General features: G+C 42.0%; 1 protein-coding gene, 1 long non-coding RNA gene and 4 pseudogenes across 11 annotated transcripts; 2 read left to right on the top strand and 4 right to left on the bottom strand.

Moving 5' to 3' along the window:
• The first annotated feature begins 46,210 nt into the window (after window positions 1-46,210).
• On the top strand, window positions 46,211-103,343 carry Rab10 (RAB10, member RAS oncogene family). Its single transcript, XM_021179750.3, has 6 exons — window positions 46,211-46,868; window positions 86,061-86,121; window positions 92,644-92,782; window positions 97,413-97,502; window positions 98,058-98,159; window positions 100,929-103,343. Exons 1-6 carry the CDS (start codon window positions 46,742-46,744, stop codon window positions 101,010-101,012), a joined length of 603 nt encoding a protein of 200 aa, XP_021035409.1. The 5' UTR covers window positions 46,211-46,741; the 3' UTR covers window positions 101,013-103,343.
• A 3-nt stretch (window positions 103,344-103,346) lies between these two features.
• On the bottom strand, window positions 103,347-115,385 carry LOC147001088 (uncharacterized). Of its 9 annotated transcripts, none has more exons than XR_015045147.1 (5): window positions 114,158-115,385; window positions 113,418-113,482; window positions 113,170-113,239; window positions 112,751-112,853; window positions 103,376-103,462 (listed from the first exon to the last, which is right to left on the bottom strand). It is a non-coding gene; the product is annotated as an uncharacterized LOC147001088 (long non-coding RNA). The 9 variants fall into 9 exon arrangements; XR_015045146.1 differs by lacking the exon at window positions 103,376-103,462 and adding an exon at window positions 107,731-112,048; XR_015045145.1 differs by lacking the exon at window positions 103,376-103,462 and having other exon boundaries at window positions 107,731-112,853; window positions 114,158-114,304; window positions 114,981-115,385.
• A 24,523-nt stretch (window positions 115,386-139,908) lies between these two features.
• Window positions 139,909-163,563, bottom strand: LOC110307280 (SR-related and CTD-associated factor 8-like; annotated as a pseudogene).
• A 17,356-nt stretch (window positions 163,564-180,919) lies between these two features.
• On the bottom strand, window positions 180,920-185,112 carry LOC147001087 (disks large homolog 5-like; annotated as a pseudogene). The gene is made up of 5 exons (XR_015045098.1): window positions 185,091-185,112; window positions 183,847-184,047; window positions 182,902-183,003; window positions 182,079-182,262; window positions 180,920-181,373 (listed from the first exon to the last, which is right to left on the bottom strand). The product of XR_015045098.1 is annotated as a disks large homolog 5-like (transcript).
• Window positions 185,113-258,882: 73,770 nt separating this feature from the next.
• Window positions 258,883-260,449, top strand: LOC110288096 (crooked neck-like protein 1 pseudogene; annotated as a pseudogene).
• Window positions 260,450-263,668: 3,219 nt separating this feature from the next.
• Window positions 263,669-265,217, bottom strand: LOC110288097 (zinc finger protein 384-like; annotated as a pseudogene).
• Window positions 265,218-275,089: the final 9,872 nt, after the last annotated feature.

Here is a 275,089-nt window from a genome sequence, read left to right as displayed (position 1 = left end):
GATGTCTGGGAAAAGGAAATCGCAAGTGAGGAATTGCCTGCATCTGATTGGTCTGTGGGGTATATTCTTGATAGCTAATTGATGGAGGCGAGAGCCCAGCCCACTGTGGGAGGTGATACCCTGGGCAGATAGTAATGGGTTGTATAAGAAAGACAGCAGAATGCAAGCCTGGAAGCCAGCCAGTAAATAATGTCTCTCCATGATTGCTACTTCAAGCTCCTGCCTTGAGGTCCTGACGCCTGAACCCTGCAGCACAAATAAGCCCTCTCCTCCAGTTACTCTCGGCCAGGCAGTGTTTTATTACAGCAACAGAGAAGCAAATTAAATCAGAAACTCTAGGGCTGGAGAGATGGCTCAGTGGTTAAGAGCACTGACTGCTCTTCCGAAGGACCCGAGTTCCATTCCCAGCAACCACATGGTGGCTCACAACCATCCGTAATGAGATCTGATGCCCTCTTCTGGTGTGTCTGAAGACAGCTACAGTATACTCATATAAGTAAAAGTAGATAAATTTTTAAAAAGATTTATTTATTTATTTTATGTATGTGAGTGCACTGTAGCTGTACAGATGGTTGTGAACCTTCATGTGGTTGTTGGGAGTTGAATTTTTAGGACCGCTGCTCGCTCTGGCCAACCTCGCTCCTCACTCTGTCCCTGCTTGCTCCGACCCAAAGCTTTATTTATTATACTGTATAAGTACACTGTAGCTGACTTCAGATATGCCAGAAGAGGGCGTCAGATCACATTACGGGTGGTTGTGAGACATCATGTGGTTTCTGGAATTTGAACTCAGGACCTTCAAAAGAGCAGTCAGTGTTCTTACTCACTAAGCCATCTCACCAGCCCCTGGATAAATCTTTAAAAAACAAAACCAGAAGCTTTCTCTGACTGGGTACGTCCATAGCAGAAAAAAAGAAAAAGATGGGATTTATATCAACTAAACCTTGGGCCTAGCATTCCAGATCCTGTATGGTGCATATGTGTACATGTGTGCATATGCATGTACACGTGCATGTCTCTCTAAGTCAGAGATTGACCTCGTAGGAAAAAAATGTTAGCAAGGTGACTTTAATCTTAACTCTTGGGAGGCAGAATCTCTGAGTTCAAGGCCAGCCTGGTCAACAAATCAAGTTCTAGGATAGTCAGGGCTACACAGAGATTTTTGAATTTTATTTTATGTATTTGAATGTTTTGCCAACATTATGTATGTTTGTATCGCGTGTATGTACCTGGTGCCCACGGAGATCAGAATTGGATGTTGGATCCCCTGGAACGAGAGTTGTAGATAGCTATGATCTGCCATGTGGGTGTTGGGAATCAAACCAGTGTCCTCTGTAAGAGCAATACATGCTCTTGACCACTGAGCCATCTCTCCAGAAGCCCCTTGAGTTTGTTTGGTTTTGTTTATTTGTTTAGTTAGTTTGTTTGTTTGTGATAGTTTCTCCCTGTCTGTGGAATGCACTGACTGGGTAAGTGGTTGGCCAGTGAGCTCTAAAGATCTGACAGTCTTTACCCCACCAGCCCCAGCCCCCCCAGTGCAGGGATTACTAGGGGTCACAATTCAGTTCCTCAGGCCTGGGTTATCTTCCCAGATCAGAGAGTATCAGCTGTGATCTCTGCCCAACATTACACTCTGCTTCAGCTTCCTCAGTGCTTAAAAGTGATTTGGGGGCTGGAGAACTGGCTGCCCTCGAAGCAGGCCTGGGTTCGGTTCACCACCATCCATAACTCCAGCAGGCAAACACTCCAAGACATAAAACAGGAAGAGAATAAGAATAAATAATTATTTAAAAATGGGTTTTGGTGTATGATGTTTATTTTATTCACAAATTTGTTTTGTTTTTGCTTGTTTGTTTGGTTTTGGTTTTTTGAGACAGGGTTTCTCCATGTAACCCTGTAAGTTGTTCTATAGACCAGGCTGGCCTCAAATTCACAGAGATCTGCCTGCTTCTGCCTGTTCAGTACTGGGATTGAAAGCCAGGATGCACTGCCACCCCCACCCCCACCCCCACCACCCAGCTCTTATCTCACAAGTTTGTAAAATAAAGTTTATCAAATTAAAAAACTTGTGAGATAAAAATAGGTATGGCTCCAGCCAAACTAAGATGATGCAGCAGGAAGATCAAGACCTTAGTCATCCCCAGCTACAGAACAAGTTCAAAATCAGCCTGGACAAGAGAATGCCCATCTCAAAAAAACAAAAACAAAAACGCCTTATCTTCTTGTGTCACTGCTACCCCTTAATTCCTAGAATTTTGATTTCAGCTGGGCCAGCAGCTTAAGGTCTATCTGGTAGCTTGCCCACTTCCAGAGGTTCCTGGCCCTACTCCTGACTCTGCTGGTCCAGCTCCACTGATGAACTTGACTGTGGGGCCAAATTTTGGTGACATTTTGGCTGTGCAAACTTTACCTTTCTTGGCTTTAACAGCTGACTTCTGGATAGTGTTTGATTCTTGAACTACTTCCTTGATGGGTTTGGCTTGCCTTTCCTTGCTGGGTTTGGCTTGCTTTTTGCACTTCCGTCTCTGTTTTGGCCAACTCACCTGCCAGCAGGACTGGATATATATTGTTAGCACTGGCCCAGGTTCTTCTGTTTGGGAGCCGAGGGTGAAAAACCAGTGCTTCCAAGATGAAAGTCCCTGTAAATAACTTAGTGTCTATTAGCTATTTTCACAGTAGGATATGAGTGGAGTGGTTACCTTCCCTTACGGGATTTACATAAAGATTAGGTCAAAAGACCCGTGTGCTTGTGCTTAGGCCATAAAAGGCACTCAAGAGAAGGGGAGTCCAGGGTTAAGGTTCTGGCTTAGTGGGTAGAGCACTTGCCTAGCAGACGAAAACCTGAGTTTGATCCTCAGCCTCTGAGGTCTGGACACAGTGGCAAATGCCTGTAATCTGAATACTTGGGAAATTGAAGCAGGAGGTTCAGAAACTAAAGGTCAACCTTGGCTCTACAGTTGGTTTGAGGTCAGCCTGTGCTACAAAGAAACAAGTTCCTTTTCTAAATAAGTAAATAGTTCCTTTCCCCCTCATCCACACTCAAAGCAGAGTTTTGTGTCTTAAGATTTATGTATTTCTGTCTTACGTGTCTTGGTGCTTTGCCTGCTTGCATGTTTGAAGGTGCCAGATCCCCTAGAATTGGAATTACTGACCGTCGTGAGCTTCTATGTGGGTGCTGGGAATTGAACCCATGACCTCTGGAAGAGCAGCACCCAGTGCTTTTAACTTCTGAACCATCTCTCCAGCCCCATCTCTCACCATTCTTTTTGTTTGTTTGTTGGTTGGTTGTTGGTTTTTTCTTTTTTTTCTCTCCTTTTTTTTAATTAGCTATTTTCCTCATTTACATTTCCAATGCTATCCCAAAAGTCCCCCATACCCTCCCCCCCACTCCCCTACCCACCCACTCCCACTTTTTGACCCTGGCATTCCCCTGTATAGGGCATATAAAGTTTGCAAGTCCAGTGGGCCTCTCTTTCCAGTGATGGCCGACTAGGCCATCTTTTGATACATATGCAGCTAGAGACAAGAGCTCCAGGGTACTGGTTAGTTCATATTGTTGTTCTACCTATATGGCTGCAGATCCCTTTAGCTCCTTGGTTATTTTCTCTAGCTCCTCCATTGGGGGCCCTGTGATCCATCCAATAACTGACTGTAAGCATCCACTGATGTGTTTGCTAGGCCCTGGCGTAGTCTCACAAGAGACAGCTATATCAGGGTCCTTTCAGCAAAATCTTGCTAGTGTATGCAATGGTGTCAGCATTTGGAAGCTGATTATGGGATGGATCCCTAGATATGGCAGTCTCTAGATGGTCCATCCTTTTGTCTCAGCTCCAAACTTTGTCTCTGTAACTCCTTCCATGGGTGTTTTGTTCCCAATTCTAAGAAGGGGCAAAGTGTCCACACTTTGGTCTTCGTTCTTCTTGAGTTTCATGTGTTTTTGCAATGTTGGTTTTTTTCGAGACAGGGTTTCTCTGTGTAGCCTTGGTTGTCCTGGAACTCACTCTGTAGACCAGGCTGGCCTCAAACTCAGAAATTAGCCTGCCTCTGCCTCCCAAGTGCTGGGATTAAAGGTGTGCTCCACCATGCCTGACTCCACCATTCTTCCATGTTTTATTCTCCAGCTATGCTGACTTCAGTCCCCCTAAGAAGCACCACTGTGTCACTGTGTCCCTGTGTCCCTTGCTGCTCCTCTGCTTGAGGTGTCTTCCTCCCTCTACTCCTGTCTACATAGCCTCATCTTCCACAGCTCAACCCCACCTGGGTCCTGCTCACACTATTCAATGAGACTTTCCTTACACAGTCTGCTTTTCCCTTCAGTAAACCCCTCTGGAAACACCCTCAAATCACACCCAGAGTTCAGAACTTTATTTTTTATATATAGAGAGACAGAGAGAATCCTAGGTAACACGGTCACTCTTGTGAAGCGAGCACTCTTCCCCACCAAGCTGTCTGGCCAGTCCTCTATGCTACTTTGAGACAAGGTCTTTCTTTTTTGTTTGGTTGTTTCGTTTTTGTTTTTTTTCAAGACAGGGTTCCTGTGTAATCTGGCTGTCCTGGAACTTGTTCTGCAAAGCAGGCTGGCCCAGGGCTTCCACTGTGTAACTCTTACAGGACTCTTTATAGCGGGACTTGGGACAACCAAGTCTGTCTTTCTCTCCATCATGTCTGTCTTTCTCTCCATCATGTCTGTCTTTCTCTCCATCATGTCTGTCTTTCTCTCCATCATGTATGTCTTTTTCTCCATCATGTATGTCCCCTGCAGGCAAGAGCAGGATTTTTGCCCCCATGCTTCCTTTTTTTTTTTTTTTCACATTCAACTGAATTTTGTGATTGTACAAACTTAGGCAATCACTCTTGTTTGTTAAGCAAATGAGCACATGTTAAAAACTTTTAGGGTAAGAAATTAATGAAGTGAAACCAGAAGTAACCTATTGTAGTATGCTCTACTTTGACTAAAGTAGCCCCATGATTATCATTTCATGGGCCTCCTGTAAATCCTAGGAAATGGGAAAATACTAATAATTAATTAACTAATTTTATTATTTTTTGTTTGTTTGTTTGTTTTTTGAGACAGGGTTTCATTGCGTAGCCCTGGCTGTCCTGGAACTTACTCTGCAGACCAGGTTGACCTCGAATGCACAGAGATGCACCTGCCTCTGCCTCCTGAGTGCTGGGATTAGAGGCGTGTCCTTGGAAATATCCTTGTTTTTAAAGAGGGCCCAGCTGGGAAGCTTCAGACTCAAGAGGTTTCTAAGAGGGAAGAAACCAAAATAATAGAACATAAAATAAAATAATAAAATCAAACCAGAAACAAAACCACTGGAACTCCAACCCCACAGCCCTGTGGTCTTTCCCTTACGCAGTGGGTTGTGTTACCATAAAGTGACAGGCCAGCTACTCGTGGAGCAAGCCTGGATAATGAAAGTGCTTACTCAGCATGTAGCCCAACCTGTTTTAACCTCCCAAGTGCCGAGATTACAGTGTGTACTACCACACTCAGCTGTATACAAAAAGATTACAGTGTGTACTACCACACTCAGCTGTATACAAAAAGTTCTTTTTCCCCAGGAGATTCCCATGTCAGCTGCTTCTTCAAGTAAAGGCCAGGTGACAGTCAGATCACAGCCATAAAACTATACCAAGAAGACAGTCAGCAGGGGCTTTACCAACAAAACCAGGATTAACTCCGGACTTGGACTTCTATGCAAAATCAGATCTGGCCAGCAGAGGGCGATATGGCTATGTGACAAAATTACTGCATAGTCTGGAAGATGCTCATTTTAGTCCTCCAGTATGTCAAAATTAGATTTTAATTTCAAAACTTTTAATTTTAGTTTTTTCAGGTTCTTTAGATCAATCATTGACACGTAATAGGCAAATATTCTACCATTAAACTAAATCCTCAATCTTTAAGCCTAGATTTCTTTTTTACGTTTCATTAACAATTTTGGTTATTTTATGTGTGTGGGTGTTTAACCTGTGCTTCACATATGGACAGTATCCATGGACACCAGAAGAGGGCATCGGAAACTCTGGGACTGCAGTTATGGATGGTTAGGAGCCACCATATGGGTGCTGGGAATTGATCCTGTGTCCTCTGGAAGAGTAGCCAGTTCTCTTAACTGGGGAGTGAGACATCTTCCCAGTGCCGATTTGTTCTCATCGTTGTTGATGTTGTTTGTTTGGGACAGGATCTCTTCGTTGTAATCCAGAATGTGATGCTGGTTCGTTGCAAACATGCAGTCCTGGTGCCTTAGCCTCTTGAGTTCTGGGATTGCCAATGTGTGCTACTGTGCTTAGTGTCGAGCCTATGCTAACGTCTTCTATCTTCTTTTTCATTTACTGTTGTTTTGTTTTTGAGATAGAATATCAGTAGCCCAGACTGGCCTTCAATTTATATTGCAGAGGATAGTCTTGAATCTTGATTCACCTGTCACAGTGCCTAGTGTCCTGGGGATTTACCCCCCAAGCCTGCCTATTCAAACCCAGGTTTCTAAATGCTTCTCTTTCCCCTACAGATTTTTCTCATGGTTTCTTTTGTAATTTCTGGAGGCTGGGATTTGTCAATCAAAATTTTTATTTTATTTTTTATTATCTGTTTTTGGTTGTTTATAAGATGTAGTTTTATGTATCTCAGGCTGGCCTGGAATTTACAATGTAGCCAAGGTTGACCTTCCAGCTTTCACCTGAGTACCAGGGTTACAGGCCTGCATCGCCAGAGCCTTTTGATTAATTGATCGATTGATTGATTGATTGATTGATTGATTCTTTTTTGAGGCAGGGTTTCTCTATGTAGACCCGGCTGTCCTGGAACTCACTCTGTAGACCAGGCTGGCCTCAAACTTGCAGAGATCCACCTGCTTTTGCATCCCTGGTGCTGGGATTAAAGGCATGTGCCATTATGCCCACGTGCTTATTTTTAAATTTATTCTCATTGATTTGTTTATTTTTGCAGTGCTGGGGGAAATCCTGGGCCTTGTGCAACCTAGATATGAATTTAGTCACTGCAATACATCATCAACCTCTTCAAATTGGAAAAAAATAGAAATGTCCAGGGGAAAAATTAGGAGGTTGGGAATGTAGTTCAACTGGTAGAGGGCCTGACTGTAGTACATGAAGCCCTGAGTTTAGTCCCTAGCACTGCATAAAGCCAGGGATTGTGGTTCAATCCTAGCACTCAGGGGATTAACAGTTCAGGAGTGTAAAGTTCAAAGTCACACTCAAATACACAGAAGGCCAGTCTGGACTACATGAGTCCATGTCTAAAAAAAACATTTAGGAACTGGGCAGATGACACAGTGGTTACAGCATTTGTTGTACACGTGTGAGGGTCTGAGTTAGAATCCTAAGGACTTGCGTAAAGCCGGGAAGGGAGGGAAGTCCTGCAATCCCAACACCTCTTCCATAGAGATGGGAGAGGGAAGCAGCCTATAATAGAGAACCGGTCTCAAATGAACAAGCACACACGCACGTGCACCACACACACACACACACACAGAACATGGATAATGAAAAGGATCAACTTGCAGTCGCTGCGCTGAGCATCTATAGATGAATCACATAGCCTTAACTGATCTTCACATCCGCTCCGCTGCTGAGGGCAGCAGTCACACTTCTGCCTGCTTTCTCCCGCAGCAGAGCCAGGGTTCCCCCTACCCAGCCCTGAACCTTGCAGCTCCAGCCTCAGTAGAGATTCGCCAGCCTCCTCAGGCCTGCAGGCCCCCCCCCCTTGCTTCCTTGTTTTCCTCACAGGCCACTTGTACTGTATGTAAGCACCATGCGATTTAAAAAGATGTGTTATTTTTAAATTATGTATATGTATATGTGTCTGGAGGGTGGGTATGTACAGGTGAGTGCCTGAGGCCAAAAGGTGTTAGAGCCTCTGAAGCTACTGTGAGCCACCCATGCTGGGCACTAAAAATGAATCTCGGGTCCTCTGAGCCATGGCTGAGCCTTGAATCCAGTTCCTTCTTCAAACAAACAAACAAACAAACAAACAAACAACAACGTAATGTTGCTAAACATCTATCTATGTATCTATCTATGTAATCTGACCTCAACACTTCCTTTTGTTTTTTCTGTTCTACTTTGCCACAATTAACTTCCTTGTTAGTAAACTTTAAGTACTTTTTTTTCTTTTTTGAGAGGGATAGCTTTTTTTTTTCTTTTTTGTTGGTTGGTTTTGTATTTGTTTCTTTGTTTGTTTTTTTGAGATAGGGGTCTCTCTATAGAACTGGCTGTCCTGCAACTCAGTATGTAGACCAGGTTGGACTCGAACTCGCAGAGATCTGCTTGCCTGTCTCTCAAGTGCTGGTGAGAGGGGTAGTTTTGTTTGTTTTTAGAGTGTCTCATGAATCACAAGCTGGCCTCAAACTTGAGAGGTCAAGGATGAGCTTGAACTTCTGACTCTCTGATCTCTCAGGCGTGTGTGTGTGTGTGTGTGTGTGTGTGTGTGTGTGTGTGTGTACTAGTGTATGTGTGTGTATGTATACTAGTGTATGTGAGTGTACTAGTGTATGTGTGTATATACTAGTGTGTGTGTGTATACTAGTGTATGTGTGTGTGTATACTAGTGTATGTGTGTGTGTGTATACTAATGTATGTGTGTGTATAGTAGTATGTGTGTGTGTGTGTGTGTGGTGTGTGTGTTACAACTCTCAGGAGTTAATTCTCCCCTTCTCTTGTGGGTACCACAAATCCAGCTGAGAGAGTCAGACTCACACAGTACGCACTTTTACTTGTTGAGTTTAAAAACAGTTTTGTTCACACTGCATACAGAACTTTTTCTTAATTGATGTTTCTGTTTACATTATAAACATATTGACTCCCCCTCCATAGCCTATCTGCCACCCATCAACAAATCCTGCTTGAGGTCTGCCTACAAAGTTCTGGATCAACACTGTGTGCCACTGCTACCACCCCACACTGGAGCAGGGCTATCCTCTGCTCTCACATGCACCCACCCCACACTGGGACAGTGCTAACCTCGGCTCTCACATGTGCTGTGTAGAAGGATTCTCTGAGGCACCTGTGTGGATGTCCTTACTCCCTGCTCTTAGACTGACCCCTTGGAAACTGTAAAACAGATAGTTCCACTTCCTGCTCTCACTCCCCCAAGGAGAAACTCACCACTTACAGAAAGGAAGCTCAAGGTCCTTGGTAGGGCCCACAGCCTTCACGTGACCAAGTCCCTCTTTGTTTCTCTGTTTCGATCTCTGTGATCCAACAACAGGGCCTCCTTGTTCTCAGTCCTGCCTAGTATATTCTGTTTCGGGTCCATGATCTTGCTCCCTGTCCACGAGTTTTTCTTCCCAGGACACACACTCTGCAAAGTCTTTCAAATGTCATCTTCAAGAACAACAACAAACTGTGATGTCAACTTCATAATGAAGCTTTTTAGGGATGGCGTTTCCTAAGTTAGGCCTTTCCTTACTCAGCTGTTCTCCTTCACAGAGCTTGCAGTGATATTGTTCCTCCTCCGTTTCTCTATTCTTCTTTTGAACAGGGTCTCATGTAGTCCAGGTTGGCCTCAAACTCACTATATTCCTAAGCATGACCTTGAACTCATGATCCTCCATCTTCCACCTCCCAATTGCACATACTACACACGTGTACTGCCCACACAACATGCGTGCACTGCCCACACTAGCCCTGGATGTTCCTGTATCTTTGGATTATCTTCCCACTAGTCTGCAAACGACCTAATAGAATTTCATTCTGCACCCCAGGGCTTAGAGATATGCTGGTTCATAATGAGCTCTCATGAATCAATGGTGAATGAATAATGGACACAGGGAGAAAACAATTATTAATAGCCCACAACCATCATTTTGAATAGCTGCTTGATGATGGAATTTTTATTTTTTGTTATGAAATAATATTATGACTAAAGAACATGATTGTGATTTGATTGAATATTGGCAATCTCCAGGAGTTGACTTAAATAAAGCATACATCCAGAAAGGTACATTATCTATCTATCTATATTGGGAACATGGAACAAATTTGTGGTTTTTTTGGTCAATTCAGGCTGTTAAACAAAATCCCATAGCCTCGCCAGGCATTGGTGGCGCACACCTTTGATCCCAGCATTTGGGAGGCAGAGGCAGGAGGATTTCTGAGTTCCGGGCCAGCCTGGTCTACAAAGTGAGTTCCAGGACAGCCAAGGCTATACAGAGAAACCCTGTCTCGAAAAACCAAAAACCAAAAAACAAACAAACAAACAAAAAATCCCATAGCCTCCATGGCTCCTAAACAGTAAACATCTGTTGTTTACAGCTAGGTCAAGAGCCTAGGAATCACAAGGTCCAGGTGCCATAGGTTCTGTGTCTGGTGACGACCTACTTCACAGGTTGTAGTGTCTCCCTACATCCTTACACGACAGAAAGAACAAACACTTTGGTCTTTTCTATAAATAGGGACTAGGGAGATAGCTCAGGTGTTGATAAATTGTTTGCCTGAAAGTTTAAGAACCTATGGTCAAGGCCCAGAACCCATCTTGAAAAGCTAGGTGTGGTGGTGTGTCTTTGTTATCCCAGTGTTGGGGAGACAGAGACAGGTAGATCTCTGGGGCTCCTTGGACAACCAATCTAGTCTGCTTGTCCAACTCCAAGCCAATAGACTGAATCTCAAAAAACAAAACAAAACAAAAACACCATAGCTACTACTCCAGGAAAACATACACATGTTTTCTGGCCTCATGTGCATGTGCTCACGGTTCACACTCCAAAATAAAATGTAAAAAAAGATACTAACCTACTGAGCCATGGTAGTGTATGCCTGTAATCCTGGAATTCAAGGGCCAAAGACAGATAGATCTCTATGAGTTCAAGATCAACCTGGTCAACATAGTGAGTTCCAGGTCAGCCAGGGCTTCATAGTGAGACCCTGTCTCAAAGCAAAACCAAAAAAAATGTATAAAGAAAAAATAATAAAGCCTAATCTCATTAATGAATGCTACAATTAACTTTCTGACCCCTATCACCCACTAAGGCCTTATTTATACCCCAAACCTGTGTGTGTGGTGTGTGTGGTGTGCGTGGTGTCTGTGTGTCTATGGTGTGTGTGGTGTATGTATGTGATGTGTGTGTGGTCTGTGTGTTGTGTGTGTATATGTGTCTGTGGTGTGTGGGGTGTATGTATGATGTGTGTGTATGGTATGTGTGTGGAGTGTGTGTGTGTTTCTCAGTTTTTTTGAAGCAGGGTTTTCCTATGTATTCCAGCCTGCAGCTTTAAACTTGCCAAAGTACAGTGTTTCTGCCTCAGTTTCCTGAGAGCCAGGATTACAGGCATGCTGCACTCTTGTTTGTTTGAGACTGGTCTCACTGTTTCCCAAGCATCCTTTCACTAACGGCTTCAGGCAATCTTTCCAGCCCGGGGTTAAGAGTAGCTGGGACTGGGGTCAGCGGTTAAGAGCACTGACTACTCTTCCAGAGGTCCTGAGTTCAATTCCCAGCAACCACATGGTGACTCATAACCATCTATAATGAGATCAGATGCCCTCTTCTGGTGTGTCTGAAGACAGCTACAGTGTATGTACATAATAAATAAATAAATCTTAAAAGAAAAAAAAAAAAGAGTAGCTGGGACCATAAGCCCAGCTTGACCTATGACCCCAGTGCTGTAACTCTGGAAGCTAGGATTTCACTGTATGAGTTATGGAGAACTGAGAGGTACAAGCATTCAGGCAGTAGTAAGTGCCAGTTCTAATCAGGAAAGACAGCCGTGGTAGAAACTCAGGAGGCCAAACTCTGGTTTCCCAGACACTTGTGCCAGACAGAAAGTGCACCTAAATCTCTCTACTCCATCGGGTTCCTGTGCAAAACAGGGTCTGCCTCTCCAGACTGCCCAACTGGTGCCCTTTCCCTGACTCACTATCAATCAGCCATCAGAACCAAAGGCCTGTCTCTTTTGTCCTGGAATGTTGCTGGGGCAGTTTGCAGGTATGATTCATAACCTGCAGCAGTCGAATGCTGAGAAACTGAAAATCATTTAGGAAGCCGAGGGTACCCACAGTTAGCAAACTTCCTCAGAGCCTTGTCAGTCTGGACATCTCATGGCGGGGGCAGGGGGTGTCTCTTATCTAGGTTGTTTACTACCATCCTTGCTATTATTTTCATGAAAGATGCAGCTTGCCTGCCTTCCTGCCTTCCTTTTTTTTTTTTTTTTTTTCGAGACAGGGTTTCTCTGTGTAGCCTTGGCTGTCCTGGAACTCACTTTGTAGACCAGGCTGGCCTCGAACTCAGAAATCTGCCTGCCTCTGCCTCCCAAGTGCTGGGATTAAAGGCGTGCACCACCACTCCTGGCTCTTCAGGGTTCACGTATCCCAGGCTGGCCTGAGGATGGTCTTCATGTCCCTATCCTGCCTCCACCTCCCCAGTGTTAGGATCACAGGTGTGTACCACAGCTGGGTTTATGCAGTGCTAGAAAAGGAACCAGGGCTTCATACACTCCAGGCCAGCACTCTACCCAGCGTCCCCAGTTCCACAAATATTGTCTCTCCAAATGTAGGCAATAGCAACTATCTTAGGTTTCTACCTCTAGAAAGAAACACCATGACCATAAGCAACTTGGGAAGGGAAGGGTTTAATTTGGTTTACACTTCCATATCACAATCTACCATCTAAGGAAGTCAGAATTCAAGCAGGGCAGGAAACTCACAGCAGGAACTGGAGCAGAAGCCACCAGCTTGCTTCCCATGGCTTGCTCAGCCTGCTTTCTTATTGTACCCAGGACCAGCAGCCCAGGAGTGGCCCGACTCACAATTGCCTGGACACCTCCAACATCAATCACTAATTAAGACAATGATTTATTTTCAATTGAGAGCCCCTCTTTCCAAAAGACTCTGACTTGTGTCAAGTTGACATAAGTATCCAGACAGGGTCAACAGTGCATTTCCTCACATAATCAAAGGTAATGACACAGACAGCCATCAGTGGCTACAGCACTGAGCTGTTAGTGTCTCTGGGTAGGCCTCTGCACACTGTGTGGCTAGAATCACCTCTAAGATCCTCCTCCTTTTGACATGTAATGTCCTATATTGTCTGAGGACTCTACCAAGGCATACATCTCCAGGAGAAATTTGGTACTATATAACCAGAACTATAAGAAAGTCAGGCACATATCTGTGATGTAGCTAACGTGCAAAGCTGAAGCAGGAGGGTTGCAAAAGAGAGCCTGGGCTGCACAGTGAAACCTCATCTCTTAAAACAGAAAAGGAGGGCTGGTGAGATGGCTCAGTGGTTAAGAGCACCCGACTGCTCTTCCGAAGGTCTGGAGTTCAAATCCCAGCAACCACATGGTGGCTCACAACCATCCATAATGAGATCTGACTCCCTCTTCTGGAGTGTCTGGGGACAGCTACAGTGTACTTACATATAATAAATAAATAAATCTAAAAAAAAAAAAAAAAAAAAACAGAAAAGGAAACAAACAAAATACCCAAGCACGGTGGCATACACTTCTTATCCTAACACCAGGAGGGCAGGGGCAGGGGAATTTCTGAGAGTTCAAGGCAAGCCTGGTCTGCTTATCAAGTTCTAGGCCAGCCAGGGCTACATAATGAGACCTTGTCACGCATCAACAAAACTACTGTAAATTGGGTATGGCAGGGCTCACCTGCAATCCCAGCACTTAGGAGACTGGAGATAGGAGGGTCAGAAGTTCCAGGCAATCTTCAGCTACAGCCTGTACTATAGATGTGAAATCCTTTCTCAAAAAACTGAGGACTGACTAAATAAATGAATGAAAAGGAATCACACCTGAAGTCAGTCATGGTGGCCCACCTCCGAGGTTCAAGGTCATCCTCAGCTACCCATAAAGTTTGAGATCAGCCTGGGCTACATGTGACCCTATTGAAAACAACAGAAACCCTCAACAACTATAAAAGAGGAAAGTACTTTAAACCTTTCAAAAAGGAAGGTGGCCAAACTGCTGCAAAATGCACACTCAAGGCCAACTGTCGGCTGGCTCCTGTCCCCAGGAGTCACAGAAAAGTCTGGGCAACCTCCCATGAGCCACTGAGTTAACTTTAAAAATCCAAGCCTGCCTCACTGGCAAAGGCCCAGGTGCTCGCTGAGAGCCATACCAGCGCAAAGGCCATGCTGACAGCTATGGGACATTAATCCCCTCAGGAGATCCTGTCTTACCTCACAAGGTTTTGAATCTCTTGAGAAGAAGGACAGCTGGTGACTTCAGGGAGGGAACAGTGGGAGAACTGGCCCCAGGCTGCAGTCAGGAAACTTGAGCTCCAGCCTGGCTGGAGACCACGGTGCGCCCATGCCCCTGGGCCTCATGGTGACATCATCTTCTGAGCTTGTGCCCTTATATGCCCATCAAGGGGCAGCCCTGCTCAGCTACCCACTCAGAGATGGTGTCAGGAGCAAAATGAGCAATATATTTAAAATCTGTATAAAAATACTTTGAAAAGTTTAAAGTGTTAAAATCAGATGACTTGTTGTTAGGAAAAGGAAGAGGCAGGTGTTGTGGTGCATGCCTTTAATCCCAGCACTGTAAGCAGTTCAAGGCCAGCCTGCTCTACAGAGTGAGTACCAGGACAGTCAGAGCTATGTCTCAGATAAATAGATAGATGATAGATAGAGAGATAGATAGATGATAGACAGACAGACAGACAAAAGACGAAAGTGACAGGCTTCTAACTCTGTCAAAGTGATTATTCATCAGGGTAATTAAACAGGTGAAACAAAGGAGCCCTAGCGAATGGTCTTACGCCTCCCATGATCATAGCTATGGTCACAGAGCTGGGACTAGCCCTGTCCCTTCTGTGCCTTTCTATGCTCCTTAGGATGGTCTCCTTGTGGTGCTATCATGTTCCAGTTCTTGCCATGAGGCAATTTCCCAGGAGACCTGTGGAAAAATACCTCAGCCGGCCACATTCCTCAGCATGACTGGAGCAGCAGAGAGGAGGGGAAGATGAATAAGGAGGAAGTGTGACCACTGAGTCAGCAAGAGGATGTATCAGACCTAAGCAGAGAAAGAAGAGGATCAAGGCTCTCTCTCTCTCTCTTGGTTTTTCGAGACAGGGTTTCTCTGTGTAGCCCTGGCTGTCCTGGAACTCACTTTGTAGACCAGGCTGGCCTCTAACTCAGAAATCCGCCTGCCTCTGCCTCCCAAGTGCTGGGATCAAAGGTGTGCGCCACCACCGCCACCACCGCCCCGTGTGTCTCTTAAATTTAAGTTACAGAAAACTTTATTTTGAAACACAAAATAAATATTTCTCCACAGCCCAGACTGCCCTGGAACTCTTTTGATAGTCTGGGCTGGCCTCAAACTTGAGTTGTTTTTCCTACCAAGACCACCATACCCATCTTATATGTATGAATGCATGTATGTATCCATGCATGTATGCATATGTATATGTGTATGTATATATGTGATATATGTGTATATGTATGTGTATATATGCCTGTCTCTATATATGTATGTATATGTGTATATATGTATGTAGGTATGTGTATGAGAGGGCTGCCCACTTGGAGTTAAGAGCAACCTAGATAGAACATAGTAAATAGTAAGTAGTAACTCAGGGTTATTGTTAGGAAAGTGGATTCTAACAGCACGGAGGGTAGGCATCTGCCCAGCATTTGTGCTGTTTAGGACTTATAGTAAATATAAAGGCTATATGTGTGGTTTTTATCTGGGAACTCAATAACCTAAGGTGGGGTAGAAACTCAAGGCCAGGATTTAAATATTTACAACAACATATATGTGTATGTATGTATTATGTGTGTGAATATATGTTATGTATATATGTATGTATGTGCTAGAGATTAAACCTGAGACTTCACTCGGATGAGGCAAGTGCTCAAGTGCTCTGCTATACTGAGCTGTATCTCCAGATGGTGGTCTTCCTCCTCCTCTTCTTCTTCTTCTTCTTCTTCTTCTTCTTCTTCTTCTTCTTCTTCTTCTTCTTCTTCTTCTTCTTCTTCTTCTTCTTCTTCTTCTTCTCCTTCTTCCTCTTCTTCCTCCTCCTTCTCTTTAGATTTATTTATTATTATATATAAGTACACTGTAGCTGTCTTCAGATGTGCCAGAAGAGGGCATCAGATCTTATTACGGGTGGTTGCGAGCCACCATGTGGTTGCTGGGATTTGAACTCAGGACCTTTATGGAAGAGCAGTCAGTGCTCTTACCTGCCAATCCATCTCACCAGCCCTCTTCCTCCTCTTTCTCCTCCTTCTCTTCTTCCTCTTCTTCTTCTACCTACATTTGTTTATTTATTTATGTGTGTGTGCTATAGAACATGTAGAGTTCAGACAGCTTATGGGAGTTAGTTCAGAACCTTCCAGCATTCAGGTCTCAGGATAAATTGAGTGGTCAGGCTTAGTGACAGATACTTTGTCCCTCCAGCTTTCTTTTTAGTTTCTACTTTGTTGTAAGGTGTCACTAGTTTGCCTAGCTTGGCTTTAAATTCATTCTGTTCTGCTGGGCAGTAAGCCTAGCTTTTCTTTCCTTTTTTTTTTTTTTTTTTTTTTTGATACAGGGCCTGCCTGGCCTCAAGTTCACAGAGATTAAAGGTTTGTATTATCATGTTGGGCCTGGGCTTGACTTTTTGTTTTCTAAAGACAGGTTTTTTTATGTAGCCCAGGCTGGTCTGAGTCTGCCTCTGCCTCCCAAGTGCTAATATTACACACATATGCTATCATAGCCTATTGTTCTCTTTAAAGTTAAAGTCCCCCCACCTACCCCTCCGTTCCCACTTTCTTCTCTCCCTTCTTTGTGTTTGTGCTCTACTGTTTGATTCCCTAGGAGAAAAAAGGAGGGGGTCCCATCTTTTCTCTCACTAGAACACTTGGGCACTTCAACCAGCAGAGTCTTGGCTGGCGGCTCCCACATCACAGGAGACCAGCACTCTGCCCAGGATCTGTGATTCTGCCCCAGAGGATGACCTTAATCTGGCCCTACAGCTTCAGTCTCCCAAGTGTTAGGACAACAGATATGCACCACCATGTGTGGTTTGTGAGGTGTGAAGACCAATGGAGTCAGACCGTGCCTCTGTGCCTGCTAGGCAAGCACTCTAATGATTGAGCTGCATTGCTGACCTCACAACACTGTTGTTTGCTTGTTTGTTTGTTTATTTCATTGTGTTTTGGTTTTTGGATTTTTGTTTTTTGTTTGTTTTGTTGTTGTTGTTTTTCTTTTTTTTAAAAAAAGATGTATTTATTATTATACATGAGTACACTGTAGTTGTCTTCAGACACTCCATAAGATGACATCAGATGTCATTACTTGTGGTTGTGAGCCACCATGTGGTTGTGGGATTTGAACTCAGGACCTCTGGAAGAGCAGTCAGCACTCTTACCCACTGAGCCATCTCACCAGCTCATTGTTGTTGTTTTTTGTTTGTTTGTTTTGTTTTTGAGACGTGATTTCTCTATGTAACAATCCTGGCTGTATTAGAACTCACTTTGTAGACCAGACTGACCTCGAACTCAGAGAACCAAGTACTGGGATAAAAGACATGCACCACCAGTGCCTGGCTCAGAACATTGTGTTTATAGGGAACCTCTGCTCAGTGGTCTTACTCAACACTGTATCCCAGCTCTGGCCATGAAATTGACCTCTAACAAATATGTATCAGTACGAATGAGTGGATGGACAGAAAGTGAATAAAATCAGATTAGAACTGAGGAATACTCATCGTCTGACTATGGCAACAAAGTCACGTTCTGAGACAAGGATGCTGGTGAGGTCAAGAATGTGAGACAGAATTGCTTGAAAAACTTTCTAGAATTTATTTAATAATCTTTTATTTAGGGCTGGAGAGATGGCTCAGTGGTTAAGAGCACTGACTGCTCTTCCAGAGGTCCTGAGTTCAATTCCCAGCAACCACATGGTGGCTCACAACCATCTGTAATAGGAACTGATGCCCTCTTTTGGTGTGTCTAATAAATATAATATAGTTTAATTATATCCCTTCCCTTCTCTAACTACATCTTCCCCATCTTCCTTCCCACCCAACTTCACATTCTTTCTCACTCGCAAAAAAGAAAGAAAAAACAAGCTGGGCAGTGGTGGCGCACGCCTTTAATCCCAGCACTTGGGAGGCAGAGGCAGGCAGATTTATGAGTTTGAGGCCAGCCTGGTCTAAAGAGTGAGTTCCAGGACAGCCAGGGCTATACAGAGAAACCCCGTCTCCGAAAGAAAGAGGGAAAGAAAGAAAGAAAGAAAGAAAGAAAGAAAGAAAGAAAGAAAGAAAGGAAGGAAGGAAGGAAGGAAGGAAGGAAGGAAGGAAGGAAGAAAGAAAGAAAGAAAGAAAGAAAGAAAGAAAGAAAGAAAGAAAGAGCCCAAAACACTGAAAATCAGAACAAGCAAGCAAGCAAGCAAACAAACAAAACCAACAAGACAAAAATACCAAACCAGAACACAATGCATACAAAGCGCATGGTTTTGTCTTGGCCAACTACTCCTGAGTCTGGGGCTGTGTGTGGTTGATCTTCTTTCACAGTCATTCCAATGGATTTAGCATTTTCCACCAGCTATCAGTTGCAAATGGCTTCTTGACCAAGGTCCACTTTTCAGTGCTGTGGTTTTGTCTGGTTTGAACCTGTGTAGGACTCACGTGTCCTGCTGTGGTCTCTGTGAATGCATGTATGTGTCAGTTCTGTTGTGTATGAAGAGGCTGTTTGTTTCCCAGGAGTTAGCTACCACCTCTGGCCCTGTCTTCCACCTCCTTTCCAAGGATCCCCAAGCCTTGGGGGGTGGTTTAATGAAGATGTCCTGTTTAGGGCAGAGTGCTCCGAAGTCTCTCACTCTCTGCACACTGTCCACTTGTGGGTCTCTGTTTTAATTGCCATCCACCACAAGAAGAAGCTTTTCTGAGAGGGCTGTCTGTGGGAGGCATTAACAATGTGCTGTCAGGAGTCATTTGACTGCTATGATACTTCAGCAGAACTGTAAGCATTAGAATTTCCCTCAGGGCCCGTGTGTGACCTATGAGTCGCAAGTTCTTGGCCACTTTAGCAATGTCAGAACTCTAAACCATTTCTTTTTGAAGTTTTTTATTAGTTTTTTTTTATTTTTATTTATTTATTTATTTATTTATTTATTTATTTATTTATTTATTTTTGGTTTTTCGAGATAGGGTTTCTCTGTGTAGCCCTGGCTGTCCTGGAACTCACTCTGTAGACCACACTGGCCTCGAACTTAGAAATCTGCCTGCCTCTGCCTCCCGAGTGCTGGGATTAAAGGCGTGCGCCACCACGCCCGGCTTGAAGTTTTTTAAATGTTATTTTCTGTGTATGAGTCTTTTGGTCACATAGATGTCTGCGTATCACATGTATGCACGGTGCTGATGGAACTAGGCAGAAGGTATCCTATTCTCTGGAACTGGAGTTGTGGGCGGCTGTGAGTTCCATGTGAGTGCTGGGAATAGAACTTGGGTCCTCTGCAAGATCCAGTGCTCTTAACAGACAACTCTTCTCTCTCCAGCCCCTCCAAGACTGTTTCAGAGGCTTGCAAGCCGGAAGTCCCCGCAAGCCGGAAGTCCCCACAAGCCGGAAGTCCAGCCTGGGGTGTGTGTAGGACGGTCAGAGCAGGGGAAGCCATTCAGAAGTTAGAAGAGGCCGGGCAGTGGTGGCCCATACCTTTAATTCCAGCACTTGGGAGGCAGAGGCAGGAGGATTTCTGAGTTCGAGGACAGCCTGGTCTACAGAGGGAGTTCCAGGACAGCTAGGGCTACACAGAGAAATCCTGTCTCAACACCCCCCCCCCCAAAAAAAAAGAGGTTAGAAGAGGAAAGGAGGCAATGGTGGAGGAGAGGAAAAGAGGAGGGGAGTGGTGGGGTCCAGCATAGCCTGTATGAGCCGGAAAGGAGGAGTCTTGTCACGGCCAGCAAGCCTGTCTCACATTCTCGACCTCACTAGCATCCTCATCTCGGAACTTGACTTTGTTGCTTCCTCTTCCCAAACTAAAATTAATCTCTTGGGTTTTTTGCTTCCCTTGACCACAGAGACAATGGCTCATCTGAGTTGTGACCTGTAATGACCCAGGTCTTATCCACCCAGATCATGACTTCTGGGCATGCGTCGACATCCTGTCCAGGTGGCACAGCCAGCTCAGCAGCTTCCGAGTGGCCTTCTCTCCCTGAGGAACTCCCAGGGTACTCCAGTTGTGGCCAGCTCTCAGTGAGGAGGAAGAAACAGATGCAGAGACAGCCTGGGGTGTGGCTCAGAGGTATAGCACTCCCTGGCAGTGTAGGTACTTAAGGTCCCAGGTTCAAGTCTCAGTACCACAGAGGAACAGAGTAAAACAAAAGAACAACTGCAGAAAGCAAAGGGAAGACACACTTGCTCCATAATTGCAGAGGAAGTAACTTCTTTGTCTGATTTTCTGCCTTGGCTTCCATTCCTTTTAAACAAGTGGTTGGATTTTCTCACTTAGACTAATCCAAATGTGACTACAGCCTACCTTAATAACCCAACTGAAGAGTGGTGATGGCTTGTGACTTTAATCCCAGCACTTGGGAGGCAAAGACAGCTGGATCTCTGAGTTCGAGGTCAGTCAGAAGGAGTTCCAGAATAGCCAAAGAAACCCTGTCTCAAAGAGCCGAGGACCCAAAGAGCCAAAAAAAAAAAAAAAAAAAAAAAAAAAGAAAGAAAAGAAAAAGAAAACAGCAGGCCTCCCAGGATATCTATCAAACATGGCTTAAGACACAATAAAAAAACTGGACACAAATTCTCATATTTTAATTTAAGCTTCACCCTTAACTGCATAATCTCTCCACCAGCACCAGCACCCAGAAGTACATCTGCACCATCCCCTGTTCACTCTGAGGCCCTTTACCATTTTCTTCCATCAAATCCTCAAACTTCTTAGCCAAGCCCTTCCTCTGCATCTCTAATTCCTGAGCTCTTCCCCCAACCCCGAGCCCCCTCTGTCCCTGCGGTCCATTGCTACCTTGCTATTTATTCTTTTCACTTAAAAAAAAAAAAAAGTCATGAGGCCGCCAGGAAGGCTCATTTAGTAAAGATGCTAGCTGCCAAGCCTGGGTTCATTCCCAGAATCAACATGGTGAAGGGAGACAACTGACTTCCACAGTTGTGACCATACAGCTGTCATGGCATGCACGTGTCTACATGTGTGTGCCCACATATGTGTGTGTGTGTGTGTGTATGTTCTCAAGCACACAGTAAAAATGTAAATTAAATGCAAATTAAAAATGAACTTTTAAATTATGGATTATATCATTTACCCAGCTTAGTGTACAAAACACATACGTTTAGAATGAAGAGCGAGGCCTGGTGGTACCCATTTAGAACCGCAGAACTTAGAGGGAAAGGTGGAGGACCAGGAGTTATGCTGTTTTCTTGTTTTCGCTTTTTCATTGTCTAGAGAATACTACATTGATTTCTGTAATCAAAGCCACTCAGGTGAGACCTTGCATGTTTCATACAGTGCCAAATCCCTGTACAAATAGGAAAAACGAAATTTAGTGGTTTTAGAACAATATAGCTGAGGCTGGGGAAACAGATCAGTGGTTAAGAGCACTGGCTACTGTTGCAGAGGACGCAGGTTCAGTTTCCAGCACCCCATGGTGGCCACAACTCCAGTTCCAGGGGATTTGATGTTTTCTCTGAGCTCCAAAGACATGAGACATCCACACGATGCACACACATACATACAGGCAAAATGCTTTTACAAACAACTCTAAAACAGTTTTTAAAGAACACGTTGGCTGTTAACTTGTATATAATGCCAATCCAACATGATGGTAACTGAGATACTTTTTGTCCAAAGTTGATAGTGCTGCTAAATTATCCAAAAAATCAAATTATGTGTGTGTGTATGAGAGAGAGAGAGAGAGAGAGAGAGAGAGAGAGAGAGAGAGAGAGAACTAAACAGTATCTTACAAATGAGTAGCACCCATAACTATTCCAGATTCTGTAATTATTTGAACAAACTTTTAGATATATCTAGGATCTCCCTTCCTTCCTTCCTTCCTTCCTTCCTTCCTTCCTTCCTTCCTTCCTTCCTTCCTTCCTTCCCTCCCTCCCTCTCACCCTCCCTCCCTCCCTCCCTCTCTCCTTCTTTTCTTTTAATAAAGCACAAAAATCTCAGTAAACATAATGATCTGGGTTGTTTGCTTTTTTGAGACAGGATCTCTTGTAACCCAGGCAGGCCTTGAACTCTCTATATAGCTGAGGATGACTTTAAACTTCTGATCTTTCCTCCTTACCTATACCTTCAAGGCTAGAAGTATGGGAATGTGCCATGACCCAGGTTAGACCTTGCTGGGGTGGAGCCCAGAGCTTCATGCATGTTAAACAAATGCTCTACAAACTGAGCTACAGCTCTGGCTACTGCGAGCTCTGCCTTGCTTTGTTTTTGGGACAGGGTCTCATGTATCCAATTTGCTGTGCAGCTGAAGATGACCTTAAACACCTCCCCCCCCCCTCCCCGAAACAGGGTTTCTCTGTATAGCACTGGCTGTCCTGGAATTGGAACTCACTCTGAAGACCAGGCTGGCCTCGAACTCAGAAGTTCACCTGCCTCTGCCTCCCAAGTGCTAGGATTAAAGGTGTGTGCCATCACTGCCCGGCGACCTTGAACTTCTTATCCTAACTCCGACCCTTCCTCAGTGCAGGAATTACAAGCCATCAAGCCTGTGTGTCACATGATGTACAGAGGATGGAATCCAGGGCTCCATGCATGTGGGGCAAACATTCTCCCAACTGAGCTATAGTCCCACTCTTACCCCCATTTTGAAAAAGTTTTCTTTTTACTCTACGTGTCTGGATATTTGCTTGCACATCCCTGTGAGCAAGAAAGAAGAGGGCACCAGATCCCCTGGACTGGACTTGACAGGTGTCATCTGCCACCACGTGGATTCTGATCTTCGAGAGCAGTAAATGCTTTCGAGTACTGAGCCATCTTTCCACCCGTCCTTCCGAGAAACAGTCAAGGTTGCCCTGATACTGTAATGTGCCCAAAGCTGGCCTTGAGATCCTGATCCCCCTGGTCCCTCTTTATCTCACAAATGTTGGGATTATAGACTTGGGAAATAAAGAAATTTTGAGCTGGAAATTGAGGCAATGTGTATTGCCACATTCACTATCCTTTTGTGTGTGTGTGAGTGTGTGAGTATGTGTGTGTATATATATGTATTTGTGTGAGTATGTGTATGTTTGTGTGTGAGTGTGTGTGTACACATTCATATAGAGTACAGTACTTAAGGTCAGAAGACACCTTGCAGCAGCCAGACGTCTCCTTCTACTGCATGGGGTCTGGAAACAGCACTCAGTGGTCAGGTGTAGCAGCAAGCATCTTTAACCCCTGAGCCATCTCTACAATCCTGTTTCCTTTTTTTTTTTTTTTTTTTTTTTTTTTTTTTTTTTTTTTTTTTTTTTTTTTTTTGAGACAGGGTTTCTCTGTGTAGCCCTGGCTGTCCTGGAACTCACTTTGTAGACCAGGCTGGCCTCGAACTCAGAAATCCGCCTGCCTCTGCCTCCCAAGTGCTGGGACTAAAGGTGTGCGCCACCACTCCCGGCTTGTTTCCTTTTTTAAACTCTGTTTTTAAAAAGGATGAGGGGTTGGTGAGATGGCTCAGTGGGTAAGAGCACCCGACTGCTCTTCCGAAGGTCCAGAGTTCAAATCCCAGCAACCACATGGTGGCTCACAACCATCCGCAACGAGATCTGGCGCCCTCTTCTGGAATGTCTGAAGACAGCTACAGTGTACTTAAATATAATAAATAAAATCTTAAAAAAAAAATAAATAAAAAAGGATGAGATTCAGGTCCTCATGTCTTAGTTTCTTTGCCTGTTACTGTGGGAAAAACCTCCCTGAAACAACCTGACTGAAGCAACCTAGGGGAAATGAGTTTATCCCATCTCTCAGTTCAGAAATGGGTTTGTTCCATCTCTCAGTTCAATGGCACAACCCACCGCGTTGGGAGATTCCAGACATCAGAAGCTTGAAGCAGCCATGATCTCACTTCCATAATCTGAAAGCAGAGAATGACAGATAAGTGCTGATGCTAAGCTCCATTTCTTCTCCAGTCCAGGATCGAGGCAGAGAATGGCACCGCCCACAGTGGACAATGCTCTCCTCACCTCAGGGAATGCAATCACAAGGACCTTCGAAGGCATACCTAGAGGTCCTTTCCCGTGACTCTAGATTCTGTCAAGTTGACAATTACTACACCATTGCACAGGCAGAGTGCTTTTAACTGATGAACTACAACCCCAGCCTGCCCCACCTTATATTTGAAAATACTTCTTTTAAATTGCTCAAGAGCTTGCTGACACTCCTCAGTTCTCACTCTTCTCTCCTGGCAGGTCTTTCAGGCTGGCCTGTCTTCCATGCTGCTTCTCTCCACTGCCTCCTCTCTCTTTGTACTTTATCAATAGCACAAGAATAGAAACACGAAGCCTGTTCTCCAGTCCTTTGCCGATCATACTAAAAGTCTAAACCTGAGGCCTCAGCCCAGCTAGGTGAGAGCTTCACCTCTGAACTACCACTTAGCCCCAAGATTAAACTTCCTGAATTTGTTGAGCTCTTCTGGTGGCAAGCAACAGAAACCATATTCAAGCCAGCTTAAAGAAAGTAAGAAAGCTATGAGTTGACTCACTTCTGAAAACACCTTAGGGTAATCCTCGCTTCAGGTATAGCTATATCCAAGACCCGAAGGGTGTCACCAGGAAATGGTCTCTTTTCTCTGTTTTCCTCTGTGTTGGCTTCATGCTTATCCCCAATTGCTTCTGGCAATGGTCTTGGATATGTGGGTCTCACTGATCGACCTAGATCACACACCCATCTCTAGACCTTGGTAGCCAGGGGCAGGGCATGCCTGGATATATCCACTTTGGAGTCAGGGAGTGCCAGATTCCTAGTGTGTGGCAAGGGACAAAGAGTTTTTCCTAAGGAAAACCAAGATTCTATTTGCAGCAGAGGGAGAATAGATGTTAAGTAAGCAAAATCAAGTTGACCCTCAGCTCTCCCTTTTATCCAAGTGGCAATATCTGGTGCTGTTAGGAAGACAAAGCTAGGCCAGAGCTAGGGGGTTAAGGTTCAGCAGAGATGAAAGCAGAGCTGATTCATTTGTCTTTCCCCTGTCTACAGCTCCCTTTGTTTGCTCTTCCAAAGTCACACACAGGACCCCACGCGCGCACGCATGCACACACACACACACACACACATACACACATACACACACAATCCCCAACCTACCAGGAACAGACTTTTTCCAGCATGTGGGGGCCTCATGGGCATGTGTGAACCCTTTCTGTCACTTCCGTGCCTTCTCTTCCTGCGGTATCTAACAGTCTGCCTTTGACCTGGCTGGAGTCTGCTCAGGCAGTTCACGTTTCATTTTCATTTTGACTCAAAATGAAACCAACACCTGCTTAGGAGCCTCAGGTGGATCTCTGTCTCTCTCTGTCTCTCTCTGTCTCTCTGTCTCTGTCTCTCTCCTTCACTAGTTAGTAGCCTCCATTTTTTGTTTGTTTCTTCATTTAATTTTTGAGACAGGGTCTCTCTGTGTAACCCTGGTTGTCCTGGAACTCACTCTGTAGATCAGATTGGCCTTGAACTCAGAAATCCGCCTGCCTCTGATTCCTGAGTGCTGGGATCAAAGGTGTGGGCCATCACTGCTTGACGCTAGTTAGGAGCTTCCTTAAGAGAGCTGGTGCCTGCTTTTCTGTCTTCTTATATAGTGCAGCAATCACCATGGAACACTTGTAAGAGGGACAGCATATCCTAGTTGGTTGATAATTTACTTAATTGATTTTTTAAAATTACCTTTGAGATTTTAGTAAGGTGTGTGTGTGTGTGTGTGTGTGTGTGTGTATGTGTGAGGGTGGAGTGAGTGAGTGAGAGAGTGCACCTCTGTATGTGGGTGCTCACAGATACTAGAGCACTGGGTGTTCTCCTTCATCACACTGTCCATTCCTTGGAGGCAGGGTCTGTCCCAGAACTTGCAGGGTTTGCTGTTGTTGTTGTTTTTAAATCTTACCTAGGCTAGAAGCCAGAAAACACCAATGTTCCTTCTGTCTCTGTCTCCTTTAGAGCTAATGTGACAGGCCCATGACACTGGCTTGTTATAGGGATGCTGAGAGCCAGACTCTGCTCTTCATGAATGAACTGCAAGTGCTTTTAGCCACCCAGTCAGTCATCTCTCCCACTGATTAACTATTTTACATTGACCTGGGGTTGCTTTGGAGCCCTGGCAGGTCTGATATTAGCTATGTAGCCTTCAAATTCATGGCAATTATTCTCCATCAGCCTCCCAAGTGCTGAGACCAGAGGTGTGTGACACTGTACCCGCCTTCTGGCACTGGATTTAAAGTGGTCTTCCTAATCAGGACCAAAATAAAGCTTCTACACGTTCCCACATTCAGACAAACTGACACAGTCCTGTAGATCACAAGTTTTGTGCTGACTTGGGATCTCAATGCTGCAAGGATGCTCTGGTCCCAGGGTCCTGGAGCAGCTTCCCAGTCTTTACCCTGGCTTTCCTCATCTTTTCCAGGAGGTGTCACCCACTTCTTCAGACCTACTCCCTTGATAGCTTGTGTCAATAGAGACTCTTGCCATGTCTCCCTCTGCAGCTCTGCAGTCCTTCCATTGGCCTGGCTTCTACTTTAAGGATCATAGCTTCTCCTCTTCCAGTCCCTCCCTCCCCTTTGCTTTCAGTCCCTCCCTTTTTTCCTTCCTTTTCTCTTTGAAAGACGCTCTCACACTGAAGCCCAAGGTGGCCTCTCATTCCTCGACTTCCTGATTGCTGGGTCTCAGCCATGGGCCCTTGTGAGCAGCTTCAATGCAGAGCTTGAGGGTGAGCTCAGATTCTAGAAGGGTCTATACCTCCTTAGAGAGACAGGGTATAGTTCCTCCCGGCCCGAGAGGGAGGCCCTACTTCAATCATCGGTTACCTTCTTAGATCTTTTTTTTTTTTTTTTTTTAAGATAGGGTTTCATGTATCTCAGACACACCTGAAACTTGCCATGTGCACCACTCTCCTGATCCTCCCCCCCCCCCAGGTGCTGAGATGAAAGACGTGTATCGCCATACCCAGTTCATTGGATATCTTTCACGGGAGTACAAGACACAGATCTCCTCAAACTTCTTGAAGACTTGGGGACCCACTGTACCTCCTCAAAGGGTTTTCTCCCAGGGATAGCCTTTACAGTTGTGGGCTGTGGGGAAAACACTCACAAGGCTGGCGTTTGTCTTCATTGTCTTGTGCCCTCAGAAGCCTTGACAATGAGCCCAGGGACTAATTGCATGGGTGTGGCTTCCCATCCCAGTTTACCCAGTTCTCCCAGCTGGCAGAGGGTGCCAAGGCTGCAAGCAAGAGAGGAAGGTGAAGGGAGAGGAAGGGCCAGGGTGTTGGCTCCTGCACTTGTTGAGGCCAGAGCTGTGCAGAAAGACAAGTTAAGGCATGCTTAGCATTCTTCCTTCTGGTTTGGCTCTCACCTTAGCCCCAGCTCAGCAGCAGCCTGATTGACTGGGAAGGCTGAGGGATGCTGGAGGAGGAAGCCTCTACAGTCCTCATATATTAAGGGAGACTGAGGGGCCAGGGGAAGTTTCATGGTCCTCTGACAAGGCTGAATCACCTCTGACAAGGTGAATACACCACACCCACACACACACACACACACACATACACATCATATACATACTACTCACATACACATATGTATGTACACAAACCACTCACATATCACACATGCATCTGCTCTTGTTCCATATCTGCACATGGCTTCTCTTGTTCCTTACCCTACTGACCCTGACTTCCAGTCCCATGGGCATTCTTACTGTTTTCGAGCATGACATACCTTCTATGTGGGGCTTCAAAGGCTGTGCACAACACAGTTCTGTGAGATGCTTTCCAATAGACAAAGGAGTGACTAGCAACCGTAAGATCATGGCACATTGTACCTGTAGCTCTCTGGTGACTTCCTTTGCATATATTATTCCCTCTGCCACAAACACTCTTGTCTGCCTTCCTTTTCACTACCTATTTACCTGGTTCACGGTGGAACGCTTTGCTTTGAAATTCTGCTCAAATATGATGATGTCGTATATTATAGGTTGGTTGGCTATGCACTATCCTCTAATGCCCATGTACAGAATACTTGGGGATATGATCTCTTCATCCCCATGTCTCCAGTGTCAAGCACTCCTGCCTTGTTGTGTGTATTGTGTTGCCAGAGGCCCAAAGTCCTGGGGTCAAGTGTACGTGGACTGAAACTCATGAAACCGTGAGATAAAATAAACCTCTCCTCTTCATAAGTTCACCATCTCAGGTTGTTTTGTTACAGTAACAGGAAGCTGACTAACAGTGAGCATACACACGGAACTCGGGTATTTTTGGAACTGTGCATGAGGCAGTGTTGTTAACCTAGTAATTTGATCATGGCTTCTGGGGAGTGTTCTAAAAGGCAGCATGGGTAAAATCCATAGGGATGGGTGAGATGACCCGGTGAAACATAACAAAACGAGGAAGACAAAGATGTGAAACAAGGGCATACAGTCACTGCTAGTGGGAATACAAGGGCATACAATTACTGTGTGCCCCACACTCCTCACACACACCTTACACACATACACATACATATATACACACACAGGTAGACACCTCACACACATACCTCACACATACACACATACCACACACATACACACAGAGATATATACACACACACATAGACACCTCATACACATACCTCACACACACACAGACACATCATATACAATCTACACACATACACATATATACATACACAAGCCACTCACATATCACATATACATATACACACACATATGCATCACACCAAACATGCACACCACATATACACCACACTACACCACACAGGCATCTACCACACACACACACACATATACAACACATCACATGTATACACCACACTATACCACACATACACATACGATGCACACACACACATACACACACACATTTTTCCATTGTATTTGTTAGTTTTCTTCTCACCATGACTAAATCCATGACATTTATGGATAAAAGGCTTTATTGTGGTTCTTGTTGGAGGGGAGAAATCATCATGGTGGGAAAAACCTGGTGGCAGTGGCTGGCTTTGTGGCAGGAGTGTGGCAGCCACACTGGTTTTTTTTGTTTGTTTTTGGTTTTTTTTTTTTTTTTTTTTGTTTTTTTGTTTTTTTTGTTTTTTCGAGACAGGGTTTCTCTGTATAGCCCTGGCTGTCCTGGGACTCACTTTGTATACCAGCTGGTCTCGAACTCAGAAATCCGCCTGCCTCTGCCTCCCGAGTGCTGGGATTAAAGGCGTGTGCCACCACGCCCGGCCATTTTTCTTTTAATATAAGTGACTTTACCTCTCACTTGATTAAATCATGTTTGAATATTGCATTTATAAAAAGAGACACGGTTACATGGTGAAGATCACTCACTGCTCTTCAGAGTTCCTTTCCCATCCACAGGGCAGCTCACAACGGTCTATAATGCTAGTTCCAAGAGATCATCTGGCCTCTGATGGCATGGGCACACACATGATATACTTACAGGCACACAAGTAAAACATTCATACACAGGAAATACATATAAATAAGTCCTTTTATTATATATATATGTTATATATATATGTATGTGAAGCCACCACACCCGGCTAGAAGGTAACTTCTAACGCCCACATTTCCCTATTAGACCTCCAGAGTCAGCTCTCCTAGGAAACTAAGGGACCGCAGTCACCATGGTGGCTCACACTGGTTACTGGTTGTGTGCAGAGACCTGGCATGACGATGACTTTCTACGCTAGGACCCTGGAATATCTCTTTAGGCCAAGTGTGCTAGGCATGGGGTCCAGGACAGGTGCCTGTCACTGGGAGCTACACCCCCAGCTTGTCCTGCCTTCTTCTTTTAAGATTTCTTTTTTTAATAATAAAAATATAATAAAAGGCCGGGTGTGGTGGCACATGCCTTTAATCCCAGCACTCAGGAGGCAGAGGCATCTCTATGACTTTGAGCCAGCCTGATCTACATAGTGAATTCCAGGACAGCCAGGGCTATTAGAGAAACCCTGTTTCAAGAAAAGAAAGGAAGAGAGAGAGAGAGAGAGAGAGAGAGAGAGAGAGAGAGAGAGAGAGAGAGAGAGAGAGAAGTTGCCTTCTCCCTCATGATGTATTCCCTAAAGTGTAAGCCAAAATAAACTCTCCTATCTTTGAGTTGCTTTGTCATAGAGATGAGACAAGTAACGGATATCACTTCCAGGATGACAGATTCTAAAATGCAGATTTTCCTAATCTCAGTCTCAGCAAGTCTAATGCATTAGACAGAACAATAAAACATCTTTGGCAACATCAACCCTAGGAAAGACTTGCAAATGTACCCATTCTGCAGACACAGGAAGTAAGTGCCTGACAAACCTACAAACCTACGCATGCTCTGTACATTGAAAGGCTCAGCTCTGGGGTGGCAGTGGAGCTTAGTGTTACAGTATTTGTTTATAGTCCTAGTGAGAAGAAAGGAAGAAAAGAATTAAAAATGGAAGGACAGAAGGAAGCGAGGAAGAGGGAGTGAGGGATGGAGGGAGGGAGAAAAAGACTAAGCAGCCCATTGGGTTTGTTGTATGTTTGTTTGGTTTGTTTTTCAAAGAAAAAACTACTTTTACATTTATTTATTTAGTGGTGTGTGTGCGTGTGTGTGCGTGTGTGTGTGTGTGTGTGTGTGTGTGTGTGTGAGTCAGAGGACAGATTTTCAGAGCTTACTCTTTTCTTCTACCATATCCTGGAGATGGCAATCAGGCTTGGTTGTAGTTGACTTGATTATCCTCACTGTGTAGTTCAGGATAACCTTAAACCTCTGATCCTCTGCCTCCAGCTCCCAAGTGCAGGGACTATAGACGAGTGCTGCACTCTTGAGCTGGAACCCAGGGCTTCATGCCTGCTAGGCAAGCACGCTACCAATTTAGCTACCTTTCCAGGCTTTGCTCATTTGTTATTTATCTATTGTTTCTTTGTTTCTTTTGAGGCAGGATAGTTGAGGGTAGAAAGGAACTCATGGTATAACGCTGGCTGACCTCAACCTTGCTACAGAGCCCAGGAGGATCTTGAATTGTCAATCCTCCTTCATCCACCTCCCAAATGCTGAGTTCATAAGCACAGCCCGCCACACCCAGTTCCATTACATCTTTTTTTTTTTCTGTTCAAAGAACAAATACACGTTGGTTAAGTACTATATGCATGTACTGGCTGGTATCAGTGACATTTTTGTGAGCAAACCAAAGGCAAACTCCTGCCTTCACCTATTTTGTCTGTTTTCTAAAGACAGCCTTAGAACAATTGCTATGCCTTCCCAACTTTCACTGTCCAGCTTTTGTGCTGCAAAGCCTGGAGTAGCAAAGAGACTGGTGACTGTCACAGCCCCAAACTGCTGTCAACTCTGGCTTTAGCAGTGGCTCTAAACAGCTTTTTTGTTATCTGTAGTTTCCAAAGTTTCAAATTTGTTATCTTTGTAAGTAAAAGAACAATATAAGTTACATATCTTCTGAAACAGTCTCATGGAGTCAGTCAGGCTGGTCTCTGACTGACTCACTATGTACCCGAGGACAACCTTCAACTCTTAGGCCTCCCGCTTATCTCTCCCAAAAGTGTGGGAATACAGGCATGTTAGACCACAAGCAGCTTATGGTTTTTTTTGGGGGGGGGTTGGGGGTGGGCAGAGTCTTATTCCCTAACATGTCCTTGAACTTGTATTCCTTCTGACATAGCCTCCCCCCAAGCAGTGAGATTGTAGGCATGTACCACCAGTTTAGACATTACTTAAACAAAACAAGTCAAACAAAACACCAAATCAGTTATCAGGGCCTAAAATATGGCTTAGTGGGTAGCAAAATGCTTGCTCTGCAAGCATGGGGACCTGAGTTTGGGTCCCTAGCACTAATTCCAGAGCTAGGGCAAAAGAGAGGAAGAGATGAGGATTCCCGGGGCTTAATGGCCAATCATTCTAGTTGAATGGCCAATCCCAGGTCCAGTGAGAAACCCCCATCTTAAAAAACCTAAGATGAAGAGAGAGAGAAGAAGAAAAAGACCTGAAGTCAGCCTGTATCCTCCACACGTGTATGAGCAGGCAAATGAACACAGAACAACCTTCAGTTTGCCAAGTGTGGTGGTAGCTCATACGTGTAATCCCAGCACACAGCCCGAGGCAGAAGGATTACTGTAGACTGGGTGACCGACAGCTTGGGCACATAGTGAATTCTCCCTTAGTACTAGGCAGCTTGGGGCACATAGTACTAGAATACAGAATGAGACCTTGTTAATGAATTCTTTATTTTTAATTCTCAATTTAAAATCTTCCTCTATAATGTGGGTTCTGGGGTGAAACCTAGGTCATTAGACTTGGCAATGCCCTTAGCTGATGAGCCATCTAGACAGTGCTGGAGAGGTGATCTTGAGACAGAATCTTGCTATGTAGGCCAGGCTGGCCTCAAATGATCAATTCTTCTGATCACACTTCAGGCATCTACTATTATGGCTGTCACATAACAAAACAACTTTTTGAATGTTGTGTGTGTGAGGGTACATGCACATGTAAATGTTGTGTGTGTGAGGGCATATGTATGTGTGTCTGCATTCTTGCTTGCAAACGCAGACGCCGAGGAGAGTATTGGCTATGCTACCATATCACTCTATCTTATTCCTATGAGAAAGGGACTCTCACTGAGCCAGAACTAGCCTGGGGCTAGGAAGTCCACAGATATCCCTGCCTCTGTCCCCTACAACACTGGGGTTACCGCCACAGCCACACCTGGATTTACACACACACACACACACACACACACACACACACACACACATATATATATGCTGGATGTTTGAATTTGGGTCCTTATGCCTGTAACCTTAGGCCACAACTTCTTCATTCATCCTGGTAAGATGGACATAGGAGGATCTCCCCACCAGCTGAACAGCGAATCCTGTGTTCATGAGTTCAGCAACCTTAGGTAGGGACTATTACAGTTTGAAATACAGCCATGATATTGATTGATTGATTGATTGATTGCTATTTGTCACCCCCATGGTCACTACACTCTGTGAGGACAGGGATCATATTTGGCCATGTTTAAAGGGCTCTGACCAATGACTGTCATATAGCAAGCACTCAATGGCTGTTTGTTTTCTGAGAAAGCAGACACAGCATTATTCACTCATTTTGGAAACTGTAATTGACAATAGGCCCAGAGAAACGCTGGGACACACATTCTTTGCCCTGGGAAGTTACACTTCAGAAGCCTGGTGCGATTCCAAGGGTCCCTCAGTAAATGCAGAGTTGGGCTGAAAGACTTGGGAGATCTTCAGAGATTGTGGTGTTATGCTGTGGCACCCGGGTGAGTCATGCTTTCCCACACGAGGACAGATGTCCCTTGCCAAACAGGATTCTGCCTCGCCCAGAGCTGGCATCTCTTCCCTGTCTCTGGGAGACACACTGACATTTTGTCTTCCTAGTGCTGTTTATCAGTCCCAGCAATTCAGTGTTTCGGTCTCTGTTACAATGTCCAGCATCACACAGTGTCCCTCAGGGTTACGGTGTCCCACTGGTGCTTCTCAAAGGGACTGTGTCAGTCTCACATGTCCTACAGATAAGCTGTCCTAGATGTTTGATGAAGACCTCTAGCTATCTGGGATTGAAGGTTCCTCACTCGCTGTACCTCAGCGCTTCTATCTTTAGAAAATGAAAAGAGTAAAGAGAGAAGGGGCGGGGAGAGGAGTTAGGGAGTGACTCAGCAGTTAAGAGCACTTGTTGCTTTTACGGAGGACCTAGGCTCAGTTTCCAGCACTCACATGGTGCCTCACTACCATCTGTTCTCTGGGCTACAGAGCTAAGCTTTCCACAAGGACCAGACATACATGTGGTATATATACATACATGCTGGCAAAACATTTATACACATAAAATAAATCTCAAAAAAAAAAAAAAGAAAGATTAGAAGGAAAAAAGAAAGACCCTTGCTTGTATTCCAGGAGGTTAAGGGGAAACAAACAAACAAACAAAAAACCCAAACCTCAAGAAAGGGAATGTGAATGTTTCAGATAAGGAGGTGTAGCAGGGTGGGCAGAGGCAGGAGAATCAGCAAGTTCCAGACCAACCAGGTCTATATACAGTGAGTGCCTTTCACACACACACACACACACACACACACACACACACACACCAGCAACATGGTTTGGAAGTTTCCATTCAGTGCAGGATGTGGCTGTCAGAAGCCATTCTTAGGGTGTTTAAAAGCCTTAGTTCAACCACCAGCATCAGAACCAGAAGTAGATGCTGAAGAGATGGTTGCTTCTCAGGTAACCACTGGGCTTTTGCTTGTATTTAAGATACATAATGAAACCACAACTGAATGGTTGGGAAGTCTAACTTCATTCTGTTGTATGTAGAGATCCAGATGTGTAATTTGTGGAAAACATCTGTCTTCCTATTGGTAAGTAAGTGCATTTTGTTTGTTTGTTTTTTCCTCTGAGAAGGGGAAGAGGTAAAGAGAGAAGACTGAGCAATGCTTAGCAAGAAGACCTTAGGAAGGAGAGAGCAGGCCTAGATTGTCAGATGGAGGGACCTAACTAAGTTTCCCTCTGTGGGTATGATGTAACCCTCTTCTCCATTTTGCCATGAAGCTCTTAGCAAACCTTCTCAGTCACAGATCCTTTTAAATTTGAATGTATGGGGTGGGGTGTAAATGGATTGCTCCATTTGTGTGTGTGTGTGTGTGTGTGTGTTGTGATGGGGGTCGGTGGGTAGAGAGAGCACAGACCAATCACCCTCTGCTGGAGCCAAGGAAGAAAACCGTAAGAGGGCTTCAAGAAGATTGGACTGGAAGGAGCAAGAATTGATGTTGGGGTGGAGAGGTAGCTCAGTGAATTTAAAACACCAAAAATGAAACAAAAAACCAAAACAACAACAATAGCAACAGCAACAACAAAACCCTGCTTGCCGCCAATCCTGACTGCCCAAATAGAATCCCCAGGACCCACAAGAAGTCCTCCTGCAGATTCCTTTCACTTCTACATGCACACTGTGACTGATGTGCTTGTGTACACACACACACACACACACACACACACACACAGGGACACACACACAAATGTAACGTTTTAAAGATCTCTTCTAGAATTGAATCTGAAGGTGAACTCTTTCTTTGTGAAAGAGGATTTTTCTCATTCTCTTTTTTCTATTTATCTGTTTGTTTATTTATTGTGTGTATATGCTAGAATGTGTGTAGGTGCACATTTGTGAACGTGAGTGTGGAACGTGAGTGTGGAAGCCTAGGATATAATTCCTCAGGTACCATGTGCTTTATGTTTTGAGACAGGGTCTCTCACTCACTGGCCTGGAACTTGCTGACTTAGCTGGGCTAACCTGCCAGCAGACCCAGGGGACACCTATCTTTGACTTCTCTGCATTGGAATTACAAGAGTGCAGGCCACCACGTGAGCTTTTAAAATGTGCTCTCTGGAGATAGAGTTCTAGTCCTAGTTACCTGCACAACAACTGGTCTGTCTCCTCACCTGAAGGGTATTTTCACATTTACTTCTGTTTTTCTCCTAAAGCCAATTCCAGAGATGTCCTGAGGAGGGAAACTTTGACAGATAGCCGGAGATGCTTGGGGCCCTGCTTATCCTTTCCATCCACAGACTGAGAGGCCTGCCTGTGTCTCCAAGACCTGGATAGGCATCTTTTCTCTCTCTGTCATCACTCTTTGTCTCTTTCTCTCCCCCCTCCTCTTCTTCCACCTCCTCTTTCTTCTTCTTCTTCTTCTTCTTCTTCTTCTTCTTCTTCTTCTTCTTCTTCTTCTTCTTCTTCTTCCTCTTCCTCTTCCTCTTCTTCTTCTTTCTTCCTTCTTCTCCTCCTCCTCCTCCTTCTTCTTCTTTCTTCCTTTTTTCTATTTCTTGGTGTAGCCTTGGCTGTCCAGGAAGGAATTCACTCTGTAGACCAGGTTTGCCTGAGATCTGCCTGTCTCTTTTTTTTTTTTTGGTTTTTTGAGACAGGGTTTCTCTGTGTAGCCCTGGCTATCCTGGAACTCAGAAATCCGCCTGCATTCTGCCTCCCAAGTGCTGGGATTAAAGGCGTGTACCACCACGCCCGGAGTTGTCTCTGCCTCTTGAGTGCTGGGATTTAAGCTGTGTGACCAGGCCTAGCTTTGGCTGGTCATCTTCTAGTCCAGTGGTTCTCAACTTTCCTAATGCTGATTTAGATTCTTTAATACAGTCCCTTATGTTTTAGTGACACCCAATTAAAAATTACTTTGTTGCTACTTCATAGCTAATTTTGCTACTGCCATTAATCATATTGTAAAGCTCTGTGTATGTGACCCTGGTTGGGGTTAAGACCATACATTGACACGAGCTGTTTTGGACCCTCGTCAAGACTAAAACCTGAAGCATGAGGTGACTGCTCTGGATAAGAGGACACATGTGGTTCTGTCCAGTCACATAGCAGGTTCTGTCCACTGAGGAGGATTCTGGGACAGGACAGAGCCGGGCTGGTCCAACTTGTTCAACTCAGCCAGGAAAGGGCAAGTCAGATCTGGCTCCCAGGGGAGGCTGGGACGGGGTGTGGTGCTGACTCAGGGCCTAGCAGGTCCAGTGACAGCAAAAGGACAGCTGTTGCCTGGGTGTTTTTAGAAAACATCTTCTGCCAAGAACTCTCTTGAGCTGTACCTGCATCTCCTCTAAGGCGAAAAAGGTGAAAGTGTGCTTTTTATTCTGCTCTGCCAGGAGCATTTCTAGCTTTTTGGGGGGTGAAAAGGATTTTATTTGTGTATCTATGTCTGTATCTATGTATCTATTATGCATGTATGTATGTATGTATGTATGTATGTATATATCTATAATGTATGCATGTGAGTATGTATGTGTTGGTTGGTCTGTCAGTCTATCTATCTATCTATCTATCTATCTATCTATCTATCTATCTATCTATCTATCTATCTATCTATTGGTCTATGTATCGGTCTATCTATCTATCGATCTATTGTCAGAGTTCCACCATGAAGCCCTGGTTGGCCTGAAACTCACTATATAGCCCAGACTAGCTTCAGACTCATAGAGATCTACCTGCCTTTGCATTCTGAGTGTTGAGATTAAAGCATGTACCACCCACCTGGTTACTTCTTCCTTCCTCCCTCCCTCCCTTCCTCTTTCTGTCTTTCTTTCTTTCTTTCTTTCTTTCTTTCTTTCTTTCTTTCTTTCTTTCTTTCTTTCTTTCTCTCTCTCTCTCTCTCTTTTCTTTCTTTCTTTCTTTCTTTCTTTCTTTCTTTCTTTCTTTCTTTCTTTCTTTCTTCCGTGTTCCTTTCTTTCATTTGTTTTTAAGACAGCATTTCTCTGTGTAGTCCTGGAACTTGCTCTGTACACCAAGGTGGCCTGGAACTAGAAGAGATCAGCCTGCCTCTGCCTCTCTTGTACTGGGATTAAAGGTGTACACTACTACCACCCAGTTTTTTGCTTCTTGTTTTTTTTGTTGTTTGTTTCTTTTTGCTTTTTTAAAATTGTATGTATGGCTATGTGTTTCTGTGAGCATATGTGCCCATGTGAGTGCAGGTGCCTGTGGAATCCAAAGGATATCTTAGATCCCTTGGAAATGGAGTTCCCGGTGATTGTGAGCCAGGAGATGAAGGTGCTGGGGAAAGAACAGAGGTCTTCTGCAAGAGCTGTGGGAGCTGCCACCTGCCAAGCCATTGTCCCCCCAGCCCCCACCTAGTGTGGGTCCTGCCTGCCTAGGATGAATGTGGAAGAGAAGAGCAGAAATCAGTTAACAGGTTTCAGATCTCCCTGGATTACTCTGAATGTCACTTACCAGTGCTAGGTCCTTTTAGGGACCTTGCTAGAAAAACCCAAGTAGAAGCTGAGAGAGGAGACACTGAAGCTAGGAGGCCTGAGACCTCATATGGCTTATTACTTACTTGGCTTTATAAAGTTTAGTTTTGTTAGTTAATTTTGTTTTTCTGGTCTTGAGAATTTAACCCATGATCTCAGACTTATTAGGCAAATATTCTGCCTACAAGCTACACCCCCATCCCTGAAAACATTTTTCAATTATGAAAAATTTCAAATATAGACAAAAATTTCAGTTAGCACAATGATCTTTTAATGTCCATTAAGTGTCTGGAAAGAATATCAGCCCACGGCTAATCCTGCCTTATCCTTACCCTGCTCTCCCTCCTTCTACCCATGTATTATTTAAAAAATACTTCAAATTACTACTGTGCGTATAATATATATATATACACACACACATACAGACACACACGTGTATATGTACACACTCACACATGTGCACACATGCACACACACAGGTGCACATGCACACACGAACACACTATGCGCATGTGGTACATGTGTCTATATCAGGAGTGTGGAGAACAGGAGGTAACTTGGGGAGTTGGCACCTCCGTCTTTCTTGAGCTCTGGGGATTGAACTAAGCCTGTCAGTCTTGTGAAGAAGGTCTTGAACCGCTGAGGCACTCCCCACCCCCAAGCCAATGACTTTCAGGAAGGTTCAAGGCACCAATTCATTTATCCTATTTCATTTGTGTGTGGGTGAAGGCCAGAAGAAGGTGATAGGTTCCCCCGTTAGTTACTAGAGTCACAGATGTTGTGAGCTGCTGACATGAGTGCTGGAAACTGAACCCAAGTCCTTTGGAAGTGCAGCCAGTACTTCTAACAGATGACCTGTTTCTTCAGCCCTACTTGAAAGTGTTCCTGTGAGTCATGTCTGTACAATATTGACACAGTGCAGGAACTCAGTAAATATACTTGCATTATTAAAATGTAAGACATAAGAAGTTTCTCCTTCTCTCCTACCTTTCTGTGCCCCTGCCCTTCAGTGAGCCTGAAGAGGCTCTTCCCTGCTGCCACTATGCCAAGATGTCAGGATAGGCTGAGATGTCAGGATGGGCTGAGAGCACAAGTGTTTGAGACCAGATGGGATCAGATGAAGACAGTGAGCTGCACGGAAGCATGTGGGCCCTGGGGGAGAGAGAGTCTGGTAGACAGGAGCAGAGTTCAAGTGGAGGTGAAGGAGGTCCAAGTGGCAAGGTCAGCAAACAATGGAAGGAGACTGTGAACAGAAAGCACTGGCCTCTGAAAGTTCCATCAGACACATTAGCTAGTCAGGAGTCTTCACTGTGTCACAGACAGACTTTGGCATTTGGAAACAATTCATATATTTATTGAAAGGCTACTGGGAAGGTGTTAGATTTACTGAAAAGCCAGAGAACTTGACTCAGGAATTGGGCTGGGGCAAAAACAGGCCCGGAAAGCCAGCAAGATGGCAGTTTGATTAATCTCTCTGTAAACTTGATGACCTGAGGTCAGTTCCCAGAATGCGCATAAAATCGAAAGAAGACAGCTGACTTTACAAAGTTGTCATCTGACCTGTTCATGTGCCCTGTGGCACAGCTCCTCCCAACACACACACACACACACACACACACACACACACACACACACACAATGGGAGTAAATGTGAATATGAATGTGGAAAAATGGCATTGATAACAACAACAAAAAAATCATTCCTATTTGGCTATTAAGTACACTGGGCAAATCTTCCCTGTGGACAGCAGCAATCAGAGACAGCAGAAGGTTGTGGAACCCTCAAGGCACAAACATGGTCAAGAATGAGCCTGTGCTCTTCTGGGATGTCTAGCATAATAGTGATAGTTCCTTTAGACACTCTCTTGGCGGTGCTGGACCCCACTGGCACGTAACACAAGGACTTTTGATATTCTGTACTTCTACTCTGCCCCTGGCTCCAGGAAATGGGTGTGGCTATCTGCAGAAAAGCTGCAAATAACCTACTGCTTATTCCAAAGAACCAGGAGCAGACAGGGCAAGAGCTGACAGCTGTTCCCTGAACACTGAGCCCCAAGCTTTGGGAACAGGCAGGTCCATGCAGTGTGGGCTTTCACAATCAAATAAATCTGTCACATTTTAAGTTTTGCATAACTTTTCTTAGGTTATGCAGTCATTAGGCATAAAAGAAATTTATGTCACCATAAACATACCAGGTTTACTGGAACCACAGAACTGTGCCCTATAACTCTGTTGGACTGATTTGTCCAGACATTCACTATGCACAGCTTCCTGTTGTAGACCATGTTTGAAGTATCTTGGTATTTTCCCTCTTCTAGATGACAGAAACAGAGCAGTTATTACTTTTAAAAAAGTCTTTTAAATTAGATTTATTCACTCATGCCCGCATGTGTGTGTGCATCCATGAATGTATACATGCATGCATGTGGTCCTGTGTGTGCTTGTGTGTTTTTGTAGTAAGAGAAACACTTTCAGGAGTCAGTTTCTGGGAGTTGAACTTTGGTCATCAGACTCAGTAGCAAATGCCTCCACCTGACATGACATTTTACCAGCTCAATAATTATTTTAATAAGTAGCTGGTGGGGCATAGTAATGTCTGCTTGTTATCTCTGTACTCAGGAGGAGGAGGCAGTAGGATCAGGAGGCCTAGGCAGGCTGGCCTAAGTTGAGATAACGCTGAGATACGTGAGGTGAGGCTGCATCTCAAAAACAATGATAAGGATGACCACAGCAACAAAGGCCATCGCCATGTTCTTCTAGATTACAGTTTTCTAAGCAATGATATTAAAAATGAAACAATTGTTTTAAGGGCCAGGATATAGCTCAGTGGTAGACTTCTTGCCTAACATTATTGTGACATTGGTGTTTAATCCTCAGCATGAAACAAACAAAAAAACCCAAAGAAATAGTAACAAGATAAAACAAAATGTTTCCAAGCAAAACACTGCATCTCATTTAACCCTCACACAATCCTGTGATTGTTTCAGTCACAGATGGAGAAAAACAGATTAGAGAGGCTGGGCAACTTACTCAAGGTCTCCTTCCAACAAACCGGAACCGTCTAAAAATAGAAACGTTCAGGGTCATCTTACTTAGTATGTGTGTATTTGAGTGCACATACACACATGAATGTGTATGATATGTAAGATCACAACACACATGTGGAAGTCAGAAGACAACTTTGTGGAACCAGTTTTCTTCCTTTTCATATGGGTTCTGAGGACTGAACTCAAAGATGAGCAAGTTTGTGCATCAAGGGCTGACCCAAGGCCCTGATATAAGCAAGGAGAGCTGTACTTCAGCTGCTGAAGTCTGCAGTGTCAGTATTTTTATTGGGGGTTGGAAGGTTGCTGCCTTCAGCTACTGAGTTTCTTTCCTTTGGTTTCATCAATCCTTCTGATATTATTAAATCTTTGCACATCAAGTCAGTTCTATTTTTCCTGTTATAACTTTCATTTCTTCCTTTTCTGACCATCTCTATTCTTTTTTTTTTTTTTGTTTTGTTTTTTTTTTTTTGTTTTTTTCGAGACAGGGTTTCTCTGTATAGTCCTGGCTGTCCTGGAACTCACTTTGAAATAGACCAGGCTGGCCTCGAACTCAGAAATCTGCCTGCCTCTGCCTCCCAAGTGCTGGGATTAAAGGCGTGCGCCACCACACCCGGCTCCATCTCTATTCTTGTTAAAAAAAATATAGCCAGGCGTGGTGGTGCACGCCTTTAATCCCAGCACTTGGGAGGCAGAGGTAGGCGGATTTCTGAGTTCGAGGCCAGCCTGGTCTACAGAGTGAGTTCCAGGACAGCCAGGGCTATACAGAGAAACCCTGTCTCGAAAAACCAAAAAAAAAAAAAAAAATTTGTGTGTGTGTGTGTGTACCTGGGTAAGTTTATGTGCACCATGAACATGCAGGGTCCATAGCTGCCAGGGAGCATCAGATCCCCTGGAACTGGAGTTATAGACAGTTGTGAACTCCTGACGTGGATGCTTAGAATCAACTCTTGCTCTTCTGCGAGAGCAGCAAGCATGCTAACTACTGAGCCATCTCTGAACCTCGCCCGCCTCCTCCAGCATACATTTCTAGTCTTTGTTCAGGTTCCTGTGACTATTTTTCTTATTTATGTTTTCTTTCTTCTGTTTCTTTCTTTCTTCTCTCCTTCCTCTTTCCTTCTTTCTGGTTTTTCAAGACAGGGTTATTCTATGTGGCCCTGGCTATTCTGGAACTTGCTCTGTATATCAGGTTGGTAAGGAACTCAGAGATCTACCTGTCTCTGTCTCCCAAGTGCTGGTATTAAAGGCATGTACCAGCACTGCTGGATGATAATTTATGTTTGCTAATGTGCAATGTTTTATTCTTTGTCCTTATGGTGTAACTCATAGCTCCTTAATATAACAGAAACAATTTACTTTTGCACACTCTTCTGACTATACAAAGCATATTTACAGGCATTATTAATTTTTTGAAACCATCTTATGAGCCCAATGCCCTTTGGTACATGAGAGGAATAGACTGAATAAGGGTAAAGGAGTAGTCCCTTATTACATGCCAGTCACTGCAAGCTCATTCTGGAAGACACATTGGCTGTAAGCTTAGTGCATTCTGCTGACTTGTAGTTGTGATTAGCCTTAATACTGTTTTTGTCTACTGAATAAACAAACCCTACAGTGGAGTTGAGGTCTTCATGTATGCCCTAAAATTAATATTTTAAAGGATGAAAAATTTTTTCCAAATGTAGTATTTTTCATTTGTTCTTCAAATTATTTTTTAAAATAAATGTTGTTTTTAGAAAAACTTGAGCCGTGCATGGTGGCGCATGCCTTTAATCCCAGCACTTGGGAGGGAGAGGCAGGCAGATTTCTGAGTTCGAGGCCAGCCTGGTTTACAAAGTGAGTTCAAGGACAGCCAAGGCTATACAGAGAAACCCTGTCTCGAAAAACCCAAAAAAGAAAAAAAGAAAAACTTGAAAATAAACAAAAACATCACACACCCAAAATTTCAATTTTGAAAATTTCTCCAAAACAGTATTTCAAGCTAGGTAGGTATGGCACACACTTTTAGTCCCAGCACTCGGGAGGCAAAGGCAGAAGGAGGATCTCTGTTAAGTCTGAGGCAGGCTGGTCTACAAAGCAAGTTCCAGGATAGCCAAGGCCATTAACACAGAGAATCTCTGTTCAGAAAACAAACCCCAAACCAAACCAAACAGTATTTCAAGAAAAAGAAGGTGATCGTTTCATTGTAGCATTGTATTTGCTTTTTCCTTTATAAAATGTATCATCCCTCTGTCTTTTGAGATGGGCGGGGTCTCACTATGAAGCCCTGGCTGACCCAGAGCTGGCAGAGATCTGCTGGCATTACAGGCATGAGCCACAGTGAAGTTTCTAAAAGAAATATTTATCCATTGTGAAATTAATAAATTTAAAAACATAATTGGTTTCTTGTTGATCGAAATAGGGTCTCACTCTGCAGCCCTGGCTGGCTTCTATTTTGCTATCAGGCTGGCTTAGAATTTACCTTGAACCTTCTACTTATGCTTCCCCAGTGCTGGTATTATAGACCAAGCCCACAACACATCGATTTTGAGAAGTACTGAAGGAGTTCAGAAGGGAAAGAAGCTGCTTACCGCAGGGGTTGCTATGGTGAGGACATTTAAGCTCAAGGCTGAAGGGATAGCAAGTGATCTGAGGTACATTTTACAAGGAGAAAACCACATAAAACTAACCTTGAAAGCAAGAAGATACATAGTAACTATGGGAGAGAAAACATTTCCTGCTTTCTAGAGAGATGTAGGAGGTAGGGTAGTTCACTGGGCCTGCAATCTCTTGAACGCCTACTGCCAACAGAGAGGCAGCAAATGGTGATAAAAACAGTCGTGGCCTCTGGACAATCAGGTCTGTCTAAAACCTTCCTCAAGGAAGTCTCTGTAGGAGATTGTGGGTGTGAACACAGGAAATGGGTAGCAGTAAATAGGCAAAGTCCTATAGACTGGAAGAAGCTGGTTTTACAGTTAGGTGATGATACAGCAAGGCCAACCTACCTTTCAAGCAAAGATGCCATTCTTAGGAAGAACAAACTCACCAAGGAAAGGAGCTTAGATAAAAGAGTAAGGAGGAATCAGAGAGGTGGGTGAAGTCCTGCCTAGTATGTACAAGGGTTCAATTCCCAATAACCAGAAAGTCAATTCCTTTTTAGTTTTGTAGCTGGGAAAGGATGGAAAGAATGAGAGGGTCTCCAGCTCAGTATTTGCCAGAGGCTAGCTTTGAGCAGCTAATCCTTGTGTCTCAGCCTCCTGAGTATTAGGATTACAGACATTTTTACTACATCCAACAAAATTATGATCTCAAGGATCTACCATTCCATGATCCTGATTTAAGAATGAAAACAATTGTTAGTAAATATGACTAAATAATTTGCAAAATTTCAGAATACAAATTTTGGAAACAACTGGGATATAGAATGAATTTAAGAATGGTAATTATTTCTAGCAGTCCATTACTTCCCTAATTTGTGTGATAGTATTGTTCCCAAATTCAGCTTTCCACTTTAAAAACTAATAAATCCAATTAAATTCAAGAAGGTGTGGTAGCATACACCTGCAAACTTGGGATGGCGAATCGGGAGAAGGTTGAGGCTTGCCTGGGTAATTTACAGCCTAGGACTTTCAGAATGCTTTACAGTATTGGAATTTAATCAATTGAGCTATTTGAGAAAGAATAATCTCAACCCACCTCTACACTCTGACAAGGTCTCCCTGGCTGACATCCAATTCTCTTTTGTTATCAAAGATGACTCTACACTTCTGATTCTCTGGTCCCCACCTTGCAAGAATTGAACCCAGGGCTTCATTTATGCTAGACAGGCACTGTACAAGTGCGCTACATCCCCAGCTCCTTGAAGATTTTCCTGGGGTGCTCAAGATTATGACTGAGCTAAGACAAAGCTGAAAAGCTAGTGCTTACTGGCAATTTTTAATAGAATTGTTGACTCATGATCCAGCACGACATTCCCAGCTGGAGGAGAATGATTTGAAGGATATAGTTTAATGAGAAAACTAAGACCAATCAGAGAATCAACTGGGAGAAGATGGTTTAGAGAACACAAACACCTTCAAAGCCTTATGGGTGTTCAGAAGGAGGACAAGTCTTTGGAGAACATGATCACATCTAAGATGGTCAGAAAAGAACATGATCAAAGGCTTTACTTACACATGAAATGCACATGTCGGTGATGGCAAGGTGTCTGCCAAAGTGTAGCTCATTTTTATCGAATATGCTTATATATTTGTTATATGCTAATTAGCTATGTGTGTGTGTATAAAATTTACCTAAATACAAATCTCCTTATTGGTGAATCAGCTCATCAGGTTCAACCATTCTACCATCACATTCTGCAGGTGCTGGAGCATACTTAGAAAGGTAAGTTAGAAATTTGCTTATTTCGACTATGGAAGGAAGAAAAGGGAGGTGTAAATAAAACTGATAGGGAGAGAGGGAAGAGGGACAAAACTAGAGAAAAGACATGGCACAGGTGTGGTGGAGTAACCCCACCGGAGCAGCCCTCAGGAGGCTGAGACTGGAGATTCATGAATTGGAGGTCAGTACTAGAGTACAGAGCCAGACTTTGCAACAAAACAACCAACCTACAAACAAGTGAAAAGCAAGGAAGAGATCGGTTGGGATAGGGCAGGCTTTCAGATTCTCGATTTGGTGGTACAACTTTGGCTACAATGACCGCCCGCCTTTTCTGAATAGAGCGCTTCAGCTCCCGGGATTCCAAGGGCTGCTTAGGCCCGAAGCAGCGAAGAAGCTTCCATTCGCAGGGAGGTTCTCCCCGCACCCGGGGTTCCTCAGGCCGATGACATCATTCCAACCCCAGGAGCGCTGCGCCTTTTTCAGTTTGGAATCCTGGCTCTATCAACTCCAGGTTGTCACGACCAGCCCACAAGCGGGATCTCTTCTGGAGATGTCCGGGTTTAGTAAGGAGGTTCCTGAGTGGCCCAGAGCACTTCTTTCTCTCTCATCTATATGAACTATACACACACACACAGCCAGCCACGCCCGTCGCTGGGCTAACATCCTCAGCCCCTCAACAGGATACTGAGAGGGAGTAGAGGATTCCAGCAGTCAGCTGGGCGCCCCGGAAAAGGCAAGGGAGGGAGGGCAGGAGCTACACGGACGTAGTGCGCCTGCGCAGTTCCCGGGCTGCACCTCCCCCCGCGGGGCGTGTTCGTCAGGCCGCTCACCCAATCAGGAGGCCGTAGGGAGCGCGCCCGCGGCCTCGCCCCCTCTGGTCCCGCCTCCGCGTGCCCTACTTGCCCGCCCGCGCGCGTGCGCAGAGGCGGGCCGCAGGGGCGAGGGCGCGAGAGAAGGGCGGGTGTACGTCCTTGCGTGCGTCTCAGGCTGCGCGCACGCCGGCGTGAGAGGGCACGGGGAAAAAGGTGGCTCTGGCCGGGCGGCTCTGTTTCCTGGGGTTATGTAGCAGGGCTCGTCGGCTCGCGAGACCTCCCGCTGCCCTCGCCCGCGTCCTAGCGCGGGGTTTCTGCTCCGGGCGGAGGCCGTGTTCAAGCCCGCCGCGCTCCCTCGACGTAGAGCTCGCTCGTCCGCCCGTGGGAGCGTCCCGGCCGAGCTGCGCTGAGGGGGGAGGGGAGGCCATTTTGTCCCGACCGACTCCCCGGAACCGGGCGGAGCGGCTGGGAGAGGCTGCGGAGCCGCGGGCGCCGCCCCTCGGAGGCACGGGCGCCGCCACCGTCGGGGCTTCCTCGACGAGGCCGTTCGGAAGGTCTCCTGCTCCGTCTCGAGAGCTGCTTTCTCCTTCCGCTCACTCTACCCGGCTGCTGCGGCCCCAGAACGCCCGGGTGAGGAGTTGGTCGTAGTGAGCAGTTCCGATCCCTTGGGGCTACCGGCGGCGAGCGCCCGAGCCGCTCCTCCCAATGGCGAAGAAGACGTACGACCTGCTTTTCAAGCTGCTCCTGATCGGGGACTCGGGAGTGGGCAAGACCTGCGTCCTTTTTCGTTTTTCGGACGATGCCTTCAATACCACCTTTATTTCCACCATAGGTAAGACCTGTGGGAGGATGGTGTGGGGGCTCTGTAGCCGCGAGCCGTTTTCTTTTATTCCAGACATCTTGCTTCCCGGAATTTACGCCTTTGTTCCAGTGATTCCGATTCCAGACGACAGACCTAAGTTACTGTTGGAATCGGAATAGCGCTTACTGGGGCGGGGTCTTCCCATGCTTACCATCCGGTCTCAAGTCTCCTCTGTTCGGTGCCTTCTGGCACAAAATATGCAGCATTTAGCAGCGTTCCAGAATCCGGTTTAAGTGACTTGACTGGCCTTACCATAATTGCGTGAAGTTACTTGATGTGCTTTTTGTAATAGACGTAATTTAGTGGTTGGGATTGAAGCAATACTGGCTATGTGGCAAAGGCCCGAATTGGGTGTCAAAGAGAAAATATTCTATCTGGCTGTAACTTGGAGTAAACTTGAGAGTTGCAGAATCATTAAGGAAAATGAGAGGGGCGGGGGAAAGTGAGTTGGCTGTCTTGACTGAACCATTGATGTGTCAAACAATCGGAGGCCCTTCGTGCTTGGGGTGGGAATCTGGCATGGTTGGCTCACAGTGCTTTTTCAAGACCTCAACGAAACAGATGGACGGTTTCTGTCTTCAACCCAATGGAATCAAGTCAAGTTCTCATGTTTTACTTGATGTTAGAATTTACAGGAAAATGTTTCGTCAGTCATGGCTCTAAGGACTTCTAATGTACTACCACATATTTCGGAATTACTTGGTATGGAAATAAAAACTGAGGGGGCTGACCTTTTAAATGGGTTTCCTGTTTCGTGAAATGAAAAGGGAAGGTTCCAAGAAAGTCGTTTTGACTCTGGCACCAACATCAATTTTGTCAAAGTAACTACATGACCTCCCCCCCCCCCATCTCCCTGTTTTTTTAAAGTATCCGGTGTCTTTCATTTTTGAACCTCACAGCTCCTGCATTAGAGCAGTGCAGGAAAACTTGTGATAAATGTAACTAGGTTATATAGAGAAGCGACTCTAGTGGTTTTCCTTAAGAATTGTGAAAATCTTATTTTAACCAATTTATAGTATAGGATTTCCTTAAGACATATTTGTAAGTAGCTTAAGCATATTTTTGTAAAATATGCTTAAGTTATACTGCAATTAAAATGAGTAAATTTTTATTTAAAATAGGTTGTTTTACCTTACTGGTGGGCAGGATTGTCAAAATATCATGAAGCTTGAACTTGTCCTCTGCTTAGTGGGTTAGCACTTATACAGCACTAAGTTTGCTTTGAAGTGTAGCTGGGTGAGTCAGGTGGCTAGATCAGCAAATATTTATTGAGCACCAAATTCTAGGCACTGTTAAAAGCGTTGGAAATAAGTGGTCGATACAATAGACCCCTTGAGCATTCTGATAAAGAAGGCGACAACAGTGTGCAAAGCACTAGAGTGAGGAGAGGGAGGGAGGGGAGTAGTCTGAATTATGAGGAATCTGCTTTGCATGGACTGACAGTTTAAAACGAAGTCTGAAAGACAAGTATGAATTGGATCAGAGGGGAGGTAGCCTCTTTGAAAGAGAGAATTTAGTGTTTTTTTTTTTTTTTTAAACCTGCCCTTGAGAACGGGTAGGTGAAAGTAGGAAGTAAAGTTTCCTGGTGAAGAAAGCTACTTAGCCCCCCAGCTGCCTGTCCCAGGTACTGGGCATTGACTAATGTCATGCGTGGTAGGCTAGCTGCTGAGCTACACCTCCAGTCCTCCTCCTGTCCATAGTCTTCACTGTCCTTTGACTTAGGGGATGGGTTGTTTCCCACGCAGCCTGCTGTTCTGAATTCCTGGCTCCACAGGAATTGCAACTTTGGCTACGATGTCTTATTCGACAGTGCAAATGCCATGTATGGTGCTTGTGAGGATTAACATAGGTCAGCGAGAGCAAAGCACCTAACAATGGTGCCAGGTACTTTGTAGGCACACAGTGCAGATTTGTGCAGAATATATGGCCTTCCTGATACTGGTGTGTGACACAATAAGTTGCTTTATGGATTGAATATGTCTTGTGTGTAATGGCTGCTTTGAATATCTGTTGGTGCCCTGCTAAACAATTATACAGTAACCTCTGACATACATTTTGATATAAAAACATTTGATGTTTTGACACAAGATTTGAATAAAGTAAGCTAAGAAAATGAACAAAATTCTGACAATTCTTAGTCCAGCTCATATTTGACTCTTTGCAGATTTTGAATTCTGTTATCCTCATAAACCTTGGTAGTCACAAAAGAAAAAAATTAATATCTTTCAACTCGTCAAAGATGCACATATGCCTCCAATTTTAAACAGATATTTTACATTGTTTCCAACTAGTATGGGAGCTATATGGACAGCCCTTCTCAATTTATATTAGGCATATTTCAGTTCTGTTGCCAATGTGACTAGTTGCTACCATATATTGACAGTATACGTCTAAACAACAGAAAAGTAGCCAATTGATACATATCTAACTAAAGATACTTGGAATGTTTATCACTTTAGGACATGTAAAGTACAAAGTATTTTCAGTGGATCAGAGTCCTGTCTCCTCTTTCAGGTGTGCATTCTACCACTGAGATACACACCTAGCATCAAAACCTGCACTAACGAAGCAGTAGTCGTTTTACAAGGGTTTCAAAGGACTGGGCTGCAAGGATTCCAGGCTGGGTGGGTTGTGCTTCTTACTGGATAGCTCTGAAGGAAGGCTTTTTAGATCTATGACTCTTACAGTGCTCACCAGGACTACTGTTCTTGTTTTTCTGTATACCTTCAAGTCTTACATATCCATATTAGAAATCATGTAAGTTTTTGTGATCCCATCTATTGCATACTGTTGCAAAAATAAATTATTGGTATGTTTCATATTTAACCAACTGCAAAGTGAATCTAAAGTCACAGCTGGCAGTGGTTCATGCTTCTAATTCCAAAACTTGAGTGGCTAAGGCAGGAGGATCACAGGGTCAAATAGCAAGACCACTAACAACATCAAAAAAGTGAGTCTAAGATCATTTGAATAATATTTAATATATATAATGTAATATATAATATGTTATATAATAATACAGAGGCAGGAATCTATGCCTTTTTCCCCCCCTGTAGTTGCTAAGTCCTAAAAGAGGTGGGTGATGAATAATGTACAGAGGTAGGGGGAGAGATAGGATATAGTACAGTGATACCCTCTTCATACAGAACATACTGGTCCAGGGCTAACTTATTTTAATACTTTATTTTTAATTTTCTTTCTGAGTATTGTGAAGTAAATTGTGATCAGATTTTACTTAATAGTAAGTATTAGCTGCTTGATAATTGAGAAATTTGTGGGGTGTGCTTGTGTTGCATGTGGAGGCCAGAGGATGAGGTCAGGTGTGGGCCTCTGTTCTCTCCATTGTACTTTTTTTGAGATAGGGTCTCTCATTGAACCCTGAGTTTGTTGATTGATTGATGGCAAGCAAGCCCTCAAAATCCTCCTGTCTGAATTTTCCCAGTGCTGGGATTCCCTATGCGATTCCTAGCTTTTCACAACTTGGTTGTTGGAAATCTGCACTCAGGTCCTATGGTTTTACATCAGACACTCTAGGGCAAAACTGGTCTTAGAAATTTAATGATTGTTTGGAAAGTAATTAAGAAAGTAAGTAATTACTGGTTCTGGATGTACACAAATTTCAGTGGTTGATTTGACCATAATTTTCTTGGCAGTATGCACTCTGGAAAGTATTACTCAATGATAGGATAATTTTTTCCTCTGTTAAGATTTATTAATGTATTTTATGTATACAAGTGCATTGTAGCTGTCTTCAGACATACCAGAAGAGGGCATCATATCTCTTTATAGATGGTTGTGAGCTACCATGTGGTTGCTGGTAATTGAACTCAGGACCTCTGGAAGAGCAGTCAGTGCTCTTAACGCCCGAGCCATCACACCAGCCCAAGAATTTGTTCTTAAAGTACATTTTTTTCCCCCATTTTTGTTTTTTTGAGACAGTGTTTCTCTGTCCTTAGCTGTCCTGGAACTTGCTCTGTAGACCAGGCTGGTTTCAAACTCAGGGATCCACCTGCCTCTACCTCCCAAGTGCTGGGATTAAATGTATGAGCCATCACCATCTGTCAAAGCACACCTGTCCGTGTGTTTTGTGTGTGTGTGTGTGTGTGTTAGCTTAATATTATTTATTTTATGTGTTTGAGTGTTTTGTCTCCACGTTTGTATGTAGACTTTGTGCCTAGTGTCCTTTGAAGCCAGAGGTGATAGATCTCCCAGAACTGGGGTTGTAGACAGGAGCCACTATGTGGGTGCTGGGAACTAAATCCAGGTCCTCTGCAAGTACTCTTAACTGCTGAGCCATCTCTCCAGCCTGTTTGTTTTTTTGAGAACAGGGTTTCTCTGGTAGTACTGGTGTCCTGTAACTCAGTCTGTAGACTAGACTTGCCTCAAATTGTAAAAATTTGTCTGCCTCTGCCTCTGGAATGCTGGGATTAAAGGCAATAGCTACTACCCCTAGCCACATCCTTCTTCTTTTTTAAAAAAGATTTATTTATTTTATATATGTGAGTACACTAAAACTGTACAGATGGTTGTGAGCTTTCATGTGGTTGTTGGGAATTGAATTTTTAGGACCTCTGCTCGTTCCAATCAACTCTGCTTGCTCAGTCCCTGCTTGTTCCAGCCCAAAGATTTATTATTATTATACATAAGTACATTGTAGTTGACTTCAGACACCAGAAGAGGGCGTCAGATCTCATTATGGGTGGTTGTGAGCCACCGTGTGGTTGCTAGGATTTGAACTCAGGACCTTCAGAAGAGCAGTCAGTGCTCTTACCTTCTGAGCCATCTCTCCAGCCCCAAAGCACACATCCTTAATGTATTGTTTCCACTAGATGTCTGTCATTTGGTCCTTAACCCTCCCTCCACACCTAGATTTCTTCCTTTTTTAAGGATCGTGTCTTCACTGAATAATGTAGTCCCTGGCCTCAATGTAAGAAAGTTAAATTGATACATTGCCTCTGAGAGAGGTGTAGTATCTTTTTATTATCTGAGTGCATTAGCCGAGCTTCTACTAACCTCCATTAAAGACTGTTGATTAGGCCAGCACAGTGGCTCAGCAGTTCAGGCCACTTGTGCCAAGCCTGATGACCTGAGCTTTTCCTTGGGACCCACTTGGTAGGAGAGATCAACAACTTCAAGTTGCCCTCTGATATCTGCATGTATGCTGTGACACTTGAGAGTGTGTATGTCCATCCATCCATCCATCCATCCATACATACACATACACACAGAGTCAAATCAATCAAATGTAAATTACTTTTCCCTAAGAATCAGTTGATTTAACTAGATGTTGTGGCACATACTTGTAATCCCAGTACTCAGAAGGCAGAGAATATAAGTCTAAGGCTATCTTGATCTACAAGGAAGAATCCAGGCTGGCCAGGGATAAGCTGGACATGGTGGCACAACCTTGTAATGCCATCACTCAGGACAAAGACAAGAGAATCACTGCAAATTGAAGTCAGCCTAGTTTATGTATATGTTCCAGACCAGTTACAGAGTAAGACACCATCTTCCCAAACAAAAGGAAAACAACAAAAGAGTTGATGAAATCCAACTGACCCCATTTTATATAGTGTCTGCTTTTCAGAAAAATGAGCCAAACCTTTGTCATAAAGCATGTGAGGGAGAGCTGTACTCAGGTGTGTGCTGCAGGAATGCCTAAGGAATTTTCCTCATTGAGCATGTGTTTTTAGGATAGATTAAAACTAAATAAACTTGACTCCAAAAACATATGTACAAATGGCTCATAAGCATATGAAGATATTCAGCCTCATTAATAATTAATAATAATTAAAATCAATAATAATTAATAATTAAACACAGGTCAAGTAGACAGGGAGATGTTTAGTATGCCTGTTCTCTATTAGACCATGGTGGCACAGGCCTTTAATCCCAGCTACATGGGAGGCTGAGGCAGAAGGATTTTAGGTTCAAGGCTTGTCTAGTCTACAGAGCAAGAACATCCTAGGCAGGTTAGTGAGAACAAGGAGGGCTGGGGATGTAGGGTGCTCAGCATGTGTGAGGTTCTGGTTCCGTCCTCATACAGGGGATGTATGAAAGAATGAATGGCTCTTCTCCCAGTACCCCACAGAAACAAGACAGAAACAAAAGCAAGTGTTGACGATGATCTGGAGGATTTGGAGCTCTGACATGTTGCTGGGACTTCAGCTAGTACTGTGGGAAGTAGTATAGGTGATCCTGGTGTTACGGCTTATGAGTGTAACCCCAGCACTCATGAGACCGCAGCAGGAGGATTGCTTGTGTCTACAAGGTTCATGGGCTACATAGTGAGTTCTGTACTAACCTGGCTACAGTCATACTCTGTTTAATAAAATTCAGGGAAAAAAAAAGGCTGCGGGACATGGCTCAGTTAGTAGAGGGCCCTGGGTTCAATTCTCTAGAACTGAGTGTGGAGGTGCACACCTGTAATCGTAGTGCTCAGAAGGAAGAGGGAAGAGGATCAGAAGTTCTAGGTCATCCTTGGCTATAGAGGGAGTTTGAGACTGATCTGTGCTACAGACCCTGTTTTGTTTTGTTTTTTTTTTAAAGAGCAACAAGAAGAATATGATCCAGTAAATCTCTTTCTAAGTTATACCTAAGAGCAGTTAAAAAATTTTTGTGGTAGAGCTCTGACTCCCAAGGCCTTTTGCATGCTAGGCAAGACCTATTCAGAATTTGAAGTAGGGACTCACATATGCTTGTATGCCAGTAAATAACTCAAGGTCCATTGATGGATGAATGATTAATAAATAAAATATGTAGTCACATGCTATGGATTATCCATCCTTGAAAAGTAAAGTTTTGCTAAGTACTATAACATAGATGAACCTCAAAATTATAAAAATAGCCAGTATGGTTGTTCACACCTGTAATCTCAGTATTCCAGATGGAGACAGGTGGGACTCAGCGTAAGGCCAGCCTGGCCTACAGAGTGAACTCCAAGACAGCCAGGGCTGTGTAGAGAGACCCTGCCTCAAAAAACAAAATAGAACAACGTAAAGCAAGTTCGATGGAAGGAAACATTTGTATGAGGTACCTAGAGCAGACACATTAATAGAGAAAATGGAATAGTGATAATCAGGATGTTAATGGCAAGGGTATGCAGAGATAATGGTTAAAGGACATAGAATTTTCATTTGAGATGTTGAAAAAGTTTTGGAGGTGTTGGGAAGCTGTTGATCATTCTGTCTCTGCCTCCCTTTCTGCTGAAATTAGAGTATTATAACACCAAGCTCAGCTTAAGTTCAATTTTTAAAAGTTGCTATAAAATGGTAAATTTTGTGACATGTAACACTCACTACCAAACAAAACCTATAAGATTGTTGAGAAATTTGACCATGCTGTCTAAAAGGAGAATTTGATCATATAAAGCCCCTTCTGTTCCACATGACAGCTAATGCTAACAGTGGCTGGTGAGGAAAGAGGAGCCTTCAGGTTTCATTTAGAATCCAGCGTGATTCTTTTAGGGCTCCAATCATGGTTATGTGTGTCATTCTGAGAATTTCATTGCCATGTTGCACCCCACCCCCAAACTTGGTAGGTTAGGACAGATCTACTCATTAATTTCAATTTGGAGAGTGGAGTTACCTGGGAGGGGCAATGCTTCAACTTGGGTTATTTGTCCTTTGCATGATAGAGTTCAGAGTATGTTAGAACAGAGGAGACAATGCCTGAGAGAACTGTCTTCCTTAAGGATTGTGGGATATAATGCTGTGTCAAGTACTGGAACAAAACTACTGATACTTCCTTGTGACTTGGAGGAGGGAAAGAATGGGAGCAGTAATATTGGAGATCTGTTTCAATTTGAAACAGTACAGATTGTCCAGGTGGTGCTGTTGTAGCAGCTGCAATGGGAAGGAAAGTGGAGGCTGCTAAGTCTTGGTTTACAAATGAGACTGTTTATTGAGCACAAAATACAAATTTTGTGATTAGCCATAGATGTACATGAAGAAATTACTTATGAAGAAGGTTAAGTTAATTAGGAGTTTAAAAGAGCAAGAAAGGACATTGAGGTTAGGGCAGGATGTTTGAACCTAAACAGATGGTAAGAAGAGGTAAGATGGTAATAAATGTGGAGTGAATTCTTCAAGTACACTTATACTGAGGATGTAACCTGTACAGCTGTAACCCCAGTACCAGGGAGGCAGAGGCAGGAGAAATGCTGGAAGTTTGAGGTCAGTCTGATCTATACAGCAAGTTTGAGGTCCCTCAGGGCTACAGGGCAAGCATGACCTATCTCAAAAAACAAAGCAAGTAACACAATTTGAAGTTTCTTAAGTTGGGCTTGGTGAAGAGAGGAATTTGCAAGGAGAATAAAGGTGAAAAAAAATAAAGTGGAGCTAGAAATGGCTATGCTCTGTTGGTAGGTAGAACATTCGGGAAACCATGGATTTGACCCTCAGTGCAACATAAAGCATAAGGCAGTGCATGTGTGTCCCAGCACGTGGGAATGGAAGCAGGAGGGTCCAGACCACATGAGATCTGTCAAATCAAAAATGAAATTAAAACCTGGGGCTGGTGGCCCAGTGCTTCAGAGAGCACTGGCTGTTCTTCCAAGGGACCCAAGTTCAAGTCCCAGCTCACACATGGCAGCTCACAACTGTTTGTAATTCCAGATCCAGGAGATACGGCAGACATACATACAGAACACCAGTATAAATAAAAAATTAAAAAAACCTGTTTATTAAAAAAAATCTAAAGGGAAATTAAGAATAAGAAAAATTTTCTTTGAAACCATTGTCATGCATTATGGGTTGCAAGCATCTGTAACTGGTGTTTATCCTTTCTAGTGATAAAAAGTGTTTTAATGTAAAGAACAATTGGTGATAGAGTATTGTGTTTCCAATATGATGCAGAGAACAGAGCACCCGAAGGTTACAAACATTAGAAACTAGTAAAGGTGCAGTGTGTCAGTCTCAGACAGAAGGTACTGTTGATTTGCTGCTTCTGCATCAGTAGCAATGCTTATGCACATTTCTAATTGAAGATCTTAAGATCTTATAGTTTCACATACAGTTTTAAAAGATGATATAGACAGCTCTCTCATACACTTTGCCCAGTGTCTCCCTACAGTAACATTTTTAGGAAATCATACAACCTTGAATCCAGGACACTGACATCTGATGCAGTATGTCTTTTTTGTTTTTTTAAAGATAGGGTTTCAGTGTACCCCAGATCTTCAAACTCCCTAAGTAGCATAGGATGATCTTGAACGTCTAATCTGCTTCCCATCTCTTGAGTGCTGACATTACAGATGAGTATGAAGTTTATGTGACACCAAGGTTCAAACCCAGGGCTTCATGCTTGCTTGGCAACCTAATAATCTATCCTTAGAGCCCATTCCATTTAAGTGGGGTAACAAGTGTTACTTAAACTTCCTTTGGTTTTGATTGTCTTTATTTGTGTGCTGTATTAGTCAACTGTGTCACTGTAACAGAATTCCTAAGATGACCAGCTTGTGTGTAATGGGAAAGGCTGATTTTGGTTCAAGGTCTCAGAGGTGTCACCCTTAATTTTTGTTTTGTTTTTATTTTTTTGAGACAAGGTCTCATGTAGCTGTGGCTGTCCTGGAATCCACTCTGTAGACCAGGCTTGCCTGGAACTTACAGAGATCTGTCTGCCTCTGCTACTTGAGTAGCAGGCTTAAAGGTGTCATCGACCACATCCAGCTTAATTTTCATTAGAAAAGTTATTTATTTCATGTGTATGTGTGAGTGTATGTATGGGCACCACCTGTGTGCCTGGTGCCAGATTCCCCAGAACTGAAGTTACAGGTGGTTGTGATTCACCATGTGGGTGCTGGGAACTGAACCTGGGTTCTCTTCAAAGGCAACAAGTGCTCTTAACTTCGGAGCTATCTTTCTGGCTTCTTTAATTTAAGTTCTGTTCTTTTAAGATGTCTAATATTCATATATGCATATAATGTGTTTGAGTCAGATCCATTCCTGCACTTTTCTCATGCCAGATTCTCCCCATTTTCCTTCTAACTTTTCCTTCTCAGTTTAATGTGTTTTAATTCTGCTGAGTTCATTTCATGCTCTGTGTGTGTGCATAGGTGTAGGGCCATCTACTAGAGCATCCCTGAAGAAACTGAGTCTTTTCCCCCAGCAGGTATCACCTGCCAGTAGCTCCTCAGTGCCCACCTGCTCCCCCATCCTCCATGCTGGGATTTTTATCTGGGTTGAGTTTGACAAGTTTTCAGTTTTGTACATATAGTTTAAGAATGTGTGCAGTTTTACTGTCATGCCATCATGTCCAGCAGATACTATTTCTCTACAGAAATGAACTCCTTCTAGTTTTTAAAATCTTTACATCCTTTTTAATCTTTCTCACAGAAATGTTTTGTTTACTATTTTGAGCATGTATGGGGTGGTGTGTATGTACGTGTGTGTGTGTGTGTTATGTTATGCTTATGGAGGCCAGAGGACAACGTTGTGAAGCCAATTTTCTGCTTTGACTTAGGTGGGTTCCAGGAATTGAATTTAGGTTGTCAGGCTTGCCTAGCAAGCATGTTTACCCACTGAACCATCTTCCCCCCTTTTTCTTCTGAGTTAAAAAATCCTCTTTATTCGATTAATTTCCTTTCATCTGTTTCTAGGCTTCATATATCCTCAGTAACCTCTCAGTGAGTTTCCTTACAGTGAAGCCATCATCAGAGAGAGAGAATCCTTTGGCTTCTGATGATTCCTGGCTATCTCTAGTCTAGACCTTTTGTCCTCCCATCTTCTCATCTTCTGTAACAGGCTCACAGCTATCACCTTGGAAATTTCCAGCGGGGGGTGGTGGCGCACGCCTTTAATCCCAGCACCTGGGAGGCAGAGGCAGATGCAGACTGATTTCTGAGTTTGAGGCCAGCCTGGTCTACAAAGTGAGTTCCAGGACAGCCAGGGCTATACAGAGAAACCCTGTCTTGAAAAACCAAAAAAGAAAACAAACAAACAAACAAACAAACAAACAAAAAACCAAAAAACTAACTGACTCCTTTTATTTTTCAAGGTATTTACACATGTGTGTGTGTGAGTGTGTAAACCAGAGGGGCAATCTCTGGTGTTACCCTCAGAAACACCTCTTAGACAATCTTTCATTGGTCTGGAGCTCACAAATTTGGCTAAACTGGCAGGCCCTACAAGGTCAGGAATCTTCTTGTTTCTGCATCCTAGTTCTGGGATCACAGTGCCACAATGCCTTGCATATGTATGGCTCAATATCAGGTCCTCATGCTTTTAAGATAATCCTTTTTGGACTGAGCCAACATCTCAGCCCATGACTCCACTTCTGAACTTACAACATTACTGTGTTAGATTTTATTTTTCAAAACTGGTTATATCGCATGATCTTGATATGAATGGGTTTCTAATCCTGTTCTGCCTTAAACTGCCACCTTGCTCAGTTAATGCATGGAACCCAGATCTTTCTGCATGTTAGGTAAGAAGTACTCCACTACCTGAACCACTCTCCCAGACAGGGATTCATTTGTTTGTTTTGGTTTTTCAAAACATGGTTTCTCTGTAGCCCTGGCTGTCCTGGAACTTACTCTGTAGACCAGGCTGGCCTTAAACTCACAGAGGTCTGCCTGTGTCTGGCTCCCAAGTGCTAGAACTAAAGGCATGTGCCACCAGGGCCAGGCTAGGGATGGTATTTTGCTATTGATTTTACAAATATCCAGTTTACTTTCAAGATAAAAATAGTGTTATTTAGGATAATCAGATAACTGTAGTAGAGAATCCATTTCCTACTATCTATAACCTACTATCTATAACCATGACATTTAAGAAAATATTAATTTAAATGGTTAGTTTTTTACCTAGTTATTTGGTGCTAGGAGAACCCCCCCTCCCCGCCCCCCCAGGGTTTCTCTGTGTAGCCCTGGAACTCACTCTGTAGACCAGGCTGGCCTAGAACTCAGAAATCCGATTGCCTCTGCCTCCCAAGTGCTGGGATTAAAGGCGTGCACCACCACTGCCTGGCTTGGAGGATATTTCTGCTTTTTGGACAGTGTGTGACTATAGTTGTAAATTTCAATCTTACGTTCTTGATACATTGTTTTTATAATACATCCAACAACAAAGGGCTCAGCTATGTCATAATCTGTCAGTATTACAGTAGAACCTGTATATTATATCACTTAGCCAGTAAATAGTAGGACAGCTTGATTTTGGCTGATTCAAATCCTCATAAATGCTTGATAACAAAAGAGCAAGTATTGAATTAGTTTATCTTATATAGTCATAATTTTAACAATATTTTACCTCCCTTAAGTGAGGGAATAGGTGTGCATTTTTGAAAATTCTGTAGCTTCCCTGCCATTCTTCCCACTTTTGCCTCCTCCCTCATATGTGTTTTGTTTGTTTTGAACAGGGTCACACACAAATAGTCTAGGTTGGCCAGAATTCGCTGTGTAGTTGAGTAGTTGAGGGGACTTGAACTCCTGATCTCCCACCACTTCAGAGTGCTGGGGTTCAGACACAGGCCACTTTGCTTGACTCAGGATCTCACCCTGTAACCCAGGTTGATTTAGAGCTCACTTACAGCCTGGGAATTCACATCTGAGTCTTCACAGTCTTGGGATGATGGTTTGAGCTGCCATGTGTAGCTTTTTTCTTTTTAAATTGTATTTATATATTTATGAATGGGCATGTATATCAGAGTTTGTGGGTTGGAGGTCAAACTTCAGGAGTGTGTTCTTTCTCTCTACACGTGGGTCCTGGGATCAAACTCAGGCTGTTGGGCTTGGTGGCAAGTTCTCTTAACCTGTTGAGCCACCTCATTTCCATAAGATCTTTTCCATAAGATGTAGCATAACTGACTTGTAAGATAATAAATGATTACTGGATGCATCAGTGGAAAAATTAAGCCTGAGGATAAGTGTAGTCTAAGTACAACAGGAGCCTAGGTAAAAGAAATGTATTAGGATTATTGGAGAGTTATCTTTTGAGATATAACTATACTACTTTAGAGGATAAATTAAAGTGTTTTATTTAGTAAATTCAAAGAAGAAAGAAACAAAATATATTTGAATTTGTATTAAGTAGATTCAAAAAGGGCCTCTATAGATGTGTGCACATCAGGTGCCTTAGCAGATTCGGGCCACTCTCTTACCTTTAAGATGAGTGTCTGGGGAATCAGCTTCACTCACTTAATAGTCTCCTTTGAGAGGACTCATAGGTCAGAGTTTGCAGGTTTGTGTCTTTCTGTTTTTTTTTTTTTTTATACAATAAAATATTTGCATATTGTACTGGCTAGTTTTGTGTCAACTTGACACAGCTGGAGTTATTACAGAGAAAGGAGCTTCAGTTGAGGAAATGCCTCCATGAGATCCAACTGTAAGGCATTTTCTCAATTAGTGATCAAAGGGGAAAGGCCCCTTGTGGGTGGGACCATCTCTGGGCTGGTAGTCTTGGGTTCTATAAGAGAGCAGGCTGAGCAAGCCAGGGGAAGCAAGACAGTAAAGAACATCCCTCCATGGCCTCTGCATCGGCTCCTGCTTCCTGACCTGCCTGAGTTTCAGTCCTGACTTCCTTGGTGATGAACAGCAGCATGGAAGTGTAAGCGGAATAAACCCTTTCCTCCCCAACTTGCGTCTTGGTCATGATGTTTGTGCAGGAATAGAAACCCTGATCTAAGACACATATTAAATAGAACATTTTGTAGTAATGAATAATTGTAAATTAAGCAATGTGAGCTATTTATCAGGCTAAAGAATAGTGTGTGCCTAAGGGAATAAAAAATTTCAATATTAACCAGATAAATCCAGCAAAGCTAATTTTAGAATATGACATTCCTTCTTTATTTTGTTGTAGCTTCTCTTCTGAAAAAATTCAAGTTGTTTTCCTGGCCTGGGGAGATGGCTGAGTGCAGGTGTGAAGACTGGAGTGAGGTGGACTTGACAGCTTGCCTGTAATCCAGTGTTCTGCAGGCAGAGACAGGACATGGCTACCTTGACTGCCCAATCCTCGAGTTTAGCAAGAGGCGATAAGGCAGAGAGTGATAAAAGAAGACATTCAGAGTCAGCCTCTGACTTTTACAGGCATGAACATATGTGTGCATATGGATATGCCTACCTAAATGGATATGAATATACATGTGTGCACACATGCTAAAAAAGGGTTTATCTGAGTCTGGCATGGTGGTCCATGCTTGTAATCCCAGTAATCAGAATGTTGAGACAGACCTATCACCATGGATTTGAGACCAGTCTGGGCTATATAATGAGTTCCATTATACCCCTGGACTACTTACTGAGTGAGACTGTCTCAAAACAGGCAAACATGTTTTTCTGTGATTCACATATCTCAGCAATACCACATATCTTAATTAGGGTTTCATTGCTGTGAAGAGACACCATGACCAAGGCGACTCTTTTTTTTTTTGTTTTGTTTTTTTTTTTTTTTGAGACAGGGTTTCTTTGTATAGCCCTGGCTGTCCTGGAACTCACTTTGTAGACCAGGCTGGCCTCGAACTCAGAAATCCGCCTGCCTCTGCCTCCCAAGTACTGGGATTAAAGGCGTGCGCTACCACCGACCAACCAGCTCCAATGCGATTCTTATGAAGAACATCATTTCATTAGAGGGCTGCCTTAGTTTCATAGGTTTAATCCATTTTTATCATGGTGGGAAGCATGATAATGTACAGGAGTCTTGGTGCTGGAGGAGCTGAGAGTTCTACATCTTGATCTGCAGGCAGCAGGAGATTGTCATCTGCACTGGGTGGAGCCTGAACATAGACCACAAAGCCTGCTTTCACTGGGACACACTTCTCCAACAAGGCCACACCTCCTAATTGTGCCACTTCCTATGGCCAAGCATTGAAACTCGTGAATCTGTGGGAGCCATATCTATTCAAACCAGACACTACGTGAGAGTCTTCCTTGGGTTTCACTACCAACTTAATCTGCACATCCTGCCTCAACTCTCAATGCCGAAAGGTTTTTCTGTAGCTGACACAAATTATAGAACTATGTTTTACATTTATTTTAGAATGTGTATGTGTACATGTGTAGGCACATATGTGTCACAGTGTGAGAGTGTGAAGGTCAAAGGACAGTTTGGGGAGTCAGTTCTCTCATTCCATCAAGTACGTTCTGGGATTGAATTCAAATCAACAGGTTTGGTAGTCAAGTACAGTTTTGCTAGCCTAGAACTTTTCCTTCCTCCTTCCATCTCCTTTTGTTTTGGAGACTGGGTCTCACAGAGCCGAGACAGTCTTTGAGCTGGTTTCCTTGTATGTCTGCTTGTGTGCTGGCATGGAGCACTATACTTAGCTTTTTTGCTTTTTATTTTTTTAAACAAAGTTAAACTTTGTCATGAGTTTTGTTGAGCAGATTTTGATTTTTCCCCTCCTAGGCTGTTATTTTTAAAATTAAAAACATTTTTTTTTTTTTTGTATTCTTGGCTGTCTTGGAACCCATTCTGTAGACCAGGCTAGTTTCAGACTTAACAGAGATCTGCCTACCTTTGCCTCCAGGTGCTGGGATTAAAGGCTTGTGCCACAACCACTTGTTTTTTTTTTTTTTTTTTTTGAGCGAGGATGTGCTTTTTAATGGGTACCATTGTAGGTCATTAATAATGAAGAAATATATGTAAATATATAAATGCCTCACCTTCTGCCCTCCATGTAATTTGTTTAATTATCATTTCTAATTTTTTATGTGACTTATTTAAACATTTGTCCTTTTAACCCTTAATTCTGTTCTAGGTATCAACTCTCTTCTCAGGTTAATTTGTAAATTTAAAAAGTTTCCTGTTTATTGCGTATTCAGATAATTTGGTTTTTTATCTTTCTAATGAATATTAATCAGTTTAAAATTGTAAAGTTGAGGCTTGAGAGATGACTTAGTGGTTAAAAGCCCCTGTTGCTTTTACAGAGGACAGAAGTTAAGTTCCCAGCACCCACCTGGTGGCTGACAACCATATCTGTAACTCTAGGTCCAGGGTAACTAACACCCTTGTGTGACTTCTTTCAGCAGTAGGTGTTGGTCATTGATGTGGTTTGGATATATATACACAGACAAAATATTCACACACATAAAATAAAGTTAAAACTTAATTTTTTTAAATTGCTAAGTTGAACCCAGCTGTGGTAGGGCTCACAACTGGATGGAATCCTAGCACTCCAGAAGATGAAACAGGAAGATTGCCATGAGCTCTAGGCAGCCTGGGATATAGGGTAAGACTGGGTTTCAAGAAAAGGGAAAAATAAACTACTAAATTGAGCAGGAATATTTTAGGAAACTATAATCTAAGTGTAGCTTGCTTTATCATTTGCTATTAGGTGAATTCATTTGTAGATTGCTGAGAATGAGTGAACAGCAAAACGGATTGGTAAAAAAGTACTGGTTTGGTGGGAGTTTTAAACATTAAAATTTTATTCTTTTAAAAAAGATAAGTATATGTATTTATAAAGGTTTATTGTGGTATTTTCATTTGTGAATATTTTGTAAAGTGGTTTGATAGTGCATATTTGCGTCTGCCACCTGAGCAACTGTGTGTATAGAAGATATTCAAGATCTGTAGTGGTTTTGTTATATATAATACATTAATTCTGTCACCACCATGTCGTACATACAGTGGATTAAAATTTACTCATCCAGTCTATCTGAAACTTTATGCTCTTTCAACAATATACTTTTTTCTAAACTTGTTTCTTCCTTCCAGCTACTAAATACATTTAGTCACTTATTTGCTCCTGAAACTTGAGATTGACATTTAAGATCCTCCATATGAGTTACATTACAAAGTATTCATTTTTCTGTGCTTGACTTCATAGAGCCTAATGTCCTTTCCTCCAGTTCTGTTCACTGTCATACATGACAGAATAATTTTTTTTTTTGAATGGTGTATGGCAGTGGGTCTTAATGTTCCTAATGCTATATAGCCCTTTAATACAGATCCTCATGTTGTGGTGATGCCAGCCCTAAAAATATATTTTTTCCAGCAGTTAGAAGACAGGAAGGCAAACCAAGGCCTTGATGGTCTCTACATAGCAGCTTGTAGGACAGACAACTCTAACCCTAAAGCAGGACCATTCAGTAGTAGTCACTACGAGGGACACTACTACAGTTCCTGCAATGGAATTGACTTCAAGGCATTCAACTCACTAGTCTTTGTTTTTTTTGGTTTTTGGGTTTTTGGTTTTTTTGTTTGTTTGTTTTATTCTTTAATCTTTTTTTTTTTTTTTTTTTAAACAGTTACCCACCTCCTCCTGGTCTGCCCTCTGACAGTTCCTTATTCCATCCCCCACTCCAAGATGATGTCTCCCCCACCCCCCACCCCATCCCCCCAGCTCACTAGTTTCTTATCTGTAGTTTTCAACCTTCCAGTGAGCCTAAGGCAGCTGTGTGACTGGGAACTGGAGACCAGCTCCAGTAGGTTGACCAGTGGAGAAAAGGGGTGATGGTCAGGGTATCCATGCTGGATAGTGCAGAGGGCCGGCGGCCACCGGGGACTGCTCTGTCCCTGTGTTCTGGCCTCCTGGAGCAGTGAAGCAAAGCTCAAGGGGACATCTTTGTGATCTTTTATAATTAAAAGTCACAAATAGAATCTGAATTATGGAGAGAGAGAGAGAGAGAGAGAGAGAGAGAGAGAGAGAGAGAGACAGAGACAGAGACAGAGAGAGACAGAGAGACACAATCTTAGACTTTTGTCACCCAGTAGTACTGGTTGGTTGGTTTATTTAGTAAGTATTGTTGGGCATATTGTATATAAAGGGTACTGTAGTTTATATGTGTGGTGATTTGAATATGCTTGGTCCAAGGGAAGTAACACTATTAGGACTTGTGGCCTTGCTGAAGAAAGTTTGTCACTGTGGGGGTGGGCTTTGAGGTCCTATGCTCAAGCTTCACCCAGTGTGGAAGAGTCTCCTCCTGGCTCCTTCTCCAGCATGATGTCTGCCTGCATGCTGTTATGCTTCCCCCCATGATGATAATGGATTAAGCCTTTGAAACTGTAAGCCAGCACCAATTAAATGTTGTCTTTTATAAGAGTTGCCTTGGTCATGGTGTCTCTTCACAGCAATAAAACCCTAAGAAAATATGAAACCAAAAGAGAATGATAAGAACGTTTTTCTATCAAGAAACTCACAATTTATTGATACATTCAAGCAAAAACCAATTTCTCAATAATCTATGGAAACATTGCATGGGAAGCACAGGGAGAGACTAGTGAGCTCTGCCTGGGAGCATAGGGTTTACACAAGTCTTGTTTGAGCCCTGGAGCATGGTGAGTGAGGTTTTGGGGGTTGGACAACATCATCAGTCAAACATGCCTATAGGCGTGTGGTGTGTATGGAGATTGCAAGGAGTAGGTGGTGGCAAATATTTCACAGCTATGAAAAATCTGATTCCTTAATAAGGAGTTATTCCTTAAGGAGTCTGGGTTTTCTAAAATTTTGTGAAGGGTTTTGGTGTAGGAGAAACAGTATTTCCAGGTTGAGCTGGAATTCAGGATCCTCTCTGCGTCCTTAGTGCTGGGATTTCATAGTGTCTGACTTTCTGTCTCAACTTAAAAAGATGTCCTTGCACTGGGCATGGTGGCGCACGCCTTTAATCCCAGCACTCGGGAGGCAGAGGCAGGTGAATTTCTGAGTTTGAGGCCAGCCTGGTCTACAGAGTGAGTTCCAGGACATCCAAGGCTACACAGAGAAACCCTGTCTCGAACAAAAACGAAAAAAAAAAATGTCCTTTATACTTTCATGTATGTAGAGTAGAACATGAAGACACATATACCAAACTGTTAACTTGAAAGTTAATGGAGGAAAAGAGGAAAAGTAGCAAAATCTGCCATTGGGGTTAGAAAGGTGAGAATTTATGATAGTAAAACAGTACATGTGATTTAGTGTGGCTAAATGTGAGAACAGAATTGTTGAGTGCAAGAAGAGGAGCTGCGTCCAGGATTGCAAAACCAGTTTTTTATAGTTTATTTACTATGAATATTTCTACACTAACATTTAAAGCAGTTCTTTATTTGGTGGAACATCATAGCCCTTTGCATATAGGAATGAATAATGTATATTCCACAGCATTTTGTGTGTATTTTTATTCCAGTTATTAAAATTAAAATGGGCTGGAGAGATGACTCAGTGGTTAAGAGCACTGACTGCTCTTCCAGAGGTCCTGAGTTCAAATCCCAGCAACCACATGGTGGCTCACAACCATCTGTAATGGGATCCGGTGCCCTCTTCTGGTGTATCTGAAGACAGCTACATTGTACTCACATACATAAAATAAATAAATAATTAAAAAAATTAAGGTTTACTTTGTATGTATTTGTGTGGGGTCATGGAGTGGTAAGGGAGTCAAAGGACAATTTGTGGGGTAGGTTCTCTCTTTCCACCATGTGGGCGCTATAGATTGTATTCTGGTCTTCAGAGTTGGAGATAGCAAGCTCCTTTATCCCCTACTCATCTTCCTAGCCTAATTAAAGTTTTTAATTAATTAATTAATTAATTAATTTGTATGTATGTGTTGGGTGAGTGTATGGAAACCAGAGGACAGCTCTGGAGTTCTTTCCTTCCACTCAGGTTGTCCGGTTTATTGACAGTGCCTTTACCTGCTGAGCCATCTTGATGGCTCTTTTTCCTTGTAGATTGTTTAATTTGTTTTGTTTTTTCAACTTAGTCTAACTAATTCTTTTAACCATTTGTATTTTCATTATCTCTAAAAGAAATTCTATCTTCAGTCTCCTCTTAAGATATTAAGAGAAAACACATAGGAGAGGGAACATCCTAGACAGGAAATAGTAAACTAATTATGTAAAGGTTTTAGTGACGACCCTTTCTTATCCATTTTAAAGTTGAAGGGTTGTCTGCTGCAGGCTTGTACTGGGATGAAGTAATCAGAATCAATAGATGTTGAGGAAGCTGGTGTGGGCTAGATCATGTAGAGCCCGATAATTGTATGGTAAGGATTTGAATTTTGCCAAAGATTTGAGTGAGGGTGTGAAATGGTTAGGTTTATTTTAAAAAGAAGTCACTGTTAAGGTTAGGTGCAGAATAGGTTTGAATTGGAAATTTCTGGCTAGAGACTTAGCCAAAGATGTTTTAAATTGGTAGTAATATACTGAACGGCTTAACCTTTAAGGTAAAATGGATGACTAGGTATGTGAATATGACTATCAGTAATATTAGTGACTGAGACAATAATTTTTTAATGGCCTTTAAGTGCTAAATACATTAAGCAAAATATTGAACCGGGGGTCAGATTCTGTTTGTAGTTAATTTGCTTTTAAATTTGATTAAGTCTTTTAAGTTCTGAGTTTCTTTATCTGTAAATTTAAGAAACATGTGTTTAACCTAATTGCGTTAATCGCTTAACTCCAGTTCACATATGGGCTGAGTCTTGCTGAGTCATTTTCTGAGACTGTGTGGGCGAGGCTTAATTAAAACCAGCTAAGAAAACTTAATGATACCCCAAACCCCAAATGTAGAAAAAGAGATATTTCATGTATGTTTCATTTATTGTGCCTCTGCCTCCACATCCAGTTTTTCAAGAAAGAATTTTGCTATGTAGTTTGGGCTGACCTGGAACATGCAGTCTACTTGCCTTAGCCTCCCGGGTGCTAGGATTATAGATATGGTTATAATTTCTGTAGTTGAACCATTTGAGGTTTGTTTTACTTTTGGAAATGTGGTTTTTCTGTGTAGTCTTGGTTGGCCTAGAACTCCCTCTGTAGACCTGACTGACCTTCAACGCATAGAGAGATCTTCCTGCCTTTGCCTCCTCTGAGTGCTGGGATTAAAGGCATGTACCACCATGCCAGGCTGATTACTTTTCATTTTTTAATATAATTTTAATTTTATATTCATTGGTGTTTTGCCTGCATGTATGCTTGTGAGAGTGTGAGCCCTGGAATTACAGTTACAGACAGGTGTGAGCTGCTATGAGGATATTGTGAATTGATCCTGGATTATCTGGAAGAGCAAACCTGAGCCATCTTTCCAGCCCTATTTCTTCCTTTCTAATTAAAGTTATTATTTTTTTAATGCATAAGATTTATTAGTTTTAAGTGTGTGTGTGTCTGCAGATCCCTGGAGTTGGATTTACAAGCAGTTGTCAGTCACCTGCCATGAGTACAGGGAACTGAACTGAAGAGTTCCTCAGCAAGAATAGTACATGTTCCTCATGGTTTAGCCGTGCCTGTGGCCCTAATTTTATTTTCAGTTGTGTGTGGCAGGGGTACATATGTGTCCATGTATGAGTGTGAGTATCTGCAGGTGCTTGTGGAGGCCAGAGCCTTTGGAGCCTTTGGGGCCTTTGAGGCCTTTGGAGCCTTTGGGACCTTTGGGGCCTTTGGGGCCTTTGGGGCCTTTGGGGCCTTTGGGGCCTTTGGGGCCTTTGGGGCTGGAGTTAGAGGAGAAGGTTGTGAACTACCTGATGTGAGTGCTGGGAACTGAACTTGAGTTAAGTTCTCTGGGAGAACAGTATGTACTCTTAAGCTCTGAGTCATCTCTCTAACCCCTACAGAATTGAAAAATAGTATTAAAGACTGACGCATAAGCTAGAGAATAATAGCAAGGCATAAAAAAAAAAAAAATCTCAGCTATCCAGTCATGGTTGAAGATACCTTTAATCCCAGCTACTTGGAAAGTTCAGACTGGATGATCTCAAGTCCAAACTTTGGGTTATGTGTCAGTTCACTGCCTGTCTGAGGAACTCAGGGAGATCTGTCTCAAAAGGAAAGTAATACAACAGGCCTGAGATATAGCAGATAGAGTACCCATTTAGCACCTGTAAGGGTCTGGGCTCACTTCCCAGTCTCCAGCAACAATAACATGTCCTGAATTGCTCAGATTTCTGTTTTTCGTTTTCGAGACAGTCTCATATAGACCAGGCTAGCCTCAAATTTGGCTGTGTAGCTGAGGATTATCTTGAGCTCCTCATGCTCCATTTCTCAAGTACCGGGGTCACAGATGAGAACCACTGTGCTGACTTTGTTTTTGGTTTTTGAGACAAGGTCTTGTTAGCCTGAAACATCCTATGTGGTTTAGGCCTTAGCCTCCTGAATGAGTGCTGGGATTACAGATTACAGGCATGAGTCACCATACTTAGCCTGGTCAGATATTTTTGGTAAATATCTTGATTTGAGAAAGCTGAATGGCAGTCTTAGACTTACTTTGCATCGCCTATTACATTGAACTATACTGGACAGCTAGATATATTTTTTTTCTGGAACTCTTTAGATTTAAAATTATCCATTCTTGGCTTTATCATGGGATCTATCCTTCATGGTCTCCTGAATTTTCAACAATACATAAAGGATGCACCTTTGCTTTTCTGTGATGAGAGCTTGCTACACAATGTAGGTTTGAGAGTGCAGTAGAGAATAGTGGGGCAAGAATCAGGTATTTGAAGAAGAAATCTAATTTTATATGGGTTTGGTCCATTTTTACACAGGTATATAAACTTTTATAATCATGTAATCAAGTTTGTATTATGTTGAGCCTCAAGGGTTATTTCTTCTTGAATTTGATTTTGTTAGTTAGAAATTTTTGGAGTACTATTTCTTTCCTTCTTGTGATCTCTGAAAAGGTTATCATTGCCTTTTTACAGGTAGGCCCAAAGAAGCAGCTTAATGACATGCATTGATAATATGACAGGTGTATCATAGCCAGGTCTTGAGTGTGGTGATAGAAAGCTTTGGAACTGGAAAACATTTAGGTTTAGTTTGACTACTTCTAAATGTCCTTATCTTTACTGCCCTGCACCCCAAAGAATGTCCCTAAAATGGTAGCATATCCCTGTAATTCCAGCACTTAGAGGCTGAGGCATGGAGTTCTAGGCCAGCCAGCAATCAGCCTGTGTGCTACAAAGCAAGTACCAGGTCAGCCAATGCTAGGTTGCAAAAATGTGCTGTCCCTCAAAACAAAACCCAGAAGAAAATGAGTTGCGGTAAGCCTTGACCTTTGTGTGCCTGTTTCTGTGTGAGTGCGTGGGGAGCCATTATGAAACAACTGCCTCGTTGTGAGAAGGTGGAACTTCTTCCAAGGACAAGCACCTTTGAGATAGTTGCAATTAGCCCTTTTGTTTCTTATTTTTAAACAATGGTTTTTCAGACTTGAGGACTTGGTGGATACTTTCACAAATGAGTCAAGTGACAGTATTTGCTGCTGCTGATAAAACTCATACTTTACCATTTTGGAAATCTTGTGTGATTCTCTGTGGCATATTTTCCCGATACTTCAATTTTCTTCTTCCATGCATGGGGGCTCATGCCTGTAATCTAACACTTTGTGAGGTAGAGACAGGAGGATTGCTGTAAGTTCCTTCAAGGCCAGCTTAACTTCAGAAACACTGTTTCAAACAAAAAGCAAATATCTGGTGAGTTCCACAGTGATGAAAACATGGTTTTTTTTTCATATTACATAATGAAGTATGTCAGCATTTTAAGGAACTTGTAACTCAAATCGGTAATTCCAAATGGCCAGTACATGACATTAAGACTCTCATGTGTCAAGAAGACCTATTGAAAGTGTGAAATAACTAATGGATTTCAGTGTAGTATTATAGAGAAAGTTCAGCAATAGGGCTTCAGATTCCAACTTACAACTATCTTTAACAAATTACGGGGCTGAAGAGATGGCTCAGAGGTTAAGGGCACTGGCTGTTCTTCCAGAGATTCTGAGTTCAATTCCCAGCAACCACATGGTGGCTCACAATCATCTGTAATGAGGTCTGATGCCCTCTTCTGGTGTGCAGGCATATATGCAGGCATAATAATGTATATATAATAAAGAAATAAACCTTTTACAGAAAAAGAAATTACTACTGGGCATAGTGGTTCAGTACTCAGGCTAAGGCCATATCTGAGGGTATATTACTCGAACTGGAAGTCAACCTGGTTTATTTTTATGGTGCTAAGAAGAACAGAATTATCTAAATACAAAGTTCCTCTTCTTTCCAGATATATATGTCTTTATACAAGCTGATTTTTTTCTCTGTCTTTATATTCTTTTTTTTTTTTTTTTAATTGCTTTGAGTTTAAACTAAATGGAGACATTTAGTTTGATGTTAGCTACTGGTTTGCTGTATATTGCTTTTTTTATGTTTAGGTATGGGCCTTGAATTCCTGATCTTTCCAAGACTTTTATCATGAAGGGGTGTTGGCTTTTGTCGAATGCTTTCTCAGCATCTAATGAGATGATGATGTGGTTTTTGTCTTTGAGTTTGTTTATAGAGTGGATTCCGTTGATGGATGTCTTTATATTCTTTATATGCTACATCCATTGTAGTAAACTGAATGGGGAAACACTTAAAACTCGCTGTCTGTCAAGGTAACATCAGCGTTATAAAACCTTAACATCATGCCACTTTTCTCACTAAGTTTTACTTTTATTTTGGATAATGTTATTTAATTTTATTAAATTGCCTGTATGCATGTCTATAGTATGTTCACGCAGAACCTTTGGAGGTGAGAAGATAATGGGTGCCAGACAATTGTGAGCTGCCAAGTGGGTGTTGGGAATTGAATCTGTGTCCTCTGGAAGAGCAGTCAGTGCTGTTAACCACTGAGCCATCTCTCCAGCCCCGGATAATGTTATTATTATTATTTTTTAATAAAAATGCAGTATGTTATTTTTAAGGATGTTAGTCTTGCGCTTAAAATTTTCTCAGTTTTAGTTTCTAGTTTGGTGAATGCAAATTGACATAAACTGTGTGAGCAAAACCTTAACTGAGTCCTCAGTCATTTGGGGACAAATGTGCCTTTAAAAAAACACTTCTGTGTACATGTTTATGTCATGAGATGTGCTTGACAGACGGATTTGATGTGGTGTCTGTGTTCATCAGAAAACAAACACTAAGTTTATATTTGCTTGTTTTAAATGGAAAGGAGATGGTGGGGCATGGCAACCCAGCATCTTAGACACGGAAGTAGGATGATGGACGCAGGTTGGGCATATACAGGAGGTCCCAGACCAGCCAGACTAAAAAAAACTCAAAAGAAAAGAGAAATAGTGGAATTGTTTCAAAGGTGGTGGAAGGCATGGGTTGGAAGAGCAAATGGGAGAAGGGGGTTTTTATCCAGAGATCAAGGAACCACTACTTTCTTTGGGCTGCAGCTCTAAGCATGTACTTAACTTCTTTTGAGCTGTTAAAGGTATCCTTTTTGTTGTTGTTCAGCTAGGCATGGAGGAACATTGAAGTAGGAAGATCACTTGAGCTTGTGAAGGCAAGACTAATGTGGACAAGACTTCATCTTAAAACAGAGACAGGCTGGGCGTGGTGGCACACACCTTTAATCCCAGCGCTCTGGGAGGCAGAGGCAGGTGGATTTCTGAGTTCAAGGCCAGCCTGGTCTACAAAGTGAGTTCCAGGACAGCCAGGGCTATACAGAGAAACCCTGTCTCGAAAAACCAAAACCAAACCAAACAAACCAAAAAACCAAACAACAACAACAACAACAAAACGAACACACACACACACACACACACACACACACAAACCCCACCAAAAAGGGGGCTGGAGAGATGGCTCAGTGGTTAAGAGCACCGACTGTTCTTCCGAAGGTCCAGGGTTCAAATCCCAGCAACCACATGGTGGCTCACAACCATCTGTAATGAGACCTGATGCCCTCTTCTGCTGTGTCTGAAGACAGCCACAGTGTACTTACATATGTATTTAAAAAAAAAAAAAAGAGACAAAAAAACCTGTTCTTATTGCTCTGACTTATGAGCTGATGCTTTGTGCTGGACTGCCCACTGCTGTTGCCTCTGAATAGAGGCTGAGTAATCAGATGGCTTGCTTTTTTTCCCTTTCATCTCGTTTCCTGCTAGGATGTTAAATTAGCCGATCATATCCTGAAACAGGCCTTCAGAACTGCATCATCCTTGTCCTCATCTTTGTCATCCTCCTTTTCCTTCCATCATCATCATCAACAGCAGCATCAGTGTGTGTGTGTGTGTGTGTGTGTGTGTGTGTTTATTTGTATGCAGGCACACATGCCCATGTGCATACACGTAGAGGCTAGAGGAAGATGTCAGATAGCCCATTTAATCTTATCACTCTCTCTCTGCCTTATTCCCTTGACGTAGTGGTTAAGGGCACTTGTTGCTCTTTCAGAATACCTCAGTAAGTTTTGTCCCACAAACCCATATCAGACAGCTTACAACTTTCATTAACTTTTTGTTGTTGTTGTTGTTTTTTCAAGGCAGCATTTCTCTGTGTAGCCCTGGCTGTCCTGGAACCCACTCTGTAGACCAGGCTGGCCTTGAACTCAGAAATCCCCCTGCCTCTGCCTCCCAAGTGCTGGGATTAAAGGGGTGTGCCACCACTGCCCTGCAACTTTCATTAACTCTTAACTCCAGGAGATCTGATGTCTCTCGACTCCTCCTGTACTGGTACTCACAAATGCACATATCTATATGGAGATACACTTACCTACCTGTATATAATTTAAACAGCACATAGAACTATTTTAGTCAAAACCATCTAATTAAATCAGTTTATTAAAATAGCTATGTAGACGTCTTAAGTGAAGACTTCAGCCTCTACTCCCGACTAAATACTGATGGAAATAATCCTAACAGTTTTAGGACCGACTGACTGTTCAAGTAAACCAGTCACTTGAGGATTCTTATCCAATCCATGTCTTAGAATCTTCACCGCAAGGTGTTTTGGCTCTAGTGATTTGCAAATCTTGCAGTCAAGGGAACTGTTCCTTTTACATTTACATCTTTGCCTGTACTCCTCTGATCAAGTCAGCACACACCACCAGAGACTTCCTGTGCTGTTGCTAAGGGTAATTCTATTTGGGTGAGTGATTTGCTCCTTGGCGGAAGTAAGCAGTGGTGAGTGAGGAGCTGGAGCCAGTGAAATAGAGCTGTGTTGCAGCCTGGCTGCTGTATCTCACTGTGTCAAAAGCAGGGAAGAGGAAAGTTTAGAAGGAACAGGTTAGAGCACTAGAGTATTTTGAAGGAAGCTAAAAATGGTAGATTATGGTTGTAACCTTAAGGTTCCATTTAGTAGGAAGAGTTAGAGCTTTTGGGGCAATGGGTCAATATGAAGGAAGTGAGATTACAGTGGGAAAATTGATTATAAGAGAAGGTAATATTGCACTTTTAAGGTGCAGTTTATCAGGGCTGGAGAGTTAGCTTAGCAGTTAAGAGCAGTCTGTCTTTCCCGAGGTCATCAATTCAATCCCCAGCAACCACATGGTGGCTCATAACCATCTATAGTGTGATCGGATGCCCTCTTTGGGAATATAGGTGTATGTGCAGATAGGGTACTCACATAAATAAATAAATAAATACCCAGTTTCTCTTTTATGTGAGGATGGTGTGTGTGGGCAGTTGTATGACAGTATGCATGTGTATTTGCTTGGGTTCAAGGAATCAAACTCATGTTTCCAGGCTTGAGTGTTAAGCACAACTTTCTGTTGCGCCTCCTCACTGGAATGATTATGCTGTATTTTAAGAGAGAGAGCTATGAAAAATGGTAGTGGAATTTAAACTTTATCTGGTAGAATTAGAGCAAGAATGACATAATGAAAAGGAGCAGTATACAGTATTAGAAGGAAGACCAGAATGGTGAGAGAGCATAGCATGAAACAGAAGAGGCTATCAGGAAGGCTGGAGACCATTAGCAGTCTGAGCAGGAGATGATGGTATGACAGTAAAGACAAGACTTCTAAAGAGTATCTGAATGAAACAGTGAACTTTGAGACTTTGGATTGTGAGTGGTAGATTGAAAATGAATCAGAGGTGATTCAAAATTTTAAACTGCTCATTTCTAATGAAATTGTGTATTGGGATTAGAAACAAATGATTGGAAAATTCAGAACCTACAAAAGATGAGAAATGTTCTTTCAGAAATATTGAGTAAGATTAATTAAAGAATTAATGACGAGGCTTATGGTAGTTTTATTCATGTATATATTCTATATGCTTTTAGGAGAAAGGAGATAGTCAAGATAGCCACTGGCCACTTCTTTTCATAACCCAGTTTATACCCTGCAGAAATGATTGACATAACATGAGAAAGTCATGTAAGAAATAATGATATGGAAAAAAATCACCAAAAGGGGATCTACTCAAATAGCTGCCTGAGTATGTTGGTATACACCTTTAATCCCAGCGCTCTGTAGAGAGACCCTGTCTCAAAAAAAAAAAAAAAAAAACAGAATGCTAGAGAGATGGCTCAGCAATTAAGAGCACTGACTGCTCTTCCAGAGGCCATGAGTTCAAATCTCAGCAACCACATGGTGGCTTACAACCATCTGTAATGAGATCTGATGCCCTCTTCTGGGGCATCTGAAGTTAGCTATAGTGTATTTACATAAAATAAATGAATAGGGCAGAGCAAGTGGGGCTGGAGCGGGCCCTGGGGTGGGGTGGGAGGGACACAGAACAGAACCAAACAAACTCAAGCCCTTATGCTTTTTTCATACTGACTGAGCCATTTCCCCAGCCCAAAATAGGGCTGGTTGTGGTGACACATGCCTTTAATTCCAACAGAAGAATCTCTTAAGTTTGAAGTCAACTTAGTCAACTCAGTGACTTCCAACACAGCCAGAACTACATAGAGAGACCCTGTCTCAAAAACAACAACAACAACGCAAAATTAAAAAAAAATAATATGAAGAAAGAAAGCTAAAAAGGAAAAAAAATTCGGGTATAAAATCCAGATTATTCTAGTTTTGTTTCTTTAGAGTATAAAAATGTCAGTGTATAGTGTATTTGAGGCCAATCTAAACTTTTTTGTGAGAGCCTATCTCAAGATAAAATAGTCACGCATGTAAAAAATATTATCACTTGTACAAGAAAAATATCTTGTTTGTTTAACTTTTTACTCAATTCTTTTTTTAAGAGTTATTTAATTTTATTTATATGAGTACACTGCAGCTGTCTTCAAACACACCAGAAGAGTGCATTGTATCCCATTACAGATGGTTGTGAGCCACTGTGTGGTTGTTGGAAATTGAACCAGGACCTCTGGAAGAGCAGTCAGTGTTCTTAATGGCTGAGCCATCTCTCCAGCCCTTTACTCAATTCTTAATGCTAATAATCATCATAATAGGATGTTTTCTTTCATCAAAAAGAAAAAATTCATTGGCTTAAATACTTTTATCTCAGTCTGAATAAGTTTCAATAAAGTTATGTCTAAAACCTTGAGAGAATGATAGATACTGAAGTATCAGTGTGCAAGGGATCTGGAACGGAGATTCAGAACCTAGTACATTTTAGGTGAAGGGTATGTATGGGCAAGGGATATATGGCATTCATTGGGTTCTCAATGAAAAAGTGTTCCAAAAAGAAGATGAAAGTTTGCTTTTGGGTGTTTTTCCTGCATGTATGTCTGTGCACCATGTGCACACAGTGTTTGTGAATGCCAGAAGAAAGGGTGTTGAATCTCCTGGAACTCAAGTTAGAGACAGTTGTGAGTTGCCTTATAGGTGCTGGGAGTTGAACCTTGCTCCTTTAAAAGAGAAGCCGGTGTTCTTAGTCACTGAGGTGTCACAACCCAACTGCTTAATTTTTAAAAGCAGTGATGTTTGAGGACTTCCAGGGGTCTAGCAGTAAACAGCCAGGAAACTGGACAAAGCTTGTGAAACAACTGCTCCTGTGAAAAAGAAGAAAAATATATTGAGCCCTTTAATCTCCTCAGATTTCTGTCTGAAACTGGATTCCAGTGCTTAGTTTAAGCAGACAAAGGCAGTCTTCTCAGACCAAGGGAATAAAAAAAACAAAGTATAATCTGGACAGAAGGCAGGAATTCATAGGGTTGACTAGCATAAAAGATTAAAGCGTGAGATACAGAAGTCTTCAGAAGAGTCCCTTTCTGTCTTGGGTGACATTAAGTGAGGTTCATGGACTGGGCAGGTAACAACTATGAAGAAATTGGTTGAAGTTATTGGCACTCATAGGTTGGGAGACAGTGTAATTTCCAATATGGTAATATCCTTATCACTAAGGATAAAGTAATCTGAGAAAAGACCACTTTAGCCTCTAAAGGTGAGAAGAATGGAGAGAGAGAGGAAAAAAAAGCCTGATAAGCCTTCAAAAGACTAAGTAAGCTAGGTGGGAGTTTGGTGGTAAAGTACTTGCATATCATGCAGGATGCACTGGATTCTATTCTGTCTCACAAAGTAAGCAAAGAAGATTAAGCCAGTTTTCAATTAACTGCCATAAAGGCAAAACCCATAATTTAAAACAGTCTATATACCATTATTGGCTGGTGTGGTAGTATATGGTATTTGGGAGGTGGAGTGCAGAAGCATCAAGAATTCAAGGCCAGGGCTGGAGAGATGGCTCAGCGGTTTAAGAGCATTGACTGCTCTTCCAGAGGTCCTGAGTTCAATTCCCAGCAACCACATGGTGGGTTACAACCATCATTAATGGGATCTGATGCCCTCTTCTGGTGTGTCTGAAGACAGCTACAGTGTGCTCATATACATAAAATAAATAAATAAATCTATTAAAAAAAAAAAGGAATTCAAGACCAGCTTTGGCTTTAGTAGAGTTCAGGGCCAGCCTTGGCTACATGAGACTCTTAAGACAGGAGAATTTTTTTTTTCTTTAAGAATCGCTGACACCATTGCATACACTAGCAAGATTTTGCTGAAAGGACCCAGATATAGCTGTCTCTTGTGAGACTATGCCGGGGCCTAGCAAACACAGAAGTGGATGCTCACAGTCAGCTATTGGATGGATCACAGGGCTCCCAATGGAGAAGCTAGAGAAAGTACCCAAGGAGCTAAAGGGATCTGCAATCCTATAATTGGAACAACATGATGAACTAACCAGTACCCCGGAGCTCATGTCTCTAGCTGCATATGTATCAAAAGATGGCCTAGTCGGCCATCACTGGAAAGGGAGGCCCATTGGACTTGCAAACTTTATATGCCCCAATACAGGGGAATGCCAGGGCCAAAAGAATGGGAATGGGTGGGTAGGGAAGTGGGGGGGGGTTATGGGGTACTTTTGGGATAGCATTGGAAATGTAATTGAGGAAAATATGTAATTAAAAAAAATAAATACAAAAAAAAAAGAGTTGCTGAAGAGATGGCTCAGTGTGAAGAGCACTTGCTGCTCTTACAAAAAACCTATTTGGTTCCTAACTACCGTGTGTCTGTAAACACACACACAGAGTAAATCTTTAAAAAAAATAAACAAGCCAGGTTCTCTGAAGAACTTGTTTTTAGAGCTAGAGTAAGAGAAATAAAAGGTAGTGATGATTCTAGATTATATGATGCCAGAAAACAAAGAAGTACTTAGAAATGGATAGGTGGGAAAGAGCACTGGAGCAAATCTAAGTAGCGTTTAATGGCTGACTGAAGTGAAACAATACTACTGGGTTGTATCAATGGAATATACTATCTATTAGTCAATATTGGTGAGCAGTTGAGGAAATAAAAAGATGAATATTATAGCTACAAAGAACAAATCTCAAAGAACTTTAGGTTGTGTAAACAGAAGGAAACATAAAGCCAGAGAGTAGGCCATACTCGCTGCCCAGTTCCCCACTCTCAAGCCTTGTCCTTCAGTCCCTTTGCTGTACCACTGATATTTGTTATTTAGGATCTTTCCAAGGAAGAAGTTCTAGTTTTCAGTTTTAGGAAATAAAGATTTCAGTACTGTTAACATTTTTATGATTAAGGGTGCATGAAGAATGTAGTGCATATCAGGCATGTGGCACATGCCTTTAATCTCAGCTGAGGGAGACAGAGGCCAGAGGATCTCTGAGAGTTCAAGGCCTGAGGAGTCTACATAGTGATTTCTAGGGTGGCTAGGGTTACATAGTGAGACCCTGTCTCAAAAAATAACGAAATAAATAAAATGTAGCACACACTATTATTAATGCTACTGTGGCAGTTTTTATTTCAATTCATTTTTAAAATGGTAGGATTGAAACAAGGGCTGTACAGTGGGCATGTATACTCTACAAGGAAACTATGTCTCCCTTCTTATTTCCTTATTTCCTTATTTATACTGTAGGAATAATAAGGTGGAGTAGGGTTGTTCAGAGCATTTATTTAATGGAGTAATTCAGGCAAAGAGCTTTTTGGAACAGTGCTAAGCACACTGAAATGTTGACTAAGCTGTTATTATTGCATGAAAGGACCCTTACACTTTGATACAGTATCAAGACATTTGTTTGCATGTACATATGGCTTAAAAAAGAATGTCTACATTAGTGTCTTTGTTAGGGTTTTACTGCTGTGAACAGACACCATGACCAAGGCAAGTCTTATAAAAAACAACATTTAATTGGGGCTGGCTTACAGGTTCAGAGGTTCAGTCCATTATCATCGAGGTGGGAGCATGGCAGTAACCAGGTAGGTATGCCACAGGCTGAGCTGAGAGTTCTACATCTTCATCCAAAGGCTGCTAGTGGAAGACTGACTTCCAGGCAACTAGGGTGAGAGTCTTAAGCCCACACCCACAGTGACACACCTATTCCAACCAGGTCACACCTCCAGATGGTGCCACTCCAAGAATATACAAACCATCACAATTAGAAAATGACATTTTAAAAATGCTATTAATGTACTATTCTTGAAAGAGCTGAGACTAAAACCTAGTTTTTTAAATGCTAGATTAGGAGATGTTTAAAAGTGTTTGTATTAGATTGTTGATGCTTGATTTTACTAGATTAAAAACTACAAATGCTGACAATTTGAAAATTGGTAAACTTTAGCTCTCTGGAACTTATTACATGGGTGTGTCTACATTGACTGTTGCACAACTTATGGTGGCTAGAGGCTGCAGTTAGTCTTCTTGCCACTGGATGGTGCTTGCATGACATTTAAGTGGAATAGAGTTGGTTCTTTTTAAAACAAAAGAAAATGAAACAAATTCTCACAAGGTACACCAGATTGGCCTTGAGTATACAATGATCTTCATACCCCTGATTCCCTAGCAGTTGTATTATTGGCATGTGCCACCATATGTTTTCTGATGGTTCCCTCTTGAGCAGCTGATATTGATACACATTTACTGTAGTAAATGAAACACTGTTTTAAGCAGAGTCTCAGGAATCATCAAAAAGTAGAAATTCTGTTTGTGTTTTTATATAAGCATAACCTGTTGGCAGGTATCGATGATTGGATCAAATCCTATATTTGTTTCAGCAGCTGATAGGATTGCAGGAGAATCTGACCATTCCTATTGACAGAATCTTAGAGGGTGATTGATATGTCTTCCTATCTTTTCTAAAGAGCTGAGCTAGTTAATTATTTTATTATTTATATATGGGTGTTTTGCCTGCATGTATGTCACCACTTATGTGCCAAGTATTCACAGAGGTCGCAAAGTGCATTGGGTCCTCTGGAACGGGACTTACAGACTGCTGTGAGTTGCTGTTTGGATTGTTGTGAATTAAACCCTGGTCTTTTTTTTTTTTTTTTAGATTTATTTATTATATGTAAGTACACTGTAGCTGTCTTCAGACACTCCAGAAGAGGGCGCCAGATCTCGTTACAGATGGTTGTGAGCCACCATGTGGTTGCTGGGATTTGAACTCTGGACCTTCGGAAGAGCAGTCGGGTGCTCTTACCCACTGAGCCATCTCACCAGCCCCAACCCTGGTCTTCTGCAAAAGCAACAAGTGCTACTAACTGCTCACCCAATTCTGTTGTCTTGATCCTTAAATTTTATCCTTAGCTTTTCTGCTTAATCTTCCATGCTTAGCTAGCTATATATAGGACATATGGGGTTATAAAAAGTAAATGTTGTATAACAAAAGTATTTACTTAGGAAAAGGTATACAATTGTGTTCTTTAGTTGTGTGTGGAGGCACACGCCTATGATTCTAGCACTTGGGAGATAGAAGTAGAAGGATAGGGAGTTTGAGGCCAGTATGAGATTTACATAGCCAGACCCTATATCAAAACAAAATAGATGTGTGTGACTAAGAAGGAAAACTGGTCATGCTAAGAAACAGGGGCATCAGGCTGGTGAGATGGCACTGTCTGCTCTTCCAAAGGTCCTGAGTTCAAATCCCAGCAACCACATGGTGGCTTACCCATAATGAGACCTGATGCCCTCTTCTGGTGTGTCTGAAGTCAGCTACAGTGTACTTATGTATAATAATAAATACGTCTTTGGGCTGGAGCAAGCAGGGACTGAGCGAGCAGATTTGACCGGAGCAAGCAGAGGTTCTAAAATTCAATTCCCAACAACCACATGAAGGCTCACAACCATCTGTACATCTACAGTGCACTCACATACATAAAATAAATAAATCTTAAAAAAAAAAAAAAAAAAGAAAACTGACTCTCCCAAATAGACTGTTTTTAAAAAAATCCAAACAAACAAAAGAATGATGGGCAGGCGTCCTTGTTTATACTCAGTGATGATCCAGGTGATGTTTTACAGTGTTAGGGTGTACTTGTAAATATCCTTGGCTAACCTAGCTTTTATTTCAGTTAATATTGTGGGTACAAAACCAAATTCTTACCTCATTACCGCCTTATTTTGCCTTTCTCAGACATTTTTGGCTATTTCTTCTGTTACTAGATTCTGTATTTTTTGTAACAAAACAATTTTTTCAGGAACTCATTTTAAAAATATTTTTATTTTATGTGAATTAGTGTTTTTCTTGCATGTATGTCTGTGTGAGGTTGATGGGTCTTCTGGAGCTGGAGTTACACAGATGGGTGTGACATGTGAGTGCTGGGAATTGAACCCAGGTCCTCTGCAGGATCAGCCAGTGCTTTGAACTGCAGAGCCATCTCTCCAGCCCCCAGAAATGGGTTCCTATAATGGAGCATAAAAATTTAATACCACAAGATATTCCTGGTACCTCATTATTCCCCTTCCAAACAGTAACAACACATTTTGGTTAAGTGTTTAACCAAGTCGTGTACTGTAGTTGTGTTTCTTTTTTGGTTATCTTTATAGTCCCTTCATTTTTATAGTCACCTAGATTTTCAGGTACTCTCCTTTAACTCAAACAGAATCAACATACCTTGTTTTTTCATAGATTGCATTGCTATTTTCTCTTCTGTCATTTACTCCCTAGGCCCAGTAGACATCCCTATTCCTCCTTTTCCTCTTTTTTCTTTTAAAGATTGGGTCTCATGTAACTCACACTGACCCTGAACTTGCCTTGTAGCTGAGGCTAACCTGCCTCCTGAGTGCAGTGTTGATAGTGTGAAGCGCCCTCTTCAAAATAACTTCTCATTGTTCTCCAGGCCAATTTGACCTGTTCTTTTCATCACTCCATTAGTGATTTCCTATCTTCCACTTTCTTGATTTGGCAAAACTGTCTCAGAAGGATGCCTGTGTATAGAAATTCACACTTTGTCTCAGAATGCTTGTAATTGAACCTATAGGTAGGAACCCAAAGATAAACAGGAGATAAGGTATAAAGATTAATGTGCACATGTGTGCCAGAGCCACACAGAATGAAATCCAAAGAAGGGTCAGATGGTTGCTGTTATAAATGTCCTTTTGAGAAAGAGAGCGGAAAGCAGTTGTTGGTAATTTAGGATTAAGAAATGATTTTTAGGGTAAATGGCTGATCTTGGAGTAGAGATACTCAGTTTGGAGAGGTTCCTGCCTGGGTGTTGGTGACAATTTAAGGAAAATGAAGAGTCAACTATATTCCATGCAAGCTGTTTTCTGTCTAGCTAAACTCTCTGGGGTGTAAGTTGGCTCTATGCAGTAGGTGTCTCATCTGTCCTGAGAGCTAGGAAACCTGCATCTAGATGTTTCTCTCCACCAGCCCTTAAACAGCTTTCCGTGATTATATGCTATTATTGCTGGAGGTGGGGTTAGGTTGAATTTATTTTTGGAGAAAAAGGTTAGAGAGCTCTCAGTTCTCAGACTTTTCACAGCACCTGTTATGGTGTCACACTCTGAGACACAGGGGCTGAATTCTTTGCAATCTTTTATGCTTGAGAACAGCTTTCATTTGGTATTGGTGAGACACACATTGAAAAAAGTTGGTGTGTCTGTGGTGTATGCATATATTCTGTGTTCATATGTATATATGAGAGGTCCAGGGGCCGAATTTTGTGAGACAGAACCTCTTACTCACCTTGGGCCCTCCTGTCTTCACCCCTATCCCCTGCCCTAGTGCAGGAATTAAAAGATGTACTCCCACACTGGGATTTGAACTCAAGGACCTCATGCTTGCACAGTGTGATGGTTAGATATAATTGTGAACTTCACACAGCCTAGAATCACCTGGGAAGAGTCTCAGTGAGCTCATATTGGACTGTCCTGTTGGTGTGTCTGTAGAGTACTGTCTTCATTAAGTCTATTGACTTTGGAAGACTAGCCACTGTTGTTAGAAGCACCATTCTCTAGCAGAGGATTCTGAAGTGTGTGCAACTGGACAAATGGAGCTAGCTACACACAAGTGAGCAAGTGAGTGTGTGTGTGGGTGCATCCATGTCTCTCTGCTTTGGACTATTGATGTGACATGACAGCTGCTTTAAGCTCCTGCCACTGGGGTTTTCTAGTCTATGGTTGACTGTGAGCTACAGTAAACCACCTTCCTGCTTTTTGTCAGGCTTTTGTCACAGCAGCAGAAATGAAGCTAGGACAACACAGCAAGCATTTTATTAACCATCAAGCTCCTGAGTCTTTTTATCTTTTGGGTCCTACTGCTGCTTTTGAGATGTTTAGAATTGCCCTTTAATGGGACTTGTTTTATTTTTCTGCAAGCATTTATAAACTCCACCCACAGTGTTTTTAAATTTTTCTGTGATGGATGTGTCTTGATACTTTGTGCTGTACTTGATGACTCTTTTGAGTTCAAAGGCAAATTTCTTTGGTTTTATGTTTTAAATAGCTCATGGAGGATGTTGCTTAAGTATAGTCCTGAAAGCATTCAAGTGTTGTTTCTTTTTAACTTTTAAGTTTTATTGATTTTGTTTTTATGAGCTTGGGTGTTTTATCTGCATGTATGTGTGTGCACCATATATGTCCAGTGCCTGAGGAGGCCAGAAGAGGGCATCGGATCCTCTGGAACTGGAGATAAACAGTTGTTAGCTTGGGTGCTTGGAATTGAACTGGATCTTTTGGAGGAGCAGCCAGTGCTCTTAACTGCTGAGCCATCTCTGCAGCTCCTAGGGTGATCTTTTTATCTTGACGAATTAAGCAGATCATTTGAAATATACATTTTCCAGTGATTTCATATTTTTATCTCAAGGGGTTTAGAGATTGTCTCAATTTTATTCTCTTTAGTCATATTTCCTAAAAGAGTATTGGTTGTCAGGGTTATCAATTAAGACTAAACTATATGCCTAGCTGGAATTGTTGGTCTTAATCAGTCTACTAGGTCATGTTAGGACAGTTATTCCCAAGGAAACAAAAATACAGGCTGTAGCTATAAAGGTAATGCTGGTAAATGTTCCATTTTCCTTTTCATTAGATATGGTGAATCAGGGCAACCTAGAAAAATTGGATAATAATTTGACACTCAAAATCAGGGGGAAAAGAAATTCAAGATTTTAGAAAGAGGAACATTATGGATTGTGGATGCCAGCATGTTTTGTTGAGAGGCTAGTATTAAAATGAGGGTGTTAATCTTGGTGACACATACCTTTAAGCCCAGCACTTGGAGGCTGAGGCAGAATCCAAGAATTCATAGCTATCCTGGGCTACTTAAAGATGAAAAGAGACAGAAAGAGAGTCTGATTGATAATCAGTCTCTTATCCCGACCCCCCTTTGAGTCCCCAGAACACAAGACTCAAATATTAATTCCTCCCCTAGAAAAAGTACTTGCAGATTCTTTAAATACTTCAGAAATGATGTGTACTTGTTAAACTGTCACCCTTTCTGTTGTCATGGAAGCAGTAGGCAGTATAGATACTGGGATCACCTAACCGGTTCTAATCACCTTTAGATTTTATCTAACTTTTGTTTGTTTGTTTTGGTTTTTCAAGGCAGGGTTTCTCTGTATAGCCCTGGCTGTCCTGGAACTCACTCTGTAGACCAGGCTGGCCTTGAACTCAGAATCCTCCTGCCTCTGCCTCCCAGGTGTGGGATTAAAGGGGTGCGCCACCACTGCCCGGCTATCTGTTTGTTAAGATGGCAGTGCATTTGTTCTGACCTTTGGTTTACCTTTAGGTGTTTGAATTTTAAATAGTTTGCATTGTTAATTGCTATCTAGCTAGGGCTTGATGACAGATACATTGAAGCTGGCTGAGAACCAAACCTGAGTAAAGAAGAGGCTATATTCTTGCTCTGCACACCAGGTTGGCCTTGAACTCACAAGGATTCACCTGCCTCTGCCTCCTGAGTACTGGGATTAAAAGTGGGTCACACCACCACCAGGCCCAAAGTTCTTATAGTGAAGGTGTGTATGTGCCTGGTTATACATGCATGTATGCAGGCAAGAGATTGATAGCTAGCGTTTCTCAATCACTGTCCACCTTATGTTTTGGGATTTCGTTTTAAATATATTTATTTACATGCTTATTTGAGGGAGGGAGCATGCATGTGGAGGTCAGAGGAGTACTTATGGCTTATGGTTTTCTCTTTCTACTATCTGGGCCCCAGGGATGGAACTTAGGCTGTCAGGCTTAGCAGAAAGTATTGCTGTTGCTGGGTGAGCCATCTCACAAGCTTCCATATGCTGTTTTTTGAGACAGGGTCTCTCACTGAACCTGGAGTATACTGATAGGCTAGCTTTGCTGACCGGCAAGGTCAGAGATCAGAGTGCATGGTACTCATGTAACTACTGCTTTACTGACTGTGCCTTCTTGCCAGCCTGTGACTCACAAGATTTCATTTTAGTTTGATTTTCCCCATAAATTTTTATTATTTTTTCTATGACTCATGAATTTCAGAATGTTTTGCAGTTTTCCTAGATAGTGTTTTGTTACTGATTTTCATTTAATTTGTGGGGTCAGAATACGTTGTGGCACATGCTCATTCTGTACTGTAACAGTGTAAAGTCCCAGCATTTGAGAGGTAGAGGCAAGTAGATGTCCATGAGTTGGAGGCTAGCCTGGTCTAAACATACCAAGTTCCAGACCAGTTAAGACTACAAAGTTAGACTTTGTCAAAACCAAACCAAAACAAAATAAAGTGGTGGGGCAAGTAGGAATTTTTCTGTCTACAGTTAAAAATAAATTTTTTTTTTTAAAAAAGGAATAGACATTAAGATCTCCAACTAAAATATTAAGTATTTAAGTTTTTAAAAATATTTTGAGTTTCGAAAAATTGGTTGTTGTCATGTAAAGCATCAGTTACAGTTTACCTTCCTTGTGTTACAGGAATAGACTTTAAGATCAAAACAGTGGAACTACAAGGAAAGAAGATCAAGCTACAGATATGGTAAGCGTCCTTCCTTCCTGTGTTGGTGCCATTTGCTTTCAGTTTACAGCAAGACTCTCCTTTGCCATTTATTCAGTGTCTTCTAGACTACCCTTCCTGAACAAGCAACCTGTGACCTTTCAGGAACTGAAAATTATTGCCCAAACTAAAAATAACTGTCTCAGTAGTGTCCAAAGCACACGGCTTCACCTACCGTGTGGACTGAGGGAGAGACAGTGCTTTGACTCCTTGGAATGTAGCACTCCTTTTGTAGGGTGTCATTGGCAATAATAGTATTTTACAACATTCTCTCAGCTGTATATACTTAATTTTGTGCAAGGAAAATTCTACTTTTGCTTTGTTTTAACAACCCAGTCATACTAATTAGACTGGTAAAAAAATAATTTTAATGGCAGGGAAAAACTACCTGGTTTTGAAAACAGGAAAAAAGTGAAAATAGGCTTAGAAGTGTATGTTATGGTTTAAAAAAGGGGAATTATAAAGCATGCAGTGTTTAATTGCTCTTCGCATATTTAACATCAGTTTTCTTTTGGGCTGGATGAGAGCACTGGATAGATTGACTGTGGTTGAGACATTCTAAAAGTAGTGTCTCTAACAATAGGCATCTTTATCCCCAAGCAAAGGCAGTGAGGCAGGAAGCTTTTCTCTTGCTTTAAAGTTGTTAGAGAGATGGTGCAGTGGTTAAAAGCAAGACCTTCTCCTACAGAGGACCCAAGTTCAATTCCCAGCACCAACATCAGGCAGCTCACAGCTACCTGAAGCTCTAGCTTTAGGGGATTTTGAACTACAGGTACCTAAAAGTGTTTGCACTTGAGCATGAGTGCTTACACATCATCATCACCACCACCACCACCATCCTCATCATCATCTGTCGCTCATTGACTTAGTTGCTGGAGGCTACTTAGCATAGTGAGAATCCATGTATTGGAGCATCCCAGATCAAGCCAAGCCTGATGGCATGTTTGTAATCTCAGTATGTGCGGATTAGAGACAGGATGATCAGGAACTCAAGGGTACATACCAGATTCTCTGAAAGCTCTGGCTTCATGTTGCCATGTTTAAAAAACAAAACAAGGGAGCCAGGTCATTTTGGTAAGGTACAGTTAAATTGAGAGGTATAAATGTAAGCCAGGTGTGCTGGTACATGCCCTTAATCCCAGCACTCAGGAGGCAGAGGGTCTCTTTGAGTTTGAGGCCAGCCTGGTCTACAGACAGAGTTCCAGGACAGCCAAGGACTACACAGAGAAACCCTGTCTCAAAAAACAAAAACCAAAAAGAAAGAAAAGTATAAATGTATAAAGTATGCAAATTAAAATGGACATAGAAAACTTTAAAACATTTACCTGGGTTATTCTAACAGAAATTAGAGGCTATAAATAGGTGTTATGGTTCTGAAAAAATGAAGACAAAACTTTTTAAAACAGGTCCAGTTAGATGGCTCACCAAACCTGACAACCTGAATTTGACCCTCAGAACCCACATGGTGAAAGGCGTTACCTGACTCCCCAGAATTGACCCTCAGAACCCACATGGTGAAAGGCGTTACCTGACTCCCCAGAATTGACCCTCAGAACCCACATGGTGAAAGGCGTTACCTGACTCCCCAGAATTGACCCTCAGAACGCACATGGTGAAAGGCGTTACCTGACTCCCCAGAATTGACCCTCAGAACCCACATGGTGAAAGGCGTTACCTGACTCCCCAGAATTGACCCTCAGAACGCACATGGTGAAAGGCGTTACCTGACTCCCCAGAATTGACCTCTGATCTCCACATATGTGTCTTGGCATGATGTGCCTTCCCCACCAAAATAAGAAAACGGGTTTTTAATAAATCAAGTAACAGAGAATAGTTGATTAAAACAAATTTCTATAAACACAAAATGATGATTACTCTTTGGAAAGCATTAATATTTTAGTATCTTTAATGTTAATATTTCATAGCTAACATTATAAACCTGTAGATAACATGATGTAGGTTTAGCTAAGTGTGTTGTGTTCCTTTTTAGTAGAAAATTTAGTCATATGAAATATGTGTATAATTTGCTGACTCTGTGATGTGAATGACTAGGGATGGGGAAGCAGGAAGTGTTGCTGATATTTATAGTAATGAAAGTTTCTTAGGCTACTTACACTATAGTGAGACACTAACCTGAGTCCTGACACTACTTTCCCAAGGCACATTTCAGCTGCATTACATGTAGGAGACTTGAAACTTTCTCTAAAGGAGTAGAATTATTGGTCAGTTTATACCTCCTCAGGAAAGACCTGAGAGCAAACCAATTTAGCCTGTGTTCCTGTTATGTTGAGGAAGACCTTTGGCACTTTTGGCTTTTGTTTTGTGGTGCTGGGGGTCAAGACAAGAAGGAACAATTTTAAATAATGGGGTGATAGAAGGCCTCAGAGAGTAAGGAAAATACATCAATATATGAGGAACTGTTCTAGAAAAGGAAGAGGGTGGAGGTTTGCAGACAAGCAGGGATAAATGGGAATAGAGGAGGCTGTGTCTTCAAAAACCAAAAGAAGAAACTATGTAATACACACTGTTTGTAGTCACATGTTTTATGTCCATTATTCCTTTGTTCTCATTAATTTATTGATTCATTCATTCACTTTACACCCTGATTACTGCTCACCTCCTCCCAGTCCCCTATCCTCTACCATTCTTAGTATTTTTTTATATTAACAGTCAGAATGCTACAGGTCCTTTGAGCCGGAGAGACACGAACGACACGGACACCAAGTCGGGTTCATGCAACAGCATCTTTACTTGTTCTCCTTCTGCAGCTTTTCTTACAACTCCCCTTACAACAGCTTCTCTTACTACAACTAGCTTCTACTTAGGGCAAGGGCTAAACAACAAACCTCCTGAACTCGAGCCGACTGACCTCATCTAGCTCCACCCCACCTCATCCAATCAGAATTCACATGCCCTCAAAGCGTGAGCTCAGGTCGGTCACCAATAGGCTGACAGGTCCGGATCACAAGGGATAGTCTAGCCCAGCAGGCAGCCTGCGCGCATGCTCAGGCAAGGCAGTAAACATCTTGGCCCATGCAGCTGCATCTGCTTCCTGCACAGAACAAGAAGGAGTTTTATGAAAAATAATTACTTAAGTATCCCCTCCTTTCAACTTCTAGGGGGAAAAGTAATTTGTTCTGAGTTGCCCAATATTTCCTCTCCCTTCTTGCCTTGGCTGTCAAGGTTTTCAGTTAAATTCTACAAATGACTCAAAGCAAAGGAGTTGAATGATAATCTCGGTTTTTCTCATTTCCAATTTCCTGATTCTCTCTTGTTACTTTCTCGTGTTTAGTTATAAAGTGCTTCAAAGCATGTCTGATTAACATGAGACTAGAGAACTAGTTCTGAGACGATTCTATTCCCTCTGGGTGGAGAGTGAGAGAGGCTACCAGTGCAGTCACGGTGACCAAATTCCCTGCAGAAGACCAGAGGGTGCTCAGGATGATGGGCATGTTGGCCAGCAGAATAACTCTGTAGTTGACAGTGGCTAGTGGAGCCCTCAACATCCTGACCAACGCAATTGTTACAGTTCATTTTTGGGGTGGAGGCAGTCTTGACCCTGGTCTGCGTGCCATTCTATCTGCTCCTGTACTGGCACACTTAGGGGTGAAAGCTGGCTCAGTGTTTAAGGTTTTGCTGTACAAATAGGATGACCAGAGTTAAGATTCCCTAGAACCACATAAATGCTGGGTGGTTGGCAGCATTGGCCTGTAATTCCAGTCTGGAACGGTGGAGGAGAGATCCTCAAAGCAAGGTGGCTATTGAGACTAGCCGTATCAGCAGCGATAAGGTTGCTTAGGAGACCCTGGTGCGATGAGTAATATGGGAGAGCAATCAAGCTCTGATCCTGACATCAGCCTTGGGCATACATACATACACATGCACACACAGACACACGAAGATGGAAAAAAGAAATAATAACAAGAAAAACTGAATGGACTTCAGGGATCTATCTCCTCCAGGATCTTGGTATCCTTGTCTTGGCATTGCTTTCATGAGCTCTGTAGCCAGTCACTGCTGCTGAATCCTCCCAGTGCCCTCTTCTAATAACATTGTGCATGCAAAGTGCCCACAAAATACATAAATACATTTTAAAAATAAGAGATATTAATACATTTTTATAAAACTGTTTACATGGTCAATACTTTTAAGATATCCAACATTGTCAACAAACAGAAATGAAACATAAATCCAAACCACAATACTACCACTTCAACTCCTCTAGGATGGCTATCATCAAAAAACCAGTAACCATGAGGTAAGGACCTACCTACGTGTGTTACCCTCATCTGTTACTGGTAGCAGTATAGAATAATTCAGACCTTTTACGTGAGTTTGGCCTTTGTTCCAAACTTCAAACACAGGACCAGAGAAATGGCTCAGCAGCTAAGAGTTCTTGCTGCTCTTTCAAAAGACTTAAGTTCAGTTCCCAGCACCTCTATCAGGCAGCTCACAAGTGGTCTATAATTCCACCTCCAGAGGGTCTGCCCCCTTCTCACCTCCTTGGGCAACACTGGACGATCATTTTTAGTTGGATGGTGGGAGCATGCTTGCAAATTGCAACATTTGTGAAGCTGAGGAATGAGGATTGTGAGGTTAGCCTAAGATACATAATCAAATCTCTATAATCCTAGATGACATGGTCAACTGTTTGTGATCCTACTTAGTGACTGAGATAATAGAGAAAAAAATGGCTGCTGAATTGAAGACAAGATTATTGGTGCTCTTTTGAAACACGGTCTCTCTGGATTAAATAAGAGGACTATGACTAGAGTCGGTTGAGGGGCATGGAATACAGTCTGCAGCTCAGTACTCAGAGAATGTGCTTTGCTAAGTGTGATCCTGCTTAGGTCAATCCCTAGCAAACACACCCCTGTTCACCCCTCTGAGTTAATTAACAAAGATCTATGGAGAAACAGCGACTACAGACAGTCTTTATAGATGTTTGCTGAGGGGAGCAGTGGGTGGGATATATCTCAGTGGTAGAAATCTTGTTAGACATACTTAAAGCCATGAATTCAGGATTTTTAAAAAAAGATTTATTTATTTATTTTATGTATATGAGTTCACTGCAGCTCTCTTCAGACACACCAGAAGAGGACATCAGATCCTATTACAGATGGTTGTGAGTCACCATGTGGTTGTTGGGAATTGAACTCAGGACCTCTGGGAGAGCAGTCAGTGCTCTAAACAGCTGAGCCATCTTTCCAGTCCCAATGAATTCAGGTTTTAACACTGTAAAAAAAGTTTGCTAGGAGGTGTATTTGTTTTAAACATAGACAAAAGCTTCTTGTAAAATTGTGTAGAGCAGTGTAGTTTGCAGTTTTAACAAAGTACACTAAGAAGAATTAGCCACATAATTTAAAAACATTTTATTTAGCGGCAATAAGTAGGCCAAGATAATGTGATAAAGAGGAAGCCACAGACACACAGGGTATTAAAACAGAATAAAGGGTCCAGGAAGCTGGTTCAGTGAGGAGAGGTGCTTGCCACCAAGCTACAATTGAATTTGATCCCATGATCCACGTGGTGGAAGGAAAGTGCCAACCCCTGCATGTTGCTCTGTTACCTCCACACATACACCATGATGCACACATGCCCATCTATATGCCCAACAAGTAAATATAATTTAAATTATGGTGTGTGTGTGTGTGTGTGTGTACACCATAAATTCCTGATGCCTATAGAGGTTAGAAGAGGGTGTTGTGGGCTACAAATAGAACCTGGGTCCTCTGCAAGAGCAACAACTGCTCTTAGCTACTGACCCATGTTGCCAGCCCCAGCATGTAGAGAACTATTTATATATAAAAATCAGGGAAAAGCAAAAGAGTGAAATCTGGATTCTGTCATAGATAACACTGTAGAAGTAGTTTTGGGTTTTTTTTTTCCCTACCCATTATAGCTCTAGGAGACCTCATATATATTATAAGCTTCAGCACTATATCTGGGAAGATATTCATGTATTCTAACCCTCTCTGGCTGCCTACCCCAGCCATGTGTCCCTTTATCTGCCATCTTAGTCTTGGCCGTGGCTGCTCATGCACCATCAGTGTCCTTGGGACGTCTCCCCTGGCAACCTGCCCATGGCAAATCCTCACTCTTTCTGGTCTTTTTCCTCTGTCCAGCAATTGGCTGATCAGCTCTTTATTAACCAATCAGAGGTGATAGAAAACAATTTTTACACAACATTGAGACGGGAGATGCTTGGCAGTGCAGCCACATCTCTGGGCACAGAAATCAGCATCTCAATACACAGTGCATAAAACTATCCCCCAACATAACACTGATGTCAAGATTTGGTTTTGCCATTAGATATGAGTTCAAGCCTTCCTAAAGTTTGAGCTCAGCCTGTCTCAAAGAAAAGAGTTATGAGTGCTTGTTCTGTGTCTCCTTTGTGGTAAATAGTGACTTTTAATCTATATTTTTACTACTATTCTGTTTTACTCTTTATTTGAAGTTTAGTGATATTAAAGTACTCAATAAAATTATTGGTGGTTATTTCAGGGACACAGCAGGCCAGGAGCGATTTCACACCATCACAACCTCCTACTACAGAGGAGCAATGGGCATCATGCTAGTGTATGACATCACCAACGGTAAAAGCTTTGAAAACATCAGCAAGTGGCTTAGAAACATAGATGAGGTAAGACATAGCAGGAGCATGTGCCATCTCTCCCTAAACAATCTGAACAGTTTCTCTTCAGAATTTGTTCAATAATTCTATGTATTCAAGATAATAAAAATTACCAGTGGTTTTCCTGATGCTTTTCTCTAAATGAATTATTTCTCAGTGATTTTTTTATTGAGTGATTAAAATGTTTTTAATTAGTAAGTTATGGAAAAGTCATATTGCTCCAGGCATTTTAAAATGTTTAGGTATTAAGACACTGCTTGTCCGGGCACACATGTAGCGGTCAGAAGACAACCTCATAGAGTCTGTGTTCTCTTTACACCTTTATATGGCTTTTAAGGGATCCAATTCATGGTCCCCGTGCTGACAGAGCAAGCATTTTTTTTTTTTTTTTTTTTTTTTAGATTTATTTATTTTATATATGTGAGTACACTGTAGCTGACTTCAGACACACCAGAAGAGGGCATCAGATCACATTGCAGATGGTTGTGAGCCACCTTGTGGTTGCTGGAAATAGAACTCAGGACCTTTGGAAGAACAGTCCGTGCTTTTAACCACTGAATCATCTCTCCAGCCCCAGAGCAAACCTCTTGACCCACCAAATCATTTCATTGCCTTGAAGCTCTGTATATTCTCAGTGATAAATACCTGATTTGCAAGTATTGCCTGTTTTGTGGGTAGCCTTTTTGCTGTCTTTTGAGAGGTCTCATGTAGTTCAGGCTGGCCTTGACCTTGCTGAGCATGACTTTAATCCTTCTGCCTCTTCCAGTTTATCTGCTGCTAGGGATTGATCCCAGAGCTTCCTGTGCACTAGGCAAGCAGTCTCCTAACTGAGCTATCTCTCAGTCCTTCTTACTGTCTTGGTAACATACTTGTAAAGCAGGAAAGAAAACTGAGTGAGGCTAATGGGGCATGAATTGAGAAATGTGCCCCATGTCCCAGAGTCTGCTTGAAATTCTGCCCGGTTCGAGAGTCAAGAATGCCAATGCAGTTAGTAAAGTTTACTGTGTGATTTGCCTACAAAGATAGAGACCTTTTTTTTTTTTTTTCTTCTGTATAAAGCCGACTCCTCTGTACTGGCTATTTTTGTGTCAACTTGACACAGCTGGAGTTATCACAGAGAAAGGAGCTTCAGTTGAGGAAATGCCTCCATGAGATCCAACTGTAAGGCATTTTCTCAATTAGTGATCAAGGGGGAAAGGACCCTTGTGGGTGGGACCATCTCCAGACTGGTAGTCTTGGGTTCTATAAGAGAGCAGGCCGTGTAAGCCAGGGGAAGCAAGCCAGTAAAGAACATCCCTCCATGGCCTCTGCATCAGCTCCTGCTTTCTGACCTGCTTGAGTTCCAGTCCTGACTTCCTTTGGTGATGAACAGCAGTATGGAAGTGTAAGCCGAATAAACCCTTTCCTCCCCAACTTGCTTCTTGGTCATGATGTTTGTGCAGGAATAGAAACCCTGACTAAGACATCCTCCAATAAGGATTTGTAGATAATATGCTTAAGGTCTTGGCATATATGAATGACCTTCACGTGTGGCCTTCGTCCTTCCCCAGATACTAGCTTGTAATTTTCTGAAAATGTTATTACTTAAGTGTCATTTATAATGAAAATGTGCCTTAGCTCTCTCTGCAATGCTTGTGATGTGTGGTTTTACTTTACAAGTCTGTAATCTTATCTAAGGTGCTTCAGAAACCAGCTTGTGATGTCACTTACAGAAAAAGAGGGCAGAAACAGGTGGAAGGTCCCTTAGAACAAAGTAATTTAAGAGCCATCCAAAAATCCCAGGCATGGTGTGATGCATGCCTTTAACCCTCCCCAGCACTTGGGAGGTAGAAGCAGGCAGATGTCTCTGAGTTCAAGGCCACCAAAGCTATATAGTGAGAATTTTTCTTTAAAAAACAGAAACCACAAGTCATATGTATAATAGTTGCTTAAATGTGACTCTTGAGATCATACTAACAACTAAGTGCACAGTCCTCTCCGGCTCCCCATTTCTACCCATGCTAAATGCGTGTTAAAAATCTAAATAAACCAACGCCTGTTTCACACTGACGTGTCCCCAAATTCTCTTTTTTAAAAGACTTAATTTTACTTATATGAATGTGCCTGTATGAACAAATACTACCTCTGTAATGTCAGAAGAGAGTATCAGATACCGCTGAAGCAGGAGTTAGATGTGATTGTGTTTGATCTGGTGTGGGTGCTGGGAACTGAACTTGTGTTCTCTGGAAGACCAGTGAATGTTCTTAGCTGTTGAGCTTTCTTTCTTCTAGAAAGCGCAGAAATGAGAGATGCTTTTTTTCCCCCCTAGGTTATGCTGAAATTCCGTTAAGGCTCTAGCTTAACTGGGTTTAGGTCTCTAAAAAGAACTGCTCAGGCTGCTACAAGCAACAGTAAACACTGTCTCTAGTTTCCTCTTGTATTGATGCTGCCATTTAGGTATGCAAAAGGTTTTGTTTAATTGTTTGTTTTGGGTTTGGGTCTTTAAGCCAGGGTCTCACGGAGCCTAGGTTAGCCTCAGCTCTCTGTCCCTAAATCCCTGAACCTCTATCTCTACCTCCCAAGTGTTAGGATTACAGGCATGTTTAGATGTATTGTAGCTATGAAGGTTTTGTCTGCATGGATGTATGTATGTGCAGGCCATGTGTGCCTGGTGCCACAGAAGTTTGAAGAGTGCCTGAGGTGCCTGGAACTAGAGTTCACAGATGCGTGTGAGCTACATGTGGGTGCTGCAAATCCACCACAGCTCATTTGCACGCCAGTGCGCTCTGCCCACCTGAGCTTAGGTTTAATTTCATGAATGAAGAATTTTTAGTGCTGTTTTGACTTGTATGAATTGGGGAAGGAGTGCTGAGAAGCAAGTGTCAGTTATTCATTAGGTACTTTCCTTTTTCTTAGTTTTGGTATAGTCGGATCTCTTACTTCATATAAAAGGGATAGTGATTGGGGAAAAAAGGCCAAGCCAAGATCATAACTACAAAGCCTTCTCATATCAGTAGGAACTTTTTACTAAATAAGAAGTATGTTCTTGCTGCATGTTGGCCACCATTGGTCTTTTTTGTAGCACTTTAAAGCAGACTAGCACACAGTGGGGAGCTAGGCCCAGGCCCAAGTTCCTGGTGTGCATGTTCTCGCTCGCATAAACTCTCACTGTGTAGGCCTGGCTGACTTTGTAATTTACAGGGGTTTCACCTGTCTCCACCTTCTGAGTGCTGAGATGGGAGTCAGGCACTGACTACTACATCCAGCCTCCATGTTAAACATTGTTGGGAAATTTTGTCCTGTCCCTAGTTAAAATTCATTTAATTATTTCTTTAAATGATTTCTTTAAACTCAAATCAGCAGTTTAGGGTTTTAGGGGTGGTTTTTTGGGGGAGGGTTGCGGTTTTTGTTTTTGCTTGTTTGTTTGTTTTCTGTTTTTTTTTGTTTTTTTTTTTCAGCTAGGTTTCTGTAGCCCAGACTAGCCTGAAAGCCATTATGTAGACCAACAGCTTTGAACTTGTGGCAACTTGTGGCTCTTGCCTCCACCTTCAGAATAGAATACTGGGATTTTGAATTTGTTTTTAATTAAATGCCTGAGATCTCCTAATAGCAGTGTAGTTACTAGAGATGACAAGGGCTCTATAGAACTTGTCTTAAGGCATGTATTTACATGGTATAGTCTAGTCAGCTTAAATATGTATAAGTGATCTGTTTCAGATAGTATCCATATCTTGCTTTTTGGAGAGAATATGTTTAGAAGTAGACAAGTTCTTTAGAAGGGAATTAACATTTGGAGTGAATTTTAGGGATTGTATGTCTTTTGTTAGGTAGTTTAAAATTTGTAGGTTTTTAAGGAAAATTTAAGGCTAGTAAGATAGCTTAGTGGCTGGAGAGATGGCTTAGCGGTTAAGAGCACTGACTGCTCTTCCAAAGGTGCTGAGTTCAAATCCCAGCAACCACATGGTGGCTCACAACCATCTGTAATGAGATCTGATGCCCTCTTCTGGAGTGTCGGAAGACAGCTACAATGTATTTACATGTAATAAACAAACAAACAAAAAACAAATCTTAAAAAAAAAGATAGCAGTTGAAGTGTTGGCTAGGCACACATGAGAACTAGGTTCATTCATTTTTTTCTAGAAACCATAAAACTCAGGTGTGGCAGAGTAGGATTTTGTTGTTTATTAGTATGAGTGTTTTAGCTGCCTTGTCTGTGCCAACTGCCTGTATGGAGTACTCGTAGAGGCCAGAAGAGGGCATCAGATCCCCTGGAACTATAGTTACACAGTTAGGAGCTGCCATGTAGGTTCTGGGAATTGACCCTAGGTTTCTCTGCAAGAGCAGCCAGTGTTCTTAACCACTGAGCCATCTCCCCAGCTCCATGTATAGGCTTGGGAGACAGGGAACCCTGGGGCTCACTCACTGGTCAGCCAGTCTAGCCAGTTGATGGTTCCAAGTCCCTGTCTCAGAATTTAAAAAAAAGTCTCTGTGTCTATGTACCCATGTGTGGGTCTGTGTCCCTGCAGACTTACACATACACCACACCACATGCACAGTTACATAGAAAAATACATGAATGTAAGAAACATACAGTCTCTTTAGAAAATATTAAGTAATCAATCATGTGAGTGTGCAGCGGTAATAATTTTTCCCGTTTCAGCATGCCAATGAAGATGTGGAAAGGATGCTACTAGGGAACAAGTGTGACATGGACGACAAGAGAGTTGTACCGAAAGGCAAAGGAGAACAGGTACGAGTGAGTAGGCAGAGCTCCGTGATAGAGACAGGGGACTGCTTGCTGTGACCGCAGTGCTGATGTGCTAAGCGGCCCTGCTGGATCTTAGAAAAAGTACTTATGAAACACAGCTTACCCTGGGAGAGACTTTTCCACTATGTCACTAACGTGGGGCGGAAGGCCACATCTGTGCTTTATATAAGCCATGTAAGAGATATGTGTCAGCAGTTGTTGTTTTAATCTTAGAGCTTTAGTATGTCAGTTATTAAGATTATGAAGTTATAACTAAGAGACTGTGGCAAGCAGAAATTAGCTATATCACACTGAGCTTCTAAAGTATGGACAGAATACCTGATTGAGTATATCTCAATGAACTCTTGAGGTAGAGAGAAGGTTGTTTTTATTACCTACCTCTCTTTTTAAGATCTTGACTCCTTAAAATGGTCTTCACATTCTAGCTGACACTACTGCTTTCAGAGTTCCATAATTGTTCCCTCTAACATGTTACCGCCACAGTTGTCTGCCCACATTTGGCAGTTGCATAACTTTTTCTTTTTGCTTCTATTTTAGATTGCAAGGGAGCATGGTATTAGGTTTTTTGAGACTAGTGCAAAAGCAAATATAAACATCGAAAAGGCGTTCCTCACATTAGCTGAAGACATCCTCCGAAAGGTAAGTTCCTTATGCAGCAACATTTCTAAATTATTTCGTCTTTTTGTTGGTGGTAATAGTGGTTTTTGTTTTATACATATCTTTGGCTGGCCTACAACTCTTGATTCTCCTGTCCTAGCCTTCTAGATGCAAACTCTTGAGTTTTGGTGCTATTGTTCCTAAAAGATCCTGATCCTCAAGAATACAGTAAGATGGCTAGAGTATCTGTAGCAACCTGAGGTAGGCAGGCAGTACTAGCACCCCGACCCCAACTCCTCATGTGTGTTGAATGTGTAATGTTAGTGCCCAAACCTGCAAAAAGAAGTGAAATTGGGGCTGAGGGCACAGATCATTGGTTCTCAGCTTATGGGTCGTGACCCCTTGGGGTATGGGGGCTCGGTAAATGACCATTTCAAAAGGTTTGCATATCATATATCCTGCATATCAAGACATTTATATTATATTTATAACAGCAGCAAAATCACAGTTATTAAGTAACAATGAAAATGTTATGGCTGGGGGTCACCACAGCCTGAGGAACTTATTAAAGGATCCCAGCATCAGGAAGGCTGAGGACCACTGGTGTGATTGTCTAGTATGTGGGAAATCCCAAGTTCAATCTCTAGCTTTCAAAGCATGAGGGAAATTCAGTGTGGATAAATACATAAAGGCTCTTTATAGTATATCTAGTGATGAGAAGCAGGTTAGAGCCCAGTGTGATGACACATGCCCACATCCAGCACTTAGGCAGGTGACACAGGTTGATTTGTATGCTGAGGCCAGCCTTGGTTACAGAGAGACTCCAATGAAGTCTGTCTCAAATTTAAAAAAATAAATGAAAGATCAAATGAAAGCATGTGGTTTCATTTAAAAAGTGTATGGTACCAAACAGTGTAACACACATACACCGTTACGTATGGCAAAGAAAGATCTGGAAAGGGAGGGGGTTTTTTTGTTGTTGTTTTTTTGTTTTTTAAAATCTCTAAATTATGTAAACATTTTAAAATACTGTTTTTGCTTCTTAAGTATTAATTGGGCTGAGAAATCAGGTCAGTGCCAGAGCACTTGGTTAGTATGCCTAAGGTTCTGGGTTCTATGCTAGCTTAGTCTGCATAGTACCATGACAGCTGGGGATATAGTAAGATATGCTATCTCAGAAAAGAAAGGAAATTATAGCCCTTTATACATGAAAATGTAATGGAAACCTACCTTGTAAGCTAATCTGTTTTGAAGATGGAAAAGACGTTTTGAAGTGAAGCATATTGGCACACATTTTGAATTCCTCCGTTGGGATGGTAGAGGCAGAACTGCATACTGAGATCAAGGTTAGCCTGTGTACCACTGTGGGATCCTTTCCTTAAAATCAAAAAACTGCTGAGTATAGTGGTGTACACTTTTAATCCTGGGAGACAGAGGCATATGGATCTCTGTGAAAGGCCAACTTGGTCTATATAGTGAGTTCCAGGTCATTCAAATCTACATACATAGACCCTGTCTCAAAATAATAAAAATCTTCACACATCTAAAGAATCCCTGGTTTCCTTTCCTGTTGGGCTAGTGCCCCTTTTCTAGCTGAGCTGATCTCAGTTAATTTAGGGAAAGACAGGAGCTAGAAGTTCCTAGAGAAAGTGAATTTCTGTTGTGTTTTCTCGATATGGGTCCTGTTTGAGCTGCTCTTTACTTTTTGTGTATTTTCCTTAAAAGCTGTTTAAAGAGTAAAGGCTGTTATCAGGCAAGCTCACAGGTATTTGGGACCTCATCCTGTTAGTGTAGACTGCCCCTGTTCCCTAACATTTACAGGGACAGGTCTATCTTGAGGCAACCAGAATAGGCCAAACAGGAGTCTCACTTCAGGTTTACCAGGCTTTCTGAGGGCTTTGAGGGTTTTCAGAGCATTGTTCTTTTCTCCTTGTTCTACCAAAGGCCTTTTAAGTTTTGTCCATGACAGGTTGTGTGGTCACTGTACCCTTTCAGTTCTATTTGTGATATTCTCAGATTCATGTTCAGAATAATGTTGGACAAGTGTAGAGTGATACAGAGGAGAAATCCCCCCCCCCCACCTGAGCGTCAAACAATTCATATTTTGGTGTGTCCTAGGTCTCTTGCCCACAGGAATTAGGTAACTCATTTTTGTCCCCTCCCCTTCCGCCTACGCGTGGTTGAGATTGCCCTTTTTAAAGATTTGGTACAGTGATACAGACCAGTCTGAAAAGGCAAATATCTGAGCAGAGCAAGGCCCTTGGGGTCTCTAATATAAGACATGGCCTAACAATGGCTTTTTGTGAGTTATAAATTACGAGTTTTTATTTGGCAGGGGCAGGGTTTGCAGAAGCTCCACAGCACACAAACTCACGTCACTAGGCTTAGCGCCAGGCAGTTAACCCGCTGAACTACCTCACCAGCCTTTCAAAACAAAACAAGAGTCTTGCTGTCTGTCTAGCCCAGGCTGACCTAGAATTCTTCTTCTGTCTTCTGAGTTGTAGGATCACAAGCATGTGCTACCACGGCTGGTTCAGTAGTCCTTCTGTTCTGAGAACTCATAGGTCAGGGCAATGATGGTTTGAGATACTTTAAGTGTTGCCAGGAGATGTCTGTCACACTTTACAGAGGAGGCCAACTAAAGGACAACCAAAAACAGTTTTCAAATTACGACTTTTCGAACACCCCCTCATATGACTGTAATTGCCTTTTGTTGTGTAACCTGACATTGCTTTGTGTCTTTCCAGTGAGTCTGTTTTCATCCATGCCAGTGTTTTCTCACGGGTTGCTTGCTTCCTTGTGTTGTTGCAGACCCCTGTAAAAGAACCCAACAGTGAAAACGTAGATATCAGCAGTGGAGGAGGCGTGACGGGCTGGAAGAGCAAGTGCTGCTGAGCGCTCTCCTGTCCATCTGCTGCCATCCACCATCCGTTCTCTTCTTGCTGCAAAATAAAACACTCTGTCCATTTTTAACTCTAAACAGATATTTTTGTTCCTCATCTTAACTATTCAATCCACCTATTTTATTTGTTCTTTCATCTGTGACTGCTTGCGGACTATTATAATTTTCTTTAAACAAACAAACAAACAAAAATGTATAGAGAAATCATGTCTGTGAGTTCATTTTGAGATTTACTTGCTCACTCAGCCCTGCACTTCAGTTGTATTATAGTCCAGTTCTTATCAACATTAAACTAGAGCAATCATTTCAACTATTCTGCAAATTGTATAAGAATAAAAGTTAGAATTAACAATTTTATTTTGTACAACAGTGGGATTTTCTGTCATGAATAATGTGCTTGATCCCTATAATCTGTAGATGTGATAGCAAAGAAACAAAAGCCAGGAAAACACTCATTTTCGCCTTGAAACTGTATGTGGGTTAATTTTGTCCTGTGCCTTATGTGGAAAGGACCTTCTTTGGTTTCCTTTTGTTTCGGTGGAGGCATGAGCAGGAGACGTTTCATCCCAGCATAAACTCGTCCAGATGCTTGTGGTTTGCTTGGCTGTATCTTTCACGGTAGTTAACTGAGGACAGAGGGTAATGCACAAGTGATATTTGATTTCCATTCTCATTCCCAGTGGCCTTGATATTTAAACTGATTCCCACCACCAGGTCCTTGGGCCACTCTGTCCCTGCGTCTCATCTTTCTGCATGCTGCTTTGTTTGCCCCTACTATTCCTGGTATGAGTTATTTAAAGATGAAAAGTTTGTCAAGTTTAACATACAGCACTGATTTACCTTGCTAAGTAAACAGAAAGATAAATTCTAACTGCCTATTAACTGTCAGTTAATTTGGGTCAGCCCCTCATTTACTCTCTCCCCAAACCTGCCCCGCTGTTGGCCTTCTGTCCCCCACCCCTTCCTGTCTATCCATGGAGTTTATGAAATGGAAGAGTTAATTGCATGCACTAGTGTTTGGAGGGTGTTGTGGCTTGTCTTTCTAATTAGGTATATATCCTATTCACTTTCCTAGAGTAAACCTCCTACCCTGGATTTGACTAGTCTCCATTATGCCAACTCCTCTGGCAGTTCGGCAGCCCAGGAAAGACTGGTTTTAAAAATACCGTAAAGAGCAAGGAGGAGTGGGTCTTAGTAGCGTTTGTCAAATGTATTGAGATTTTGGCCTCCGACAAACACATTTGGTATTAAGTTGTCTTTACTGTAAGATGTAGAAATGCATTATAATATTATTAATTTCAAGTCCTATCTTTACATCCTCTCAGAAAACTTCTGTTACCATGAATATTTTTAAAAAGAAAAAGGACAGCAAAAGGCTTCTTGTGGAAAGCTGAGCACTCTGGCTCTGTCTGACCCGCCCTTCTCTCCCCTTTCTAGTTTGGCTTCATTGCTTCTCATTAGGATAGGGTAGGCTAAGTTCCCTATGCTGCTAGCATCCTAAGATGATACCTTTGTGGAAATAATTGTGAATAGCATGATTCATTTCAAGCAGAGGCTGAGTTTAGGACAGCAGCTACCATTGAGAAGATTTCTGTGACATGCATTTTAATGACCTCTTGGCTCACATAAACAATATAGGGACATATCTGCTAAAAGAACCCATGGATTTTTCAGATAGTGCCCCAAAGACAATTTTACATGCCTCACTGGTGGTTCTTAGGGCTTTTTCCTTCACTTGACTTTATCATTGTTTACTAGTAAAAAGCAGCATTGCCAAATAACCCCTGATTTTCCACTATGAAAAATGCGATGTGTAAGCTTTTGAAGTTGTAGGTTAAACCTCCTGTTGTTATCTTTGCTGTTTGTGTTGCTTCCTTCTATCTGGAATGTGGTAGCCACCTCTTTAAACTTTTTTTAACCCTTAATTCAGTGACTTAAGGTTTGGAGATACACACTGGGATTTTGGCTAACAGACTGACAGCTTTGTTGTTGCATAATTATAATCGGCATTGTACAGAGAAAGGATAAGGCTACCTTTGTTAAATCTGCACTTTCTGAATATCAAAAACAAAACCAAAAAACAAAAATCAAAAAAAAACCCACCAAAAGGGAAATGGAGTATAAGTCAATTTTTGTATAATCTGTTTGAAACCTGAGTTTTATTTGCTTACTATTAGGGCTTTGTCCCCTTTCTGTAAGTCTCTTGGGATCCTGTGTAGGAGCTGTTCTCATTAAACATCGACAGTTCAGTCCATTCTCTGGTACTAGCTACAAATTCGGTTTCATACTCTACTTAACAATTTAAATAAACTGAAATATTTCTAGATGGTCTACTTCTGTTCATATAAAAACAAACCTGATTTCCAACTGTGTGGTTTGGTTTTCATTTATTTTTGGAGTTGGAGATGGAGGGTTGCTTCTGACAACAGTATAGGAGGGTATCCTGTGAAGCACAGTAGAGAGAAGGGCAAATACTTTGTCAGTATCAGCACTTGGAAGAAACCACGAGGAGCAAGCATGTCCTCATACAGGAAGACCACCAAGCCCTCTCCCATTCACACGAGTTCAGTGAACCAAGAGAAACTGGGTTCACTGATGGGCCCAGGGCTCCCAGGTCTCAGGGTTCTCAGTCCCGAATGATGGTGCAATGATGCTCAGATGGTGCTGTCCTCTTACTTGAAAACAGTATTGCTAGTCTCATGAACCATGATTTGGCCTTGCCATGAGTATTGGCAAAAAGCAGTGCTTAACCCCATGTTAAGAGGCCTGGTCAGTAAAGAGAGTCGAGCTGCTTATCTTCACAGGAGAGTGGTATAGGGATGTTTCATGTTTCTAGGTCACCTGAGTGTTTTCAGTGCTGCTCTGTCCTTTCTCCCTGAACCCACATAATCCTGGTGATGTCTAGAGTTGACAGCCTATGGTTGTCCCTTTGAAATTGGTGTAAGAAAAAAAGGATATGGTCTCTGTTCATAAACCCACTGTCTCAGGAAGTAATCTGATAGCTACCACTTGGAAGGTATGGGCAGGAGAATCAGGAATGAAAGGCTAGCCTGTTTATGTGAAGTTTAGGGCAGGCTGGACTGTCAGTGTCAAGAGCCAGTATCAAAAAGTAATTGCTGGATATCGGCTCATCAGAGGCAGACGGGTCTCTGAATTTGAGGTCAGTCTGCTCTACATTGCAAGTTTCAAGCCTACATGTAAGAGACCCTGTCTTAGTAGTTTTTTCTTAAGCTTATTAACTAGGAGTTTATTCAAGAAGAGCCAGGTAGCTAAGTTGTAGGTAAGTGCTGAGTTACTAGGACAAGTTAAGTAGTTTTGTGGAGTTTCCAAAAGGAAGCATATACATTGGGTATATATACATAACACACGGAGACTGACAAGACTGTGCCGAGAGAGAGAGAGATGGGCATTGTAAAAGAACATGGTCTTCGCTTTGATGAGAAGACCAACTACATGGATTGATAGGCAGTGGGGATTCACAGTGGTGAGAGCAGTCTGAGGAAAGCATGTCTAGGCCTGGCGTGGTGGCTCACACATGTAATCCCAGGAGCTGGGGTGCTGAGGCAGGAGGCTAGCTTGGGCCTGCTTTCTTAAGACAGATTTAATAAAACTACTCCACTTCTCCCTGTCCCCACACACAAACACAACAACTCCCACAATAACAAACAAAAAAACCTGTGTGGTTTGGATAAGGAATATGGATTGCACAGGTCATCAAGAATTGAATGGACTGGGCTGGAGAGATGTCTCAGCAGTTAAGAGCACTGACTGCTCTACTGAAGGTCCTGAGTTCAAATCCTAGCAACCACATGGTGGCTCACAACCATCCGTAATGAGATCTGACACCCTCTTTTGGTGTGTCTGAAGACAGCTACACTGTACTTACATATAATAATAAATCTTTGGGCCGGAGCAAGCAGGACCAGAGAGAGCAGAGGTCCTGAGTTCAATTCTCAGCAACCACTGATGGCTCACAATCATCAGTACAGTGTATTCCTATACAAAAATAAACCTTTTTTAAAGAAAAATAATTGAGTGGACCCTGACTAAAATGGTGGCCAAAGGTTGCTGGATTGGTGAATCAGCAGAGGGTCTTAAAACCCTACTTAGGTGTAGGAACTTCCAGTGTTTGTCACCTAGTTTTATTGGGTTATTGTTTTCTCTAAGTCATCTTGTGGCAGAAAGTAAAGCTGTGGTTTTAGGTCTTTTAGTGGGTTTCTAAAGCCACCTCCAGAAAGTTGGTAGTGGGTAGTAGTGGTAAAAATGGCTCCAAAGGGGGAAGAGATGTGGTGTGTGCCAGCTTTGTGGGCGGACTCACACTAGTAGTCCAGGGTGACTTGTAGAGGAGAGAGACACAAGCAGAAGCATACTTTGCTGGGGACCAATTGGAAGGGTGAGGTTTCTAGCAATGCGTAATAGTTATAAGAAAAGTATTTTCACATATAAGGTACAAAAAAAGTGTTATTCGAAGAAGGCAAGCGTTTTAACAACAGGGGTACACAAAACAGTGTTAATCTGAAATGCCTGAGTGTTTTACTCTGTGCTTTGAACATCTCGTTAAGAAAACACGAATGTTTGGCACAATCCGTGTGATTTTCTAAATGCGGTAACAATGTTGTCAGTCGAATGCTCCTTCCTTTAGTAGGCTACACTGTATGACATAACTGTGACGTATTTTGACTCGCACATTTCACATAAAACTGTACAATGCATAAGAGTTGAAAGAAGAGTATTTAACACGGACCCTACACAAAAGAGCGTTCTACCTGGAAGACAAATGTTTTAACAAAGTTGTGTCACAAAACAATGTGAACAATGTGAATTGCGAATGCCTGAGTGTTCTAATCTGTGCTAGTAACAAAGTGTTCTTTTCCTGTTAATGCACATGGTAATGGTAAACTTAGGAAATTTCGTTATAAATGGGGTTCTAAGAAGAAAACAAGATTGTTCAGCACAATGGAAGAACGTTTGATACACTGTATTTCATTACTTTTATGTATTTTGACATGCACAACTCACATACTAAAATGGGTAATAGTTATAACAAAAGTAGTTTCACATAGAAGGTACACAGAAGAACGTTATTCAAGGAAGGCAAGTGTTTTAACAATGGGGGTACACAAGACAGTTAATCTGTAACACTTGAGGGTTCTGCTCTGTGCTAATAACATCTGGTTAAGAAAGCACGAATGTTTGGCACAATCGTTGTGATTTTCTAAATGTGGTAAGAATTGAACTACCCAGTACCCCCTGAGCTTGTGTCTCTAGCTGCATATGTAGCAGAAGATGGCCTAATTGGCCATCATTGGGAGGAAGAGGCCCTTGGTCTTACAAAGATTATATGCCCCAGTACAGGGGAATACCAGGGCCAGGAAGCAGGAGTGGGTGGGTTGGAGAGCAGGGTGTGGGGAGGGTATAAGGGACTTTGGGGATAAACGGGTTTGAATTGTAAATGAAGAAAATATCTAACAGAAAAATTGAAAAAATGTCTAATAAATAAATACATGTGAACACTCAAAAAACACTCTTGTTAGTAGCACAGAGTAGAACACTCAGGCATTCACAATTCACACTCTTTTCTGTAGTGTCTGTGTTAAAAAAATTTCTTCCAGCTATAGCACATTTGGCAGTTTTATTTAAAATGTGCATATGAAAATACTTAAAAGTAATGACATTCAGTGTAGACCACTAAAGGAAATAACATTCAAATAAGATCTTTCTTTTCTTACTGCAGTTAGAAATACAGATTTACTGTGTGAAACTGTCTTGTATTCTTCATAAAAAGACAGTTATAATGTAGAATATGTCTAATAAATTAATACATGTGAACACTAAAATTAATACTCTTGTTATTACTAGCACAGTGTAGAATATGCAGGCATTCACGAATAACTATATTTTCTGTAGTGTCTGTGTTACTTTTCTTCAAGCTATAAGGCATTGTGAAGTTTTATTTAAAATGTGCATATGAAAATACTTAAAAGTAATTACATACATTGTAGCCCACTATAGGAATTAACATTTGAATAAATCTTATTGTATTTCAAAATTCATATCTATTAGGCAAAACTTTTGTTTTCTTCTGAAAACGACAATTATAATGTAGTATAGTATGTCTAATAAATGAATATATGTGAACAATAAAAAACACTCTTGTTCTTACTTGCACAGAGTAGAACAATCAGGCATTCACGAATAACTCTCTTTTCTGTAGCATCTGTTTTAAAACATTTTTTTCCAATTATAGCACATTGTACAGTTTTATTTAAAATGTGCATATGAAAATACGTCTAAGTAATGACATACAGTGTAGCCCACTAACGGAAATAACATTCGAATGAGATCTTTCTTACTGCATTTAGAAATTCACATCTATTGAGCGAAATTGTCTTGTTTTTGTCGTCAAAAGACAGTTATAACGTGGTCTAATATTTCTTACAAAGAAATACATGTGAACACTAAAAAACAAAACACTTTTGATGTTATTAGCCCAGAGCAGAACTCTCAGGCATTCAAGATTAACTATCTTTTCTGTAGTGTCTGTGTTAAAACACTTTTCTTCCAGAGATAATACATTGTACAGCTTTATATAAGATGTGCATATGAAAATATGTAAAATGAATGACATAGTGTAGCCTAGTAAAAGAAATAATATTCAATTAAGATCTTTCTTATCACATTTGAAATTCACATCTATTGAATGAAACAGTCTTGTATTTTTTGTAAAAAGACAGCTTTAATGTAGTTTAGTATGTCTAATCAATAAATACATGTGAACAATATAAAAAAACCCCAGTTTTGTTGTTGCTAGAACAGAGTAGAACACAAAGGCATTCATGATTAAAGTATCTTTTGTGTAGTGTCTTGGTTAAAACACTTTTCTTCCAGCTTTAGCACAGTCTTATTATTGTACAGTCTTATTTAAAATGTGCATATGAAAATAATTAAAAGTAATGATATACACTGTAACACACTAAAGTACATCTTTCCAATAAGATCTTTCTTATCACATATAAAAATTCACATCTATTGAGCAAAACTATCTTGTTTTCTTCGAAAAAGACAGTTATAATGTAGTCTAATATGTCTTAATACATAAATCCACGTGAACAATAAAAAGCAAAACACTCTTGTTGCTAACATAGAGTGGAACACTCAGGCATTCACGACTAATTCTCTTTTCTGTAGCATCTTTGTAAAAACACTTTTCATCCAGCCTTAACACATTGTAGAGTTTCATTTACATTGTGCATATGAAAATTCTTAAACCTAATGACATACAGTGTAGCCCACTAAAGGAAATAACATTCGAAAAACACCATTTTATCACATTTATAAATTCACATCTATTGTGTGAAACTGTCTTGTTTTCTTCATAAAAACACAGTACATTGTAGTATAATATTTCTAATAAATACACATGAACACTAAAAAATCACTTGTAATTAGCACACAGTAGAACAATCAGGCATTCACGATTAACTCTTTTTCACTAGAATGTGTTAAAACACTTTAATTCCAGGTTTATCGCATTGTGTAGTTTTTTTTGTTTGTTTGTTTTTTGTTTTTCGAGACAGGGTTTCTCTGTGTAGCCCTGGCTGTCCTGGAACTCACTCTGTAGACCAGGATGGCCTCGAACTCAGAAATCCACCTGCCCCTGCCTCCCGAGTGCTGGGATTAAAGGCGTGCGCCACCACGCCCGGCGCATTGTACAGCTTTATTGAAAATGTGCATATGAAAATATGTCAAAGTAACCATATACAGTGTAGCCCACTAAAGGAAATAACATTCAATAAAATCTTTCTCATTGCATTTAGAAATTCACATCTATTGGGCAAAACTGTCTGGTTTTCTTCTTTAAAAGACAGCTATAATATAGTCTAATATGTCAAATAAACGCAGGTGAACTCTCAAAAAAACACTCCTGTTACTAGCACAGAGTAGAACACACAGGCATTCAGGATTAGCACTCTTTTCTGTAGCATCTGTGTTAAAACATTTTCCTTCCTTCTTTAACACATTGGACAGTATTATTTAAAATGTACATATGGAAAAACGTCAAAGTAATGGCATACAGTATAGCCCAGGAATGAAAATAACGTTCGAATACGATCTTTCTTATCACATTTAGAAACTCACATCTATTGAGTAAAACTGTGTTGTTTTCTTCATAAAAATACAATTATAATGTACTCTAATATGTCTAATATATAAATACACGTGAACACTAAAAAACCCACTCTTTTTGTTCCTAGAAAAATAGAACACTCACGCATTCACAATGAACTCTTTTTATCTGTAGGGTCAGTTTCAAAACACTTTTCTTCCAGCTATAATGCATTGTACTGTTTTATTTAAAATGTGCATATGAAAATACATCGAAGTAATGACTTACTGTGTAGCTCACTAAAAGAAATAAAAATCAAATAAGATCTTTCTTATCACATTTAGAAATTCTCATCTATTGAGCAAAACTGTCTTGTATTCTATTGAAAAAGACACTATGTCTAATAAATAAGTACATGTGAACACTAAAATTAACACTCACGCATGCACGATTAACTCTATTGCAGGGTCTGTGTTAAAACATTTTTTTTGTACTTTATTGCATTGTACAGTTATATTTAAAACATGCATATGAAAATACGTCAAAGTAATGACTTACAGTGTAGCCCACTAAAGGAAATAACATTCAAAAAAGACCTTTTAAACGTATTTAGAAATTCACGTCTATTGGGCGGAACTGTCTTGTTTTCCTTGTAAAAAGACAGTTAAAATACATGTGCAGCAACAACACACAACAGTCACACTAGTACACATGTGTAGCAGCATGACACACCAAGTACACATGAAAATATGTACACTGTTGTCACACACATGGCACACATGTGCAGCAGCATCACCTACCAGGCACACATGTACACATGTGCTGCAGCAGCACACACCAGGCACACATGTACACAAGTATAATGTCAACACACACTGAGCACACATATAAAGTGGCAACAAAGGACAGGCACACATGAACAGCAGCATCAAATACCAGGCAAACATGTACACATGTGTAGCAACAACAGGCTCACATGTACACATGTAGAGAGGCATCACACAACAAACACACATGTACACATGTGTAGCAGCCTCACACATAAGTCACACTTGTACACATGTCCAGCACCCTCACACACCAGGTACACATGGACACTGTCATCACACACGATGCACATGTACACATGTGTAGCAGCATCACACACAAGACACACTTGTACACATGTGCAGCAGCCTCACACAACAGGCACACATGTGCAGCAGAATCACACACCAAGCACACCTGTAAAGTGGGATCACACATGCAGCACACATATAAAATGGCATCATACAACAGGCACACATGTACACAGGCATCACAGATCAGGCACACTTGTACACATGTGCAGCAGCAACACACACCAGGTACACATGGACAGATGTACACTGTCAACACACACACAGCACACATGTACACATATGCAGCAGAAACACATACCAGGCACACATGTACATGTGCATCAGCAGCACACACCAGGCAAACTTGTACACATATATATTGACATCACACACCGGGCACACATTTAAAGTGGCAAGACACAACAGGCACACATGTACAGCAGAGTCAAACACCAGGCAAACGTGTACACATGTGAAGCAGCATCACACACCAGGAACACAGGTGCAGAAGCATCACAAACACATGTACAATGGAATCACACACCAGGCTCACAAGTACACATTTGCAGAAGCAGCACACACCAGGCACAAATGTACACATGTGCATCAGAATCACACACCAGGCATGCATGGACACATATACAGTCACATCACACACCTGGCACACCTGTAAAGTGGCATCACACACCAGGCCCACTGTATAGCAGCATCAAACAAAAGGCACACATGTACACATATGCAGCAAAATCACACACCAAGCACACATGTACAGAGGTATCACAGACCAAGCAAACATGAACACATGTGCAGCAGCATCACATACCAGGCACACATATATACATGCACAGCAGCATGACACAACAGGCACACATGTGCACATGTGCAGCAGCAACACACACCAGGTACACATGGACACATGTACACTGTCATCACACACAGCGCAGACATGTACAGCAGCTTCACATACCAGGCAAACACATACACATATGCAACAGCCTCACATACAAGGCACACATGTTCACATGTACAGCAGCAGCACACTCAGGCACACATGTATACATGTGCTGTAGCAGCACACACGAGACATACATGTACACATATGCAGCAGCATCATACACAAGGCACACTTGTACTCATGTAGAGTCGCATCAAACACTGGTCACAAATGTAATGTAGTTTAAAAACAAGGCAGACATGTCCAGCAGCATCCCACAACAGGCATACATATACACATGGGAAACAGCATCACTCACCTGGCACACATGTGTACATGTGAAGTAGCTTCACACACCAAGCATAAATGTGCATCAACATCATACACCAGTCACAATGCACTGGCATCACACACCAGGTACACATGTATACATGTGCAGCAGCATCACACCTACAGCCACACATGTACTCATGTGCTGCAGCATCACATACCAGGCACACATGAACACATGTACAGCATCATCTCACACCTGGATCACATGTAAAGTGGCATCACACACCAGGCAAACATGAGGCATACATGTACATCCCACACCCGGCACAAATGTACACATACTCTGCAGCATCACAGACCAGGTATACACATACACATGTAGAGCAGCAGCACATCACTTCCTGAGCCCATGACATTACTTCCCATCACCCCCACTCTGACCTCACTTCCTGCCGTCCCCTCCACAGCGATGTCACTTCCTGTCCCTGGCAGCACCCTTGCAAGCTCGCAGCTGAAGTGGTTCAGTGAGATGCCCGCAGCATTGAGGATGTTGCAAAATCCGCCTTCCACCAGCATTGCTCCCCACGCATGGATGGCATAGGCCCCGGCCTTGTCCTTGTGGGGTCAGGGTCATGGTGGGGTCACATGGTGACTTCAGGGTTGCGGGGTAATGGGGAGGTCAGGGATCACGTTGGGGTTGTGGGGTCACATGGGGTCAGTGGGAGGTCAGGGGTCACTTCGAGGTCACAGCACTCAAGGGGGAATCACTAGTTTATGTTAATTTATGCAAAGCGACTCTGGTCACGCAAATGAGGTCACATGACGTCACTTAGCTGGTACAGCTGACAGCCACGGAAGCTTCCCCCTTGCCCATGAAGATTTATGCAAATTTATACAGACAGAAAGCAAATCTGCCCAGACCATCACTATGTCGTTGCATTCAGTTTATGCAAATTTATGCAAATTCACACACAGGAAGCCACCAACCGTCATCTCGGCTCATGCAAACCTACTCCAAAGCTGATGTATGCAAATTTATGCAAAACCCACAAAAAACACATGCAGAGCACAACTATGACATCATTTCGGTTTATGTTAATTTGCTCAGGACTTCACGCAAATCTATACAAATTTGTCCCAGGGAACGCCTCTGGCTTGGTGTTAATTTATACAAATTTATTCAAATGAGCCCAAAATATACAAACTCATGCAAATGTATGCAGCCCCCATCCCCTCAATCCATCATCCCAGAACCACTTGGTAGACTCTCAGACGGGGCGTGGGCAATGTCACGTGGGGCAGGGGACGGGGCCTCACCATCCTTAGCTGGTGTCCAAGTAGTCATGGATCAGCTCCTCCTACCGTGGAGAGAAAGTCATACACGTTTCCTCATGGAAGGTGCCCACTTCCTGAGCAGGGCCTGCGGGGAAAGGGTCAGGCGATGGGGCGGGGCCTCGGGGTCAGGGGCAGGGCCTGGGTGCCTCATTTGGCCTAAACTTCCTGGGGCCTCAGACAGGAAGTCCCACCCTCACACACTGATGATGTCATCTAACCCCACCCCCAACACAAAAGACCCACCTCCAGGTTATGACCCTGCAGAAAGGAAGTTATGGCATAGATAGGAAGTACCCCCTCCCTGATGATGTCACATCAGGCCCCGCCCCACACAGTAACGCTCTCTCCATGACCGCCGACTGGACATTGACCCGTGAACCTGCCCACAACACTCTGCTCACCCCCGTGGATGCCCCAGATGACAATGGCTACCCTCATGATGAAGCTGTACTGCTCTGTTTCCCACTCAGCCTGGGGGATGGGACGGGGTCACAGGGGTCAGGGGTCATCCAGGCCATGCCCACCAACCCACCATGCCCATCAATTCCTGACCACGCCCACCACTTCCAGCCCCACTCTTCACTTCCTGTTTTCTCCTATGATGTCACTTCCTGCTCCGCCTGCCCCACCCCCAGGAGGCCCCGCTCACCTGAGCAGCACCCCCATGGTGTCCTCCTGGTCCTTTGGCTTCTCCAGGATCAGCCCCTCCAAGGCCTGCGGGTCAGTGGTGGGGTCATCACAAGGGGCAGAGTCAGGGACAGAGTCACTGAGGTCACCTGAATAGATTTGCATAAATTCCTATGTCGCCTTGGCGCCAATTTGCACAAATTTGCATGACAGGAAATAGTAGGGCCTGAGGTGACGGGCGGGACAGGAAGTGGAGGTCATGCCCAGGCACAGTAGGCTTGGCTGGAAGTGTACAATGGCCTTGGGACTCAGACAGGAAGTGGGCAGGGATCAGATGACAAGGGTCGAGGCCTGCAATGGGTGTGGAAGGGGTGGGGCCACACACTACCACAGGGTCAGGGTCTCTGGGTCTTCCTGGGGGTGGAGCGTGTGGGGCCAGAAGTGACATCATACCAGACTTCCTGGCAGCCCCTCACAGAAGCCCCACCCACAAGTCAGAAATCCTGAAAGTGGTATCACTTCCAGTGGGCCTGGCCCTGTCCATCATCCTGATGTCTTGCCCATAAAGCTCCCAAAAAAGAGGAAGTGACATCACTTGTGGTTGGCCTGGTGTGGTTACCTCATGGCCCTGCTCCCAGGAACTGCAATCATGATGCCACTTACAGTGGGCGTGGCCACCAATAGACCACGCCCATCGTCATAAGGCTCTGCCCAGAAGCTGAAAATCTGAAAGTAGGTACCCCGAGGCCCCATCCCACTGACCTTTGTCACCTGTGGCCATCTCTAGCACCTTTTCCTTCATTGTGCTTTTCCCTTCATTGTCTCACTGGCGAAGTACTGGAGGCAGGGCCAGGCGGCCTTGCTCAGCATCTCGGGGAAGGCAGGCTGGACAACCATGAAGGCCAGGCCCTGGGGTGGGGTGGGGTGGGGTGGTGTCGGGGAAGGCGTGAATGGGTTGGGTCAGACACAAGTCAAGGTCCTGCCCACAATGACGTCAATCACTCTTGGGCACGCCCCCAACCAGGATGCGGAGTCACAGGGCGATGACATCTTCTGGAGGGAAACTGTGACATCATCTGAACTCAGGAAAAGCCATAACGTCATACAGTTTGATGCAATGCATGCAAATTTACATGCCGCAAATACATGCAGAGTAAAGCCATGACATCTTTCATGTTTATGGAAATTTATTCAGGGAAGCCATGACATCATGCAAATTTTCATCGTGCGAAACTGATGTCACATGAGCGTATGTAAATTCATCCCAACGTACACCATATGCTAATTTATACAGGTCAGGGGAGGTTATATAAATCTGGGTAGAACAAAACCAAGCAGTTATTCAAATTCACGCAAATTCATGCAAACGAGCAGCAATGAAACTTAGACCCCATGCAAATCTATGTCTCTTGCTGGAGCTTAGTCCAGGCCCCGCCCCAGGCCCCTGTCACTCACACTCAGCCACGCCCAGCCCTCGCTCAGGCTCCGCCCCTGGCCTGTCTGTCAGTGCCTCTTGGGAAAACAGGTCACTCACATGCCACAACGCTAGTCACTGTCAGTCCCGTGGGGACCAAGTGTCACTCACGTGAAACCCCGCCGACACGTCTCGCCCGGGCACGGCGAACCCCAGGATCTCCTTCCGCGGCGGGGAGGCGCTTGCCAGGACGACGCGGTGCCAGCGCAGGCACGTGCTGGGTGATGTCAGCGACATCCGGGCGGGGAGTGATGACGTCGAACAGGTCGTCTGCGGTTCCGCGGTTCGCCGAAAGGTCAGGACCTGAACCGGTGACGTCGCTGGAGTCGCCCGGGATGGGGGGGTAACGGTGGTTGCGGCGGGGAAACCGGGAATCGGTCGCGCTGCTCTGCAGAAATGGAAAACCGGGTTCGGCGAGGAGAGGAACTACACATCCGCTGTTTGCTTGTCCGCTTCTGATCAGCGGAACCAGAACTGTAAGTCCTCATTGTCACACTGCTGCTCCGAGTTCTCGCGAGATTTACAATGCGGTAGAAGGACTCACTTCCTGTTGGAAACGGAGGAATTTCCTGTCTGGCGCAGGAAGTTAAGGTTCAAGCATGCTGGGAGTTGAAGTTATTTCCTGCTTTAGGCATGACTTCCTGTTTGCCACAGGAAGTGGCGCCACAGTAGCCCCAAGGCACGCTGGGAGGTGTAGTTTCCACCTGTATAGCTCCGGGTACAACCTCCCGGGAACGTACCGTTTTAATACGCGACCCTGTCACCGGGTCGAAGCGCCCGCATGCCGGGCCTCCCCTCACCGTGGCCGGTTCACCGCAGGCAAATCCATATTCTTTGACACCAACGGAGCGGATGCAGTAACCATCCCACCTGTGATGCAGTGACCATCCCAAGGGAGATAGAAGTAATGACTCTTACCTGAGATGCAGTAACCATCCCACCTGAGATGCAGTGACCATCCCAACTGTGATGCAGTGAACATTCTACCTGAGATGTAGTGATTCTTACATGAGATGCAGTGTCCATGCCACCTGAGATGTTGTAACCATTCCACCTAGGATGCAGTGACTATGCCATCTGAAATGTAGTGACCATCCTAGGTGAGATGGGATGATAATCCCACCTATGATGCAGTTGACTAGCCCACCTGAGATGTAGTGACCATCCCACCTGAGATGAAGTGACCACTTGAGATGTTGTGATCGTCTCTCCTGAGATGAAGTCACCCTCTTACCTGAGATACAGTGAAAATCCCACATGGGATGCAATGACTATCCAACCTGAGATGTAGAGAGTCCTAAGAGAGATGCAGTGACCATCCACCTAAGATTCAGTGACTATCCCACGTGTGAAGTTGTGACCAACCCACCTGAGGTGTAGTGACCATCCCACCTGAGATGCAGTTACCATCTCACCTTTGATGCAGTGAGCATCCTACCTGAGATGTAGTGATTCTTACATGAGATGCAGGGACCATCCCAACTGTGATGCACTGACTATCCCACATGAGAAGTAGTGATCATCCACCTGAGATGTTGTGACCATTCCACCTGAAATACAGTGTCCATGCCACCTGAGATGTTGAGACCATCCCATCTAGGATGCAGTGACTATGCCACCTGAATTGTAGTGACCATCCCAAGTGAGATGGGATGACAATCCCACCTGTGATGCAGTGACAATTCCAACTTTGATGTAGTGACCATCCCACCTGAGATGCAGTGACCATCCCACCTGAGATGCAGTGACTATCCCATCTGTGATGTAGTGACCATCCCACTTGAGATGCAGTGACCAGGTGTACTAGTAATGAGACACATTAGAATTCATTATAACTGTTTTTATTCGAGAAAACAAGACATTTTCGCTTAATTTATGTGAATTTCTAAATGCAATAAGGATCTTATTGTATGTTCTTAGTTGTATACACTGCATTTCATTATCTTGACGTATTTTCATAAGCACATTATAAAGAAACCTGTACAAGGCGTTATAGCAGGAAGAAAAGTGATTTAACACAGACAGTACAGAAAAGAGTTAATCTTGACTGCCCGAGAGTTCTACTCTGTGCTAGTAACAACAATAGTGTATAGCTGTATTAGTAATTAGACACATTAGAATACATTAAAATTGTGTTTATTCATAGAAAACAAGACATTTTCGCTCAATTGATGTGAATATTTAAATGTGATAAGAAGGATCTTGTACCGGCTAGTTTTGTGTCAACTTGACACAGCTGGAGTGATCACAGAGAAAGGAGCTTCCGTTGAGGAAATGCCTCCATGAGATCCAACTATAAAGGCATTTTCTCAATTAGTGATCAAGGGGGACCATCTCTGGGCTGGCAGTCTTGGCTCTATAAGAGAGCAGGCTGAGCAAGCCAGGGGAAGCAAGCCAGTCAAGAACATCCCTCCATGGCCCCAGCCATTGTAGATGGTGCCACTTCTGGGGAGATGGTACTGGGTTGTATCAAAGGGCAAAGTGAACTATCCAGTAAGCAGAGCTCCTTCTATGGCCTCTACATCAAATTCTGCATCCAGGTCCTGCTTTGGCTTCCATCCATGATGGACTACAAGATGTAGCATGAAACAAACCCTTTCCTCCCCAAGCTGCTTCTTGTCACAGTGTTTATTACAGTAATAGGACACAAATGAGAACAAACTGTACTGGTGACTCTCATCCCAACAGAGCCAGTGTTTAAATGTTGGCAGTGATGCTCTGTTATCCAGTGTAGTAGTGTCAATGCTAAACACAATCTCTGCAGTACAGCCCCATTACGCTTTGGAAACTAATGCTACGAAACTTTTCTTTGCAACAGTAAGAGACCACTGCAAAACATCACAATGAAACTGTAGAGTTTTGGAGCCCAGTTTCAATGGATGTATCTTCAAAAATTCCTGCACCTGAGGGTCAGGGAAGATCGCAGAAGAGGGGGTAGAAAGATCAACAGAGCCAGAGGGTCAGGAAGTTTACTATGAAATTGTATCTCCTAGTAGTACTGTCACAAGCTACACTCATAAAGTCTCACCAACATGACTGCCCAAACATGAGCTGAATAAATAAGGGTGATACTAATGAACAGGCAAAACTGGGTAGGGAAAAGCCCATGAGGCCTCAACAGTACACAAGTAACAACTCAGGAGAGCTGGGAGGAATAGAGGTGGTCTATCCTCAGGGACCAGTGTCAAGTGATCAGCCCTGAACACATACCTACAAATAACATTATATGGTATCAACAGGATACCTATATGTGTATATGTATATACATATGTGCATGCAATAATAATTAGTGAGAAGAGGCCATAAATTTGAAGGAGAATAGGGAGGGATATATGGTAAAGTTTGGAGGGAAGAAATGGAAGGAAGAAATGTTGTAATTACATTTTAATCTCAAAAAATTATGTTAAAAAAATGAAATGGATGCTACAGATTCCAGGATAAAAACCAGGGTCATATTGATCTTGTTGACAAGTTGATTCCACCTCTAACCAACCATGTATACTTTATGTTACACAGTGCTAAAAACACAGACTTGGAGAGGATGTTAGGTTGGGCTTGGTGGCACAGCCCTTGGAAGTCTGAAATAGGATTATTTTGAATATAAAGTCAGCCTGGGTGACACTATCTTACAAAAGGACAGAAACTATGTAAGAGCTGTGTGGATGGGGAAGAGTGCTGTGAGGGTGGGAAGGGAGGAGTGGTGTGAAGATGAGGAGGGAGGAGTGATGTGAGGGTGTAGAGGGAGGAGTGGTGTAAGGGTGGGGAGGGAGGCATGCTGTGAGGGTGGAGAGGAAGGAGTGCTGTGAGAGTGAGGAATAAGTAGTCCTGTGAGGGTGTGGAGGGAGAAGTTCTGTGAGGGTGAGGAGGAGTGCTGTGAGAGTGGGAGGAGTGCTGGAAATAGTGTCTTCTGGACATGCCATGCCACAGCACACATGAAGTCACAGCATCCATGGTTATCTCTAGAAGACCAAGTCAGGCAAAAATACTACACATATGAGGGAGAGTTTCTGAGGACATTCGTTTCTCACTACTAAAAACAATTAGTAGTTGATGACTGCTGGAGGAATTAGTCACCATTCTTTGGGAAGTGCCTACCAGTAGGTTATCCTTCCCCCAAGTGGATGATCCCATACCTGAGTTCGTGTCAGTAGTCCTATTGGACTCAATGGGTCATCTCAACCACAACCAAAACCAAAACCAAAAAGGAAGGGATACCAGATCCTCTTCTTGATTCCCTATAGAATATTAAACATCACATATTCTATAATGGTGGAAATACTGAAGCCAGGGTTTTACTTATGCTATACATAACCATTACCACTGGGGTGTATCCCCAGCCAATGCAGTTCTCATATTCTATCATGCATGTGGAGGATCTTAGCATAGTATTTGTGGTAGTTAAGATAATCATGAATTCCTTTCATCTGTCTCTATCTCTGTCTCTATCTCTCATACACACACACACACACACACACACACACACACACACACACACACACACAGCTGCAATGCCTCCTGCAGGCAGAGAAGACTTACACCAGGGTCTGTAGTTTGCACTCAGTGTAGATTAAGCTTTCACAAAGGTTTTTTAACTCCATTATCCCTAATTTTATTGTTGGCCAGGCTGAGGTGTGTCAGAGTCCAGCTGACCATCAAAATGAAAGAGAGGTCCTTGCAGCAGGCTTCAGTGAGATGACAGTTCTCTAGCCTGTGGATAAAGTACACAGCTGGACCAAGCAGGACTGGCTCGACCAACAATAAGTCTAGGAAGGGGAGAGGCTCACAGGGCCCCACCCAGCTCAACTGTTGTCTATGAATAGACTTTAGGAGAAGGGGGATAACTATCTTTAGTTGTGTCTCCTCTGCTGAGCCCATCAGGGTTCAACACATAGCTATAACCCACAGTCTCACACATGATCCTGGTTATCTTGGTGGGTCATAAAATAAGATGAATAGGTATAAATGAGAGAGATTTGTGAGGAAGGTAGAATGGAAGGTGGGGGTGAGAATGCCAGGATGCATGCTGCACATGTATAAAAGTGTTATAAATTCCCACCTAAAACAAAAACCCCAAACCAAGCCCCCCCCAAAAATTCATATATCTATTAAGTTAGGAGGAGGGCATTTCCAGCTGCCTCCAGAAAATAAACTCAAGTTCTTGATTTCCACCACACTGTCATGATCACACAAGGGATTTAGATTTAGGAAAGCAATCTAAGACTTCCTAAGACTAAACCAGCTAAAATCCAGCATGGATGAGGAAGGGCCTCACGCTGAGGAGTTTGGCAGGTGATGGTTTCTGAGATAGGAAGAGCCAAGTCTTCTTCAGGGATGTGTCTGCTGAGAGGTGGCCCATGCTCCAGTAGATTGTCTTACTCCTATGTACAGTAAGTAGACTCAGTGGACTTAGGCAAAGAGCATGTGAAGTTGGGAGGGAATGGTGAAGACAGGATGGAGGGAACTCAGAGGAGAGAAGATGGGGGATGAGTTTTGTCAAGTGACACACAGACATATATACATGCATGAAATTCTCAACAAAGAGAGAGAGAAGAGCAAAATGAGTGATGCACAGTCAAAAACTCAGAAGCAGGTGTCTGCATGCATGGGTGGGGCTCATAGTGTTGGGAACAAAAAGATGTATTTTAGCTACTATCATTTCATTTTCAGATTCCATTTAATCACAGGGAGAAACTAAATTCAAGGTCCTAGGCCCTAGAGTATTTGGGGACTTCCCAATAGCTAAACAGCTTCTATTATAAGGAAGCACTTGTCTGAGTCCAGACAACTCAAGGGCAACTTCTCCATCTTGCTGGCAGGGTCAAACTAAGTTCATGTTGCCAAGTCCAAGAATTTCATCCTAACTTGATTGGTAAAAACTCTCTTGTTCATCCCCTTATGTCAAACTATGACTGGGCGACACTATTGCATATGCCGGAAAGATTTTGCTGAAGGAACCCTGTTATAGCTGTCTCGTATGAGGCTACATCAGTGCATGGCAAATACAGAAGTGGATGCTCACAGTCAGCTATAAGATGGAACACAGGGCTCCCAATGGAGAAGCTAAAGAAAGCACCCAAGGAGCTGAAGGGGTCTGCAACCCTATAGGAGAAACAGCAATATGAACTAACCAGTACCCCCAGAGCTCGTGTCTCTAGCTGCATATGTATCAGAAGATGGTCTAGTCGGCCATCAGTGGGAAGAGAGGCCCCTTGGTCTTGCAAACTTTATATGCCCCAGTACAGGGGAATGCCAGGGCCAAGAAGCGGGAGTGGGTGGGTAGGGGAGCAGGGCGGAGGGAGGGTATAGGGAACTTTCGGGATAGCATTTAAAATGTATATAAAGAAAATATCTAATAATAATTAATTAATTAATTAAAAAAAGAAAACTGGACCTAGATACTTTGATAGCTAGATCTCAATGATCAGCCTCAGGAATGAATCAGGCAGAAGGGAGTGGCTAACTAAGGGAATAGACCTTGGAGCCTTTAGCAAGGGAGAGGAACGGGGGCTGGGGAAGGTTGGGGGAGAGGAAGATAAAACCTTCTGGTCCCATCTTTGCTGTGCTCAGATCTGTTAGAGATCCCTTTGTGTGTAACAGCTGCTAATAAGTCTCAGAGGAATTTGGAAGCATGAAAAAAAAAATAAGACTGGGCAATGCTACATACACCCCACTGCCCCTCACTTTGTAGTCTCATCCTTTAAATATGTTGTGCAATTTCTCTTCAGGGTCACAGTTAGCTTCTGAGTCTGTTCTGTGGCCCCGATTACAATAAATTTTTTGTCATCTGCATTGACTAGTGGGGTTTTGTTGGATTTATGTTGGATTTAAGTGGATCTCACAACAATATGGGTTGCCGTGTAAGTGTGGAGTCAACCATATTTCTTCTGTCTATAGCTCACTGTCCAAAGCGATGTTCCAAAGGAAGAGAGGACATACTTACAATATCCTGTGAGTGGGCACTTTGGTTCTTTCCAAATCTTACATAGCAGCTTAGCACCTTTGTCCAAGAGACTGTTGTCTGTGAGATCCAGATATATCAGGGATTGATTGACTTTCAGGACTGGGAAGACGTCATCCCATTTCTGAGCAGCGGTAGAACAAGATCCCAGGCTGTGGAAGAAATGAGAACAAGTATGTTCTGAATGATCCAGAGAATGTTGTAGGTAATGTTGTGAATGGGTTTAATAAGTATATAGCAAGCCAAGGTAAGAGAAGTAATTGAAAGAGATAGTAAACATCAAATCAGGCCTACAAAGAGATAGCAGAAACTGACTGTGGGTAATTGAAGGGTCTGCATTGTTTCTGATCAAGTTTTTTTTCTCCTTGGATGAACTTTCCAGACAAACTTTCAAGTTTTCTTTCCTATTTTAGGAATACTTCCTAACTGTTCAAAGACACAATGTTTATACTCTTTGGCCATTTTGCGTTCTTATGTTGTTGAGTACAAAAATATGGTCTAAATTGCCTAAGTTCACCAAGTTTCATTCTCTCCCACATAAATTTTGATCATGCATGCCTTTAATACCAGCATTCAGGAGGTAGAGACAGGCAAATCTCTGTGGGGTACAGTCTAGTATTGTCTACACAGTATGTTCCAGGCCATCTAGAACTACACAGTGATATCCTGTCTCATTAATTTTCTTCTTTTAGTATTTCATACAGATATATATCTTATTCACATCCTCTCCTAATTCCTACTCAACAGATTTCCACCCCAAATTCATGCTCTCTTTTAGCCCCACCCTCAGCTGAAGAGATATCATCAGTACCAGCTTGGGAAGGGAGAGTCACTTTTTCTTTGGTGTTGTGACTACTGATAGGTTGCCCATTCCTTAAGGATAGCCCCATACCCATGTGCATACATGTATTGCTAATTGTACTGCCGTAAATTTATGAATATCTATCTATCTATCTATCTATCTATCTATCTATCTATCTATCTATCTATCTATCTATAGTTTTGAGACAGGGTTTATCTATATATGTTGACTGACTCCAAACTCATTACGTAGTATACCAGGCTAGCCTTTAGAGATCCCTGCTTCTGCCTCCCAAGTTCTTGGATCCAAAGCGTGCACCACCAAACCCAGATTCATATATATCATTATGAGACTGGGTCTCACTATGTGGATTTCAGAGTTTCAGCCCTCTTGTTTCAGTCTCCTCAGTCCCATGACTATAGGCAAGTGACAGATTTTTATTATCTCCAATCTAAATGACCCAACAGAGTTGTTACTTAAACTCTCTCAGCATAAGCAATCTTATTAGGTATGGCGAGAGACAGAAATGAGGCCCAGAGGTCCAGGAGAATGAATGGAAATATGGGGCTGGTGGGAGTGGAGGAAACCTCTAGAAAGTCCCAGAGACCTAAGATGTGAGAGGTTCCCTCGTCTTAATGGGGGTGATCTTGGCTGGAATACCCAATAGTAGGGAGATGGAACCTGAAGAGACCACCTCCAGTAGTTAGACAGGGATCCCCAGTGGCGGGATGGGGACATCAAACCACCTTCAAAATTTTTGACCCAGAATTGTTCCTGTCTAAAAGAAATTCAGGGACAAATATGGAGCAGAGACTGAAGGAATAGCCAACCAGTGACTGGCCCAACTTAAAATCCATCTCATGGGCAGGCACCAAACCCTGACACTATTACTAATGTTATGTTGTGTTTGCAGACAGGGGCTTAGCATGGCCGTCCTCTGAAAGGCTCTACCAGGAACTGACTGAGACAGATGCAGATACTTGCAGCCAATCATTGGGCTGAAGTCAGGAACCCCTAAGATAGAGTTAGGGGAAGGATTGAAGAAGCTGAAGGGGATGACAACCACATAGGAAGATCAACAGTGTCAACTAACATGGACACCTAGGAGATCCCAGAGATTAAGCCACCAACCAAAGAGCATACATGGGCTTCTCTATGGCCCCCAGCACACATGTAGCAGAGGACTGCTTTGTCTGGCCTCAGTGGGAAAGGATGTGCCTAATCCTCTAGAGACTTGATGCCCAGGAAAGGGGCATGCCTGGGGTGGGAAGGATGGGGTGCAGAACTCTGGGAGGGGGCAACATTTGGGATGTAAATAAATAAAATAATTAAAAAATAAGAAATCTTTCCCTCTAACTTAGATTTGCTATATAGAATGATCCAAGATAGTTTTATATGACCAGACTTTTAGGGATTGAAGAGACAGACCTGAGAAACTTCAGGTTACCGGCTGGATTTTTCAGAACCTCATACAGTGAGTGATGCATGTGTGTAGATTGCCACCTTGCAGGGTCAGATGTGAGATGGCTTCATAACCATTAAAAACGAGGCACAATTTCTCGTAGGCATCATCTGGGGAAATATTTTTGAGGCTAAAGAAAAGAATACAAAAGAGGAGATCTTGAGTGCTGGTGAGATGGCTCAGTAAATAGGCAGACTTGACACCAAATCTGTCAACTTCAGTTTGATCCCAGACGAAAGAATCAATTCTGGCCAATTGTCCTGTGGCCTCCATTCACACAAATATGTACCGCACATTCCTCTCCATACAATTATAAATACATATAATAAAAATTTCTAAAAATCTGATGTTGACTTCTATCCATCTACTATACAATAAACAGAAGCAAAGGAATGCAGTATGATTAGATTTTAGCTCCCCCAAATTAAACTACCCCATTCTTCAAGGCATTGTTGATAGACTTGTATTTAGGCTATACAGCATTGTTATATTATAGGTACACCTCGTCAAATAATCGACCCAACAAGATAATTAACATATCTCACACAGCTACCATTTTTTTACTTCATAGCTACAAACCTACACCCCTGAAAACATCAAGAAACGTAGATTTGGGGCAAGATGCTCCTTTTCTGGTGCAACCATATGATAATCTCTATATAAGACAGATTTTTAAAAGATTTATTTTTTAAAAAAATCTTTAAAGATTTATTTACTTATTTATTTAATGTATATGAGTACACACTACACACTGTAGCTGTACAGATAGTTATAAGCCTTCATCTGGTTGTTGGTAATTGAATTTAGGACCTCTGCTCGCTCTGGTCAACCCTGCTCGCTCTGACCCAAAGATTTATTTATTATTATAAATAAGTACATCTTAGAGGTCTTCAGATGCACCCTAAGAGGGCGTCAGATCTCATTATGGGTGGTTGTGAACCACCATGTGGTTGCTGGGATTTGAACTCAGGACCTTTGGAAGAGCAGTCAGTGCTCTTACCCAACTGAGCCATCTCACCAGCCCCAAAAGATTTATTTTTAACTGTGTGACAGTGTGTGTCTACGTTTGGGTAGGAGTGAGTTGTATGGGTATATGCTTGTGTGAGTATAGCTGCCTTCAGATTCCAGAAGAGTTATCAGCACTCCTCTTCAAATTGCTCCACATATTGAAACAGAAAGAACATTGTCAAATTCATTTAAGAGACCATATTTATGCTGATACTCGAATCATATAAATATTCAACAAAATAAAGGGAATTGTGGATAAATTTTCCTGATGAACATAGATGCAAAAATATTCAAAATAATTGTAAACTGAATCTAAGCACACATCAAGAAGATAATCCATTATGGCCAACTAGGCTTCATCCCAGAGATGCAGGGATAGTTCAACATACAAAAATCAGTCAATGGGATACACCACATAAACAAACTGTAAGAAAAAAAACACACGATGATCTAACTAGATGATGAAAAAGACTTTGATGACATTCAACACTGCTTCATAATAACTCTGGGAGAGAGTAGTAACACAACAGACATACCTAAACATAATAAAATCAGTTTATGGCAAGTCAAGAGCCAACATCAAATTGAATTGAGGGAAACTCAAAGTAATTCTACTGAAATCAGGAACAAGACATGGCGTCCACCCTGTCCATATCTACTCAGTATAGCACTTGAAGTTCCAGCTAGAGCAATGGGACAACTGAAAGAGATCACAGGGCTATGAATTGGAAGAGAAGGTATGATATGATAACATAAGTGCCACCACAATTCCACCAGGGAACTCTTAAAACTCATTAAACACCTTCAATGAAGTGGCTGGCTACGAGGGTAACTGAAAACATCAGTAGCCCTCCTTTATACAAATGACAAACATACTGAGAAAGAAATCAGGGAAACAACACCCTTCATAATAGCTACAAACAACATTATTTACTTTGGGGTTACTCTAACCAAGCAAATGAAGAAGCTTGTATGGCAAAAACTTCAGGTCTTTGAAGAAAGAAATTGATGAAGGCAGAAGATGAAAAGATTTGCCATCCTCATGGATCAGTAAAATATAGTAAAAATGGCCACCCCACCAAAAGCAATGCATGGATTCAACACAATGTCCATCAACATTTCTACACAATTCTTTATAGGTCTTAAAAGGACAAGACTCAACTTTATATGGAAAACCAAAAATCCCAGGACAGTTAAAACAATGTTGTGCAATATAAGAATTTCTAGATATCACCATCCCTGATATCAAGCAGAGGTGATAATATTAATAACAGAGCTATGAGAATAAAAACCACACGGTATTGGCATAAAAACAGACACTATAATCTATGCAATTGAAAACCCAGAATAAATCCACACATCTGTGAACACTCAATTTTTAATGAAGTCAGAGCATAATGGAAAAAATGAAGCCTCTTCCACAAATGGTGCTGGTCTAATTGGATGTCTGTATGTAGAAGAAAGCAAATAAATCCACATTATCACCTTGCTTAAAACTCATGTCCAAGGGGCTGGAGAGATGGCTCAGTGATTAAGAGCACTGACTGCTCTTTCAGAGGTCCTGAGCTCAATTTCTAGCAACTAAATGGAGGGTCACAACCGTATGTGATGGGATCTGATGCCCTCTTTTGGTGTGTCTGAAGAAAGCAACAATGTACTCATATACATAAACAATACAAAACAAAAAAATCTTCATGACCAATTGGATCAAAGACATCTAGATTAAACCAGACACTTTGAACCTGACAGAATTGAAAACAGAGAAGAGCCTTGAGGGTATCAGCATAGGAGATGACTAGACAACTGATAGCACAGGCACATTCTTTTCACCAACCCCACATATGACAGAGAGCTAATATACAAAGTATATAAATAACTCAAGAAACTAAACAGTAACAAACCAAATAATTCAATGTAAATGGAGTACAGAGCTAAACATAGAATTTTCAATAGAGGAATCTCCAGTGGCCAAGAAACACTTAAACCAATGTTCACCATCATTAGCAACCAGAGACATGCAAATCAAAACTACTTTGAGATTCCATTTTACACCTGTCAGAATGGCTAAGATAGCTCTTGATGGTGAGGATGTGGAGCAAGGGAATCACTCCACTATTACTGGTGGGAGTACCAACTTGTTGAACCAATATGGAGGTAAATGTGATGGGTCCTCATAGAATTGGGAGAGCTTCTACTTCAAGACCCAGCTATATCACTCCTGGTTTTATACCCAGAGGTCACTCCATCCTACCACAACACACTTACTCAAATATGTTCATTGTAGCTTTATTTATAACAACTAGAAACTGGAAACAACCTAGATGTTTCTTAACCAAAGAACTTAAATAAAGAAAATGAAGCATATTTATACATGGTGTGTTACTCAGATAAAAAAAAATGACATCCCTGGCCCAGAAAGATGAACATGATATGTCATCACTTATAAGTGGATATTAGCTGTCAAAGAAGACCACACTACAATCTATAGACCGAGAGAGACTAAGTATTAACAAGGAGCTCTAAACAAGACACACAGATCTTTCTGGGAAGGGGAGATAGATTTTTCAAGTGTCCTGTCAGTGGGTGGGTGGGGATGGGAAGGAATCAGATCAAGGAGGGAGGGGCAGAGGGGAAAGAGTCCTGGGAGAAGATTGACTGGAATAAGGGGGCATTTAGGAGGCTGTGTAGAAACCTATTGCAGCAGAAACTCTCTGGAATCTAAGAGTGTTACAATAGTGAGGACTCCTAGTAATAGAGGATACAGAGCCTGAACTGGCCATCTTTGGTAACCTGGGAGGGCTCCCAGTTGTGGGACCAACACCAACCCAACCACAAAACCTCCAACCCATACCTGTTCTACCAGCAAGATGTGCTGAGGCAATGGTGGCTCAGAGATTGTGGGAATGGTCAAACAATCACTGGTCTAATATGAGGGCCAAGCCATGAGAAGGAGCCCATGACTGACACTGCCTGGATGGTCAGAGATGGAAGCTGAATGGCTCAGAGACCTAGGAAAAGACTATGTGGATTGCTGTCTATATGCAGGCGAGGTCAGGTATAAGATAAGGTGAAAGCCTGTGATTGGGCAGTGGAAAAGGAAGGTGGGTTGAGAATTTTAGAGATGAGTACAGAGAGTAGAGGGAGAGAAGGAGGAAAGGAGAGGAAGAGACAAGATGGAACCTATAGGAGAGGAAGAGGAGCCAGAACCACACAGTTTTGGGAGCCATAAGTATTGGGGATTTCTTAAATAGATGGTTAAATTATAAGTAGGGTGTGCTTGCCCTATCTAGGAGTGTAGCCTGTATTTATATCAATTGAGTTTTGAGTTCATTGTGCAGGCATTTTGTGGGTTGAGAATTTACTAATATAAATCTGACTGAGATGGGCAACCGTGGAAAACCCTGAGGAGATAGAAGTAGAGTCATTGCATGGGGTTAGCCATGAAGGCAGCAAGGTTGCCAGGGAGAGTGAGTAGCTGGTGATAGCGCAGGATGGTGCCTTTAAAAAATATTTCCTGCAACAAGACTAAACACGACTGACGAACCCCTCCTCCCCACAAAAAAAAGTTTAGTAAAATTATTCCCAAAAACATACATTAGTGCCTAGACCAATTGACATCAGAGAGGCTTCCTCCGGCAGTTAATGTGAATGGATGCAGAGACCCACAACCAAAGGCAGAGCTTGGGGAACCCTATGGAATAGGAGAAGAAAGATTGTAGGAGCCTGGGGTGAAGGACACCTGGGAAACATGGACCACAGAATCATCTAAGTAGGCCTCATAGGAGCTCACAGAGACTGAAGCAACAATCACGGAGCCTGCAGGGGTCTGTACTAGGTTTTCTGCCTACATGCTATGGTTGTTTAGATTGGGCTGTTTGTGAGATTTGAGGGAAAGGGAAACTAGAGAGAAACTGGGCTGAGCGAGCATAGGGAGGGAATGCTGCAGTTGGGAATGTGTTGTATGAGAGAAGAATAAAAAATACAAAAATGAATAATTGCTTGATTTTGAACTGGGGGATATTAAAAATAATAAAAAAAATTATGAACTCTAGACGGGAGGGGGGAACGGAGCAGTTCGAAGTGGAGAGGGATGGATGGGTTGGTATGATATAGGAACAATGCTCATTATGACATTAACAAAATAAAATGGTAGAGGAAGCAGGAGACAAACTACCAATTGTAGTTTTCAGAAGTGTAGAAGGAGGAGGTGGGCTTTGCTTAGCTTACAGTAACAGTGAATATTGTAAAACTAACCTGGCCTTTGAGCTCCTTGAATGAAATTCTGTGGGAAAGGTAGTGTCTCCAAGGGTTCTCTTGAAAGACAGACATCTTTCATTTGCCACTGTATGAGTCCATGATCTATGCATATTTGGGCATTCACATGATTAAAATCACATACCACTCCACATGCACACTCCTGTACACATGGGCTTGTATGCATACAGACCCCTTTCTAGTTAGAAGGCATATACTGTAAGAATAAAATGAATGGTATGATAAATTACCAATGCCATGGCACTATAAAACTGTATATTCTATACTTTAATTCTATTGTTAGTAGGATAGGTTTACTTATGCCAGAACCATCCCTAACATGAGATAGGCTGTGCACTGCTATGCTAAAATATCTTTGTCATCATATGATGGAACTTCTCACTCCTATCATCTCTTATGGAAGCACCGTCCTGACCAGAGTGTCACACAGCATGTGATGTTCTGTGGTATGAGGAAGAGAAACACACAAGGATATTCCTAAAAGCACTAGTAAGATTTCTGCAGGAAACTTCCTGGAGTCTGGGATGAATAATCACAGAAATAGAATAGTATCTCAAAGAAGGATTGGAAGCTAAACCTTGGATCTAGGGAGCTGGAGAGAAGGCTAGATGACCAGGTGTGAGGGTTCTCAGCTTGCATACTCAGAAGCTCACAGAAAGCTGGACACAGTAGTGAACATCTATCTGTAACCCCAGTGCTCTTGTGGTGAAATGGGAGGTGGAGACAGGAGAATCCCTGGGAGTTAATGAATTACCTATCCTGGAGCACAGCAGTAAAGAACAAAAGAAGCCTACCTAGCACGAGGTGAAAGGAAGGAATGAACGAACACCTGCCATTGTCCTTTTACCTCCAGAAGTGGTTTTGGCATGCACAAGCATGTCGAGTGTGTCACATGCACACACACACATACCTACATACAGACACATATGAGAACATGAGTGTGCATGTGTGCTCATGAATAAAAAAGCATACACACACCAGCTCACACAACACAATGAGCAATATAACACACAAGCACACAATATGCAACACACATGCACCACCACCCCCGCCCCCGCCTAAACCTGCAGAGACTTGATGTGCCTGGGTTGTGGGATACCCAGGGTGTGGGCCACACTCTCAGAGGAGAAGAGGAGGGAGAATGGGGAGAGGGACTTTGTGAGGATGGCAGTGAGTGGGATATAAAATCAACAGAACCAAGATGTAACCCTGACAGGATACCCATGCTCCAGTAGACAGTTCTAAACCCCTACTCATACAGTAGAATGACTCAAAGTTTTTTTTTTTTTTAGGATTATATGAAGTTCAGAGCGCATTGTTAGGCTTGCAGACTGGAGTCTAGCACAGCTGTCCTCTGAGAAGCTCCACCCACCAGCTGACTCAGACAGATGCAGATACCCATAGCCAAACAGTAGATGGAGCTCAGAGACTCTTATGGGAGAATGGGAGTAAGGATTGCAGCCCCTAAGAGAATAGGAACTCCACAGCAAGATCAACAGAGTCAACTAACCTGACCCTTGGGACTCTCAAGAGACCAAACCACAAAACAAAGAGCATACATGGGCTGGACCTAGGCCTCCCCACATATATGTAGCAGACATGCAGCTTGGTCTTCATGTGAGTCCCAAACAACTGGCCCTGAGGCTATCCCAAAAGCTGTTGCCTGTCTGTGGAATATGTGTTTCTAGTTGGGCTGCCTTGTCTGGCTTCAGAGGGAAGAGAAGCATCTAGCCTTGCAGAGACTTGGGAGTGCTAGAATATGGAGATTCCCAGGGGGAGCCCCATCCCCTCGGAAGAGAATGGAGGGGGAAGGGGGAATGACTGTGGGAAGGGGGTGGGTGGGAGGAGGACAGTAGAATAAAAAAGGTCGGCATGGAAAATGGAGAGTGTATAAATGGCAGGGCAGGGAATATGGGTGGATACAATCAAAATGCATTATACACATAAAGTTTTTAAATAAAAAGAACAAATAAGAAAAAGGAAAGCCCAAAAAAAAAAAAAAAAAAAAAAAAAAAGGGCTGGTGAGATGGCTCAGTGGGTAAGAGCACCCGACTGCTCTTCCAAAGGTCCAGAGTTCAAATCCCAGCAACCACATGGTGGCTCACAACCATCCGGAACGAGATCTGGCGCCCTCTTATGGAGTGTCTGAAGACAGCTACAGTGTACTTGCATATAATAAATAAATAAATCTTTAAAAAAAAAAAAAAAAGAAAAAGGAAAGCCAAGTTCCAGCCCACCTCCCTGGATAAGGAACAGCTTACTTCTCCCCACCCTCATATGTACCTGCTGGTTCCTATTAGACAGCACCTTGCCGGAGCTTATCTTGTCACTACCCAGTGCTCGAAGTGAGACAGGCCAGACCTTAGGGGCCGTCTTTTCATATCCTTGAATGTTTTAACACAGACTCATATATTTTCAAAAGGAATCCTAAGGTAGGCACATCTACCATGAATAAAAATTATCCATAAGGAACTTACTTCGTTTAGAAGAAACCTTTTCCTCAGGCACTTCTGAAAAGGAAAAGAGGTAGAAGAAATTTGCATGTTTCCCCAGATGCATTCCAACTGTCTTTCACTCTGGCTCAACAATTCTGTGGGTAAACACAGTGCTTTCTGAATGTATTATGAGGCTTGCCCCACAGGAGGGAGCTCTTGTCTGGTTCTGTGATCACAGATTCTAGAAAAGGAATGTGTATGGTGGTTTGAATGTGAATGGCCCCTGTATACTCAATGTATTGAACGTTTGGCTACCAGCTGGTGGACTGTTTAGAAAGGATTAGGAGGTGTGGTCTATTTGAAGGAGGTGTGTCACTGGGTGGGTTTTGAGGTTTCAAAATTGGCATTAGGCCCAGTCTTGCTCTTTCTCTACCTCCATCTTGTAGATGAGCTATAAGCTCTCAGTTTCCATGCTTAGGTGAAGCCCTAAACTAATATTTTATTATTTGTCCCCAATTACACATCAGTACATGTCAGTGTACCTAAAATTTTTTTTTAGGACATCTCCAAGAATAAGCATAATACAAAGGGTCTCCATTGCAGGAGATTTCATCTCATCTGACCATGTCTACAGCCATTTGAAAGTTACAAGTTGAGGGAGGTACTGTGCTGCTGATGGGTAAGGGAATTTGGAAGTAACACAATGGGACCAGGGATGCTGCTAAAGATGAGAAAACAAATTCACAGAATGCTCCCGTTAGTGATATTGGTGGCAACATACACCTTAGTTTCTGAGGCAGAATCTCCCCCATTGGCCAGGAGCTCAGCAGAAAGTAGGCTAGGCGGCAGACCTAAAGGATGACAAAGTGTGGACACTTTGCCCCTTCTTAGAATTGGGAACAAAACACCCATGGAAAGAGTTACAGAGACAAAGTTTGGAGTTGAGACGAAAGGATGGACCATCTAGAGACTGCCATACCTGGGGATCCATCCCATAATCAGTCTCCAAACGCTGACACCATTGCATACACCAACAAGGTTTTGCTGAAAGGACCCTGATATAGCTGTCTCTTGTAAGGTATGCTGGGGCCTGGCAAACACAGAAGTGGATGCTCACAGTCAGCTATTGGATGGAACACAGGGCCCCCAATGGAGGAGCTAGAGAAAGTACCCAAGGAGCTAAAGGGGTCGGCAACCCTATAGGTGGAACAACAATATGAACTAATCAGTACCCCCTGAGCTCGTGTATCAGAAGTTGGCCTAGTCAGTCATCACTGGGAAGAGAGGCCCCTTGGTCTAGCAAACTTTATGTCTCAGTACGGGGGAACGCCAGGGACAACCAAGAAGTGGGAGTGGGTAGGTAGGGGAGTGGGGGGTGGTCTGGGGGACTTTTGGGATAGCATTTGAAATGTAAATTAAGAAAATACCTAATTTAAAAAAAACAAACTGGTTCCTTCTGGTCCCTGCCCTCCCACAGCTGACCTCAGCCATAAACTCTCCTGTTTGATCTTAATGTTCGAATACAGGGTGTCATATAGCCTAAGACAGCCTCTGTCTCAGACTGCATAGGTAGCCGCAGATGACCTAGAATTCCTGAGCTCTCTGCTTCCACCTCCCAATGCTGCGGCTGCAGGTGAGTGTACTACACTCGACTCTTGGTTTGTTATTTAATTACTCAGGAATTAAAAATCAAAGAAAGAAAACAATAAGTTACAAATGATTCCAGTGAACTTCTAGAGGACTGGGAAGGGACAAAGGAGGGAAGAAAAGGGACACAGACCACTGGGGGCAGGGGAGGTGGGACAGAACATCCTTACAGAGGCAGAATTTGTTGCCTGCCACTCTTTGTCAAAGATCGTGAGGACATGGTTGGGGATGCTCTGGGGACTGGAGCCAGGGAGACCTCAGAGAGGGCAGAGCAGCAGCAGTATCTACTACTCCTTTGTGTAATTACAAAAGCAGACTTTTTGTACCCAGAGTACACAACTGGGGCTCAGCTTCTGCTCACCCTCTCAGCGGGTACTTGCGGCTGAGGGCTGAGTAGACTCTGAAGTTCAGTCATCCCTCTCTAAGCACATGGAACCCTGCGGATAATACTGAATCTGTGCCCATGTTTTCAGGGGATGAAAAGATGGGTAGATAAGGAGTTCAGGGGTTACTAAAGTCCCTTCCAAACACGTCCAGAGCTTTGCAGGTCTCCTTGGCCTCTCCACTCCTGCTCTCAGACGCCTCCCCAGGACCATTCTGAGTCCTCACCCCGGCTCTACGTTCTGCCTTCCCTACCCCCTCTTATTCCCATTCATGTCTCATGGGCTTCAGAGAACTACAGAGTGACCTGTCAACAGGCTTCGAATAGACTGTCCTACATCCTGATAGGAAAGCCTGTGACTCCTTGCCCGGGCCGAGGAGTCAGAAGAAAGGCTTAGTGGGCTGTCTGGCCTGTGAGGAGTGAAGAGAGGCAGAGAGCAAGCTGGCCATTCCCTCTTGGGCAACTCATTCAGGGCTTAGCTCGAGATCCACCTCCTCCTGTCTGTGTCATTAGGCTTAGGGCCTGCCCAGAGACGTCGTGATGATCTCACCTTGAAATCTGTAACTTAACCACATCTGCAGAGCCACTTTTCCAAATAAGGTCACAGCCAGGGGTTCCCGAGGCTCAGACAAGGACACATCTGTCCGTTCTGCCCGCTCCATAGCACAGTCCCAAACCTGCATTATTTCCCTGTATCTCCCCTAAAATGTGGGTTCCCGAGGCTCAGACAAGGACACATCTGTCCGTTCTGCCCGCTCCATAGCACAGTCCCAAACCTGCATTATTTCCCTGTATCTCCCCTAAAATGTGGGTGTCCTCTGAATATATCAAGCTGTTCACAGGTAGAATATGGAATATTCTAGAAAATCAATTGAATAATAGCAGACTGGGAATAAAATTAGGGAATAAAATTTCATATAAGGGTCTACGCTCTGTGCCCAAGGAATTCATCTTAGAAAACAAAACAAAACAAAAGATCACCAGGTATGGTAATGCATATGGTAATCCGTACAGTTGGGAGGCAGGGGCAGGAGGATAGATAGGTGTTTAATGTCATCTTTGGCTACATGGCAAGCTTGAGTATAGCCTGGGACACCTGAGAGCCATCTCAAAACACAAAACAAAAAGACGCAAAGGCTCTCAGACCCTTATGTCTCACGCCTCTCCCTGCCTCTGCCACCACACTGCTGATTCCTGAATTCTTGTCTCCCTCATGGGTACAGCGGTCACCCTGCTTCCTCCTTCCCTCCTCCTAGGTCTCTTTCCATACCTCCACATGCATGAACATACATGTAAATGTCTATCTTCTCTCTCAAGAACAGGATCCAGCCAGGGGCTGGGGGTACTGGGTAGGAGTCTTCGACTTATAAACCCGAGACTCGAATTCAAATCCCTAGCACTCAGGTAAAAATGCTGACCACTGGTGTGCCTGGAACCCCAACACTGGGGAACACATAAAAGGCAGATCCTGCGAGCCTGCTGTTGGGCTAGCCTGGTCTAAATAGTGAGTTTCTGGTTGAGTCATAGACCCTGTCTCAAGACAATAAAGTGGAGATGACAGAGGAAGACACCGGATGTCCTCCTCTGGCCTCCCCATGCCCGCACATGGGTGTTCTCTCTCCTCTTTCTGTGTTCCTTCACCTCCCTGCCTCTCTTCTCTCTCTTTTTCTTTCACACACACTGAAGTCTAACCTTGTAATAAAACACTTCCTGGCACACATGAGGCTTTGGGTTTATTCCCCGAACATCAGAATAAACAGGAAATACGACCCTAGCTCACAGGCCTAGCGTTTGAGCCTGTTGTGACTTCTTAGGCTTCTCAGCTCTCCTGAGCTCGGGACTCATGGCTGCCCCTCATACTCACATGCCTCCTCCACTGTGCCCCACCCTGACATCATTTTAAGGTCCTTGAGCCTCAGAGGAGGCCCAAGAAACTTTTATATTGAAATCTTCCAGCCTGTACTGAATCAAACATTAAAATGCACCCACCTGCCACATGAAGTATTTTTGGGCACAGGAATATTTTAAGGTTTTTGTATGCCAGTTTCAGAGCTTATGTGACTGAGGGAATCTTTTGAGAATGCAAGCAGGGTGTCAGCCGGCTCCCATGCACTGTGGAGGTATATGCATTGTAGGTAGGGTTAGTATCCAGCCTGCAAGTCTCAAACCACAGCAATGTCTTCATGACCTCTAAACTATAACACTAGGCCCCGCTTTGTTTGGTCCCCTCATGAGAAGCAGCTGCAAACTCCAAGACTACTCCAAATCCATTCCCAGTCCTTACACCATTCTGAAATGTGCCCTTTCTTCCCAGACTGCACCTACCTGGCTTACAGCAACTCATTCTTCAGCTCTTACCTCAGATGGAGGCCTCTTGGGAGTGCACAGGGTCAGGTGCCCCTCTCACCTCACCCCATGAATGGCACAAAGCTCCTTTCCAGCTAGCTCGTCTCTGAATCCTAATTGCAGGGCATCTGTGTGTGCCCCTTGGTTCTCCCTCTGCATTTTACTTGGCACGGGAACACCTCAGGACTCCAATTCCCGTCACATGCTCACAGGTCATGATCACTACCCAAGAAGATCCTTTGATTTTTTTTTTCTACTTTCTCTTGTAGTGAAGCAGGTTTTAGCATTATTCATTTATTCTACCCAGTAACTCACCAAGAATCATAATAGCGCACCACTTTTAAGTCCATGCCAGGGAAATGTGTGCTTTGGGAATGGACCTGCTTGCCTGGATACTTCCTGATTGACCAGCGGTGTGTCCCTGGTCAAACCCGTCACCACAGCAATCCCTGTCACCACCATCTGATGTGGCAGATCTAGATCCTTCTGTTTTACAGAGCTGCTTTTCTCATTCCTTTGTAGTTGCCCTTACTACCTACAGTAACATAGGGAGTTGGATCGTGAAAATGGCAGCTCCCCCACCCCCGCACAAATAACACACTACTGCTTGACCGTATTTGAGACACAGTAAAAGCCAGTCATACATCACCACATTTGCCCTCAGGGAGCCAATGCTGAGATGGAAGAATGTTTGGTGCTTAGTCACAAACTACTGATGTCACTTAGTACCTCTGGATCTTTGTGGCTCAGATAATTAACTCTACTAGTGCCTCTCTGTGGTACCAGTTCAGCCTTTGATTTTGCAAGATGAAGGACACGGTTCTCAAAGCAAAAAGGTGCTGCAGTGTTTGCCTGGAGACTGAAGGAGCTGGGGCGAGGTGACCATACAAACCTGTTTTTGGTCAGGATGGCACAAAGTTGCAAAGCTGGAACTCGAGGTCTGTTGGCTAGACCCTTGGCATTGTGGTGGAGCCTGGAGAGCATTCTGTAATGTCAGAGTCAGGAGAGAAGGATCAGGAAGGTGTGTGGGGAAGACAAGCCTCATCCACCTCACTGGTGGGAAGGGGTCACTGTAGTTCATAATATAGTGAAAGACCTCCGAAGGGAGACCCTCACTCAAGTCTTGGGATAATAGCGGACCCCCAAGAACTCAAGAGAGACCAAATTTGATGCAAACCACACGAGGAAAGCCAGAGCTCTGGGGATGACTCTATCCCACGCAGGGGTAGAGGAGTCGACCCCGAGGGGGAAAGGGGTCCCAGTTTTTATAGGTCCTCAAGGGGGAAAGGAGGAGGGAGTAGGGGATTTCCAGATCTAAACAATGTCTATTCTAAAATGATTGATTTCTCAAGAAATGGGTATGGGAGGGATACAAGGAAAGAGTCTGGTGCAGGTGCAGCAACTCCGGATTGGCCCGGCTGTGGTTGCTGGGGAGATTTTCCAATTCTATCCCAACAACCAATATCACAAACACCTGACAATGGGCTTCAGCAGTGGGCACACACCTGGGTTCAAGGAACGGTCAGAACATTGGCAGACACACAGGCTCTAGGAGCGGCCAGAGCATTGTGCACCTCTATTTTTCTAAATTAGTGAAGCTAGTTCTGCTAACAATGAAATCTATTTTGCCAATTTCAGGGCTTCTGTGACCTTTTACATTCTGTCAGGATCTTTCAATAGGATGAGAGTGTAATTATTGGGGGGTATTTTAAAAAGTGAATTAGGTCTGGTGGCGGAGGTGTATAGCTCAGTTGGTAGAGTATGTGGATTAATGAGCATGAAGCCTGGAGTTTCATCCCCAGTACAGAATAAACAGGCTATGGTGGTAGCACACCTGTAACCTTAGAGCTTGTGCAGTGAAGGCGGGAGGAGCTGAGGAGCTGAGCTCACAGCCATCCTCAGCTATAGAGAGGCGGTTCTCAACCTTCCTCATGCTGTGACCTCCAACCATAGAACTATTGTCCTTGCTACTTCATAACTCTCATTATCCTACTGTTATGAGTCATAATGTAAATATCTGATATGCAGGGTGTATGATATGGGACCTCTGTGAAGGTCTTTTGACCCTGCCCCCAAAGGGATTGAGACCCATGGGTTGAGAACTGCTGACCTAGGGAGTCTGAGAGTAGCTTGTGTCTAATTAGACCCTGCCTCAAAAGAGAAATTAATTAAAAAAAAAAACTAAAGATTTTCCTATTTACACCTTTAGACATTTCTCCTTCTCCCCTTCACCCCGCTTTTCTCCTGTTCTCCCTCTCCTACCACTCAGCAAATCAGAGAACATTATTCCCACAAACTTGCTAGCAATCCTAACGACTGGCTCGCTCTGCTCACGATAACCAGCAAAACAAAGGTCCAGCATAGAACTGGAAGCCTGGGTTCACTTTCAAAGCTTCCCAGTTATCACAGTCCCTTTGAGTTCCCTATCTAGAAATTGGGGAGAAGTGAGGGGGTGTGACTGACTGGAGAGGCTTTGGAGAAATGGGGTATATGGCTTCTGCTTACACCTTGGGGACCTTCCCAGGCCTTGCTATGTCTCAATAGACGGATGGTAAAATGCCTGCAGACTGTCCGCTCTCAAAAGTCTCTCTGGGCACGCTGCCTCAGTTGCTCGACCCTCTGCCTGCAGAGTTGGTGGATCTGCAGGATTAGAGTCAGCTGCAGGACTGGGCAGACACATTCCTCGTAGGGAGGCCACTAGCCTGCTCTGTATGTGTAACAAATCTGAGTTTCCCACTCAGATCACGTGTGTTTCTTTCTGGAAGCTTCTGCACATCTTCCCCCCCCCCCAATATCTGTCATCATCCAGAGGAGGCCTAGCATGTCAGACACTCCTTGAATATCAGAGGATGACCTTGATGCTGCCCTGATGCTCTTAGAGTGGAATGTCCTGCATCTCTATCCTGGTGCACTTGAGCATAGCAGAAGGAAAGAAATCCTCTGTGTGCTGTGCCATCAAACTGTGTGACAACTTCACACATGTACATGCACATGCACACACACTGTGTAGAACACAGGTTTGTCTTAACCCTCAAGCCCTTCTGCTCTTACATGGCTGCTTCAGTAGAGCCCACTTCGCCTTCCGGATGACTCTCACCTGTAACCCCATCTCGCTTTGCCTTCCTCTCTCTTCCCTTCGGAAGCTTTCAGGCCCACCCACCCTGCCCCCACTTCTTTTTTCCATTTTGTTTCTCCCAGACAGTTCACACGTCACACTTTACAGGCAGCTTTTCTGCCCGGGTTGAATTGTGAACAGGGATAGAGCTTCGAGGCAAACAGGTCAGCAAGTGAACCTATCAGCCAGGGGACCCAGAGTTGTCGGGTCAGTGATGGGTTGATTGGCGGCCAGGATCACAGAAGAGAGAGAGTGAGCATCATATTACGTCTGCTCTCAAGCCAGGCTGGTAGATAGAGGGGGTCTGGGACTGACTCTCAATCCAGACATCTCATCCCCAGCATCCCCAGGAGAACAGGACACAAGGCTCACAGAGGAAGCACAGAACCTCTAACATAACGTGCTGACATCATTAACCGAGCTAAGGTTTGAATGAATCCTGGCCTGAGCCCCCATTGCTGGCCAGGAATCACCTGCCATCTGTGCGACACTCAGTCTGTTCTTACTCTACAATAATGGCAACCTTGTTCTAGATTTTTTTTTTTTTTTTTTTTTTTGGTCTAAGTCAGGGATAAAAGGAACCGATATGATAATCAAGTTCACATACTGCTAAGTGGCAGGGTGGATCTTCACTTCTATAGGAGGAAAGCAGTAATCTCTATTCCCTTCCTGCTGAATATTGTCATTCCCAAGTGGTATTCTTTTATCTGGGTTGGGAATATTGTCTATACTTTGTCTTCCAGGAGCCAGAAAAGGTCTTTCTGGCTGACTGAAAAGATCTCCTGGAGGGAAAGGTCCGTGGGGTGGAAGTAGAAGAGCTGCATCAAGTACTGATGTGGGAGGGATACCCCGTTGTGGTGGAATTCCAGGCTGTAGTAAAGGAAATCTTGGCCCGGGAGCCTGTGCTATCAGTCCCGGACGAATGTCTAACATTGGCAACGCAGGCATCCTTTGATCAGGGATGGTTAAAGGTGGTAAGTTTTGAGGTCCAATTGGTGGCTGTGTTCCCAAAAGTCCAGCAGGACTTGTAACATTTGGTGGCTGTAGTCCTACAAGTCCAGAGTTTTTAGGCAAGTTTGGAGGCAGTATCCCAAGAAGTTCAGAGCCACTGGACACATTTGGTGACTATATGCCCCAAATTCCAAAGTTATTTAGAATATTTGGTGGCTGGGCTCCCATAATCGCAGCACTGTTGGAAACATTAGCTGGACGAACCCCCAGAATTTCAGAATTACTTGATACATTTGGTCTCTGCACACACAGGATCCCAGAGGTGCTTGGGGCCCCAGGCGAGTGTGCTAACATTGCAGCACTACTTGGAATATCACTTGGAATCACTAAAATAGAAAGAGAAGAAACCATCTAAAGTAATAGTTACTGTACTGTGAAAAGGAAAGAGACTATTAGTGCTATAATCCTGCTAGTGAACTTTAGCTCCCTACTCAAAGACCCAGGCTTGACCAGGTACAGGGTGACCACCACACCTCAGATGGTTCAGAGCACACAGAGCACACAGAGGGAAACACATATTAAAACCTCAGTGCGGCTGCAGACTAAAATACTCGGAACAAACATGTCAGGTTTATTTGTGTGAGATTCTCCACCATTAAGATATCAAACAGTGATATCATTTTTTTAATGAAAATAATTGCTGAATGCTTTCGCATATCATTTCTAGCTAGACAATACTCTGGTACAGTGCTTGGCACGAGCTTTCACCTCTTACCTTCCTCTAAATAAACACTTTATGTAATCTTATGCTGACAACACCCAAGAGCAGCACCATATGCCTCCAAATGGTGAGTGCTGAGTTTTAATGAAAAGGTATAAAAAAATAAATATTATGCCATTTGTAAATTATCTTAACAACATTGGACATTAAAATAATGGACCATGTGCATGCTGGCAAACACCTACCACTGAGCTGTCTCCAACCCTTTAGAATGGCTCTTCTGAAAATAATATTGCAGGGCATGGAGAAAACAGAGGGGTCACTGTCCCCCTAAACAAAACAAACTCCCTGGATTTTACATGCATACCGCTCTAAAGTTTAGTACTAATCTTCAGAAAAATAATTATGAAGTTAATTTCATGTCTAAGGTTTTGGTCACGGCTTTTGTTTTTACCTGGTCTGGTGTTCTCACCAGAAGGAATCTGGTGCTCTATAAGGTGAGGTACTTTTTCTTCAGGCTCTGCTTTACTGGGAGGATTAAAAAATTTCCAGCTGTAGAGTTGAAGGAGCAAGACTGCCAGCAACAGAACCATCTGGTAAAACCAGGCTGCCAAATCCAACATCTTTCACAGCTTCAGGGGTCATGGACAATGGTGGTTGCACTAAAGCTGTTTAAATCAGACAAAATTTTATTTCAGACTTGATCCGTAAGCTAAGTTTTCTGGTAACTCGAGTGTTTACTTAGTGGCATCCCTGCATTACTAAGCACATTGTGTAATAACCAATGCTTAAAATGACTAGTCATAATGAGGCAGCTCAGCAATATGTACAAGGCTTCACTCTTTTAGAATAAGAAAACAATTTTATAAGATATTTTCACCAAGAGTCTGGAACAGGAGGAATCACTGGTGAAGACTATCCTTGTAACACTTTAAAAAAAATCTAATTTTCTAAGAATGCCAGCTAAGTGAATACTAAATACACAGAAATGATTAGCAGACAGACATGTAGATATCAGAATGAAAGTTTCTGGCCAATCTTGAAATTACACTATGTGTGTGTGTGTGTGTGTGTGTGTGTGTGTGTGTGTGTGTGTATGTGTGTGTATGGATGGAGGTATCTTTATATTCACACTACTTTCTTTAAGTGAAGGTTAATTAGGCAAGATGAACTTTAAATATAAAGCTATAAACTCTATTCCTAAGCACTTGGTAAAAAAACAAAAGAAAAACAAAAACCTCTCTCCATGTACATGTAACCTATATACTAAAAGGCAGAACAACAGGGATCTAACACACTCTTAGAAGGTCTAATTCAGTGGGAGTCATATAGAGAACTGCTGGGTCATCCTTGGACCCTTTAAGCAAGGGTGTCCCCATCCTATTCACCTCAGAAATACCTGGATAAATGGTCAGTGCACTCCAGAGAAGTAACACTGGAACAGAGACTATGGGAATAAAGTGAGACAAGAATTGCAGCATAATTCCTTGCTATAGTTATTAGAGACAGGGCTTTTTGGATAGAGAATTAAAAACCAACTTCTGAACACTGAAATTTTCAGAAGAATTGAAAGTTACTTAAATAATGAGGAAAACATTTTAAAACATAAAGGAAATGGATTTAGATTTTTAAGAAATTAATAGACATCTCTATTATATGTACTCTCATAAAAGGTCTTTTGGAATTTAATTTTTTTCTAAACAAATGCTTGCTCAGAAACCCTGTGTTTAATAACAGGAAACAGGAAATAGAAATTTAGATACTTAAATGTCTATTAATATTTGTTTTTGTAATCTTTCTGATTAGTATGACAACATATGCACTCTGAAGGCCAAGAAAGCAGCAGAGAACCTAGTTTCTCCAGAAGTCTGGAGGGCAATACCATCCGTTTTATTACTTCCAGTGTCTATGACTCATAGTAAGGGGAGGAGGTGAATATTCATTTCAGTGGGACAACAGAGAGAAGTATAAAAAAGTAGCTAAGTAAATCGCTCTGGAAACTTAAGACTTGAAGCTATGTTTCATCGTGCACATTATACTTTCTCTGTTCAAAATACATAATCCCCAGCTTTGTCCACTGAAAAGCTTTCCACCCAATAAAACCCTCAGAGCAAGCAATCCAGTAGCCTGACTGTGGTCTGTTAATGTCCTTTGGCATTAGACGTGTCTAGGTCAGACTACAGTGAGACACAGTATGACTTGGGGACAATCAGGCTGAAAGACTCAGGACTCTCTCAGAAGCAAGGGTGACTAAGTGCAAGGCACAGAGAAGCAGCACAGGCGAAGGGAAAAGCATCTCAACATAGAACAGAGAAGGCAACTGATAGGAAGTAATGTGTTGGTCCATTAGTACACAGATAAAACATGTAAACACAAAGGGCCGTGGGGCTCAAGGAAGAAAATAACAGAACCTTCCCTGCCATTCAGACACCTGCTATTACTGGAGTCCCACACTCTGAACTGTGCCTTCTGGCAGCTAGCGAAGGGTTTGTTTGGTATCTATCTTGACCTTCCTGTGCACTACACCGCAAGATGACTAATCAACATCACCTGGCAAGTTTTCACTCCATCTACATTAAAATGCTAAGAAAGGAATGCAGAAGGAAGTACTACTTAGAAAGATAACTAATTTGCAATTAATAATGATAAATGGATTTAACTAACAATAATCAACAAATACAAACAATTAAGAACTTAACAGGCAAACATTTCAATGGCTTCATTGCAATACCTGGATATCCTCAATCTTAACATTGTTAAATAAGTTAGCAAACCATAGTATAAATTATGTATCAGAATTATACCTAAGGTATATAGATAGATTCAATCTACACTACTTAGGTCTACTCTAGTGGGGATGGTAATAAGTGGAGATGATGTTCTGGCACAAGCCAGGACAGAGGCACACAAATAATTTCTGTACTTTCTGCTTGGTTTTGTTAAAAAGTATCTGTTTATTCAAAATGAACAGAAAGACACTAGTAAGATATGGTGCAAGTCTAGGACATGTTGCTGTGTCCTTGTGGGGAAAAGGTGATCCATGATATAAACAAACAAGTCCTTGGCACTAACTTCCACCTTACAGCAGTCTTGTATCTAGAAAGCAGCTGAGCAGCAGGGCTCTAGAGGAAGACATTTACAGTAAACACAACAAAGCCAAATCACAATGACAACGGATGACTTCTCTTGACTAAGGGAGGCAGATTATGGAATGACAACTGAGACTATACATATGAGTAAGAACTGTGAGATGCTGTCAATGTTCAGAAATCATTGAACATGTGTTCATTGAAAAACCAGTATTTTATAGGAATGAGCACAAACATACAAGACTCCCTAGGATAAAACAGACTTTGTAAATCACTTTGTAAATCAAAAGCTCACATGTTGGTACTACGGGTGGGATTTCAGGGGGAGGTACCACAGGTGGGGGAACTGGAGGTGGCATAAAACCTACATGGGAGAAAAAAGACCAAAGTAAAACAGCACAAAGAACATTACTGGTTTTAAATCAAAGATTTCAGAAGTTCTAAATGAACATCCACATTGTCTTACTGTTTTCGGATGGCGTTTTCACTCTGCTGCCCAGCTGTTATGGAACCCATGGATTAGGTCATTCTACTTCAACTTCCTGAGGAATGGGGACCTCAGTGCTCCACCAGACCAACCAAACCTTCGTTTTAAAATGGCCTCTATTACCATGCTGACGGATCCGTGCATTATTTTCCAATTAAAACGATGTTTGTACATACTTTACTTGATTCCCATAAGGCAGATAAAGCAGTGATCCTGACCATAACAATCTATTTATTCACTCATTAACATCCTGTGAAAATCTCTGTGCTACTGATATGTATCACTGTAAGACCCCCTTTGGGGACCCCCACTCTAGTCTCAGGAGAGAGAGAGAACCCAAAGAAACACGAGAATCCTTTCTTGTTGTAAACACATGAGGCAGTGTAATGACAGAGCTCTGGGTCAAAACGTATCTCATGCAGGAGACAGTGGATTCGACCCCGAGGCTCGAAAACTAGGGGTTTTTATGGGGTAAGGGGCTTAGGGGTGTGGAATTCAGCATAGCAACACACTATTGGCTTATTCAAACATCAGCAGAAAAATTACATGTACGTGCAGGGTGTCAGAGTTGTTGACTCAGTTCAGATAGCCCTGTTATGTCTTCACATTCTTTTTTATCTTTAAGGTTAAACTGTTCCCAGGAATGTTTTAACTACGGGGCATACCCGTGTTTTTCTTTTATTTTTCTCAGCCCCTGGCAGCCTCTAGGCTCACAACCAAACAGCAATTTCTGAGTACTTTATATGATTTACAGGTCTTGAAATTTCATCTTTCTTTCATCACAAGCTAGGGAATCAAGCTGTTATGTAGGAATGCTGATCCTGGGGAGAGTGCTAATCCTCCTGGTCACAGTAGGTAACACAATGCTATCCACCTGCCAGTCATTTTACTTCTTTAACATACTGTGTTATTTACCACTAGGTTAACATATTTGTTCATTTTAGATTATATGTTAAATTCTATTAAATTCTTGAATAAATCTTAAAATTTAATGATATTTTTAAGATCCTACTGACCACATGAGCAAATTATAAACTTGCTGCTTTGTAGTTTTTAATAGTGTCCCTATTAAGTTAAGTAAGGAGGCTGAAAGGTGTGAGCCAACAGATTGAGAATCTGGAGAACAGACACTAAGGTTGTTTTCGTCCTGTGCTGAAGTCTGCAAACCACTATATGGAACTGAGGCCGCAAAGCCAACATTCACAATGCTCACAACATTCACTATAGAGTTAAAAGAGTAAGATAGAAATTCCTTACTAGGAAGTGGTTGTGAAGGGTTAAAACTTGCTCGTAGAAAAGGAAATGGAGAGATTGGGCTGAATCCATGAGGGGGGGGCAGGCATCAACACAGGAAACGCTGGAGGAACTAAGCTAACTGCAGGAACAGCTGATGCTACAAGAATCTTTGTGAATAGAAAATGTCTGTTAACCATATACCCATCAAAAGTGACTATACAGTATGGATTACTATACACTCTTTAAAGTGGGAAGTAATGAATGTCATTACATTTGTCCTTCTCTTTTTGTGTACTTTTTGCACACAGTGTTTTTAGTCAATAGGTAGCATACCTGAGACTGTAAGCAACCTCCTACAGTCAGCCAGTTTGATGCTCAGCCTTCATTAGCACCTGCCTGCCAGGCTGCTCTGGGAAGCAAGGCAGTAACAGCTTTCCAAGGGCGCCAAATTCTCAAAACTTTGTTTTCTAATCATAACACAATTATCTTTCATTCATCAGAACTACAAAAAGCCCAAAACATCTCTCCAGCATGGCTTTCCCTTGCTCCTGACCCTCACATGTTGTCAGGTCTGCTCAGCATCTCAACTTCACTGCCTAAAGAGCACTTCGAAGGTCTTGAAAGACCCACAATGTGAGGACTCCCCCATGTTCTGACTCAGGAGAGGCAACACCCCAAATCACTCACAAGAAACGGTCTTGCTGAAAACTGCAAGAGGATTTTTATTCAAGAGCACTCTCGGGCCCATGGTCATACACCACGCAGGGGTAGAGGACTGTGGCGCCCTGAGTAGCAGGGTAAGGGGGTATTTAAAGGAAGAAACCACAACTCAAGGAAGTGGGGAGGGCGTTGTTGGAAAATACCAAAGATACCAGTTAAGAGTCCCAAGGAAGTGCAAAGTCACAAGAGTCACAGGGAATACCTGGTAATTGTGCAGGTTATCTCTCAAGACAGTTTCTAAGAGCCCCTGACAATAGCACATTTGCATAGTGGGTTCTGGCAATGGCCAGGGTGACTTTCTTTGAATGAACACTCTTTGAACCCAGGAAGTGGGTGGGTGGAGGAATGTCTATCTGTTTTATGATTAGCATACCTTGGAGCATTAAGTCACAGAGGTCACATTCTCAAGCCTGGGCCTAAAGGCCTAGAATTTTGTTTTTACGTTATACTTTCAGTCTCACGCATAACTTAAAATGAATTCCCAACTGTTATTCCCAAGGAAGTCTTCTCGCATCTTTTTCTATTCTCAGAAAATAGCACTTCCCATACTTGTAATTTCTTGGAGCCAGTATCTTTGTCTCCTTTTTGCACAACTCCAAATCCAATACACTAGGCAGTCCTGGTGGTTGTACCCTCCTCTAAGTCATCTCCTACCTGCCACCTCTCCTCCCTTTCCTTACGTCTTCTCCATGTCACAGTCACTTCTCATCTAGATTGCTAGTTATTTTCAGCTCATCTCTTCTGTGATATTTGGTGTAGTCTGTTCACTATAAACAGTATAGTGAATAACTTAACAGGTCATTCTCTGACCCTACTCCTGCAATGGTTCCCTTCACCCAGAATGACAGAGGAATTCCTCTGAGAGCTGACCTTAAAGGCATGAGTCAAGCACTCTCTTACCATTAAGACCTTCAGCTTTGATTTCCTCAGACACAGAAATGGCCAATTTCATCACCACCTTTACAGAGCTACTAATCAGCTAGATGCACCCTACGCCAGCATTTTAAAATGGCACACAGCTATGCAGATATCTGTGAGCAGCACATGCTCTTTTTCCTACATAGAGGACCTAGTCCTCTCTTCACATGTCTCGTCTCCCTGGATGACAGTGAAAGCTGAGCATTTACCACTGATGGATGCTTCCTAAGCCCCAGGGCTCCTAGAGCAGTGCATGACTGAGTGTATGTAATACATAAACATTTAAGTATAAATGAAACCACTTTCAACCATAATGATTTTTCAAAATGATTCACTAAATCCATTAAAATAATTTTATTAATCTAATAAAATTGTCAAATAACAGTATTGATAGAAATCTGCTACACAGAAAGCATAAATCTAAAGAAAATACTTCAAGTCCAAGGGCATTGTACCCTTCATGAATTTAGTACAGTAACACCATTGCACCTGCAGGACGTTATTAACATCTAAAAGACAACAAGCTATCTGTCTAATGTGGACAGCAGCATCCAGCTGTTATACAAGAATAAAATCAGACGGGAAGATGCAAGGTACTAAGAACAGCTAGGACTAACCTGCAGCATGGCAACAGGAGGAGGGAAAACCTTGCCTGCGTTGTGACCACTGACTCCTTCTCAACTGGAGTTGGAGTCTGTATAGTCTGGACTGGCTCTTTACAGATTATGAGGCTTTCACAGTTTCCCATTCTAAGCAAAATATTTGAAATTGATTTCCTTTAAACACAGCTTTTCAGTTTATTTTCCAATTTACATTATGTTTAACCCTTGGCAAATCCAAAATTTTACACATGAGATAAAAGTGACAACACTAAGCTGTAACAGTGACATTTCATACAGGTTTCCTGATTGAATAACCAGCTCTATTCTGTACACCATCAAGCACAATTGATGAAGAACTAATGCAGAGAAATATTCCAAAGAAGACAAGAACATAAGAAATGGAATTAGTTAGGCATGTGGTACATAGCCACAGCCAAGCACTGAGGAGGTAGGGACACTAGGACAGGAATCTGAGGCCAGGCTAGGCAACATGAATCCATCACCGGCCTCCATCTTTTTAGACCAAAGAAGCTTTTACTTCTCTATACACCTGCCTTGAACAGATCATTGATCAGGCTCTAGTGTGCTGTTTCCAAAGTGGATACATGTCTCAACTCTTCAGCTATACTCCACCCCACAGACCTACATCCATTCACAACTTAACATACCCATGGCTGATTGTACATTCCCCAGGCCCAAACTGGTCTCATTATGCAGCATGGGGTTGTACATCTTATGTGGACCAGGCTGGCTTCAGATGCATAGAGACCACATGTCTTTCAACATCAAGAATTGAGTCATGTGCATCACCATACCTGTTCTGTGATCAATTTCTTCTCATACCAACACAGAAATATTATATAGTATTTTTTATTATTATTTGTTTCTTTTGAGTAGAATATGGTTTTCCCAAGTACAGTGTAAAGATTCTATGGACCAGGTGATCTCTCTGTTCTAACTATATACTTGCCAATGTAAATAAATGTAAGAGAAAGAGACAGAGAGAGAGAGAGGGGAAGAAGAAGGAAGAGGAGGAGGAGGAGAAAGAAGAGGAGGAAGAAGAAGAGGAAGAAGAGGAAAAGGAGTTCTAAAAATATGTACACAGGCAAGCATGGCTGTGGTCCCACAGAGTTACTTTTTCAGAACAGGCCATTGGTAGGCTCCAGTCCAGAATGTAGGCCATGGGAGCCTGTGACACATACGTCAACGATGACTCTGCTTCACTATCATAACATCAGTTCCTGAAGAATCAACCTGCCATAGCAGAAGTTCAGACAACTAAAAGGACTGCCCTAGGAAAACAGCCATAGGGCACAGGAAGCAAACAATAAATTTCGTTGATCTGGTGGTCCTGAGGTTCAAACCAAGGGCCTTGCTTATGCTAAAAACATGGCCTCTACATGAGGGCTATCTCCAGGCAGAAGGCACCATTATCAAGGAGATTCTGCTTATGATCCTAAGCAGGACAACTACCTGGAAAGCAGGCTACCTTTGATAAGAGAGCTAAGATAAGAAGAAACAAAGAACATACTGTACCTTGCACTAATCCCAAATATTAAGAGTTTTACCTTCTGGTTGTAGCTGTTAATACTGCTATTTTTAAAAAGAGCAGGCCATATGATCATTTGGTTAAAGGCAAAATATGAAGTGTTTCAGATGGTATTATACCACAGCAACCGAACCTGCTTGAGAGTGTCTGCCACTCTAAGAAGCTGCTAGAACCACATTTTCCACTTAAAATTTGTGAAATTAAAAGTACTTCAAAAAAGCCTCCCTGGTGCAAAGCTTTCTCTTAAAATGTTGTCATAAAAGAAAAAAAAATGCTACATGTGCAAGCTTTCATTCAGTACTTTTCTAAACAATTCCTTGACACCTACAGAAACATACAACAATGAATAGGCAACATCAGAAAAAGCATCCTTTTTTTTTTCTTCTTGAAGCCAAATGCAGGGAATAAGTCCTGTTCCCTCTGCTTCCCACACACATTTCTTTTAGCCCTTCTGATGTGTGCTGTGCTCTTACCAGCATTTACAGTTTCCTGATCAATCATGCCTCCCTCTGCAAAGCCATCCAAGTCATCTACTTTCACTTTTTCCCAGGGTATATATGTGACACCAAGATCCACATCCCAGAACTGTTTGTATTCTGTCTTTACACCTTTGTTCAAAGCCCAGGCAATCTATCGGGAAAGGAGAGAGGAAAAAAAAGAAGGAAGAAAACAGACATACTGTAATAAAAATAAAGTTTGAAATCGTATTGAAACAAATACAGACAAAGCTCACTTTTCCTGAGTACTTGTTTAAACTTGCATTGGGGATTTGCAGTGGAAGATCTGTTTCCACTTCTTACCCAATCCTAAATAATTCATTTAAGGAGGTGATACAGGAGGTCTACTTTTTACAATAGAATCTCAATTCCACTGGCAATAACTAGAGTGGTTACCAGAAGTTTAATAAAGCCCTGTACACAATGCCAGTGCACATAAGCAATACTGAGTTTACATACATACAGTCAAGCAATGGTAAAAGATGGGCACACACACTCTATAGAAATAGAGTTCAGAGTTTTAATTTAGGTGCAGAAGCTGACTAAATGCATTCTGTCTAGATCAGTGGTCCTCAACCTTCTTAATGCTACAATCCTTTAACACAGTTCCTTAGGTGGTAACCCCTAACCTTAAAATTATTTTGACTGCTCCACCATAACTGCAGTTTTGCTACTGTTATAGATCATAATGTAAATATCTGTGTTTCCAATGGTCTCAGGTGACCAGAGTGACTGCAACCCACAGACTGAAAACCAGTCCTCTAGACTCAATCACAGAAGGAACTAGAAAACAATAAATTCTCTCTCAATTTAAAGTCTAAGAAGAAAAAAAAATGCTTTCAGATAAACTCTTTAGAAGAAGGTTGGTTTCAATAAGAAAAAAGTAATATAAAAAGGGAGAAAAAGTAAATAAAAGACAAAGCTAAATAAAAAAGATCTAACCAAAATGGGGCCTGAGCTGGCACACTTGTATAGATGTGAACTTAAGGAACAGACAATCTCAAATTTTAGCTACTAAGTTAGTGTACTTATTTCTAATTATAACTCAATAATACTGAACTCCTAGGCTTGCTGGAAACATTATCGATAAGGTTGAGTGTAGAGCTTAGTGTAGGAGCGTGTACTTAAGCCGGGCGTGGTGGCGCACACCTTTAATCCCAGCACTTGGGAGGCAGAGGCAGGAAGATTTCTGAGTTTGAGGCCAGCCTGGTCTAAAGAGTGAATTCCAGGACAGCCAGGGCTACACAGAGAAATCCTGTCTCAAAACCAACAACAACAACAACAACAACAACAACAACAAAAGTGTGTACTTAAATTAACATGTTCAAAGTACCCAAGGAGCTGAAGGGGTCTGCAACCCTGTAAGTGGAACAACAATATGAACTAACCAGTACCCCCAGAGCTCGTGTTTCTAGCTGCATATGTATCAGAAGATGGCCTAGTCGGCCATCATTGGGAAGAAAGGCCCCTTGGTCTTGCAAACTTTATATGCCCCAGTACAGGGGAATGCCAGGGCCAAGAAGGGGGAGTGGGTGGGTAGGGGAGCAAGATATAGGGGACTTTCAGGATAGCATTTGAAATGTAAATGAAGAAAATATCTAATTAAAAAATTGGAAAAAATTAACATGTTCGATGTCCCGGATCTGAGCCACATCAAGAAGCAAAGAGGAGGAAATGGATGAAAAGAACTAGGGTATTCTAATGGGTAAACAAGAAAGCTCACATGACCTTGCCTATGAAAAATGTGTGACTGTGACATAAGAGGCTGAAATGTTACTCATCAGTCTACCACAAAGTAAATCACAAAAACTTACCTTAATGACCTTGGAACCAATTTTATAGGATCCTGAACTCAGTTTCTGAAGAGCCCGAAATGAATCTTGTCGATGAACCATGCAGACATATGCACAGCCCTGGGTGGAATCACCTATGAGAGAAAAGTCCTTTCTTTACAGAGACTAGAAGGATGGAAATTCATTCTGATATTTGCTTCTCATAAAACTTAACATGTATGATAACCGACAAACCACCAAATTAATTCTCTTTCTTTCTCTAACTCTGTTTATTGATACAATGCATATGCAATCTATTATTCACTTTTAATAAGCCCCATATTCCACTCTGATTCGGCTTCCATTCTAAGCCATAATAAAGGTGAAATGTTGAATACATGTTATTAGTTCCTCGCCGACAGAAACAGAGCTTACTACTGTAACAAAAAACCATTTCTCAGCTGGCAGGTAAAACGAAAGAAAGGGAGGGACAAGACAGGGAGAGGAAAGGGCTCTTGCTAACAAACACTTAGGGCTTGAAGAAATTAGGTGCCATACTGCTATAAAACCCCTAGGAATATTTTGCAAATTCAGGAGCATAGCAAACAGAAGACCGAACAAAGTGAACAAATCGTGTCCAGCTGAGAATCACCATGTCGGACATGTCAGACTCAGCGAGGATCACCGGTGAAAGGGAAGTGAAGAGAGTGAAAGCCCACACTGTCGGTGCTCAAGAGATACTCACATTAATGGATTCAATTTGTCCAAACTCCTCAAAAAGGTTGGTTAAATCTTGCTGTGTAGCCTTCTTGTCCACTTGGCCAACCCAGAGAGTAGTGCTGCATACTGTCAGGACAGAGAAGCAGAGTACTTCCACATTATGGACACAGTGGCCTGGAGCATTACTAAGAACAACAGATCAAACTTAGCATTTAGACAACCTGACAGCTACACACAGATAACCGCTACCTTTAAAACTGACTGAGATCTTAGTGTCCATTTATATTTCTACAGACCCAACTTCCTGCAAGTCACCAACTTGCAAGTTGAACCACTTGTCAACACCACTGTCCAACCACCAGAGAACAGTGGTATATCAGACTGGAAGAAAAGCTTTGTAAGCCCCCAACTGATTCCAAAGTACAATAGTTTTGAAACTATTTCATACCTCTGGACCTTCTTAATATCTTTGTGTTGAATGACTCAGTGGATTTTTCTCCCTAATACACAGATAAATCTGAAACCTCTATGAGCTTCCTCTTCCTTAAGGAAATGATACTTTGCAGAGAGATAGGAAAGGAAATGGATAAATCAGGACACTCCTTAACTTGCTATGGAAGAGCTGAAGAGAACAGTACTTCTCTGCGTGCACACTCATGTGTATGCAGAAGAGCACGGACTTATTGGAAACTCAGCACCACACATGGATGCACATGACCTGAATTCTGTGCTCATGACTGAGCAGCAAATGCTCTTGACCTTCTGCCCTGAAAGCATAAACGTTGGGAGGAGACACTGTACTGTTCGTGCTTCTTTAATACCTTTTACAGTTGACACATTTCCATGGCGCTAATGCACTGCACCTAGGGTTTCGTCCATGTCATTTCCCAGCACTTTAATCCTGACAGCAAAGGTCTAAACAGGCTTTCCTAGGGCTAACTTAACCTGCAGTGTGATCCTTGACAAGATCACTAACAGGAGTCAGAATTCAAACGTCTTTCAGACGCAGCTAACACAGACCGTGCTGACTGCTAGCTGCTCTTTACCTGACAGATTTTCACTCTGAGTGATTCTCAACTCACGTTCCACTCATCCTCTATCAAAGTCAGTAACTTTTTAACATTTTACATTAAACCCAAGGACCAGTGAGGCTGCTCAGCAGATAAACACTTACTTTGCCAAGACTTACAACCTGAGTTTGAGCCTTGAAGCCTATATGATGGAAGGAGAGAACGGTCTCCCCTAAATTGTCCTCAGACTACATACATGTATCGTGGCATACAGAACCACACACATGCTTATATAGGAGACAGACACACACAGACACACAGGGAGACATACAATTTTGTAAAAATAGATCTTTAATGTAAGAGACCACAAGACTGCTTTTCCCAAAGTCTAACATGTCACACAGGCTTAGTCTTTAGCCCATAGTACCACTGAAGAGTGGTGGAACTTTTAAGAGATGGAGCTCAACCGGGTGCCTGTTCTTCAAGGAGCTAACTGTCTCTACAATATCTACCTTGTTCTCCTTTCCAGTCATAATGAACAGTCTAAGGAGCAGGAACATGCAACCTTAATTGAAAATACGGGGCAGAGTCAACCTTATTGACGCCCGAGTGACAGAGAGCTGCTCCTCTACCATGCAGTGCAATACCATGTAAAATGCTTCATGAGGTAAGTCCCAGTGATCTGGACGTCACAGCTTTCAAGTTCTATCACCTTGACCTGTCCAGCAGGTCCAATTATTTGAGGGTCTCGAGGGGACCTTCTCCTAAGAACCAAATGGGGGGTAGAGAGAGACGAGGGTCTTGTGTGAATAACAACACAGAAACGTTCTGAATTGCATCAAAACCCCAATGTATTAGCCAGGCCCAAGGTTTAAATGCACAAGCAAAACAGGAAGTACAGATACTTATCAGCGGGAGGGGTGGGGCAATACAAGCAAAAGGAGAAGTACTTATCAGTGGGAGGGGGGCGGCAATAGAAATTTTTTCTTTTGGCAGCTACACGGGAAAGCAGGAACTTGGTGGTATCAGGGTGTGGTCAGGACATTGGCGATGACTTAGGACTGGAACATTCTGTGGTTGTTCTCGGAATCGGTGTGTTGGTAGCCTGCTTTTGGCCCCCCTTTCTTCTTGGCGGGAGAGGCCCAATTCAGAGATCAGGACAATTGTGTTGTCTTAATGGCTCCCAACAGGGGGGCAGACTGAGGTTGTGGGGAGACAGAGGAGAAGCCCAGAGGGTCAGAAGAATGGACAGAAATATAATCCTGTAGGGGATGGGGGCCAGGGGAAACCTCTAGAAAATCCCAGACACGGGGGATATAAGAGGCTCCCAGGACTCAGTGGGTGTGACCTCAACTGAAATGCCAAACAGTGGGGAGATGGAACCAGAAGAAATCACTTCCAGTAGATAGACAGGGCCTCCAGTGCAGGAAGGGGCTACCCACCAACCTTTAAAATTTTTTAACCAGAATTGTTCCTGTCTTAAAGAACTGCAGGAACAAAAATGGAGCAGAGACTGAAGGAAAGGCCATCCAATGACCGGTCCAACTTGGAATCCATCTCATGGATGGGCACCAAACCCTGATACAATTACTGATGCTATGGTGTGCTTGCAGACAGGAGCCTAGCATGGCTGCCCTCTGAGAGGCTCTACCAGCAGCTGACTGAGACAGATGCAGATACTTACAGCCAACCATTGGACTGAGGTCTGGGACCCCTATGGAAGATATAGGGGAAGGATTGAAGGAGAAGAATGGGATTGCAACCCTATAGGAAGACCAATGTTCTCAACTAACCAGGACCCCTGGGAGCTCCCAGAGCCCAAGCCACCAACTAAAGCTCTGTTCTGAGGCCCCAGCACAGATGTAGCAGAGGACTGCCTTGTCTGGCTTCAGTGGGAGAGGATGAATCTAAGTCCTGGGGGCAACATTTAGGATGTAAATAATAAAATAAACAATTATAAATTAATAAAATTTATTTATATATTTATGTTTGTTTAGTGTCTGTACAAGTGTTCATAACTGCATGCCATGGTGCACATTTGAAGGTCAGAGGACCAGTTGTGGAATCACATCTTTTTCTACCATGTGTGCTCTGAGGAGAGAACTACTCTCAGGCTTCACAGGAAGTGCCTTTCCTAGTGAGCCATCTCTCCTTCCCATAGCCTTACATCGTAAAGACTGCTACTTTTAAGCATTGTGGTCTGATCCCCCAAGGCATGGGTTGAAGGACTGGCTCCTAGTGAACCAAAGCGGTTGTGAGTGTAGTGAGGCATTTCTCTACTAGTGATCCTTGGAGCTGTGCCCTTGATAGGGATATGGAGACCTCAGGCGTGAGTCTTTCTTTCTTCCCAGTAGCCAGGAGGTGAGCTGTACCGTGTTACATACGGATAGCCTGGGAAAAGATCGAGACTCAAATTTCAAAATATGTTTTCTTCTGACTCTGTATTTCTTGTACACCATCATAAAGCTGAAAAAGTGTAAACATGTAAAAAGTCAGGAGTGTGTGTTCATGTGAGGTTCTGTGCATGTGTGTGTGCATGTGTGCTTGTATGTGTATGTGCATGTGTGCATGGATATGCATGCGTGTGTATGTGCATGTGTGTGTTCATGTGAATGTGTGTGCATGTGTCTGTGCATGTGTGCATACGTGCATGTATATGCATGCGTGTATATGTACATGTGTGTGCATGTGTGAGTGTTTGTGTATGTGTATGTGTGCGCGCACATACATAGTGTAAGACTAGAAGGATTCTTCTGAGATCTGTGATTATTCCTAGGGAGCACAGATGGCAGCTATGCTCATTTTTTAAAATTTCCAACATTTCATATCTCTTTATGTGTTTTTACAAGAAGGTAATAAACATACCTGTATTTTTGTTTGTTGGTTGGTTTGGTTTTTTTGTTTTTGTTTTGTTTTTTTTTGTTGTTGTTGTTTTTTTGAGACAGGGTTTCTCTGTATAGCCCTGGCTGTCCTGGAACTCACTTTGTAGGCCAGGCTGGCCTCGAACTCAGAAATTCACCTGCCTCTGCCTCCCAAGTGCTGGGATTAAAGGCGTGCACCAGTATGCCTGGCAACACACCTGTATTTAAACCATTTTTGTAGGTAGAGCATATCTGCTCTGGGTTTTATTTTATAAGCTGGTGTCTACCTTTCATGTCTCCACAACAGCCTTGCATGTTATACTGAGTTTGCAATACATAAAATTTTATTTTAGGGCCAAATGTGGTTCTAGACTCTTGGCATGCAATTATCATTTTCTGTTTAAAGCGCAGAAAGATAAAAAAATTAAAATTGTTTTTTATTATGATCTAAGTTTTTGGTAGTGATGGTTTCACACTGTGTACTCTTTTCTGGGAAGAAGAGAACAAATTTCTACCCACACTAGATAGAACACTGAAAATACACCAAAACCCAGTTTCACTCAAGGGCAGTATCATAAACCAATGGATTTTACTGGGGTTGGTTTCAGAAGCAAGATGACTCAATGGCCATTGCTTCATTGAAAGGTTTTCTTTTCTTTTCTTTCTTTTTTTCTTTTATTAAATTAATTAATTTATTTCTTACACTCCATATTTTATCCCCCCATCCACCCTCTTACCGCTCCACATCCCACACCTCCTCCCTATCCACCCTGTCTCCACATGGATATTCCCATCCTCATCCCACCTGACTTCTAAACTCCCTGAGGCTTCTAGTCTCTTGAGGGTTAGGTGCATCATCTCTGAATGAACACAAACCTGACAGTCCTCTGCTGTATGTCTGTTGGGGGCCTCATATCAGCTGGTGTATGCTGTCTGTATGGAGGTCCAGTGTTTGAGAGATCTCCGGGGTCCAGATTAATTAAGACTGCTGGTCCTTCTACAGGGTTGTCCTTCTCCTCAGCTTCTTTCAGCCTTCCCTAATTCAACAACGGGGGTTAGCTGCTTCTGTCCATTGGTTTGGTCAAATATCTGCATCTGACTCTTTCAGCTGCAAGCTTGCTTTTCAATGCATCCCTGGACACATCTCCCTGCCCTTGTTGACGTCCAACCCACTGTCCATCTGTGTATGTCCAACTCCCCTTGACCCCTCCAAAGCAGATTTTACTGCTTATATAACTTTGGGACTGGTGGGGCATAGCCTTTAAAAAAAATTATGACTTTCCTGAGCCTTGTAAGTTTCTTATATTATCTGGGCCTTGTATGCTTCTTTTATTGGATTTTATGAATTTCACTTACTTCCTCCATGTAAGAGGTAATGTTTTAATTTGAGGAGATAGTTTCATAACCAAGAGAGATGCACTGATGCGCTGGGGAACCTTTGGACCAACCATTTCAACAAGAAGAAGAACAAAACAAAACCCGGAGAGTATCTACATTGGCCAAATAAAACAGAGTAATAAAATTGATTAGCCACCAACTTCATGATATCATATCTTATCAACTGAATGATTTAAAACTGTCTCAAAGATTCTCAAATCAAGAAATCTTAAAGGCTTTTCCTGTATCTGTTGTTGTGTGTAGGTCTAAGTGCCTACATCTTTCCCACGTCCAGTCTTACTGCAGACAACCTGGTTATAGGAAAAAACAAAGTTGAATTTCAAATTAATTTGTCTAGACATCCAAATACCAGAATACAACAAGGATAGATACAATAAAATTGCACACATCCAGAATGATTCTCGTCTTGCGCGCACGTGTGCATGTATGTGTATGTTCATTTCTATGTGATGACACTTAACTCTTTGCAAGAAATAGTGAATGAATTTCCCGGGCTCCCGATGTCCACACAGTCAGCCACATATTAAAACAGTCATTCTAGGTGGAGACTTTGGTCTGTTAGCCTTACAAAGAGGGCATCCCGGAAATGAGACAATTCCCAGAAGGGTGACCAACTCTCACATGTTGAGGGCATCTCCTTTTGTTCCCCAGCTGCTGCCACCCACCATCTCACTTGAGAGGCCCAGCAAGAGTTTGTCCCCAGGCAGGCCAAGCAGAGGTGCGGGAACATAAAACACATTCCAGCGGTTGGCATCTGGGCGAGCAGCTGCCAAGCACAGTCAGCGTGTGGCCGCGGGGACCACGGAGGCAGAGCCCACACCAGCACCGCCCTCAGAGAGCTGGCTGTATGCAGGCTTGGCTCTGCAGGCTCCATCTGGTCTCCCCCCACCCCGCCACCCCACCACCACGCCCGGATCATCAGTCTTATCTCAAAAGTTTGGGAAGTGTGCCCAGGGGGTTGGCATCCATTTGTGGGGCAAGTGCGTGGTGTGCAGCTTTGGCACTTGGGATCTCAGGAAAGGGGGTGGCTCGGTGGGGAGAGTACTTCACATACTGCGGTGACTATGACTCAGGGAGAAGGGAAACCCCAGAATTACCACAAAGCCATCCAAATCCAGGCTTGGCCTCACCAGTCAGCTAAGAGCGATTCTGTTTCATCTGGTTTCAGGGCGGGTGTCTGTGTCTGTGTATACGTAGGCATATTTCTGAGAATGAACTCTTCTCCCGGTTTTCTTCTTTGCAAATAGATTGGGGGTTGGGGGCAGGGAGCTCGTAAGGCCTATTAAAACTTCAAGAGATTGGTTTTCACAGGACAGCGCTTCAGAAAGGAGTCCCTGAAATTATCTGGTAGCCGCTTCTCAGCGACATTTTCTGTGGATTCACTTTATCATTTCAGTCCCTTTGAAAGCTACTATGGTTAAATTAACCAAAATCTAAAAAAAAAAAAAAAAAAAAATTCCTAGATTCTTCCAGGCCTACTTCACATCATCAAATCAGGCTCCGCTGGAGGTCCCATTAAAATGGCAGCTCCCACTGAGAGAGAGACAAAAGCCCCTCACTGAATGGGGGATTCTGGAACAGTGATGGACTCTCAGAACGGCTTTTTTTTTTTTTAATCCATCAAAAAAAAAGTTACCTCTGCATCGATTGTGAGAGAGTATTTATTTAGCTCTCCACACTGTGGGAAATGGAGGCTGTCTCCCTTATTAGGACACCAGCCTTTCTTGGGAGAGGAGAGAAATAGGAAGCTGTAACATGGCTGAACAAATTCCTCCTAGCTACAGAAATCGTGGGATGTTTCAGATGTGAACAGCTAAATTTTGGTGTGTTCTGGGACAAATTAATATGACTCAAATCCCACCTCACACTGGAGGCTGCTTCTAAGGAAGGGGGTGGGATGAACGCATTCATGTTCCTCAAAGTTCTGGACAACACTGTCTCCATTAAATTTAAATGTGGCTCCCTCTTCCCCTCCCTCCACAAGAAAGTGATTTAAAAAGAAGTGGGGACACTGAGAACAAACTAAAAATATATCCAACAGCTTAGCTGTGTACCAAGAAGGCTCAACACATGACTATGTGATATCCTAGGCTGCATGAATGGTGTTTTCTTGTTTGTTTGTTTTGTTTTGTTTTATGTGACAATCTAAAATCTCCTAGGATAATCCCCTGACGCCTTTGATTTGAGGCTAACTATGTTAGCATGTTCAGTGTCCCCCAGTGCTTCCCACGCAGTCCCACCAACTGTTATTTCAATTATCCAGGCCTAAGGACTCACAAGACAGTGTCGTCTGATGTCCCAGATGATGGCCTGCACCGTCATCTTAATCTATGAACAAGCCCGGCCACTGCCCAGCGGGGATGCTTAGTTTGTAGCAGGGAAGGTCAATTACATTCTCATTCAATTGAACACTGATGGCATCCTGTGGAAGATTAAAGTGCTTGGCTTTTATGAAGTTGCCTAATTATTACTACTACATTCGGAAGCAGAAGCTACCGTCAAGGTTGGAAACATACTTGTGATTTAAGAAGCATGTGCGTGCTGCTCAGAAGGACCTAGTGGGAAAGATGACTTTCCAGTGATCAATACTAGAAATACGTTTTTGTTGGCCTTAAAACACATCCTATGATTATTCTTCTGCTGACTTAACGTCCATAACCATAGTGGGTTTGGTAACCGTTAAAACGCTATTACCTTCCTTCAGCCACTGTTCATCTGGAGAAGTCCCTCCCTTCCCCCCAAAACAAACAAACAAACAAACAAACCCAAAAAACAAGTTGTTAGGCACTTTGAGGTAGGTGTCATTTTTGAGAGGCCAAAGGATACCCAACCACTTTGGGAGGAACCCAGGACCCAGGTTCATTTCCCCCCTGACTGCAGACCACTGTATGATGCTGTTATCTCCAGAGTCTGTACTGCCTTGGCAATCAGTCTCATAACATTCTAATCAATTTTACTGATCTAAAGCTTTTAAAAGTTGATTTAAAACTTTATTTATTCAGTTGCACATGCATGGCTTAAAAACCACCAAATACATCCTGGAGTTGGACATGAGACGTGACATTCTTGAGCAGTAAATTCCTTGAATGAGTGCATTTTCTCCTCCTGTGGGTGTCTCCTTCTCGGCCATTATCTGTCTTCTTTTCATGCCTGTCAGGCGGCGGCCATGACTGTGCAGTTATAAAGGTCAGTGGTTCAGCAGAGAGGTCAGGCCCCGCAGAAGGCGTGCTGATGAAGCCTTACAATGCACACTGAATATGTTAACTCTCTACCTCACTCCCAGGGCAGGCTACAGTTGTTTCCTGTGTGGTATGGAGTTCACCCAGAACTCTAAGGTATGGACCGCTCCAGCCAGGCATCTCCTAACCACAGCCTACAGAGTAAACACCTCTAGCTCCCCATACCACTGAATTCTTCATTTGATTAGTTCAGTCCTCACCAAAATGAAAGAAAATGTTTTTCTCTCATTTTCATAAATGACATGGGAGGGTTTTAGGGATTATTTATCATGTAGACAGTAAACCACACCATCCCGGCTGGGCTGGCTTAGTTGGTGAAGTACTTGTTGGGCCAGCATGAGAACTTGAGTTTGATTCCCAGAACCCATCTAAGGATGTGAGGGATGGAACAATGAGCCTGTAATCCCAGTGTTGGGAGGCAGAGACAAGCACATCCCTGTGGTTTACTTGCCAGCCAGCCTAGCCTAACCAGCTATCAAAGAACAGTAAAAGATGCCCTCTGAAGAAACAAACAAACAAACAAACAAGGCAATGTGGCTGGTACCTGAGGAACAACACTTGAGGCAGAGCTCTTGCCTCCATCGATATACCCATGTACACATAGGCATCCTTACAAAGAAAAATACATATGAGCCTTGGTTCCTACCTCACCTGATATCAGTATACAAAGACCAATCAGATGATTCTGGACTTGATGGTAGAGAAGAGAGAGGAGGGAGGGGCCAGCAGGCAAGGCTGGCACAATCGCAATCCTAATCTTGAAGGCACACTGTAGTCCTGGGTACAAGGGAGTGCCTGGTCCAGGCCCTGACGTCAGCACCCTGCCTCCCTTAAAGTTTGTTAATATTTATTTTTAAAGACAGTAGTAGATTCCAGAACATCCCTGTTAACTCTTTTCAGTACTCTCTTTTCTTCAAGATTCTATCTTTGAACTTCAAGGTTGGATCTATTCATATATATGTATATATATGTATGTGTATATGTATATAAAGCATAGTCATCTTTAGGACAACTGAATTAAAACTGGAAAAAAGAAAGAAAACAAACAGACTTGAACACTGAAGCAACCTCAAACATCTCTTTATTTTGATGATATATTTTTGTAAAGAAAATAAATAATCATATGATCAGGAATGTATATAACTAAATGAAATCAAGAAAAAAAATAAGATTATGCATTTTAAAAGAATTATAAATTATCAGTGCTTGGAATGGGGCTAAGGAAAGTGCTGAAATATATATATATATGGAAATAATGAATAATGAATGAATAATATATATAAGGAAATATATATATAAGGAAATAATGTAGTTTGTACCATTGTAAATGTTCACAAGTAGTTATGTTTTAAATGAACAGGATTATTATGGATGAGTGTTAAGAAGGTCAGAGCCTGGCCTTCCGGTCTTTGCCCTGTGAGTATGGAAAGAGATACGGCAACCATGGGTCACTAGTCAATGGACCCCAAAACTCGTAATTTGATGCAAAATGACCATCCAGAGACTGTTCCACCTGGGGATCCATCCCATAAACAACCACCAAACCCAGACACTTATTGCAGATACCAACAAGTTTTTGCTGACAGGAGCCTGATATAGCTGTCTCCTGAGAGGCTCTGCCAGTGCCTGACAAATACAGAACTGGATGCACACAGTCATCCATTGGACAGAGCACAGGGTCCTCAATGAAGGAGCTAGAGAAAGTACCCAAGAAGCTGAAGGGGTTTGCAGCCCAATAGGAGGAACAACAATATGAACTAACCAGCACCCCTAGGACTCTCTGGGACCAAGCCACCAATCAAAGAAAACACATGGTGGGACTTGTGTCTCTAGCTGCATACGTAGCAGAGGATGGCCTAGTCCGCCATCAATGGGAGAGAGGCCCTTGGTCTTGGGAAGGTTCTATGCCCCAGTATAGGGGGATGCCAGGGCCAGGAGGAAGGAGTGGGTGGGCTGGGGAGCAGGGGCAGGGAGGAGGGGATAGGGGATTTTCAGAGGGAAAACTAGGAAAGGGGACAACATTTGAAATATAAATAAAGAAAATATCTAGTAAAAAAAAAGTAGGCTTTGTTTTTCAGCTTCCTCTGCAGTTTCATGTGAAGACTGGTAAATCAGTTTTTACTTGTATTATAATAAAACATAATTTGGATGGATAGCTTGAAAAAATATATGTATCAGTTTTTGAGATTATAATTATTCCATTTTCCCTTTCCTTACTCCAAACCCTGCTATGTATGCCCCTTGTTCTTTTTAGAATTAATGGATTGTTTTCCTTAGTTGGACACTCACAGGCACGTGCACACATGCACATAAGCCCAGGCACGTGCACACTCTCACATCTCTGTGCATCAGGCCTTTAATGAGAGCTTCTTTCTCTGACAGCTCTGGAACTATTGGTTTACCTGAGATTGCTTGCTCCTCTCTGACTGGGAGTCTCAGATGCACACCCCAGGATGCCAGCGTGGTACAGTCCATATCTGCCGATGGCCTTCATCCTCACTGGAAGCCTGTCCTAAAGGCAATGGGGTTATGCTTCACCAGCGGGATTTGGAATAGGAGCAACTTCCTGACTGATGGTTTCCTCCCATAGAACCTTTAAAATCAGAGCCACTTCCTATTTGTCTGAATTTCTTTGTTTTTTCTTTGTTTCTTTCTTTGTTTCTTTCTTTGTTTCTTTCTTTGTTTCTTTCTTTCTTCCTTCCTTCCTTCCTTCCTTCCTTCCTTCCTTCCTTCCTTTCTTCCTCTCTCTCTCTCTCTCTCTCTCTCTCTCTTTCTTTCTTTTTTTCATGGAATAAAAATACACAGGATAGATTTTTTTCAAGACTCTTTCTCCCCATGAATGTATATACTCGTGTTGTTAAGAGGAGACAGCTTATTACACATTCAAATTTCAAATTAGAGACAACTTAGAATACTTCAATTCTTTTCTGTAACAATTTAGCAGACAGCAAATGTCTTGTTCTTATCTCTTAAAGGACCCAAAAGTGCTTTAGCAAACTAAAGAAATAACAAGAAATATATTTATGGAACAATAAATTATTGTCCATAAATAATATTATTTTCTCATTAGCAGCTATTTGAGAGAAACCCTGAAGGACCCCAAACTGAATTTGAAAAGCAAGTCTTTACAGTGCTTACTGAAGATTGACACGCTATGATGCTGACAAGTGAAGAAAAATATCGAGTATTACTGCCATCTAGTGACCACTTTGGGTCACCGCCACCATTTGAGGCAGGACTGAACCTCACTCAGCTCTCACCCCCAAGCTCTGTGAACGGGTTGAGAGTCAGTTCACTCTTCCTGTTTTAAAAGCCAATCAGAGGTTACCAGCGAGAGCCAGTGAGAGAGTATCAAACAGATGCTGGTGTTTAAGACCTTTCACTTTTCCTTTCCTAATTGAATTTCATCTTGGTGACAGAATGTGATCCGAGTGGTAAATCGCTTGAGAGCTTATTGAAACTTCCTTTGGAAGTAAATGTGTGGTGCGTTTTTGTCACAGTTCTGTGAGCACTTGATGAACATACTATCTTTCATTTTTCTACTCGTGTGCTTGTTTAAATTTCCATCTTACACAGCAAGTTTAAGTATTAATTGGGTTGCCCCACTTTTTCATAAGCTACGTTTATTCCTGACATCGTTTTCTCCTGACCCAGATGATATAGACTTGTCCTCTCTAACTTTGATTCATCTCTTCTTATTGCACCGACATTTTTGCCCCTGTATTTAAAGTGATCGCCCCTGCCTTCAGGCCTTGTTTATCCATTACCAATTTCCCTACTATCGATTGTTTCAGGAAGGAATTTGGCCTCGTCTCTCTGTTTCTGTCTAACTTGCACATGGGTGCACACACAAGTGAAGGCAGAGTCCATGTTGGGCTCCCTCCATTACTCCCATTTTTGCTTTTGACACAGGATCTCTCTGTAGGAGCTGAAGCTTGCCATTTTGACTAGACTGGCTGGTCAGGGAGCCCTTGGCATCCACTGTGTCTCTTCCCCCTGGGTTCTGGGAATCAGTCATCATCATAGATGCAATAGTAAGCCCATGCCTGCTTTAAAAATTATCCTGCATTCTCTTGTCAGAAACTATATCTTAATAGTTTTGTTGCTTCCTCTTTGGTATTTAGCAAACAGAATAATTTAGTGTTGTGTTTCCGTTGGGTTTGACGTTCCTGTTGTCTTATGCACCTCAGGTGGATCATTCTTAGTTCCACACAGTATTCTACTCTTGTGTGTGTGTGTGTGTATTTTAAAGAACTTGGTTTTGTTTATGTGTCCCTGTGTGCATTTGCCACATGTGAGCACCTGTAACATGGAGTTCAGAGGAGGGTGTCAGGCTCCTCAGAGATAGACTTAGTTGTGAGCCAGCCATGTGGGTGCTGGGAACTGAACTCAGGTCCTCTGGAAGAACAGCAAACATTCTTAACTGCTAAGCCATTTCTTCAGGCAGGTCCACATATTATGACTTTTGAGTATGTGAAGTCTACTCATTCTCTTGTCAAGAGATACTTCTTATTTCAAGCGAGGCTGGACACCACTCATACGTTCCTTGGTGTACTCTCATGTGAGAACTTCCCAAGAAATTTTCATTGATCTTCCCTAACATCATCTTGGAAGATAGGGCATACACAAACACTGACAATTGTAATATCTCAAAGTTTCAGTTTGAATTTGAAGTGGTAAGTTATGTCCCTTTTCTCTTATAAATATTATCATCTTAAGATGCAATCACTCAAATATCAAGGCAGGGTGATGAGGGCTCCCACTAACAGGAAGAAATGTGAAGACACACCTTCAGGGGAGTCTGAAATATTACATTCTTCCCTTTCCCCCCTTAGACTCACGTCTCTGCACTTTGATTCTAATTCTTTTAAGCAATAATTGTATGTGTGTTTATTTGTGTGGCAGGAGGCCATGGGCACACCACGACACTGCAAGGAGGTCAGAGAACCTTCAGGAGCCGCTTCTCCCCTTCTAGCATGTGGATCCTAGGTGTCCAGCTCTGGTGCCAGACATGCTGACAAGCATGGTAACTTGCTGAACATCCCTCGCACCTTCTTAATGAATTATATTTTAACACTTGAAAATAGTTTCTCGTTATAGTTCTATAACAAAGTATAAATGAAAAAAAATTAAAACCCCCTCCACTCTGCGGCAACTCAAAGTCCTGAATGTTCAAGCGTCTTAGCCTGGATTGAGTTTGGAGGATTATTGGTGCTACTATGTGCTAAATGAATTGAAAATTCTAGCTTGTTCATATAAAAGATGCACAATCTGGGTATTGGATTTACAAGCTGTGAGCCTAGATTGGGCAGGTTTTGGAGCTATTTTAACTTACATCCCAGGCACATGTCCCTTTTCCTTGCTGTTTCTCCTGGCCACGTGCTCATAGTCAGTCTCCTTTCATGGCAGATCCCTCCTCCTTCAGTCTCCTGTTTTCTCTCTCTCCTGCTTTTACTTGTAGCCCTGGGCCAGGTAACTGGAAAAAAAAATCACCTACCTCTATCTACTGCCCAATCACAGGCTTTAGCTTTTTATTGACCAAGTAACTTGGGGAGAGAGGTTACATAGCATCCCTTGATGTGAGAATCTCCTCATGGAGGCCGCCAGATCTTGGGGTCTAAACTTTAGCATTTGAGTACAAGTAGCACCAGACCAACCTCCTACAAGTATGAAACTGAGCAAAGCCATGCGGTTATTTTCATGAACATTTATTAGATATTAAAAATTTGGAAACATGTCAGGATGTAGTATATGTGAGCGGCCATTTGTGTTGCGCTTACCTCGTCCAGCAAGAAAAAATGCAACACGGTCGGATTCTTCTCAACAGCCTTTTTTATTTTAGGAACACCTCCATGCTACGGGGAAACCCGGAAACCCCCGGAGGACTGCTTATATACACCCCAGCACTGGGGAGAGCTATGTGTCCTCCTGGGATTGGTCAGTCTGTCAGCACTTTGATTCGTATGCACCAGCTCAGGAAGGGTTGGCGCCAGATTTGGGCTAGCTCCTGCGCAATGGTGTTGTTTACAGCGGTGCCGGTGTACCGGAGGTCGGTGCCATCTTTTAGGCGTGTGGCTGCCTACATCTCCCCCCTTTTTGTTTAATAATATGATGCTGGACTAGGTCTGGGCAAGTCTGTCCATCAGCCATGGGTCCTGTCTTAGGTTGATCCTTTCATGTCACAGCCTTACCCGTCCTAGGGTTACCCTATTGCCACTGGGCCCTGTGTCTTAGGTTGGTCTGTGCATAAGGAAAGTTGCCCGTCTCTGGATACCGCAGTGCTGCGTGACAGTAACTGCTAAATGACCTAGGGCGAACTCTACAAAAGAGGCCAGCCAAGTTTTAAAGAAATGAATTACCAGGGAAATTATGATCACCCTATCGCGTATAATGAGGAAACCTCAGCGATGTGCAAGGGCTGATCAATGATCGTTGAGTCTCTCTCATCTCAGTGCAATGGATCCATAAATCTGTGGGGTGCAGGAGCAGAGAACTCAGATGCCGAGTAATTCTTGAGCATAACCAAACTTCAGGGGAGACGCCCTCTTTAATCGCCATCAATGCTTGGTACACCACTGCCTTATACTGAGCATGCTCTCGTTTGAATCCACACGATAGCCAGATACAAAAGACACAACCCAGGAGGATCACTGCTCCTCATGCCAACATTCCCACCCATTCCTTAAAAAATGAGAAGGCATTGGTGATCCAGGAGGTGAAGTCCCCCAAGGTGACAGGGTCCAGTCGAGTGCTGTTGAGTTTTGCAATCTGGAGGAGCAGCTTTCTGGACAACTGCTCCGCTTTAGCCGATCAATTTCCTACTCAGATAAGAGGCGAATCTGTTCAAGAGACTGAGAGAAATTAGCTTATACAACTTTATCCAAGGGGCACCTAATGGGCATAGGTGGCAAACATTTCAAAATCTACTATAGGCACAAAGGTGGGAAGTTTCACAACTACAGCAGTATACCCTGCCAACACTCTGCTAAAAAACATGTCCTTCCAGAACTATTACAATCTATATCTCTGTCGGGGGGAGTAATTTTCGCGTCAGCCACTCTGGTACCCAAATCGGGTGTTCTTGACCTTGTGGAAAAAAACAAACAGCTCCCCTGGATCTTGAAATAACGGGATCTGGGCCATACCATTTTCCAGTTGGGACATCTTTCCATTTGACATCCTGTTTAAGGATAGGCAAGGTCATGGCATGCCTATCTGCAGCCGAATGACCATGTTCGTCCAGAATTTAAAAATTTAAAGTAAAGAGGGCTAAAGATAATTGTTCTTTGGGTGGCTGGACATCGGTGATTCCCCCTTTTTGTTTTTGTAAGAGTTCTTTTAAGGTTTGATGTGCTCTTTTCACAATGCCTTGGCCCTATGGATTGTAGGGAAGGCCAGTAGAGTGACTAACCTGCATTATTTTGCAAAAGGTTTGGAATGATTTTGATGTATATGCGGGGCCATTACCAGTTTTTAAACTATCTGGCCTTCCCCAAGCTGCCCAGGCTTCTAGGCAATGGTCAACCACGTTGCGGGATTTCTCACCAGACATGGGGGAGGCAAAAATGACACCTGAACAGGTGTCAATTGAAACATGCACATATTTTAATCTTCCAAATGCTGAAACATGAGTAACATCCATTTGCCACAGTTTTAAAGGAAGCAATCTGTGAGGGTTAATACCTACATGAGGAGGGTGGTGAAATTGTACACACTCTGGGCATTGTAACACCACATCTTGTGCTGAGGCTCGAGAGATATCAAATTTCTGCTGAAGTGTAGCAGCAGGAACATGATACAATCGATGAAAATCTTTTGCAAGCTCCAGTGGGGTGGCATGAAAAATAAATTCCATGTGAGTGCTAACGTCTAAGGCATTTCTTTCTGCCATAGGTCCTGGCAAGGTAGAGTGAGCTCGCATATGTTGAATAAAGAATTTATGTGTTCTTTTTCAAATCAATTTTTGTAACTCTAATAAGATGGTGCACACAGGTCTAATGGGTAGGTCTAATGGGTCCTGCAATTTCTAATTCACGCACTGCATTTACTTCATAAGCCAAATCAGAGACTAGATCAAAAGATTCCTTAAAAGCTTTGAGTACTTCCAACACAATTTTACATTGTGGGGTGCCAGGATTATATTGAAAAAGAACGGGTTTTTGAGAATTAACTACATAGGCACCAACACCTGTTTTAGAACATCTGTATAAATATCCAATGCACCTGATATGGGTTTAGATGCTGTGACTTTGGGGAAAATCACTGGATGTTCACTAAAAAATTGTAGCAAAGGATCTTTGGGATAATGATTATCTAATTCCCCATCAAAACTACAGCGCAATAGGGCCCAATCATTTATCAAAGAACTTAAGATCTGTATTTGATTAGCATTATAAGGTGTAATGATTTTCTGAGGGGGTGCTCCAAAATGTTGAATACACAATTTAATGCCCAAAATCGCTAACTGAGCTACTGCAATGGGATAATAGTCAGGGTTTTATTGGGAGACACATGAGGATAAATCCACAATAGTGGACCTGACTGCCACAACACTCCTGTTGGTTGACGGAATGTCTTCAAAACGCATAGGAGGATGTCCTCTCCTTCTTTCCATCTATACAGCTTGGCCTTTTCTATTTTTTTTTTTTTTTTTTTGCTTGGCCTTTTCTAAACACCTTTCTTCCTTTTCTAATGCTACTCGGGCCTCAGGGGTGAGAGCACAAGGTGACAAAAGCTGTGGATCGCCCTTCAATATATCAAAAAGAGGGATTAATTCAAAATTTGATAGCCTCATATATGGATGAATCCAATTTATATCACCTAACAATTTCTGGAAATCATTTAATGTTTTTAAATAATCTTTACGTAATTCTATCTTTTGAGGTGTAATAAAATGTGGAGTAATTCGAGCACCCAAGAACTCTCCTAAATTTCCCATTTGAACTTTATCAGGAGCTATAAATAATTGTTTCATTTCTAATTCTTTTACTAGCTTAATATAGGCTTCACCTAAACTTTCTTTATTCTTTGAGGCAAGAAGGACATCATTTACATAATGTACTATCCTTAATTTTGGGAATGCATCACAGACAGGTTGTAGGGCTTCTCCTACAAAAAGTTGACACATAGTAGGACTGTTTGCCATCCCTTGAGGTAAAACTATCCATTGATACCATTTATCAGGCTCTTCATTATTTACAGAAGGAAGGGTAAAGGCAAAGCGCTCACTATCACACAATGCAGGGGAATAGAGAAAAAAACAATCCTTAATATCAATGATTATAATAGGCCACTCTTTGGGCAAACTAGAAAGTAGGGGCAGACCCCTCTGTATGGGGCCCATAATCTGCATTTGATTATTAATGGCTCGAAGATCATTCAGGAGCCTCCATTTGCCTGATTTTTTTCTTAATCACAAATATGGGTGTATTCCAGGGATGGTTGAATATGTCCTAATCTCAATTGTTCCTCTATTAATTCTCTGGCAGCTACTAATTTTTCAGAGGAAAGAGACCATTGAGGAACCCATACAGGCTCCTCTGTTTTCCAAGTAATGGGTATACCACCCTCAACGGCCCCTAGAAAAAACCCAATCCCTTTTTATCTTGTTTGAACTTTGCAGGCACTGACCTAGTCATGCCTTGTAATGATTTTCCTAACCCTTTTCCTGGAGTGTAGCCCATACTAGACATAATTTCTTGGGCCTGTGGGGAATACTCATTAGTTAGTCTAAGATCCATTTTGGTTAAGGCATCCCTACCCCATAGGGTCACAGGAATATCCACAATATAAGGAAAAAATTTCCCTGACTTACCTTCCTCATGTTTCCAAGTCAATTCCTTGGCACTTCTAAGGGGAGCAGTCTTATAACCTAGACCATGGAGGCTTTGAGATGATGTTTGCGAAGGCCATTTTGGTGGCCAATCATGAGTGGAGATAATACTGCGATCTGCATCTGTGTCTAGCAACCCCAGAAAGGATCGTCCTTCAACCTCCAAAGTTAACATGGGGCGATCTCCTAATTCCATTGATAAGAAAGTGAACTGAGAGCCTGTAGAACCTAGTCCACTCTCTCCTCTTATTTTATTATTTGCTGGAAAATGTTTATGCAAACTTGGCAACAGTAATAATTGAGTAATTCTATCTCCTGGGGAGATAGCTGAAATGCCACTGGGGGAGGCCACTAAGATTTTCACAACCCCCGTGTAATCTGGATCAATCACTCTAGGGGTAATTTGTAATCCTTTTAAAGCAGAAGATGAGCGGCCAAGCAATAGTCCTACAGTATCTTTGGGAAGTGTGCCTTTAAAATCTGTATCTACGGGCTGTACCCCAATCTGTGCGGTTAATACGAGTCTGGTGGTGGAGTGGAGATCCAATCCTGCGGAGCCAGTAGTGGCTCTCCGAGGTCTCTCGGATGAGAGAGATGGCCAAGGTCTCGTCTGGTCTTTCTGAAGAGCCCCATATATTTGAGGGCCCTGGGGAAGTGGGCCCTGCTGTCCGTTTTTTGGCCTAGTGCCATTATATCCTGCTTGTAATGGCCGGCCTTCTATGTCCTTTGTTGATCTGCACTCATTAGCCCAATGTTTTCCTTTTCTACATTTATGGCATATTCCTGGCTGTCTAGGTTTATCTAATGGAGTCCTTTTCTCATTTTCGGGGCATTGTCTTCTAAAATGTCCTCTCTGGCCATATTTATAACAAGTATCATTATTAGATTTACCCAATTGTATCACAGCTGCCGCTCCAGGCCTGCATTGGTTAATGGGCCCCCTAGTTCTCTGCAAACCTTCATCCAAACTTCTAAACCTTTATGTTTATAGGGTGTAATGGCTGCTCTGCATTCTTTAGTACATTGCTCATATACTAGCTGCTTCACCAAAGGCATAGCCATTTCAGGGTCTCCAAAAATTCTAGCGGCTGCTTCAACGAGGCATGCTGCAAAGTCTGAAAATGATTCTGTGGGACCCTGCAAGATTTTCGTAAGATTGCCTGAGACTGCGCCTTTGTTCGGCAATGCCTTCCAGGCTTTGGTAGCTACCTCATTTATTTGGGCATAGACTTCTTCAGGATAATTTATTTGATCTAAAGCAAAATGTCCTAAACCTAGAAGCATGTCTGCATCCCAATGTCTCTGAGGATCTTGTCCTGTGGCTAAATTTGCTGCTGCCTGACTGTTTGCATATTCATAGGACAAGGACTTCCAATCTAAATACTGTCCGGACGACAAACAAGCCCGAGTAATATTATTCCAGTCCCCCAGGGTGAGGCAATATCTAGCAAGCACATAGACCTGTGCAATTACAAAAGCTGCACTCACCCCATAGGTACGGACTGACTCAGCCAGTTGCTTAATAGTTTTAAAATCTATTGGCTCATGATACCGTCGTCCCTGGCCATCTAAGAATACAGGGAAAGTCAGTTCAGCTTCCTTCCAAACCTCTGGGCACAATGAGGTACCTTGTTTACCAGCTTTTGTGGATTCCTTTTTTCCTGTATACTCAGGGTTAAGAGGTGGAGTGGTCGGCACTTTCAATTTTACTCTTTTGCCAGCCAACCTCCCCCCCCTTTTTTTTTAAGGATTGGTTTTGTATGACCAATCTGGATCGTACCTATCCCTCTCATACTGAGCTGCCTCTTCTTCTAGGTCAGCTTCCTTATCTTTATCAAGCTCTGAGTCACTGGAGTCAGTAGTTGCTGAACTTATTGTTAAGTCTTTTAATGAGGGATATCTTTTTGCTATTTCCTTTCCTTTCTCATTATTTCCTTTTGAATTTTCCTTTTCTCCTTTTCCTTTTCTCTCTCTTTTTCGCCCCTTTTCTTTCTTTTACTTATATGTTTCCTATCTTCCTCTGTCACACTTTCTTGTTCCATGAAAAATTTCTGACCTGCCTTAACTGCTCCTATCAACCAAAAGCAGAGGCCAGAAATTACGAAAAATGAAACAAAAACACTAAGAGCTACCCACAGTGGGTCTACGGGCAAGAGAAACATATCCCTCCTTTTAACCAGGGATCAATTTTGGGAGACTTACTGGTACCTCCGTTCCTCAGCTGAAGAGTTCTGAATCCATGAGATCCTCAGTTCCCCGTACGGGCCACCACTTTGTTGCGCTCACCTCGTTCAGCAAGAAAAAATGCAACATGGTCGGATTCTTCTCAACAGCCTTTTTTATTTTAGGAACACCTCCATGCTACGGGGGAACCCCGGAAACCCCAGGAGGAATGCTTATATACACCCCAGCACTGGGGAGAGCTATGTGTCCTCCAGGGATTGGTCAGTCTGTCGGCACTTTGATTTGTATGCTTGGGAGGGGTTGGCATGAGGCTGCCTACACATTTGGACACCCATGTGGTCAGTGCTCTGAAGAGGGTAGCATGGACCCATTTCACTTCTGCTGCTCCTAGGAACTCCTGTTTGCAAGATTGGTGGGTGGAAAGCACCCGTCTCACTATGTTTTGTCAATGATTTGAGCTCATGATACGGAACACTGTTAAAATGTAATGTGTCATGTGACTTGAAGTGCTCTGAAGAAAGCACCTATCGGTCTCTGGGACCAATCATTGTGCAGATGCTGCAGCTTGTACTAGAGATTGACCCACTGCAAGAACAATTTAATGTCATAAAATTTCCGCCAACGATGAATATGATTAGGATTATTTTCCAATTTACTATTAGCAAATATTTAGATGGTTTCTGGAGAATGTGCCACATAATTTGGGAGACAAAGAGCAAATGGAGAATTGCACCTGCTGTGCTTTGACTAGTGAGAAGACACATAGCCAGAGCACGCAGGGAGTCTCAGAGCAGCTTTGCCAGTGGCAACTTTGAGACGTTGCCACAAAGGCACAGTGTTAACTAACCCACCCACTGCATGTGACACCTGAATTTCCAGGAGTGTTGTAGACAGCAGTGAAAGCATAAACAGGGATTTTAGAAACAGGCAGGTAAAGGCTGCGTGAGAAGGGTCACATGGCACAGCTCTACCTTTACAGCCACAATACAATAAATAAAAGTAAAGCAGAGTGGTCACAGCCTTTACTTATTCTGAAACAACAAAATGTAAAATGTGCTTAGTGTGAAACAGGAGTAAGAGAGGACATAGGATTTCACTGGACAGAAAGGTGTGAAGAGCTGGAGAGACGGCTTAGTAAGTAGTTTGTGTATCTCTTGCAGAAAACCTGGGTTAGGTTTCCAGCACACACTGGGTGGCCCACAACTACCTCTAGCTTCCTGATTCAGATGTCTCTGGCCTCCATAGATATCTGCACTTGTGAGCTCTTCCTCCTATCCCCACATACACAGAATTAAAAATGATGAGAACAAGTATTTAAAGTGTGTGAGACTGTTACCCATGCCGTATGTGTGTGTTAGGTGCTGGCTTAGCTTCTGGAAGCCTGCAAAACTCAGAATAACTTCAGTAATTTTAGTGAGCATCATAGCCAAATGTCTCATATTTATGTTTATTGTAAACAAATTAGAATATAATCCAGGGAAAATAAACACAATTCACATTTATAAGTGACAGTATCTTATAAATCTTATAAAATTGTTACTATTTAAGATCATTATAATTGGCATAGAAATGTTTGAGACATAAAAGATGTTTTAGATTATAGATTGTTGAGTGTAATATTAAAAATCAATCCACACTATTGCCTGATAGTAATCTTGGTCTTTGTGTGTGTGTCTGTGTGTGAGTGTGTGTATCTGTATGTGAGTATGACTGTATGTGAGCCTGTGTGTGTGAGTTTCTGAATATGTGAATGAGACCTGCCTAGTCCATATAACGTTACTTGAACATGTGTGATTTGGGGGCTGACCCCGAGTGCCACCTCGGCTTAGCTGAGGACTCCACTTTGTTCCCCTGTGAAATACCAGCTGACCTGCATCCAGGGTGTTGCCAGTTACTGTAAAGGGAAACAGTCCCTGGAAGTGTTTGCTCTGGGAATTCAGTGCTCTGCTTACTGAGAGGTGTGTGTGTGTGGGGGGGGGGTTGTTGGTGAATGGGAGGAAGCAAAGGGCAAACTGAAAGCCTTTGTGTGAACAGTGGGCATTTCCCCACCTGTCACTTTTAGGAGTGAATAGATAGAAGGTTCAAAGTTGTATTTTTTTTCTTTATGCCTTTGTATGCCCTGTGTATTGACACATCTTTCAAAACCATAAATGATATCTGGAAGAGTTATGCTCAAGGTGTATTGAGGAAGAGCAATAGCTGGGCTACAGCACCTACATTTCTTCTTTAAGGGTGAGTGCTGAATGCTTGTGTCTTTATCCCAGGTTTGCTACTTGTGGGCCATGAGATGCTGTTCTGTAGCTTTGAAAATCTTCACTTGTAAGAATTCTTCTTCCAATCTAGTGGGTGTAATCTATGTCTCCACAATATTCAGATTTGTATTTTCTTCTTGGCTACTGAGTTTGACCATCTCTCTCTCTATTGATTGGTTATTCAGGTCTCATTTTCATAAATTGTTCATCTCTTTTGTCTTCATTTATTTTTTGTCTTTTCCTTATATTTCAAAATTGTAGTAGAATCAGTACTGGACACTGGTGGTTCCCAAACTCTGGCCTTCATCTAGACTTTCCCCTCCAGGCTCTGGAGTCTTTTATTTTGCAAACTCAGCATCCTCACTTTGGTATCTAATACACACCACACCGTTTCTGCCCAGAATTATAATTCTTGCCCTTCCTTTCATGACACGCCTATCAGTGGTCTTCACACCTTGGTTACTAGTGGCCACAGCAGCCTTGGTTTTGAAGCAGAATTGAGTATATTTGTAGAAGAGATAAGGTAGTGGGAACTCGGAATCCACGGGACCTTGAGTGTCACAGTGAGGACTTACTCCAGTCAGTTGCAAAGCTTTTGAGGATGAGTATTGCAGGCCAACTCGAGGTCACATAAATCCCCTGGAATACATGGAGAATAGGCAAAAATGAAACAAGAATGGAAGCGAATCTTAAGGAGAGGAGCAGCGTAGGAGTGGAGCTGCTTGCAGCAGTGGGTTGCTGGGAAGGGACTTGAGTATAGATGGATACTGGAAAGAGCATTTATTAGAGCAAGTCTTTGCTCTCCATTTAATCTTCTCTGAAACATCTCACAGATGAAGTGCAGGATAAGATGCAGGATGTAAAAACATATGATGGATATCAGAGATGAATTTATGGTTTGACAGACTGGTAGAGTAGAATTGCCAAGATTTGTGGAACTGTGAAATGAACACATTTGGAAACACTCAGAAGTTAAGTTTGGGTGCAACAGAGGTTTGTGATACTTACTGGACAGTTTTTAGTGACATTAAGGAACAAATGCAGAGGAGATAGTCAGAATGCAGAAACAAAGATGTATCATAAGCACTTAGATTGCTTGACAGCCAAGAATCAAGTAATGAGTGTAAGTAACAAAGAGAAGAGCTAAAACTCAGCTCTTGAGACAGTTAAAAGATTTGAACTCAGGATTTGAGAGGGTTGGTTTGTTGGTCTTAGTATGGAACACACAACATATGTCTGCATACACTTACCATCATTTTGGATATATAGGATTTGCAAATGTTACTCTATCATTATATGTAGATAAAGGTAGGGTTGAATCATAAAAATAAATGAAGAATAGACAGTGCTGTTGGAAAAAATGAAGTGTGAAATGTTTTGGAAACCTCAATAAGGCAAGTATGTTAGGAAGTGGGCAAGGACACCTGCCTTCAATGCTATGGAGAAGAAACTTCCAGTACTGTTTTCAGTGGGGTGGTGCTGTAGATGATTACACATGAGAATTAAAGGAACAAAGTCAGAGGAAGAGCAATAGCTGGGCTACAGCACCTACATTTGAAGCAAAAGGGGTCATAAAGGGGAGGGGAGACATGGAAATGGTGTTTAGATGGGAGATGTCAAGATGTTTAAACATTTATAACAGTTCAAATTATATAATACACATGTTTATATTATACATATATGTGTGTACTTTAAAAATAATTGTGAAGATAATACTTACCTAACAATTAGTCAACCATATTTTAATATCAAGAAACTTGAGGGGCTGCTCTTTCCAATTATGAGTTACCACTGTGGTTGGTCATGAAATAAGTAAAACCACATCAAAATGCAATTAATTAGCTGGGTATAAAAAATTAAGCAGAATAATGCTTAGTATCGGCACAGATATAGAGCATCTGAAAGCTATACAGTTGCAAATGGTGAGAAAATTGCCTAGCATGAAGTTGCTGGCTTGCAGCTTGTTCTGCTGTGTCATTGTCATAAAACAAGAATCCACATGTCACGGTTAATTTTGAATGTCAATTTGACTGGATTAAGAATGACAGAGAACATTAATGAGGCATACCTGTGGGTGTGTCTGTGAAGGCTTCTGCAGAGAAGATTAAATTCGGGGTGAAGACTGATGTGGGCAGCAACACACCCAGGTTGATCATGAATGGAAGGGGAAAAATATTCCTCTTATCTCCCTGATCTCTCCAGGTGTGAGCAAATTCCTGTGGCCACAGGCAAATGTTGCTCCTGTCACCACACTGAAAAAAAAAATGACACGACTGCTTGAAGGTATGGTGGAAGTGAAGATTTATTGTAGATATGAGGAAGAGCCCAGCCAGAGGCTTCTGGAAGGGTCCAGACTGAACTGGGCCATGACAGGAGATGGGAAAGGGGAGAGAGGAACAAGGAGACAAGAAACCAGCCAAATGGCTGGGTTATAGAAGGAAGACTCTGGGATCAGAGATTGGAGATGTTAAAGGTAGGGGGTGAGTAGAGGGTGAGTCTGTGCTGAGGAGCCAGTGTAATGGGTACTGGTGGCCAATCTCTGCTTTGGTAAGTTAAATAGACATCTCAGTTAGTCATTTGTTTCTTTGAGACCTAATGCATGCCTTCCCACATAAAGGATTCTATCTTCAACCTAGAACATGGACCAGAATGAATCCTTTCCCTTAGGTGGCCTGCTTCGTGTAAGGCATTTGTCATTGCAACACAAGGAACTACTATACATTGAAACAGGTGAGCATCTGATGGCCTGATGAACCTGATCCCGTGGTCCATCTTTCAGCTTGGGCTCTCCAGGAAGCACTGCGCCTCTGATGGAAGGTTTAGTAGGGAGAATATTGATGATCAACACTGTGGAAGAGAGATGCAGTGTTGGGAAGGAGGTAAAGCTGAAATTCAGGGACAATAAAGCCTCAGCTAACCACACAGGAATTTCTGAAACCACCATTGTAAGGGTCCATGATTCACTGAAGAATAATACCCCAGACTTAAATAGTATTTAAAGGCAAAGAGTTTTTAATCTATCTATCTATCTATCTATCTATCTATCTATCTATCTATCTATCTATCTATCTATCTATCTATCTATTTTATTTATTCTGCAGAAGTCCAGCAAGCTGGGGTCTCCCACTTCCAAGATAGACAGAAAACCAAGTAAGCTCACAGGCCAGATTTAAAGTACATTGAAAGATTTCCAGGGAAGGTGATCTTTTTTGCTCCATCTATAGGGACATTCCAGAACCAGTGGGGGATGGAAACTGTTGCTGACCCATTGTCTTTGCCTCAGGCCAAGTGACTGGCAGCTCCTAAGGCCTGGGTTTGTCTAGATTTGCCCAGTTCTTAGAAACAGAGCTTTAAGTCTCCTGAACTGCCAACTTGAAGCCTGTGAAGGGGTTGGCCTATCCTTCTCAAATGATTCTTCAGGGTTGCTCTGACTTGTTTTCAGTCCCTACTGGGAGTTTGAGCACTATACTATAGCATTAACTATAGCCTACCTTGAGAAACTTGGAAATACACATAAACACACACACACAATCAGGGGCTAGTTCTCTGAAAGTAGTAAGTAAAAAGAGCCATGTTCAAAACTTCAAGTTGTTGACATATTTTGCCGGGAGAACATTGGCTGAGTTTTGAAGAAAGAGAAAAGGTTAAAATGTCAAACTCTACACCATCAAGGAATATGAATAAGATGTGCAATGGGGTATGAAACAGCCAAACAGAACTGATAAAAGATAACCAATCAGGCACTGAGGAGCAAGGTCCATGTCAGCAGGCTGGCTGGCTGGCTTCCGTGAATCTCTCCTGGGGAATGTATGCTAGATACTATTGTCCTAATGCCTATCTTTACTTGTAAAGCAGCTGTGTAATAGAATTAATTGTAAATAAACATGGCTACTGACAAAAAGTTTCCACCTAGGATACCACCCCATAGGAAGGAACTAAATTGTAATAACCAAGAAAAACTTCAGGTTGTGTCTGGGATAACGTTAACTCTCTGTCATGGTAAAGCAGGGAGCTGCGCATGTAAATGTGAGACGGAAGGGGACTTAAGTCTAAGTAATAGCACTTGGGGTACCTGCAGGTAGAAATGTCAGTAAGTGACTAAAATCTAACAGATAATTAAGATCAATAGCTACAAAGCACAAGTCAGAAATGGACAAGGGTGGACTTCAACTACCAACCACCCCTGTCTGGGTGAGAAACATATGAACAATGTATGATCATCTCAATGGTTGGGCCAAGGGGACATCTATAATGTATTGACAGGTTATTGTTTTAGCCCATGATAGCCCAGAGAGGTAAACAACCTCAACAGAGATCAATTTAGCCTTTGTCCTCTGTCATGATGCTGCTAAAAATGAATGAATGGATGGGGTATGAACGGGGTGAATAAATAAATAAGAAAGACCAAGGAATTTGATGTTTGTCTGTTTGTTTGAGAATCCTTCTTATTTCTGGAATTTTTAAGTTTAGTATCTTACATTTCCTCAAACTCTAACTTTTCTACAATTCTTATTTCTTAATAAATATTTCTCTTATAATTCCATGAGAATCCACAGTTTAATTTTTTATAAGTATAAGACAATTAACTTTGAGTCATTGTCCCAAGTCAACTTTGGTTATCCATGAATATTCAGCATCCTAGGACCTTGGGTCATATACAAATGGATCATGAAAGGGACTATAACCCTGAAAACCCTGCATTCAAGATCTAGGCATAGACTTTCCAGGCTTCTAAAGGAAGGAATCCTTTTAAAAACCTCTAGAGGAATGGTAGGTGGGACCCCAAAAATTCTACCAGCGCATTCCTATACCTGATAAACAACTTCAGCAAAGTGGCCAGATATAAAATTAACTCAAACCAATCAGTAGCCTTCCTTTATACAAATGATAAACAGGCTGAGAAAGAAAATAGGGTAACACCATCCTTCACAGTAATCACAAGTAATATAAAATATCTTGGTGTGATTTTAAGCAAACAAGTGTAAGATCTATATGACAAGAACAAGCCTCTGAAGACCAAAATAGAAGAAAATCTCAGAAAATGGAAAGATCTCCCATGTTCATGGATTGGCAGGATTAACATAGTAAAAATGGCCATTTTACCAAAAGCAATCTACAGATTCAATGCAATCTCCATCAAAATCCCAACACAATTCTTCAAAGACAGGGGATTCATCTGGAAAGGCAAAAAACTCAGAATAGCAAAAACATTTCTTAACAATAAAACAATACTGGGCCACCAACCAGGCAGCATATACCAGGTGATATGAAGTCCCAATCACATATACAGCAGAGGACTGCTGGGTCTGGGTTTAGCCAGAGAAGGTAAACCCAACCCTCAAGAGACTAGAGGCCCAGGGAGTGTAGAGGTGTGGTGGAGTGGGAATTGAAGGGGGTTGGGGACATGCTAGTGGAAATGGCAGGTGGGGTTGGGGAGGAGGTGTGGGATGTGGAACAGTCAGGGTGGATGGAGAGGGGAATAAAATCTGGAGTGTAAAAAAAAGATTAAAATAAAATAAAATAGAGTCAGTAGTTACAAATAAATTTTTTTATTCATAAGAAATTTAAAAACAGGCTTTAAATGACAGTTAATATAAACAGTGAAAAGCATTAGCAAAAATGAAAAGTGATAACAAGAACATATAACATCCCAATAACATAACAAAATGCAAAACAACGAAAAGCACAACTTCAACCCAAACGTTAACAGAAAATTATGTGAAGCAGCATTCCCTCACTGCACATTTAACAGCCTGTTTCTCTTCTTGGACACTTGGTGGCAGGGCAGTCACCTCTGTCCTCTCTCAAGGGGTGTTGCCAGAACACGAAAGGGAATAATACCCTCAATCACCTGGCTAACTGGCTCCCTGCTATTCACACTGAAGAAATGGACTATATGGAGGAAGATTCATCCAAGGAAGATTGTGGATGCTGGGGATGGTGCTCAGCAGGGGCCTCCTGGGGTGGCAACTCATTCTGCAGGATGCTCTCTTCTTCTGCTGTGGCCAATCCCAGCTCTCTTGCAGTTTCTGAGACCTTGGAGAGGAAGGCAGTTACTGAGACACAGGCTTGGTGGGGACCTAAATGTCAGCTGTCAGGGCTCAAAACATCTCAACTAGACTGTCAACTCTGATCTTTTAACTGTAACCTGTTATGTCTGCAGGCAGGACAAAGTATCCAGCAACACTCACAAAAACAAGGGTTGACAAGCTGCCACTCAGATTTCTAACAGTGCAAACCAAGAACTGGGCAATGGAATGAGACCTCTTTGGGTTGCAGGAAGAAAGCAGAAGGCCATATGCCACCCAGGTTGATGACATTTTGAAGCACTCTTTTGATATTTGCATTTGGCTTTTATCTCTGTAAGGTGTTTCCCATCTGGGATTTCACATGACTCCTGCATGACTCCTGTCACAGGACCTAGAGCTTTCTCAAGCTCTGCATAGCATCCCATCTATCATGAGGACATGCAGAAATATGACATGTTTTTCATCTGCTACCCTTACTGGACTGCAGCTTCAAGCAGAGCAGCAAGGTATACTTGGCAATAATTCAGTGTCTCATAAGATGCTAACTTCTCAGAATATTTGTGCATAGACAGAGCAATGGATAACTACATTCCATGAGGGAGGTGGCTGCTTGGGAGAATGGATTAGAAAGGTAGTGGGGGGGGGAAGCAAAAATGATGCAATGGGCAAATGGTGTCAGAAAGTATTAGCCTGACTGAGCTGCTTGCCCCACCTGATGTTCTTGTGTCTCGAGGTTGCTGGTCTCCTCCTGTTCATCTTTACCACTCAGGTTCAAGTCCACCAAATATTGATGAATGAGGGCCCAATCAGCCTGTACTTCCTTGCTTTCCTGCTTGAGTGTGACCAACTTCTTCTTCATACGAGACTTCTCCATCATGAGCCAGCTGTGCAAATTGCTGAAAACACCCTCTGTGTAGTAAGTAAGATCCTGCAGCCTTCTCCCCCCATTCCTATGTACAGGCCCATTAAGCCCACCAGGACCCTGGTTTCTATGAAAACCTAATACAATCCATCTCAATACATCCATGACAGATGCACAAACAGAAAACAGCCATTTCAGGGAAGAAGAAATTATAGCTGCAGCCCAAACACCAATAAGGGTCCATGTTTCTCCAAAAGAAAGAGGGATCTCCAACTATTCATGACTGCCCAAGGCATTGGGGCAACATCAATTAGTAGAGGACAAGTACCCTCAAGGGAGATGAGTAGAACAAAGGGAGGGCATTCTATCCTTGTGTTTCATCACATCAGCTCTGTTAAACCCTGACTGAGCCCCAGAGTCCCAGTACTGCATAATAACCCTCTTATGGTCTGAATCACTGTTCTATCTAGAGGCTCCTGAGGATGCCTGGACAACACTGGAAGGGGTAATAGTCTCTTAGAGACTTAGGAAACCTGAATCTAAAAGATCCAATGCACACTGATGGCTAAAAAGCGGGAGGGATAGAATCAGACCTGCAGACTCTCCAGTCTAGAAACAAAGGAAGGCAGAAATTGCCACTCTACAATTGGTGGCCTCACTGACCAGTCCTCACTGAGAGAAGTTTATCTCCTTCTTGAGTTCCTGGAAGTTCTCTCAGTCTCAGTGTTCTCCATCTCTAAGATGTGCAGAAATGACATAACCTCCTTCTCCTGCACTGCACTGCAGTGGCAGACCTTACACATAATCCTGGAGATGAGACCAGCCATCACCACAGCTTTATAATCTGCCCAAGGTATACATATGTATGGACAATTGTGACCACATAGGCAAAGAACAGTGTTGAATAAAGTGGGGGCTCCGAGACCTTAGCACTAATATCACCTTGGAACTCTTATACAGGTAAATCCTCAGGCCAAAACACAGACCCCAAGATTCCAAAGTGTGGATGGAAATATAAACATGTAAAACATAAGCACATGCATGTACACGTGGGCCCAGAGACACACAAGAAAGAGAAAAGGAAATGGTGCCAGAGAATGAGAGAGACAGAGTCAGAAACAGAGAGAGCACAATGAGATGCAGAAGAAATGCATGCAACATTAATGTCGTAGAGTATAAGGCACACAGACAAAGAGGAACAGGCATGAGCCTCAGGCCTTCTAGTCAAGCACTGAGAAGAACAATGTGGGACCAGGCCCCTCCAGCTGCTACCAGAAGCTTCCAGCACCCAGTCACCTGCCGGACAAGTACAAACATTCAGCATAATAAATCACATCACCTAGAACCTCACAAAGCCACATTCTGTCAAGGGTTTTTCAAGTGCATGCTGGGAACTTACTCCCCACTGCCTCTACCCCTGAATTATTTGGTCAGACCCCAAGTTCAGCTTTTCAATTGGAGGGAGCAGAAGAGTCCACTCCCCTTCTCACTCCTGACCAAACTTCAGGTTCTGCCTCTCCTCTAAGAAGCATTTACAGATATGAGGTTGAACACAGGGACATTGTGGAGGTACAGCTTCCTAGATCCCACTACCTTAAAAGGATGAGAGTGACATTGCAGACCCCAGACTGACACCACAGGGTTTGGAGCAATGCATACCTCTTATTCATGGATCCCTCTGTGAGGGAGGTCAGGCAATCTCTCAGCTTGTTTCTCTCCTGAGTAATGAGCTACAGCTCTGTGGTCAGCCTCTCTTCTTCCTTCTGGGCTGGCTTTTTGCTTAGGACAGTTGCAGGAAATGATGTCTGTTTGCCAGCCTCTGTAGGTAGAAGAACACAAGTGAAGTGAACTTGCATGGTGAGAATGCATAGAGTGTAGACAGAACACCCTGAGGCCCAACCAGAAAGAGAACATGCCTGGAACCCAGTGACACCACCAAGAGTTTGGTCCTGGCTTGAGATGCCTCCTCAGTGGATCTCAGTTCTACCATCCCTCTAGAGAGACCAGAAGATGTAAGCAGCCAGGTGTTTCCTCTGCCTCCCTATGTATTCTTATGATGACCACAGAGATGTCTTCTCTTGGCTTATTAACACCTGCACAATGTGCCACTTGGCTTCAGAGCCCTCAAGCCTGTGGTTTCAGAAGTCAGATCATGAATTCAATGTCCACACTACTTGGGTGCTCTGGAGATGCTCAGATCTTTAACCCTATCACTCAAGGCCCATGTCTTTGGATTAAAAAGTCATACAGTGGGAGCACATGGTCAACACACTGATCAATTCCCCTTACTTAAAGACCAAACACCCAGATGTGATAATAGGATCCAGTTTCTGTCTGAGTGTATCAACTCTGACAGGTGTATGGTGATAGTAAAGAAATGCCTGCCACTCGCAACAGATGATAATGAAAGTTAAGGTTCGCATTGTCAGGGAGAGGAGGTCAGAGGAGTTCTGAGAATGTGAGGTCATGGCCTAGAGGACAATTCTCTCCCTAGTACTACTGCCAGATAGCCACTGAAGCTAAAGGAAGCCATGAGAATGAAGTTCAGTAATGCCCTGATCTAAACTGGCATAGGATAGACACTAGGTGACTCCTGATTATCTCATTATGTCCCTATGTAACATCCACGATCCCCAATAAAAGTAAAAACTTGAAGTTCATAGCATAACAGCTTTAACCTTGCCAACTCCTGCCTTAGGGGATGGAGAAAGTAATGTTCTGAAATCCTTGATGTTCAAGAATTGTGATAATCATGGAAAATTTTTTGCTACCCAGAGACTCCAGTTCCTGTGCCCCATTACTAGAAAGGCCATCTCAGGCCACCCCTTCCAGGGAGCTCAACATCCACTTCCCAGGACTTACTCCACATTCTCCAAGTCTACCTCCTTCGTCCTTCATTACTCTCAGATGGAAGGCCAGCATCCTTCCTTCTCTCCTGGTTTCTCTCCCACCCACACTGGCTCTCCCAGAAAGTTTACTGAGTCAGGCAAACATGTCCATGGATGTATTTTCTAGCCACTGACTGAGAAACCTCAGTGCACTTGTTACTACAAGACTGGTGACATCACAGGGGATGCCAAGAACTCTCCAAGAAGGGAGTGCTGAAGGGAGTGCCTTCCTGCTAATGTTCCTCCTTGTAGTGACAGGAAGCTGAGGTGCCCTTTCCTGGAGACTCTGCTGGAGCATAGCCATCCAGAACCTCCTCCTTCCAAAGCTAGAGTTTGCTGAAGGCTTGATCAACAACACCAAAGTCATTCCTATGTATGGAACTAAGTGTTTCCTTTCCAAACCTTGCCCAGAAATGTCTCATTCCTACATCAAATTTTCTAACCACAGGAATATGAGCCATTAACTACTGCTGAGGAATCACAGCAGATGAGGAAAGATCTTCTGCCTTATCATGTATAGGTGCTTAAAAGCACATCCAGGCACAGCCTGCAGGGCAGGTTGCAATGTGCTTGTGGATTAGGGGGTACAGTCATAGAAGCCATGTGTTTAGCATTTGAAAGTTGCTCCAAGATCCCTTAGGAGAGAGATGTGCAGCCATCATGGTGCTGACAAAAGTGTGGAGATCTGTTGACATAGGACACTGAAATAGTGGAGCCATCAATGAAAAAGGCCTTGGGCTGAGAGTAGGGCTCTCCTCTGTGCACCAAACATACCAAAGCAAGATTGCTTACAGGGCTTTGTGATACAACTATGAGATTATGTCTGAAAAAAAGAATATAGTTAAGAGGTGTGGGGTAGTGGGATGCAGGCAGACGATGTAGGACAATACTACAGACATATTTCAGTTGATAGTCTAAGGGACTAGCATGTAGTTTTGATTTCTGAGTAGCCCCCAAACCACCCAAACACCTATCTAGGCCAATCAGGAATAGTTTATTGAATGCATACCCTAATACTGATTGATAAGAATATCAATATTCTTATTCAACCATAGCTCAGAATTAGGGGCAAATGCATGGCCCCAAACATATGTCTTTGTTAACGTGTAAAGAAAAAAATGTACAAAAACACAAGTAGCTCATATGAAGATACAGGAAGTGTTGTCCAATGGTTAGCTCTGACAAAGGTAATTTTAGATATAAGTGTGCATATTAATCATTAATTTAATGGATACTATGTAAAGTTTTGTGGAATTCCTTAAGATTAGCAAATGTCATATAGAACATAGAACATAACAGGATGTAATCAACATGACCTTGTCCTGAGTCAAAGTTTTTTTTTCTGTATCAATGATTGGCAAGTATATTACAGCAACAATATGAAGTAGTTGGCAGGCATGGAACTAAATGGTTACATCTATACTAGGTGGGGAGTGCAGACCTCAACATTAGGAAATCCAGGTCTCAGTGACTAGTGCTGTCCCCACAGTCCTTGGAGGCTCTTCTGGTAAGCCTATCTATTTGAAAGTGGAAGCAGGATTATCTGAGCTCATGGCTAACCTGGCAAGCCAGGTAGAGAGCAACTTGGGATACTTGAGAACCTGTCTAAAAACAAAACTGAAACACACCCTACATCCAAGGCCTCGCCTACCAATCCTTTACCTCTTACTATTCTTGCCCTACCAGTCTTTCATTCTGGAAAGATGGAGAGTATTGGCAATGATCATTCAATTCTAAGAGTCTATCTATTATAATTGTTTAGGTTCACAGAAGACCAAATGAGAGTGACCATCACCATCTTAACTACTGAGTAATATCCAGTGCTGCCAGCAAAGTACTGTGCCTATGAAAAATTCTGCCTTCCATGAATGATGGTGTTACTGCAGGATGTGTCTTGTGCTGAATCCAGACCCCACTGATCACTTCAAGGGGCTATACAGAAGACATCAGAGTTACTCCACTTCCTTGTCCTGAGATTAAATCAAACTGACACAACGTGAACCTGGTTGGCTATTTAACCATACATCTTTCTCCCACCCCCACTTTTCTAAGTTCAGTACAGGGCAGAGTTTGTGAATATCCATGCCAGATTTATCTTGGTATATTTCCTAGGGCCCAGATTTGTTATAGAGTTGTGTGTAGTCAAGCAACAGCTCGTTACTGGGTGTGGTTTACCCTTTAAGAGGTGACAACCATCAGTAATGAGGTGACAGTAATGTATTTATTTACAAGAGTACATTAGTGGAGAATCTGGCATAACTGAGGAGTGGGGAAGCAGCCTTTGTGGGCCTAGACCTGGCTCACAGGGAAGGTGGGGGTACACCTTGGGATCCTCTGCGGGGAAAGAGTGAGGTGGAATGGGCACTGAGCAGGCTGAGCAACACTGCTGTGACCCCTCACTTCGGGTAACAAACACATTTTCTTTTCCCCATCTTAGGAGCTCTGGTTGTGGCCATGGACTAAGTCTGACCATGATAAGGTCATGAAGACATCTTTTCTATTGATACAAAGTTGTTCCTGTTGAAGCTTATCTTCCTTGCATAGCTGTGGCCATCTTGTTCCATGCCTGTGAGCTACTTCATACTGTTGCTGTATATGCCTGCCAGTCATGTATGAAAAAAGGTACTCAGAGCAGAGTCATGTTGACCATATATCCAGTTATGTTCTGTATGTTAAGTGGTTTGTTAATCTTAGGAAATTCCACAAGTATAAATGCCAGGTAGGATCCATCCAATTCAAAGTCAACATGAACTATTTTATCTAAAAAGGCTTGAGTCCGGGCCATTTCCCAGGGCACCTGTGCGTGAACGCATTGTAGTTTTTAGAGTTAGCTGGCCCTATGAAATGTCCATAAAAAAGCCTTGAGCTTTTGTCCTGGTTAATCAGTCTTGGGGCGTGCATTCAATAAACTATGACTGATTAAGTGAGAGCAGTGTTTGTGTGGTTTGTGGGGTGACTCCTGAATCCCTACTTTTCTATTCAATGGCACTTAGGACAATGAGCCAGTCAGAAATTGTGACACCTTGCCATTAATTATGTGACAAAAGGGATGGAAAATTCATCTGTGTCAAAAATTAGGGGTTTCTGGGCTCAAGAGATGGCTCAGAGTTTAAGAGCACTGTGTGCAGTTTCAGAGATCCGGAGTTCAATTTCCAGCAACCACATGTTGGCTGATAACCATCTAGAGAGCTAACCATGAAATCTGGTGCCCTTTTCTGGCCTGCAGGATAACATGCAAATAGAAGATTGTAAACGTAATAAATTAATAAATCTTTAGAAAATAAATCAGGGTCTCCTAGGTGATTTTGGGTCCCTGTTGGTCGTGTGCAATAGCTTGAAGAGCCCAGTTCTTATTTTCCTTGGAATTCCCATGATGACACACTCAGACATGCCTGGAAACAACCAGAAGTGTGGGCAGAAAGCTCCATTTAAACAATGAACAGGGCATTACTGGTTAACGTTGCAGGATATTTGATCACACTTGAACCCCAGGATTGTGTTTCCTTCTGAAAAATCCTTGCTGTGGTGTAGCTCACACAGCACAGACCTTTTACCCAAAGCTGTCTGTTTACTGTAAACAAGAGCTTTCTCTTCTGTTGTGGCCCTAGCACACAACTTCATTCCAAAGCTAAATAATATCAACCACTAGTCAATAGGCATAGCATGTAACCAGCTGAAAGGGAAAGAAAATAAGCAAACAGAAAGTAGGTTCTTTGAACAAAGGGTATTTAAGACAGCATAGAGTAGGAGAAGGGACTAAACTACCAACCAAAGAGTACACATGAAGGGACCATGGCTCCAGCTACAAATGTAGCAGAGAATGGCCTTGTTGGACATCAATGGAAGGAGAGACCCTTGGTCCTGAGAAGGCTCTATGTCCCAGTGTAGGGAATGCCAGGGCCAGGAAGCAGGAGTGGGTGGGTTGGTGAGCAGGGGGAGGAGGGATGGGGTAGGAGCTTTTTGGAGAGGAAACCAGGAAAGGAGATAACATTTGAAATGCAGATAAAGAAAATATCTAATAAAAAATACCTAAGATGAAAAAAAATATAAAGGTTATAAAAATTTCAAAAAGAAATGTAAATAAAGAAATATCTAATAAAAAAAAAAGAAGAGTATTAGACTTGTGTAACAATAGAGGAAATTAAGGAAATACATAAAGGTATAAGAAAAAAAATGTTTCCCATCTAGATGTCAGTCAGTGGAGTAGTAAGGTCAGGTGGTTGCTTTCCTGTGTCTCTGAAATAGCAGCCTTTCACCCCCGCATCTGGCTCATGTGTCTTCCTTGGTAAAATTTAATGGATGGGAGTTGTGTCTGTTAAAATAACATTTTGATGCTCCTGATTTTTAGGAAGACCCACGGACATAGAGCTCACTCTTGCTGTGGACAAACTGAGGAGTGATCAGATTTTGGCAAGTTACCTAGGTCTTCAAGGAGAGAGGTAAGATTGGTAAGAATCATATTGCGGGGTTTGAGGACCTTGAATAGTGCTACTCTAGATGGCTGGAAAATAGTAACAGAAAATGAAATGCTAAATGACTTCACTGCAATTGGCTCAATACAGATTCCAGTTCTTACCATTTTTGTATCTTATACTTCATTCTTAATAGCTATAATGGTTTTCTTTAAGAGCCCAAAGAAAAAGTGAATTGGTAAGATACAAGCCTTAGCAGGAAAATTAGAGAGACTTATAGACAACAATAACAAAAAATACTCAGATGCTCTGATACAGAGTAAGGTTTATAGACTAGAGCCTAACATTCCACAGCATAGTAAAACTGAAAATAGGTGTCTGAAGACTGTTAGAAAAGCAACCTTTGGTTATCCAGTTACTACACAAGGAATACCATGAGGCAGTAGGTACCGCCGAGGTTACAGAGAAATTAAATAGAATCCTTTAGACATATCAGATCTAGGAGTCTTAAACAAGCAGTTGTTTCCCGTAGGATGAATTCACGTTATGTGAAGATGTTAAATTCATGAACAACTCAGAACAGAACTGCTTCCCAAGTCTGGAAAGATTTTGTAATCATAATATTTGAAACTATGCTTCAGTTACAATGAAAAGAAGAAGCCCAGGCTACAGAACAAAAAATCAAACCAGACACATTGATATTTCTCATGACCCGTTACTAGGTAAAGGTAAATATGCTGAGTTATAAAGCCACCTTGGATTGGATGATGATACCTTGGAACAATGTCATTTAGCAGCTTTATATATGTGGAGCAACTGGGATAAGTTCTCAGGAAAGAGGTCCGAATCACTTACTAATATTATTCAAGGCCCAAAGAAAGCCTTCACGGTTTTGTTTTTTTGTTTGTTTTTTGTTTGCAAAGATTAACTTGAGTTGGAAATAGGATACTTTTTTGTTTGTTTGTTTTTTTTGTTTTTGTTTTGTTTTTGCAAAGATTAACTTCCGCTGGAAATAGGATAATATCAGATCCAGAAGCGTGAAGAATATGGATTTTATCTTTGGCTTTTGAAAATGCTAATTTACAATGCAAAATGATGATTACACCTCTAAAGGCAAGATCAGCACTAATAGAGGAATGGATTAGAGACACAACTGATACTGGATCTCACCTTTATGATGCTAATTGGATAGGAGAAGTAACTTCTAAAAATCTCAAGAAAAGTGAAGATGGTAGACGTTTTAATTGTGACAAGCAAGGTCATTTGAAAAGAGATTTTACTATTGCTCTATATTATAGCTTAAATCAGGAATAAGTGATACCTTCACAAGCTCTTCCATTGTACCAGATTGTTTTAGCTATTCTTGTGTGATGGTTTGTATATGGTTGGCTCAGGGAGTGGCACTATTTGGAGGTGTGGCCTTGTTGGAGTAGGTGTGTCACTGTAGGCTTAGGCTTTAATATCTTACTCCTAGCTACCTGGAAGCAAGTATTAAGCTAACAGCCCTCAGATGAAGATGTAGAACTCTCAGCTTTCCCTCTACCATGCCTACCTGGATGATGCCATGTTCCTGCCTTGATGATACTGTACTGAACCTTTGAAGCTGTAAGTCAGCCCCAATTAAATGTTGTCCCTTATAAGAGTTGCCTTAGTCATGGTGTCTGTTCACAGCAGTAAAACCCTAAGACAGAAATTGGTACTGGGAGTGGGGTATTCTTGTGAAAGGCCTGACCATGATTTTGTCTGGAACAATGTGGATTTTGTCACATTGGATATGGAAAGCAGTGGAATGCTTTAAGTGGGTCCTTATGAGCTGTTCTAGTAAAACTATGAAATACATCATTGCTGAGATTGAGTTGAACTGTGCAGACCTGGCCCAAGAGGGTTCAGTGGAAAAAAATTTGAGTATGTGGCCTAAACACTGTTTATGTGGTATCATGGTGAAGAACATGGCTGCTTTCTACCCTTGTCTGAAGATTCTGTATAATGCTAAGCAAAAGCCTCACTCATGTTTTATTATTAATTATAACAAAAAAGTCCAGAATAAAGTTTATTCTCTGGTTAAGTCTCATGAAGAGCATTTTGAACAATCATTGCAAGTTTTCAAAGGAAAAATATAAAATATATGGATCAAGTATTAAAATGGCACTAAGAAGTGAAATGACTCTGAGTCCTGTGTTCAAGGATACTAAATTGAATTAACAAAGTGGTGACCTTGGGGCAGCATCCTACCCAGTTAAGTTATGATCCAGGTATGGTGGTACATAACTGTAATTCCAGGATATAAATCCAAGCAGATCTCTGAGTTCAAGGTCAATCTACAGAGCAAGATCCAGCACATCCAAGCACAGACAGGGAAGGGGTTAGAAAACAGAAAGCTAGTGATAATTTTGCTCCAGCTCCTGCAAGCAGCAGAACTTGACAGCTTCAGCCATGTGTCTCTGGCTTTATAGTCAAGAGGAGAAGGAGACTACTGCAACAGTTGATGCTGGTTAGCTGGATCTAAGAAATTAGTGGTGATGAAGAGACCAGCATCACTGAGGTGATATCTTCTGGGAAGGGTTTTCTGAGAACACAAAGAAGCAATGTTCTAGAGTTAGCCAAGTTGTACCTTGTGCTGCAGCGGTACTTGGTAATGTGTAAGAGTCACCCTGGTGATACCGGTTTTGAAGGCATGAAGGGGTCATGAAGAGCAGCTGAGGCTTGGTACTGTGAGAAGCCATGGAAGGCCATTGGTACAAAGGCAGCCTCAGCTGCAGTTGACAGCCCTGAACTACAGGGGCCATGCTTGGCACTACGAAGAGAGCCTGTGAGATGCTATTGCTGAAGCCTACTTGAAGCTGAATATCCCAGTGTATTGGAGATGCCAGTACCATGGGATGATCACCAAGAGCAGCAGCAAGAGTAGAGTGGATCAAACTAAGCTGAAGAAGTGAAGTAAGCTCATTGGAGGAGCCCAAAAGTTCACGTGTGGATCTCAGACATTGAAACAAGAAGGTATATCATTAAAGTTGCCTTGGAGAACCAAGATTTTCTACATGCCAGAGCCATAGGTTATCTACTGAAGAAAGCTGCAAATAGGGAGTGGAACCAGCCCAGGAAAAAGAAGTTTGCAGTAAACAAAGATGAAAATGGCTTTGGAGATTTGAAGACCACTTTGATATCAGACAAGGAGATGTTTGAAGTTTGCCCAGCTGGTTTCCTGTCTTGCTTTGAGGATTCCAGTTAAGTGACTGGATGAATCTCACAAGAGAGTTTGAACTTTGGACTTTTAACATTATGGAGACTGCTATAGACTGTGGGAATTTGGATGTAGGACTAAATGTATGTTTTTATTATGCTATGTCTAGATATGGCCCCCACAGACTCATGTGTTAGAACAAGCCTATGGGGACTAGGGAATGGAATGGTTTGTAAATGCTAGCAGCCTTCAGATGGAGATGCAGAACTCTACACTATGCCTGCCTAGACGCTGACATGTTGAAACCTTGGTGATACCAGACTGAACCTCTGAAACTGTAAGCAGCCCCGTTAAATGCTGTCATTTATAAGACTTTTCTTGGTCATGGTGTCTGTTCACAGCAATAAAAGCCCAACTAAGCCACTGGGTGTGGTTGTTTGAATATGCTTGTCTTGTGGAGTGTCATTATTAAGAGGTGAAGCCATATTGAAGTAGACGTAGTCTTGTTGCAGGAATTGTGTCACTGTGGGGGTGGGAATTAAGACCCTCCTCCTGGCTACGAATGACAGACTTCTCATGTTAAAATTCAGAAAAGGATGTAAATTCTTAGTTCATAGTTCAGTCAAATGCTGTGACTATCTGGAACTAAGAACTAATAAGCCAGCTCTAATTCAAAGTTGTTTTTATTAAAGTTGCTTTGGTCATGCTGACTCTGAACAGCACTAGAAACCCTAAGTAAGGCAGACATTGCCAACTAGAGTGAGATATTGACATAGTAGGCCTGACCATGTGTTTGTTTGGAGGAATGCGGATTTAGGGACTTTCGATTTGGAAAGTAGTGCAATGCATTAAGCTGTGCCTTTGTCCCATCCTACAAGAAATGTGGAAGTAGTTGGTGCTGAGGGTGACTCATAGTGACTCAAGAGGTTTCATAGGTGAACGATGTCAGTATGTGACATAGAAACTGTTTTGTGGTATTTTAGTGAAGAATCTGGCTGCCTTTGCCATTATCTGAAAAGATTGAGAGGCTCAGGCTAGCATGAAGAGAGTCAGAAAAATTGCTTGACAAAGGAAGTCTAAGAAGAGCCCAGCATACACTTTGTCCTCTGGTTTACTCTCATGAAAAGTGTTTTGATGAAGTCTATCAAGCTGATGATAAAGGAAAAATACAGAATATGAAGTGCAAGACATAAAGGAGCACTAGGAAGTGAAATGGAGCTGGATCCTGTGTGATAACCTGATGAGATAACCAGATTACGGGAGTGAGGCTCTCAGGGCAAAATCCCAACCAGCTAAGCTTACTGTGTTCGCACAAGAGCTAACAATAGTTATGTCATATTCAGCAGTATTACCTGGGTATTGCTTTTATTCATACTTTATTTGTACTTTTAATGTGGCATGAACTACTCTCCAGAAATGGAGGATCCTCTTGTGATCCAGAGCTTGAGGCTAGATGCACAGGCTCTTGATTTCGATCCTGAAGAACAGTGACCATGAAAAGCTTAAGGGATCTCCACATTCAAGGCCAGTGTAGAACAGAGAGAGTTGCAGGTAGACAAAAGCTCTGGTCCAGGCATGGTAGACCTTGCCATTAATCCCAGCATTTAGAAGACATAGCCATGAAGATCTCTGAGTTCAAGGTCAGTCTACAGAGCAAGGTCCAGGACTATCAAGCTTAGGCAGCAAATGAAATCATTAAAAATGGAGATTTGGTGATGATGTAATAGAAGAAGGAGCGCATTTTCCAGCCCCAGCAAGAAGCAGAATGTGGCAGCTTCAGCAACATGACTCTGCTTTTAGGGTCCAGAGTAGAGGGGTTTCCTGGAACAATTGATACTGCTTAGTAGGAGCTTAGAAATTAGCAGTGGTTATGAAGAGACCTGAACCACTGAGATGAAATCTGTGGCGTGTGTTCTGAGAGCATAGAGAAACTGTTCCACAGAGTGAAGGATATACATCTAGTGCAACTGGACTAAGTAATGTGCAAGAATCACCCAGTGGTACAGGCTTTGAAAATATGAAGGGGACATGGAGGGCAACTGAGGCTTGGCAGTGTGAGAGGCATGGGAAGGTCATTGGTGAAAGTAAAGCCTCAGTTGCAGCAGATGTCCCAGCACTAAAAGGGTCATGCTAATACGTTTAAGCTTGACACAATGAAGAGAGCCTTTGAGAGGATATTAGTGAAGCTATATTGCAACAGAATATTCAAGCTTATTAGTGATGTCAGCTTATTATGGGATGACTATCATGAATAGCCCCAGTGGAGTGGAGACAACCATGCGAAGGTGGGGAAGTGACCTATGCTTGTGGAGCAGCCCAGATCATCACACGTGGATTCCACACATTGGAACAAGGAGTTGTAAGGTTGAAGTTGCCTTGGTATGATGGCTATTCCTGATTGTCAACTTGATGATTCGGGAATGAATTAAAAGCCAGAAAGAGAGGGGACACCTGTGAATTAGAGTGAGAGGATGGGGAGGACACAGGCTTCTTATTCGGATCTTGGCATGGAGATACTGAAGCAGATTGGCCATGAAAAGCTTAGGTCCAGGCAAGGTATACATGCTTTTAATCACAGGAGTCTGAGGAGAGCATATCTGAGTTCATGGTCAGCCTGGAACAAAGCAAGTTACATATTCAGGTGTTTTGGCACACATCTGTAATCTTGGATACACCTTCTACTGGAGGCCCACATATGGACATTGAAGAAGGAAGACTCACTCTTCTTCACCTGCTTGTATTAGTTTGCCAGCATATGTGTTGGAACCTACTTCTTCAGGGTTCTAGCTTATACAGAGGTTTGGATAAAAGACTAGACTTGTGGTGCTGAGCAACTACTAGGTTTTTGGACTTCCCATTCACTACTGCCCATTGCTGGGTTAGTTGAACTACTACAGACACTATGTCTTAAAAATCAGTTGCCTTTTTATAGACTGAGCGTGGCAGATCTTTCCTTCTAATGTTTCTTTCTTCACATTTGAAGTTTTGTCATATGCGTTTTCCATTTGCTTACTTGGAGTTACACTCTATATTTTTATGACTATATCAAAGTGTGTTGCTTTCCTCATTTCTTCCTCCATCTGTTTATCATTTTAATAAAGAGTGTTAATGATTTTTTTTTAGTTCATTTTGTTTCTAGATCAGTTGTAGGTGATTTCTGGTAGGCCCTCTGGCATCACTTACATATACTATGATATCATGGGCAAAAAGCAATCCTTTGACTTCTTCTTCCTCATTTCCATCCACTTGATCCCCTTTAGGTGTCTTATTGCTCAATAAGAATTCAAGTACTTTGTTGAATGGATAGGAAGAGAGTGAGTAGCCTTGTCTCGGCCCTGAATTTAGTGAAATTAATTTAAGTTCATCTTCATTGATTTGATGTTGTCTATTGCTTTGGTGCTATTGCTTTTATTATGTTTAGGTATGTATCTTGTATTTTTCTATGCTGGAGGACTTTAAAAATTTTTTTTATTTTCTTTTTTTATTCTTTATTTTTATAAGTTATTTTCTTTATATACATTTCAAATGTTATCATGAAAGTTCCCTATACCCTCACCCCGCTCTGCTCCCCTACCCACCCACTCCTGCTTCTTGGCGTGGCATTCCCTTGTACTGGGGCATATAAAGTTTGCAATACCAAGGGGCCTCTCTTCCCAGTGAAGGCCAACTACACATGCAGCTAGAGATACGAGTTCAGGGAGTACTAGTTAGTTCATATTGTTGCTCCACCTATAGGGTTGCAGACCCCTTCAGCTCCTTGGGTACTTTCTCTAACTCCTCCATTGGGGGCCCTGTGTTCTATTCTATAGCTGACTGTGAGAATCCACTTTTGTATTTGCCAGGCACTGGCATAGCCTCATACTAGACAGCTATACCAGGGCCCCTTCAGCAAAATCTTGCTGGCATATGCAACAGTGTCTGGGTTTGATGACTGATTATGGGATGGATCCCTGGGTAGGGTAGTCTCTGGATAGTCCATCCTTTCATCTTAGTTCCAAACTTTGTCTCTATAACTCCTTTCATGGGTATTTTGTTCCCTATTCTAAGGAGGAATGAAATATCCACCCATTGGTCTTCCCTCTTCTTGATTTTTTTGTGTTTTGCAAATTGTATCTTGAATATTCTATGTTTCTGGGCTAATATCCACTTATCAGTGAGTGCATATCTAATGACTTCTTTTGTGATTGGGTTACCTCACTAAGGATGATATCCTCCAGATACATCCATTTGTCCAAGGAATTCATAAATCCATTGTTTTTAATAGCTGAGTAGTACTCCATTGTGTAAATGTACCACATTTTCTGTATCCAGTCTTCTGTTGAAGGACATCTGGGTCCTTTCCAGTTTCTGGCTATTATAAATAAGGCTGCTATGAATATAGTGGAGCATGTGTTCTTATTATCAGTTGGAGCATCTTCTGGATATATGCCCAGGAGAGGTATTGCTGGATTTTCTGGTAGTATTATGTTCAATTTTCTGAGGAACCTCCAGACTGACTTCCAGAGTGGTTGTACAAGCTTGCAATCCCACCAGCAGTGGAGGAGTGTTCCTCTTTCTCACTATCCTCGCCAGCATCTGTTGTCCCCTGAATTTTTGATCTTAGCCATTCTGAGGTGTGAGGTGGAATCTCAAGGTTGTTTTGATTTGCATTTCCCTGATGATTAAGGATGTTGAACATTTTTTTCAGGTGCTTCTCAGCCATTCTATATTCCTCAGTTGAGAATTCTTTGTTCAGCTCTATGCCCCATTTTTAAATGTGGTTATTTGGTTTTCTGGAGTCCATCTTCTTGAGTTCATATATATTGGATATTAGTCCCCTATCTGATTTAGTTTTGGTAAAGATTCTTTCCCAATCTGTTGGTGGCCTTTTTGCCTTATTGAGCTTTGCAATTTTATGAGGATCCATTTGTCAATTCTCAATCTTACAGAACAAGCCATTGCTGTTCTATTCAGGAATTTTTTCTTTGTGCCTATATCCTTGAGGCTTTTCCCCACTTTCTCCTCTATAAGTTTCAGTGGTTATGGTTTTATGTGGAGTTCCTTGATCCACTTAGACTTGACCTTAGTACAAGGAGATAAGAATGGATCAATTCACATTCTTCTACATGATAACCGCCAGTCGTGCCAGCACCATTTGTTGAAAATGCTGGTTTCTTTCCACTGGATGGTTTTAGCTCCCTTGTCAAAGATCAAGTGGCCATAGGTGTGTGGGTTCATTTCTGGGTCTTCAATTCTATTCCATTGGTCTACCTGTCTGTTGCTATACCAGTACCATGCAGTTTTTATCACAATTGCTCTGTAGTACAGCTTTAGGTCAGACATGGTGATTCCACCAGAGGTTCTTTTATCATTGAGAAGCGTTTTTACTATTGGTTATTCCATATGAATTTGCAAATTGCCCTTTCTAACTTAGTTTAGAATTGAGTTGGAATTTTGATGGGGATTGCATTGAATCTGTAGATTGCTTTTGGCAAGATAGCCATTTTCACTATATTGATCCTGCCAATCCATGAGCATGGGAGATCTTTCCATCTTCTGAGATCTTTGATTTCTTTCTTCATAGACTTGAAGTTCTTATCATACAGATCTTTCACTTCTTTATTTGAGTCACACCAAGGTATTTTATATTGTTTGTGACTATTGTGAAAGGTGTTGTTTCCCTGATTTCTTTCTCAGCCTGTTTATCCTTTGTGTAGAGAAAGGCCACTGATTTGTTTGAGTTAATTTTATATCCAGTTACTGTACTGAAGCTCTTTATCAGGTTTAGGAATTCTCTGGTGGAATTTTTAGGGTCACTTATATATACTATCATATCATCTGAAAAAAGTGATATTTTGACTTCTTCCTTTCAAATTTGTATCCCCTTGACCTCCTTTTGTTGTCGAATTGCTCTGGATAGGACTTCAAGTACTATATTGAATAGGTATGGAGAAAGTGGGCAGCCTTGTCTAGTCCCTGATTTTAGTGGGATTGCTTCCAGCTTCTCACCATTTACTTTGATGTTGGCTACTGTTTTGCTATAGATTCCTTTTATTATGTTTAGGTATGGGCCTTGAATTTCTGATCTTTCCAAGACTTATATCATGAATGGGTGTTGGATTTTGTCAAATGTTTTCTCTGCATCCAATGAGATGATCATGTGGTTTTTTGTCTTTGAGTTTGTTTATATAGTGAATTACGTTGATGGATTTCCATATATTAAACCATCCCTGCATCCCTGGGATGAAGCCTACTTGGTCATGATGGATGATGGTTTTGATGTGTTATTGGATCCAGTTTCCAAGGATTTTATTGAGTATTTTTGACCAATATTCATAAGGGAAATGGGTCTGAAGTTCTCTATCTTTGTTGGGTCTTTATGTGGTATAGGTATCAGAGTAATTGTGGCTTCATAGAATGAATTGGGTAGAGTACCTTCTGTTTCTACTTTGTTGAATAGTTTGAGAACTGGAATTAGCTCTTCTTTGAAGGTGTGACAGAACTCTGCACTAAACCCACCTGGTCCTGGGCTTTTTGTTTTGGTTGGGAGACTATTAATGACTGCTCCTAATTCTTTAGGGGATATAGGACTGTATAGGTCATTAATCTGCTCCTGATTTAACTTTGGTACCTGGTATCTGTCTAGAAATTTGTCTATTCCATTCAGGTTTTACAGTTTGTTGAGTATAGCCTTTTGTAGAAGGATGTGATGGTGGTTTGGATTTCCTCAGGATCTGTTGTTAGGATACTGTCCCTGTGCCCTCTAGTGAGTCTGGCTAAGGGTTTATCTATCTTGTTGATTTTTTCAAAGAACCAGCTCTTGGTTTGGTTGATTCTTTGATCAGTTCTTTTTGTTTCAGCTTGGCTGATTTCGCCCCTGAGTTTGATTTTTTCCTGCCATCTACTCCTCTTGAGTGAATTTGCTTCCTTTTGTTCTAGGGCTTTTAGGTGTGCTGTCAAGCTGCTAGTGTATGCTCTCTCTAGTTTCTTTTTGGAGGCACTCAGAGCTATGAGTTTTCCTCTCAGGAATGCTTTCATTGTGTTCCATAAGTTTGGGTATGTTGTGGCTTCATTTTCATTAAACTCTAAAAAGTCTTTAATTTCTTTCTTTAATTCTTCCTTGACCAAGGTATCGTTGAGGAGAGTATTGTTCAGTTTCCACGTGAATGTTGGCTTTATATTATTTATGTTGTTATTGAAGATCAGCCTTAGTCCGTGGTGATCTGATAGGATGCATTGGATAATTTCAATACTTTTGTATCTGTTAATGCCTGTTTTGTGACCAATTATATGGTCGATTTTGGAGAAGGTATGATAAGGTGCTGAGAAGAAGGTAGGATAAAATGCTCTGTAGATATACGTTAAATCCATTTGTTTCATAACCTCTATTAGTTTCACTGTGTCTCTGTTTAGTTTCTGTTTCCAGGATCTGTCCATTGATGAGTGGGGTGTTGAAGTCTCCCACTATTATTGTGTGAGGTGCAATGTGTGCTTTGAGCTTTACTAAAGTTTCTTTAATGAATGTGGCTGCCCTTGCATTTGGAGCATAGATATTCAGAATTGAAAGTTCCTCTTGGAGGATTTGACCTTTGATGAGTATGAAGTATCCCTCCTTGTCTTTTTTGATAACTTTGGGTTGGAAGTCGATTTTATTCTATATTAGAATGGCTACTCCAGCTTGTTTCTTCAGATCATTTGCTTGGAAAATTGTTTTCCAGCCTTTCATTCTGAGGTAGTGTCTGTCTTTTTCCCTGAGATGGGTTTCCTGTAAGCACCATAATGTTGGGTCCTGTTTGTGTAGCCAATCTGTTTGTTTATGTCCTTTTATTGGGGAATTGATTCCATTGATATTAAGCGATATTAAGGAAAAGTAATTGTTGCTTTCTGTTATTTTTGTTGTTAGAATTAGGATTCTGTTCTTGTGGCTGTCTTTTTTTAGTTTTGTTGAAGGATTACTTTCTTCCTTTTTCTAGGGCATAGTTTCTGTCCTTGTATTGGTGTTTTCCTGTTATTATCCTTTGAAGGGCTGGATTCATGGAAAGATATTGTGTGATTTTGGTTTTTTCATGGAATACTTTGTTTTTTCCGTCTATGGTAATTGAGAGTGTTGCTGGGTATAGTAGCCTGGGCTGGCATTTTTATTCTCTGAGTGTCTGTATAACATCTTTCTAGGATCTTCTGGCTTTCATAGTCTCTGGTGAGAAGTCTGGAGTAATTCTAATAGGCCTTCCTTTATATGTTACTTGACATTTTTTCCTTACTGCTTTTAGTAGTCTGTTTTTATTTAGTGCATTTGTTGTTCTGATTATTATGTCTCGGGAGGAATTTCTTTTCTGGTCCAGTCTATTTGCAGTTCTGTAGGCTTCTTGTATGTTCATGGGCATCTCTTTTTTTAGGTTTGGGAAGTTTTCTTCTATAACTTTGTTGAAGATATTTGCTGGCCCTTTAAGTTGAAAATCTTCATTCTTATCTACTTTTCTCATCCACTCCTATTATCCAAAGGTTTGGTTTTCTCATTCTGTTCTGGATTTCCCGAATGTTTTGAGTTAGGATCTCTTTGCATTTTGCATTTTCTTTGATTGTTGTGTCCATGTTTTCTATGGAATCTTCTGCACCTGGAATTCTCTCTTCCATCTCTTGTATTCTGTTGCTGATGCTCATATCTATGGCTCCTGATTTCTTTCCTAGGGTTTCTATCTCCAGAGTTGTCTCCCTTTGGGTTTTCTTTATTGTTTCTATTCCCATTTTTAGATCCTGGATGGTTTTGTTCAATTCCATTACCTGTTTGGTAGTGTTTTCCTGTATCTCTCTAAGGGATTTTTGTGTTTCCTCTTTAAAGTCTTCTAGGTATTTACCTGTGTTTTCCTGTATTTCCTTCTTAAAGTCCTTCATCATCATCATCATGAGAAGTGACTTTAGATCCGTGTCTTGTTTTTCTGGTGTGATGGTGTATCCAGGACTTGCTAAGGTGGGAGAGTTTGGTTCTGATGATGCCAAGTAACCTTGGTTTCTGTTGCTTCTGTTCTTACGCTTGCCTCCTGCTATCTGATTATCTCAAGTGCTTGCTGCCCTCAATATATCTGATTGGAGCCTGTCCTTCCTATAATCCCAATTGATTCAGGACTCCTCAGAGTCCAGCTTTCTCTGTGATCCTTTGCTTGTGGGCTCCTGTGAACCTGAGGTTTTGGGTGTGTCAGAGTTTTGGGCAGTCAAGCTTCCTCTGAGACCCTGAAATACTGGTGTGACCCAGCTTCTGTTATCCTGGGATCCTGTTGTCCTAAGATTCTGGGCGTGTTACAGTGCCTGGAATTGGTGTCTCCTTTGAGGACCATAAAGCTGTCTGGTCAGTGATCCTAAGATCGAGTGAAGAGTCCTCTGGGGACTGTGGGGGTGTCTGCTGATTCCGGGCCCAAGGTGACCCGGTGCTGGTGCCAATTGCAAGGGACTTGTGCCTTTGGTCAAGCAGGTTTTCTGTTTCCCTTCTGCTGTCTCAGGTCCCGTGCGATTGGATTGGAACAGATGTTGTGTTCCACTCACTTGTGATCCTAAGATTTCGTCTAGAGTCTTTTAGGGACCATGGTGTGTCCGGTGACTCCTTGCCCCTAGGTGACCCCTCATTTACATTTCAAATGCTATTCTGAAAGTCCCCTATACCCTCACTGCCCCCCCTGCTCCCCAAGCCACCCACTCCTGATTCCTGTCCCTGTATTGGGATTAATAATATGAACTAACCAGTACCCAGCAGAACTGTGTCTCTAGTTGCATATGCCCCCCTTTTCTTTCTTGATTTTGATAATCTCTCTGCCTTTTATTTCATTTGGGTAAGGGGTTGTCTGTGTTCTTGATTTTCTTAAAGAACTAGCTCTTGGATTCCTTGACTCTTTTTATTATTCTCTTTGTTTCTAATTGATTGATTCCTATTTATATCCTGCCTTCAAATCCAACCAATTTTTCAATGGGATGAGGCTTTGCCTCACCTTGGGAACTGCAGCATGTAATAAACAAAGCTCTTGCTGTTCTCTGTGGTGTGTAATGCACATGACATCCTCACTAAAACCCCTGCATAGCCAGGTTTAAGGGTGTATTGAAGCAGTCTACTATGTCAGTGTTACCTGCAAGGAGACATTAACAGAGGTCTGTACATACTTCCACAATATTTTCCACCATGGTCTTTCAAGTCCTATTGGAAAAAATTATAATGGGATCATGAATGCACACACACACACACACACACACACACACACACACACACATACACCACAGACAAAAATCATTTGTGGGAGATATGTTCCTTCTACCATGTCGTTCCCAAGGAAGAAACTCATGTTTCTAGGTTTGGCACCAAGGATGAATACCAATTGATCCATTTCATTAGCTGATCATCTCAACCAAATCATTTCTTTCTTTTTTCTTGTTTTGTTTTGTTTTGTCTTGTTTTGTTTTGTTTTGTTTTGTTTTGTTTTGTTTTTCGAGACAGGGTTTCTCTGTATAGTCCTGGCTGTCCTGGAACTTACTTTGTAGACCAGGCTGGCCTCGAACTCAGAAATCTGCCTGCCTCTGCCTCCCAAGTGCTGGGATTAAAAGCATGTGCCACTACACCTGGCTCCTAAATCATTTCATGAGCTCTTTATCTGTATTCATGTTCTATGTGATTGTGTGTGTGTGTATGCTTTATTGACATTGTGTGCAAATTATTTGCACCCTTCGAATAATGAACCCATTAACAAAAAGAAATCACAAACAGAATCACTGGAGGAAGCTTGGCAGGGTGGGGGGGGGTGAGAGTGGGGGGCAGTTAGCCTTAGAGTGACTTGACAGCCCCTGTGGTTACTCTTGTTTTGTTGCAGGTTACACCTCAAATGCAATTCTGTTCTTTATTTTATTTTTCTTCTGCTGTAGCCCTTAGAGTAGTGATGAACATAGTATATTGTGAATGCTAGGAAATACTCTGCCACTGAATTACATCCCAGGGCTGGAACCCAATTCATCTTCTACAACAATTACAGTGCAGCCTGGATGAAGACACTCAGCAGACAATGTGGCCATCTCAAGACTGGTTCACAAGAATGGCTTACAAAATGCTTTTAAGACTGGGAATGTTTAGCTATCTGGGAGAGAAAATAAGGAACGGCTGTCCACACTGTACATTAAGGACCGCTTAGTCTGTTAAAGGCTGACATGGATTATTGACTCATGTCACATGTGCAAGTAGAAAAATCCAGGTTAATGTATGCATCTGGTAACATTTACTAAACACACCATCATACCTGGTGGGGTTAATGGGCCTATACATAAGAATGAGAGGAGGAGGTTGCAGGATCTTACTATGCAGAGGGTGTTTCCAGAAACCTACAGAGCCAGCTCATGATGGAGAAGAATCTTACTAAGAAGTCTGTCACACTGAAGCAGGAGAGCAAGAAAGTACAGATTGGGCTTTCATTGAGAAATATTTGGTTGACTTGAACCTGAATGGTAAAGATGAACAGGAGCTGACCAGCAACCATGAGACCCAACAACTTCATGTAGGGACAAGCAGCTCAGTCAGGCTAATACTGTCTGACACCATTTGCCCCATTGGATTCATCTTTGCTTTCCCCTACTACCTTTCTAATCCATACTCCCAACCAGCCACCCACATCAATGGAATGTAATTGTTCATTGCTCTTTTTATACACACATATTCTGGGAAGTTAGCCTCTTGTGAGAAACTAAATCATTGGCAAGTGTACCTTGCTGCTCTGCTTTAATCTGAAGTCTAGAAAGGGTGACAGATGAATAACATGCCACATTTCTGCATGTGTTCATGATAAGTGGGATGGTATGCAGAGCTTTGAGCAGCATCTAGGTCCTGGGACAGAGGTCATGCAAGGGTCATGAGTCTTGAGGTGGGAAGAACCTTCCAAGGTTAAAATAAAAATGCAAATATCAAATGAATGCTTCTCATGGTCATTAATCTGGGGGGCAGGTGGGCTTGTCCTTTCTTCTTGCAATCCAATGAGTACTCTTCCTATTGCCAAATTCTTGGTTTGCAAGCACAGAAGTCTGAGTGAGAGCTTGCCAGTCCATGTGTTTGTGAGTGTTGTTTGACATTTTGCCCTGCATGTATATAACAGCAATGGTTTCAGTTAATAGATCAGTGTTAACTGTCCTGTTGAGGTGGTGGGAGACAGCAGTCTGACAGCTGACATTTAGGTCTCCACCAAGCCTGTGTCTTAAGAACTGCCTTCCTCTCCTAGGACTCAGAGACTCCAGCAAGAGTTGAAATTTTCACAGCCCAGGAAGAGAGCCTACTGCAGAATGAGTTTCCACCTCAGGAGCCCCTGCTGAACTCCATCCCCAATATGCACCATCTACCTTGGATGAATCTTATTACATTCAGCACAATTCCTCGAGTGTGAATAGGAGGAAGCCAGTGAGCCAGCTGATTCAGGGTGTTATTCCCTTTCCTGTTCTGGCAACACCCCTTGAGAGAGGACTAAGGTGACTGCCTTGTCAACAGCAGTCCAAGAGGATATACAGGCTGTAGGTCTGTACTACTTAATATGCAGTGAAAGGGTGTTGATGTACGATCATTTTCTGTTAAGGTTTGGTGAAAGCTTTGCTCTTTATTGTTTTATTATTTTTTTAGGTTTTGGGGAAGTTATATGTTCTTGTTTAGTTTTCATGGTTGGATTTTACTTTTATATCTTTTTAGTAATTGTAATTTTAGAGCCTGTTTATTAAACATTGTATTTCTTTTTTCTTTTTTTTTTTAGATTTATTTATTTATTATATGTAAGTACACTGTAGCTGTCTTCAGACACTCCAGAAGAGGGCGCCAGATCTCGTTGCGGATGGTTGTGAGCCACCATGTGGTTGCTGGGATTTGAACTCCTGACCTTCGGAAGAGCAGTCGGGTGCTCTTACCCACTGAGCCATCTCACCAGCCCTAAACATTGTATTTCTTATGAATAAAAATTGATTTACAAATCTTGACTCTTAAGACCATCTTCCTTATTCAGGTTTCCTCTCCCCTCCTGTAAACCTAGAACCCACAGCCAGAAATGTATCTCTAAGTGTCAGGCAGCCTGGGCTACAGAGTGAAGTCAATGTCACCAAGGGGTATACAAGACAGTGGTCTCTTGTGGATAATGTGGCTTACCTCATGGAAACACACTTTATGATGCAATCAGTTTCATACTGTATCATGCTGCTATGTATTCTCCTACACCTAAAATATAGCACTCTATAACACACATTCTTGACTGACACTGTGGACTAGATATTGATTAATATACAGTCATTGCTCCTATGCTGCTGAGGAAATAAAAACATTCCCAAAGGAATAGGAAATAAATCAGGAAGGTCAGAGCCATGTGCCTCAGTTTTGTTTGCACTACAGCATCAGTGACAACCACACAATAGAGATAATGGCTTTCTAAGTTAGGCTTTGAAATATCATTTGGTAGAGGATGTTGTTCTTGAACATACATTTTCTGTGGTTTTTTTGATTGTTTTGTTTTTGTGCTGTTTAGAGATATTGTAATTTATGTGAATGGTTGTTTTTCCTACTATATGTCTGCAGCCCTTCCTGCATGTAGTAAACTCAGAGGCCAGAAGAAGGAATGATAACCCCTGTTCAGATGACTGTTAGGCCCCATGTGGGTCTTTTGAGAGAGCAGTAGATTCCCTAACCTGTGAGGCAACCCACATCTTCTGCTGGTGCCCTTTGTCCTTCTAGTGCCTGTGCTGGATCAGGTGGACTGGATCACCTCCAAGTAAGTGGAGAAATCTCAGGAGATGTGTAGGTGCAGGTGCTTGAGCTGTGCATGCTCATTCTCCTAGGCTGCCTGGCGTGTATGCAGGGCTCTGGTGTTACCATTGCTTGCTGTGTGCTCAGGATCATACCCCAGCATCCCTGATTTTCAATTTTAGAGCAGATCTTTCACCTCTAATCTAGGATGACCATGTAGATTAGGCATATCTTTAAAATTCAGAATTGAGTCTGGCCTCCTGTAGGCTGTGTTGGGCTGATGAAACCCTCTTAGTAAGAACAAAAGTATCTTAACATGAGCAATGTGGGGAGGAAGCTCAAGAGCAGCCTCAGTGAATGGAGCCTGCAGCTGTGGCCACATATTTCTGTTGGAGAGCATGCCCATGCAAGGGGGAACCTAGGAGACACAGTTGCAGCTGACCTTTTCCCATAGCAGATCTGGGAGTATATTGAGGAAGGGCTTCTTCCAGATGACTGCTGTCCAATTAATGGAATAGAAATAATTAATTGAGACTGGAGATTAGTCAGAGCATTATAGTGTGGAGGAAGTAATCTACAAATAGTATTGACACATAGAACATTTAAAATCTCAGCAGAGTATCAGGATAGAGGCTTTGGTTACTCTCTACTTTAGGTCTTCTGATTTTTATGAACTGACAGAGAAGTTCATCAGCAGTGTGGAAACTAAAAGGGGGCCCTGGTGAAGAGAGAGAGGAAAGACCCAAAGCCCAACCAGAGTCCCACCTATGCTCTGGTCAGGTGGACATGGAAGGGCTGCCAGACTCTTTCCACTCAACCCCGGGTGGGCATCCAAGCCTCTTACTCACTCTTCCTTGAGTAGGCAATGGGGAGTCCAACCTGGGAGCCCCAGGGCTACTCTCTAAAGCCCTGGGGTAATGGGAGAGAGGGATGAGGAAAGAGAGGTTCCTACCATGGCGAGAGTGAGCACAGCCTTGATGAATAGAGACAATCTATGGTTTTAGAGCTTTGTTATAGAAAGGCAGGGGAAAGAGAGAAGAGAGAGAGAGAGAGAGAGAGAGAGAGAGAGAGAGAGAGAGAGAGAGAGAGAGAGAGAGAGGGAGAGGGAGAGGGAGAGGGAGAGGGAGAGGGAGAGGGAGAGGGAGAGGGAGAGGGAGAGGGAGAGGGAGAGGGAGAGGGAGAGGGAGAGGGAGAGGGAGAGGGAGAGGGAGAGGGAGAGGGAGAGGGAGAGGGAGAGAGAGAGAGAGAGAGAGAGAGAGAGAGAGAGAGAGAGAGAGAGAGAGAGAGAGGGAGGGAGAGAAAGAGGGAGGGAGAGGGGGAAGGCTAGAGAGAAAGAGAGAGTAAGAAGGAGAGAGTGAGATGAGAGGAGAGGAGAAGACGAAGAGAGAGGATGAGAGTAAGAAGTAAGAGAGAGACAAGTAAGGGAGAGAGGTAGAGCCAAGCAGCCACCCTTATATTCATTCTTTACTGTTGCTAGGTAACTAGGGAGGAGTTTAGACTGAAGGTAAGAAGCTTGGGAAATTGCCTACTTTACTTCTAGCCATGCTTCCCATGTGGGTGCTGGGGGAGGGGAGGGGGCAGTAACTTAGGCAGGAGCCAAAGTACCAGGAGCATGAGGGAATGCCTACCATGTCATGTAGGTGAATTATCACCCTTCCGGGGTTCAGACCACAGCTCAACTAGAGACAAGTCTGTCTGTGCATAGCCCAATGCCCCACACAACAGTACACTAGAAACGAGGTGACACTAGTGAGACAAAATTTAGACTACACTAGCATGTTACTATTGTATTTGTGGGGACTCCTTGAATACCTTAGAACCTGGAGGGGCCTGGGTCTTTCTAAGTCTACTCATGTATGGTGATGTGTTTGGTAAATCCTACCAGATGCATACATTAACCTGGATTTTTTTTACTTTCACATGTGACATGAATCAATAATCTATGTCAGCCTTTAACAGACTAAACAGTCCTTAATGTACAGTGTGGACTGAGTCTCCTTATTTTCCCTCCCAGATAGCTAAAAATTCCCAGTCTTGATAGCATTTTGTAAGCCATTCTCATGAACCAGTCATGAGATGGCCACATTGTCGGTTGAGTGTCTTCATCCAGCCTGCCCTGTAATTGTTGCAGAAGATGAATTGGGTTCCAGCTCTGGGATGTAATTCAGTGGTAGAGTATTTGCCAGCCTTCACAATGTAGTAGGTTCATCCCTAGTCTGGGGGCTACAGCAGAAGAAAAATAATGAGCACTATTGCATTCGAGGTGCAACCTACAATGAAAAGAAGGTCTCCAGAGGGGCTGTCAAGTCACTCTAACCTCCAGGCAACCCAGCCCCCAGCTTCCTCCAGGGATTCCATTTGTACTGTCTTTTTGTTAATTTACACATTATTCTAAAGTTACAAAAATGTGCACAATGTCAATAAATGACACACACACATATAAACACACAAACACAAACATCACAAAGAACATAAATACAGATAAAACTCATGAAATGAAGCCAGGCATGGTGGTGCATGCCTTTAATCCCAGCACTTGGGAGGCAGAGGCAGGCAGATTTCTGAGTTCGAGGCCAGCCTGGTTTACAAAGGTCCTGGTTCCAGGACAGCCAGGGCTACAAGAGAAACCCTGTCTCACAAAACAAAAACTCATGAAATGTTTTGTTGAGATGATCAGCTGAAGAGATGCATCAACTGGTATTCATCCTTGGTTCCAAACCTAGAAACACGAGTTCCTTCTTAGGGAACAAAATTATAGAAGTAACATATCTCCCACAAATTCTTTCTATCTGTCTGTCACTCTGTCTTTCTGTCTCTGTCTCTGTCTCTGTCTCTGTCTCTCTCTCTCTCTCTCTGTGTATGTGTGTGTGTACATTCATGAACCCATTATAATTTTTTCCAATATGACTGGAAAGACCAAAGTGAAAAATATAGTGGAGGTGTATACTGACTTTGGTAAATGTCTCATGGCACGTTGCAGGTAACACTGACAGAGTGGACTAATTCAATACACCCTTAAACCGGGCTATGCAAGGTGTTTAGTAAGGCTAAACACCCACCACACCCACCACACCCACCACAGAGAACAATAGGAGCTTTGTTTATTAGATGCTGCAGTTCCCAAGGTGAGGCAAAGCCTCATCCCATTGAGAATTTGGTAGGATTGGATGGCAGGAAATAAAACAGAAATTAAATCAATCAATAAGAAACAAAGAGCATAATTACAAGACTCAAGGAATCCAAGAGATGGCTCTTTGAGAAAATCAACAAGATAGACAACCCCTTACCCAAATGAACTAAAAGGCAGAGAGACAATATCCAAATTATCAAAATCTGAAATAAAAAAGGAAATATAACAATGAACACTGAGGAACTTCAAAAAATAATTAGGTCTGACTTCAAAAGCCTAAACTCCAAAATATTGAAAAAAAATGAAATGGGTGATATTCTAGACAGATATCGATTACCATAGTGTAATCTAGATCTAATAAAGTAACTAAATAATCCTATATTCCCTAAGAGAAAAGGAAAATTCATCAAGTCATTCACTCACTACCCTGCCCCAAAAAACAAACAAACAAAAACAAACAACAAAAAACAAACAAACAAACAAACACCCCAAGACCACACCATTTTATTGGAGATTTCTCCAAGTCTTTTAATGAAGACCTAATACCAATAGTCCTCCATCTACTCCACTAAATAGAAACAGAATGAATATTGCCAAACTCCTCCTCTGAGACCACAGTCAACCTGGTAACTAAATCACAAAAAGACACAACATGAAAAAAGAATCAGAGAAGAATTTCCATTATATACATTGATGGAAAATGACTCATTCAAATATCACACACAGAATCCAAGAACACATCAAAGACAACATCTAGGATGTTCAAGTAGGCTTCATTTTAGGGATTCAGGTATGGAACAATATAGGAACATCCATCAACTCAATCCAAAACAAACAAACAAACAAACAAACAAACCACTGAAAAAAACAAAAACACTGAATATAGAACCTCATTATCAATTTATTGGATGCTGAAAAACCCTACACAACTTCTTGTTAAAAGTCCTCCAGAGTAGAAGGATACAAGATACATTCCTAAGCATAATAAAAGCAATAAACACCAAGCCAATAGACAACATCAAATCAATAAGCAATAGGCTACATAAAGGGGATCAAGGGGATGCAAACTGAAAAGAAGAAGTCAAAGGAGAGTATATGTAAGTGATGCCAGAGGGTCTACTCTGCTGGTCTCTTCATAACCACTGCTAATTTCTAAGCTCCTGCTAAACAGTATCAATTGTTCCAGTAACCCCCTATACTCTTGACTGTAAAAGCAGAGCCATGTGGCTGAAGCTGCCAAGTTCTGTTTCTTGCTGGGGCTGGAAAATGCCCTCTTGTTCTATTACATCATCACCAAATCTCCATTTTTGATGATTTCACTCACTGCCTAAGCTTGGTAGTCCTGGAATTTGCTCGGTAGATGGACCTTGAACTCAGAGATTTTCAGAGCTCTGTCTTCTGAATGCTGGGATGAATGGCATGATCTACCATGCCTGGCTCTAAGCTTTTCTCTACCTGCAACTCTCTCTGTTCTAGACTGGTCTTGAATTTGGAGATCTCCTTAAGCTTCTCATGGCCATGGTTCTTCAGGATATAAATCAAAAGCCTCATTCAGCCTCAAGTTCTGGATCACAAGAGGACCCTCCATTTCTGGATAGTAGTTCATTCCACATTAAAAGTACAAATAAAAACTATAACTAGGCAATACTGCTGAATATCACATAACTATTGCTAGTTTATGTGCAATAACAATGAGCTTAGCTAGTTGGAATCTTGCCCTGAGATCATCACTCCCTTAAGCTGCTTATTTCCTTCCACACAGGATCCAGCTCCATTTCACTTCTTAGTGCTACTTTAAGTCTTGTCCCTCATATTTTATATTTTTCGTTTATCAGGCTGGTAAACTTCATCAAAACACTTTCATGAGAGTGAACCAGAAGACAAAGTCTATGCTGGGCTCTTGTTAGACTGCAGTTGTCATGCAATTTTTCTGACTCTCTTCATGCTAGACTGGGCCTCCTCAGTCTCTTCAGATAATGGCAAAAGCAGCCAGATTCTTCACCCAAATGCCACTCAAACAGTTTCTAGGCCACATACTGATATCTTCTTCCTATAAAACTTTTGCATCACTTTAAGTCACCCTCAGTACCACTTTCTTCCATATTTCTTGTAGGATGGGCCAAAGGCACCCCTTAATGCATTGCACCATTTTCCAAATCAAAAGTCCCCAAACATACATTCCTCCAAACAAACACATGGTCAGGCCTATTATGTCAATATCTCACTCCTGTTGGCAAAGACTGACTTAGTTAGGGTTTCTATTGTTCTACAGAGACAGCATGACCAAAGCAACTTTAATAAAAAACAACTTTGAATTGGGGCTGGCTTATTGGTTCATAAGTCTAGATAGTCATAGCATTTGAAGAGATAAGAATTTATATCCTCTTCTGAATTCAAACAGGAGAAGTTTTTGTCATTGGTAGCCAGGAGAAGGGTCTCAATTCCCACCCCTACAGTAACACATTTCTTCCAGCAAGGCCAAATCTACTTCAGCATGGCCTCACCTCTTATTAGTGATACTCTCTGAGACTGGCATATTGAAACAACCACACCCAGTGTCTCAGTTAGGCTTTTACTGTTGTGAACAGACACCATGACCAAGGCAAATCTTATAAATAACAATGTGTAATTGGGGCTACTTACAGCTCCAGAGGTTCAGTCCAGTATTATCAAGGCTGCAACATGTCACCATCCAGGCAAGCACGGTATAGGAGGAGCTGAGAGTTCTCTATCTTACTCTGAAGGCTGCTAGCAGAATCAGAGCGTCCAGGGAGCTAGAGCTAGGCTATTACAGCCTGCACCCACAGTAATACACCTATTCCAACAAGGCCACACGTCCAAATAGCACCACTCTCCCTAGGTACAAAAGAGACAATAGACATCAGTACATAGCACATTCATAATTCTGCACATATTAATATTAATTATATGCAATGTATAATCTCTTGTAACATTCAAGTTGATATCACAATATTTTATTTTATTTGTTAAAAGTACAAAAGAAAATATTTTATAGGGTAGCTATTGAGTCATCTAGATCAATGCTATATTTTAATTACTTGAATATTCCATATATATATGTATATATACATATATATATATATAATTGTGATTAAATCAACTACCTTTTCCTCTACTCCAAATCCTCCCCTATTTTACTTCCATTTTTTTCCTCTCCCCTTCTTGTGCTCCATCAAACCAAATGAAAAATCAAGGAAAACACACTGTCAGTATGTGCACAGGTTCAAGGCCAGCTGTCTTGAGTATAGATAGTCTCTTAAGGGTTACACCCTTATTAAAGTTAATCACTGAGTCCTAGAAAATATCTGTTATCAATAGCTTCTCAGTCAATGGTGGAAATTCATGATCCTCCATGCTGGTATTTTGACTAGTTTGCTTTTTTGAAGATAAAAGTTGTTTTTGTTTTTGTTTTAGTTTTAGTTTTTGTTTTTGTTTTTACCCAGAAAGCAGACAGGAAAGTAGTCTCTTCCATAGATACTCCAAACAGATTACTTCAGGAAACTATGTTTGGTAAGGACTGAAAAAACTGTTCTTAGCAAAGTGAGGGAATATCTAAAGTTTTTGCAATAAGAACATATTTGGCACTCTATTCAATAGTAACATGTCAAATATATGGATATGTGCCTGGCAAAGAAACTATGTGAATAAAGTCAGTGATAGAGCAAGGACTGTTCCTTACAAATGAGGGAAATGTTTAACTGTCAACAAGATTGAAAATTTGCAACATCAAAACCGACCGGCAGCAAGAGCCGATGTGGCTTTGGTCCCGGTCTGTGGGTGACTGGTGCCATAATTAAAGACTTCTCCTCACTACTGTCTGGGTGTTTACGGAAACGACCTCTTCTTCCCTTAATTTCACACTTTGCCATTCCCTCAGTAATTTCCCATTCATCATCATCATCTTCATTGTCAATAGTCTCTGATTCACTTTTCTCTAGCCTTTTCCCTTTCTTGCTTGAACAGTATGATTTCTTTTTACAAGCACACGGTTTCACTTTCTGATCATCAGAGGACTCTGAAGGAGCTTCCTCTGCAAAGAATTCTAAGTCTGTTTTCTCAGTCAATAGGTCCCTCATTTGTTGCCAAAAAATAAGGGCATTATCGGAGGTATCCCTAGATGGATTTTCCTCATGGAACTTTCTCATATCCTTACCTACTCGCTTCCAATCTTCTAATGTCAAGCTTCCCTCCTCTGGAAACCAGGGACTGATTTTTTGCACGAAATTATAAAATTTCTCTTTTAACTTTTACTGCCCCATAATAAAACTTACTCGTCTCTTAACTGATGTATGTATCTCGTCTGCAGCACGGTCACGACGAGATCCTATCTTTGCCTGAGAAAATAAAGAATAGAAAGAAAAAAGAAAGAAAAAGAAAGACTAACCTGCTCTGGTGTCCCTGTTCAAGGCGGCAATCTGCCGCAGACCCTCTGGGCCCCTGTGTCTGCGTAAAACGGGTCTCTAGTAGGTGGGCAAAGTTTAGGATTAAATTGACAAACAGACACACACAGGAGAGGTTGTGTTGAATCTGAATGTAATGTTCTGGTCCAGCCTCAAACTTTTTATAATAAAGAGTGTATCATAAATTGCAAATCATAACAGATAAGGCACATTGAAGTTTTCCAGATGCAAGAGGAGTGACTTCAAAAGGAACCAGATAAATGTTTACACTAGAGATTAACATCCCTGCCTCGGATCAGCCCTGTGCCAGGCAAGAGTTTCACACTTTAGTGTTAATAACACCAGGGGGTTATTAACTCTTGACAGGCTTCAAGAATAATGTAGTGTCACTGACCCCGAAATTCTCTAGGCCTTGTTAAATTTTATCTTGTCTGGAGAATCCTCATTATCAGGATAGTATATTAACTCGCTCTTGGCATGGAATGTAGTCTGTAATAAAATTTTTATCTCAGTGAGAATTCCAGTCTCTTACTGCAGACAACTGAGTTAATGACTCTGATTTATTGTAGTGCTTAATTAGTTACTGAATAGGTTAAGCTCCTTGCTGCTATCTGGGATCTTGGAACACTAGGAGAGGCTTTAGCTAATTCAGAATACAATCTTAAAAGGCATTAACAATAAGGTAATACTAAATAGAGAGCACGTGGATCCATACACTAGACTAACGCGGGAGTGGAAAATTGATTTTATGGTTTATATAGATTAGGGAGAGAGTGCCAGACTCCAAGAAGAGAGTTTCCTTGAAACTCTTTGCTTCATGAGCCAGCTTCCCAGTTTTTGCTTTGTCATACTGACTCAACCAAAGTACGTGGCAATAAATAACTCCCTTAAGAAATACAGGAGAACACAGGTAAACAAGTAGAAGCCACTACAGAGGAAACATAAATCCATTTTAAAAAATACAGCAAAATTCAGTCAAACAAGTGAAAGAATTGAACAACACCATCCAGAATCTGAAAATGTAAACAGAAACATTAATGAAATAAAAAAGTGTGACAGCCCTAGAAATGGAAAACCTTGGAAAAGAACAGGAGTTACAGATGCAAACATGACCAAGAGATTACAAGAGATAGAAGAGAGAATATCAGATGTTAAAGATGACATAGAAGGTATTGACACAAGAGTAAAGGAAAATACCAAGAACAAAAAGCTCTTAACTCAAAACATTCAAGAAATCCAGGATACAATGAAAAGACTGAACCTAGGAATAATAGATACTGAAGAAAGTGAAGATATCAAACTCAAAGAGCCAGCAAACATCTTCAACAAAGTTACAGAAGAAATCTTCCTTAAACTAAAGTAATAGATGACCATAAATACACAAGAAGCCTACACAACACGAAACAGATGGGATCAAAAATGAAATACTCCCACCACATAATAATTAAAACACCAAATGTACAGGAAAAAAATATTGAAAGCAGTAAGGGAAAAAGTCAAGAAACATACAAAGGCAGACCTAACAGAATTTCATAAAATTTCTCAGCAGAGACTCTAAAATCCAGAAGATCCTGGGCAGATCTCATACACACCCTAGGAGAAAAAAAATGCAAGCCAAGTCTATTATGCCCAGCAAAACTCTCAATTACCATCGTTGGAAAATTCAAGGTATTCCAAAACAAACAAACAAACAAACAAACAAACACCACACACACACACACACACACACACACACACACACACACACACACACACACCAAAAAACCAAACAAAACCCAAACAAACAAAATTAAAAAAACTTAAAAATTTGAACACTATCTTTCCACTAATTCATTACTCCAGAGGATAATAGAAGGAAAAGTCCACCATAAGCAGGAATACTACACCCAAGAAATTAATCTTTTCCAACAAACCCAAAGGAAGGAAATACACAAACATAATTTCACCTGTAACAACAAAAATAACAGGAACCAGCAATCACTGGTCCCGAATACCTCTCAACATCAATGGATTCAATTCCCCAAATAAAAAGAAGTAGGCAAACAGACAGGATATGCAAACAGGAACCCAGCATTTTACAGCATACAGGAAACACACCTCAGTGTCAAAGACAGTGATTACCTCAAAGTAGAAAGCTGGGAAAAAATTTTTCCAAGCAAATGGTCCCAAGAAACAAGCTGGAGTAGCAATTCTAATAGCAGATAAAATAGATTTTCAACCAAAAGTTATCAAAAAGATGGGGAAGGAACTACAAACTCATTAAATGAAAAGTCTACTAAGATAAACTCTCAATTTTTAATGTCTCTGCAGCAAATGCAAGGGCACCCATATTTGTAAAAAAAAAAAAAATCTATACTGAAGCTCTAAGCACACATTCAACCTCACAGAATAATACTAGGTGATTTCAACACACTCTGACCAATGGACAGATCAGGGAAACAGAAAATAAACAGAGACATAGTGAAATTAAAAGGAGTTATTAAGCAAATGAATTTAACAGATATCTATAGAAAATTTCACCCTAAATGTAATCAGATACAAAGCCAACCTCCACAGATACAAGAACATTGAATTAATACTTTGTATTCTTTTGGACCACCATGGACAAAGGCTAGTCTTCAATAACAACAACAACAAAAAACAACATACATGTGGAAGCTGAACACCTACCTACTCAGTGATAACTCAGTCAGAGAAGAAATAAAGAAATTAAAGGGATTTTAGAATTCAATAAAAATGAAGGTAACACATATCCAAAATTATGGGGCACAATGAAAGCAGTGCTAAGAGGAAAACTCATAGCCCTGAGTGCCTCCATAAAGGAATTGGAGAAACGATACACTAGCAGCTCAATAGCTCATCTCAAAGTTCTAGAACAAAAAGAAGAAAATACACCCAAGAGGAGTAGATGGTAGGAAATTATCAAACTCAGGGCTGAAATCAACCAAATAGAAACAAAGAGAACTCTACAAAGAATCAACAAAGCTAGGAGTTGATTCTTTGAGGAAATCAACAAGATCGATAAAACCTTAGCCAGACTAACAGAGGGCACAGATACAATATCCAAATAAACAAAATCAGGAATGAACAAGAAGAAATGACAACATAAACTTGGGAAATTAAAAAAGAAATGATCATTCACCTATCCTAAATCAGATAAGGGACTAATATCCAATATATATAAAGAACTCAAGAAGGTGGACTCCAGAAAGTCAAATAACCCCATTAAAAAATGGGGCTCAGAACTGAACAAAGAATTCTCACCTGAGGAATACCGAATGGCAGAGAAGCACCTGAAAAAATGTTCAACATCCTTAATCATCAGGGAAATGCAAATCAAAACAACCCTGAGATTCCACCTCACACCAGTCAGAATGGCTAAGATCAAAAATTCAGGTGACAGCAGATACTGGCGAGGATGTGGAGAAAGAGGAACACTCCTCCATTGTTGGTGGGATTGCAAGCTTGTACAACCACTCTGGAAATCAGTCTGGCGGTTCCTCAGAAAATTGGACATAGTACTACCGGAGGATCCAGCAATACCTCTCCTGGGCATATATCCAGAAGATGGCCCAACCGGTAAAAAGAACACATGCTCCACTATGTTCATAGCAGCCCTATTTATAATAGCCAGAAGCTGGAAAGAACCCAGATGTCCCTCAACAGAGGAATGGATACAGAAATTATGGTACATTTACACAATGGAGTACTACTCAGCTATTAAAAAGAATGAATTTATGAAATTCCTAGCCAAATGGATGGACCTGGAGGGCATCATCTTGAGTGAAGTAACACAATCACAAAAGAACTCACACAATATGTATTCACTGATAAGTGGATATTAGCCCAAAACTTAGGATACCCAAGAATTAAGATACAATGTGCTAAACGCATGAAACTCAAGAAGAATGAAGACCAAAGTGTGGACACTGTGCACCTTCTTAGAATTGGGAACAAAACACCCAGGGAAGGAGTTACAGAGACAAAGTTCGTAGCTGGGATGAAAGGATGGACCATTTAGAGACTGCCGTATCCAGGGATCCATCCCATAATCAGCTTCTAAACGCTGACACCATTGAATACACTAGCAAGATTTTGCTGAAAGGACCCAAATATAGCTGTCTCTTGTGAGACGATGCCGGGGCCTAGCAAACACAGGAGTGGATGTTCACAGTCAGCTATTGGATGTATCACAGGGCTCCCAATGGAGAAGATAGAGAAAGTACCCAAGGAGCTAAAGGGATCTGCAACCCTATTGCTGGAACAACATGATGTACTAACCAGAACCCCGGAGCTCTTGTCTCTAGCTGCATATGTATCGAAAGATGGCCTAGTCGGCCATCAATGGAAAGAGAGGCCCATTGGACTTGCAAACTTTATATGCCCCAATATAGGGGAATGCCAGGGCCAAAAGAATGGGAATGGGTGGGTAGGGAAGTGGGGGGCGCTATGGGGGACTTTTGGGATAGCATTGGAAATGTAATTGAGGAAAATATGTAATAAAAATATTAAAAATTAAAAAAAAATAAAATAAAAAGGAGACTCTTAAGTTTTCAAAATCCTAAGTTTATAGTAATATAGAACCAAATAATTTGGGTAAGTAGGGTAAAGGGACTCTGAAAATAACTAGACATACTTCAGATAAGTTTTATTTGTTTCATATGCTAGGTATTAATTGATTCACATGTTTTCCAAACATATATAGTTCCACTTGGGAATAAATCTCCGAACTAGGGTAGTGATGTCAAAAAAAAAAAAAAAAAAAAAAAAAAAAAAAGAAATGATCAGATTCCATACAAAAGAATATATTCAACAAAACTGGAAAGTCTGGATGAAATGGATGATTTTTCTAGACACATACCTGTCAGTAAAGATAAATCAGGATGAGATAAACCATCTAAACAACCCCATAACCGCCAAGGAAATAGAAGAAGTCATTAGAAGTCTCCCAACCAAAAATGTCTAGGACCAGATGGTTTCAGACATTCAAAGAAGATCTAACACTAATACATCTCAAGCTCTTTCATAACTCAGAAACAGAAGGAAAAACCACTCAATTATTTCTATGAAGCTACAGTTATACTGATATCTAAACCATAAAAAGACCTAACACAGAAAGAAAATTTCAGACCAATTTCCCTTATGAATATCGATTCACATATACTCAATAAAAATCTTGGAAGCCAAATCCAAGAACACATCAAACCTATCAATCACGGTGATCAAGTAGGCTTCATCCAGGAATGCAGGGATTGTTCAATATATGGAAATCCATCAATGTAATCCATTATATAAACAAACATTAAACAAACTCAAAGAAAAAAAAACACATGATCATCTCATTACATTCTGAAAAAGCACTTGACAAAATACAACACCCATTCATGTTAAAAGTATTAGAGAGATCAGGAATTCAAGCATCAAGTCTATATATAAGAAAAGGAACATACAGCAAACTGATAGCCAACATCAAACTAAATGGAGAGAAACTCAAAAGAATCCCATTAGAATCAACGACAAGACAAGGCCCTACCAATTCTATATAGTACTCCAAGTTCTAGTTAGAGTAATGAGACAACAAAAGGAGGTCAAAGGGGATACAATTCTAAGAATTCAAAATATTACAATTTGCAGATGATAGATAGTTTACATAAGTGACCCCAAAAATTCGACCAGAGAGATCCTACAACTGATAAACACCTTCAGCAAAGTGGCTGGACATAAAATTAACTCTAAGAAATCAGTAGCCTTTCTCGACGCAAAGTGTAAATGGACTGAGAATGATAGTAGGGAGACAAAACCCTTCACAATAGTCACAAATAATAAAAAAAAAATCTTGTTGTGATTCTAACCAAGCAAGTGAAAGATCTGTATGACAAGAACTTTAAATCCCTGAAGAAAGAAATCAAAGAAGAACTCAGAAGATTGAAAAAAATCTACCAAGCTCATGGGTTAGCATGATTAACATAGTAAAAATGGTCATCTCACTGAAAGCCGTCTACAGATTCAATGCAACCCCCATCAAAATTCCAACTCATTTCTTCATAGAGTTAGAAAGAGCACTTTGCAAATTCATTTGGAATAACAAAAAACCCAAGATAGCAAAAAATAATCTCAACAATATATGAACTTCTGGAGGATTCACACCATACCTGACCTTAAGTTGTATTACAGAGCAATAGTAATAAAAACTGCATGGTATTGGGACAGAGACAGGCAAGTACAGAATTGAAAAAAAAAAAAAAAAACTACCCAGAGATGAACCATACACCTGTTGTCACTTGATCTTTGACAAAGGAGCTAAATCCATCCAGTGGAAAATAGAAGGCATTTTCATATGTGCTGGTTCAATCGGCAGTCAGAATGTAGAAGAATACAAATTGATCCATTCTTATCTCCTTGTACAAAGGTTAAGTCCAAGTGGATTAAGTATGTCCACATAAAACCAGATATGCTGAATCGAATAGAAGAGAAAGTGTGGAAGACCCTCAAATACTTGAGCACAGGGGAAACTTCCTGAATGGAATGACAATGGCCTATGTTTTAAGATCAACTATCAACAAATGGGACCTCATAAAATTAAAAAGCTTCTGGAAGGCAAAGGACACTGTCAATAGGACAAAATGAGAACCCATGGATTGCAAAAAGATCTTTACCAATGCTTCACCTGATAGAGGCCTTATATCTAAAATATACAAAAAACTCAAGAAATTAGACTCCATAGAACTAAATAACTGTATTAAAAAGGGGAGTAAAGCCAGGCGTGCTGGCACATTCCTTTAATCCCAGTACTCGGGAGGCACAGGCAGGCAGGTTTCTGAGTTTAAAGCTAGCCTGATCTACAAAGTGAGTTCTAGGACAGCCAGGTCTATACAGAGAAACCCTGTCCTGAAAAACAAAATAAAACAAAACAAAACAAAAACAAACAAACAAACAAACAAAGTGGAGTAAATAGCCAAATAGAGACTCTTCAATGGAGGAATCTCAAATGTCTGAGAAACACTTAAAGAAATATCCAACATCCTTAGTCATTAGGGAAATACAAATCAAAAAAATCTTGGGATTCTACCTCATACCAATCAGATTGGCTAAGATTAAATATGAAGGTGACAGCAGATGTTGGTCAGGCTGTGGAGAAAGAGAAACACTCCTCCATTGCTGGTGGGACAGCAAGCTGGTAAAACCACTTTGGAAATCAATTGGGTGGTTCCTGAGAAAATTGGAAATAGTTTTACCTTAAGACCCAGCTGTTGTGTCCGGCCAGCAGATCACAGGTCTGGGTTCGAGCCTGGAAAGGCATTTTGGAAACCTGGAAGAGAAGAGAGACTAGGGGACAAGAGAAAGAGATATAGCTAAGTCAAAGCAGATTCTGATCAAAGCTCAATTTTTTATTTCTGACACTCAGTTATGAAGGAGGGGGAGGGACCCAATTCCCGACAAATAATCTTGGAGTAAGGTTGCAGGTGAACATGTGATGGCTTTGGAACAGCAAAGTGGAGGGCTCCAGCAGTGGGCGTGGCAGAACGATTGAGTGGGAAGCTCCACCCCTGAGCAAGCAGGTTTCAGGCTGGGGGAGGGGAGACTACATCTCCTCTCTGTTGTTAATAAAAAAAAAAAAACAAAAAAACAAAAACAAAAGGCTGGCCTGAGGCAAAAAAAAAAAAAAAATTATCTATGCTCAATAGTTCTGCCTGAATTCTTAAGGTTAAAGAAAAAACCTGTCTCCGTGGGATTCCCTAAGTTTTCTCATGGTAAACCTTTATTTGGATAAGACTGTCCTTTCTGTCCTAGCAAACAAGTAACAGAATAGCCCTGGGCTGTAGGCTCTGACTTTATAATGCTAATTAGTACTGAATAGGTAACTTCCTAGTTGAATTTTAAGTAGGGCGTTGGAACCCTGGGGAAGTTTGACTGTACAAATTTGAAATGCACTTTATTAAAAATAACACTGAATTGTTATTCCTCTGCATTATTGGATGACCAGTGGGGAACAGGATGGAGGGGTATGACCGGCTCTGTAGTACAAGGCCAATTGGCTTTTTTAGGGTGGGAGGCTGTGAAGGGCTTGCCCTTCTGACAGTACGGTCTCCAACTCTTTCCCCCCTATTAATTAAGTTAAATAAAGCCATGCTTAACTGAGATGATCAAATGATTTTCTCATCCATAGATGAGTGGGTTTTTAACCTTGGCTTGGGTGGAAATTGACCCGATTCCTCCCGTGGGTGCTGTCATGACCCACACATGTGGCTCTTGGTATCTTTTGGGGAGGGGAGGCAGAGCCTTAGAGAGATATTTTTGGTTGTAACTGGAAATAGATACCAACCTCCATCCAAACCGTGTATATCACACAGGGAACTCAGAAAATGGTCAAGCTGGACCTTCCCCTGCAGTAATTCTCTGCACCAAGCAATACCCATACTGTATTCATATGATTACGAACCAGTATGCACAATTCTGAGTATTGTGCAGCTCCTAAAGGAGAATTGTCAACCTCAGATTTAGCAAGGCCTAGACAAGAATTATGTCATTAGTAACACCACAATTTGTGGCTAAAATAGGAGCTTGAAGTCATCCTCCTCATCTCTGTTTTTCCCACAGCCTGAGGAACTAAGGGGACTTTGCAGTAACAGCAAGGGTGGAAAACCAGAGGCCAGCTAAAGGACTAAACCCGTCTATCAGAATAAAAACCAATCTCTTTTAATATTTGAAATATCTGCCTTACTAGCCCTCTTGGTAAACCTAAATCTCAACTCAGACCAAAAGTTACAAAACGTGCTGAAATGAAAATAGTAGCTGCCTCTTGTATGTTCTAGGGGTTGGGGATGCATGCCCACTGCAGTCTGGCTGAAGGTGTAGATTGACCTACTTGAAAGACAAAAATCTTAGACAGTGAAGAGTAACATCACAAAGCTTCTTTTGGGGAAGTCCAGGTACTTTATTCGGTTGTAAATTAGCAAGGCACAAGCTCAGTCTCTGGGCTGGTTTTAGAATAGTAAAAAGGGCCAAAGACTCTCTGGAAGTGGGGGATGTGCTCTGAATTAACTTTGCTAGGTAATTAAGAATATAGGAATCTCTAATATTGAACCGAATATTAGACCAGTCTAAGATTGAGTTAGAATGACTGGTCATACTGAAGAAAAGAGAAGAATCAACATGACTCCATTAAATGACTAATCTCACTAAGTCAGAATATACAGTCTCTGATGTACTATTGCCATAAAGTTAAAAGGCTTGAAGCTAGTCTAAACTGGAAAAATTGTAAGCAAGGATGGATCTAAAACATGAATCTAATTTAGTTTTTTAGTCATTTCAATCATGACACTGAGTCAACTTATCTGCCAGCTCGTCACACGAATTAACCAATATGCTTCTGCAGTGTTCTATGGAGAGAACCTGTTTTTCTCTTTTTTAATAAGGTAGCTGATTTAAGATCAATCTATAAGCCAATAAGTAGATCTTTTTAAGATACTATAAAGCATTTATTAAATTCTTTGACATTTAAATTTTAAATTTTGAAAATAAAGGTATGATTTAAATAATGTGTATGGGAATGCACTAAATAGTATGTATGGGGATACAATTTTTCTCTTTTTTGTCTTTTAGGAAGTGGAAGTTTTAAAGTTTCACAATATCTAATCTTTTGAATTAATAACTTGTTGACAAAATATTTTAAATACTTGGCTGTAAAGGGGCAGTGACTAATTGCACTTTTTCAATCATTTTTCTTAAGGAGCAGTTGTAACTAGAAAGCTTGAAAAGTTATTAAGAGTCACATGTGCATAATTTATTTATTTATTAACGAGAAATATGCAAAAGCAATTGCAAATTTGAGAATTAGTAGTATCTGAGGGACGAACAATCTTAAGCAATTGTGAGCTCAGAGATATAGCATTGACTATTAATATACAAATTAAGGTTTGATTGTTCAGCATTTTAAAACACCATCTACAGCACACAACTAAATTATTTGTGCTGGAACAGGGGAAACTGTGTGTCTTAAGACTCCGCCCTACAGCACCTAGTTGGGCCTACGTGGGCCAACGATTGGCTGGGAGGATGAGAAAAGTGATTTTACAATGTTTTTTTTCTGGCCAAAGAATTGTCTTGGGCACAGCTAATATTTAATTACCAATGAATATAATTAATAACAATTATAAAAGCTTTCTTTCTTTCTTTTTTTTTTCTTTAGTAGTAAACTAAAACCCTAAGTAATAAAAAGATATTGTCTCTGAATCTTTTGGGTGAGAGCAAGGATTTAAGGTAAACTTCTCTTGAGAAGCATTAGTTAATAAAATACTTTCTACTTAGGAAACAATATACACTGAAAAATTCAAACTCTTAGCTTCTTGTATTGAAGCAAAAACAATAAAAATTTTTTTTACATAATGCAAAGCTACATTAGCCATACCTAGAGGCAAAATTTTCTCGTGATTACCAGTTCACTAGAAGCAAAACTCTTTGAATTTAAGCATTATTCTAAACATCTGAATAGATCTGCAACACTGATAAAAAGAAAATTTTTTGAACACAGGGAAAAACTTTCTCAGGCACTGTTTGCAAAACACAAGAAGGCCACAAGCCACTCTGGGGCTGCCCAGAGCCCTGCATTGACTCAAACGTAAAATATTTTTTAATCTGAGCATTTTGGCCCTCCTGTAATAAGGACCGATTCTAGAGGAACAATTTAACTGTCTATGCCTCTAATTGTTGATACTCTTTTTTAAGATGACTTACAGCTAAAACGTTTTTTTCTTTTTTTTTTTTTTTTTTTGGTTTTTCGAGACAGGGTTTCTCTGTATAGCCCTGGCTGTCCTGGAACTCACTTTGTAGACCAGGCTGGCCTCGAACTCAGAAATTCACCTGCCTCTGCCTCCCAAGTGCTGGGATTAAAGGCGTGCGCCACCACCGCCCGGCAAAACGTTTTTCACAACTTTAGTGTTGTGAAAAAATTGCCCATACTGAAGTTTCCTGCCAGGCAGCAACTATAGCCAAACTGATTGTTTGAGGGTCTAATCTATGCACAAAGACAGACATAGCTAGATAACTTTGTCCCAGTTTTGTATGAAGTGAGCTGTATTAGCGCTCTCAAAAGATGTTTACTCTTATAATTATTTTAATTAACAATATATGGGTGAGTAGAAAATCTTAAATTTGCAATCAAACTGCAAGCTGCAGTCAATGGAACACTGGCAGTTTTAACCATAATTTTCAAGTTTCTTTTGCAACGTTAGGATAATATTTACAACCTTGGGAAAGCAAAACCCAAGTTTAAAACAATTTATCATCTATAAAATCAATATTAGAAGCATTACTATCATATTACAAAGTTTGGCTACCAATTAATACCTATGAATACATGTAAGCTTTAATGCTTTAATAAAGAGGCATTGCTTTAAATCTTATCTTTAATTTTACTTTTTAGGATAGGAACCACATTAATTATTATCTAAACTAGAAATATCTTTAGAGACCCAGCATCTTGGCCTGCCTTATGCCACATGTTGGGAAGACATTAAACTTGAGTTATCAATTTTAAGACTAACCATCTGTAGCAATGTAACAATTATTAATCTTAACCAACAACTTATGAGCTGAATGTGAAAACACGCAGAGCACATTACCAATAAAAAAGGACCAAATGAAGCAGTTACATTTAGACCAATCAGAGAATATTAATTTTTGTAGCTACAATCATAGAATAAAAGGCACTTTACCATTTGTCAAACACATTAATCATGAACCATTTAACAGCTTTTTTTACCCCGAAACTAAGAGGTTGTGCACTTGCCCTTTTTTCCTAAAACGAACAGTTTTTCCAGCAGGGACCCTCCTGCCATGTGTTTGTTTCCTGGATGAAGCACGTGGCAGCTCTCGGCTTTGCAGATAAAGCTTCTTATACCATCTTTATTATCCAAAATAAAACATAGAACATTCATTCATACAGACTGGACACGAACATACATGAATTGAACACGAGAACAGATTGGTACACTAGACATTAGACAGGACACAAAAGGGAACAGAGTACTCCTGCTATAAGGCCCAGAGAGAACAAAGCATGGCACTCCTGAAATCTCTCTCTGCCTTTTGGGACATTTTCCTCCCTCATGATGCAGTTTTTTGTTTGTTTGTTTGTTTGTTTTTTTAACTGCGGCAATCCGACTGATTATTAATTTCCTTTTAATAAACCCTTTCTTTTCTCACACCTAAAAATGTAGCTTCTGAGAGCTACGGCCAACCGCCTGTCACAGTTCCCAGCTCCTGTTAAGTTTCACTGCTAAACCTAAGTGAATAAGCGCTCAGGTTTAACGCTGTTTCAGCTTAGCCCATACTGACCTTCTCTGGTATGAATTTCCTTTAATTATTTTCTTCTTTTATGGAGCTCCAAACCAGCAGTGCTTCTTCCAAAAGTCCTCTGCCATTTCTCAGTCCCGAGTTGGTTCGCCAAATGTTGTGTCCCGCCAGCAGATCACAGGTCTGGGTTCGAGCCTGGAAAGGCATTTTGGAAACCTGGAAGAGAAGAGGGACTAGGGGACAAGAGAAAGAGATATAGCTAAGTCAAAGCAGATTCTGATCAAAGCTCAATTTTTTATTTCCGACACTCAATTATGAAGGAGGGGGAGGGACCCCATTCCCGACAAATAATCTTGGAGTAAGGTTGCAGGTGAACACGTGATGTGATGGCTTCAGAACAGCAAAGCCGTAGGCTCTAGCAGTGGGCGTGGCAGAACGATTGAGTGGGAAGCTCCACCCATGAGCAAGCAGGTTTCAGGCTCGGGGAGGAGCTATACCTCTACTGGACATATACTCAAAAAATATTCCAACACATAACAGGGACAGTTCCCCTATACTTATATCAGACTTATTATAATAGCCAGAAACTGCAAACAACACAGATGCACCTCAACAGAAGAATGGATACAGAAAATGTGGTATATTAACAGAATCGAGTACTACTCAGCGATGAAGAACAATGACTTCATACAATTCACAGGCAATGGAAGGAAACTAGAAACTGTCATCCTGAGTAAGGTAACCCAGACACAGAAGAACAGACATGTATGTATCCACCGATAAGTGGATGTTAACCCAAAAGCTCACAACGCCCATGATACGAGGCACAGAGCATATGGTGCTTAGAAGGAAGACCAGGGTATGGATGCTTCAGTCCTGCATTAAGGGGAGAGTAGGAAGATCATGGGAGGTGGAGGTAGAGTGGGAAACTGCGAGGGAAAGTGTAGGGGGAGGAAATAAGGGGGGCAGCATTAGGTACTTGGAAGGGTTGGTAGAGAGGTACAGATGGTCAGAAAATCAAACAAAAATATGTAGGGGTTGGGGGTGAGGAACAGAGGATAACCTCTTGAGTGTCTCTGACATCAGGAAAACAGGAGGCTCCCAAGACCCAAGGGAGATGACTTTAGCTGAAATGCGCAGAGAAGGGGAGGATAAGACCTGTAGGGACCACCTCCAGTGGATAGGTGTGCTTCTGCCCACCCCCACCCCACCCCTACCCACGACACTGCCCTCTGTCAAGGGTTGGTTACACCTACCCCTCTCAAAGTTTTAAACCAGAAATGTTCCTGAGCAAAGGATGAACAGGAAAAAGAAGTGGAGCAGAGAGTGAAGGAAGGGCCATCCAGGGACTGCCCTACCTGGGGATCCATCCTGTCTGCAGAAACCAAACCAGACACCGTTCCTGTGGTCAAGAGGGGCTTGCAGACAGGAATAGCAAGTGATGGTTCTTTGGGAGGTCTGGCCTGCAACTGACAGTTGGAAGTAACCATTAGACTGAGCTCACGGAATTCCTTGGGGGAGCTTGGGGAAAAGCTGGAAGTGCAGAGGGGGATTGCAACTCTATTGCAAGAACAACATCTGCTGACAGGACCACACAGTGCTCCTGGGGACTAGACTACAAACCCAGGAGTGTATAAGGAGGGATCTATAGCTCCAGATGCATTATAACAGAGGATGGCCTTGCTGAAAGCAATGGGCAGGGAACCCCTTGGTAGTGGAGAGTTTTGATGCCCTAGTATAGAGGGTTGTTAAAGCAGTAGGGAAGGAAAGGGTGGGTGGGGGAAGGAGCACCCTCATCTAGGCAAAGGGGAAGAGAAGAGGGCAGATATGGTTTGAGGGGTTGGTGGAGGGGTAACTAGGAAGTGGTATATCATGTGCGATGTGATCGAATGGAATAATTAATAAATAAAATTTAAAAACACGCATATGCCAGGGATTTCATTTTACAAATGAGGACTCAGGAGCCAGCTCAGAGAGTCAGGAAAAGCACCCAGCTGACCTTCCTACTCTGCTGACCTCCCAGAAGGAACACATTCTTTATCCCTCTCCTCACTGTCTTCAATATCCTTGAACTTAAAGACCTTCCTTTGGTTTAGTTATTTTCATTCCCTTTCAACTGGTTAATTCTTCTGCCTCTTGACCTGGAGTTGACTTTATTTCGTCTTGCAATAAAGGTGTGTGCTACACCTGAGCCAGACAAGAAAATACAGTAAACAGAAAGCTCTTGGATTAAAAGTCTGTGTTAGGGATGAGCTACACCATAAAAAGGGTTTTTGTTTGTTTGTTCTTGTTTCTGTTTTTTTTTTTTTCTTTCAGAAAATAGCACAATCTTGGGATTTACAATGCAATCAAATATCCTGCATCAGAATTCAGCAATGTTCCCTCCCTTACATTATCAAGCTCTCTGGCAGTGCTCTGGTTGTTTCTAGGCATGTCCGAGTGCATCATCATGGGAATACTAGGATCCCAAGGACATCAGAACTGCGCTTTTGAACCTGTTGCACATGGCCAACAGGGACCTAAAAAAGCAGCAAGGAGACAACTGATCCCTATAATAAGGGATAAATCCCTCATCCCTCTTGTAACATAATTTACTGCAAGATGTCACCATTCCTGACCTTGGCTCATTGTCCTATGTGCTGCTGAAAGGAAGGGTTCCTGTCCAGCGTTCACCCATCAAACCACAGAAACACTGAACTCAGTTAAACAGGGATGGTTTAGTGAATGTACACCACAACAATGAACAACCAGGGCAACAACTCAAAACTCTGTCCTGGACAATTCTCAAGGCCAGGTCAGTGCAAACATCACATGCACAAGGTCTGGAAGTGCTGCCCTACAAGGGCTCTGGCTCAACCCATTTTAGACATAATAGTTGATATCACCTTCAAATTGACAGGTCCTATGTGAAGCATATAGATTTTGTAATTTCAGAAGATTAACAAACGTAACATACAGAACATAACATGGTGCATGATCAGTATCACCCTGTTCTGAGTCAAGATTTCTGTTTTGTTTTGTTTTGTTTTGCATCCATGGCTGTCAGGCATATTAGAGCAAAAGTATGAAATAGACTGCTGGCTTATAACAAACTTGCTACAGTTATGGTAAGTGGGCAAGCATTGTCAGAGAGAACTTTGTATAATTAGGAAAGAGGTTTGCATGACCTTACCATGTTTAGACAAGGTCCATGGCCTCAACAGGAGCTCCTTGGACCGAGAACAGACAATGTGTGTGTTACCTGAAATGAGGGGCCTCAGCAGTGTTGCTCAGATTGCTCAGTGCCCATTCCACCTCACCCTGTCACTGCAGAGAAACCCAGGGTGTTCCCCCACCTTCACTGTGAGCCAGGTCTAGGCACAAAAAGGCCTCAGTTATGCTCAAATTTCAACTAATGTACTTGTGTAGAGAAAAACAGTATGGTCACATGTTATTGATACGCTTCACATCTTACTGAGGGCAGTAAATGCTTGACTATACCCAATTATATATATATATATATATATATATATATATATATATATATATATATATAATCTATGCCCTGGGAAGTATAACAAGATAAATCTGGGATGGAGGTGCATGAACACTTTCTGGTACTGAACGCAGAAAGGTGGAGGGAGGAGTAAGATGTAAGGTTAAGTAGCCCACCAGATTCACATTGTGTCTGCTATATTTAATCTAAGAACAAGGAAGTGGAATATCTATCATGGTTTCTGTCTAGCCCCTTGAAAGGGTCTCTGGGCTTTTGCCTCAGCACCTGATACTTCCTGCAGGGGCAGCAACACTCAGGGAAGCTAGAGATAGTCATAGGCACAGTATCATGGTACCAGCAGTGGATATTGCTCATTTGTTCAGATGGGGATACCCACTTTAATTTGTTCTTAATGTGGACCTAGTGAAAGAGAGAATAAGGGCCATAGAATAGAACGATCTTTTCCACTTCTCCATCTTCTGAGAAAGACAGACTTGTAGAGAGAGAGCGGTAAGTTCTTTATAATAGACAAGAATTGGTAGGCTGACCTTCAGTGTTTCAGTGTTGTTTTCTGAAACAGGGTCTCACATATCCCATATTGTCCTCTACCTTGCTTGCCAGGTTAACCTTCAGCTCAGATAATCCTACTTCCATTTTCCAATAGCTAGGCTTACAAGTGGGGCCTCCTAGGACTGCTAGGACAGCCCTAGTCAGAGAGACCTGGGTTTTCTAATGCTGAGGCGTGTACCTACCAGTATAGCTACAGCCATTGTGTTCTCTGTCCAGCTATTTCAGATTGTTGGTATAATATTCCTGCCAATCACTGACATAGAAAAATAACTTGACTCAGAACAAGGTCATGGTGATCACATCCTGTTATGTTCTGAATGACATTTGTTAATCTTACAATGTTCCACAAAGCTTTATATAGGACCCTTTCAATTCAGTCACTATGCACTGTTATATCTGAAATGGCCTGATCAGAATTGACCACTTCATATGTGCTCCCTATGGTTTTGTTTTGTTTTGATTTTTTTGTTTGTTTGTTTTTATTTATAAGTTAACAAAGATAGATGTCTTGGGCCATGGCTCAGCACCCAAAACCTCAGCATATTCAAACTGGTGTGATTTCTCAGTAGTTTTTGATGGCTCATTTGCTGATTGAGGAAATTTTAAGGTAGGATGAGACATTTCTGAGAAGGGTTTGGAAAGGAAACACTCAGTTAGATACATAGGAATCACTTAGGCAATGCCAATCAAGACTGGACAAACCCTGGCTTTGGAAGGAGGATGTGCTCAATGGCTGTGTCCCAGGAAAGTCCCCGGGAAATGGGTATCTGTTTGTGGAACATTGTAAGATTAACAAATGTCATTCAGAACACAGCAGGATGTGATCACCATGACCTTGCTCTGAGTCAAGTTATTTTTATTTTATTAAGTGATTGGCAGGCATGTTACAGCAACAATCTGAAATAGGGACTGGACATAAAAAAAAAAAGTGGTTGTAGCTATAGTGGCAGGTGACTCCTGGACACCAACCCTTGCATTCAGAAGCACACAGGACAATGAGCCAAGGTCAGGAAATGGTGACATCATGCTATAAATTTTGTGACAAGAGGGATGAGAAACTTATCCCTTATGGTAAGGATCCTCCTTGGTGCTTTTTAGGTCTCTGATGGCCATGTGCAACAGGTTCAAGATCCCAGTTCTGACGTCCTTGGGATCCTGGTGTTCCCATGATTATGCACTCAGTCATACCTGGAAACTTCCAGAGCACTTGTCAGAGGGCTTGATTTCTATGATTGAGGGAGCATTGTTGACTTTTGTTGCAGGATATTTGATGGCATTGTAAACTCAAGATTGTGCTACTTGCTAAAAAAGACAAAACCAAAACCAAACCAAACCAAACCAAAACAAAAAAAACAACCAAAAACAACAACAACAACAAAAAAACAAAACCCAAAAAACCAAAACTTTTTATTGTGTAGGTCAGCCCTGGCACAGAACTTCAACCCAAGGACTTTCTGTTTATTGTACTTTCTTGTCTGTGGCTCAGCCCTTTCACACACCTTTACTGCAGAGCAAAAGAAAGTGAACTCTAGGTCAAGAGGCAGAGCAATTAACCAGTTCAAAGTGAATGAACATGTCTCAACCAAAGGAAGGTTCTTATGTTGAAGGATATTTAAGACCGTGTGGAGAGGGATGAAGAGTGCTTTCCTTCTGAGAGATCAGCAGAGTAGGAAGGTCAGCTGGGTGCTTTCCTTGATTCTCTGAGCTGGCATGTTTTCACCCCAGCATCTGTGTTTGAGTCTGTATTGCTAAAATTAAATGGTTTGCATATGTGTATTTTTAAAATTTATGTATTAATCATTCCACTCAATTACATCTCAAATGGTATACCACATTCTGCCTACCCTTCCACCAACCCTTCAAACCCCATCTGCCCTGTTCCCTTCCATTTTGCCTGTATGAGGTTGCTCCCTAACCTTCCCATCCTCTCCTGCCCTACTGTTCCAGCATCCTAATACACTGGGGCATCTAACCTCTACAGGACCAAGAGGCTCCCCTCCCTTTGCTGGCAAGCAAGGCCATTCTCTGCTACAACATATCTGGAGCTATAATTTCTTCCTAGTATACTTCTTAGTTTGTAAACAAGTCTCTGGGAGATTTGGGTGGTCCTTCCAGCAGATGTTGTTCTTCCAATGGAGTTGCAATCCTTCTCTGCTCCTCCAGTTTTCTGAAAGCTCCCCTACCAGATTCTCTGAGCTCAGTCTGATGGTTGGCTCCAAAGATCAGTTGCTGACCACACCTCCCAAAACCATCATGGGAGGTTCCAGTCAGCAAGTGCCCCTTGACCACAGCCAGAGTGTCTGGTTTAGAGAAAACCCGGCCTGAGTAGGGGCACAAGCCCCTTCCGGTCCGACCAGCACCAGGGTAGCTAGGGCGCAGAGTCTGCTGACACCCGCCAGCTACCCACAACACCTGCCACGGGATCTTAAGACTTCTGGTGAGTGGAACACAGCGTCTGCTGTAATCCAATCACACGGGACCTGAGACTGCATTAGTTAGGGAAGCAGAAAACGCGGCCTGAGTAGGGGCACAAGCCCCTTCCAGTCCGACCAGCACCGGGGTAGCTAGGGTGCAGAGTTGGCTGACACCCGCCAGCTACTCACAACACCAGCCACGGGATCTTAAGACTTCAGGTGATCCGGCCACCCTCCCTGCCAGAGGACAGGTCTCTGCCCGGCCCGAGAGCCCTTTGCCTCAGGATCAGCGGGAGCCATCTTGGTTCTGGCACTCTGCTGAACTTAGTCTGCACAGGTGAGAGTGTGCACCACAGAAGCTGTGATAGGTGGGAGCCACAGAGCCTCTGAGGCAGCACCCTTTTCGGGCTCCAGACATCCGGCCACCCTCCCGGTCAGAGGACAGGTGTCCGCCTCGCCCGGGAGCCCTTTACCTCAGGAGCGGCAGAGGCCATCTTGGTTCCGGGACTCTGCCGAACTTAGGAGCTTAGACTGCACAGGTGAGAGTGTGCACCACAGAAGCTGACAGCTTCTGGGACAGGCGGGAGCCACAGAGCTACTGAGGTCCCTTTTTGGGACCCAAACATCTAGCCACTTTCCTGGACAGAGGACAGGTGTCCACCCGACCCGGGAGCCCTTTGCCTCAGGATCAGTGGTAGCCATCTTGGTTCCGGGACTCCACCGAACATAGTCTGCACAGGTGAGAGTGTGCACCACACAAGCTGACAGCTTCTGTGACCTGCCAAAGCAACACAGCTTCTGGGAAAGGTCCTGTTTTGGGCCTTCATCTTCGGCCAGGAGGAGGTCCAAACACCAGATATCTGTGCACCTTCACTGTAAGAGGAGAGCTTGCCTGCAGAGAGTGCTCTGACCACTGAAACTCAGAGGAGAGAGTCTGTCTCCCAGGTCTGCTGATAGAGGCTAACAGAATCACCAGAAGAACAATCTCTAAACAGAGACAACTATAAAAACTAACTCCAGAGATTACCAGATGACAAAAGGTAAATGTAATAATCTTACTAACAGAAACCAAGACCACTCACCATCATCAGAACCCAGCACTCCCACCTTGCTCAGTCCAGGGCACCCCAACACACTGGGAAAGCTAGACCCGGATCTAAAAGCATATCTGATGATGATGGTAGAGGACATCAAGAAGGACTTTAATAACACACTTAAAGAAATACAGGAGAACACTGCTAAACAGGTAGAAGACATTAAAGAGGAAACACAAAAATCCCTTAAAGAATTGCAGGAGAACACTGCTAAACAGGTAGAAGACCTGAAAGAGGAAGTACAAAAATCCCTTAAAGAATTGCAGGAAAACACAACCAAACAGATGATGGAATTGAATAAAACCATACAAGACCTAAAAATGGAAGTAGACACAATAAAGAAAACCAAAAGTTAGGCAACGCTGGAGATAGAAACCCTAGGAAAGAAATCTGGAAGCATAGATACGAGCATCAGCAACAGAATACAAGAGATGGAAGACAGAATCTCAGGTGCAGAAGACTCCATAGAGAACATCGGCAGAACAATCAAAGAAAATACAAAATCCAAAAAGACCCTAACTCAAAATATCCAGGAAATCCAGGACAAAATGAGAAGACCAAACCTATGGATAATAGGAGTAGATGAGAATGAAGATTTTCAACTCAAATTACCAGCAAATATCTTCAACAAAATTATAGAAGAAAACTTCCCAAACCTAAAGAAAGAAATGCCCATGAACATACAAGAAGCCTACAGAACTCCAAATAGACTGGACCAGAAAAGCAATTCCTCCCGACACATAATAATCAGAACAACAAATGCACTAAATAAAGATAGAATACTAAAAGCAGTAATGGAAAAAGGTCAAGTAACATATAAAGGCAAGCCTATCAGAATTACACCAGATTTTTCACCAGAGACTATGAAAGCCAGAAGGGCCTGGACAGATGTTATACAGAAACTAAGAGAACACAAATTCCAGCCCAGGCTACTATACCCAGCCAAACTTTCAATTACCATAGATGGAGAAACCAAAGTATTCCACGACAAAACCAAATTCACACATTGACTTTCCACGAATCCAGCCCTTCAATGGATAATAACAGAAAAAAACCAATGCAAGGACGGAAACCACTTCCTAGAAAAAGCAAGAAAGTAATCTCTCAACAAATGTAAAAGAAGACAGCCACAAGAACAGAATGCCAACTCTAACAACAAAAATAATAGGAAGCAACAATTACTTTTCCTTAATATCTCTTAATATCAATGGACTCAACTCCCTAATTAAAAGACATACATTAACAGACTGGCTACACTAACAGGACCCAACATTTTGCTGCTTACAGGAAACTCATCTCAGAGAAAAAGATAGACACTACCTCAGAATGAAAGGCTGGAAAACAATTTTCCAAGCAAATGGTAGGAAGAAACAAGCTGGAGTAGTCATCCTAATATCTAGTAAAATCAACTTCCAACCCAAAGTCATCAAAAAAGACAAGGAAGGGCACTTCATACTCATCAAAGTTAAAATCCTCCAAGAGGAACTATCAATTCTGAATATCTATGCTCTAAATACAAGGGCAGGCACATTCATTAAAGATACTTTAGTAAAGCTCAAAGCACACATTGCCCCTCACACAATAATAGTGGGAGACTTCAACACACCACTTTCACCAATGGACAGATCATGGAAACAGAAACTAAACAGGGACACAGTGAAACTAACTGAAGTTATGAAACAAATGGATCTGACAGATATCTACAGAACAATTTATCCCAAAACAAAAGGATATACCTTCTTCTCAGCACCTCACGGTACCTTTTCCAAAGTTGACCACATAATTGGTCACAAAACAAGCCTCAACATATACAAAAATATTGAAATTGTCCCATGCATCCTATCAGATCAACATGGACTAAGGCTTATCTTCAATAACAAAATAAATAATAGAAAGCCAACACACACATGGAAACTAAACAACACTCTTCTCAATGATACCTTGGTCAAGGAAGGAATAAAGAAAGAAATTAAGGACTTTTTGGAGTTTAATGAAAATGATGCCACAACATACCCAAACTTATGGGATACAATGAAAGCATTTCTAAGAGGAAAACTCATAGCTCTGAGTGCCTCCAAAAAGAAACTACAGAGAGCACACATTAGCAGCTTGACAACACACCTAAAACCTCTATAACAAAAGGAAGCAAATTCACCCAAGAGGAGTAGACGGCAGGAAATAATCAAACTCAGGGGCGAAAACAACCAAGTGGAAACAAGTATTATTCAAAGAATCAACCAATCGAGGAGCTGGTTCTTTGAGAAAATTAACAAGATAGATAAACCCTTAGACAGACTCACTAGAGGGCACAGGGAAAGTATTCTAATTAACAAAATCAGAAATGAAGAGGGAGACATAACAACAGATCCTGAAGAAATCCAAAACACCATCAGGTCCTTCTACAAAAGGCTATACTCAACAAAACTGGAGAACCTGAATGAAATGGAGAAGTTTCTAGACAAATACCAGATACCAAAGTTAAATCAAGATCAGGTTAATTATCTAAACAGTCCCATATCCCCTAAAGAAATAGAAGCAGTAATTAATAGTCTCCCAACCAAAAAAAAGCACAGGACCAGATGGGTTTAGTGCAGAGTTCTATCAGACCTTCAAAGAAGATCTAATCCCAGTTCTTCACAAACTATTCCACAAAATAGAAACAGAAGGTACTCTACCCAACTCATTCTATGATGCCACAATTACTCTGATACCTAAACCACAAAAAGACCCAACAAAGATAGAGAACTTCAGACCCATTTCCCTTATGAATATCGATTAAAAAATCCTCAATAAAGTTCTCGCTAACCGAATCCAAGAACACATCAAAACAATCATCCATCCTGACCAAGTAGGTTTCATCCCAGGGATGCAAGGATGGTTCAATATACGGAAACCCATCAACATAATCCAGTATATAAACAAACTCAAAGACAAAAACCACATGATCATCTCGTTAGATGCTGAGAAAGCATTTGACAAAATCCAACACCCATTCATGATAAAAGTCTTGGAAAGATCAGGAATTCAAGGCCCATACCTAACCATGATAAAAGCAATCTACAGCAAACCAGTAGCCAACATCAAAGTAAATGGTGAGAAGCTGGAAGAAATCCCACTAAAATCAGGGACTAGACAAGGCTATCCACTCTCTCCCTACCTATTCAATGTTGTACTTGAAGTCCTAGCCAGAGCAATTAGACAACAAAAGGAGATCAAAGGGATACAAATTGGAAAAGAAGAAGTCAAAATATCACTCTTTGCAGATGATATGATAGTATATATAAGTGACCCTAAAAATTCCACCAGAGAACTCTTAAGCCTGATAAACAGCTTCAATGAAGTAGTTGGATATAACATTAACTCAAGCAAGTAAATGGCCTTTCTGTACACAAAGGATAAACAGGCTGAGAAAGAAATTATGGAAACAACACCCTTCTCAATAGTCACAAACAATATAAAATACCTTGGCGTGACTCTAACTAAGGATGTGAAAGATCTGTATGATAAGAACTTCAAGTCTCTGAAGAAAGAAATTAAAGAAGATCTCAGAAGATGGAAAAATCTCCCATGCTCATGGATTGGTCCATTCAACATTGTAAAAATGGCTATCTTGCCAAAAGCAATCTACAGATTCAATGCAATCCCCATCAAAATTCCAACTCAATTCTTCAAGGAATTAGAAAGGGCAATCTGCAAATTCATCTGGAACAACAAAAAACCTAGGATAGCAAAAACTCCTCTCAAAGATAAAAGAACCTCTGGTGGAATCACCATGCCTGACCTAAAGCTGTACCTAGAGAAATTGTGATAAAAACTGCATGGTACTGGTATAACAACAGACAAATAGACCAATGGAACAGAATTGAAGACCCTGACATGAACCCACACACCTATGGTCACTTGATCTTTGACAAGGGAGCAAAAACCATCCAGTGGAAAAATGACAGCATTTTCAACAAATGGTGCTGGCACAACTGGCGGTTATCATGTAGAAGAATGCGAATTGATCCATTCCTATCTCCTTGTACTAAGGTCAAATCTAAGTGGATTAAGAAACTCCACATAAAACCAGAGACACTGAAACTTATAGAGGAGAAAGTAGGGAAAAGCCTCGAAGATATGGGTACAGGGGGAAAATTCCTGAATAGAACAGCAATGGCTTGTGCTATAAGATCGAGAATCGATAAATGGGACCTCATAAAGTTGCCAAGCTTCTGCAAGGCAAAAGACACTGTCAACAAGACAAAAGGATCACCAACAGATTGGGAAAGGATCTTTACCTATCCTTAATCAGATAGGGGACTAATATCCAATATATATAAAGAACTGAAGAAGGTGGACTCCAGAAAATCAAATAACCCCAGTAAAAATGGGGCTCAGAAGTGAACAAAGAATTCTCACCTGAGGAATACCGAATGGCAGAGAAGCACCTGAAAAAATGTTCAACATCCTTAATCATCAGGGAAATGCAACTCAAAACAACCCTGAGATTCTACCTTACACCAGTCAGAATGCCTAAGGTCAAAAATTCAGGTGACAGCAGATGCTGACGAGGATGTGGAGAAAGAGGAATACTCCTCCATTGTTGGTGGGATTGCCAGCTTGTACAACCACTCTGGAAATCAGTTTGGCGGTTCCTCAGAAAATTGGACCTAATACTACCAGAGGATCCAGCAATACCTCTCCTGGGCATATATCCAGAAGATGTTCCAACCGGTAAGAAGGACACATGCTCCACTATGTTCATAGCAGCCTTATTTATAATAGCCCGAAGCTGGAAAAAACCCAGATGCCCCTCAACAGAGGAATGGATACAGAAATTGTGGTACATTTACAGAATGAATTACTACTCAGCTATTAAAAGGAATGAATTTATGAAATTCCAAGGCAAATGGATGGACCTGGAGGGCATCATCCTGAGGGAGGTAACCCACGCACAAAGGAACTCACACAATATGTACTCACTGATAACTGGATATTAGCCCAAAAACTTAGGATACCCAAGATATAAGATACAATTTGTTAAACGCAAGAAACTCAAGAAGAACGAAGACCAAAGTGTGGACACTGTGCCCCTTCTTAGAACTGGGAACAAAACACCCATGGAAAGAGTTACAGAGACAAAGTTTGGAGCTGTGACGAAAGGATGGACCATCTAAAGACTGCCATATCCAGGTTATCCATCCCATAATCAGCTTCCAAACGCTGACACCATTGCATACACTAGCAAGATTTTGCTGAAAGGACCCAGATATAGCTGTCTCTTGTGAGACAATGCCGGGGCCTAGCAAACACAGAAGTGGATGCTCACAGTCAGCTATTGGATGGATCACAGGGTCCTCAATGGAGAAGCTAGAGAAAGTACCCAAGGAGCTAAAGGGATCTGCAACCCTATAGGTGGAACAACATTATGAACTAACCAGTACCCCAGAGCTCTTGACTCTAGCTGCATATGTATCAAAAGATGGCCTAGTCGGCCATCATTGGAAAGAGAGGCCCATTGGACTTGCAAACTTTATATGCCCCAGTACAAGGGAACGCCAGGGCCAAAAAGTGGGAGTGGTTGGGTAGGGGAGTTGGGGGGAAGTGTATTGGGGACTTTTTGGATAGCCTTGGAAATGTAAATGAGTAAAATACCTAATAAAATATTAAAAAAAAAAAGAGTGTCTGGTTTAGTGTTTGTAGACATTGTGGATTTCCAGGTAGGGCAGTCCCTGGATGGCCTTTCCTTTAATCTCTGCTCCATTTGTTGTCCTTGTTCTTCCTTTTGACAGGAATATTTCTGGGTTAAAAACTTTGAGATGGGTGGGTGGTCCTATCCCGCAACGAAAAGCCATGACTAACCTCTGGATATGGTCTCTATAGGCTCTTTCTCCTCTTTGGTGGGTATTTCAGCTATATTTTAAACTAAACCATAGAAGAAAAATTTCCTATTCTAGAGAAAGTATTACTTGCAAAGGTAGAAGAATCAGGCCAAAACCAGTTAATTCAAACAGAACAGAGACTCTCCTTGACATATAACCATCAAAACACTAAGTACACAAAAGTAAAAGAGAATATTCAAAACTGCAAGGGAACATGGTGGAGGAACATAAAAAGACAGACCTATCAGAAATCAATAACACAGGAGGTTATGGAACAGGAGGAACAGCCCTCTGTTGCTGGTGGGAGTGTAAACCTGCACAGCCATTATTAGAATCAATATGGTGGTTCCTCAGAAAGTTGAGAATCAATCTACCTCCAGATCCAACTTGGGTCTATACCCTAAGGATGCTTAATTTTACCATGAGGAATGCTCAACTATGTTATTTTTGCTCTAGTTACATTAACCAGAAACTGAAAATAGCCTATGTGTCCTTCAAAAGAATGAATAAAGAAACTGTGGTACATTTACACAATTGCTCGACTGTTAATAAATGACATCATGTGTAGAATTCATTAGACCTGATAGGTTTTTCTGTGACTGTGGTACTTGAACACTGTCCAATCCTTGTACACTAGCTGGTGAGCCTATACAGGATACAGATAACGTTACATGACTCTGCTCCACCTGTAACATCTAATATGTTGCAGAACAATTGAATTCTTTCCCTAAAGAAAAAGTCCTGCTATTCTAACATGACTTAAAGCATCTTTGGGAAGATAAAATACTTGCCCGTGCTACAGAATGAGACTCTACTGAGAAAAATGGATACACAAGGTCAGTTGTCACTATGAAACTCAAGCTACCAAAAAGGACATGGCAATATATTGACTCAGGATCTCAGAGCTCGGGATTTTAGCATTACTGCGTAAAAAGTTTTGAAAGGACAGAAGTGAAGAAAGAAGTCACACTTTTGTACAGATACCAACTTCTGAAAACGTTGGTGTTTTTACAATGAGCATTGAATGCAGTCTGATTTGCAGTAGTAATCTTCAATAGACAAGCTGCTTTGTTGCTGCCTTTATGGACATGGGTACCAATTGCTTCTTGTAATATGGTAAAAATGTGAGCTATCACTTCTGCATTGATTTTATAACATGTATTCAGACTGAGAATATGATTTTAAAGCTTAAATCTCATGGAGTTTGTTTTTAATTTCAAACAAATCTTATTGTCCTTGAACGTGCCCTGGTTTGTTAGCACACCTAGACTTGCTGTAACTGTACTCATGTAACAGTAGGTACATTCCTTCTAGGAAAGAGAAAAAGACTAACCTTAAATTATATCTAGTGATGTTCCTTGTGTCCTTTAAGAAAAATTAAGACTATTATTTCCTTCCCTTTCCTGTGCAGCATTCAAAAATCACCCCTAGAAAAAGTGAGTGCTTTAATGAGACTTTCTAGGAAGGAATGCAAGGTGAAACAAAAGTAGTCTTGTATCTCAGTTTTGTGAAAGTTAAAGCTACTATGTTTTAAAGTATAATTTAGACAGTCTCTTCAAAACAGTCCTGTATTTGAACTCTATTCATAGATTTTTATTTAAACAGTTTAGACAAAACTGCTGGAAATTACAGCAATTTCCTGCATTAAGCAGTACATATACAGCTCTATTCAGCTTCAGAGCACCTCCATCCACCCATTTATGTGTACTGGTGACAGTGGGCATAAAGAGCCTGAAAGTGTTTGCATGTACCAAAACTTTTAGACTTAATATAGTGTGGAGTATTCAATAACCATTTTTAGATGGTAGATAATAATTAAAATGGTTTAATTTCCTAGAAATAAAATTGAAAAAGAGTCATTTTAAAAAAGAAAGTGTTTTAGATCATAAAAAATGACATAATTAAGTTTGCATACATACAGATGCAATTACAAAAAATAACTCATTCTGAGTTAGTAATCCAGATCCGGAAATATAAATATAGCATGCATTCCCTTATATATGGATATTAGCCATTAAATAAATGGAAACCAACCTACAATTTGTAGACCTCAAAGGTTAGACATAGAGGAAGGGACTTGAGGAAGGCTCATTGAACTCCCGGGGAGAGGGAAACTTAATAGATTTCATAGGTGGATTGTGGGCAAAAGAAGATAGAAACAGGAGGAAAGAAGGTGAAGAGAACGAAAGAATGATGGAGAGAATTGAAAGGCATTTGAGGAATTATATGGAAACACGCTGCTGTGCATATATCCTAAAATGTATGCATCTGATCCTGATGAAGTCTCCTAAAAATAGGGTATACGAAATTCCAACTGGCCATCTCTCGCTATGAAATGAGGCTTCCAGTACTGGGATTGGGTTGTATTCAACTGAGCTGTTGGCCAAGGGGATCTCGTAGAAATCCCTAAACAACCCAGGCTAAGACAATGGGTTGTTCTCTACAATTAGACAGAGGGCCCCATTGCTGAGGACAGACAACACCCACACAACTCATTTAACATGGAGAAGTTGATCTGGTGTCTAAATGAAGACTTTCCCCCTATGTTCTAATGTCTTCCATACAGAATTATACTTGGCAGGCTTCCAAAAGAGAAACATAAACACCTACCCATGCACAAAACCAGTTATCTAAAGCACTTTGATGGAGGAGGATAGTCTTTTAAGCAATTGATAATGGAGTGACCAGACACACCTGGACAAAAATGATGAAGTCCACCTAAACTTCAAACTTCAAAAATTAACTCCAAACTGACTTCCAGTATACTACAGGGTTTTAAGGTTTTATAATTTTGTATTTATTTACATCCCAAATGCTGTCACTCTCCCCCTATACCCTACTCCCTTCCCCTGTGAGAGGGCAGCTCCCACTAGGTTGACCCCTACGCTGTTGCATCAAGTCTCTGTATGATTATGTGCATCCTCCCCCACTGAGGTCATACAAGGCAACCCTATGTTACATATGTGCCAGGGGCCTCAGAGAAGCCATGCATCTTCTTTGGTTGATGGCACAGTCTCTGGGCACTCCAGGGGTCTAGGCTAATTGACACTGCCAATCTTACTGTGGGTTTGCCATCTCCTTCAGGGACTTCAATCCTTCTCCTAACTGCAGCATAGAGGTCTCCAACCTCTGTCCCATGTTTGGGTAAGGGTATGTGTATCTGTCTCAGTCAGCTGCTGGGTAGAGCCTCTCAGGGAGCGGCTATGTTAGGCTTCTGCCTGCAAACACAACATAGCATCAGTAATAGTGTCAGAGATGGGTGCCTGCCCATGGAATGGGCCTCAAGGTGGGCTGGTTACTGGTCAGTCATTTCTTTTATTTCTGCTCCATCTTTGTCCCTGCATTTCTTTTAGACAGGACCTGTCTCAAAGCTTTTATAATTTTGACCAAGTATAATCCTTTAGGTAAAATCATAGGAGAACATTTAGTATCCAGGGCCAAAGAAAGAGTTCTTGGGTCCATGTCAAAAGCAAAATCCATTAAAAAATAACAAATTGAGCTTTGTAAAAAATGTGAAAACAAATTCTTTGAACTCAATGTTGAATACAAGGCCTTGCACATATAAAGCATGCATTCTACTTTGAGCTGCACTTTATTCCCTTAAACTAAAAGGTTTCAGTATGTGATGGAAGACAGCACAAGTTATGTGATCCAGCTAGAAGTAAATACTTGAAAGGCACAAATTTCATCAAGGACTAATTTCTCTAATATTCAAGTCATAATTAAAATTTCATTATAAAACATTCAATTGGAAATATGACAAGATCAGTAAGAGACATTTCACTAAATAGGGATTATACTCAACAAATGAAGATGTTCAACATCATTAGTTTATAGAGAAACACTGACTAGGGCCTCAATGAGTTATCACTGCAATCCTTCCAAAGGGCAAACATAACACACAGTGGCATACCAAACTGTAGGAGGCTACAATGAAAAGTTAACAAAATTTTGTGGTGGGTTTATCCACTGTAGAAAAGAACTCAGAAGTTTCACTAAAATTACAAAATGCAAGTACTATAGAAACAACAGCTGTAACTCTAAATAAAAAAAGAGTTTGAAAAACTAAATAAGATGAAATAAATAATGAAAATTAGCAAGAGGCGTGTGTAGTTCTTAGAGATCCATTGCTGTAGTAGCATGCTTCTGCTGTCATGATAGTCGAAGGGTCTAGGTGGCCAATAGAGGCCAACAATTTAAGTAGATCATTGAGCTGAATTTGCTAGGAGGTGCCAAGATGACTTCCTTGGACAAGCAAGTGCCTGATACCAGCATTCAAGAGACAGATTGGATCCTCCTGTAGTAACACTGCTAGGGTCCCTTGGGTCCCTTTAAACAAACTACCATGAAACACTTCATTATGTAGACAATTATCAATACTATCTCCACCTTCTAGACTTTGATGGTGGGCTTGATGGCCTACTGACCCACTTAAACACAGCCATGTTAGCCACTTTTAATGTGCTTGAGATTTGGAGTCAGACATTTCTTGAGATTTTGGTTTATCTTATTGGGAAACTAATTAGCACTGGCTGTTTATAACTGTCAGTCCATGGGGCTGACGCCTACATATACATCATATTAGCTAGCCTAAATTGAGTCCTCTGAGGGAATGAAGTTTTCAGGGATTAGGGATTACTTCTGTGAACTTGAGAAAAGAGCACCTGGTGTGTACTTATTGGAGCCTCATTAACTTCTTGCTCAAGCCACTGGCTCCTGAGTATAGTCAGTCAATTGAAGTTTCCAGTGCTGGGATTGGGTTACATTTAATTGAGTTTCTGGCCAAAGGGATTCCATGGGGTTACCCATACAATCTATTCTAATGGTAAGACTATAGGTTGTTCTTCAGAAACTGAATCCATTTTATTTATAATACTATGAACCCAAAAACAACTCAAATGATGTCCTTCCAAAAATGTGATTGTTAAGCCATCCATAAGCATTTGTTCTTTGAAATGTTACATAGCAATAAAGTGAGATAATTCATTGACATACAAGTTGATTCTATTTTTATAGAACTGGACACATAAAAAAAATGGGCCAGAAGGTAACACACTGAAGGATTACATTCATATAATATTCTTGAAAAGTTAAGGAGTGGATGTCAGATGTAGTGGTTTGAATAACAATGGTCCATATCGACTCAGATATTTGAAATCTTGGTCCCCAGTTGGTGGAACTGTTTTGATAAGGAATAGTAAATGTGGCCTGGTTGGATGAATTATGTCCCTGCTGGTAGGCCTCAAGGTTTCAAAAGCCCCTGCCAGTCATTGTCTCTCTTTCTCTCTACCTCCAACTTGTGAATCAGAAATAAGCTCTCAGCTAGTTCTACAGCACCATGCCTGTCTCCTAGACTACTGCCATTCTTTTTTACTGTGGATTTATGGTCAGCAAGTAATTAATTACTTTGTTTTGTAAGTTATTTGGCCATGGTGTATCTGCACAGCAATAGAAAAGTAACTTAGACACCAGTAAAGCCCGGGGTCTGAAGAAATAGCTAAAACCATGGGTGTGGTTACTAAATAGCAGAAGTGATCCTTGTAGTAAAGAGAGGATTTGGCATCTTGACTGTGTCAACATCAATGCCCTGTTGGAGAATTCAAAGTGCAGTTTTCTAGAGGATTCCATCTGAAGAACTAGGACACTGAAAGAATGTGTTATATTCCTTGTCTGTAGATTGCTTTGATGTGTGAATCTACAATTATTTCAAAATGTTTTAGTTCCAAAAAGATGGCACTACTATAAATATTATACACAATTATCTCAAATTTGACTACATGAATACATTCACATACATATTTATATATCATTTATAGACCACAGAAATTGTTTATATGTGTCTGATTTATATTACTCATTTTAGAATGACTTAAAAACATTACCATGGGTAAGATGAGAGATGAGAAACTTCACCAAGGAAACCCTATAAAAGAAAACAGTCAAAATAATATGTACTTTCTTTGAAATAACTGTAAATGAGCTGATTAAAACTGGCAAGTTATCTCTTAAGAAAGCAAGTGGACCCAGGCACATCAAGGTATAGTGAAAACTGGCATGAAATATTTCTCACACATGACAGCAATGTCAGATGTGAAGCTGAGGCAGAGGGCAGGCTGAAGGGGTGTGCTGAGTAGGGTCAGTGGGATCCACTTGCAACCTCCCCTCCCCCACAAAATGCCATCTTAGAACACTGAGACTACTTCTGAAGCCAAGTTACACACAGTATCAAGCTGGCCCAAGCCAAGCCATGCTAAGAGAAAACCTTGGTTAGAAACATCTGCTTAGTGTAGGTGTGCTAAATAAGATTCCAAAAGTAATAGAAGTCAAGGATGATTGCTGTTAAGTGGTTAGTATGACATTTGCATACTGGGTGTACTAAGCCCTGAGGGTATACCCCCAGTGAGCATTCTCCTCTGGGCATAATATAGAGGCTACATTGTGCCCTCTCAGACCCTGAAGTGAGGATATAACTGGTAAACTACTCACGTAACTCTACTACAACTCAGCCACACCAGAACAATGTGAAGATATTAATTAAATGAATGCACCTGTTAAAAACTTGAAAAATGAAATAGCCCCTAATGTCTAATGCACTAATGTAAGGAGCATGAAAGTCCAAGGCAATATAAACCCTGCAAAAATTACTAATTACTAACCCCCCTTAGTGGACTCTCATGAAAGTTACTTAGGTGATATCCCAGAGTACACAATTGAAATTGCATGAAGTTTAAAGTGCTGTCAAGATGACTCAGTGGGTAAAGTCCCTCGCTGCCAAGCCTGAAAACCTGACCACACAGAGTGGAAAGAGGACCCATACTCTCATACACGCTGCCTTCTGATCTCCACACATATTCTGTGGCAAGTGTGTACATGCGCATGTTCTCATTCACTTGTACACACACACATGACTGGATTAGAAAACAATTATAATTATTTTTCAAAACAAGACTATTCAAAAGTATGGAATCCTACTTTTGAATCCTATACAACCTTCCCAAAATATAAGCATACATATCTACATATTTTAAAAAAGTAGTGTAAATGGACTTTCCCTATTTCAAGAGTACAATATCTTACTCAAACACTATCAGAAAGATTAACATCAGTTGATTCTACATCCTGCTACACTGCTGAATTTGTTCATTGTTCTAGAAGTTTTCTGGTCTAACTTTTGGCTTCCCTATGAGCATGCTTCTCTCTATTCTACATCACTTCTCTTTTTTTTTTTTAGAAAATAGATATATTTCTTTATTTACATTTCAAATATTATCCCCTTTCTTAGTTTCCCCTCTGTAAATCCACTATCTGCTCCCCCTACTCCCTGCTCCCCAATCTACTCACTCCCATTCCTGTCCCTGGAATTCCCCTATACTGGGTCATAGAACCTTCACAGGACCTAGGGCCTCTCCTCCCATTGATGACCAACTAGGCCATCCTCTGCTACATATGCAGCTAGAGACACCAGTTCCACCATGTGTACTCTTTGGTGATTTAGTCACAAGGATCTCTAGGGGTACTGGTTAGTTCATACTGATGCTCCTCCTATGGGGTTGCAGACCCCTTCAGCTCCTTGGTTACATTCTCTAGCTCCACCACTGGGACCCTGTGCTCCATCCAATCGATGACTGTGAGCATCCACTTCTGTGTTTGCCAGGCACTGGCACTTTACATCACTTCTTACAACCCAATCACCTTCTGTCCTATAGCAGTGCCTAATTTCATGACTTTGAATACACAAGGAAGACATGTTCTTCCTTATTAGCAAGATAAGAAAATCTGATTGGAAAGGTTAAAAAGGAGAAATTGGACTGAAATTCTCTTCCCATGTTGACACTTTGTGGTTTAGGTATCAGGGTGACTATGACCTTATAGAATGAGTTAGCAATGTTTCTTCTGTTTCTATTTTGTGAATAATTTGAGGAGTATGGACATTAGCTCTTTGTTGAATGTCACATAGAATTCTGCAATAAAACCATCTGGCCCTGGGCTTTTTTGAAGTGGAAGACTTTTTATGACTATTTCTATTTCCTTAGGAGTCATAAGACTGTTATTTATTAGACCAGATTTTGATTTAATTTTGATAGTTGATAACTGTTTAGAAATAACCCATTCCATTTAGATTTTCCAATTTTCTACAGTACAGTCTTCTGCAGTAAGACCTAATGATTCTTTGAATGTCCTCAGTGTCCACTGTTATGTCTCCTGTTCCATTTCTGATTTTGTAAATTTGGGTATTGAGTCTCTGCCTTTTAGTTCGTTTGGCAAAACATTTGTTTATCCTCTTGAGTTTCTCAAAGAACTGGCTCTTGGTTATACTGATCATTTGTATTGTTCTCTTTGCATCTAATTGACTGAATTCAGCACTGAGTTTGTTCCCTGACATCACATCCTACCTACCTCTCTATGAGATGAGGCTTTGTCTCACCTTAGGAACTGCAGAATTCAATACATCAGAATCTTGCTGATCTACATGGCTGAAATTCACACCACTGCCTCACTGAGAACAGCCACACTGGAAGGTTTCAGGGTGTGTTGAAGTAGTCCAGTGTAACCTGCAAGGTGCCTGGAGACAGTAGGAACAGAAATCTGGAGCATTCCTCCACAGCAGTTTTCACTATGGTCTTCAAAGTCTTTTTTTTTAACAGAAATACTATGGGTTCCCAGATGCACATACACACACAAACGTGAAGACCAGAGGATTTCGTGGGAGGATTGTTCTCTACCATGTGCATTCCAAGGAAGAAATTCAGGTTTTTAAGCTGGGCAGCAAGGATGAATACCTGCTGACCGAAGTCATCAGCTGATCATCTAAAGCAAGGAATCTCATAAGCTCTGTAACTGTATTTATGTTCTCTCTCTGTCTCTCTGTCTCTCTCTGTCTCTGTCTCTGTCTCTCTCTCTCTCTGCCTCTCTCATCTCTCTCTCTCTTTGTGTGTGTGTGTGTGTTATTCTCACTGTGCACATTTTCTCACACCAAGTATCACGTGAGAATTAATGAAAATACATAAGAAATGGAATCCAAGGAGGCATCTTTGGGGAAGGCTGGAGGTTAGAGTGACTTAAAAGCCCCTAAGGTGACTCTCCTTTTGTTGTAGGTTACACCTCAGATATAATTGGGTCCTTTATTGTATTTTTCTTTCCCTATAGCCCTGCACACTAGAATGGAACCTAAGGCATTGTGCCTGTTAGGCAAATACTGTAAGCCTTAATCACATCCCAGGTCTAGAAACCCATTCATCTACAACTATTACAGGGCAGGTGGAATCAAGACACTCAGCTGAGACACTCTGCTGACAATGTGGCCATCTCAAGACTGGTTGTCAAGAATGGCTGACAAAATGCTTTCAAGTCTGGGAATATTTTGCAGTCTGGGAGAGAAAATAAGACACTGTGGTCCACACTGCACATTAAGGACAGATTAGTTTGGTAAGGGCTGACATGAACTATTATTTCACAAGTGCCAGTAGAAAAATCCAGGATAATGTATACATCTGGTAGCATTTACCAAACAAACCACAAATGTTGTGAGGACCCATATGTGGGTGGGCTTAGCAAAACCCAGGCCCCTTACAGTTCTGAGATGGAGAAGGAGAACCAACCAATATAGTAGTATCTTGGCAGTGTGGGCTAAATCGAGTTTCAACTACTTTCCAATGTGCTACAGATGACCCTTTCTCTGGCAGAATCAGTTCATAAAAACCATAAGACCTGTGGCAGTGAATAACCAAAACCTCTACTCTGCTTCTCTAGGTGCTGAACTTTAAAAAGCCCTGGCTTGCCAGCAATTCTTTGTGGAAGCACAGGATTAATTCTTCTGCACATTAACTCTCTGATTCATCTCCAGTATGAGTCAGTTCCATTCAGTAAATAATCACACAGTCACCTGGAAGAAATAAGTCCACAATATACTCTTAGATCTGCTATGGCAAAAAGGAGCTTCAAATGTCTCCTTCCTAATTAGCAACAACAAAACACAGCAAGTGTATGGTCAAGGACACAGCATCTATCAAAAGCTATTTCCCGGCATGACTCGTGTGGTTATTACTGATGCTGTATTGCAAGTAAAACTGAGAAACATGGAAATATTTTTATTTCCTCAGCAGCTATAGAGCAATGGCTGTATATTACTCCATATTTGCCCACAGAGTCATGAATGAATGTGTGTTACAGAGTACTACATATTAGGAGTAGCAGAATTCATGACAGCATGGATACAGTATGGCAGTGATTACATCATAAAGTGTGTGTCCATGGGTTAAGCCACATTATCCACACACAAGAGACCATCGCCTTGTGTATCCCTAGGTGGCTATGACTTCACACATATAAAGAAGAGGATGGCTGGGTCTGGGTTTAGTCAGAGAAGATGCACCTAACCCTCAAGTGACTGGAAATCTAAGGGAGTTTAGAGGTCTGGTGGGGTGGGTGTGGGATTCTTGTGGACACAGGAGGGGCAAGGGAGGAGGTATGAGATGTGGAAAAGCCAGAGAGAAGACCAGGAAGGGAATAAAATTTGGAGTTTAAAATAAAAAAAACATAAAAAAAAGCATAAAAGTGTTATTTTTCTTGTGCTTCAAACTTGCTTTTCTTTCTAAGCAGAGTATGTTTGTCACTTTTCTGGATAGACATAATTAATAGGAGCTAGAAGGTCGAAAGCAAAGATGGCTATTATACCAGCATGAGTTCAGAACATCACCAAATTGGGACAAGGTGAGGAAGTAGGCCATGGAGCCAGCTGACTGGGTGCCTGAGAGTTCCAGGCTTCCCTGTGCCTCACTCAGTCCTTACTCACCTTACAAGATGAGGACTTGCTCTTGGTCATATATAGTAGAGCATTGATCACCGTGACCACTAGGTGGCAGAGTGCTGAGAGGTCAGGACTAATTCAGTGATGTGGGCAGATGGCTTGTTACCCTGCATTTTGGGTGTGGTGTCAGAGAAGGAAGAGTGGGTGGGCATAATAATGACTGACAACTTCTCAGCGCCTTGTTCTAACTACAGCCTTGAACAAGTGGGTCCATCATGCTGAGATTTTGTTTCCTTATCTGACAGTGATGCTAAGAATCCAGACCTCACATTGATACTGTTTAAGTGAGATGCTGAGCCTGCTGCCTAGCAGATTACAAGAGATCAATATTATTGCTTATTACAGTATAGACCAAGGGCCTTTAATGGGCCCTGTGGCTATGATGGTATAGTATGTATTCATGTAACAACAACGACAATTGTGGTAGAAGCAATAAAAAATAGTAAATGAAGAATCATTGATAGGTTTTTCCCACCTTTAGTTTCAGTCCTGTCCAAGTGCAGAGGACCCAGCCTGTAGGATGACTGCTGTAGGTGGTTCAGATTCACAGTTGCTTAGCTGGCCCCTCTTGAGAAACAGTGTAAGCCGATTTTGGCTACTTAGGGTCCAAGGCATGCATAGGTAGGATAGCCTCTGCCAGTCACTTGCAGGGTAGTGGCTGTCTTTAGTTGAATCCATTTCCCTTGCACTGCACATGAAACCTTTTCTTATGATTGACTCAGGATGAACTTAGGGTGATTTGACCAAGAAGAGACTTTTATGAGATGTGCAGCAAATCCCTACTGTGACATGCGAGTTTGTTATGAATACCTTCTTTATAAACATTATTGGAAATTTCCGAGTTACTTCTCCAACAGTAGGTCACACAGCATGGTAATTCATTTTATCTAGTCTTCCCTTCTGGTGTTAAAATTTCACGTAAAGAAGAAACTAGATTCTATGACATCTGTCCTCCTAAACTTGATATGTGTGGGCTGAGGTTTTATTTGGTTAATTTTTGTTAATTCTTTTACTTTTTGAGCTTGTTTTGTTTTCAAGGGGAATATGTATTCCACAGAACTGTGACTGTAGCTATTCTGAATTTGGGTGGAGAGAAGCATGTTCAAATATGTGGCTCTCTCAGTAAACTTGTCCATAACCAAAATTGTGTGTGTGTGTGTGTGTGTGTGTGTGTGTGTGTGTGTGTGTATAATCATGTTTCACAATGCACATGTAGAGAACAGAAAAACATTTTCAGGAGACAAGTTTCTCCTTCCACAGTGGATTCTAGTATCAAACTTGGGTAAGTCTTCAAGTTCTTCAAGTTTGTACTTTTACCATCTGATGGGCTTGACTTTAAATATTTTATTGAGATTTTCACTCACATGTTATTTGGGATATTGACATTTCTTGATTGGTTTTTAAAAAAGTAATAAGGAGCCGGACAGTGGTGGCGCATGCCTTTAATCCCAGCACTTGGGAGGCAGAGGCAGCCGATTTCTGAGCCTGGTCTACAGAGTGAGTTCCAGGACAGCAAGGGCTACACAGAAAAACCCTGTCTCAGAAAACAAAAAAACAAAAACCAAACCAAACCAAACCAAACCAAATCAAATCAAATCAAAACAAATCAAAACAAAACAAAATAACAACAACAAAAAAAAACCACAAAGCCTTTCTCCCAAATAAGTATGTCCTTTAGTCTGTAACCAGGAAAACTTTTAGCTTGACCTCTATCCCACAGGAAGAAGAAAACCACAAAACTCTAAACCATACCCATTTTGATATTAAACAATTTAAAACAAGTAAAGAAAATCAAACAAATGCTATTTAAGCCTTAATAAATTCTGATTGATGCATGTTATGTGTGTTTGTGAGTCCTCTTTTTCTTTCTCTTACTCACACACACACATACACACATGCAGAGAGAGAGGGGGGTGTAAGGGAGAGGGAGATAGAGATAGAGAGGGAGGGCAAAAGAGCAGGAATATTCTTTGAAGCAAGCTCAGGCATGACAGAAATCTCCTGTGGAGCAGGGATTAAGGATTTTCAGTATGAACACATGTCACGAGCTATTGTTCTCGCCAGCAAGAACACACTCGAACAACCAGATTCTTCTGTGACAAGCTTTATTGCTTCTTAAGGAAGGAAGACCCAGACCCCGGAAAATGGTGCTGCTTATATAGCCCTCAGTGTGGCGTTTCAGCAACTGATGTGGCATGTCAGCTCCTGATTTGTTGCTCACCCATCACCTCATTACTACGCTCCGAGATGGGCAGTGACTAGGCATGAGTTCACTCTCGAACTTGCCCACAAGGCTTGTTTACTAGTTAGGCACAGCGGAAGCCAGCACCATCTTATAATGGCGATTGCTCACTGCACAGCTCTCCACATCTCCCCCTTTTTGTTTTATTAAAATGAGGCTGGACTAGGTCTGTGTAATTATGTCCATCCGCTGTGGCTCCTGTCTTAGGTCGTTCCTCTAATGTCACAGCCTTTCCCATCATAGGATAACCCTATCACCACCGGCCCCGTGTCTTAGGTTGATCAGTGCATGAGGAAAGTTGCCCGTCCCTGGATTCCGCAGTGCTATGTGACAGTAACTGCTAAATGACCTAGGGCGAACTCTACAAAAGAGGCCAGCCAAAAAGTAACAAATGCCAACTAATTCTTGAGCATAGATAGCCAAATTTCAGGGGAGGCCCCTTGCTCTATGGCAGCAAGTGCTTGAGCTATCACAACCTTGTCATATGTTTGTTGGGCTCTGAGCTTGCAAACCAACCAGAGCGTGAACACAAGTCCACAGCAGATGGCAGTACCAAATAAACCTACCCCCACCCATTCCTTAAAATAAGAAAATGCAGATGAAATCCAGGAGGAGAGGCCCTCTGTCAATGACAGGTCCACTCACATTGAGTTGATCTTTAAAACTGCCACCCTCAGGGCCTCAAGAGTCTCATTGAACCCCTCGGACCAATTTACTGCAAGATACAAGGAGAGCTGTCTAGACAGATTAGCTGCACGGGTAAAATTTTCATATTGGACACTGGTAATACACAGAGCGCCCAATTTTCTTTCACAACCCAACTGGGCCAACTGGTATAGGATGCCTATCTGTTCCTCAACCAGATCAAGGCGCTGATTCAAAATCATCAGCCCTCCCTTCAACTGGGCACTAGCAGAAGTTTGGACATTGATGGCATCAGTCAGATCGACTGAAAGCTGATTTAATTTTGTGCCTGCTTGGACCGTCCTAGTCATAGCGTACCCTGCAGCTGTAGCAGCAGCTGCACTGGCTGAAATTGCTATGATCACGGCAGCAGTAATGCCAAAATCTCTTTTTTGTCAAAACAGGGATAAGGTGGAGGGTGTTTCCACCGGAACAGGGATGCAACGTGGGATCCGGGCTACCATGGCGCTGGTGTCCTTTGTTACATCCCAACATTGAGAAATCCAACAAGAATCATTGGAACAGACTTCAAATGAATCATTTGAAAGGATAAACAAGAAAGGGGGGGTAAACACAGACTGGGGTAGGTGGATAATTAATCTGGTTTACCAAAGTTTTATTGAACCCAGTGATCTCTACACTGGAATTAGTATATCCGGTATATCCATCAGAGTTCAGGGAGGCAACATTTATTCCCCAATACTGAACAAATCTTGAGATGCCAGTAAAAGAGGCCTTCCTAACCGCTCCTCCCTGGATAAAGATCAAAGGATTGAGTTCTGTACAACTGCCATTGACTCCATAGAGCACCCACTTGTGAAAGGGATGCATTCTAAAGTCCTGTAGGAAAAGTCCCTGTCTCATAGCAGATTCCTTCTCTGGGTCAACCATCATGTTGGGAGAAAAGGAAAAGGTTTTACTCTGATCTGCCCAACGAGTGATGGAGGATTGACATTCAGACCAAGGCAGGATCAGCCCTTCATCTTCCAAGCTACAATGGGGGGCTATTCTTGGTTGGTGGGGATGTTCTTTGAAAAGTTAGGTGGTCAAAATGTACCATTAACCCAAATTGCCTCCTGCCAGAAGGTCCGATTTGTAATGGTTATATCTGTGTTGGAAGTATCTTGGGTTGTGCTCACCCAGCCTCCTCGCTGCTCATTAAACATCCCCAAGGCTCGGGCTGTGAGGTTGATACATTTTCCTGGTCCATTAATTTGAAAACATAAAGAACCCTGTTCTAATAAAAAGCAATTTTCTCCTAATGGTGCTCGGGTGGGATCATAGGGTAGATATGGTAAATCCACTGTTTTATTAGTAGTAAAGAATTTTGGAAAAACTATAGCATCATGGCAAACTGGCATTGGTTTAGGGAAAGCTGAGAGAATGGCCCATCTCTGTTCACCCATCATACTAGGAACCTGAGACAAGTTCAGCATTGTCAGCATCAGGAGCAGTCCTCGGGAGGTCAGCATCTTCCACACCATCCTTGATTAATATCTTGCGGGTGAGTCATTCCGGCAGCCAAAATGGGTTGTCTCACTCTGTGGAAAAACACAGACAGCTCCCCCTGGATCTTATTAAGATAGGATCCGGGCCTTTCCACAGACCAGATAAGACATCCTTCCATTTCACCATTTCTTTTGGTCTATCAGGGTCTGAGCTATGTCGATCAGCTGCAGAGTGACCTTGCTCGTCAAGATTCAGAAAATTAAGTGTGAAGAGTGCCATGGATACAGCTACTCTTGGGACTGAGGGCAGAGTCTCATCAACTCCTCCTTTTTGTTTTATAAAATAAGACTTGAGTGTACGGTGGGCACGTTCCACAATGCTTTGTCCTTGAGGATTATAAGGAAGGCCAGTCAGGTGAGTGACATCCATTTGATGACAAAATTGCTGAAATTTAGTAGAGGTATATGCTGGCCCATTATCAGTTTTAAGGATTGTGGGCTTGCCCCAAGCACTCCAAGTTTCTAAACAGTGCTGTATAACATGAGAGGCTTTCTCACCTGTTAAAGGTGTAGCAAACATAACACCAGAGCAGGTGTCAATGGAAACATGTAAATATTGATTTCTTCCAAAGGAGGAAATATGAGTGACACCCATTTGCCAGACCTGTAATGGCCTGATGCCTCGGGGGGTTACCCCTACATGAGGAGTAGGCAAAAATTGACAACAATTTTGACATTGGGTGACAATGTCACGAGCTTCTTTCCTGGTTAAAGTGAAATGGCGGCATAAAGTTTCAGCCATCACGTGGAAGCGTTTATGAAACTCCCTTGCAGCCTCTGCCTGTGAGGACAGAGCAGCAGCCACGATTCTAGTGGCTTTGTCTGCTAAGTCATTTCCATGAGACATGGGGCCAGGAAGGCTAGAATGAGCCCTGACATGAGTAATATATACAAGATGTCTTCTATGTAACATGGCTGACTGAATTTGCTGAAAAATGTGAACAAGCTTGCTAGAGGGTCTAATTAAACCAGCAACTTCAAGCGTATTAACTGCATTAACCACATATAAGGAATCAGATACAATATTGAGCGGTCCCAGGAAAGTTTCAAGGACCTCTAGAACCACCAAACACTCTACAACCTGGGGTGATGTCTCATTATATTGTTTAGATGTTACTTGGCCATTTACTACATATGCACCTATGCCAGATTTGGATACATCTGTATATACCACCACCCCATCTGCAAGCGGGTGTTTGGCTGTCATTACTGGAAAGACTATGGCTTGGCTTAAGGCAAACTGTAAAATTGGATGTTTTGGATAATGATTATCAATTTGTCCTGAATAGGAGGCAACCAAGACTGCCCAATCGTTAGTTGTTGCTGCCAGGGTTTGAACTTGAGCAGAGGTATAAGGCACAATTAGCATATGAGGTTCTTTCCCAAAATGAGTAATGGCTGCTTTTATCCCCCGAAGTGCAAGTTGAGCAACTGCATTAGGATACCACTCAATGATTTTTGCAGGGGAAGCATTAGGGTGAACCCACAATAAGAGCCCATTTTGCCACAAGACTGCTGTTGGTAACTGTGCAGTTTTTAATACGCACAATTCAAATGACTTCGACTCGTCAATGCGTTGTAATTGAGCATCTTGTAAGGCTTTTTCTATAGTTTGTAAAGCTTGACATGCAGCTGGGGTAAGTGCTCTGTGGGAGGAGATGTGGGTATCTCCCTCTAATATATCAAATAAGGGCTTTAATTCCGCTGAGGGAATTTTCAAAAATGGTCTTAGCCAATTAATATCTCCCAGCATTTTTTGGAAATCATTCAAGGTATGTAGTTGATCTTTGCGAATCTCTAATTTTTGAGGAACAATTTTGTCAGGATAAATGAGTGACCCTAGGAAGGCTCCCATTCGAGCAATTTGCACCTTTTCAGAGGCCACCTGCAATCCCCATTGCCCTAATGTCTTTATTAATATAGGGTATGCATCTTGCAGTAACTGTGAATTTTTATGGCAAATCAAAATGTCATCCATATAAATTATCAAAAGTAATGATGGAAAATGCTCTCTAACTGACTTAAGTGCCAATTGCACATACAGTTGACACATGGTGGGGCTATTCGCCATCCCCTGAGGTAGGACCTTCCATTGGTATCTTTGATCAGGCTCTAAATGATTAATGGCTGGGATGGTAAATGCAAATCTTTGCCTATCTTGAGGGCATAAAGGTATAGAGAAAAAACAATCTTTAATATCTATAATTATAATTTCCCAATTTTTGGGTAAGGCAGAAAGCAATGGTAGCCCTTGCTGAACTGGCCCAAACAGGCGCATTTGTGCATTAATTGCTCTAAGATCATGTAATAAGCACCATTTGCCAGATTTTTTCTTAATTACGAAAATAGGTGTATTCCAGGGTGAGGTAGAGGGCTCTAAATGACCCAAGCGTAGCTGTTCAGAAATCAGTTTTGTGGCTGCTTCTAATTTTTCAGAGGAGAGAGGCCATTGAGGAACCTACACAGCTTCCTCTGTAAGCCGTGGTATGGGCATGGAGCCCTCAACGGCCCCTAGGAAAAACCCAAACCTTGTCTCCCATTATTACCTTCTTGAGGGATAGGTTCAAGTTTACCCTGCTCTCCTTTCCCTAATCCCCTTCCTTCTTTATAGCCCATTTTCTTCATCATATGAACAGCTTGTGGCGAGTATTCATTAGTCAAGGTCATTCCCATTGCCTGTAAAATGTCTCTCCCCCAGAGATTTACTGGGAGTGGTAAAACATAGGGAGTTAATCGTCCCATTTGACCTTCAGGTGCTTGCCAGCTCAAAGAACAGAAGCTAATAGTGGGGCAGGACTGATAACCTAACCCTTGCAAAGAATGTGATGACTGAGTAACAGGCCAAGCTTTTGGCCACCAGTGGGAAGAGATAATACTTTTATCTGCTCCTGTGTCTAAAATCCCTTTAAATTGTTTCCCTTCTATAACTAATTCTAAGGATGGCCTGGAGTCAAGAGGCATTATTAACTAAGCAGAATCATTTCCAGTAGAACCAATCCCTCTGGCAGCTCGAGGGACACCAGAGGAAGGAAAACAGCCATGTAGGCTTGGCAAAATTATTAACTGAGCTATTATATCCCCTTGTGAAATAGAAAAGACACCCTGAGGACAGGAACAGAGAACTTGAAGTTCCCCTTTATAATCTTGATCTACGACTCCAGGGCTCACCTTTGATCCAGATCTTTAGTTGAAAGACACATGTTTCTGACCTGGATCTAGGTATGGCGATTAGTTCCAAACCAGGTTGTACACACCTTTAAGATCAGGAAATGAAGACAAGGAGATCTCTTAGTTCAAGGTCAGCCTGCAACTAAACAAGTCCCAGATCCAGGCTTGGTGGGTGGGACACACCCTTAATTATGGCCATGCCCTCTGCTGGAGACCTATATAAGGCCAGCAGAAGAAGCAAGATTCACTGTCCTTCACCTGCTTGCATTTCATTGCCAGCACTGCTGTTGTAAAGCACTTCTACAGACAGACAGCTGAAACAACTAGCCTAGTTGGGACCAACTGGTGTGGCTGAGCAACTAGACTTGCTATTTGCAGCTGACCATTGTTGGAGAGTTGTGACTACAGACTGAAAGTCATCCCAATAAATTCCCTCAATATAGAGAAGACTGACCAATACTAGAAGATTGGATATATACACATTTGTAGACAGGCAGTTTCTAACACAGTAAGAAGTACTTTAAGCCTCTACTTGGAAGGCAACCAAAGGAACTTTGCAATCTTGAGCTGATGACTATGGTCATAGGAGTACTTTCCCAGAGCTAGATTAATAGCTTCTCTGAAGTGCATTGATCAACTCTAGACTTGCATTTAGCCCTACATTAAAACCCCTCCTTAGGGGATCTAGTGTGTTTTGGTCTGGCTCTGTTGTAGGGCCCGGTTGTTGAATGGCATTGCTGGAGTTCAGTTGTGAGCCAGGGTTGCTCGCAAGCTTGTGCTCCCCTGCTGCATTCATGGCATCATCCACCATAGCTGGGAAACAGCAGCACCTTCCTAAAGTAGCCCAGGTCAAAAACAAAGCTCCAGCCAAGGTGCAGATAACTGCAGAGCAGCTCTTAAGAGAAGCTAAAGGGAGAGAAATCGATCTCCTTGCGCTCCACCTCACCAGAAGGTCACAGATGAAGAAGAATTCAACGATTACAAAACCAGAAAAGAAAGCCTTTTGAAGATAACCTAAGACCAAAGAGGACGGCAACTGGATAAAATACGCACAATGGGAGGAAAGCCTGAAGGAACTTCAAAGGGCTCAATCCACATAGGAGCACACTTTAGATGTGGACTACCGAAATATTGCACTCTGGCTGAAATCTGCAGAAATGGAGATGAAGAACCGCCATGTCAAGCATGCCTGAAACATCAGGGACGGTGCCATAACAACTCTGCCATGAGTCAACCAGTTCTGGTACAAGTACACATGCATGGAGGAGATGTTGGGCAACGTTGCTGGTGCTCGGCAGGTGTTTGAGTCCTGGATGAAATGGCAGCCTGAGGAGCAGGCCTGGAACTCCTACATCATGGAGCTAAGATACAAAGTGGTGGATTGGGCCCACACCATTTATGAATGCTTTGTGCTCATGGACCCTGCTATGAAGAACTGGTTCAAGTATTCTCGGTTTGAAGAGAAGCATGCTTCGTTTGCTCATGCGAGGAAAGTCTATGAGAGAGGGGTGGAGGTTTTTGGGGACGAGCATATGGACCAACACCTCTATGTGGCCTTTGCTAAATTTGAGGAAAATAAGAAAGAATTTGAAAGGGTACAAGTTATCTACAGATATACCCTGGATAGGATTTCCAAACAGGAGGCCCAAGAACTCTTGAAAAACTATATCATCTTTGAGAAGTTTGGTGACCGGAGGGTTGTAGAAGATAGCATCATGAGAAAACACAGATTCCAGTAGGAAGAAGTGAAGGCTAATCCACACAATTATGACACATGGTTTCATTATTTATGCTTGGTGGAAAGTGAGGCAGAAGCTGACACTGTGCCGGAAGTCTATGGGAGAGCCATTGCCAAGGTGCCACCCATACAGGAGAAGAGGAATTGGAAGCACAACATCTACCTCTGGGTTAACTGTGCACCGTATGAAGAGCTGGGGGCCAAGGATCCTGAGAGGACAAGACGGGTATACCAAACGTCTTTGCAACTCATTCCTCACACAAAGTTCACATTTGCTAAAATGTGGTTATATTATGCACAGTTTGAAATAAGACAGAAGAAATTGCCAGTGGCCAGAAGAGCTTTGACAACTTCCCTAGGGAAATATCCAAAGAACAAGTTATTTAAAGGTTACATAGACGTGGAACTGCAGCTTAGAGTATTTGGCAGATGCAGGAAGTTTTTTGAAGTTTCTGGAATTCGGTCCTGAAAATTGTGCCTCATGGATGAAGTTTGCAGAGTTAGAGATAATCCTTGATGATGTTGAGAGACATCAGGCAATCTATGAATTAGCCTTCAGCCAGCTACAATCATTAATGAGTGATATCCAGTTTGGACTCTATCTCTCTTTCATTTTATGACCTTTTCATTTAGATTGCTTACATATAAAATTTTCATATATATAAAATTACTGTTTTATTAGGTTTTCATACAACTCCTCAATTGGACATTTTTAGTTCTACCTGCACTCCTCATAGTCCTTCCTTCTTTTTTTTTTTTTTTGGTTTCTTTGAGACAAGGTTTCTCAGTATAGCTTTGGATGTCCTTATACTCAGAAATCCACCTGCCTCTGCCTCCCAAGTGCTGGGATTAAAGCCATGTACCACCACTGCCAGCTCATTTCCTCCTTTGTGACCTCTCTACTCCCCATTCCTATTTAAGAAAATAAACTTCTGTAAGTGAATACATACACACATTCATGCACTCCCACTTAGAGCTCAACTGAATAAAGAAATGATTTGATACTGAATAAAGAAGTGTACATGATAAAGAAGATCTTGTAGAAGAATTTGAATCAAGCAACATGACTTTTTGACAAGGGATCACATCCAAAGATCTTCTAGGTCTCTGTGATCTGGCAGGAATATAGATGCCCCCTCAGTACACAAGTTTATTACCTCTGGCTAGTATCATTTAACATTCTCCTTTAATCTCAATCAATCACATAAACATAAAATTGAGGAGCAGACAAAGTGATGAATCAGTGAAAGATTTGACGGAAAGTGTCAGAGATAGGATATTCCCATCTCCCAGGAGAAAAGCTCTTTAAGAGGAGTGATGAGTAGAGTCTTGGAGTTCTGCAGAATCAGTTCATGAATTCAGTTCAGTCAGTGAGTGGGGAGTCAGTGCAGTGAGTGTAGTGCAGTGGAGGTGAGTTCATTTGTGAGTTTATGCAGTTCAGTGCAGGACAGCAGAAGTAGGGGAAATCTGAGAATAAAAAGGAGCCAGAAGTTTAGAACAAATTGCCAGAGTTAGTTTGAGTCTAAGCAGAAGAGTTCAGTGGAGGCTGAGAAAAGCCAGATTGAATCAATTAGGTTAGGGAGGAAGATGAGCTGGAACACCTGAGTTGAACCAGCCAGCCAGTACAAAAAGAACTGGAAAGAATAAGCTTATTCATCAGAGCCTCCAGTAATACAATTAAATGTGGTGAATACGTATTCAAAATCTAACTGAAATTCTGGAATGATAAAACAGAATAAGCCATATTCAAAAACTCCATGGGAGGCTATACCAACAAATGTAATGAATCAAGTAGAGGGCAGCATAGCTGAAGTTGAAGATGAGGTGGAGGTTGGATCATTTTAATAAAGAAAATGATAAAACAACGCCAAGATATAAGAATCTCCAGACACTTGAAATACTATGAACATACCAGACTTAAAAAGTGTGATCATAGAAGAAGGAAAAAATGTAAATCTGGAGGCATAAAAAACTTTTATTCAAATCATAAGAGAAAATTTCTCATGGTTAGGGAGAAAATGCCAATATAAATGCAGGACTCAGTTAGAATATTAAGCAGACAAGAAGAGAAATGAATCTTTCCACTTCTATTATAAAACATATTAACATACAAACCAAAGCAGTATATTAGAAACATGAACAGAGAAACAGAAAATCACATACATGGGCTAGTCTACAAGAAAAGCAATTCAATATTTAAAAGAAACTTTCTAATACAGTAGAGCATGAAATGGTGTGTCACAAGTTCTTAAAGTTAATAATTTCCAATACAGACATAGCACAGCCATCTATCACAAAAGAGAAAGGAAAACTCCATCGTGAGCAATAAGGCCAAGGAAATTCAAAAGCCAGTTTTAGAGAAGATAATTGAAGGAATCCATCAGACTTAAAAAAAAAAAATTGGGTCGATTTGCATTCTTCTACATGCTGACTGCCAGTTAAACCAGCACCAATTGTTGCAAATGCTCTCTTTTTTCCACTGGATGGTTTTAGCACCTTTGTCAAAGATCAAGTGACCATAGATATATAGGTTCATTCTGAGTCTTCAATTCCATTCCATTGATCTACCTGCCTTTCACTGTACCAGTACCATCCAGTTTTTATTATGATTTCTCTCTAGTAAAGCTTGAGGTCAGGGATGGTGATTCCACCAGAAGTTCTTATATTGTTGAGAACAGTTTTCAGTATCATGGATTTTTTGTTGTTGTTGTTGTCATTCCAGAAGAATTTGCAAATTGCTCTTTCTTTTCTTTTTTCTTTTTCATCCCTAAATTTGAATTTATATCTATACAATTATCTAAAACACTCCTTAGTTTGTACATAAGTTTTTAATTTTTAAATTGCTTTATAACAACTGTATACTTCCTGATTATTTGAATATTTTCTGATATCTTCCACGATTAGAAAAATTAAAAGGCAAAAGAAAATTAAAATGCCATGGCCAGAGGACAAGGTGGACAAAAAATATTAGACAAAATAAAACATCAATATGAAAAATTTTCAGAGATAATGCATTTATAAACACAGAAATGGTTACAGCAAAGATGGCGGTAATGAGCAGGCCATGTCCAGCATCTGACCCTGGTACCTAGGGAGGCAAAGTCCAGTTCTGTGTTTGCCCAGAATTCTCCCTTCTCTGCAAAAGCCCAGATGGTATTGCAATGAAAACAGCTAACATAACTCCCAGAGCTCATTGGACTGGAGAGTAAGACTGAGTATATAGGCCTTTGGTTGGCAGAGAAGGTAGGAGGCTGTAAGGAAAAATCATAACTCATACTCTTAAGCCACCCTTGGTCACCTGGGAATCTCTGGCACCTTAGAGACCATGAGTCAGCTATTGTTCCCTTATAAATAAAAAGGTATAGTCACCACCCAATATGAAGTGAGATCATGAAAGGGGAAGAAAAGGTCTCACAGGGGTCAGGCCACGTGCAAAGTCTGTTCTTTTACAGGTAAGTGTAGAACAGAAGGCTGGTGACATTTAGCGGTTCCTTCTCTGTTATCTGGGAGGGCCAGCCTCTAGTCTTCGATCAGCCCCAACTTTGAGGATGAATAGGGAGAAAGGTACACGCCCTCAAACACTGGACAAGATATGAGGTCACAGCAGATCCTTCTCCCAAGTACCAAGCCCCAGTTTTAAAAGCTCTGCCTGGATGGAGGCTGGTGGATAACATTATCATCTCAGGATTCCTTGACCAATCAGGAGCAGCTGAAATTAAGGATGGTTATCCTGCAAAGATTGCCATGCCTGAGACCCAAGGAGCTGGAGACAGGACTTGTCAAGGAAGAAGAGAACTTTTCTATCAAGAAGAGTTGACAAAGGAAGGCATCATGAATCTCTAAGAGCTGGCCAGGTGCTCCACTTGGATTGTGCTGGAGGTGACAGTGAGGCAGATGTGTGTATGATGCTCTGCAGGCTTATAGGGGGTCATGTCAAAGGAACAATGGGATGGAGGGTTCAGGTTTCTGTCCCCACCACTCCCTCCCTGGTGAGCTGCCCCAAGGGACTGGAAGTGTGGTAGTTGTGGAGGTGGCTGCTGCTGCCTCTGTTGCTGCTACTGCTGCTGTGATACCTTCAAATCTTGGGCCTGGGCCTGGACTTGAGCTTGGGCCTGGGCCAATGCTGTTGCTGCTGCTGCCTCTTGCATTTGTTGTTGAAGATCAGGAGGGTTGTGTTTGCACATGTTTCATAAGGTATGTTTCTGATGAATATGCCCGACTACAGACGGTGCCAGTATAAACCCTGGCATGTTTCACTGTGTGTGTAGATTCATGAACTGCATCTGTATATGCTCGCTGACAGTTGTGGGTGGCATTTGAAGGGTTTATCTTTGTTGTGCTGCCATCTGTGAGACTGCAGTTTGGAGTTATGTGAAAGCCTTCTCACAGCCCGGGTGTGCACATTTGTATGATCTGTCACTCACCAGTATGGATTCAGGTGTGCTAATGCAGATGTGAGAGCTGGCAGAAGGATTTGGATTTCTCACAAAAGTTACAACTATAGGGCTTGACCCCTGAGTGGATAAGGATTAGTGGATAAGGGCCAGGGAGGAGATGTTAGCAAAGGTCTTGGAACAGTGTGGGCACTTGTGGGGCTTGGTCTCAGTGTGTGAATGGGAGTGGATCTGCATGTCCGACTGAGTAGAAGGTCATCCTACACCCAGGGTCACACAACAAGTTTGTGGTGGAGATGGGAGCCATGTGCCAAAGGCTCTGTCCATTTCCTGTGCCACAGTTCCCTTTGCTCCTGTAGGTCTTGCCATCTTTCTGATGGTCATCGTCATTCCCAGGGGCAAGTATGTAAGGGTCCTTCATCTCAGGAAACCCTGATTCCAGCATTCGCTTCTTCTTGCAGCCCTGAGGAGGCTTAGGAGGATCCACAGTGCCACCTCCACCACCACCACCTCTACCTCCTTCCTCAGTTAGGGTTGATGCTACCTTCTTGGAGAGGTCAGGGACCACCTGTAGGGCTTGGGAGACAGGGGAAGAGCTGAGACAATCATGGGAGCCAAAATAGGGAAAGTCTGAGCTGCTGAGGCTATGGTCACAAGAGAGCCTGACAGGGATATGATTACCAAACCTGGACGGTCAGGCGTGAGTCCAGTAGATGGTACAGGAACCACTGTGATATTCTGTATAACAAATTGACTGTGTGGGGTCAGCTGTTCTGACTTGGACTCTGTGTCCATGCTGATGTTAGAAGACAGGGACACTGAGGCAGGGACTGTTACAAAAAGTGGGATAGTGAGGTGGTGCCAGTCCACAGCCCTTCTGTGGCAATAGCTGATCCTTCATCTTGTCGATGAACTCAGTGTTTTCAATCTGCCTTGAGGCTGTGGGGATAAAACTCCAGAAGTATGGGTTAGAATTGAAGTGAGAATCTTCCATTCTACCCTCTCTCTCTCTTTCTCCTGTCCTCTTATTTTTTTCTCCTTTCCAGGGTTCCTGAAGTTTCAGGAAGTGGTGCTGGGGCTTGTGCTCCTGGGATCCCCAATTCCTCCAAGTCCACTTTCTTCTGCCCTCCCCCAACAGCTTAATGTGCAATCCTTTCACCAAGAAGAGAGCTCAAATCAAAACAGGGCGCAGTGGTGAGGTTAGGGCTGCAGCAGAAAACGGGGTATGTGTAGAGAGGTAAGAGTGCTAAATTGCTCTTTCTGAGTCTATGAACAATTGAGTTGGAATTTTGATGTGGATTGCATTGAATCTGTGGATTGCTTTTGACAAGCTATCCATTTTTATTATACAATCTTGCCAATCCATGACCATGGGAGATCTTTCCATCTTCTGAGATCTTCTTCCATATTTTCTTCAGAGACTTGAAGTTCTTATCATAGAGTTCTTTCACTTGCTTGGTTAGTTACACCAAGGTATTTTATATTATTTGTAACTATTGTAAAGGGTGTTGTCTCCCTACTTTATTTCTCAGCCTGTTTATCCTTTGACTAGAGGAAGGCTACTGATCTGTTTGAGTTAATTTTATATACAGCCGAATTTCTGAAGTTGTTTATCAGCATTAGTGGTTCTCTGGTGGAATTTTTGGGGTCACTTAAGGATACTATCATACATCGACCCATTGTTATCTCCTTGGACAAAGCTCAAGTCCACTAGGATCAAGGACCTCCATATAAAACCAGATACACTGAAACTGATAGAAATGAAAGTGAGGAAGAGCCACGCATGGGAACAGGGGAATATTTCCTGAACAGAACATTAGTAGCGTATGCTCTAAGATCAAGAATTGACAAATTGGAGTTCATAAAATTTCAAAGCTTCTGTAAGGCAAAGGACACTGTCAATAGGGCAAAATGGCAAAACAAACAAACAAACAAAAAACAAAACAAAACAACCCCCCCCCCAAAAACCCCAACAGATCTGCAAAAAATCTTTACCAACCCTAATTGTGATAGAGAGCTAATATGCAATTTATAAAAAGAACTGAAGAAGGTAGAGTCCAGAGAACCAAATAAACCTATTAATAATCGGGTTACAGACCTAAACAAAGAATTCTCAACTGAGGAATACCAAATGACTGAGAAGCACTTAAAGAAATGTTCAACATCGATTTATTTTCTCCAGTGATTCTCTAGGGTGCATGTGCTCAGGAGGTCATAGGCTGTAGAAACAGCAGAGTAGCTGGGTCAGGGTCCTATGGACTAGATTTGTACCCTGGAGGTGGGGTTGTTCTGCAGCCCTCTGTGCACGGGTCTTGCCAGGGGAAGTCTTGCCTCCAGGGAGTGATGACACAGGCTTACAGAGAGACAGGAGGAACAAGCTCCAGCCAGAGACAACAAGAACATCTAACACTAGAGATTACCAGATGGCAAAAGGTAAATGCAAGAATCTTACCAACAGAAAGCAAGACTACTTGGTACCATCAGAACCCAGTACTCCCACCCACCACAGAAAGTCCTGGATACCCCAACAAATGTGAAAAGTAAGATTCAGATTTAAAATCATATCTCATGTTGCTGGTAGAGGAATTTTAAGAAGGACATCAATATCCCCCTTAAAGAAATACAGGAGAACCCAGGTAAACAGGTAGAAGCCCTTAAAGAGGAAACACAAAAATTACTTAAAGAATTAAGGGAAAAGACAACCAAACAGGTGAAGGAATTGAAGAAAACCATCCAGGTTCTAAAAATGGAAATAGAAACAATAAACAAATCACAAAGGGGGATAACCCTGTCCTAGGAAAAAATAAGGAGCCATAGATGTAAGCATCAGCAACACAATACAAGAGATAGAAGAGAGAATCTCAGGGGCAGAAGATTCCATAGAAAGAAGTCAAAATATCACTATTTTCAGATGATAGCAAAGTATACTTGAGTGACCCCAAAAGTTTCACCAGAGAACTCCTAAACCTGATAGACCATTTCAGCAATCTGGCTGGATATAAAATTAACTCAAACAAATCAGTGGTCTTTCTCTACACAAAGGGTAAACAGGCTCAAAAAGAAATTAGGGCAATAACACCCTTCACAATAATCACAAATAATATAAAATATCTTGGTGTGACTCTAACTAAACAAGTGAAAGATCTGTATGATGAGAACTTATAATCTCTGAAGAAAAATATGGAAGAAGATCTCAGAAGATGGAAAGCTCTCCCATGGTCATGGATCGGCAGGATTGATATAGTAAAAATGGACTTCTTGCTGAAAGCAATCTACATATTCAATGAAATCCCAATCAAAATTCCAAATTAATCCGTCAAAGAGCTGGAAAGGGCAATTTGCAAATTCATCTGGAATAACAAAAAACCTAGGATAGCAAAATCTACTCTCAACAATAAAAGAACTTCTGGTGGAAAAACCATCCAGGACCTCAAGCAGTACTACAGAGCAATTGTGATAAAAACTGCATGGTACTGGTACAATGACAGACAGGTAGTTCAATGGAATAGTATTGAAGACCCAGAAATGAACTCCCACACCTAAGGTCACTTGGTCTTTGACAAAGGAGCTAAAATCATCCATTGGAAAAAAGACAGCATTTTCAACAAATGGTGCTGGCTCGACTGGTGGTCAGCATGTAGCAGAATGAGAATCAATCCATTCTTATCTTCTTGTACAAACCTCAAGTCTAAGTGAATCATGGGCCCCCACATGAAACCAGATACACTGAAACTTATAGAGGAGAAAGTGGGGAAGATCCTCAAACATATGGGCATAGGGAAAAATTCCTGACCACAACACCAACGGCTTGGGCTGTGAGATCAAGAATTGACAAATGGGACCTCGTAAAATTGCAAAGCTTCTGTAAGGCAAAGGACACTGTCATTAATGCAAAAAGTCAACCAATACATTGGGAAAAGATCTTTACAAATCCCACATCTGATAGAGGGCTAATATTCAATATATTCAAAGAACTCAACAAGTTAGACTCCAGAGAACCTAAACAATGGGGTAAAGAGCTAAACAAAGAATTCTCAACTGAGGAATACTAGATGGCTGAGAAGCACCTAAAAAAAAAAAAAAAAAGGTTCAACATCCTTAGTCATCAGGTAAATGCAAATCAAAATAAACCTGAGATTCTACCTCATACCAGTCAGACTGGCAAAGATCAAAACTCAGATGAGAGCAGATGATTTTGAGGATGTGGAGAAAGAGGAACACAATTTCATTGCTGGTGGGATTGCAAGCTGGTACAACCACTCTGGAAGTCAGTCTCGTGGTTCTTTAGAAAATTGGACATAGTACTACCAGAGGATCCAGCAATACCACTCCTGGGCATACACCCAGAATATGCTCCAATATGTAATAAGAACACATGCTCTACTATGTTCATAGCAGCCTTATTTATAATAGCCAGAAGCTCAAAAGAGTCCAGATGTCCCTCAACAGAGGAATGCACATAGAAAATATAGTACATTTACACAATGGAGTACTCCTCAGCTATTAAAATCAATGAATTTATTAAATTCTTATGCAAACAGATGGAACTAGAAAATATCATGCTGAGTGAGGTAACCCAATCACAAAGAACACACACCGTATGCACTCACTGATCAGTAGATATTGGCCCTAAAGCTCAGAATATCCAAGATACAATTCACACACCACATGAAGCTTAAGAAGAAAGAAGACCAAAGTGTGGATACTTCAGTCCTTCTTAGAAGGGGGAACACATACCCATTGGAGGAGATACAGAGATGAAATGTGGAGTAGAGACTGAAGGAAAAGCCATCCAGAGACCTAGGCATCCATCTCATATAGTTACCAAACTCAGAAGCTATTGTGGATGCCATCAAGTACTTGATGATGGGAGTCTGATATAACAGTCTCCTGAGAGGTTCTGCCAGTGCCTCACAAATACAGAGGTGGATGCTTGCCCCCAACTGTTGGGGCCAGCCTGCAGCTCTCATGTCTGGGGTTGAGCCTGGAAAGCATCTTGGAACTGAAAGAAAAGAGGGAGCCTAGGTGGGTTGAGAAATAATGGAACCAAGGCATGCTAGTCTGCTCAAGGTTCAAATGTTTAATGGCAGACATGCTTTATAAAGGACGGGGGAGGCCCATTCCTGCCAATTCATCCTTGGAGCCTGGAACCAGCTGCAGGTGATGGTGTGCAGGATAGGGCATAGTCTCCAAAATAGCTGGGGGGGGGGTCTCTCAGCAGGTAGCAGTATCTTGAAGAGGAACAGCGACAGCAGCTGAACAATAGAGTGATCTAGGGAGGAAGGCTCCACCCTAGATAATCTCCTTAGTGGCAGCAAGGTCAAGTTCTGGCTCAGCCTGCTTCAGGCTTATGGGAGGCTACATCCAACCGTTAGACTGAGCACAAGGTCCCCAATGGAAGAGTTAGAGAGGGGACCAAAGAAGCTGAAGTGGTTTGCAACCCCATAGGAGGAACAACAGTATGAACAGTACCCCCAGATTTCCCAGGAACTAAACCATGAACCAAAGAGTACATTTGGAGGGAACAAACACTCCAGCCACACATGAAGTAGAGGATGACCTTGTTGGACATCAGTGGGAGGAGAGGCCCTTGGTCCTGTGAAGGCTTGATTCCCCAGTGTAGGGGAATAACAGAACAGGGAAGTGGGAGTGGGTGAGTTGGTGGGGGGGGGATGAGATAGGGACTTTTCAGAGGGGACACCAGGAAAGGGGATAACATTTGAAATGTAATTAAAGAAAATATCTAAAAAAAAAAAATAAAAATGAACAGCTCTGCTGCCATGAACTTCATGACAGTAGTAGTTTCTCTCAATTAACACCTTTCTGTAGAATATCTTTCTATGTCACTAAACTTCTTGCTATTATCCTGATTTGCACACACCATCTCTTTCCAGCTGGGATATCACCAAAGTATTCTGTTCTCTCCCAAGACACCTGGGGTTTTAGATCCTCAGGGAGCAGGGTTTTATCTGCTCCCCTAGAACTTTCCTGTTTTCCTCCATTCAAGTGAGGCCCTTAAGTGAACTCTGCATGTGTTTTCATAACTAGTTTTCCAATCTTTGCCCTGTAGAAATCCTGATTTTGGTGGAAAGGTTTCAGGGTTCTTTGGATAAACCCAAAGCAGAGAGAATGTGGAAAGTGAGTGAATAGGTAAAGCTTTTGCTCACCTGTCCTGTCCAGCAGGACCCAGTTATTCATGGGTACGAGGGGGACTGCAAACCTGAAAGAGAAAGGGCAGGAAAAAGAAGTGAGACCAAGCAAAGAGTTGTCAAGGTCTGTTAATGAAGGCTAGGAGCCTGATTATAAACACACAGTGAGAGAAAATAGGGAGGGGCTGAGGGAGAATTAACAAAGAACAAAGAAGTGGGCATCTGGGGACATGAAGGCCAAATTCAGACTGCAGGCGGGAGGCATCCTGAGTCTTATCTCCGGAGTGTAGATTCCTCCTTAACAGCCCTGGGCATCAAGCTGGGCTCAGTGCATAACTCATGTACTTAGAAGTCTTGGGAGTTAGGAAGAGATAAGGAAGAGGGGACTATAATTCAACTTTCTAGGGTCTTTGGTGCCAGGAAGGGAATAGGGAAGAGGAGGCAACCAGCTCCTTAACACAAGGCCATTTGGCTTGTTAGGGTGGGAAACTGCGAAAGGCTTACTTTCTCACGATACGGTTTCCAACACTCACCTATTTCACACCAATCTTATTTGAAAGTATATCTTTCATGCCACCTGGTAAAACACTTTAAACAACTGTTTGAAACTTTTCCTCTGGGAATATTTAATGGCCTCTAGACCTGTTTCCTGGATGTACCCCATTTTTTCTTTTTCCTATGTTTTTCTCTATAGACTAAAATACAGGAGGCATTTTAGGATCATTGTCACCCACATGTCACCTTCCTAAAGACATTCAACTATGTCACTCTGATATTAATTTTCAATAACCAGGACACATCATAGTCGTGACTGGTTCCAAATCCATGAGCATGTTCCTCACATCACTTCTTATGAACCCAATTACCTTCTGTCCTATAACAGTATTTAATTTTATAACTTTAAATATACAAGGAAGACATGTTCTTCCTTATTATGAAGATAAGTAAATTTGCATGGAGTGGTTAAAAAAGAGAAATTGGACTGAATTCCTCTTTCTTTATTGAGTCTTTGTGTGGTTTCTGTATCAGGGTGACTATGAACTCATAGAATGAGTTTAGCTATGTTTCTTCTGTTTCTACTTTATGAATAATTTGAGGAGTATTGCACTAACTCTTTTTTGAATATCTGGTAGAATTCTGCACTACAACTTTCTGGCCTTGGGCTTTTTTGGAGTGGAAGACTATTGATGACTGTTTCTATTTCCTTAGGGGTTATAGGACTGTTAATTACTTTACCAGATCTTTATTTAACTTTGATAATTGATAACTGTGTATAAGTCACCCATTTCATTTAGATTTTGCTATTTTTTTGCAGTACAGGCTTCTGCAGTAAGACCTAGTGATTCTTTCATTTTCCTCAGTGTCCATTGTTATGTCTCCTGTTTCATTTCTGATTTTGCTATTTTGGGTATTGTCTCTCTACCTTTCAGTTAGTTTGGCTAAGCATTTGTCTATCTTGTTGATTTTAATCAACGCACAGGCTCTTGGTTTCACGGATTCTTTGTACAGTTCTCTTTGTATCAAATTGACTGAATTCAGACTTTATTCCCTGACAGCGAATCCTACCTACCTCTCTATGAGATGAGGCTTTGTCTCACCTTAGGAATTGCAGAATGCAATACATCAGAACATTGCTGATCTTCATGGTGGTGATGCACACCACAGTCTCTCAGTGAACATCTACACTGGCAGGTTTCAGGGTGTGTTGAAGTAGTGTAACATACAAGGTGCCATGATAAATTACTAATAGAAATCTGCAGGATTCCTCCACATTAGATTTCACTATGGTCTTTTTTTTTTTTTAATATTTTTATTACATATTTTCCTCAATTACATTTCCAATACTATCCCAAAAGTCCCCCATAGCGCCCCCCACTTCCCTACCCACCCATTCCCATTCTTTTGGCCCTGGCATTCCCCTATATTGGGGCATATAAAGTTTGCAAGTCCAATGGGCCTCTCTTTCCATTGATGGCCGACTAGGCCATCTTTCGATACATATGCAGCTAGAGACAAGAGCTCCAGGGTTCTGGTTAGTACATCATGTTGTTCCAACAATAGGGTTGCAGATCCCTTTAGCTCCTTGGGTACTTTCTCTAGCTTCTCCATTGGGAGCCCTGTGATACATCCAATAGCTGACTGTGAACATCCACTCCTGTGTTTGCTAGGCCCCAGCATCATCTCACAAGAGACAGCTATATTTGGGTCCTTTCAGCAAGATCTTACTAGTGTATGCAATGGTGTCAGCGTTTAGAAGCTGATTATGGGACGGATCCCTGGATACAGCAGTCTCTAAATGGTCCATCCTTTCATCACAGCTACGAACTTTGTCTCTGTAACTCCTTCCCTGGGTGTTTTGTTCCCAATTCTAAGAAGGTGCACAATGTCCACACTTTGGTCTTCATTCTTCTTGAGTTTCATGCGTTTATCAAATTGTATCTTATATCTTGGGTATCCTAAGTTTTGGGCTAATATCCACTTATCAATGAATACATATTGTGTGAGATCTTTTGTGATTGTGTTACTTCACTCAAGATGATGCCCTCCAGGTCCATCCATTTGGCTAGGAATTTCATAAATTCATTCTTTTTAATAGCTGAGTAGTACTCCATTGTGTAAATGTACCATAATTTCTGTATCCATTCCTCTGTTGAGGGACATCTGGGTTCTTTCCAGCTTCTGGCTATTATAAATAGGGCTGCTATGAACATAGTGGAGCATGTGTCCTTTTTACCGGTTGGGACATCTTCTGGATATATGCCCAGGAGAGGTATTGCTGGATCCTCCGGTAGTACTATGTCCAATTTTCTGAGGAACCGCCAGACTGATTTCCAGAGTGGTTGTACAAGCTTGCAATCCCACCAACAATGGAGGAGTGTTCCACTTTCTCCACATCCTCGCCAGCATCTGCTGTCACCTGAATTTTTGATCTTAGCCATTCTGACTGGTGTGAGGTGGAATCTCAGGGTTGTTTTGATTTGCATTTCCCTGATGATTAAGGATGTTGAACATTTTTTCAGGTGCTTCTCTGCCATTCGGTATTCCTCAGGTGAGAATTCTTTGTTCAGTTCTGAGCCCCATTTTTTAATGGGGTTATTTGACTTTCTGGAGTCCACCTTCTTGAGTTCTTTATATATATTGGATATTAGTCCCTTATCTGATTTAGGATAGGTGAAGATCCTTTCCCAATCTGTTGGTGGTTTTTTTGTCTTATTGATGGTGTCTTTAGCCTTGCAGAAGCTTTGTAGTTTCATGAGGTCCCACTTGTCAATTCTCGATCTTACAGCACAAGCCATTACTGTTCGATTCAGGAATTTTTCCCCTGTGCCCATATCTTCAAGGCTTTTCCCCACTTTCTCCTCTATAAGTTTCAGTGTCTCTGGTTTTATGTGAAGTTCCTTGATCCACTTAGACTTGACCTTAGTACAAGGAGATAGGAATGGATCGATTCGCATTCTTCTACATGTTAACAACCAGTTGTGCCAGCACCATTTGTTGAAAATGCTGTCTTTCTTCCACTGGATGTTTTTAGCTCCCTTGTCGAAGATCAAGTGACCATAGGTGTGTGGATTCATTTCTGGGTCTTCAATTCTATTCCATTGGTCTATTTGTCTGTCACTATACCAGTACCATGCAGTTTTTATCACAATTGCTCTGTAGTAGAGCTTTAGGTCCGGCATGGTGATTCCACCAGAGGTTCTTTTATCCTTGAGGAGAGTTTTTGCTATCCTAGGTTTTTTTGTTATTCCAGATGAATTTGCAGATTGCACTTTCTAATTCGTTGAAGAATTGATTTGGAATTTTGATGGGGATTGCATTGAATCTGTAGATTGCTTTTGGCAAGATAGCCATTTTTACAATGTTGATCCTGCCAATCCATGAGCATGGGAGATCTTTCCATCTTCTGAGATCTTCTATAATTTCTTTCTTCAGAGACTTGAAGTTTTTATTATACAGATCTTTCACTTCCTTAGTTAGAGTCACGCCAAGATATTTTATATTATTTGTGACTATTGAGAAGGGTGTTGTTTCCCTAATTTCTTTCTCAGCCTGTTTATTCTTTGTGTAGAGAAAGGCCATTGATTTGTTTGAGTTAATTTTATATCCAGCTACTTCACCGAAGCTGTTTATCAGGCTTAGGAGTTCTCTGGTGGAATTTTTAGGGTCACTTATATATACTATCATATCATCTGCAAAGAGTGATATTTTGACTTCATCTTTTCCAATTTGTATCCCTTTGATCTCCTTTTGTTGTCGAATTGCTCTGGCTAGGACTTCAAGTACAATGTTGAATAGGTATGGAGAAAGTGGACAGCCTTGTCTAGTCCCTGATTTTAGAGGGATTGCTTCAAGCTTCTGACCATTTACTTTGATGTTGGCTACTGGTTTGCTGTAGATTGCTTTTATCATGTTTAGGTATGGGCCTTGAATTCCTGATCTTTCCAAGACTTTTATCATGAATGGGTGTTGGATCTTGTCAAATGCTTTTTCCGCATCTAAGGAGATGACCATGTGGTTTTTGTCTTTGAGTTTGTTTATATACTGGATTACGTTGATGGATTTCCGTATATTGAACCATCCCTGCATCCCTGGGATGAAACCTACTTGGTCAGGATGGATGATTGTTTTGATGTGTTCTTGGATTCGGTTAGCAAGAACTTTATTGAGGATTTTTGCATCAATATTCATAAGGGATATTGGTCTGAAGTTTTCTATC

This window comes from Mus caroli, unplaced genomic scaffold, assembly GCF_978045245.1.
Source record: "Mus caroli unplaced genomic scaffold, Mus_caroli_1 scaffold_14, whole genome shotgun sequence".
Taxonomy (NCBI): domain Eukaryota; kingdom Metazoa; phylum Chordata; class Mammalia; order Rodentia; family Muridae; genus Mus; species Mus caroli.
Note: the sequence above shows the minus strand (reverse complement) of the source record. Positions and strands in the feature narration are given on the sequence as shown.

What these genes read in the sequence shown, in the direction of transcription:
- Rab10 (XM_021179750.3), top strand. Translation starts at nt 46,742, where the DNA reads ATGGCGAAGAAGACGTACGACCTGCTTTTCAAGCTGCTCCTGATCGGG. An exon ending in CACCTTTATTTCCACCATAG is followed by an intron (nt 46,869 to 86,060) that starts GTAAGACCTGTG and finishes CTTGTGTTACAG; the next exon opens with GAATAGACTTTAAGATCAAA. An exon ending in GGCTTAGAAACATAGATGAG is followed by an intron (nt 92,783 to 97,412) that starts GTAAGACATAGC and finishes TTCCCGTTTCAG; the next exon opens with CATGCCAATGAAGATGTGGA.